At 35.6% G+C, this 288358-nt stretch overlaps 5 protein-coding genes across 17 annotated transcripts; 3 read left to right on the forward strand and 2 right to left on the reverse strand.

Annotated features, from left to right (window-relative positions):
- Positions 1-474: 474 nt before the first annotated feature.
- Positions 475-34923, forward strand: NLRC4 (NLR family CARD domain containing 4). 4 transcript variants are annotated; one of them, XM_033124721.1, is made up of 11 exons: positions 475-680; positions 1089-1215; positions 2157-2194; positions 8685-8803; positions 10871-11131; positions 11954-13948; positions 18674-18766; positions 20720-20890; positions 22966-23058; positions 23593-23760; positions 32114-34923. In XM_033124721.1, coding segments are annotated over exons 4-11 (3075 nt in total). In that variant the 5' UTR covers positions 475-680; positions 1089-1215; positions 2157-2194; positions 8685-8802; the 3' UTR covers positions 32407-34923. The 4 variants fall into 4 exon arrangements, with proteins under 4 accessions (XP_032980612.1, XP_032980610.1, XP_032980613.1 ...); XM_033124719.1 differs by lacking the exon at positions 2157-2194; XM_033124722.1 differs by lacking the exons at positions 2157-2194; positions 32114-34923 and adding an exon at positions 27281-27775.
- A 145-nt stretch (positions 34924-35068) lies between these two features.
- Positions 35069-66977, reverse strand: SLC30A6 (solute carrier family 30 member 6). Of its 3 annotated transcripts, XM_033124723.1 has the most exons (14): positions 66888-66977; positions 61486-61572; positions 56379-56463; positions 55406-55448; positions 54164-54229; positions 49963-50043; positions 49466-49501; positions 48645-48739; positions 46411-46459; positions 45728-45847; positions 42705-42807; positions 41732-41779; positions 40663-40731; positions 35069-36398 (listed from the first exon to the last, which is right to left on the reverse strand). In XM_033124723.1, the coding sequence occupies exons 1-14, from the start codon at positions 66888-66890 to the stop codon at positions 35901-35903; spliced, it is 1383 nt and encodes a 460-aa protein (XP_032980614.1). In that variant the 5' UTR covers positions 66891-66977; the 3' UTR covers positions 35069-35900. The 3 variants fall into 3 exon arrangements, with proteins under 3 accessions (XP_032980614.1, XP_032980616.1, XP_032980615.1); XM_033124725.1 differs by lacking the exons at positions 48645-48739; positions 49466-49501; positions 49963-50043; ... (3 more) ...; positions 61486-61572; positions 66888-66977 and adding an exon at positions 48458-48545; XM_033124724.1 differs by lacking the exons at positions 48645-48739; positions 49466-49501; positions 49963-50043; ... (3 more) ...; positions 61486-61572; positions 66888-66977 and adding an exon at positions 47908-48072.
- Positions 66978-71428: 4451 nt separating this feature from the next.
- SPAST (spastin) lies at positions 71429-120343 on the reverse strand. 3 transcript variants are annotated; one of them, XM_033124758.1, is made up of 17 exons: positions 119648-120343; positions 107002-107088; positions 104521-104604; positions 98600-98695; positions 94559-94674; positions 93796-93929; positions 93431-93524; positions 88282-88356; positions 87395-87466; positions 86043-86118; positions 85714-85805; positions 85478-85557; positions 83211-83253; positions 82191-82270; positions 80904-80974; positions 79561-79601; positions 71429-74398 (listed from the first exon to the last, which is right to left on the reverse strand). In XM_033124758.1, the coding sequence occupies exons 1-17, from the start codon at positions 120054-120056 to the stop codon at positions 74276-74278; spliced, it is 1773 nt and encodes a 590-aa protein (XP_032980649.1). In that variant the 5' UTR covers positions 120057-120343; the 3' UTR covers positions 71429-74275. The 3 variants fall into 3 exon arrangements, with proteins under 3 accessions (XP_032980649.1, XP_032980648.1, XP_032980647.1); XM_033124757.1 differs by having other exon boundaries at positions 71431-74398; positions 94559-94746; positions 107002-107085; positions 119648-120341; XM_033124756.1 differs by having other exon boundaries at positions 71431-74398; positions 94559-94746; positions 119648-120341.
- Positions 120344-126084: 5741 nt separating this feature from the next.
- DPY30 (dpy-30 histone methyltransferase complex regulatory subunit) lies at positions 126085-139155 on the forward strand. 4 transcript variants are annotated; one of them, XM_033124762.1, is made up of 5 exons: positions 126085-126105; positions 131893-131962; positions 132048-132095; positions 136612-136754; positions 138799-139142. In XM_033124762.1, exons 2-5 carry the CDS (start codon positions 131927-131929, stop codon positions 138869-138871), a joined length of 300 nt encoding a protein of 99 aa, XP_032980653.1. In that variant the 5' UTR covers positions 126085-126105; positions 131893-131926; the 3' UTR covers positions 138872-139142. The 4 variants fall into 4 exon arrangements, with proteins under 4 accessions (XP_032980653.1, XP_032980650.1, XP_032980652.1 ...); XM_033124759.1 differs by lacking the exon at positions 126085-126105 and adding an exon at positions 131554-131649; XM_033124761.1 differs by lacking the exon at positions 126085-126105 and adding an exon at positions 131570-131629.
- Positions 139156-146376: 7221 nt separating this feature from the next.
- MEMO1 (mediator of cell motility 1) lies at positions 146377-240501 on the forward strand. 3 transcript variants are annotated; one of them, XM_033125195.1, is made up of 9 exons: positions 146377-146855; positions 184952-185033; positions 195340-195408; positions 202447-202559; positions 204488-204599; positions 220676-220818; positions 228865-228941; positions 238355-238459; positions 239837-240501. In XM_033125195.1, exons 1-9 carry the CDS (start codon positions 146795-146797, stop codon positions 239966-239968), a joined length of 894 nt encoding a protein of 297 aa, XP_032981086.1. In that variant the 5' UTR covers positions 146377-146794; the 3' UTR covers positions 239969-240501. The 3 variants fall into 3 exon arrangements, with proteins under 3 accessions (XP_032981086.1, XP_032981087.1, XP_032981088.1); XM_033125196.1 differs by lacking the exon at positions 146377-146855 and adding an exon at positions 188957-189143; XM_033125197.1 differs by lacking the exons at positions 146377-146855; positions 184952-185033; positions 220676-220818 and having other exon boundaries at positions 195342-195408.
- The last annotated feature ends 47857 nt before the right edge of the window (positions 240502-288358 follow it).

The following is a 288358-nucleotide window of genomic DNA, read 5'->3' on the forward strand; positions in this document are numbered from 1 at the left end:
AAGTTTAAAAAATCCAGATGATAGCACAGCCCTTGATCTCACTTCAGAGAAGCCCACTTCATAAGTTGGGAAACACTGCTGTTTTTCCCATAGAAAACCTGAAATGTAGAAACTTATTTATGGGAAAACTTAAATATCCCTCTATGTCAGATCTAAGTTAATGTCAGAATGTTCTTTTTGATATGAGAAGTTATATAACAAAAAGTTTGTAGTCATTTGTGAAAAGATAGGGGAAAGATTACGCAAGAATATTGTTCTCAAGAGAAATACCCGATCACTTGGTAAATTATACAAATGTCTAATCACTATATTGTACACCTAAAACTAATATAATATTGTATGTCAACTGTAATTGAAAACAAATAAGCTGTCAGTGCTCCCTAATAGTATATCAATAGCGAAAAGAAAATTCTAAAAAAAAAAGAGAGAGAAGTACTTGGAGATTTCACAATTTCCAGAGCTTGGTGTAAAGTGGCTTCCTGGAGTTTATTAACACAGCTTTGAATATGGGTGTGCCAGTGGGAGTCTGTGGTTCTTTGTATTCAGGAGACTGCACTGTGTATGTAAGTGGAGTGAACTGATAGTGGTGATCCATCTGCTGTGTGCTAACCTTAACCCAGGACCCTGGTGACTGAGAGTATGCATGTGCTAGAAGTCGGCCAGGAGCCAGGCTACAGGTGGTAAGCATGACTTTGACCGCAGTAGTAATATGCTTTAACCAACCAAACAAACCAAACTTTCATTGCTCTCTCTTGTTCTCTTAGTTAATCATAAAAATAATACGAAGTAAATGTTCAAAATACTTTGCTTCATTTAAAGCTGTAAAATAAATAAATCAACAGCAATAGGATTCCTATATCAAGGACAAATAGGAAACAAATGAGTATTTCCTTTCCTCATGTAAATTTCTGGCTTTTGCATCTTTAAGTCTCAAGATATACTTCTTTCTCTGCCTACTGCTACTTATACTCACCTTCCCTTTCTGAATAGGTAGTACTTCTGTCCAAACCATTTGTACTATGCTTTGAAAAAAAACAACAAAAAATACTTGTCATTGTTTGCACTTCTCTTATAATCCCTGGTCACAGAAAAGGAAGACCTCAGATCTATGTGACACCAGGCGTCACTCTGAAACCAAAAGTAAATTAAAAGAAACTTAATTTTAAAAGCATCTTCTGATGATCCACGAAGAGGGTAACTGGATTGCTCAGCCAGGTACTGTGGGGGTAGAGAATGGGGTTTTAAGTAGGTTTTGGAACCATATATTATTATAAAATTTGGGTTTATATTCCTTTAAAGCTTGTGTCTGGGAGGTATAAAAGCCTTAATTAACACTGAAGACTGTGGTTTTGCATGGCTGGTTGAATCTGCCTGCAGGGAAAATTTTAGGGGTGGTCAGTCTTGCCTAGTGGGGTTTCAATAGGTTCCTTAGAATTGATGTTTAAATATACATTCAGAGGAGTGGATTTGTGTTTACTGTGAGACAAAGTGAGAGAAAGGACTTTGAAAATATACTTTGGGTTTATAGGAGGAAAACCTACTCTAGTTCCTAAAAACTGTTGTTAGAATCGCAGAAGCTGAGCTGAAAAGACCTGGAGGGACTACTTACTCCAGGGGTGTCCAAACTTTTTTTAATGTTTTTCACCAAGGGCCATATGCAGTAAAATACACAAACAGCCGGGCCACTCACTCGAGGTGAAGTACTATTGCCTCTCCTGGTTTATTTAAGTAAACTAAATATATTTTTGGAATTTGCTGCGGGCCAATTAACAATGGATTGCGGGCCACAGTTGGCCCGTGGACCGCAGTTTGGACACCCTTGACTTAGTCCATCCAATCCCCTGAATTACTGGTGAAAAACCTGATATCTGGAGAGAGAAGAGAAGGAAGTTACTGTTTACAGGACACCTATTGTTGATCAGGTCTTCATATACTTTATCTCAATGAATCCTACAACCCTGGTTTAGAGGGATGGAAAATGGGGTGACGAGAGGTCAGGCAGGTAACTGTCTAGAGAACTAGGATAGAACCGGTCTCCTGTCATTGTTCCCTTAACAGTTCAGCACACTTCTATAATAATAACTGTATTAATCCGCTTGGGCTGCCATAACAAAATGCCACAGACTGTTAACCAACAGAAAGTTATTTTCTTACAGTTCTGCAGGCTGGAAATCCAAGATCACAGTGTCGACAGGTTTGGTTTCTCCTGAGGCTGCTCTCCTTGGCTTGCAGATGTCTGCCTTCTCACCCTGTCCTCACATGGTCTCTCCTCTGAGCTTGCATCTCTGGGGTCTCTGTGTGTACAGATCTCACCGTCCTGTTAAGGACACCAGTCAGATTGGATTACGGCCCACCCATACAACCTCATTTTAACCTCATTACCTCTTTAGAGGCTCTGTCTCCAAATACAGTCCTGTCCTGAGGGGCCTAGGGCTTCAACATATGGATTTTGGGGACCACAATTCCACTCACAACACTAATATTAACAACAAGATGTGAGATTTCTGGAGTCTATTGGAGATCTAAGAACATTCTAGTCTAGAGCCTTTTTACTAGAAAGGAAGACAGCACCCACTGATCACCTCTGTCCCAATCACTTTCCCGTTTAATCTTCACAACAGTCTGAGGAGATAAATATTATGTCAGTGTTTCAGATAAAGAAAGCAAGACTCTGTAAGGAAGGGGTACTCATCTAATAAACTGCAGAGTGAGGATCTGAATTCAGGACTGCAATGCCAAAGCTTACACACACTTTCCACTTCCACGTGCCACCTCTCTGCTCCCTTTATATATGACTTTTCCATCATTGCATCCATAAGTTGTGGGAACAAATCCATAGATTTGGGTTATATGGGTCCGGAGGAACTTCAGTTCACTAAGGAGCTCATGTAACCATTTGGAAGAAAATGTCCCTTTTTAGAATTACTGTACTTCTAAATATTATTTTCCAAAGTACAAATGTAGGAAAAGGACTTCTTCCATGCAATTCAATTATTCTCTGGACGCTTGCTTAAGGAGGTAGGGACATGTTCACAGCCACGATCCAGGGGAGCAAACTGGTCACAACCCTGTCTTTTATGACAGTGGATAACTGAGAGTAGACGACCTGAGCTTCAGACTATGGGTTAATTTTATTCTCAAGAACAATTAATAACTAACTAGTCAATTGTCTCTGATTTGGTTCCATGATCCGGTCACAGATTTTCTATGGGTAGGAAGAATACTACCAATATCCAAACTGAATATGAATTTTTAGCATGTTCAAAATCAGCTAAGATGCCTCCCTGATGATCCATGTAGAAATTTTTTTTTCTTAAAGATTTTATTGGGGAAGGGGAACAGGACTTTATTGGGGAACAGTGTGTACTTCCGGGACTTTTTTTTTCCAAGTCAAGTTGTTGTCCTTTCAATCTTAGTTGTGGAGGGTGTTGTTCAGCTTCAAGTTGTCCTTTCAGTCTTAGTTGTGGAGGGCGCAGCTCAGCTCCAGGTCCAGTTGCTGTTGCCGTTGCCAGTTGCCATCCCTTGCTCGAGGAGTTGAACCGGCAACCTTGTGGTTGAGAGCCCACTGGCCCATGTGGGAATCGAACCGGCAGCCTTCGGAGTTAGGAGCATGGAGCTCCAACACCCTGAGCCACCGGGTCAGCCCCATGTAGCAATTTTTATTGATTGTTTTAGCGGACAAAGGGACTGCATGACCAACTCTCGGACTAGTTTATTCTGTTTACGAGAATATAAGGAACATCTTGGCTCCTTCTTCTATCTTCTTCCTCTTTTCTCCATTGTCACTTAAACTCTGACCCAGTCAGTGGAGGTCTGATTTTTCTCAGACCCACGCCTTTCTGGGGCATAGAAAGGGAGGGAAAAATCTATTGAAGATGCTATTTACTGAGTCCTTTCTGTGTACCAGTCAAATACTCCCAGCTTGTGGGTGGTAGAACTAAAATTTGAACTCAATGCTGACATCAAAATAGGCCCTTGTTCACAACAGGTGCTGTCCCAAATCTTGGTATTCAGACTCTTTCCCTCATGTTCCTTCCTATGCTGTGTCCTCTACCTAAAGGTAGCCTTTCCCCCTAACTTCTTGGTGAACTTTGATTTTCTTCAAGAACACCTCAAAAGTCACCTCTTCCAGGCAGAATTAAATGTCCCTCCGCAGGGTTACCCTAGAACTGACCTTCAAACTTTTATTGACCTCAAGTCACAACATGAAATACATCTTACATCACTGCCCAGTGGCAGGATATATAAAAAAACTGAAACAAAACTTTCATGAAAAAATACAGTGCATTCTGATGTTTTATTTCATTTTTAAAAATATGTTAATTGTATCCCACTTAAGTTGATATTGTGACCCACTAATGAGTTGACCAGTTTGAAAAACTGATTTACAAGACATTCTTCCTTTGACAGCTTTTCTTGTTTCTCTCATCTCTCAGATCCTGAGACTCTTCATACAGATGCAAGGCTCTTCATACAGATGCTCTGGGGCGCAGTTCTTTGGTGCCCCATCTAACATGAAGTTCCATTTTATTCTTAATTTATTTTTCCAGTGATGAAAAGTTGGCCTTAAGAGCATGACTGTTTGTATCTTGGCTGGATGTACCTAGCATATTCAATATTTAAACAAATCATTTCAAAAAACCCCTTCCCTTATATAACATTATTTTCGATAATAATCATATAACAAAATTAATGATAGTAATTAAATTTTTTTTTAATTGTGGTATAATACACATAGCATAAAATTTACCATCTCAACCATTTTAAATCTACAGTTCAGTATTGTTATGTATATTCACATTGTTGTACAATCAATCTCCAGAACTTTTTCTTCTTATAAAATTGAAACTCTGTATCCATTAAACATCTACTCCCTATTTTCCCTTCCCCCAAACCCCTGGCAACCACCATACTACTTTTCTGTCTCTATGAATTTGACTCACTACTCAAGGTACTGCAGCATATAAGTGGAACCACACAGCATTCGTCCTTTTGTGACTAGCTTATTTTGCTGACCATATTGTAGCTTGTGACAGGATTTCCTTCCTTTTTAAGGCTGAGTGATATCCATTTTATGTATATATCATATTTTGTTTATCCATTCATCTGTTGATTGACAGTTGGGTTGACTCTACCTCTTGGCTCTCATGAATCATGCCATGAACATGGGTGTATAGAATCTCTTCAAGATTTTGCTTTCAATTTTTTTGGTTATATACCTAGAAGTGGAATTGCGGGATCATATGGTAATTCTCTTTTTAATTTTTTGAACCTGTTTTCCATAACAGCTGTACCATTTTACATTCCTACCAACCGTATGTAAAGGTTCTAATTTTGCCACATCCTGGCCAACACATGTTATTTTCTGTTGGGTTCATGGTGATATCTCATTGTGGGTTTGATTTGCATTTCCCTAGTGATTAGTGATGGTGAACATTTTTTTATGTGATTGTTGGCCATTTGTATATCATTTTTTGAGAAATATCTATTCAAGTTCTTTGTCAATTTTTTAATCTCATTGTTTGTTTTTGTTTTGTAGTGACAGTTTTCTTTTATATGTATAGAAACATGGCAGTAAAAATAAACAAACTAGAGTAAATACTGCAGTACAAAAAAAGGAAAAATGTACACCTACATATTGGTCCAGCATAATAATGAACAGTAAAATCCCTTTTCAGCCTTACTTTTTGCAACTTTATCAATGACTTTAGCAAATGGATCGTTTTGCATATTTGTGTCCAATAGACAGTACTGCCAGAATTGTCAATATATCTGCTTATAGTTGAATGAAGAACACTTGAAACATTTTTTTAATTTCAGAAAGTTTCTTTCACATGAGGTAACAAGGAAAAAATAGTTATTAACAGTCTTAAATGTTTAGCAGAAATTTATAAATACTCTAGTTACATTATATTCCAGAACTGTTAATGTTTTCCAAGCTTTTGTTTCTTTGGGGTGATAGTAGTGACTTTTAAATGTCTCCGTAGCAAAATAAATAAACTGTTCCCCCATGTGTAAAGCTAGAGGAGGCTGGAGCTGGGTATTTCCCTCCCCCCATGTCAGTTGGGTTCTGATAATATTCCAATAGATGAGGCTCTGGTAAAGTAATTTCACTTGAGGGCAGGTCTTGTTAAGAAAAACAGAATGTTCTGTGTATATTTCAAAATGTTTTTTTCCTTCCCTGGCTGGGAACAGGAGGGGACCATTCTGATCTTCAATGTAATATCCTGGTAGGGTTTCTAGTGGAAAACCTCACAAAAGCATGGTGGCCCTCCTAAGACTGGCCCTTTCTGTAGCTTTTAAAACTCTCAGACTTGTCAACACTGAGCCTCTAGCAATTTCTCAATTACAGTTTAGGATTTCCTCCCCCCATACTGGTTCCTCAGAGATTTTGTTCGTATGTTTCTGCACCTTGTGATTTTTCTGCTCCAGTAAATTGTGATTCTCTGTATCCACCTGTCTTTCAAATGTTGGGGCTGCAGTTTGTCCTGTGACCTCAATTCCCTGATAGATCTAAAAAGAGTTGCTGATTTTCAGTTTATTTAGCTTTTTTTACTTGATGTTATGATGGAGTAATGACTTCCTTACATGTCAAACTAGAAACCAGAATTTACGAAAGCTTCTTTTAAAAATAGAAATCAATAAATGAATTTTAAAATTTATATGAAAATGCAAACAATTCTGAAAAAAAATTGAAAGATTTACACTACTTGATTTCAAGACTTATTATAAGGATACAATAATCAAAACAGTGTGATATTGGCATTAGGACAGACATATAAATCAATGGAACAGAACAGAGTTCAGAAATAGACACAAATTCTATGGGTAAAGAATATTCTTTACAAAATGGATCAATGAACTAAAAGCTAAAAGTAAACCTAACAAAGAAACTTAGGTGAAAATTTGTGGCTCAGGATAACAATGATTTTGTAGATAGGACACAAATAGCATGAATCAAAGAAGAAAAAATTAATACGTAGGACCTCACAAAAATGAAAATGACTTGCTCTTCAAAATATGTACGAGAATAAAGGAAAACCATTGTATTAATCATGTTTTTTATTTTCAAATTTTATGGTGCTTTACCATCTTGGGGGCTTTGCTGTCCTGGAGAGACTTCCCCTTCCAGAACTAGCTAATTCCTAGGTATAACAGAAAACTTGTCCTGTGAGTGTGCCTTTCATGTGCAAAGGAACCAATCCAAAGACCATATCCCTAAACACCAACTTCATCTTAACTCACACACACCAGGCCAATCTTTTTCTGCCTGAAATCATTCCAGGGCCACCCATATAGCTCAGAGTCTGCCGAATTATTCAAACTATGCAATCCGAAACTTGCTCAAACTTGCCTATCTTGCCTCACCCGTTCCTTCCTGAGAAAACCATAAGAGATGCTCTGAGCTAAGCTTCCTCCTTTGCTCTTTCTGCCTCCTGATCAACTCTGGGACTTTCCTGTGTGGTCCTGTGGGGTGTGGCACACCCTCCTTCTTTTAGGAACTGTAAAGTAATAAAACTTCTTTCATTGGCATTGACATTTGTTATCTCTATAAATTAAATCCTAGGTACAATCAAAACAACTACAGATTAGGATAAAATATTCATAATACATATATCTGACAAAAATTTGCATCCAGAATCTATGAAGAACTCTTAAAAGTCAATTAAAAAAAGACAAACCAGTTGGTAAAATGGGCAAAAGATTTGTATAGATACTTCACAAAATATTTATGAGGAAACAATAAACTACATGAAAACATGCTCGAAATAATTAATCATCAAAAAAATTTACAATTAAAACTACATAATGAGATACCACTACCCACTTACTAGAATGGCTAAAATTAAAAAGACAGATAACGCCAAGTGCTAGTGAGGGTTTGGAACAGCTGGAACTGTTGCTTTTACATGCTGGAGGGCACGTAAAATGGTGCAACCCCTTTGAAAAACAGTTTGGCACTTTCTATAAAATTGACATACACTTAGCCATATGACCCAGAAATTTCACTTCTAGGTATTTATGCAAGAGAAAACATATGTCCACAAAGATACTTGTACAAGGATGTTCATAACTTCATTCATCATAGCCCCAAACTGGAAACAATCCAAATGTCTATCAATAGAAAACTGATACGTAAACTGAACTGTTCATAAAATGGAATACTGCTCAGCCATAAAAAGGACTGAATTACTAGTACATGGAAACAAGGCGAATCTCAAAAACATGATGGTAAGTGAAAGGAGCTAGACATAAGAGTACATACTACATTTTTCCATTTATATCACTTTCTACAACAGGCAAAACTAACTTAAAGGAATCTGATTGGTGGTTGCTTTGGTGGGAAATTGGAGAGATGGACTATACAGGGGCACAAGGGCCCTTTCTGCAGTGATAGAAATATTCTAAATCTTACCTGGGGTATCATTGACTTGGGTGTGTACATCTGCCAAAGCTCCTTGCATTTCATTGCTTGTTAATTATACCTGAATGAGGTTCATTTCAAAAATTAGGCAGTTTAATACATAACTGATACGGAAAAGCCTCAAAAAATACAGTAAATGAAAAAAAATGATGTTTAATATTACGTATAGTGTGTCCTTATTTGGTGTGAGAAAAACAAGAGTAAGTACGAAAGTGACAGTGGTTGCTGCCTGATTGTTTCTGGTTCTGTTTTGTTACAGAATGAAGAGCACTTTTACAAAAAGAAGAGGACAATATTGGGATCATCTTTGACCTGTCCATTTGGAAATAATACTGTCTCTTGAGATACAGTAGGGTGGAAAGCTTTTATTCAGAACAAGTAAGTATACTAGAAATAAAATCTGCCTGGTTATATAGTGTGTTACCAAAAACTTATGCTATTGAATGGAAAATCAAGTCATGCCTTCCCCTGACTAGTTATATGTGGAATTCCCAATAAATATTCTTCTGTGGTTTTGAGAATTCAGTTACAAATGTGGCAGCCTGTGATAAAAGGCAGAACCACAAACAGGACAGGACTTACACAAACGATGACCAGGTGTATGTTTTAAAATATTGGTCCCCTGCCTCACTATTGAGCTGTATCTGCCCAGCCAGACAGCAGAGAGCTATACTTATCAAGATCATTGTGAAGAAACATAGTGTAGATCTAAGTGGCAACAAAAATGTAACTCTTTCTGCTTTGATTACTGGATGTAGACCTGTGCTATCCAATGTAGTGGCCACTCGCCATCTGTCTATTTAAATGTGAATTTAAATAAATAAAAATTAATAAAATTTAAAATTCAGTGGTACAGTCGCACTGGCCACATTTCAAGTGCTCAATAGCCACGTGTGGCTACTGGCTACTCTATTGGATAGCAGAGACATAGAACATGTTCTTCGTCTCAGAAAATTCTACTGTACAGCACTGGTCTAGACAAAGAGTTATTCTGGTAAGAATGAATACTGAATGAATGAATGAATGAGCAGTATTGTTTTCACCTAACTACTTGATAAGAGAGGAGTATGGTAGTTCCATACACAGGAAGATACACCACGATTAGTAATAGGAACAAGCCTTGTGGAGGTCTCTAGGCCTTTCTGAGGCGACATTTCTGCAGCTGTAAAATGAAGACCGTGACTAGACAGACTTAACAGTCATCTCCCTAAGGAGGATGTCGAAGCCAAGAGAAAAGATGAGACCCCAGAGGGAGAGAGAAAAGACTTGCTGACAGGACGTGTAGACAGGGATGTGGTAACATTCCAGCCGAGGTTAGTAGTAGAGACTTGTGATGGAGAGAAAGGCAAGCTGGGGTAGGATTGCGGGGACTGGAGTGCCTGATGATGCATTTTAGACCAGAGAGGACTCAAGGCCTTTGGGAGGAGCAAATCCACTTGCATTGAGTCAAGAAAGATTTGAAAACCAGGGGCAGCCTAGCCCAGAAAGAAAACTAGTGCAGACAGTGTCTGAGAGTGAAAAACCAGGGAGACATTTTGCCAAGCTGTCACGGACTGCCTGGGTACAGCGTGGTCTGCGTTTCAATGTTAGAAGTTGGAGAGCCAGACACAGAAATGACATAGCTTCTCCAGGGACTATGAGAGATTTAGAGTGTTTATACTGGATACAGACAACTGTTTCGCAGTGATAGTCTTCACAAAAGACTAAATGCTAGGGAGAGAAAATATGTTACTCCTTCTGATGGTGACAGCAGAATAATGGCTAAAAATAGTAGCTAAGATGTATTAAGCTATGACTTTGTATGAGCTACTATCCATGAATTCTCATAATTTCATAAGTTAAATACTGTTCTCAACCCCCGCTGTACAGATAAGGAACCAGTGTACTGGAGCTGGTTCTTACTGTTTTGTGAGACCTGATAGTTGCATTTTCATGATTTTTGTTAGCCAGTTGGCATATACTACAAGCTTTCAAATCAACCATTGTTGGAATATTTATAACATGGAGATTGGTAAGTGCTATGAATTAGGGCCTTTACCCCAAGTGTGTTCAACACTTGGCAGCACCGCATTGAATAGGCTCCAAGAGGTTTAGTGTCTTTCCAAGGTTAGACAGATGGTATCAACGGGCAGATCCTCGGCCTGTCTCATGACTCTAAAGCCCACTAAGACCTCCCTGGGAACCCTCTTATACTGGGGGATAAGGGTGCTCACTTTACTTCATTACCAAAGAAGAACCATCTTGCTCACCAAGGACTCAGGGGTTAGGGATGAATGGCTTTGCAGAGCTTTTCTTTAGGGCCTGGAATTCAAGTATTTGGCATCTCCATAACTCAGCGTGGGTCCAAAGGAAAAAAATGTGTGACCCCGATGCTCTGGCAACATGATGCTCATATGCACATTTTATGGACACAAATAAATATGTATACTTCCCCCATCTCCTCAGTGAATTTCCTAAAGGAGAATAGTCAAGTCCTCATTCAAAGGATGGGAATGACTGTTATAAAGCAAGTTGTGGATGAGCTATTTGTATGGAATATTCTGAATTTTGAAGAAGTAAACATCATTTGCTGTGAGAAGGTGGAGCAGGATGCAGCAAGAGGGATCATCCACATGATTTTGAAGAAGGGTCCAGAAGCCTGTAACCTCTTTCTTCAATCCCTTGAAAAGTGGAACTATCCTCTGTTTCAGGACTTGAATGGACAAAGTAAGTATCTATTTGCTTGTATCTGTTCCACCACTAAACCATGACGACGATCCATAATCCCCACGACGGAGCCTCTGTTCTCCTCCCTCGTCATGTCACCAGGTGGTGGGCTTTGGTCATGGTAAGGAAAAGCACAGCCATGCTCAGAGAAAACTCCTATTAGAGCAATTGATGATGAAGCCGGTGAGTCACTCCAGGGTCAGGGAAGAAATGAGTTAGTGTATAGTCTCACTTCAAAATCGCGCTGGACAATAAAGGCACGTAAGTCCCTGCAGTAGTGCCACTCCTTAGTCTGATGAGGGCTGCCTGTGAGAGGGGTGGCTCGGTGACCACCTGCTCCATGATCCAAGAACTGTGGTAAAGACAGCCTGACTGACTGAAGGAGCGTGATTCTGCTTTTCATGAATAGTAATTTTGTTTTCTATTTCTTTAAATTGGTAAATTATTTCATGTCAGGTTTTAATCGAGGTTAAGTCTTGATATGCTGAAAGTTACCCGCAGCCATCATTCTCAGCCATCTCCTGACTCTTCTCATGTACTTTCCTTAACCCAAACACAGGCTCCTCCTGTTTCCACTCAGCTGCTATAAGATTTGGGGGTGGAAAGGAGCAAACAGAAGGCAAAAGGGGAGGAAAGGTAAAGGGTGACATACAAAAGCAGGAGTAAATGTCTGGAACCCCTTGTGCTGGCCTAGAACTGGGGAAGGAAATTAAAATCATGAGTGGAAAATTATCAGCAGTATTCCACCTTCATCCTCCTGAACTCTAGGTTCTGGGGAGACGTAGAACTGGGTCCTCTTTAATCTCACCTCTTCTCTCACAGGTCTTTTTCACCAGATGTCAGAAGGAGACTTAGATGATTTGGCTCAGGACTTAAAGTATTTATACCACACCCCCTCTTTTCTGAACTTCTACCCGCTGGGGGAAGATATTGACATTATTTTCAATTTGAAAAGCACCTTCACAGAACCTGTTCTATGGAGGAAGGACCAACGCCATCACCGTCTGGAGCAGCTGACCCTGACTGGTCTGCTGGACACTCTTCAGAGCCCCTGCATCATTGAAGGGGAATCGGGCAAAGGGAAGTCCACCCTGCTCCAGCGAGTCGCCATGCTCTGGGCCTCCGGAAAGTGCAGCGCTCTGACACAATTCAAATTAGTCTTCTTTCTCCGTCTGAGTATGGCCCAAGGTGGACTCTTCGAAACCCTGTGTGATCAACTGGTGGACATACCTGACACGATTAGGAAGCAGACTTTCATGGCCATGCTGCTAAAACTACGCCAGAAGGTTCTTTTTCTCCTGGATGGTTACAATGAATTCAAGGCCCAGAACTGCCCGGAAATCGAAGCCCTGATAAAGGAAAATCACCGCTTCAAGAATATGGTCATCGTCACCACCACCACTGAGTGCCTGAGGCACATCAGGCAGTTCGGTGCCCTGACTGCTGAGCTGGGGGATATGATGGAGGAGAGTGCCCAGGCTCTCATCCGGGAAGTACTGATAAAGGAGCTTGCTGAAGGCTTGGTACTACAAATTCAGAAGTCCAGGCGCTTGCGGAATCTGATGAAGACCCCTCTCTTTGTGGTCATCACTTGTGCAATCCAGATGGGGGAAAGTGAGTTCCATTCTCACACACAAACAACGCTGTTCTGCACCTTCTTTGACTTGCTGATCCATAAAAACAAGCACAGATGTAAAGGGGTGACTGCCGGTGATTTTACTCGCAGCCTGGACCACTGTGGAGACCTAGCTCTGGAGGGCGTGTTCTCCCACAGGTTTGATTTTGAACCAGAGGACGTGTCCGGTGTGAATGAGGATGTCCTACTGATGACAGGACTTCTCTGCAAATACACAGCTCAACGGTTCAAGCCAAAGTATAAATTCTTTCATAAGTCATTCCAGGAGTACATAGCGGGACGCAGACTCAGCAGTTTGCTGATATCTCGGGAGCCAGAGGAGGTGACCAAGGGGAACAGTCACTTGCAGAAAATGGTTACCATTTCAGACATTACATCCAAGTACAGCAACCTGCTCCTCTATACGTGTGGGTCATCTGCTGAAGCCACCAAGATTGTTCTGAAACACCTTGCAGCAGTGTATCAGCACGGCAGCCTCTTTGGGCTTTCCATCCCCAAGAGGCCTCTCTGGAGGCAGGAATCTATACAAAATGAGCGAAGCACTGCTATGCAAGAAATTCTGAAAGCCATAAACATCAATTCCTTTACAGAGTGTGGCATCAATTTATTCCAGGAGAGTATATCCAAATCAGCCCTGAGTGAAGAGTTTGAAGCTTTCTTTCGTGGTAAAAGCTTATATATCAACTCGGAGAGCATCCCTGATTACTTATTTGACTTCTTTGAACACTTGCCTAATTGTGCAAGTGCTCTGGACTTCATTAAACTGGACTTCTACGGAGCAGCCACAGCTTTGCGGGACAAGACCACAGAGGACAGAAGCAGGATGCACACGGGAGGGTCCTCAGAAACCTGCATTCCTGGCAGGGCCGTGTCTCTGTTCTTCAACTGGAAGCAGGAATTCAAGACTCTGGAGGTCACACTCCGGGATTTCAGCAAGTTGAATAAGCAAGATATCAAATATCTGGGGAAGATAGTCAGCTCTGCTACAAGCCTCAGGTTGTATGTTAAGAGATGTGCTGGCTTGGTTGGAAGCCTCAGTTTGGTTCTCAGCACCTGTAAGAACATTCATTCCCTCATGGTGGAAGCCAGTCCTCTCACCATAGAAGACGAGCAGCACATCACATCTGTGACGAACCTGAAAACCTTGAGTATTCACAACCTACAGACTCAACGGCTGCCAGGTATTGTAAACATAAGAAGTTGAAGCTATACTACAATCTGGTTAAGTACCATGGAAATACTAGATATCATATAATTTTGCTTTAAATTTTCTAACAGCTTCTACCAGGTGTCAGGATTTGGAAGGGAAGTGGGAGAGCTGAAGAGAGAGGTCCATGTGGGGGAAGACTGTCAGATTGGGAGGATTTCCAGAGCTGAAGCTATACAGTTTGATTGACTGGTTACATAGTTTATATACTGTGTTTCCCCCCAAATAAGACCTAGCTGGACTATCAGCTCTAATGCGTCTTTTGGAGCAAAAATTAATACGAGACCCAGTCTTAAATTACGTTATATTATATAAGACCCAGTATTATATTATATAAGACCCGCTCTTATAGTAAAATAAGACCGGGTCTTACATTAATTTTTGCTCCAAAAGACACATTAGAGCTGATTGTCTGGCTAGGTCTTATTTTCGGGGAAACACGGTAGTAAAGGGTGTGTGCGTGCCTGCGTGCATGCGTGTATTTAATGGTTAAGCTTGTCTTCAGTAAACTCTCCCCTTTCTCAGCATCTCTATCTCCACCCAGCACCCACTGCTTCCTGCCAGTGGCACCCTTTCCCCCTTCAAATCTGGGAGGAAACCTAGCCATTAACCTAGTTACCTACTGGAGCTAGTCGCTAATTGTGCTACTAGATTCTCAGCTAGGAAAATTGCAGAACAAACCCCAGCCCCAAGTATTGTTCATTTTGGAAACAAAATATGTAGATTTTGTCTAACCTGAAGAAATTTCCGACTTCAGACACACACATGCGGGGCAATCTTTTTAGATAAAGGGGAGTTTTCCCCAAATTCAGAATAGCTCTAAAGATGAGTGTCTGTCCTATCTGTGTAGATCAGCCCTGTTGCTGGGAGCAGGGGCTGCTGTGAGGTGGGAAGAAGCTATGGCTGGCAGGACCCTTGCTAGACTGTAATCTAGGATTAGTTTCCAATCACAAGCTCTGCCTCACTTGTCACATGCAGAGGAAATTTTCTGTGAGTTAAGAGTTGTTTCGAATTCTCTTTTTAATGTTTGCCAATATTTTGCCTTAATTTTTAAAATGTATGTTTTGAGTAATAAATTCATGTGGTCCAAATTATAAAACAACCTATAATGAAAAGTCTCCTTCCCTTTCCCATCCCCGAACCATGACTCTTCTTCCTGAAAGAGTTGTCAGCATTTTGAAATTGGGAGGTATCATGTGAAAATACAAGTTCTTCATTTCTCTTGAAAATTGTAGATTTGGCAATTGAGGTCTCACATCCTCACTTGGTAACAAATTGTGAGAGCCTTATGATTTGCTCCTATGCTCTTTGGACAAGACACAAAATCTCCAGGTGGCACAGAGCCCACCTGTTCTACTTTTTGTAATAACATTATCTCCCTGGCCCCTTTGGCATTTGATTGTAATCAGTGCTTATTCTTTCTTCTGGCTAAAATCCAGTTCCCTGTCATTTATACCCAAAGTTTGTTTCTATTTTTGCCCTCCAAGTCTCTTCATATTCTTCCTAGTTCATCCTTTTTTATTCCTAAACAGTATTCCATTATATGGATATACCATAGTTTTTCTAGTCCCCATTGAAAGACATGTAGGTTATTTCCAGTTTGGGCAATTATGAATAGAGCTACTATAAACATTTTCATGCAGATTTTTGTTTGAAAATAAATTTTCAGTTTACCTGGGCAAACACCTAGAAGTGGGATTGCTGAGCCATATGACAAGTGTTTGTTTAACTTTTAAAGAAACTTCCAAACTGTTATCCAGTTTGTATCATTTTACATTTCCAATAGCAATATATGAGAGATTTAGTTGCTCTGCATTCTCACTAGCATTAGGTATTCTCCGTATTTTTCTATTTTTGTCATTCTACAATAAGGAAATAAAAACAGACAATATTAAATGCTGGTAAGGAAGTGGAGCAACTATAATTATGTGTGTAGTGTTATCTCATCATAGTTCACTGATAAAAGTTGAAAACCTATCACGTGCTAGTTTGCCAACTATATATCCCGTTATGTGAAGTGTCTGTTCAAGTTTTTACCCATCTTTCAGTTGGGTTACTTGTTTTCTAAATGTTGAGTTTTGAGTGTTCTTTATATATTCTGGATACAGTCCTTTGTCATTCAAATCACAGCTGATTTGAAAATATTTGCTCCCAATCTGTAGCTAGTCTTTCCATTTTCTTAACAGTATCTTTCATACGACGAAAGTTTTAAATTTTGTTGCAGCCCATTTTTTCTTTTATGAGTCATGTCTAAGAATTTTTTGCTGAACCTCAAGTCATGAAGATTTTCTCCTATCTTTTCAAAGTTTTATGTTTTACATTTAGATCTGTGGTCCATTTTGAGTAAGCATTTGTATAAGGTGTGAAGGTTCTATCAAGGTTCACTTTTTGCCTATGGATATCCAGTTGTTCCATTTATTGAAATGGCTATTTTTTCACGTTTGAATTGCCTTTGCACCTTTGTCCAAAATCATTTGGCTATAATTATGTGGATGTATTTCTGGACTCTCTTCTATTGACCTATCACTTGCCAATATGTTTGTCTACCTCTTGCCAATACCACATTGTAGTAGTAACTGTAGCTTTAAAGTAAGTCATAAAATTGGGTAGTGTTATTTCTCCAAGTTTATTCTTTCTTTTTTTTTTTTTTAACTTTTTTTATATTAGTTCCTTTTCCTTTCCATGTAAACAATCACCTTGTTTATATCATCAAAAACTTCCTGAAATTTTGGTTGGAATTACATTATTTACAGACCAATTTAGGGAGAATGACATCTTTATCATGTTGAATCTTTTGATCCATTTGCGTGCTTTCCTCTTTCCAAGTTTTTATATTTTCTTTCATTTCTTTTATCATCATTTTGTAGTTTTCATCATGTTCATCCTGTATATGCTTTATTAAATTTATACCTAACTTTTTCATTCTTTTGGAGCTATTATAAATGGTATGTTAAAATATTTTGGTTGCCTATTATTTATTGCTATTAGATAGAAATACAATTGGTTTTTGTGTGTTCATCTTGTATTTTGCACCTTTGTTAAACTCATTTACTAGTTCTAGGAGTTTTTGGGGGATTTTCTTTTTTTTTTTTTTTTTTGGTAGATTCCTTGAAATTTTTATCATAGACAATTATGTCACCTCCAAAAACAACAGTTTTGTTTCTTCCTTTCTAATTCGTTTTGCTTTTATTTTATTTTCTTGCCTTATTGCACTGGTTATAATTTGCAGTACAGTGTTGAATAGGAGAGGTGAGAGTGAACGTCTTACTTTGTTCCTGATCTTAGGGAGAAAGTATTCAGACTTTCACCATTAAGTATGATGGTAACTGTAGTTTTTTTTTGTTTGTTTGTTTTTTTGTAGATGCCTTTTATCAGGTTGAGGAAGTTTCCTTCTCTTCTTAGGTTGCTGAGAATATTTATTATGAATGGATGTTAGATTGTGTCAACTATTTTTTCTGCATCAATTTATATGATCATGTAGTTTTTCTTCTTTAGACTGTTAATATAGTGAATTACATGGATTAAGTCCCAAATATTGCCCTGCATTCTTCGTATGAAGCCCACGTAAGTGGTAGTATCATATTCTTTTTACATATGACTGGATTCCTTGGCAATATTTTGTTGAGGATTTTTACTTCTGTGTTCATTAGTGATATTGGCCTGATTTCCTTTGATTTTATTCTCTTGGTCTGGGTTTCATATTGGGTAATGGTAGCTTCATAAAATGAGTTGGGAATTATTCCCTTTACTTCTATTTTCTGGAAGTGATTTATACAATTGGTGTTATTTCTTCTTTGAATGTTTGGTAGCATTTGCAAGTTAAATTATCTGTGCCTGCAGATTTTTTTTGGGGGGAAAATTGTAAACTACAAATTCAATTTCCTTGATAATTGTATAGGACTATTCACGTTACCTAAGTCATGTTGTGTGTGTTTTAGTAGTTTGTGGTTTTCAAAAAATTGGGCAATTTTCTCTATGTTGTCAAATTTATGTGTGTAGATTAGTTCACATTAATCTCTATTCTTTTAACATCTGCAGTCTTTGTAGTGATATCCTCTTTCATTTCTGATACTGGTAATTTGTTCTTCCTCTTTTCTTTGTTAGTCTTGCTAGAATTTTATCCATTTTATTGATCTTTTCAAAGATACAACTTTTTTCATTGATTTTTTTCCTATTATTTATCTGTTTCCAATTTTTATTGATTTCTGTCTTGATCTTTATTATTTTCTTTCTTCTTCCAGCATTGGGTTTATTTTGTTTTTCTTATTTCTTAAGTAGTAAGGTCTCAGAGGAGACCTTTCCTCATTTGTAATATAAGTATTCAATAATATAAACCTCCCTCTAAGCAGTCTGTTAGTTGCAGATTTTGATATATTTTTTAAATTTCTGTATTTTTCAAAATGTTGTCTAATTTTCCTTGAGACTTCCTACTTGATTCATGCTCATTTAGAAGTGTGTTGTGTAAAGTGTTTGGAGATTTCCCTGTTATCTTTCAGTTATTATTTTACAATATGGTTCCATTATGTTTTGAGAACATGCTTTTAGCTAAGGAAGATGTCCATCTCTGACCAAAAACATACATTTTTGTGTCAATTTCATGAACATTTCTTGTTGATGGTGACAACTAAAATCTTTTAATTGGTAACAGACATTTAGTAAATATCAGCTGAGCACAGTCCAATTTCTTTTCTTTTGGCAGGTGGTCTAACTGACAGTTTGGGTAATTTGACGAACCTTACGAAGCTTACACTGGATAACATTAAGATGAATGAGGAAGATGCTATAAAACTAGGTCAGATTTTTGTTTTCTCTAATTTTTTATCAATGTAAGTTTGATAGTAAGAACAGTTAACTCAGGACTCTGATGCTGGCTGTATCTATATATGACAAGAATGCCTTTATGTATTTGTGACTACATTGGTGTTCCTAGACAGTTTTCTCCACTCCCATTCCAATCCTTCAGCACCATTTTATGTAAATTCTACACCACTATATTGTAACCCTTTTGAGGACAGAAGCCATGATACGTTTTTATCTCCTGGTTGATTCAAAGCATACAAACAATGTAAAGCATTTATACTGTGGTTTCATAATTAAATAAAACTTCATAAATTATTGACTATATTTGTATTTAAAGCATATCAACAATATAAAAAGTTTATACTGTGGTTTTAACTTTAATTAAATAAAACTTCATCGATGCAATGAAACACAAGAATGAATGTGGACCAAGAAAACTTCAGGAACCCCAGCAGAACACATGATTTGTCTTCCAGTTCAGGGAGGATTCCTGTTGAAACTTTTCCCCCCAATGTCCCTGCCTTTTTTTGGTTGAGGGGAGCGGGGCTCTTTTTCTTTTTGTTTATTTTATTTTATTGGCTCTTTCTTTCCCCCTGTTTGAGCCCTCAATTAAATGCTCCTCAGCCTTGTTTTTTTTCATTCTTCTTGCCTAAAGACAACCCTAGCCTATAGTTAAAACATGGCTGTCTTTTTTTTCATTACATGACAGTAATAAAATTAATTCAGAGTTCAGAAAACATTTATTGCATGCCTATGAGTTACACAGAATATCAGAGCTCGAAGGAGCTTGAAAGCACCCAGTTTAACTTTCTCATTTTACTGCCCCTGGAAACTGGAAGTTTACTGACTTGCCTAAGTTCTCACCAATTGATAGAAAGAGTTCAAAAACACCTATCTGAGACAATCTGGTTCTACTATTAAGGAATTGAAGTCTGGACTTGAATAAACTGGTCTAAATTTACTGTTTATTAAAGAATTACTGTGTAATAGGTTAGCACTATACGCGAGGCACTTCTACATAATTCTTCTCATTGTATCCTCACAATAGTCCCGAGGTTACACAATTATTACTAAGTACGGGATCCAGGAATGAAAATGGCTTCAGGGCTCATGATGTTCACAACCTCTGAGCTATGTGTGCTCCCAAGACAACAATTAATATTCATTTACTATGTGCCAGGCACTATACTCAATACATTACATACACTATCGGCAACCTTCCCAAAGTTCAAAGTTCTGTAAGGCAGATATTATGAAAACAGTATATTTCTTTCTTCTAGGTTAGAGTACCATAAAGATAAAGAAATATTTTAATGACACAAAGGTATGCCTAATCAATCCTCAAGTCCTCATCAGCTTTACACCTAAGAATGAGGGGTATTTTAGAATGTTTTCTATTGTACTATGGACATAAGATAAATCTTTCTCCTGGTGGAGCATGCTGCATTGGATGTGGTCTTCATTGTAAAGCAGCAGGGAGGCCCGATATCATTGCAATCACAAGCAGGGCTCTTTTGAGGCTGTAAACAGTTACGCAAGAAGCATACCTAGGAACTGAAGTCTCCATGCTGCCCCTCCGAATTCAGCCTCCACCCCGTCTAAAATTTTTGGAGATTCTGAGGAGAGAGTGCTCATTCAGAAGACCTCATTCTATGAAAAAAGTTATGGTAAAGGTACCCGTTGATACCCATTAAAATACTACACATTTACTATAGTTTTTATCATGCTACTAAGAGAATGATCTCCATGTAAGTGATCTTTGTGTATGAAAGTCATAGTTGAAAGAAAAATTACTCTCTTTGGATTTTTATAACTCAAGGTTTCGACAAAAAGAGTATGGCAAGGGCTCGTGCAATTGTTCTTGGTCTTCTTTTCAGCCCATTAATGGGAGGTAAAATCAAATTAACTTGGTATCTTAATGCATTTCCTTTCCTTCTTTTTGCAGCTGAAGGTCTAACAAACCTGAAGAATATGTGTTTACTTCGTTTGACCCACTTGTCTGACATTGGGGAGGGAATGCATTATATAGTAAAGTCTCTGTCAGCCGAACCCTGTGATCTTGAAGAAATTCAATTAGTTTCCTGCTGCCTGTCGGCAAATGCTGTGAAAACCCTAGGTAACTATTGCCTGCATTAGCTGAACAAGAACAGTTTAAGAGAGAACATATGATACTTTTATAGTAATGCGTGCTCCTCTCAAGAGGAAATTTCGGTTTTAGAGAAACTGGAAAAGATAATAAAGACTGCTAGGTAATATCTCGCCTGCTTTTAATGATTTTTCGCCATGGTTGAAATGAAACTGTACTATAGATGGATAATAGAGAATTTCAGAATTATTGAAGATGTTATAATTTTAAGAGAAGATGAAGAGGAAGAAAATAAGTAGCTACTTGAAACTTGGCACATATCCTGTAATATAATTATTGCTTAATAAATATTTGGATGACTAGATAGAGAAATGATTGAAAAGCAGAGAGAAGAATTTCCTTAAATGTTCTGAGACCTTCCAATTCTTACCCACTGCTCTGTTAAAATAGCGTTGATGTGTATTACTAATATAAGAGTTGAGTCTTTTGAGTTCCCCAAGGGTATGCATACCAAGTATGGAAAGATCTTTGCATATTACTGGATAAACTGGTTAGGTTCAATTCAGATGTTTATTATATTTAGATTTTGAGAAAAAAGATGGTATAACCTTTTTAAAAATAGAATATAAACCTGCTAGGAGTCTGTAAGGATAACTAAGATTATTTATATGCTAACATGAACCAAAAACTAGAGAAACCCATGATTAGAAAAGGCTGGAAAAGCACTGGGAGTCTGAGAATGACAAGCACACTCCTCCTTTACTTCTTTACTTGTCACTGGGGAGAGACATGTTTAGAACTAAAAATAGCAAATGTACTCTTTTAAGAGGAGTTCCATAGGTTTTTTTATTTTAAAGCACCAACCCCTCAAAGATATTTTACTCTAAGAAAAGGATTCATATGATTGATTAAAAATAATAACAGCTAATATTGTAACAAGAGTATATATTCATGAAAAACTTGACTCATTTTTTTAAAGGAGATTTTTCTAATCAGTCTTGATAGGAAAAACTTCAAGTAGATTACGCAACCATGATCAATACAAGCTTCCCCTCTGTCAGAAAGTACAGTATTCCTACGAAAACTTTGGTAAACCGAGATGGCATTAAGCAAAGAAGCAATTACCATTAACTTTTATGGAAAATATTTTACCTTTTAGGTAAAATATAACCAAAACACAACCTCTCTTAGGCTTTTCTGATACCTTAGGACTCACTTGCTAACACAGATGCACAAAATAAATCGAAATCAAGCAAAGATACTCACCCACGTAGTTCAAAGCTCTGGCGGCTCGATGCTGAGATGTGGGTGTGGTTCCCAGGAAGGAGCTGGCGGGGCCCCTCTCGTTGCCTCTGTAAGGCTCCCTGCAGAACAAATGGTGAACACTATTTTCGCTTTTCTCCTTTTTTGTAAAAGCAAAAATACTCATGGATTTCTTTCAGTTAGCAAAAACAGGTACTAATGTATGTCTTTTGTAAAAGTGAAGTGGTGTAACCTAATTTTGGAAAAGGGGGGATACCTGTCATCTGGAGTGAAGAATAGAACTAAGCAGTTCTTAGCTAGAGTGATCGCATTTTATGATTCATGTTTTTATTATCTTATTAAGTTTTTATTGTTAACATCACAACTATGACATTAACAAAAACATCTAAACTGAGGTACACAAAGAACAGCTCATCTCATCTTTTTTGTCCCTTTGTTTCTACTGCACAATAAGGGCATTTAAGAATTGGAAACAATCTCACAGTTAAAGCTAGTTTAACTTCCTCATTCTAAAGATGAAGACCCTGAGGCTTAGAGAAATGGAGTGACTTTCCTATAGTGACATAACAACTATATTTCATGATGCTTCAGGCTTTATGTGAGCTGAAGTCTATTAGTCAGAACTTAGAACTAGGAAATATTTATCCATTTGGTCACAATCATGGGAGTTGGGGGTTATACCTATCCAGATACCTTTGGGAATAATCCAATGAATCAAATTAAATAACGACTTGTGTACTATCCACAAAGAAGACAAAGGCTCAGAATTTTTTAAGGATATTTTAAAATGCACGTATAGTTTCCTGATAGTCTTTTTATTTTGGATTAAAATTTTTTTCCAGCTCAAAATCTTCACAATTTGGCCAAACTGAGCATTCTTGATTTATCTGAAAATCACTTGGAAAACGATGGAAATGAAGCTCTACGTGAACTGAGTAAGAACGACAATTTTGCCTTATTAGATGCACCTTAAGGAAGTCATGTAGCCCTTTCTTAAACTGTCCTTAAGGAACACAGGCCGATGGCTTTTGAGTCAGCAGTTTTCACCTGCTCACTGCCCCTGAGGCTCCTTCTAGGCAGCTAGTGTCTGAGAGTAAGTGATGTTTACGACAAATTTGCTTAAGGAGTTAGTGATGAGATTTTTAATGTTTAATAATGATATCGTGATTATGTTTTCTAAAAAAGAACTCATACTTACTGAGATTTGCTTCGAAGTAACATGGAAGGGCAGGAATTTGGTGAAAATGAAGCAAGATTGTCCATGATTTGATGTTTGCTGAAAGTTGGCCTATTCGTATGTACAGTTTCATTACACTATCCTGAATAATGTTTGTATATTCTTGAGCACTTTCCGTAAAAATAGTAATCGAAAAACAAGTCGATTCTCACTGCACCCTGAGGAGGCTCCCACATCCCTTCGTCAGTTTTGCGATGGATCCAATTCCTGAACCAGTCCCTGGTGTTTCAAGTTGGCAGGCTGCACATCCTGGAAGAGCTCACTGTGTTGATGTTGCCCTGGTGGAGTGATGTACGGCTCAGCCTGACAAGGCTGTTGGAGCAACTGGAGGGGGCCCCCCAACTGGTCAGACTTGGGCTGAAACACTGGAGACTCACAGATGCAGAAATTAGAATTCTAGGTAGGTACACACACAGAGCCAAGAGAAAAGAAGTTAGTCCTAACGTAGTTAAGTTGACTTTCTTTTTCTTTCCTCCCTCTGTTTCTCTCTCTCTCTCTCCCCCTTCCTTCCCTTCCCTTCCTTTCCCTTCCCTTCCCTTCTCTTCCCTTCCCTTCCCTTCTTTCTCTTCCCTTTTTGATTATACAAATATTTTTAAAGAGAGTTCACATATATTAAGAAGTAAAATGATTTAAAATACTGGCCTGCCTTCAGATTTTTAAGCATTTCACCTACATTTCACATTCTTTGACAAGGTGTATTATGTTGGGAATTGCTCTCCCTAGTTTTAACTGTCTGAAATTCAGCACTGCCTCTCCAATCTTGGGAAATATTTTTAAGTCACCTATTAGGTATTCAAAACTTAATATAAAGATAAACGCAACTTTATCTAAATGGGGTCACAGAATATCTATAAGTACCTGTGATGTAATCCCAGGAACAAATTGAGATATATAAATGACTGAAGACACCACTAGCCTCAGGCAGTTGATGACGGGTTCTCATGCTATCTGTCTTAGTTATCAATTTCTGTGTAACAGATTACCCCAAAACGTAGTAGCTTAAAACAAGTATAAAACATTATCTCACAGTTTCTGTAGGTCAGGAATTTGGGAACGGCTTAGCTGGATGGTTCTGGCTTCAGCTCTGTCATGAAGTTGCAGTCCAAATGTCAGCTGGGGCTGCTGGGGATCTGCTTCCAAGGTGGCCCCTCACTTGCTCAGCAGGTGAATGCTGGCTGTTGACTGGTGGCCTCAGTGTCCCATCCCTGGACCTCTCCATAGGCTGCTTGCGTGTCGTCACAACATGATGGCTCACTTCCCCTAGAGCAAGAGATCCAAGAGAGAACCAGTTGGAAGCTGCAGTGTCTTTTATCACCTAGTCTTGGAAGGTCATTTTTGGTCATTTCCGCTGTATCCTATTAATTACCCAGGTTGGTGTGGAAGGGGATAACACAGGGGAGTGAATATTAGGAGGTGAGGATCACTGGAGCTATCTTGAAGGCTATCGTACTGTCTAAGGCACAGGATTAATGAAAACAGCCTCGACTGCCTTGATTTCCCTCCCAGATTGTCTGGAATATATTTGCAGTATACATATTTTAAGTGTACAGTTATGCTGCATTAAGTACATTCACATTCGTTTGCAACCACCATTGCCATCCATCACTTAGAACTTTTTCCTCTTTCCTGACTAAAACTCTGTACCCATTAAACACTAAGTCCCCACCTGCTCCTTTTAAAAACCTTGTCTTTTACAGATGTGTCTCTCAGTCGTTGGGCTCCCCAAGGGTTTTGCCTTTCCTACTGGTGCTTCAAGTTCTGGATCTTTCCTTCCCTTAATTCCTAACACCACTTCCATCTCTTCTACCCACTCCCTTAACCTATCATCCTGGGTGTCATTCTTTCAGACCCCTCCTCTATTCTGAGTGATACTGGAGGCAGGTGACTTCTATGACAGACTAATTAGTTAGCTAATAAATAATCCCTCTCAGGTAACCTCATACCTTGAGTTGGAAAGGATGTGTCTTTTCAAGGCCATTGGGAAACGTATAGAATTAGGATTACGTGGGGGGCAGGGGTGTATTTTTAGGTACTGACCTTTCAGCATCTTTCAGATAGCTGCCTAATTTGCCTACTTCTGAGGCAGGCCATTGAGACCAGCGAAGGAGGTGGTGCGTTTAATGAAATAGGAACTGAGCTAGGCAGTAATTTGCCATTTTACTTTAATTGCCTAGTGCTTTATAGCCTCCAGATGTAAATGAGAAAAATAAGAGAAGGCAGCTGACTCTTGGAAATTCAGCTGTAAAGATGTACCCTAAAATGCAAGTTAAAAAATAAAAAAAAACAAAATGAACAATTCAATACCAGTAACTAATTTATTCTCAAAGTCTTTTAGAAAAGAATCTGTGGAGCTATCACTATACCTCTAACAAAAGATAACAATATTATCCCAGTTTTATAAAGAAGCAAACACATATGAAGGTTGTCATACTGAAGCAGGGAAAAGGGTTGGAGTCAGAAGAGGAAAAGTTGATGAAATTGGCGAGAAAGTGTAGGTGCTGCCATTGCTCCTTCCCTCCACCTCCCAGAGGCATAAAAAGCCTGTGCTTGAGGCTTAGGCTGCAGAGTGAGCCAAATGTTCTCTGCCTCTGGTCTCCAGCCAGGTGATGAAACTGCTGTCGGCCCCTCTAGAGGCTCCATCTTTACGAAATGGTTAGACGCATTGGTTTTGGAGTCAGACAACCTGCCTACCCCTTCTACCTGATAAATGTATGAGCTGCAGCAACTTAGTTAAAGTCTCTGAGCCTCAGTTTGCTCATCTGTCAAATGAGGATAATTATAATGCCTACCATATTAGTGGTTATTGTGCTAATCAGTAGCTGAGCTAATGCATATAGAGTTCAACACTGACCCAGTTATATGCTCAATAAATGGTACTGTGATCATTATCCTCTGTGGGCTTCAAGGAGGAACCAGAACCAGGGTTATTTGGTTATCTTCCTTTAAAAAAAAAAGAAAAAAAAAGCTTTCTCAGCCTGCAAAATAAAAGTACACCTGCTCACTTTTGATGTATAAGACCCTTCACAATGGAGTCTCAATTTACCTTCCTCTCCACCTTCATCATCTGTCACACAATCTCACCTACATGAAGTTCCACCCTCATGGACCTCTTGCTGTTCCCTGAAAATGCCTTTGAAAATGAACTCCCTATGGAATGTCCTTCCCTTTCTCCTACAGTCCCTTTAAGACCTAACTTAAATATCTTTTTCTTCGTGAAATATTCTCCCTATGCACCCTCCTCTGCATCCCCACATGGAACCTAGATGTTTGATTTAAGGCTCTTATCCAGAGTCTTTCAAACTTTTCTTTTGGCTATGAGTCACAGTTAAAAATACATTTTATCTCATGATCTAAAACATACATACATACACATTTTAAAAATTTCACAAAAATCATCTTATATGTGTGATACACTTTACTTTCTATTCATTCTATCCTATGTCACTTAAAACAAATGCTGGTTGCAACGTATTGAATTTATTTCATTGTCCACTAAAAGGGGATCCACGTAGCTTAGGAAGAAACACTGCCCTAATGCATATCTTGCCCCAGGTATGGGGTTCCTGTTTCTATGGTCACTTCTGGCTCTGAATGTCTGCTCCCATGTGTCTCTTGACCTGTCATCTTGCCTCCTACAGTGCTTCCTTTCCCTACTCTCCAAGTGACTCGGGTGGGGAGAACAGTCACTTATCCTTAATTTCTACAAGAAGACCTTGGTATAATTATGGATATAGCTTATTTACTGAGTGCTCCGGGGTAATTGTGAAAGACACGATTACATGATAGTTCTGAGGAGCAGATTTATTAAATTTAATATTGTTAGTTCCACATTTTCAAAGAGATGCTTGGTCATTTCCGCCTGTTCAGGCTCCGGCTGCCTGTTAATTGCCTTGTTCTCTTCCCATCTCCATCTCTTCCAGTCCCCCACGAAACTCACGGCCCACGGTATCACGAGTCAATTTGGGCGATGACATTTAGTGATGGATATATGTGATAGATGCAATAGTGAAATGAAGACAGTGTAATGAGAGACAGAGTCTCTAATTAAAGAATGACTACCTAATGAAATGCAGGGAGAAAACGAGATGTGGATGTGAGGTATGAAATGAGATAACAATGAGGTATGAAATTAGATAACTGTAGTTGGGATGTGCTTGCTGGAAAAACGCCAAGCCTGGATTGTCCTTAATTTTACACTTTTTCTGTAGCTGTACTCAGGCTACTGGGGAATATTACACAATTTGACAGATAGATACATTACAAGTTCATATTGACAAATTTCAACAAAAATATTGAGAACCAAATGGTAAGAAAATACTATATAGTAAAACTTGTGGCATGCAGCAAAAGCAGGGCTTAAATAAAATCCTCATAGCCTTAAGATAATAAACATAAGAGTATGGGCATACCTCATTTTATTGTACTGTCCTTTATTGTGCTTCACAGATGTTGAGTTTTTTACAAATTGAAGGCAAGACCCTCCACCAGTAAAAAGATTACAACTCGCTTTATTGCGAAACTTGCTTTACTGCGGTGGTCTGAAACAGAACTCACAATATCTCCAAAGTCTGCCCACATAAAACAATGAAATAGAAAATAAAAATTAAAAAAGATCAATAAAGCTTAAAATCGGTTCTTTAAAAAGAGTAACAAAATAGATAAAAATCAAACAAGACTGCTCAAGAAAAAGAGTAATATTAATTTCATTAGTCAAAATGGAGACATAAGCACAGGTCTATAGCTTTAGTATCACCAAAAACTGGAAGCAGCTAAATGTCTTTCAATAGCTGAGTGTAGAAACAAACTGGGGTACAGCCATACCTTTGTATATTACTGGGTTCTAAAAATAAATGAGCTATCAAGCCATGAAAAGACATAGAGGAAACTTAAATACATATTGCTAAGGGAAAAAAGCAAGTCTGAAAAGGCTACAAAATGCGTGATTCCCATTGTATGACATTCTGGAAAAGGCAAAACTATTTAGACAGTGGTTGTCAGGGACTCAGGAGGAGGGGAGGAAGGGTTGAACAGATATAGCTCAGGTTTTGTTTGTTTGCGTGTTTGTTTTTTGTATGGCAGTGGAACTAGTCGGTATGATATTGCAATTTTGTCTACATGACACTATGCATTTGTCGAAACCCATAGAACTTTCTAGCACAAAGAGTGAACCTTAATGTATGCAAACTAAAAAACACCATTTAGGAGGTCTGGGAAAACTGAGGATGGAATGCAAAATGCATAAAAATTGAACTGTATTACAAACTATGAAACAACCTCACTGCGGGGGATGTGGGGAAAAGAAATTGAACTAAATAACTTTGGAAGTGAGTGATCTGTAAAATTAAAGGGAAAATAAATGGTAACATAACCACTGTACTGTAATTGATAGTTATATCCAATTGGGGTACAGGTTAACAATTCTGATACTGCTATACATTTCGCTGGAACTGAATAATTATGAAAATGGATGGCAGATGATGGGAGCCTAGTTTCTCCATGTTGAGGTGGAAATTTACAGCAAGAGCAGGGGGCTAGAAATTGGAGACATCAGTATGAACTCATCTCATAATTACCTTAATATAGATGTAATGTAGATGTAATGTTTTACATATAGGAAAAACAACCCAAATGTCCATCACTAATGAATGGATAAACAAAATGTGGTATATCCATACAACAGAGTGCTATTCAGCCATAAAAAGGAATCAAGTATTAGAACATGCTACAACATGGATGAACCTTGAAAATATACTAAGTGAAAGAAACTAGTCACAAAAGACCATGTTTTAGAATTCTATTTATGTAAAATGTCCAACATAGGCAAATCTATAATGACAAATAATAGATTAGTGGTTTCCAGGGTCTGGGGAGGTTGGGGTGGGGATTGGAGTGACTGCTAATGACTACTGAATTTCTTTTTTGGGGTGGTTAAAATGTACTGGACACTTTTCCAACGTGTTTAATTTACTCGATCCCTCTGTAGTTGACAGTGAACACTCTCTCCTTTTCAAAATATTCTCTTGACTTCCATGCCACCTTTACAATGGAAATTCCTCTATCCGATGTTAACCTTCCAACTTTCCTCAGCACTTGGTCCCAGGCTCTCTGTTCTTCTTCCTCAGATAATTGCATTCGTCAAGCTTCGATTGCTGTTTTTGATTATGACTCTCCAAATTTTTCTAGCCCATCAGAAATCTGGGACTACCAGGTAGAAATTGTTACTATAATAGCTCAAGGATCTATTTCCCATGTTCTAACAAAACCCTTTTTTCAATGGCCTCTTTCAATTTAAATGTTTGAGGCTAATCTCTATTACCCAGCCTGTTCTCAAAAAGAGAGCCATCGCATCAAATATACGGTGATAGAAGGAGAACTGACTCTGGATGGTGAATACACCATGGGATTTATAGATGATGTATTACAGAATTGTACACCTGAAATCTATGTAACTTTACTAACAACTGTCACCCCAATAAACTTTAATTAAAAAAAAAAGTAAATCACATTAGCATAAAAAGAAAGGGAGCCATTGCATCTGAACTCCGTTATCCAGTCAGGGCTCCAAAACAAGCACCATCACAACCCTACTCATGTTCCAGAAGCTCTTTGGTAAATCCTGGACCCAATCATTCTGCCACATGGATCCTGATATCATATTTTTATTTTCCAAGCGCTCTTTCTTGTTCCTCCAATTGTACTTTTTTAAAAAATAGCATCTTATTTATGTTGGGTAGATGCAGTACCTTTTTAGGGTCCCTGCAAAGTAAGGTTTTGAAGCTTGTTCCTGTTCCCTATGTTACCTCATTTCTTGGGAGTTTTTTGTTTGGTTTTTATGCTGTTCTCAAATGTCTGGTATTCTGTACTGTTGCCTTGACATTTTAGAGCGAGACACAAGTTGATAAGAAGCTCTGTGTGCTTGGGGAACGGTGACTTTTCAACTGGTCAGTTTCACTGTGCGTGATCACGAAAGCAAAAATGGTTCTTCCTTTGTAGGGCCTTTTCTTGGAGGCAGTTCACTTTCCCCTGAGAAGGATCCTTCAGTTTTCCTCCTGGAGCATATAAGCCCAATTGCCAGTGTTCTGGGAATAAAATGGTGCCTTTGTGTGCTCCCAGGGTACCCTGACCTACCACAGCACCTATCACCCAGCTAATTACTTGATAATGTATGTTTTCACAGCATAATGCACAGTACATAGCGGGCACTCAAAAGTGTTTGCTGAAAGAAAAACTCGTAAGAGCTCTGGCAATACTAGGGTTTTGTTTAGGATACAGAAACTTCAAGGATCAGAATCCTTCTACCCAGCGCATTTGAGATTCTGCCTGGAATATGGATCAAGCCGCTTGCCTTGTCCCAAGCCCACAGACAGCCCACAGCTCTAAATGTCAGATTCCTTTTCCTCAGAACCAGTCTGCTCATCGTGATGACAAAAATACTGCAGGTTAAATGAACAAAATGCATGCCCTTGGAGTATGTTGCTTGTTCTTGGTTCCTGGCTTGCACACATTCTAATTATCCAAGAAGCTCTCTTGATACCATCCTTAAACCTTAGCAGATAACCTGCGTAACTATATATCACCCTCTGAGTGTAGAATGGGCTTTCAAGTCTCCGTTAAGTTCCTTTTACGTGGTGAAATCTGTTCTGCTAGTCGAGGAGAAGAGAAATTGCCCTTTGGGGAAAGAGCCTTATATATACACCAATGACCAGCATTTTGACTGAGTGCCTGCCATGCTGGGAAGTATATGTAAAAGAGGCAGATGCTGAGGCAGAAAGGACAGGAACATGAGGCATAAGAGAGAGCAGGGAGAACGCCAACCTACCAACAAAGAATAAAGGGCTCCTTATGGGAAGGAGGGAGGAGAAAGTGAGGCCCTATGTATAAGCTGGGTTAGGCACAGGCTAAGCTTATATACCAAGAAACCCAACTATAGAAGACAGAACTTGATTTCTCTGTCCTCTGACAGTCCAGCAGGGAGCAGTCCAAGCAGGTAGGGTGCCGTGGCTCTGTGCAGTTTTTCAAACCCAGAAACCTTCCTTTTTTACTCTTCTATTCCTTAGCATGTTATCTTTGACTTCATGGTCATGGCTAAGACATCCGCCTTCTCTTTGTAGGAGGTACATGAGAGTGCCCTGTTCTGTAAGGAATGGAGGAAGTTCACGAAGAGTCTAAGGAAGGTTAAAACAAACAAACCAACCAACCCAAAACCCAAATACTGAGATGCTCAAGGAGTCTTACTTACTCAAGTGTACAGTTAGGGACATTCCAAACCCAAGAAACAATAGGTAGTATTTGCTTCTCAGAAGAAATGACCTAAGGTTGCCAAAGTTTGACTCCAGTTTTGAAAACAAGTACTGAATATTTGATAGCATCTCTCACACCTCAGATTTTCAGCAATCTTCTACTTCCTGGAAGAGTCAAGAAAAGGGGAAAAATATGTAATTCATCTACATTGGTTTGCTAATATAAATTATACTAATTAAATCAATTCTATTTATATTATTATTTTAAATGTTACTATTATGCATTAAATCAATTATAATTACATTAAATAATGATTAAATACTAAGTGCTATTTATCAGATTCCCTTACACTTTAGGAAGAATGTGATTTGTAAATATAATGGACCAGAGTCACAATCACTGCCCTATCTATAGAGAATTTCTAAAGCAAAGCACTGGTCCAAACGTAGACATTTTTCTTTAAAAAACTGTCTTGTTTACAACTAACATACTAATTTCTATCTTTTTACCAGGTGCATTTTTTGAAAAGAACCCTCTGAAAAACTTCCAGCAGCTGGATTTGGCAGGAAACTGTGTGAGCAGTGATGGATGGCTTACCTTCATGGGTGTATTTGAGAATCTTAAGCAATTAGTGTTTTTTGACTTCAGTACTAAAAAATTTTTACCTGATGCAGCATTAGTCAGAAAACTTAGCCATGTGTTATCTAAGTTAACTTTATTGCAAGAAGCTAGGCTTGTTGGGTGGCAATTGGATGACGATGATATCAGTGTTATTAAAGGTGCTTTTACACTAGTAACTGATTAAATAAAGGACACCCTGAACCCATGAATGCCCCCGGGGACTCCATTACTTTCAGCCTGGTGATTGAAAAATCTTTGCTCATATTGTCTGCGAGTCTGAAAGTATATGGCAATCTATTGTACCCTTAAAATTATCCTGGTCAATGGTGTCTGCCTAACTTGCCCTTCTTAACTTTCTCTTCTTTACCGATATCAGGATGATGTATGACACCATCACTCCTTAGCTGGCCTCGTCCATGGAAATCTACTGTCTTAGTTTCATCATTCAGGGAAAAAGGAAAAGAGAAAGATGCCAGGGAAATAAGGTCAAAGAAGAAGAGGAAGTGGGAAGGGGTCTACTGATGACATGTGCGACAGTTCTGTATCATCATTCCGACTAGGGTTATCAGCTACTTGAAGGGGACTCTTTCTTGTTCATCCCTGTGTTCCCTTTGGCCTCAAGGATAACAGGTCACAAAAATTTATATATTCTATGCCTAGCATGTACTAGAGTCTCAAGAAATATTTCCTGAATGATATAAATTACCAATAGCTACTGAATAAAGAAACAAGCCAAAATTACTTAAAATTCGAGTGAAAACTCCATGTATGTTCTTTATTCAAACAGTTTAATTCAAACAATTTGGAATGTAAAAAGCACTTCCTTATGTAAGCAGACCAGACTCCCCCAAAAGATCAGCATCCTTTAGTCAAGCAAAAAATTGGCAGTTTTATGAAGAGCTAAATCAGAGGCTTAAAATTCAAGTCCTCTCCAGTTGATGATACATGTATGTAATTCCAACTGTGACTTCAGAGATTAAGAAATAAAAATGTATCCCATTCTTTAGTATCCTATGGAAGCTAAGGGCATCCTGTCCTCATCTTTTTCTCCAACATCCCCCAAACAATCCTTCCCCACAAAGAAAGAAGTCTAAAAAAAATCTGTTTAAACAGATGAAAGTCGAGGCAAGTCTGATATAAACAAAACCCTAAATGGTTAGCCTGCAGTTCACCTTCCATTCTCATAGCACCTCAAATTAACGGCTTGGGTGTTGATGTAGGTTAACATATTGCCTGTATACTGAGGTAGTCACTGGAAAGAAATTCTGGGCACAGTATTCTGTTTAGCAAGTGGGCAAATATTATACAGATTTAGTCATAAAATATTAGAGCTGATAGTTTACAGATCAACTAATTCATTCCCTACCCTAACTTTACAGATGAGAAACCTCAGGGAAGTTAAATGACTTACCCATGGTTACAAAACTACTTACATAGTGGCAGCATCAGGATTGGAATCCAAATCTCGTCTTCCAGTCCAATGTTTTTTTTCATTATAACACAGTGATTTCTCAAACAGGGTTAATCACACTCCATGAAGCTGGCTCTTAATCACAAACCATGGGCCAAGTATTTAATTTGAACTTCCTTTTCTGTCTAGCTTCAAGTGACTCCATGGCAAGATTTACCAGTAAGTCTACTGCCTATAGACCTATGCTGGCCAAATTTGTTTTCATCTCCAGAAGCAGGCCAGAGCTTGGCTAATGCAACTTCTCTATGTGATGCATGTACCAAAGTCACCTGCAGCAGTTGGCATTCCTGCATGTCAACATGTAGAGCCAATTCCTTCAGAATCCACAGGTAACTTGTCCAATAGTGTAGGTGGGTATCAAAGCACCTTTAGCAGGTCAACTGCATAGGTGCTGCTTGTGAAGGGGTGTTGAAGAAGTAGGCACTCCACCTCATGCAGAACTATGTTCAGTACCTAGACACTTTACAAATCCCACGAGGATGGAGAAGACATGCAAAGGGTGGTGGCACAGACCTCTTAATCATCACTCAGTACCTGACAGGTCTTCAGATTTCATGCATGACCTAAATTCACACTTAGATGAGATCAATGGAGGAAAAATTACCCTGTAACAGTAGATATAGAAATACTGGAGAACATAAGACAAAGGAAAGGAGCAGGTTGCCTAATAACACTTTACAAAGTTTCATTTTCCCAGGCAATCAAGGTAGTGTGGGCTCTATTTTTCCAGCAGCTCAAATATCTGAACAGGGTTGCAGATGTCAAGATAATGAACAACTCCTCACTAAGGACAAGTTATTTGGGACACAGTCACTTATTATCACAGGATGACTACGATTCTCCTTGATAAGAGATGGCTTCTTAGATGTTTGTTATTCCACGGTGAAGAAATAGGATTGGGAAGTGTTGTTCATATTTAAAAGAGGATGAGTTGATTGAAGAAAGTGTTGCAAATTCCACAAATATAAAAATCTTCTCTAGATAAATGGCTGCTGGCTGGAAAACTCACAAATCTCCAGGAGTACTAGATTCCAGAAAAGTTGAATCCACTCTTAAAATCCCTTTTAAAACTCTAATCATAAAACTCATGATAAAATGAAAACAACTTCATAGGTAATTTGTGACTGCTGCTTATTGTACTTTTTATAAGTAATACTGGCCATGTTGGAAAGTCCTTTACATTTGCATTTGAAAAATAAAAAAATAATCTATATAATTTTCATAATCACAGTTAACAACTCACTATGTTTGACAAAGCAAAACAGAGTAAGTTAAAAACTGCCTGTAGCAGATCTAAAATTACTGTACTTCATAAGCTAAGGTCCATTATGTTTTGGTAAAATTACATAATATATATAATGATTATGCAACTTTGAAAATATATCAAATCCTATATTATATATGGAATTCCGTATATTTTGATGATATTTGATATGTTTTGTTAATGAAATGAGAAACTGAAAGCCAACCAATGAAAAAGAGACATTTTTTTGTCACTTTGATAAATTCCATCACGATGTCAGTATTTGATTAAATATAAGAGAGAAAACTAGGATAACTTTATTGCACATCACCAAAGGATTTGGTATTCATTTCACCAGAATAAAACTATGTATTATTTACAAATGTACTGAAATTTTTAAGTGAGAAAAATTATTAAAAAACTGATAATTAAAAATGTTAAATTATGCTACGTAGAATGTTCCAAAATTTCTGATAAAAATTTTTGCTTTTACTTTGCAAGACATATTTCAGGAGGCCCTCAAAGAAAAATGTAACAATTAAGTTTAGAAAAGCTATAAAAGAGACTTTTATTTTTAGAATGGATATTTTTTCCTTTCCTAAATTTCACTGAAATATTATATTTTACATAATGTGATAGATCCATTTCATCAAGTGGTTCTCCTGTAAAGATAACCTATCACATTGCAGTCAGCTACAAAATCAAAGATAGCAAAATTCAAATTTAGAGAAACATGCTTTCTAAAGGAAGCCTATTTAAAGCCAATAGCATTTAGAAGGTTCACACTGTCCTAAACACATTTCACAAAAATAAAGTTTCATTGGTTTCATGTCATGTGAACTAGACTACTCTTCTCTAACATTTAGAGTAAATGATTGAACAGTCAATGGAAAGTTGGATTACTAAATAAATTGGAAGTAAAGGAGCCAATATTCCCCATACAAATAAATTAAGTTACAGTACGTCATGGTCTTGGTTGTCCGATCCTATTGTTAGTTCCATATCTACCTGGTAGATTTGTAAAGTTAGTCCTGAATCCTGGGGTTGCTCCAATCCCTGGAACTGCAAGTCCTGGAGTAAGCATGCTGCTGTAAGGTATGTGTCCATGATTAAGACCCAAACCATAAGGTCTCATTTGTGTGTTTAGAATAACCGGAGTCACATTTTTTCCGGGGGTGTTAAACGAAAATTCTGGAGGTGGACTACTAGGTTTAGCAGGAGTCGATGTGACAGGGTTCAACTCATCAGTACCCTTTAAAGGAGGCATTGGGATTACGTGATGATCTGAAAAATTTAGGACATTGGCTGCAACAGGCCCAGATAGTAAGGCAGGCCTAATCCAATCATCCTTGAAAATTTGAACAGTCAGAGTAGACACTAGAGTGTACAGCCTGTTGGTCACATGAGCAAGAACCATTTGTTCATTTGCATCTCGTCGAATTCTTACATGCACTGATCCAGCCTAAAAGGGGCAAAATCATAAGAGACTGCTTAGAATTAAACTACTAAAAATTCCATTAGAATGAACATTTTATTTATGAGTTTGTTCTAACAGTACTTGATATTTTCTTTAAAATAAGAGAAAGTTTAATGCCTTGAAATTCCTTAAAGACTACTTAGTAGTGATTATTAAGGTAAAGTGTTAATGAAATTATTCGTGACTCTAAATAAAATGTGACCTTTTAAAATATATAAAAAAGAAAGAAGAGAAATCCACATAGGAGGAAGAAAGGCATGTTACAACAAAGCAGAATATAAATGAAGTATATGAAAAATGCAATGGAAGGGCAGAAAAGGTATTAATTCAAATTGAGGAAGACTTTAGAGGAAAATGACATTTGATCTAGGGCTGATGGTTAAATGAAATTTCAAAATGTGAAGACAAGCTAAGGGAACAGCAATGAAAATGCATGGCACGTTTGGGCAAGAATAAGCAATATCAATCATGTGCAAAGATTTCAAGGAGTACAAGTATTTTAAAGAGTGGAAAAAAATAAAAGAGAGAAGGAAGGAAGGAAGGAAAGAACGGGAAGGGAGAGAAAGAAAGAGAAAAGGAGAAAGGGAGAGAGGGAGGGAGTGAGGGAAAGGAAGAAAGGAAGCTAAATAGGTAATAAGATTAAAAAGAGGCTAGCAGAGGGCTCTAAATATCATAAGTTTTAATAGCAGCAATCAAATAGCAATAAAATAATCAGAGTTCAGAAAAATTATAGGTATGGATAATTGTTAATTATGTAGGAAATGATTGCAATGGTCTAGATTAGAAATGAAGATGGCTGAGATAGAACAAATATAGTGAGATCAGAAAGGGACAGATGGATTCATGATATTCCATGAAGTGGGAGGACTTTACACCCAGCTGGATGTAATAGATGAGGGAGATGGACTCATCAAAGATGATCTCAAGGTTCCCAGCCTACGTTACTAGGCATTATAATGAAGGTTAGAAGTATGTTTATTAACTTGAAAAGACGTTTTTCATACATTACGCTTTTAAAGTATTAATAGATAAGAAAATAGGAGGTACAACAATGATTCTATTTTGATTAAAACACATACATACAGAAAACTATCAAGAATGATAGCACTTCTCTGTAGATGATAGAATTATTAAGGATTTTTATTCTCTTCTTTTTTACTTATTTGTAACTTCTAATTTTTCAACCAACTGGGTACTATTTGTATACTAAAAACTTAAAATATATATCTAATAAATAAAATATCCAACAGATATTCCATCTTGACTTCTAGATAAACTCAGATTTTCAAAAAAGAAAAACTTATAACAAAGCATAAACTGCACATAAATTGGCCAGTTGGTTTAGTGACAATGTGTCTGAAACTATGACTTGAGCAGTAATAAGAGTTATTGTCAATCATGAGACAGAGAAAATATCTATATTGCTTGAATTTGACTTCTAGTTTATTACTTTTAGGAAAGTCAAGCAATGTCTACAAATCAAGTCATCTTTAATTTCTCTTTTGTTTGCCACTACTATCTCACAGGTGCCACTATACAAAACTATAAAAGATACTGTATCTTCTTTCAGTCTGTTTGGAAATCAAAGTAATTAAAGTAAGTGAAAACTATTTCTAAGTATGAGCTTAAACAGAGTCTGCTTCTGCTACGATTATGGTATTTGCAATAATCTATGGCTTTGTGACAACTATTTTTGGCAGTTCAAAATCTTGTTTTATTAATCTCCTTCAACTTAGGTACTACATTGGTATGGTTGTTAGCTGGTTGTTAGCTGAGACGATTGTATTCTTTGTGGTTAAAAGTCACCAAGCTAAATAAACACCTAACTTACTGAATTAAAAGAATGATTAAAAATGAACTATATTACTAGGGGAATATAAATTGGTATGACCATATTTGGAAAGTGATTTGGCAGTTGGCATCAAAAGCCATAAAAAGTGGACTATCCTTTGACTCACAAAACCACCTTCTAAAAGTTAATCTTAAGGAATAATCACGAGTACATGCAAAGATTATTTCACAAAAATGTTCATCTCAGCCCTGTTTATATAAGAAAAATAGAAAACAACTTGTCCAATAAACGAATAATTACATAAATTATGGCATATTCATATAATGGAAAACTCTTCAGCCATTAAAAATGATGTTGAGGTTCTTGGAAGACAGCAGCAGTGGTGGCACTTTTTTGAAATGCTCCAAATATCTCCATAAAAACAGAAACTAAGACAGCAAACCCAAAAACCTATGAACAACATACAAGAAAAAATAGCTAACATGGTACTCCTAGGACATCTCAAATACAAGCCATAAGACCCGCAAGATATCAGCATCTGTGGAGGAAGAAGCAATAGGGCATCTGACTGACCTAAAAACCCCAAAGCAGAGTTCAGATACAAATAGGAGAGGAAAAGAGCCAGGAGAGAAAAAACCTTTCACTTCACAGATTTATCACATGAGGGAACTCTAGAGCCATGAATTGACACACTGCCCTAAACCATTCCTTATTTTCAAGTTTAGGAAAACTAATTTCACATAAAAAGGAGCAAGAGAAAAGGACTGAATCCAAGTCCCATACAAAGTTATTACAAGAAAAAAAGGGAATACAGAACAGATTAAAAATCACCAGCAAGATTTACCTACAAAACTGATGAGAACTATATCCCACTTTATCAAAACAAGCCAAAAGACAAGAAACAAGAATAATATAAATCAAAATCAGAAAACCTCAGAAATGAGGTGATAGAAACACAAGGAAAAAACTACTTCAGAAATGAAGACTAAACTAGAAAGAATACAAAAACAAATAAATATACAAGTATACTGTAATAGAGATAAAAGGTGAAAAGGAAAGTTTTAAAAATCAAAAAGAATTGCAGATAACAAGGAATTGAAAGAAAATAACAAATATGAAGAAAAGGCAAAGATCCACATGATTATAATAGAAGTTCCCAAAGAAGGTAATCAAAGCAAGAGAACAGAATATTAAAAACTATAATTCAAGAAAGCTTTCCTGAAAATTAAAAAAAATTGTTTTTGAAATAATATTATTGAAAGAGTATATGCATGCCTGCAATTGACTCAGAATGACCAACATCAAGACAGTCTAGTAAAATTAACAGACTTTAAAAAAAATAAAACTTTTGGGCATCCAGGCATAAGATCAAGTCACGTATAAAGGGGGGAAAAAAACAAAACCAGATTATGTGTCATCAGGCTTTATTTCAGCAATGCCTTATGCCAGAGGTAAACAGAGTAATATATTTAAGAAACAAAGAAACAGAAATATGTGCTCAGGATTTTATATCCAGCCAAAATAATTTTCAAGTATAATGTCCACAACTGTTTTCAGTATTCAATAATTTAGGGAATGATGTTCCCAAGGGTTCTTCCTGAAGAATTTACTAGAGAATGAATTTTAGATATCCTGAATGACTAGAAAGGGGAAGATAGAGATGAGACAGCCATTTTCCACCCAAAGAGCATAAATCCAAACTAAAGACGGCAAAACGGATAATATGATTGAGCTGTTGGATCAGTCCTAATCTGCCTACTTCTGGAACTTGTGTTATGTTAGAAAAATCAAATCTTATTTGTTGTTTTAAAAATCAGAAGAGTAATATTTAGTAACATGAAAAACTGTTCATGGTATGTTGAATTAAGAGCAATTATAAAACAGTATGATCTCATTTTCTAAAGAGAGTAAATGTGTAAGTATAAAAACCAAAATATCAATGGCAGTTTTCTCTACATGATAGGATTATGGTGATTTAATTTTTTTCTGGGTACTTTTCTGTATTTTTCTCATCATTCCTGATACAGGAATGAAGCCATGTTATATATAATAAAGTCTCTCTGGTAAAGAGGTCCAAATTGGATTAGGAAACATGGAATTTTATGCGGAAGCAACCTATGTTATTATCTCTTTAACATATTCAGCAAAATCTCCAAAATTAGAACTGCAATTAAAAAGAAAATAATTGTACTTTTTTCTTTTGCAACATTTTCATATTTAGAAATGTGTGACTATGAATTTGTCTCTGTACAGTTTAATATTAAGATCATTTGGTTTGAAAGAAAAAAAAGTAAAACAATCTCAATTAGATTACTAATTCCACTTACATTTTAGACTCTATTCAGCAGAATTGGGAATCAAAGGCTTTATAAAAATTTTAAAGAAGTATTTTTTTCAGTTTTGAAAATTATATACTATGCTTTAAATTATAACTAAAGTAACATGTAGAAAACATACCAATGAGCCAAAACCTAGGGTCCAAAAATGCTCATTTCGGACTTCCAAAACTCCATCCAAGGTAGATACCTGATCAAAAACATTGAAATAGGGTTGTTTGTATTTGACATACCCAACAGAGTTCAAACATACTATGGACTTGCTCTGAGCCTAGAAATGACATGGCCAAACCCTGTATGAGGGTACTCATTAGCCAAGAGAAGTCTCAGACCACTCACTCAAGATACCATTTCTGCCTGTTCAGTACTGAGCCGGGCCTTACTTTTCCTGGTTTCTTCTCTGCACCAATCCTTCTAAAACCAGGTCTCCTCTCTCCCCACTGCCACCTTGTTCAACAGTGCATGGTTCTTTTCATTTTATCAATATAGCATATATTTATATCCAACACTTGTCGTATCAGATTTTTTTTTCTTCTCAATCATTTCTTCCTCTGAAACAAGGAGACACATTTCCTAGTAACACATTTCTGCACAAGAAAAGATGTTACTTGGATGTGGGCCAAAATGAAATTCCAAGTCCAAATAGATAGTTTGTGGCCCATTGGTACAGTGGCACTTGCTCCACTAGCTGAGACAAATAGCCACCTATATTGGTAAAAGTAGCCTTTGTGATACTGACAACCAAGACTTTAAAATACTCCCAACATACAAATAATTCAATTATCATACTCCATCAGTTAACAAGTAGAAATTTACAACAACACAAAATCTAAACTCACAGATCAAGATGTTAGGTGGTGAAGAAATCAACACGTAAAAGTGGGCCTTGACTTAATCAAAACCCTAGGTTTGAATACAGAATCATAAAAATCACAGCATTTATATGGGTGGTAATCGGGTGGTCTTTAGATGATTACCATCCATGTTTATTTTAAGTGAACTGGGCTTCCAGGCTGAGCAATTCCTCAAATGTTTCTACTTTTGTCATTATGCTATGTCTCCTAATGTATTAAGAATACAAAGTCCCCTAAAATAAAAGCCCAGATAGGGTTGAATAAAGAATTATTTGTATCCACTTTTTCATTTTCTAGTTATAAATTAAAATGATTTTATTTACTATTCCATCTTACCTCTCTGATAAGTTTGTCCAGCTGACCAATAACATGGGGTGGTGTTGTCTGAGGAAAAAGTAAAATAAAATAAAATATGAAGCTAAGGAGATAATAAAAGATTTTTGCAACAGTGCTCCTGAAATTTTAAAAAATTGGGTTTCATACCAACCTTCGCTTTGTTTGACATGTGCCCTATCATGATTTAGGGAAGAGAAGATTCACTGGGCTCCCCTAGTGGGACAACATTAGGAATCAGATCATGTTCAGTTTTTATCTCACAAAGAAGCTGCTATCTCTAGAACCAATTAAGCTTTAAAGAACCAACCAAGCAACAAAAAATATTTAAGAAATTAACATTTTATATATGGCAAAGCACTATACACTATTATCTTATTGTTATTACTGCTCCTGAAAATGGATATACCACCCATAAGTTTAAGAGAAGGCATGAGGGAAAGACAGAAGGAAAAGCAGTTCTTACAGACACACCCAGCCCTGGGAAACTACCTCTCGATTCAGGTGCTTGTCTATAGGTGTTCCCATTGCTTCAATAAATAATAATTTGTCATTTTTAAGTTTGAAATTTAAAAGTGTCACTGATCCAATGACAAGAAAAAAACAACAATCATAATCAGATTATACAATAGCCAAAGCACATTTATTAGGGGAAAATATGTACCTTAAATATTTTTTTAAAGTAACGTTTTTCACCTAAAACATTATTAGAGGCAAAAAATATTTATGATTTTTGTCTCATATTGTGTGTCTAATTTATGTCTAACTTATGGGCATATAATATGTGTCTGATTTATGGGCATATAATTTCATCTGTTCTCACTACACAAATTTCAGAGATTATTTGGTTTCATTTCTAATATGGCCCTCCAATAGCTAAAAGTTTTGCAATCTGGTAGAAGAACACACACAATTGTATAATCTGGTAGAAGAACACAGCTAATATTAAGCATGTACATTGAAAGAAGATCCTTACCTGGAGTAACACTTTCCCACTGTACACACTCATGGGATACATGGTGCCAAACGTCATCAGAGCAATGGCTATGGCAGAGGCAGTGTCTACAGCAAAATAATTACTAAAAGGAAAAAACAATTTTAAATGTTAAATGTATGCCTCCCTCAGCTCCTTACAATTCAATCTACCTACTGTTAATTACCTAAAGCAAAAGAACTGTTTTATCACAATTGGCCACTACTGGCAATGGGAGCATCTTAAAGGAAAACAAAAAGCTTTCAGAATCCTTTCTCGCCAAAGTTTAGTGGAAAATAACCAGTAAATATGTTAATCAGTGTGAAGAGAGATGATGAAAGAAAAAAAGTGAGCATTTCCCCACTATATATTTTCAGTCTACTTGATAAATACAGAAAGAATATATATAGAAAGATTTCATATATATTCATTTGCTGTGACAAATAAAAAAACCTTCAACTAGTAATTTCTGATACACAGACACTAATGGACTTCATCAGTGATTCTATCAATTTTCCTATAAACAATAACTTTGCAGTAATTACTGTTAAATTTTTTCAAAATTCCCCAGGAATTTCACAACGTGAGATCCTCCAGAAATTTGTTATAGCAATATTGTGAGTGAAGTGCACCATCTCTACAGTAGTTCAAACTGTTCTATTAACAAGGCAGACCAGAATGCAACGGTTACAAGCACACATTTTAACTTTTCCCCATTTGTTGGGAATAGAAACATGAGTTAAGACACAATTCATGCCTTTAAAATAACAAGAGATACACTGTGGAAAACATAATAAGGCACTTTGGGTGCAAAGGAAAAGGCCTACAGGGTATCATGAATGCGCAATGTGAGTGAGTGACAAGCCTACTGGGGTAGAGACAATCCAGAAAGGCCACATATAAAGTGACATTTGAGCTGACCCGTTAGAGGAGTGAGGTGATAGAAGACATTGCAGACAGTGAAAGCAGCATGTTCAAGGACATGAAAATCCTGATGCAGCAATGAAACTAAAAACAGTTAATATAGGCAGATGGATGGCTAGCAAGGTTAATAGGGGCTTTTTCGTGCTAACAACTTGCAATTTTTTAAAATATGCAAAGGGGAGGATTTTGAAACAGGAAAATATTATGTGCAGACTTGCAATTTTGGTTACATCAGCAGCAAAATAGAGTATAACTAGAGATGTGTCAGAATGAAAATTGGAAGACCAGAAGACTATTCTAATTCAGCCAAGGAAATGATGATAAAGGCTTCAATTTGGCTAGCAGCACTGGGAATGGGAAGGAGGGAACAGATACATAAATATTAAAAAGAAAAATATTTAGGCGACAAGACTATTGTTTACAATAGCCAAAACATGGAAACAACCTAAGTGTTCATTGACAGATGAAAGAATAAAGAAAATTTGGCATATATGTGTACACGTGTGTACGTGCGCACACATACACATACACACAGAGGAATATTCAGCCATAAACAAAGAAGGAGGGGGCGGCCAGTTAGCTCAGTTGGTTAGAGCTCGTAACACCAGGTGTTGCTGGTTCGATCCCCACACGGGCCAGTGTGAGCCGTGCCCTCCACAACTACATTGAAACGACTACTTGACTTGGAGCTGATGGGTCCTGGAAAAACACACTTAAAATTTAAAAAAAAAAAGAAAAGAAGAAAATCCTGCCCCTGCCATTTGAGACAACATGGATGAACCCTGAGAGCATTATGTTAAGGGAAAGAAGTCAGAGAAAGATAAATACTGTATGATCTCGCTTATATGTGGAATCTTAAAAAATTAAACTCATAAGAAATAGAGAACTCATGCCTGATACAGGGAGTGGGTGGGGGTGGGGGAAATGGGTAAAGATGCAAAGGTTCAAACTTCCAGTTACAAGGCACATTAAGTTCTGGGGACGTACAGCATGGTGACTAAATTGAAAAAAAAAACAAAAACCCACAAGACTAGGTGACCAATTAGAATTGGCTTGGAAGAGGTGGTGGGGGGGAGGAGGGAGAAGTAGGTATTAAAGAATGTTTAATTTTTTGAGTTTAAGTCAAAAATTGAATTATCTATCATATGATCCAGTAATTCTACTTCTGGGCACATACCAACAAGAATTGAAAGCAGAGACTCTAACAGATATTTGTACACCCATGGTCATAGCAGCACTATTCACAATAGACAAAAGGTGGAAACAACATAGAGTTTTAGTTAGGGAAGATGAAAAAGGTCTGAAGTTGAATAAGGGTGATGATGGTTGTACAACAATGTGAATGTACTTAATGCCATTGAACTGTATGCTTAAACATAGTTAAAATGGTAAATTTAATGTTATGTATGTTTTAACACAATTTTTAAAAAGAATGCAATGGAATAGATGGTGGTAGCATTCACTGAGACAAGATATACAAGAAAAAACAGTTTTGGAGATAGGGGAAAATAGGTTCAATTGAGGCAGGCATGGATAAAAGTTAGATAATACCTTTTGGAATTCAATATAGATCTGGGCTAGAAATAAAGGTTTGGGAAACACACAGAGGTAGTAAATAAAAATGAATAATTGTATGTGATCTCCCAGGAAAAAGAAAACTAAGGACAAAATCTAGTATACACGAACATTTAAAGGGTAGGGAGTCAAAGAATCATATACCATAAGTGTTAAGCTTACAGCAGCTGTAAAGTCTATTTCCTAAAAGGCTTGCTTTTTTTAAATTACTTCACACCTACTTCCTCTTCTCTTCTCTCAGTGATAGCAAGCTGTTGCTTATTTCTCTTTTACTGTCTGTCCTCTTCTCAGTTTCACTCATCAGGTAAGCAGTAGGGAATTAATTCGGCATTATTGATTGTGGTGAAAAATATTTATTGAATACAACCCTTTCTTTTTCAGATGAAGACACTTGAGGACAAGACATGACCAAAGTTACACAGGTCAAAAGCAAACATGCTATAAGCTTAACCCTATCTTCCTGTCAATGCCCTTAAAAATCAGGCCCAGGATTCGAAACACACTTCACAAAAATAACAAATACTTACTTAATTTCAATTAGCATGTATGTAATACAAAGAGCAAATGCTCCAGCAAGATCAATCAAAACAAATGGATTCATTCGGGGAAGGAAGATACTGCTAAGTCCTGGAATAATTCCACATAAGCTATGAGAAAAACAAACAAAAAGAGTATTCATTAGCAGAACTCATGTAATACTGATGAAAGTCTTGTAAACGACTTGTATTTTAATATCATTTGTCTTTTAAAGAAAGCAAAAAGGATTTGGGATCAAAGCTCTCTCACTCATAAAGGTCTCTTCTGTATCATCAATTAAAAAGTAAAGGAAGAATCTTATCTGTGAGAGTCACGTATTAACCTCAGCAATTAATCATGGAAGTTCCCATGATCGATGCATTTCTTGTGCATCCTTAAAAAATCTCGTATTTTGGGCTGGCCAGTCAGCTCAGTTGGTTAGAGCACGGTGCTCTTAACAACATGGTTGCTGGTTCAATCCCCACGTGGGCCACTGTGAGCTACACCCTCCACAACTAGACTGAAAACAACTACTTGACAATTGAAACAACTACTTGACTTAGAGCTGACGGGTCCTGGAAAAACACACTTAAAAATAAATAAAAGTTAAAAAAAAAAAAAAAAGGCTGTAGATCTCTGCACCTTAAAAGAAAAGAAAAAATCCCATATATTATGAAATCTCATAACATCTTACCTTCGACTAAGATCTGCAACATGCTCTTGAAGCCAACTCGTACTAGCAGCTTTAAGGAGAAAATACTTATATTATCTACACAGAAGAATAAACTATCAGAAATACTTGATTTCTTTAATTTTAAAAATAAGTTTGGTAATGATCCATACATTACAAAAGGACATATTACTTCTTAATTACAGAACTTTTTCTTCTTTTATGCTTTTAAGATACTAAATCAAAAGCAACTACAATATACAGTTGACATGAGGAATTAGTGAACTTATATATGTCATTGTTATGTTAATTTGATGTTTTAAAGGCCCTTTCTACTGTAAAGCAGAGTTTCCTAACCAGTATGCTGAGAATGGGTTATAGGTATACCAATTATTAATTCCTGCAGCACTCAAAGGCCAGGTAGAGACCTGGCTACATCCAAAGACACCTGTCAGTTACTGTTCCTGGACAAGTGGCCTCCAGGCTCAAGCATCCTCTTATATTTGTCCCAGGGTCTACTTTATCCATTCATTTTTTTATGTGTAGTATGACATAAATAAGACTAGCACGTTTTACATGAAAGCAGCATAATAGAGCAGTTAAGAGCAGCCTCTGATGCCATAATACCTGCCTTCAAATTCCACCTCTGCCCTTAACTAGATGTGTGGCCTGGGGCAAGTGACTTGATCTCTTAGTGCTTCGGTGTAAAATGGGGATAATAAAATTATTTACCTTATATGGTTATAGAAAGAACTTAAGTGGATTATTTTATGTAAATTATTTAGCACAATGCCAGCAGACCACAAGCTCTCAATATTACTTTCTACTCAAATTTCAACTGATGTCACAAATCTTGATGTTTTGGGGAACTTTCATTTCCAGCTGATGAAAAACAAACTAGGTAACCTTTCTGAAAATAAATTTGGCAATATATATCAAAGCCTTTAAAAATATTGTATATTTAACCCGTTTATAATTTATTCTCTGGGAATTTATCCTAGAGAAGAATGAGAAATGCACACATGAAATACAAAGCAGCTGATTAGAGCATTATTCGTAAAAGGAAAAGTTGGAAATGTGTAAAAATAGACTAATGTTTAAAAACATTCATGTGACAGAATATTATGCAAGCATTCAAAAAACATTTTTTTCAGAGTATTCAATGAGGCAATACTCAAGACAGTATTGATTGAAAAAAAATACAGAAAACTGTACTAAGTATGTAAGGATATACCTAAGTGCATATAAAATTGAAAGGGGTAACATAGAAAGGTTTACAGATGTTATCTCTGGGTTGTGAGATTATCAGTATTTTCTTCTTGTATCCTGATCTTTACAGAGATGTTGTTTCTAAACCTTTGCATCTTTTTAAAATTTCTGGAGTTGCCAACATACTACTTTAATAACTTATAAAGTTTTTTCAAAATAATTCTGGTCATCATAAATATTTAATTTTCGAGTTCACACAGTAAATTCTTAAACTCTCTCATATAAATACAACTTATATTTCACAACACTCACCAAGTCATTTAAACTTGAATGGGCATGTCAGAAAGCTTTCTTCTCTTAATTGCACTGCTGTTCAAGTCAATGAGACCTAAAAAGACCCTCACCTATCTCTGCTTCAAAATGTAGGTCTGTGCACACAGTCCATTTTTGTTTTTATCTCACTTCTTCATCAATCAGTGGTTAACCGTCTGGAGGTTAGTGGGATTCCAAAAGATTAAAATTAATGAAAAATGCCAATAATTTATACCACTGAAGTAATAAAAAAAAAAGTCTGAATTTGTAAAAGACTTGAAAATAAAACAATTATTTCAAAAGAAAAAAAGTTTTGCTACTTTCAAATATATGCCCACCCACAATTGCCAAAGAGTAGTTCCTGGGAACTTATTTAGTTAACAGAATTCAATTATTTGCAATGAGCCTATCAACTATATTCTAAGTATCTTGATGCTCCTAAAATGCTTGCAATAGACTTTTTGTAGGTAGGTTATACATCTAAAATATCATTCATGTTACTTGGTAAATGTAATTTTTCATCACATTTAAATTAATATGTCAGTCTTACCTGTTTTTAAGTAATGTTATTTGGTTTTATAATTCTCTGATTATAGAAGACTTAAGAACTTTTGGGGTAGTTCTCTCTTCTCTTCAGAGTATACTTTCTCGTTGATTTATGAGACAATGAAAGAAATAAAACTTATTTTTATGAGAGATTAATTGAATTTTTTATTAATGATAAATAAAAAACATACCTTCAGAGACATAAGCAAAAGGTTTATTTCGAATAGAAAGCATTGTAAACAGGTTGAAAGAGAGAGCCACAAAAGTACCAACTAACAATCTTCCCCTAAAAAAAAAACACAATAATATTCACCATTATTTTTTTCTTGGTAATAGCAGTATATAATTTCAGCATGTAAAGAAACTAAAAGATGGGAAGGCAGAGTAGTCTGCTTCTATGGTTTGGTATTAGCAGGGCCAGAATCTGAACTTGGTTTCTAGTGCTATAACCCATGTCCTGTCGATTGTTGCTCCATCTTACACAGGACAAAAAAAAGACTCTTAGCATTAACACTATCTTCTTACAGGTAACTGCTGTTATAAATTTGTATGAATGCCAATGGTACTTGGTTTACAGTACACAGCACAGGTGAGACTGCCCTAAATTAAGCTGGCCCAAAACAGCACAAGTCCATATAGTTGGCAACTATGTGGTAGACAGTAACAATTCATCTTTTCCATAGGTGCTACTAAAAGATTCTGAAAATCAAATTTTAAATTATAGAAGAACAGATGGGGCTGGCTTAGTGAGTTGACCTGGATCTGGAAAACAATGAGGGACCTGAAGCCAGGATAGAGAGGTCTTCCTCTGTAGTATAAGGGTTTGGGAACACTTAAGGGTGGAGAGAGGGAGTCTTGAGATTTGGGGATTTTGTGAAATATCAGTGAAATGTATGCTGCCACACTCTGAACTCTGATATTGGCCAAAGTAATCGTTATTTATAAAATACCAATTAACTTGGGAATTAAACTTAATAGCAAATTATATGTTATGCCAAAAACAAAATCTTACGTGTGTATCTCAGGCTGCTCCAAAAAGCGTTCTGCACTGAAAGAAATAATGTATTATTATGTAAGTCCTATAAATTATACAATTAAAAAGCTTCATTAAAAAGCTTTATTAAAGCTTTAACTCAGTAAATTCACAACATTTAAAAATATGATAACCAACTGCTGATTAGTAGCAGTGATGAGGCAATGAGACTCACAAATTATCCCCAATATGTAATGTCAATCTTTCTCTACCAAATCTGTTTTAAGGGGTTGTACTAAGCATTACAACATAATCTGACTGAATCCCTTTCTTTCATTCACACCTATCTATCATCAGATTTAGTAGCCTCAACAAGGGAGAAAAGTCTGAGATATAAATAAATTATACTATTAAAACTCTATCACTGCTCATTTTAACACCCTTCAAACCAGATGAGTGTCTCACTGGATTCTTTATGTTTCCAAAGGTGGCACAGGTGGAATTTAGAATGACAGTAGTATCATATACAAAGGTACCTTTCTTTTAATATAAAGAGAGCACCCAACTGTGCCAAGACTGTGGAGGCAAATACAGCCAGGACTTCTAATCTTTCAAACCTGAAATCAGAAAATTAATTCAATCAGCATAATTCTTTCAATTCACAAACCAGTACCTCTAGAAGACATTTACATTCATTTATTCACTCACTCGATCTACATATGTGCCTACTATAAGCCAAACACTGTTAGACCAGACTACAGAGTTTCTAGAATAATAAACTGAAAATCACAGATTAAAAAGATTGCCTATTTGTACAACATATATTCCCCAGACCCACTTATGGCTCTTATTTATCTAGAATAACCATTGTCTAATTAACAACTAACACTTAATTGACTCATCTTGTATTAGTCAAAGTGCTAAACATATGAGGTCAGACAATTAAGTTTGTAAACACATCCTAGAAAAAGTGCTACATACCTCATTGCTGAATATCACTACGGTCACCTTCGAAGTACTCCCCTTGGGAAGCTATGCATCAATGCCAGCGCCTAGTCCACCCTTCAAAGCAATTTTGGAACTATTTTCTGGAATGGCCATCAGAGCTATTGTCATATTACACTTGATGTCCTGAATGTCATAAAAATGTCTTCCTTTCAATGTTTCCTTTATCTTCGGGTAAAGAGAGAAGTCACTGGGGGCCAGATCAGGTGAGTAGGGAGGGTGTTCCAATACAGTTATTTGTTTATTGGCTAAAAACTCCCTCACAGACAGTGCTGTGTGAGCTGCTACGTTGTCGTGATGCACGAGGCATGAATTGTTGGCGAAAAGTTCAGGTCGTCTAACTTTTTCACGCAGCCTTTTCAGCACTTCCAAACAGTAAAATTGGTTAAGTGTTTGTCCAGTTGGTACAAATTCGTAACGAATAATCCCTCTGATATCAAAAGAGGTTAGCAACATCACTGCAACAAGTTCAAGAACTTAATTGTCAGACCTCTTTTTACCACATCTAAATCTCTCGACCCCTCACTGAGGGTTACGTTATCCACTTAAAGAAAACAAAAAAACATAAGGAACTAGAAACACACAGAGGAAAAGTTAACTGTTTAGAGTCAGAGCTACGTAGCAAGTAGAGAAGCCAGGATTTGGAACTTGAGTATTCTGGTTACAGATTTCATAATTTTAATCACTTACAATACTGCCTCTCACTTATATATATAATTGCAGTTACTATGAGCATGTCTTATAATCCCTAAACTATCAGCTGGATGTCAGGAGCTGCTGTCTTACTTGTTTTAGTTTTTCCCACAACACATAGCTTAATGACATTCAATACTTGTGGTAAGTATGAATGCTTAAAATTTCTCAAAGAAATAATTATCTTCAGAAAAGATAATAAAATAATTAAGGATGCTCATTCCATTGCTGTTTATAAAGGAAAAGTGTTGGAATTAACAATAGAACATTATGCATTATTAAAAATATAACAGAAGGTATTTGACATGGAAAGATGAGTGAAAAAAGTGGGGTATAAAAGTATGAACTATGTGAATGCAGCAGTTATTTGTGAAAATTGATAAGCTGATATTAAAGTATATATGGAAATGCAAAAGATGAAGGAAAGCAAAGACTATCTGAAGAACAAGGCTTTAGACTACCAGATATTGAGATTTGTTTCAAAACTATAGTAATTAACATAGTCCAGTACAGGCATACTTCGGTAATATTGCGGGTTTGGTACCTGACCACTACAATAAAGAGAGTATCACAATAAAGTCGTAATCTTTTTGCTGGTGGAGTGTCTTGACTTCAATTTATGTAAAAAAAAATCTGTGGAGCACAATAAGGTGAAGCACAATAAAATGAGGTATGCCTGTACTAACCTAAGACAGACAAATAAATTGAACAGAAAAGAGAACCCAGAAACAGACCCACACATACATAGTCACCTGATTTACGAAAAAGGTTGCCCATAAAAGCAGTAGAAAAAGAATGGATTTTTTAAAATAATGTTATATCAATTGAACAGCTATATAGAAGCAAACATACACAAAGATATAATACAGAACAAGATATGGTCTCTGCTACCATGAAACTTATATTTTAAAGGGGCAGAGGAAATAATAAATTATAAGTTCTGGTAAGTTCTATTGATAAAATTACACTAGTCTAATGTGACAAGAAGCTAACTAGGTGATTTATTTTAGAATCTGTTTTAGATTGGGCCTAGTCACATAATGAATGACATTAGCACCCAGTAATCTTAAGACTGGAATAAGATGGAGCTCATCTTGCAAAGATCAGGTGAAGAGCATTTCAAGCAGAGAGAAAAACTTGTACAAAGTCCCTACGGCAGGAATGAGTTAGCTGTGTTCAAATTACAGAAAGAAAGTGTGGTACAGAAGGCATGAGGATGTAAGAGAAGTAGGCAGGGTCCAGCACATATAAGGGCTTTGTAAATTAGGGAACGGAGTCAGGATTTTATTCCAAGTCTGATGGGAAATTATAGATGGTTTTAAGAAGAGTGACAGCACGATGCGGGTTTAAAAAGGAAAACACTCCGGCTGATTTATGGAAAAATGAGCTATAATGGGGAAAAGCAGAAACATGGGGAGCAAGCAGGATGATGGCCCTTGATTAAGGCAAGAAATGAAGGTAGCTTGATTTGGATGGTAGTAGTGTAGATAGAAATGGGGGTGGGAGCACATTCTGGATATATTTTTAGATTACCTTGACATAACTTGCTGATGCCTAAATGTGGGTAGAGAGAATAATCAAAGATAACATCTAGGATTTTTTGCTTGAGCAACTGAGTGGTGGTGTATTTACTGAGACGGGAAAAAGTGCAGAGAAACAGGTTTTTGGGGAAGAAAACAAGAATTCTAGCTTAAGCTTCAGATACCAACTAGACACCTCTGTGAAGTATCAAAAAGGTAGTCTGAAATGAGAGATCTCAGAGCTGCAAAAATGGATTTTGGGGTTACTAAATATAGATATTTCAAGCTATATGATTGATTGCAATTATATTTCAATGATTAATTTAATTGTTCAATTCTTCCTATTTTCCTGTTCACTCTAAGCAAGTGGGCCAAAATGGAAGCTGTCACGTCCTTACTTGACCTTGTCTCCTGGCCATAGTAACTTATTCAAAGACTAATCTGTTCCAACATGGACTAATCAACAGTTCTTTCTTATACTTTTCTGAACTAGAGCTGGAAAAGAGTCCTTTCCTCTCTAGGATGAAGGTAAGAAGGTACGAGCTAAGGTCTGACTAGGAGTTAACTTTGTTATCTCCTACTCATCATTGCAGGATGGTAAAGTGGTCTGAGAAACTGAAACTGAAATGCAGAGAAAAGCAAGCCTGAGCAGTAAGAGAATGACAGCAATCCTGAGACTTCTAGTTTTTATGCCAGTTACCTTAGTTTTTCTGTATTTTGGTTACATAAAGTACCAAAGACCCCATTTTTCCCCCCAAGCTAGTTTGAGGTGGATTTCTGTCACTTGACAACCAAAAGCCTTGACTCAGAGGCAAGATTTCCCTATACAGATATCTATACCTTACAAATGATTATCATAGTAACAGTCCCACCCTATCAAATTTCAGTGATCCTTGTATCTTCATTTTGCATTAACATTTTATGTTTACTTGTTCCATTGTTAAAAACAAACAAACAAACATATAAAAAACCCAACCGGATTTGTTCAAAGAATATAATCCCAATGAATGGCATGGTAAAGAAGAAGGATAAATTTGGTCCAAGAGTTTCTTTACCAAAGTAAAATTCTTCTTCAAGTTGTTTCCTTAAATTTGAAAGCAACTCATATTTTTCTAGTATGTATTTTAAAAACCTCTAATATAAAAAATTATCTTCCACATTTCAGTAATTTCTAAAACTATAGAAACAGAAATATCAAATTCTTTGTTAGTCCATTGCTATCAAAACATCCAGTCTTACTTTAATTTGAACATTTTATGTTAATATTTGTTATATAAAACAGAAAAGAGCCTAACGTCATATTAAAAGAACATTTTATTTTAACATGTCTTAAATTTAAACATTGATGTTTCTTATCTAGAATCCTCTTGGAAGAGCCTTTGCTATCAACTTTCATTATTTGATCATCATTCCACTAAGTAGGCAGCATTTGTTTTCTAGAAATACTCTACCTAGCTCATTACTGCCTAATATAACTATTTTAATAGTAACAAGTTAGCAGAAAATAATTTGAACTTACCCAAATGAATAGACAGGGCTAGGTTTCCTCATCATTATCCAGTAACTTATTAAACATGTCATTAAACTAAGTAAAATGAAAAATAAATTTAGCATTAGAACTATTGCTAGAAGAGAACATGCAGAAAGAAATTAAGTTTTCAGAATTCCTAAGTTGCTGAAAGTTATCAGTACTTACACTAATTTAATAAGTTATGTAGTAATTTATAATCTATTCACAATGAGCATCGTAATATGTGAGTTTTAACATGTGGAGAAACTGAAATAAATTATGACACATCACTAAGTCAGTTAAATAGAACCTAAACTCATACTTTATCTACTCAGTAAGTAATCCACCCTAAATGATTTCTATAACTGAACATGCAAAAAAATGACACAATAATTATGATAATATATTTCATTCTAGGCATATACATTTTAACTTTGATAAACTTTATTTAATCTTCATTAAAAGTTAAACTAAATATTAATAACACTGTGACAACATTCTGGATTGGATAAAACTATATTCATTTTTCAAAGTATAGTGGAGATTCACTCTAAAACATCTTACTACATATGAAATTCCGGTAATTCAGTTCAGATTGTTTTAGACCAATAAAGTAGATTTAGTTACATAATTAATGAAAAGACATCCTTATAACATCCTCCTATGGCATGGAGCTTGAAGATACCAAGGTCTAAGCATTTTGCAATCCTTATGTGGAAATATGAAAGGCCTATGAAGCAGGGAGCCAACAGGTTGTCTCCCTAGCTCACAGTTCCTCACTTCTCAGCTATTAATGCCCTTCAGTTTTTTCCTATGTATACAGTTAAAGTGGGAATTGGTATGTTGTTATATGACCCTGTTCTCTGGCCACAGCTGACTCCCACACAGGTAGGCACCTGGAGCAGCTGACCTAATTAATGCTAGGTATTCTCTTTTCTGTTGCTATGTAAATGGGATATTTTCCTTCACTATATCTATTAATTTATTGTTTGTATTATATGTTCTATGTTGATAATTTTACTTACTTCGCAGATTACTTTTCTTTAAGCAAAAAAACCCCATAAATTTAGTGCAACAAATTCTTTATTAGCTTTAAAACATTAGTAGATTTTTTGTATTCAGTTTGTAAAAATTATTTGATCAGTTCGCATATGGTAATGTAATATTCTGTATGTACATTAAAAGTTGAAGTTCATTTTATCATTAAAAAAAAACAAAAAACAAAACATTAGGAGATTTTAAAAAACTTACCTAAACAGGTCAAAAATGGTCAGGTAAGTATAGGCAGTTAAAGCTGTAAAACACATTGATTAAAATGTTACTGAAAAAAAAAAGTTACTCAATCCATTGTTAGAAAATATAGCAAATCACTGAAATTGTTCATACCAGGAGCGTCCATTCCAAAAAAACAAAACAAACAAACAAAAAAACTGACTCACTGATTAACCTCATACGCTGGCAATTAATTATCCAGTAAATTTGATTAGTATATGTAGCCAAAGTTGGTTAGTCCAAAACCTTACTTTAGAACCTGATTTTTCCATCAGGAAAAATAAAGCAATATATGCTCAAAAGACCGGTGACCGTATTTTTTTGCCTTCTTCTGTCATTTGAGTACTATTTTAAATGTATTCTTTGAATAGCAGGATGAAAATAATGGTACATAAAAATATAAGAGGTCAAGACAATAAATATATCACAGATTGCCCTTGTAAGTCTCAAAATCCTATTTAAAAATGCCATAAATTGAAGTACTAATCTAGCACATTAAAAAGGAATCCCAGGGGGCAGTCCATTAGCTCAGTTGGTCAGAGCGCGGTGCTCTTAACAACAAGGTTGCTGGTTTGATCCCCACATGGGCCACTGTGAGCTGTGTCCAGCCACAACTAGATTGAAACAACTACCTGACTTGGAGCTGATGAGTCCTGGAAAAACACAGTTAAAATAAATAAAAGTTTTTAAAAAAAGGAATCTCAGTTTTTGAAAAAGATTTAAAGTGTTTTTCTTAAAAAAAAAAAAGCTCATTTAAAAAGATAATGCTTAACAACTGAACCAAGCTTTATAGTTTACAAAGCACTTTTCAAATAGATTCTCTCATTTAAATCTTTTGAGTTATATTTCAGAATAATATATTCTGTGTAAAGGAAGATATATCTTTATTTTAAATCAGAAAAATAACAGTGAAACTAATAATTAATTCCAGAAAGTAAGAATGGCAACATACCTATACTGTTAGTAGAACTGCACCACATAAGCAGGAAGCCAGTACATGTTAAGTTTATTGCACCAAAAAGCAGTATCTTCCAGGACTGTGAAAAAGGAAATAATTTTAATTTGCATATTGCTGATAAACTTCACTGCGTCTATTCAAATTAATCGAATTCATATTTTTGATATTCAAAGGAATAAGCACAACTTCCTTCAAAAAAGTCAGTTCACATTTTCTAAATTTACGAAAATTATCATCAACCAACTTGTTTCTAAAAGAATAATTCTAGATGGGAAATTATTCAAAAGAAAATAAACTCTAACACATAAACTCAAATATCGTTTTGTTTCTATAAATATGTACATAGAAACAATGATAAAGCAAATGGGGCAAAATGTAAGAAATTGGTGGATTCGAGTAAAGGGCATAAAGGAGTTCCTTATACTAATCTTGTAACTTTTCTGTAAGTTTGAAATTATATCAAAATAAAGTTAGCCCACAGAAGGCAGTACTTGATTATTTATCAAATAAATTGTATGAAACAGGACCAGAACAGCGGGAAAGGACTTCTATAGTTTAGAAGTTCATAGAAGAGGGAAGACCTGAGATACACCTGGAAAAATTGCTAGGATTTAGTTAGAGGAAGGGCATTCTAAAAATAAAGAAAGAAGACATCAAGAATTTTTTAAAATTTTTGTTCTGCTCCACTCCCTACAAAGGAGGACCTAGTTTGTTTGAAAGCAGAGGTGACAAAAATTAGTGAAAAGGCAGTTATTTGGAAGTGTTATAGTTAAACAGCTAAAATTGCAAAGGTCAAACGCGGTATAAGATGGTTTTGGACCGCAGATGGAAGGTATAATTTAGAAAGGAACAGCACCACCTCTGAGAAAGGTGAGGATAAAAATGTGACTGAAGGGATAGAAAAATTGTGAGATAGAAAGAAGTGACTGTGAAGTAGCGTTATAGAAAACAAGAAGCAAGGCCATTTTCCAAAATTAAGGGATATGGTAAAGTAGGACTGGAAACTTAAATCCAGAGGAAAATCTGCAGAATAGCTGTTGTGGTGAGTATACTATTAAAGCATCAAAGAGGAGAACAAGAATTACCAGCATGAATTTATGGTAGACACTATTTGGAACTTCCTCTACACCCAGGAGCAAAACCAGAGATGCAGGTGAGGTAGGGGTGTTTGAGACTTAAGAGCTGATATGACAAGGTAATGGGACAGGGACTTTAATACTAGTGAGGACATTAATGAAATGAGTGGACATGGGGTCTAGTCAGTACAGGGATTCAAGCATAGTCAGGAAAGGAGGATAAGACAGGTAACTTGAAAATGATGCTCTCTGCAGCTCTACTGCTAAATCAACACATATTTCAGTGTCTGTTTTGTAACAGACACACTATTCTGGGCATTAGAGATACAGTAGTGAACAAAACACAGATCTTCTAATCCAGGTAGGGTGATAGACAATAAGCAAATACAAAAGGTCAGGTGGTGATAAGTGCCAAGAAGAAAAAATAAAGTAAGAACACAGTAATGGGAGATATGGAAGAGGTGCTCTTCTAGATAGGATGGTCAGAAAAGACCTCTTTGGTAAGGTGACGTGTGACCAGATATCTGAAAGAGACAAAGGTGCTAAGCATGCAAATATCTGGAAGAGACAATGCGAACCACGGTGCAAATGCCCTGATAGAAGAGTACCTGGCTAAGGTCAGCAAGTCAAGACAGGTGAGAGGGAGTCTGGGGCTACATCAATCAAGTAATGTCTTGTATGCCAGGAAAAGAATTGGGATTTATTCCAAATGGAAACTGACTTAGCTTTCATTTTTAAAAGATCATTCTGGTTTCTCTATGTATAATACACCGCCCAGGGGCAAGGATGGAAGTAGGAAGACTATTTAGAATGTTATTGCACTAATGCATGTGAGAAATGATGGTAGCTTTGTAGGTGGTAAGAAGGTATTAGGAGATTCAGAATCTGGGTATTATATTGAAGATAGAACTAGCAAGATTTACAAAATGGACCTGAGATGTAAGGGGAAGCGAGGGGTCGAATAGCTCCAAGGTTTCTGGTCTGAGCATTTGGAAGAATAGAGTGGCCACTTAGTGAGAAAGTAATAGGAAATCAAAGTTAAGGTTTGATCATATTAAATTTGAGATGCCTGGTAGACATCCAAGTGGAAATGATGAGAGGGCCATTATATATCAGAATCTGGAGGTAGGGGAGAAGTTAGGGATTGAGATATAAATATACGGTGATCAGCATGTGGTAGTGAAAATGTCACCTAGATGAAATGAACATAAAGAAGAGAAGCTGGAACTCTAAGCCATGGGAAGTCCAAAACGTAGAGATCACATAGAGGAAAGTGACAAAGGAGATTAAAAAATGATGGCCAAGTAAATAGGAAGAAAAGCAAGAGTGGTGTTTCAGAGTCAAAAGGAAAAAAGTGCTTTCAGGAGGAAGTGATCAATTTTTGTCAAATGCTATTGGAGGTCAAGTAAGAAGGGAAATGGAAATGGAGATGACTATTGATTTTGACAACACACAGGTTATTTTACCTTGTAAAAACTGTTTCTGTGGATTAATGGAAACTAGAGCCAGACTGGTATGTGTTTAATAGAGAAAGGGAGAAGATAAAGTGAATAAAGAGAGTGAAGACAATTCTTTTAAATAGTTTTGCTATAAAAAGAAGCAGAGAAATGGATTGGTAGCTGAGAGTGGAATATATGGCATGCAAGAATGATGCAAGAAAGAGAATGATGAAAAAAGGACCACTGATGCAAGACACAGAAGGAAAAATTATAGGAATATTGTTCCTAAGTAGACAACCAATGGAAAGATTGGTCTTATATAGCAGACCAGACAGTTCATTCATAGAAACAGGAAAGAAGGCAGAGTGTTAGTAGATGTGCTGATGATAGAATGTGGAAATTTTCTTCTGATTACTTCTTTTCCTTAGTGAAACAGGAAGCAAGATCAACAGGTTAAAGTGACAATGAATGAAGTTTTGGAAGTCTGAGGAAATGGTATGAAACAGTTGTTTAGGAAAGTGGGAAACTGAATGAACTATAATAAGAAGATATAGTAGGGCAGCACTAATGGTAATCATGAATTTAAAGTGAGACCAGTCAGCATGGTTTTGTTTTTCCTCAGGCTACATTTAGTTGCTTGGGTGCAGGTACAGAGTGAAAGTGACCTTAATGAGGTTAAGATTTGCCAAGGAAGTATGATAGGAAGTATAACAAATGGAAGGGAGGCACAAAAGAGCTGAAGGCACATGCAAGAAAATGGTAATAATGGACCACAGCATCTAAACTGGATAAGAAAGCAAATGGGGATAAGAGAGGTAAAAAATAGTGAAAATGTGGCAAAGTCAATGGATTAGAAGTCCTAGAAAAATTGAAGAATTATTGGAATTGGGGTAATAGGAGTGAACTGGAAAGACAAGAGATGGTGACTAATGAGTGAAATGCCTGAAAATGAGAGAATGGGAAGATACAGTTATTATAAATGATAAGGTCTATGGTTTGATCATAGGAGTGGATGGCTGGGAGGGATGGAGGACAAGATTACTTCTGGTGACGAAGTAAGGAACTGAGAGTTACAAGGATCTTCCACATGAAATATGAAATCACCAAGAACTAGCACAGTACTAGTGAAAAAATGAACCAGATATAGCTCTTAAAATTTAAATTATGATTGAGATTATCTGAATAATTCTGGATTTCTACATCAGTTTCATTCCTACTACATATTCTGCAGTATACTGTGCCTGAGTAATGTACACTATTAACGAATTTCCTATTTACTTCTGTAATACAGTTGCTTTCCATCAATATCATAGAGCTGTATCTATCTGTTCTCAAGAGATCATCCTAAATGGACTAGATACACAAAAACCAGATGAAGTCCCTACAATTGGCTCTTGAGTTTAACATTCAGGACATGATAACATTTCCAAATACTAGAATTATTGAGTTCTAACTATATTCCAAGGTTTTAGAAACAGGATATCGTGGTAAAGAACAAAGAAGTCTCCAGTCTAGTATCACAATACATGGCCAATACCATTAGCACTGCTTATTATGTTCCATTGAAGCTAAGTTTATTTAAAATTCATCAAATATTTATTGGGTGTTTATTTTCTTTTATAAAAAATGAGCAAAACAGACATAATCACTGCCCCCAGGGAACTTATAATTTAGACAATAATGAGAGCAATGAAAACAGAACAATAACTAGAAAGTCAACATTGGTAACCAAAAGGGTACCAATTATATCTTTTCATTTACAATCTCAAATCACATTTTTCCTGCCTTATATTAAAAATGAGAAAACATGGCTTCAGACTACATCCCTTTCTTTTTTAAAAAATTAATAACATAAGGCAGTCACAAAACAATTTTTCTTTACAACTCTTTAGAAATTAGAATAAAAACTAACTGAAGCCTAGCTTCCTTCCAAGCAAAACAAATGTATGTCAAACTACTGTAATTTTACAGTAAAAAATTACTTACCCAACATAAAAAAATGAAGATGGTGTGGTGGGATCGAGAATGATTTCTATTTGCCTTAAAAACTACCTTTTTTTGGGGGGGGGGCCTGGCCCGGTGGCTCAGGTGGTTAGAGCTCCATGCTCCTAACTCTGAAGGCTGCCGGTTCGATTCCCACATGGGCCAGTGGGCTCTCAACCACAAGGTTGCCAGTTCAATTCCTCGAGTCCCGCAAGGGATGGTGGGCTCCACCCCCTGCAACTAAGATTGAACACGGCACCTTGAGCTGAGCTGCCGCTGAGCTCCCGAATGGCTCAGTTGGTTGGAGCGCGTCCTCTCAACCACAAGTTTGCCGGTTCGACTCCCGCAAGGGATGGTGGGCTGTGCCCCCTGCAACTGGACCTGGAGCTGAGCTGCGCCCTCCACAACTAAGACTGAAAGGACAATAACTTGACTTGGAAAAAAGGCCTGGAAGTACACACTGTTCCCCAATAAAGTCCTGTTCCCCTTCCCCAATAAAATCTTTAAAACAAACAAACAAACAAAAAAACACCTACCTTTTTTCCAATGTTATAATGTTTGTGCAATAAGTAAAATTAGGGTTAAGGAATAAAAATAACTTACCCTTCGGTCAGCTGCTACAAGTCTAAATTCCTGTAATAACTTGCCAAAAAAAGATCTTTGTGGTTTTCGAAAGAGATGAATTGTCCCCTTTAAAACAAACAAAAATATATAAATCAATATTTAAGTATCTAAATCCCACTAGAGTGGGATTTGCTACTCAAGAACAGGAAACCATGTGAGAAAGCCTTAGTACAAAAGAGTTCAAGTACATATGAAAAATTAGCTTATGATTATCCAACATTAGTGGGAGAAAATATGAATTAGTCAATAAATGGTGTTTAGGAAAAAAAGTTGGATCCTCACTATACTCCTTAACTCTAATTTTTTTTTATTATTTTAAAATTAAAATATAAAATTATAGAGTACTTGAAGAAACTATGAATGTGTAATTTTATAACTCTGGTGTTGGAAAAACTTTTTTTAGTAGGACATAAAACCAAGAATCTATGAAAAAAATTGATAATTTGATTGCTAAGTGTCATGTACTTAAATATTTGGGTTTGAAGTTTAACAAAATATTTTCCTAAATGGTAAACGTCACAATCACCATAACAATCATAGTACATTTCTACCTCACTAAAGTTGGCAAACTTGACTTAAACACTAAAGCTCCACAGAAAGCAGTGGAACTGGGTGTTAACAGATTAAAAATGTGAAAAACTTTCAGATCCAATTCAAGCTGAGGCACGATTTTTCTATAGTTAGTATCTAGGAACATCTCAGTAGTTATAAAAAAGCACAGCTCATTCCTTCAAAGCTTACATATACCACTAATTGCATTATGTTGTGACTCAGGAAAGGCAGAAAATAAGGCCTAGTACTAGAAATCTGACATAAGAAACAGCAGAAAGTTTATCATTGTTGAGGCCAAGTGATGGCAACATAGGGGCTCATTATATTATATACTCTCTACTTTTGCGTATGTTTGAAATTTTCCATAATACAAAAATAGTAACGTAAAAAATACTTTAAAAGGTAAAAATAAAACATCAGAAAAAGTGTTACTAATTTTGGTATCCAAATAAGGACCAGTGTATGTGTGTAACCCTAAGGCTCAAAGCCAATTCAAATGAAAAGGAACAGTATGCCATTTTCCTCTGAGATGTTAATAATTACTAATGTTAATGAGTCTACCCTGTTCTTAAACAATTACATTTTCATCTCAAAGAGAATTCTGCTTACTGCTTACTATCATTGGATATCTTCTAACTTCAGCCCACCTTAAATTATTAAAGTTGCTTTAAGTTTCAAGTTAAGACAATCAATGAGGGATTTCCTAAAGGCAGGGGCCATTTCTGAAGCCATTCTGATATTGAACAAAAACACAAAAATACCAGGTTCATGTTACTCTTTCCAAAATTATATTGGCTCTCCATCACTACCAGGATCAACTCCACATTTTACAATCTGGAATTCAAAATCTCCAATGACTTAGCCTCAGTTTCTTTCCAGTTTTATCTCTTGCTCCAGATAGAAATCCTAAACTCCAACTAGATCGGTGTGCCCATGTCTCAGGATCATACCACTCTATTGGGTGAAAAGGCCAGTCTTGTCTATCCCAAGCTCCAATAGCCCTATGATACTTAGCAAGTTACTTGGTCTGTTTCCAAATCTAAATGAGAGTAATGAATAGATTAAGAGTATTAGAGTAAGGTACGAAGTACTCAATTGCATGTTTTACTTCCTACATGAAGACTTCTTAGATTATTCCAAACTATAGGGCATTTTATGCCATTTACTTTGTATGTAACCATAGGATAGTCTTCATCTGTTCATCTTACATTGTAAGTTAATTTTTTAGTAACTTCACTGATGACAAGGGCTCTACAGTTCCTTTACATTTTTTAAGACAGCACTGTGCTTTGCACATAGCATGTTCTTAATAAATAATACATAATGGGTGACTCATAAAACCTTTCTTCCCCAAAACTTTTCAAATAAAACTTAAATGCACAAAGAAACATGTCCCAAATGAAAGAACAGAACAAAGCTCCAGAAAAAGAACTAAATATAATGGAGACAAGAAATCTACCAGATGCACAGTTCAAAACACTGATTATAAGGATGCTCAATAATCTCAGGGAGAACTTCAACAAAGAAGACAGTTAACATAAAAATACAGATAGAAAACATAAAAGAGAACCAGTCATAAATAAAGAATACAATAAGTGAAATGAAGAATACATTAGAGAGAATCAAAAGTAGACTAGATGAGGCAGGGGCTCGAGTCAGCAATTTGGCAGAGAAAGTAGCAGAACTACCTCATCAGAAAAGAAAAAAGAATAAAAAAAAAATGAGGCTAGTTTAAGGGGCCTTTGGGACAACATCAAGCATACCAATATTTGCATCAATGCGGTACCGAAGAAGAGGGCAAAGAATTGAAAACCTAATTAAAGAAATGACCAAAAACTTGCCTAACCTGGTGAAGGAAATAGATATACAAGCCCAGGAAACACAGAGAGTCTCAAACAAGATGAACGCAAAGAGGCCCACACCAAGATGCATCAAAATTAAAATGCCAAAGGTTAATGACAAAGAGAGACTCTCAAAAGCAGCAACAGAAAAGCAGTTAGTTACCTACAAGGGAGCTCTCATAAGACTGTCAGCTGATTTCTCAACAGAAATTTTGAAGGCTAGAAGGGACTAGCACAAAATATTCAAAGTGATGAAAAGTAAGGACCTACTACCAAGATTACTCTACTCAGAAAGGCTATCATTTAGAATCAAAAGACAGATAAAGAGCTCCCCATACAAGAAAAAGCTAGAGTTCATCACCACCAAACCAGTATTACAAGAAATGTTAAAGGGACTTCTACAGGAAGAAGGGGGGAAAAGGGAAGAACATAAATAATAAAATAGGAATAACTATGTATCTATCAACAATCACTTTAAATATAAATGAATTAAACGCTCCAATCAAAAGACATAGGGTGGCTGAATGGATAAGAAAACAAGACCCTTACATATGCTGACTACAAGAGACTCAGCTCAGATGGAAAGACACACAGACTGAAAGTAAAATGATGGAAAAAGAAATTTATGAAAATGATAAAAAAAAATATTTAAAAAGCTAGAGTAGCAATACTTATACCAGACAAAACAGACACCATAACAAGAGACAAAGAAGGACTCAGTAATCCCACTTCTGGGTATTTATCTGAAGAAACCCAAAACATTACTTCAACGGTACATGTGCATCCATATGTTCACTGCAGCATTATTTACAATGGCCAAGATATGTCCATCAATGGACGAATCGATAAAGAAGAGATGGTATGAATATACAATTACTTAGCCATAAAGAATGAAATCTTGCTATGTACAACAACATGGATGGACCTAGAGGGTATCGTGAGTGGAGTCAGACAAAGACAAATGCCATATGATTTCATTTCCATGTGGAATCTAAAGAACAAAATGAACAAATGAAACAGAAACAAACTCACAGATACAGAGAACACTTTGAAGGTTGCCAGATGGGAGGAGGATTGGGGAGATGGGTGAGAAAGGGGAGGGATTAAGATGTATAAATTGATAGTTACAAAACAGTCACAGGGATGTAAAGTATAGCATAAGGAATATAGTCAATAATATTGTTATAATTATGTATGGTGCCAGATGGGTACTAAATTTATGGGTTGATCACTTTGTAAGTTATATAAATGTCTGATCAATATGTTGCACACCTGAAACTAATATAATATTGTATGTCAACTTTAACTGAAAAATAAAAATTAGAAAAATAAAACTGAAAAGATAAAAAAAATTATATGCTACTATTTCTCAATATTACTATTTAAAATTTAGTGCCACAGTTATTTATTCAGTGTTTTATAAAACAAATATTTATTGAAACTTTCTCTGGGCCAGGCTGTACAAGGTTCTGGGAATACCAGAGTGAATACACAGGTCCTGCTCTCTAAGAGCTTACAGTCTAGGAAGTGAGAAAGACAAGTATGATTTTAACATAGTCTGGTAAGGGCTATAGGTGCTATTGGTAAAAAGCAGCAAATTATCATGTGAGCACAAAGGAGGCACCTAACAGATCTTGAGACATGGCAAAGGCTCATGAAAGCTAAAGGACATGTAAGAGTTATTCTGCTGATAAGGATGGGGGCAGTAGGAGATAGAGAACAATTCTGGGAGACAGAACAGCATGTACAAATTAGGTGCAAAGTCCTAATTCTTATAGCACAATCTGTAAGCTATTCATTGTGGCTGGAATATGGATGTGTGCAAAAAAACAGGCTGTAAAGGTAAGAAGCTTCACTACATATGGCTTTGTGTGCCATGTTAAACAGGATTATCTTGAGGGCAATAGAAAAAAAATTGAAGCATTTTAAGGGTGTGGCATGGTCAAATTTTTAAAAATTTAAGTCTGCTACACAATGATAAATGTTTTAAAGAAGAATGTAGCAGGAAGGTATTTGGTAAGCCAAAAATATTAAACAATAAACTTTTACCCAATTTCTGTGCATAAGTGGGGATTATACAAAATTTACAAAAGATAGATTATGTGAATAACACTATTTTTTTTGACCATACCCATTTAATAAAAAAAAACAAACAACTTAACAGTGACAATAGCTTAGGCACAGAAACGTGGTCCTTTTCTATGTAGGCTATCCATCAAAGATCCATGAATTTTTCTGATAAAACTGTGTGTACCTCTTCTAACACTGAAATCAGAATCAATCAACTGCTTAGGTTTATACAAGATTCAGAGAACTATATATATGCTTTATACAGGCATAAAACGACCAATTCCTCTAACACAATGTAGATTTAACACCATATCCCCCAAACCATAAGATATACTGGCATCTACAATCGCAGGAAAAAAGCTGCAATAAGATGCTTGACTGACACCTTGACTTTCTCCAGCCACTGGCCCTCTGAAAGTTGCTGTTGTATCAGACTATCTGGCACTCAAGAAAGCCAAGTTGCAGAGGTAGGGGGTCCGCCTCAATACTCAACTCACAACCCTATTTACGCCAGCGTTAGCATCGCTGCTGTAAGCATCACTATTACGGTCGTGGCTGCTGTGCACTGGTTTTCAGATCTTTTGTTGGTGCTGTAGTCGCGGACTCCGGCAAAGACTTATTTCCGATACAGAGTAAATCACAGCGGGGGAAGCCATAAACTCGCCAGGAGCTGAAAACTCGGCCTGGAGCCATCCGGGAATCACGAATCACGGGCGGCAAAGTAACAGAGTGAGGGAGAGTGAGAATCAGAGCGCTGGGGGAAATCTTTCGGACACCAGCCGCTTCTTCCGGGGCACTCGGGAAGGACTCTGACGACCCCTCCTGTGGGCAGCCGTGGCATTTCAAGGCCGCTTCAGGACCATACAGGGTAAGAGGAATCACTTACGAGAGAACCCCTCATGCCCCCCACCAACTTACCATGATAAGGAGCCGCACAGCTCCCGCCGGAAGACGCTCTGGGAGCTGGTTTTTTTGCCGTAGAGCGGAAAGGGTGGGGCGTGAGAAGCGGATTGGCGGCGAGCGACGCGGGGGCGGAAGTGCGTGCCTTGGCCTCCTGTTCCAGCCCCACCCCCTTCCCGGCAGCCCCTGCGTTCTATCGAAGCGAACACGGTGGCTAGAACGTCTCAGAGCCTTCAGAGGAGTGGGTGGAGCGTTAAAGAGCGGAAGGTACCAGTTCTAAACTACACCTTGTATTTAGTTGTCATTCTATTTGATTTCCTTCACTATGGAACAGTTCCTTGGTTTTTCTTACTTGAATTTCATGATCTTTTGAAGTTATATACCAGTTATTTTGTAGAATGCTTATGGAGTAAATTTAGATTATGCAACTTTGACAGGGATATTACAAGTGATTATTGCCTTTTTCTTATTGACTATTAACTATTATGTGAAATTTGACCCATTAATTAATGATAACTTTCATTGGCATTTACCAGATTTTTCCACTATAAAGTAACGCTTTCCCCCTTTCTAATTAATATTTTGTGGGGATGTATTTTGAAACCATGTCAATGCTCTTCATCACATTTTTTCTTTTTAAGGAGAGCGCAGCTCACAGCTGCCCATGCGGGATCCAACCGGCAACCGGCTACCAGCACCACGCTCTAACCAACTGAGCTAACTGGCCACCCCTTTTCATCACACTTTTGATTTATCCTTTTACTTATTTAGATATTCACATTGGCTTATGGTTTCTTATTTTATCTGATGGGTCATAATCCATTGCTATAGTTAATTTTGATGTTCACATTTGTCTAGTGGGAGCTGCTCCAATGATTCATCAACAGTCTTGAGCACTTTCTTCTTTTCTGGCACAAGATATTTCAAGTTCATCATATATGTTCTGTCCCCAACCCTGGAATGGGCCATTTCACCAAGGAGCCCTCGTTCCTTTAGTGGATATTATAGACTGAATGTTTGTGTCCCTCTAGATACAAATTCACATGTTAAAGCCCTACACCTCAATGGGATGGTATTTGGACATGGGATCTTTGGGAAATAATTAGGGTTAGATGAGCTCATAAGGGTGGGACCCTCATGATGGGATTAGTGCCCTTATAAGAGATACCAGAGAACTTGCTGTCTCTGCCTTGTGAGGGTACAGTGAGAAGGTGACTGTTTCCAAGCCCAGTGAGAGCTCTCTCCAGAAACCAAATAGGCTGGCACCTTGATCCTGGATTTGCCTACCCTACATAACTGTAAAAATAAATTTCTGTTAAGTCACCAAGTCTATGGTATTTCTGTTAGGGCAGCTCAAGTAGAGTAAAACTTTTGATACCAAGAAGTGAGGTGCTCTTTAAAAAAGACCTAAAAATGTGGCAGCTTTAGCAGACTAAGTGGAGAATTTGGAAGGCAAGACATGGATGTTGGTGTGCTCCTTACTTTTGGGGGTGTAACTGCTCCCAGGTCTTTCAATGGAGAGAACTAGGAAATATATATATGTGGATATTCACATATTTACATCTACTTTTATCTATTTTTATATAACTTAAATCACGAATGCATACTTTTAAATCCTATCCCAACCCAACCCCACAGGTTTCATTCTTTGTGTTTTCTGTATTCATAACCTTTCTGTAATTCATAACTTTCTCTGACAGTGAGAAATATGGCTCCACTATAATGTATTATTTATCACGTCTCCTGTATGTAACCAGTGTGCCATATTTGCTAACACCTTCCCCCCCACACTCTCCTCTCTATACATGAGTGCTTATTCCTCATTCGAGGCAGTCCCTGCTCACCATATAAGTAATTTCCTCACTCTGTCCCTAACACCCCATAACAAGCTGCCCATCATTGTAGACACCTTCCTTGTCCCACTTGGTCTCTTGACACCCCCACTTTGGGCCACCATATGTCCTCTCCCCATTGTGACCATGTTTTGAACCACTGTGAAATAGCAGGATTGAGATTGCTATCCTTAGAAAGGCCTATTTGCAAGGTTGGTGCTTGGCTGGCATCTGGGAACTTGGATTTGGGGTACATTTCCTACCATTGCTTAACTGATAAAGTGGCCCACTATTGCCTAACACATGCCTAACACTTTCACACATTTTTATAACTTGATGCTAAAGGAATTAAGTCTATCCTGTGTAATTCCATTGGAAGAGAAGTCTTGGAAGCTGGTGCTTGGTTTCCTTTGGACTTTGTGCCATACTTTTTTCCTTTCCTGGGTGACAGATTACAATATGCATCCTTATCAGTCTACCTTATATTAATACTATAGCACTTTGTGTACAATATTACCTTATTTCAATATAATTCCATTTACTGCTCTCCCCTGTCCTGTGCTATTTTTGTTCTCTATTTTACTTCTACATATAAATACCACACACTAAATTTTTTAAACAGCCGATAGAGAAATTTAAAAAAATTATCTTTCATATTAACTGACATATATCATTTCCAAAGTTCTTAATTCCTTCCAGGAGATACAGGTTCCCATTGAGGATCATTTTCCGTCAGCCTAAAGAATTTCTTAAAGCATTTCCTATGTCAGTATGTTACCAACATAATCTTACTTACTGTTTTCGTTCATCTGGAACAGCTTTTGCTTTGCTTGAATATTTTAACTAGATAATTTTAGGTTAACTTTTGTTAATTTTTAAAGATGTCATTCCATCATTTCCTGGATTCTGTTTTTTTTTTTCCCTTTGGTAGCCTTCATTTTTGTTTTGGATTCTATTATTCCCGAAGAAGTCAGCCATCACTTTTACTGTTGATTTGAATATGTCATTTCCTTTCCCTGGCTGCTTTTATAGTAAGATTTTTTGCTGTTTCTTTTTGGCAGTATGATGTACCCAGATATGATCTTTGTTGAATTTATATAGCTTGGGGTTCACTGGACTTCTTAAATATCTAAGTTGATATCTTTCAATAATTTTGGGACATTTTCAGGCATTACTGTTTCAAACATTTCTTTTGCCCCATTTTCTTCCTTTCCTCTCCTTCTGGACCTCAAATTACAGGTACATTAGACTGATGTTGCTCCAAAGGTCTGAAACTTCTGCTATTCTCTCTGTGCTTCGGTTTGATAAATTGTATTGGCTGTCTTCCAGTTGTCTTTCTTCTGCTGTGTCCACTTGACTGTTAAGCTCATCCAGTGACTGTATTTCAGATACTGTATGTTTCATTTCAGATTTTCATTTTTCATTACCAGAACTGTTTGATTTTTAGTTTTTAGTTCTTTACTGAGAGTCCCAATCATTTCGTCCTTCATCTTTTTCCCCTGTAAATTCTTTCACATACTTTAAATAATCTTCTGTTAATTCCAGTATAAGGGTCATCTGTGCATCTGCTTCTATATATTTTCTATTCATTATGGTTCATATAATTTCCCTGCATGCTTACTGTTTACTGTGTACGGGGCTTTGTGGCTGATATGTTGTGAAGACTCTGGATTCTGTCTTCTTCTAAAGACTGTTTTGTCCTGGCTAGCAGTTAAATTACTAATGGATAACCTTGATGCTGTGAAAGCTTGATTTCAGGCTTTGTGACAGTTGAGTTTCCTTCCATTCTGCCCATAATCCTAAAGTACACCCCTTTGTTCCAGGATGTTGTCCTTCCTCCTATGCATGACCCTTTTTGGGTTTCAGTGGGAAACCTGAAGTGTAAAGCCCTCCTAGTGGAATTTGAATTTTAAACTCTCTATTCCCCCAGCAGTTGCTATCTCTACTCAGTTCCTTAGACTTCAACTACTGCTTTCTGTTGGATTCCTCTGAATAGCACACTGCACAGGTGGAATTTGTAGGCAGATCTTGGGGCTTATGTCTTTGAAGCTTTCTCCTTTTCAAGATTTCCCTCCTAATTTCCAGCTGTTCTACCGTGTTTCCCCGAAAATAAAACCTAGCCAGACCATCAGCTCTAATGCGTCTTTTGGAGCAAAAACTAACGTAAGACCCGGGACCAGGTATAATATAATATAATAAATATAATATAATATAATATAATATAATATGTATAACATAAAACGTAATATAAAACATAACATAAAACATAACATACATGGTCTTATTTTACTATAAGACTGGATCTTATAACAGACCGGGTCTTATATTAATTTTTCCTCTAAAAGATGCATTAGAGCTGATGGTCCGGCTAGGTCTTATTTTCAGGGAAACAGTAGAAGCCTCAAATGACTCCTCAGCCCAGCAAGACTGTCACATTCTGCTTGAGTTCTATTTCCAAGCACATTGCACAAACTGGAAATTACCCTCAGGGTAAAAGCTAATTAATGTGGATCTCTTTTAGTATGTGATTTTGTGCAATTTCTACCTGTTTTGATTGCTCTCTCGTCTTCTAGTCAATCTCGTATTTTGTTCAGAGTTTATAACTGCTATTGGCAAAAGAGTTGGTCTAATACAAGCTACTCCTTCATTACCAAACTACATCATCTGCAATCTCAAAATGTTTCAAATTAAAAAATTAAAGGCAAAATAAAGTTTATAATTTATTTCCAATCCATTAGGATAAAACCCACTTTATGCAACTAAACCTTTTAGTTCATTTCTTCTGAAGAAAAGTACAAAAGACCAGATTAAAATTGAGACAAGCATTTAAAGGAAAATCCTTTGACTCAGAGTCCAAAAACTGTAAATGATTCGTTCTACCAAAAGAATTAGTTTTTGTACAAAATATAAAGAATTTTACATTATAAACAAAGACTGCTGTATATTTACTTAAATTAGAATTCTAGCATCTGCTTTTTCTCCAATTCCTCCCAAGCACAAAACATATTTGCAAGTCAGAAATCTGATAACCTCAATGGGCAAACTGTCTTAGAATAAGCTTTTACCCTTAAGATATCTTGAAAGATAATTTGATTCTTTCCCTTCGCTTAGAGTTCAGTACATCAATAAGTTTTAGTTTATAAAACTCTGCCATATTAACATGAAGAGCACACTAAAATTTAATGTTTAAGCATTACCTTTTAGGAAGTAATATGACTCAGAGCTCATTGCAAAATCTAGAAGTTTACAATCTACGTCTAATATTAATTCAGAAAACCTCAGCAACTTCTATCTTTATTGAAAAAGACCAAACTAATCCCTTACGCCTTCTACTACATATCATTATCCTATTTTCATGGCCCTTCTATGAAAGAAACACAGCTTAAAATAAAACTTGGTCACGGTAAGTCATAGAAAATAAGTCTCTAGCCCCAAGCTCAACTTCAGACTTGATCAGGACATGTATAAATGGATGGATATTCATAATTCTCTGATTCAATGTTTATGGCAATACTAACTTGACTTTTACATCTCTTATCATTTGAAATCTTTGTTATTTATAAACTTTCCCAATAAAATAGTGAGCTACATTAAATTATTGCAGATAGAATTATGATAATTTTAAAGATTATATTTTAAAAGTTGAGCTTGAAGCACAGACCTTTACTATGACTAAAGAATTATCCAAGTATCAATAACATTAATCCTTTTCTAAATGAAAATACAAAATGAAATTTTATGAGCTTTATTGAAAATGTTTTAATCTGGGAGGTTCCCAATTCTTGTCATCATGTAATTATTTCATCATCGCCTTTGATTATCAGTATTTTGTAACTGATGCATTACTCTTTGAGACCATAAAAAGATACTACTCATGACCTCAGAAATATGCATGGTTCTGGCTTAAAAATTGTTTTTTTTTTTCCTATTTATCTCAACCCTAACCCTCATTTTTATTATCCAGGGTGTTCTAAAGTCATGATTAGAAGAGACATGATTTACGTTATGTCTACAAACTCCATATGATGTTAAGAAATCATACATCTTGTATGCTCTTTAACAACAGCAAGAGTAAAATTAAGAAGAATGTATGTCTTCATTATAAAATTCTTATCTAATAGGGGCAAGATTGTAACTTTAATTTGTTCTCTCAAAACCAAAGATATTTTTGATAAATGAAAAAGCTTTGTTGCTACTATAAAATTATTCTTTCCACCTATGACATTTCACATGAAAGCACCAAAGAAAATTTCTGTAAACAAACTTTTAACCAGTAAACTAAGGGCAAATATCCATTTGCCTTTATTACAATATTTAAAAGGCCATGATATGAGTCTCTACTTCCTAACGACATTTTTATAATAAAAATCCAGACATACTTATACAAACAAGAAATGAAATTACTGTACATTTTGAGGGAACAAAAGGCAGATTAACAGACTAAAACTTTTTTGTTAACAAAGTGAGCACAAGAAAGCTATAAAATGTACTCAATGTATAAAAATTCAGTAAGGTTTTAAAGTTTCATTGAAGGGATTAATAATTATTAAGAATAAAAGATGGTAGATCCACTGGCTTATCATTATCCTGTAAACAGTAAGAAAGTAATAAGCAATAAATTAGAAATGTCTTAGTTCACAGTACTTCCCTTCTCTTGCACAGGGATCACTTTTGCAATTGTTGAAATTGGCTTTTTAAATATTAGAGTAATTATAGCAGAACATAAACTCCATTAGGAGTAAGTTAACAGTCTACAAAAGATTTCTGATAAACACATTAGGAAAAAAATACTGCAGGTCACATAAGAATTGATCTACATGTTGTATGACAGAGTGACTCAAAACTTCCAAGCTTCTCTATTTTACTAGATTTGTTTTGCTGCTATCATATTGTTTTCTAAATTGTTTGGTAGAAAGGTACTGGAAAAATAAAAAGTAAAAAGAACATAATTGTTTAATGTCTATGAAGAAAAAATAATTGGTTAATATTTATGAAGAAAAAGCCTTTAAAATTCTTTTTGCTATAACTATTACACAGAAAAAAGTTTATTTTGGCACACGATTTGTAAAAAGAAAAGGGGAAAAAGAATCTTAGAGTGTTTGGCATTCCAGTCATCCATGGTAAAGACAACAGTAGGAAAGGAAAATAGGAAAAATTACTATTTTAAGAAAAAAACGTCAAAAGACAACCAACCAACAGCTCTTGTGTCTTCTGCTACTTACTGTCTCTGGAATACTTTTGTCTGCAACACAATATACACAAAATTATTATTTACATTATGATTATATTGGTAAAGAAGACCAGAATCAGTTTCTGTTGTGCTCTAACTTACAGTGCCCATCGGGATAACCATGACCATCAAGGCAAGAAAGCCTTAAACAAAATATTCCATTTGCATTGTATATTTTATTTAAATTTGTTTTATGGTTCATCTTCTGGGATGCACAAATAATCATAAGACTTTGAAAAGTCCTGTAAACTTAGGCTGAGTTTCTGTAGCTGATAACTATGCATTGAAGATGGTGTTTCTCTTTTGGAAAGTAACAATTTCTGCAGGGTGACAAAGGTATTTTCTTAAACGGTGGTATCTCCAAAGTCCTTGTTCCAACGTATGTATGCTTCTAAGGTTTGAGGGCTCACGCTGCGTTTTATCTTTTTCAAGGATTCAGTGAAGTCAGATAATCGAATATTTCTCATCTAGATTATAAAAAAGAAGATGACAATACAAATGATGAACATATACACAGTAGTTAACTCAATAATGGAGTAAAGCTAAGATGCTGTTTATTAATGTTATAAATATATATAGCTGTAATCTGAGAAAATCATGCCAATCATCTTATTTTACATATTATTACTGGGCAAGGTTGTTATTAATATAAGAAATCTTATAAAAATGCTATACTAATATACTTTCATTACATGTGTTTAGTTTCTTAGGCATTGACATTTGAAATCATAATATTTTCCCATTATGAAAACAAGACACACTCGTAGAAAATTTGACAAAATATAGGCAAGCAGAAAAAAGAAATCACTCACTCCCAGTTCCCCCATTCAGATATACAACCACTCCTTATGTGCTTCCATTTTTTTTTCTGTTTATAGTTTCACAGAATTTTGCATTTTCAAGTCTCACTCACTACATACTCTAGCTAAAATTCATGCTAGGTTTATTAAAAAGGAAAGTGGGGGTTTACAAGCACATAGGATTTTTTAAGAAAACATTGTCTAACTACAACAGGATGCTTGTAGCTTAAATTTTCCAATATTAATATTGCATTATAAAGTATTTTAATATTAATTTGGTCTTCTTTACTGACATTGTAATTGTTTTTGAGCATGTAGAATACAACAAAGCTGAGTTAATAAATATCTACATTTACCTAAGGATTTTTAAAAGGCAACATGGAGTCCGGCACAAAATGACCAGTATTAAAAATTGTCACCAGTTGATGGAAGGAGAACTGACTGTGGGTGGTAAACACACAATGTAATTTATAGATGATGTGATACAGAACTGTATACCTGAAATCTATGTAATTTTACTAACAATTGTCACCCCAGTAAATTAAAAAAAAAAAAATTGTCACCAGTAGATACATATATAGTTTCCCTCAAAATAAGTTAAAGGAGAATTTGAGACAAAACTTCAACAAGTGATACTTATCTACAGTATTTTTCTTTTTTTTAATTTTTATTGGGGAATATTGCGGAACAGTGTGTTTTTCTAGGACCCATCAGCTCCATGTCAAGTCGTTTTCAATCTAGTTGGGGGGGACGCAGCTCAGCTCCAAGTTAAGTAGTTGTTTTCAATCTAGTTGTGGAGGGCGCAGCTCACTGGCCCATGTGGGAATTGAACCGGTGACCTTGGTGTTATGAGCACTGCACTCTAACCACTGAGCCAACCGGTTGCCCTATAGTTTTTTATTATTCTTATAAAACCCAGTCTAACTATCACTTCACATCCTCTCTGATATCTCGAAAAGCATAGAATAAGACAATCACCTATACTTGTAGCCTAATCTGAAAAACTAGTCTAAAAGAAAAAGGATATGTTACCACATAATCACCATATGAACCCTATATATTTCGTCTTTAACTGTAAACATATACTGGCTCTTCCTAAAGCCCAACGTGTAGAAGAATGATGAATGTAATATGAGTGTTTTCTATGATCTTCCTAAATAAAAGCTGTTACAGAAATTAAGGTTTTAAAAGCTTTTGATGAAATTCTAATTTAAGTGTACAGTTTGGTGAATGTATATATATGAAATTTATATATAGTAATTTAAAGTAAGAGACTAATGTATACAACAGGAAAAAGCAACTGGTAGATAGTTCAGCACAGAAGGAAAGTAAATTGCAAAGATGTCGTATTAAGACAAAATAATAGAGGCGGCCAGATGGCTCAGTTGGTTAGAGCGCAAGCTCTCAACAATAAGGTTGCCAGTTCAATTCCTGCATGGGATGGTGGGCTGTGCCCCTTGCAACTAAGATTGAAAATCGCAACTGGACTTGGAGCTGAGCTACACCCTCCACAACTAGATTGAAGGACAATGATTTGGAGCTGATGGGCCCTGGAAAAACACACTGTTCCCCAATTAAAAAAAAAAAAAAAAGACTTGAAAAATAATAAAATAATTAATAAAGTTAAATTGGATACAGACTGTGTGCTTTAAAAACAAAGTTCATTACACGCTAAATTTATAGTCAACAATTTCCAGTACTACCTCTTAAAAAGACAGAATTTGAGCACAATTATTTGAGTTTTAATTCTTTTAAAGACAAAATAGGTCTATCTCACCTAAACTTGTGTATGAACACCAGTACCTGACAATACACTGAGTTAATAAAGTTGTACTAAATAATGACAAAATTCTAGTATACAATTTTACAAACCAAAGTACTTGTATTTTCCTCTCAGCTCATAAATGGGACTGACAGAATGAATTTCCTTAATCTCTATAATAAAATGCCATTGTTGAGTATTTATGTATTTTAAAATTATTTAATGGACATATACATTGTTTACTATTGCCAGACTGTTTTAAGTGCTTTATAAATATTAACTAATTAAGTCAGGATTCACAGCTAAAAGCTACTACCAAATTATTAACAATAAAACCATTAGATTAAAAATAACTTAAAGTGGATAAAAGAATACACTAGAACCAAAAATTATAACAATGTAACCTGACTATACATAATTAGTGGGATGGTACTAGTAATCTTACTTCCTGTAATTCATTCAGAAGTTTTAAGTTTTAATTCTAGCATCGTTACCTGAAATTTAATTTAAAATAATGTTATGGCTTATATATTTCTAAAATAGATACAATTATATTTTTAGGTGTGGGGTTTAAAAAAATCAAGTAGATATGTTATAATATTGAAATGTACTCTATCAGAATGAATTAGTGGTATTTTAAGAATCTGTGTATTTTCAGGCTCATGTCATTGGAGTGGGCTAACTTAATACCAGTACTAATAAAAAACAAAGCAGTATGCATTTCTATATCCAGAGTCTTAATGTTTTCATTAAAATTAACCAAGGTTCTTACAGAGTTGCTGATTCCATGTCTTGGGATAGACAAATTCAGGATATGCCTTGCTCCCAGAAAGCAAGAATGCTTTTCAAAGTTCTAAAATAGTGTTGAGAGGGCTCATCTTAATATAAAAACAGATTTCACTGGCCAAGTGTGACCCTTTAAATATTTTTTTTAACAAATTATAATTGAATTTACAGATGTGGCAGACATTTTCTGACATGTCACCTAATGATTCCTGCCTCTTGTTGTATGTGCTCTTGTGTAATCCCTTCCCCGAGTGTGGACTGGACCTAAGAACAGAATACAGCAAAGTAATAAGATGTCACTTCGAGGATTAGGTAATAAAGACTATGATTTCCATCTTGCTGGCACTCTCTTCCTGGCTTGTTGGCTTTGATGAAGCAAATTACTATGTTGGAGAGGTTTATGTGGCAAAGAAGTAAAGGCAGACTTCAGCTAATAGCCAGAGAAAACTGAGGCTGTCAGCTTAATAACCAGGAGGAAATGAATTTGGCAAATAATCACATGAGTGAGCTTAGAAACAGATCTTTCCCAGTTGAACCTTGCAATGACTATAGCCCCAGCCAACTTCTTAATTCCAGCTTTGTGAGAGACCCTGGGCCAAGACCTTGACTGCAGCCCTGGGAGAGAATCTGAGCAGAGAACTCAGCTAAGCTGTGCCCAAATTCCTGACCTGGTGAAAATGTAAGATAATAAATATGTGTCATTTTCAGCTGCTAAGTTTTTGGGTAAATTTTTATTATACAGCAATGGATACCTACAGAATTACCTTGTTTTATAATCATGAAAATATAAAAGTTACTGAAAAAAACATTATAGACTCAAAATTTCTTTACTCTTCAAATAAAGCAGGAACTATATTTAGGTTGACTTTGTTCAGTGAAGAAGAAAAATGTTTAAGTCTGGTTGCATGTACATTCTTAGGATGGGTAAAACATATACAAAGGTTAAGAGGGCCACTATCGGGGCGGCTGAAAGGCTCAGTTGGTTAGAGCGCGAGCTCTGAGCAGCAAGGTTGCTGGTTGGATTCCCACATGGGCCAGTGAGCTGTGCCTTCCACAACTACACTGAAGACAACGAGCGGCAGCTGAGTTTCTGATGGGCTGCGCCCTCTGCAACTAAAGACTGAAAACTGCTACTGGACTTGGAGCTGAGCTGTGTCCTTCAAGAGAATGAAGGACAACTACTAGGAGCTGATGGACCCTGGAGAAACACACTGTTCCCCAATATTCCCCAGTAAAATTAAAAAAAAGAAAAAAAAAGCCAGTTTGCTCCCTTTTTAAAAAACAAAAAGAGGGCCACTATCAATGGAAAACTCGGTCTTATCTCAGAAAATAATGAAGGGAAGAGTCCTAAGAATTTGCACTATTCCCTAAGCAGCCACCTATTTGCTTTCACAAAATTATTATAAGATATTAATGAAAGTGTATCAAAGCATTCCATCTATAGGTACAAGCAAGTGACCTTCCCAATGGATCTTCCCAAGAAATGCCATGGCCCAGGAGCTTGAGATAGAGTGAAGAATACTACTAGCAGATATGGAGCTGAGTAGATTTTGCCTGTTAAGTCAATTAAGAACTTGTAGACTGTCTCTTACTGCAATTTATTTGCCAGTTGGTGGTTTTAGCTCATTATTGCCTTGATTGGTTCCTTTATTTTGTATGGTCTTTCAAAGGGACAAACACAGAGGCCTAAAATGTCACCCAATGGGCCTTTCCTTGACTTTAATCTAGAGGGCCAGAGTATATGCAATGTCAAGTTTACCTGTCCCAGATCCAAGTAAGGGGGAGTGATGTGTGGAGAAGAAATAATTCATGCATGGTGCTTACTTTTTGGGTAGATAAGTACTCTTAGATTTATGCTAAGTTTAAGAATATTAAAAAAATTAATATATTTATGGGATATTGTTAATTATACTTAAACTATTAAAAAACCCGTAAGACATTTTGGGAATACAAATTGTACATTATTGATATACTAAAAAAATAGAAAAATGTGGAATTAATTTTTTACAATTTTTTTCATGTCTAAAATCTTTGTCTCCTATAGTTTTCTTGTTTAGTATTTACATAATATAATTTGACAGAAAATGATATGATTGTGTATATTTTTTGTCCATTACCAGTGAACACCATAAAAGATTTTAATTAGATAGTCCTCCATATTATGACATAAAACAGTTAATTTTTTTTAGTTTCTAATCAAATAAATTATAAAATCCAGACAAAAGATGTGTCTTACAATAGAGAGGACCAAAACAAAGAGAAAATAATTTTAATAATATACCTCACTGGCAGACATATTCTTCACTTGTTCTGGTTTCAGTTCTGTAAAATATAAAAGTCAGCCACGTAAGACAATTTTTTGAAGTTTAAATTGTTGAAGAGCCAAACCAAGTACAATGATCTAAAAGCATATGCTTAATAAAAGCATTCTATTGAGAGAGATACATATTAAGAGCATATAATTTACAAATGCTGAGAATAATATTCTTTCTTAGGAGTAACTGGAAAGCATTCAATTTCTTTGCATACTGGCCAAGAACAACTGACTTTTAAAATTTTGAGAATAAACTTGAAAGAATGCAGCTTGGTCTTTACAAAAGCTTTTTTTTTTTTAACTCAACAACTTTTGTCTGCTTCAGAAAATAGCTAAAATATTCTAAAAAATACACATGATTTATACATTTCTGAGTCCACTATCTGAACAAGACTTCATGCCTCTGGCAGCAAGAAAGTTTGACTAAAACGCTTTACCCAGAGTTTCTATATTCTCGAAACTACATTTTTTATTCTCCAGAGCAGCAGTTCTTAATCAGTACCCTGTTCCACTATAGGAGATGTGTTTTGAAAGTTGCATATTTCATGTTCTTTTTTATCATCATTGCCAGTAATCTGATGTATACCTGAAAGTGTCACCCATCCACTGCCTATGCTGGCTGTGGACAGGTAACTTAGAACATCTATTCTAAAGTGATACCATAATGAGTTTACTAACCTCACCTAAAAATGATAAGTTTGGTATTTCAGAATCAATAAATTATCTTGAATCAAAATATAGCAATGAATGATATATTTTGCTTTAATTCCTCAAAAGTTAACATATAATGATAAAAGTATAAATAGTTATGTTCTCTTAGACACATTAATTTCAAGTGATACTAGAATACTGAAATGAAGAGCTAAAAAAGGTTAAGAACATTTTCCCTTTATTATTCTTTTTTACTTGCTTAAAAAAGTTTTCTTTTCCTTTGTGTTTTCTGCTGCTTACAAGCTATGAAGAAGTGAAACCTGTTGTCTAGAACAGGGATCATGGTCCAGTGACCCATGGACTGTCTTTGTATGGTCTGTGAGCTAATAACGTTTTCACATTTTTGGGTTTTTTTTTTTTTTGGTTGAAAAAAGAAAGAGAGAATATGCAATGGAGAGCATATGTGGCCCCCAAGCCTAAAATATTTACTATCAGGCCCTTTACAGAAAAGTTTGCTGGCCCTAAGTCTAGAAACTACTTTGTATCATTGATACAACTATACTGTTTTCCTACTAATAAAGATCTCTCAATAGGGGCCTCTTAAATTTCTTAAGTGGTCTAATAAAGAGTTACAAATGCTTCAAGCTCTGTATACCTACCTCGGATAGGACCCAGTGCTGCATCTTTTGCCAAAGCTGTTAGATCACTTCCTGAGTATCCATCAGTCATTCTGAGAATGGGTAAAAAGAGCAAATTATTTTTATCTTTGATTTTTAAAATCTCCATGCAATAAGAGGGTAAAACCTAGTTTGCCTTTGTCATCAAGCAGACTGCTAGGTGATTTGATTTTAAGGGCAAAGAAAGGCCCACTTGCTAAAAACAAACAAAACAGTCTACTGTTGGCTCCTTATATATAATGCCTCAAATTTTCATCATTAGAATCATTCCTTTAGATTAAGGCATACTATATCTATAGGAGGCTCCATGAAACTATAAACATGTCCCCTGGAAGGTAACATCTATAAGCCACTGCTGGCCAACTGACACATAACCACTATACTCCTCTGAAAGTTCATGAGTCTTTCTTTTCACAAAGAGCATTGCCTTGATGGAATGAGGGCAAATCAAAGTAGAGTTTTTTTTAATGTAGGAGACAGGGTGAAGGAAGGGTCTGTTGTAGAAGACACTGATAGAAATAGGCACACCTAAGTGGGATGCCACAGTGGAGAATCTTGGGCAGCCAAGAGATTATCGAAGTGAACTAAGAACTAAGGAGGCAAAGGAGAAGAGGAAAATAAAATAGAAAAAGAAAGCATTTACCTATCACGTACTATGTCAAATAAGTACATAGAACAAACATTATTAGCAGAATTCTTTACTGGAATGACAAAGAAGGATCTCAATATTTCCAAGTATTGGATTTGTTCTTTTTTCTCAGTTATCTGGAACCTCAGTTTTTACTAAAATTACTAGCTACTCACACACTTGTTAAATATTTTAAATTACTTTAGGAGATTTTTCAGTGACTAAAGTTCATCTCCCATACTCAGTTTCTATTTAAGTATACAAAAAAAGTTGGAAGATCTAAAAGTTATAAAAAATTATGTGTAATGCAAAAGAACAAATTTATACAAAAATATCTGTGTTGGTGTGGGCAGATATGAGATTTAAATTTTTTTAAAAAATTTTATACCACTTATAAGTTTTAATAAGTTTATGAAAAGAATATACTATCATCATTAGATATTTAGACATGTCTTATAAAGGATATAGAAATTGAAATTAGATACCATATATATAAGACTAAGAGATAAGAATGAATTAAAGGAAGTAGAGGATGAGACAAGTTTTCTGATATATTACTCATTTCATACTTGAGCTTAAACAAAACAGCAAAAGAATTCTTTTAAAAAAAACTGTAAGATAGACCAAATCAAATTACTCACCTAGCAAGTTGTGCTAGTTCTTTTTGGGTCAATGGGCTTCCCTGTTTACATAATAGATTTTTAAGTAAAAGTAGTCGTGTCTGCAAAAGAAATATTAAAGAATTATTAGTCCTAAGAATTAGCTTAATAAAATACCAGGAGTCAGGCTCAAATCTTGACTCTCATTTAGGAACTGAGTGATCTTACACAAATCATTCTACTTCTGAGAGCCTCACTCATGCCTATTTTGTTCCTGAGACAGTAAAAGATAATCTAAATAAGGCACTAAGGGCGTAGCTGCGGTTACTACCAAGGATGTTAAGGGTCTGAGGCAGACAACCACAATTTTTAAAACAACATTTTTAGAGAGGTATGAATTCATATAATATGAATCTCTCCTATCATAATATATAATTCAATGACTTAATAAATACAGTTGTGCAATCATCATCATCAAAATCCAGTTTAGAATATTTCTATCAGCCCAGAAAGTTCACTCATTTCTGTTTACAGTTACCCCACTCCTACCCTTAGCCTTAGCAAACCACAATGTACTTTATGTTTCTAGAAATTTGCCTTTTCTAAACATTTCATATAAATGGAATAATATAACATGTAGTCTTTTGCATCTGGTGTCTTTCACTTAATATGTTTTTGAGGTTCACCCATATTATAGCATGTAAAAGTAGCTCGTTCCTTTTATTGATAAACAATATTCCATTAAATGGATATACTTCATTTATTTATCCATTTACCAGTTGATGAGTATTTTAGATTCTTTGCAGTTCTGGGCTACTACTTATAATGCTCCTATGAAAATTCTTATACATGTTTTTGTGTAGACATATGTTTTCATTTCTCTTGGGTAGATTCCTAGGAATGGAATTGGTGGGTCTTAGAGTAAGCTTATGTTTATCTTTTTAAGAAACTGCCAAACTGTCTTGCAATGTGGCTGTACCATGGATTGGAAGACTCAATACTGTCAAGGTGCTACTTCTTGTTTCTGCTTAAAACAAAAAAAATTCAAACATAGATACATACCTCCTCATTTGGCAAAGACACATATACCCGTTTGGTAAAACGCCTAAAAAAAGGATTCAAGCAATTCAGAAATACAGTTTTGAATTTAAAGGTAACTCAGTTCAAGTAGAAAATAATAAAAAAAAAAAACCTTTAAGTATAACTCTCAAGGCACTTGAATACATTTTAGTAGTCATAAGTGTAAAGTGTTATTTTTAAGAGTTACTCTTTTAAAACTCTCTAATGTTTAAAAATGCTTAATTCAATATTGTCAGAATTAAATTAACCATTTATGTATGTACATGTTTTTAACAGCAATAAAGCAAAATATTGAACAGCTTTAAAACAAAATAGCTGATAGAAGAAATTTAATAAAGAGATCGTTGCTGTCTTCTTGAAACTAAAAAAACTAAAACCAACAAGGACAACAGAAACAGAAAACTTCATCATCAAGAAATTAAGTAACATTTACAGAACTAAAAAGTATGAAGAACAGCTGCCTAGGACAGTGACAATTACACTGACAAAGGAGGATACACACAGGATATGCCTCTGCAGATTAAAGACATGGATGTCAGAGCATAGGATTTTCAAAGGAAGCAAAGAAAGCACACTCTGAGGGGTAATAAAACCAGTCTCCCCACATTTAAACAAGCATGTGAGGACTGGCTCCACAGAGCCTGTGAACCCTAGCCGGGAGCAGGGTAATGGCTAGGGAGGCAAGGCTGAACACAGAAACTCAAAGACACTTCTTTGTAAGAAGACATCAGTCAGTCTGGCAAGACGACAGGTTGTCTTGCAGTGATCATTCTTGTAAATTGAAGAAGACTAAATCAACCCAACCTATTTACACATACACACACACACACACACACACACACACACACACACACTTATCAGGCAGGGCTTTACTGTTGAATCAGGGAGACTATCTGTTAGTCCAAGGCATTCATAGGACAACCCAAAATATTTGCTTAGTATCTTTACTTTTCTAGCTCTTATAACATCATCCCAAAACTAGGTATTCCAAGAAAATTCTCCTTATTCAAATAAAAATCATAAGCAAAACAGGCAAAAGCACAGGATTTAAAAAACAAATAGTGTCAAAATAGAGGAAAAGAATACAAAAAATGTAACATAGATAAAATGAAGAACATGCACAAGAGGATTTTGCCAGAAAGCAAATTAAAATTGTAACCAGATCTTTCATGAAATACAGTAATTTAATGAAAAAAAAGTCTTCTGTGAAACAAGAGCTCAATAAAATATAAGGCTTCAAGAAAATAACATACACAATGGCTCAAGTTAATGAGACAACAAAAGAAGACAAAAAATGGGATCACAGAGATCAGAAAAGCAATGAAAAAACAAAACCACCACAGAAACAAAGGTTACAAAAGTTGTAGCAGAAAGATTAGACACTAACCGATAAAAAATAAGTACAACAAACGGGAAAACATACAAAACAAAATAAAAAAAGACCTAAAAGTTAAAAAGGGTTAGAAAGGAAATTACAGATATGGAAGAGAAAAAGCTGCAACATAATACATAAATAGTATGTAGAAGAAAAAAAATTAAAAAAAGAATTAGGGGGGAAAAAAAAAGATAGTATTCAAAATAACTTTCCCCCAAAAAAGGACATTCTAAAGTATCAATTTAAACAAACACCAAATCCCAGGAAAAATAAACACAGATCAATCAACATGTTTTTCAAATAACTGGATTTTAATAGTTGAAAACTGTATCCAATAAGAAGAAAAAAAATTAAGTTAATCCGTTAAGTATGAATAAAAGCTGGCTGGCTTCACTTTTATACTGCAATATCCAACCTAGAAACAATGGGTCAATGTTACAGATTCCTCAGGAAAAGAAAGGGAGGCTCAAGAATTTTATGCTGAGTCAAACTCTCCTCTCATAGGAAGGGGACAAATTTGCTCAAACACACAAGAACAGAGAACATGATACCCTTCTTTTATCAGCTTCTAATAAAGCCCAGTAAAAAAGGGTAAGAATCAATTTTGGAGGTTTAAGATGATTTAATGCACCCCAGAAGAAGTAAGTAATTTACCTAAAACCATTAAATGAGTCATCATCTGCCTGTTATCATGCTGGCCCTGTCCTCAAAATCTTTAGTTGGTAAACAAGAGGCGAGAGAATGGATATAGGGAAGAAAATACTGAATTTAGCCTTCAAATCGAGAAGGAAGGAAATAAGAAATATGTGAAATGAACACATGAGTAAGTATATCTGTTGTAAAAACATGTGTGTTTCTACATATATCTCTCTACCTGAGAACAGCCTCATCAAGCTCTTGTGGCCTATTAGTCGCACCCATTACAAGTACTCTGTCATCTCCAGCAGACTGTACCTATAAGACAAAAATGTTTTTCTCAGTACTTTTAGATAAAGTAATAACAAAGAAAAACATAATACAGATATCTCTTTTTTCTAGTTTGGGTCATTTAATAGGAAAATATGTACACTAACATGCTTTCACATTAAAAATATCATAATCAACACTTACACCATCAAATTCTATTAGAAATTCGGTTTTTAGACGTCTACTCGCATCATGTTCTCCTTCTCTTCTTTCACACAAAAGGCTATCCACTTCATCTAGGAAATACAAGAATAATACTTGAATTCAAAGCCAACCTATATGAGTCATCTGAGATTTATCTTGTGTACTATTCAGTTATTCATATAGTGGGTCCTACTCAATTCATTAATCTTTAACCTTGCGCGTCTTTAAAACTTTTTCATTCTGAGTAACCTTTCCTAGCATACGTCTTATATATGGAGAGGGGAGTTTCACAAAGGTTCAACTAACTTAGCTGGTAAACATGTTCTTACCTATAAAAATTATAGAAGGTTGAAGTTCTCGAGCCACAGCAAAAAGAGCTCTCACCAACTTCTCTCCTTCTCCCACCTAAAATAAGACATGATACACATTATAATATACATATATATAAAATGTAACATAATTCTAGCTTTTAAAATTTCATGATTGAAAGTCTAGAACATAGGAATTCAATTTCCTTTCTTTGCAACAACCAAAGATTTGGTTTAAAGAATTGGGAAGGGGGGCAAGGAAGGTTACTGAAATATCGCTTATAATTTTAGAAAATAGGCTATTATTTACTATAGTCTGATAAGTACTTTAAAAAATAAAAATTTTCTCCATTCCTAAGATTTGAGAATGAAACAGCTGCTTGTCAAAGGTATAACTAGTGGAAAGAGAAAATATTAGGGGAGAGAAAGATGGTGTACATGTTATTTAAGCCCTTTGCAGGGTGTATTTATTGAAGGAGGTAAGTTGGAAAGTGCCCTCCTGAAAAAACCTTGCTCTATTAACAACACCTTGAAAATGCATTCTCACAGTATCACTCTCAATAAGTATCAAAAATATTTCTAGGTAGTCCAGGAGGTCTAGGAACACCCCTTGAGACCCTATACTAAAACCATTCTATACACCAAAGCATTTAATGAAAGGGTCATGAGGTTTGAGGTAATTTGCTGTAAAAACTCTTCTGTCCTCTAGGTGGCATCTATTCTTTTTTATTGAAAATTTCATTTAAAAAAAAAAAAGGAATGACTCCAGATTTAGAATCATCAAAACAAATATTATCAGAGCATGGCGTGAACCGCAAGAGATCACCTCTTATGACATCAACACTTTATAAATGAAGTAAGGTCTAAAGTGTTACTTTAAGGCCAGCTCAGTGTGTAGAAGTTAGGTTGGAACCCCTATCTCCTAACTTCTAAGACAGTGTTCTCCATTATACTATGTGCATAATGTGGATAAACCTACTCTAATAACAATTTTACTTATAAAACAAGTGGCATCATTTTATAGTTAACTTTTAATTACAAAATTGAGAACCCTGCCAATACCTGACCTTGGACTTCTAGCTTCCAAAACTGTACAATAAATTTCTGTTGTTTAAGCCAGCCAGTTTATGGTACTTTGTTACACAGCCCTATTAAGCTAATACAGTATTCGACAGCATAATTCTAATTTTAAATGAGCCTGATAAATGCACACGACTTTCTACCATGAAGAGTGATATTCATTATCTCTGAATAATATAATAGATATAAAACTTAAAAACAAAAATATTTTTGTATAATGTTATTACCATTACTTAACACAGTAACATTTAAACAGTAACTCAAAATATGACAATATTGGAAAAAACACTCACATATTTTGAAGTTAAACTTGCAGCACTTATATTAAAGAAGGTAGCATTAGATTCTGCAGCTACTGCTTTAGCCTTTAAAAATCACAAGGGCAAACATTACATTAGTTCAATATCTTGCTTTAAAAAGATAATCACATTAGATCAACTTAAGTATTAGAAAAGATTTTCTAAAAATATAAGGTATGACACAATTCCCAGTACATGGCAACCAATGTGTTTCCTTCTTAGTTAGCAATGAGGAAAATCTAGGAAGAGCTGTGCTTCGTTCCACTCTCTTTTTTCATAAGGGAGAATGGATAGGGAGAGGTTAAAAAATAAGAAGCTATTATTCTCTTCCTAGTTTTAGAAAGATAACTGGCTGAAGAGAAAGATAAACAGCCAAGGAAAGAAGTTACTCTTTCCCTATTTACTTTTTTTCCCTCTAGAAGAGCTATGCAAGAGAAAGAAGTATCCAGATCTCAGTAAAAACTTTTGGCAAAGGATATTGGGAAAAAAAAAAATCTGTTGTATGTTACTTACACTTCAATTTAAAAAAAATCTGTATCACGCAGATTATTTAAATAAAGCTGTTAAGATAGTAAAAAGTCAAGGGTTAGGAAGACAATATAGTAAGGTAAGCTCTTCTAAAGTAAAAATTTTATTATTTAACTTGGGAAAATAGTAAAAACTACCCTGATCAATTTAGCCCAAAACATATGACTGAAGATAACATATATGGTTTTCCATCTATTTTTTCATTGGAAACTAGTTTAAAAACTTAAGAGAAATATATTATAGCAAAAAGCAAGCCATTAATAATAGAATCAGGAACAATGTAAAGTTTTAAAAATATATATTATTGTTCCAAGTATCTCAAAAGAACATTCAAGCTTACAAAGAATTCTTACCAGCATTGTTTTCCCATTTCCAGGTGGACCAAAGAGTAACAATCCTCTGGCAGGAGCTCTAAGCCCTGTGAACAGCTGAAAAATATATACACAACTATAATTATGGAGATACTTTTTTCCAGACCTTTTAAGAATTATTTGTCATCTAAAAAGCACAATTTTTCAGTAGCATCCTCTCAAACAGAAGAGAACACAAATCAATAAACTATAATTATTTATTATATTATAATAATTATAATGAAGTATAATTATTAAGATAGAAGAAAACAGAATGAAATAAAACCAAGTCCTCATTAATCAAAGTGAAAGCAGACTGGTTAAACTAAACATATTGAACATAGGTATGCTTCTCTATTTCCTTTAGAAATCTCACCAACAGAACAGTAAATGAATAAAAAAGATAATCTTCAAAACAGAATAGGAAAGGAGACAACAGAGGACACAATGAATTTTTGTAGATGGAGAACTGATAAAGTGCGGTAAATTATTTAGCACAGCTGCAGCAGCTGCTTGTGAAGGGATATCCAGATACAAGGAGCAAGCTGATGTGAACGAAAACCCATGGAAAAGCTTGTGGATGTGGAGGCATCGGCTACTGCAGAAAGCATCAGTAAGGTAGGCAGCCAAACTGATTCAAAGTTTGTATGAAGAACAACTGAACCTATGCTTTTTACCCCCCCGCCACCCCCCCTTCTTCCAAGAGTACTTAGGCAAGTACTCCTCTTCCACAACCAAAGGAGGCAGAAGTTATATTTTAGAGAAATTAAACTAGAGTCTCTAGACTCAAGGATATCAGGTTATCAGGTGTGGCAGGAGTCAAGGGTGTAGCACCAGACTGATAACACTTGAAGAGTGAAGGTGTATGAACTTTAAAGGAGAACCATTTGAAGTGGATGATATTCAACTTTAAAAAAACACCACATTTTTTTTTTTTTTGGTGGTGGTGGTGGGGTTTAGGTTTACAAAAATTTAATGGAAAGTACAGAGTTCCCATGAAACTTTTCACCTCCCCATTTTCCCTTATTATTAACATCTTGCATTGGTATGATACATTTATTACAACTGATGAACCAATATGATACATTATTATTAATTAATGTCCATAGTTTACTTAGGGTTCACTGTTCATATCATGCATCCACTATTACAGTCTCACTACCCTAAAAAATGCCCTGTGCTCCATTTAGTCATCACACCCTCCCTCCCCCTGAACAGCTGGCAACCACTGATCTTTTACTGTCTCCATTGTTTTGCGACTCCAGGATGTCATATAGTTGGAATATACAGTATAGCCTTTTCAGATTGGCTTCTTTGATTTAGAAGTATCCATTTAAGGTTCCTCTGTGTATTTTCCTGGTGTGATAGCTCATTTCTTTTTAGTGATGAGTAACAGTATTTCATTATACGAATATACCAGTTTATCCATTTACTTATGAAAGAACATGTTAGTTGTTTCCAAGTTTGGGCAATTTCAAGTAAAGCTACTATAAACATTTGTGTTCATGTTTTTGTGTGGACATATATTTTGACTCATTTGGATAAATACTAAGGAGAGTGACTGCTAGACAGCACAGTAAGAGTATGTTTAGTTGTGTAAGAAAGTGTCAAAATGTCTTCCAAAGTGGCTGTACCATTTTGCCTTCCCATGAGCAATGAACGAGAGTTCCTGTTGCTCCACATCATCACCAGCGTTTGGTGCCATCAACGTTACAGATTTAGCCATTCTGGTAAGTGTGTAATGGAATCTTACTGTTATTTAACTTGCAATTCCCTAATGATGAATGATGTCGTATATTTTTTTCACAGGCATGTTTGTCATCTGTGTATCTTCTTTGGTGAGATGTCTGTTCCGATTTTTTGCCCATATTTTAACTGACTAATATGTTTTCTTACTGTTGGGTTTTGAAAGTTCTTTGTATCGTGTTTCCCTGAAAATAAGACCTAGCTTATACTAATTTTTGCTCCAAAAGACGCCTTAGAGCTGATGGTCCGGCTAGGTCTTTTTTTTTTTTGTTTGTCTTTTTTCAAAGTGATGAAAAAGGTTTTTAGAAGCGATAGTATACTCCAAAGAATTAGGAGCTGGCTGAGCACCAAGAGGAGTGGCTGAGGGCTCGGGGCTCAAGGTAGCATTATTAAGAGAAAAAGTACACTCCAAAGGCTTTGGAGCGGCAATGGTAATGTGTCTTTTTCTGTAATACATTTTTTTATTTGAACATTCACCCTATTTTTTTATCACACCTTATGTTTGGTCAAAATCGTCTCCCAGTCTGTGCTTGTCTTTTCATTCTCTTAATGAAGTCTTTCCCAAAGAAGTTTTTAATTTTAATGAAGTTTAACTTATCAATTTTTCTCTTTCAAGGATCATGCTTTTGGTGTTGTATCTAGTAAGTCATCCTCAAACTAAAGATCATCTACATTTCCTTCTATGTTAACTTCCAGGATTTTTATAGTTTAGTTTGCCTTTTACATTTAGGTCTATAACCAATTTTGAATTTTTATATAGTACGTGTCTAGATTAATTATTTTGCATGTAGACGTTCAGTTGTTCCAGAACCATTTGTGGAAAAGGCTATCTTTTCTCCATCAAATTGCCATTGCTCCTTTGTCAAAAATAAGTGGACACGTGGATCTATTTCTGGATTTTCTAGTCTGATCTATTGATCTTCTCTATTCTTTTGCCAATGACATGCTGTCTTGATTACTGTAGCTTTTTTTGTTTTTAATATTTTTTCCAGCTTTATTGATATAGTCAATATAACTGTAAAAGGTTAAGGTGTACAATGTGATTTGATACACATATTTATGGCAAAATGTTTACCTCAATAAGGTTAGTTAACATATACTTTACCTCCATTTTGTTGTTGTTATGGTGAGAACATTAAAGCTCTACTCTCATAACAACTTTCAAGTATACAATATGTATTGTGAACTATAGTCACCATGCTATACAGTAGATTCCTAGAATTTATTCACCTTCTAACTGAAAGTTTGTACCCTTTACCGATCTCTCCTTGTTTCTCCCATCATTCTACTGTTTCTATGAGTTCAATGCTTTTAGATTCCACATATAAGTGAGATCATATAGTATTTTTCTTTTCTGTCTGATTTATTTCATTTATACATTGCAGGATTTTCACTTATCACAAATGGCAGGATTTCCGTCTTTTTTTATGGCTGAATAATGTTCTTTTATATGTATACAAAACGTTTTATAAATATAACATTTTATATATACATATGTATGTATATATAAAACATTCTTTATCCAATCATTCATCAATGGACACTTAAGTTGTTTCCATGTTTTGGCTATTGTGAATAATGCTGTGTGATTACTGTAGGTTTATAGTAAGTCTTCAGGTAATGTCCTCCAACTTTGTTCTCCATCTTTGTTCTTTTCCTTCAATATTGTGTTGGCTCTTCTGGGTCTTTTGCCTCTCCATATAAACTTTAAAATCAGCTTCATGATCCACAAAATAACTGGCTGGAGTTTTGACTGGTATTGTATTGAATCTATATATCGACTTGGAAAGAACTGACATCTTGATAACATTCTGTCTTCCTATTCATTTAGTACATTTACTAAGGTTTTTTGCCCTTCCTGAGTCTAGGATATTCAACTTTCATCTAGCATTTTCACATTATTCCAGATTCTTAATCACACAGTATGTCACTACCATGGAAATATGCCTAAATGCAAATTCATGTTTTTTACCTCACTGTTTAGTTTAGATGTATTCTTTTAAGGTACGGGTAAAGCAGAAGCTGAATGACTTTTCTAGCATAGTCCAAAAATTTCCTTAGTACTGCCTTCACAATTTTAGATGTATTTTTTGTACCCTAAAAAGCACAGCACTTAATAAATACTAAAACCCACATTTAATAATTAGGTGGCAGCTATAGCATTGAGGAGGCAGTTCTTATCTTAGGAAACTTATTTTTATTTCATTCCCTAAGTCCACCACTTAACTATAATCTTGAGCAAGTAATTTGTGTCTTAGGATTAATTTCTTTATCCACAAACAGACTAGACAATTGCTAAGATCCTGTTCACATCTACAACTATATGAATCCTTTCAACAAGCAATTTTGGTCAATACTCAGTCTGCTGTATTTACTACTCTCATATAACTCCAACAAAAAATTAGCCCAATATGAAGGCTATCATATGTTTCCCCAAGGTGGCCTGAAATGGTACAAAAGATAAATTTGGTTTATATAAGAAAAAATGCTTTCCATTTTAATAATTCTCAAATTATTTTATTGCATATTATCAAACTTTCAATTAGTTTATCAAACCAATGATTTCATGTACATTGCTACTTAGAATGAATTAGTAAAACAAAGGAAGCAGATTGAAAAATATTCAGTAAGTTCCAGTATAGTTGGTACTCATGAGTTGTAAACACCATCAAGTAATATGAGAATGAGTGAGACTATGGAAAAACAGAGCCAAATAGCCTTTACACATTCATTTAAAAGTGCATCCATCCCAATGTGACATGTAACATCTACTTTCACTAGATGTTGTAAATGAATCCATAAGACCTGAAGGTTCAAGAAGATAAATAACTGACCCAGAAGTGGATCTTAAGATTTATTTTTTGCAACATTATCAGAATAACACCAAATACTCAATCTGTGATTTAAAAAAATGCCAAACAGTGCTAAGTATGGAAAATCAAATACTTATTATCAATTGCAAGATTATCTAATTTCCTTAGAGGGTATAAAAATATGGCATGGAAGGTTAGATCCCTACCCATTATTCACTGGCTCTCTACTTACTTTCACAACTTAATTTCCTTGAAAATAATTCTTTTAAACTTATTCTTCAAATTTAGATTTAAAGAATAATTTTATCATAATTACCCTTTTCTCCAGTATGATTTCTGTCTCTTAATTTTAAATCCTTCTTACCTTGATATAAAAATTATTTCCTGTTAGCTACTTTTCCTATAAATGTTAAAAATGGATCATTCGCCTCTCCTATATTACTAGTCGACATCAATTGCTAGTGTTTTTTTTTTTAAATCATTATCTCTACTGTTATATGAATTAATCACTCTAATATAGCTCAAACATTTTTTTACTGCTGCTAGATTCAGTAATCGATGATGTTATAGGAAAGTGGTAATATCCTCCTTACCTCAGGCCTCAGAGAAGGAAGAATGACAATTTCTTGCAACGCTTGTTTTGCCAATTCTTGACCAGCTATATCATCAAATTTAACAGCTGTTCCACTAAGAAACAGAATTTTAGTTAGCTCCACAATAGAAATGTGCTTCAGTTATTATAATATAAAGTCTAAGCTCTATGAAACATAGTCATTTTTATGTTAACTTACTGTGAAACTATAGTTAAATCAGAAAGCAATGGTTTTCTACATTTATAGTAACTGAAAACCAACATAAAAATTAAATATGTAAATCAGACAAGGTATTTATTATCTATTTCACACATGATACATTTTATAAATAAAAACTGTAAAACACTTTAGATGGCAAAACTTACTTGTCCACAATTTCATTCATTATAAGGTTAGCAAGGTTGCTGTCCACGTTCCTAAAATTCTTCATGTCTTTCTTTTTACGAGCAGCAGTTGTAGGGGTGGAAGGTTTATTTGTTCGATTTGTTTTTGGTGTACTCTTAAAGGACACAAAAGTTTAATGTGAAAATACAACCTAGCCTTTACACTTTTCACAAGAGAATTAACCTTTAAGTTCACAGAATTAAAGGTTTAAAACTAGGAAGAAGAATACAAGAATCCCAAAGATGTATTATTTACTCCAAGGTAAAAGGTATTCACCACAGAACTACATTTGCCTTGAAGTGGGTTTACAGAGGATTTTGTCCAGAGAGATTGAGCCACTATAAAATAAAAAGGCTCTATGACAATACAGTCATGTAATTTTGATCCTTGTTAGAATTGTAACAAAACTCTAGGTATGTTTAATGTCACAAAACATTTACATAGAGTTAAATAATTTTAAAAATAACAATTTAAAATGAACTACATAGCATTATACAACAGATTGGATAAGCAAACTTACTATAAAAAAGCCTAAGTAGGTCCAAAAGGAGGTAAAATAAGATGTGCTTTTTAACAGCAAGATGCCCTTATAGATTTTTAAAAAAGAAAAGTTACATTCAACTTTGTAGAAACTTATCAATTCTTTGAGGTATTATAAAGTACTTGAAATCAACTTAAGCAGGCATATCGTGTTCAAAATTTTCCACGTGCAAAGCAGAGCAATTAAGTTCTGCCTCCAAATACCTTATGAGTGGCAGTTGAAGGACCAGGTCCCTGTCTCACTCCAGAAACCATGGATAAACCACTGCAACTAGGTGCTCTGTGATGGCCTGAAAGGCTTGTGGATCCAGCTTTCGTAACTGTTTTTGAACGAGGCAGTGAATTACTAGTGTGTGTTAAGGGATCTTTTCTTTTTGGAACTGCTCCACTTTCTATTAAGGAAATAGTAAAATCAAAATGGTTAGAAAATTGTGGCTAAACATTATAAAAGTAATAATAAAGGCCAATACAAATTTGCAAAATTAAGCTAATAGGTTTTTCTACTTTAGCAATACTTCAAAATAAGATTTCAATCAGTATATTAATACTAGGAAGTTCATAGGGTGTTGCAATTGGTTGAACAAGATTATGGTTTATTTAGGTTTTCAATTTCTTGATGTATATTCTAATTTTCTTATTGTACAGAGAGAAAAAAATAGCACTGCATTACCTTGGTTCCAAACTTTTAAGACTATAAGATAGTATGAAAGTCCATGATCTGTGCCCATGAAAAGAGTTTTAAAAAACAATCAATTTCTAATACTGAATGTCAACTATAATTATATATATGTGTGTATACATATACACACACAGTCACGGGATGTAAAGTACAGCATAGGGAATATAGTCAATGGTATTGTAATAACTATGTACGATGTGAGAGGGGTAGTAGACTTGTTGGGGTATCACTTTGTGAGGGGTGTAAATGTCCAATCATTATGTTGTTTTGTACACCTGAAACTACTAAAAAAAATCAATTTTTAATTTAAAGGTATAAAGATATAGTCTTTAATTTTTCAAGTATTTAATGTGCTGTGTATATATGTAAATAAATATATAACACCTTCAATTAAGTCTAAAAGATTACCTGACTTACCTACAGTGCTCTTCTACATAAATACAGGCTTTTAAATGTTCAAATCTCACTGCTTCCCAATAATATTTTTATAAACAATGTTTATACTGTGAAGACAAATGTTAAATCAGTCAGCAAATTACAGTAGCCTAGAGAAAAGACAAAAGCCTTATTTTTGCTTTTCTCATCAACTCCCTTAATATGGTTTAACAAAACTCAAAAGAAGGGAAACTGAGAGTAGAGTAAGGTGATCAAGAAGTATTTCCAGTAAATAAACGTCAAGTTCTGAAACATATGTTCAAAGAACTAGTGGATAGTGACCCTAAGGGAAGAAGCAGGAGGCACTCCAGAAAAGGGAATGACAATCAGCAAAAGCAAAGATGTGAATAAAAGCAAGATCTGTGTAGGGTGAAGATAAATATTCATTTCAGAGGAAAAAAACCGGACTGGAGAATATCTTCAGACAGACATATACAGTCCTGAGACTGCAAATGGATAGAAATTTCCACATGGAACTATGACAATAACAGCAGACTTTTCATAACAAAATAACAAAGGTCAGTAGGCAATGGAGTATATTCTAAATGTTGACAGAAAAGAAGTATTAACCTACATCAATTCTATATCCAGATGACTTATCACATAAGAATGAGTATTATTTTCAGACATTAGAAAGACTAAGAGAGTTTACTATCTACAAACCCACACTGAAAGAACTACTAATGAAGGTCTTTTTGTTAAAAAGCATATTAAACACAGAAAGGAGTAAAAAACTGTAATATAAAATTAGAGAACAAGGAAAATCATAAAATATGTGGGGACGAAAAACTCAAAAAAGGAAATATAATTAGAATAAATTATTTGGTTTTGGGCAAATGGTATTTACTAAATCTTAATAGTGTTAAATATGATTTTAAAATGTAACTAAAAATAGCAATACATATATTGGGAGACAAAGGGTGGCATAAGAGAATTAAACCTTCTTCTACCTGAATAAGAAGTCAATACACATCAAAAACTGATAAATCAAGAACAGTATTTAAAAAGTACAATTTGATGATGGTGAAATAGCCACTAAAATCAAGATATGAAATATTTCCATCATACCCAAAAGTTTCCTTGCATCCATTTGCATAGCACTCCCTCCGACTGTCCCTGGCCCTAGGCAATCACTAATCTGTTTTCTGATAATATAGGAATCATTTGACTTAGCAATTGCTATTGATCTGGGTTCATGATCACTGAATCTTTCTTTTGATATCTCCAGTTGCTGTTGAAGCTATCTGGCAAATTTTTATTTCAGCAACTGTAGTTCTCAACTTTAGAATTTCCATTAGTTTTATTGTGTAGTTTATATTACCCACTAAGATTGCAGGTTTGTTAACTGATACCATATTTTATTTTACTTCTTTGAATATATTTGTAATAGCTGCTTTGAAGTCTTTGTCCGCTAATTCAACATCTGGGCCCAGTCAAGAGTCAGTTTCCTCTGACTGATTTTTTTTTCTTGAGTAAGGGTCACATTTGCCTATTTCTTTGCACGTCTAGTAATTCCAAGTAGAAAATTGGGCATTATAGATAATATACTGAAGTAATAAGTAGACTTTGGCGTAACTATTTCCTAAGAGAGGTAAGTAACTCATCCCAGTGAAACATCACAGACTGTTCCAGAAGTGGGTGACACTCAAAAACTAGGCTTGAGTGAGCCAGCTCATTCATTAGTACAAACACCAGTGCTGCATAAATTAGCTGTGAACTAAAAATGTTCCCTCAACCAGAAAACAGAATAGGATAGACAGATTATTAGGGATTTGAAATAATATAGTTGGTTTTTTTTTATTGGGTCACAGAAAGAGAAAGCGGCTTTTTAAAATTTTTTGCATTTTAGAAAAATACAGTGGGATCTCGCATGTGGAATGAAGTAGAAGAGAATCAACATAACAATGGAAAGGCATACCAGCTCTTCAAGGCTCGAAAATTCTTGCTGTTTATCCAAGTAGAATTATTAGGATCTTAAATTTGTATTTTGGAAACTTAACTATTTATATGTAGTGCAGTCTTACATTTCTTTGTTTGTTCAAAAAGTTCTCTATGAAAATGTCAATTCTTTACAGCCATGCTAAGAGAAACAGACAAAATACTTATCTCTATACTTGAAATGGTATTTTAAATCAGGTACAGGAAGGAATGAGGAAAGGAATATAGCTACTGACATGGGGCTTACACTGGAAGATCAAACCAAAGAAAACTCTTTAAGGGATAAGTGAAGCCACACACGGAAAGCGTTAATGACCAACTGTCCATAGAAATCCATTTACTCTATCTCTTCTATACTGAAATCTTAAAAGTTTTGTATTATATATGAATATATATATATATATATATATGAATATGAAGGCAGTTGTCTTATAGTCTGAACTAAGGTTTTTTGTTTTTGTTTTTGCTACAATTTAAATAAAGTTGTATGGACATAAAACTAATGCTGAAAAAGTCACCAATAAAACTGGCCAAGATGTCAGAGAACATAAGAAATGAAGATTCTCCCCACTAAATAAAACAAAACAAAATAGCATTTACTGTGCTGTCAGAATTGATACCCCAAAGTTAGTGGAATACAAACTTAACCCATAATAAATAATAGTATTCTAATGTTTCTCCTCACTATGTGAACTGAGCTTCAAATTATTTCTAACAAGTGCTAAGATAAAACATTCAAATATAGGATACATGAAAATTGATATGCAATGAAAATTGATATAAAACAAAGAAAATTTTAAATTTCTGTTTTAAAAAACACTATTTCATAAAAACCTTGTATACCTATCCACAAAATAAAAAAACACAAAAGCTGAAAATACAATAGAAAGAAAATATTTTCGTAATCTAGGAAAATGAACCTTCATGTTCTGTAATCTCAAAAATTAAGAGGTTGCAAAATATGCAAATAAAGCATGTTGGGAATGGCTATATATTACCGTTACATGTTTATACACTGTGAATGATGGGGATACTATAAATGATACGGATACTACTGTATTTTTAACATGGCCCTGAGAAAACAAAAACCAATCACACCTATCACTATAAAATCAAATCAACATTATCAGGTTAAGTAGGACTTGACTTTGCATGCAAGCTTTATTATTTTACGTTAGTTAACCTGAACCCACCTGACTGGAGATGTCCATTGCGGCATGTCAAGTTAGTACTGTCATTATAGACGTCTGTTTGTGACTTGGAAAATTGCAAAACTGGTTGCAGCTTCTCTATGCAACAGAGGGGGTAAGAAAGAACAAAATAAACAAAAAGAAAAAAATGCATAATGAAAAAAAGATACATGTAAAAATGAAAACTGATTCGAAGTGTTACAAGGATATTGTTACATGATGAAAGGTTTTGCATTTCTGTAAAATTCTCCTAAAATAAATAATTAGTAAAAACTCAGATATTAAAATAGCAACAGAAATTAACAAGTGAATGGCTATGTTAAAAATATACCTTATTCAGGTTTGGTAACCTGAGGCAGTTCCATATCACTATTATTATCACCAGCAAATATTTTCTGAATATTTAGTATGTCCAAATTATTGTGTAGGAAGAGCAGCATGGGGATTAAAAAAATGAATATAGTCTCCACCACCCAGATACTTATTAAATATAATTGGCAACTTACAACAAGATTTTTTTTAAAAAGAAGATTGTATAGCACAAAAGAAAGAGATCATTAAAAAGGCTTTACAGAAATAGTGGACTATGAGTTGGGTAGGATTTTAAAGGTAAAAAGAAAGGACATTTCAGGAAAGGAGAACAGCACTTAAAATGACACAGACAAAAACTATAAGGAATGTCTAGGAAATGCCATGTGAACCTACATTAACATGTCAAGCAAAAGATAAAGGTAATAAAGCAGACTGGAATAAGCATGCTGCAGAACTGTGTGTACAATACCCTATCATTGTTGACGCACACATGTGCACACTTTTAGACAGTAGTCCCCCCTTAGCAGCAGGAGATACACTCCAAGACGCACCAGTGGATGCTTGAAACTGCGGATAGTACAGGACCTTACATATGTTTTTTCTTATACATACACATCTATAAAAAAGCTTAATTTATAAATTAGGCACAGTAACATTAACAATAATAATAATCAAATAGAACAATTATGATATACTGTAATAAAAGTTATGTGAATGTGGTCTCTTTCTCTCTGATAACTAACCTGGTAATGAAGATGGCTACTAAGTGACTAACTAGCAGGTAGCATACACAGCATGGATACGCTGGACAAAGGGATGATTCACATCCCAGATGGGATGGAGCGGGAAGGCCTGAGATTTCATCACGCTACTCGGAACAGCGTGCAATTATAGATCATTTTTTTCTGGAATTTTCCATTTAATATTTTTGGACTACAGCTGATCACGAGTATCTGAAACAGCAGAAAGTAAAATCATGGATAAGGGGGGACTACGGTACAAGAAGATTATCTCTAAAAAGGACCCAGAGAAACTGGTAATAGCAGCTGCCTTTGGGAGGGGAAATGAGCGGCTGAGGCATAGTATGGGATAGTTAAAAACTTAAAACTTCTAAAATTTTGTGGCATGTGCCTATATCTCCTATTTTAAAAATTAACAAAGGATTATTTCAACCCCACCTCCACTTCAAATAACAATAACAAATCCTCTTATGATCTAGGTCTCTATGTCTAATACCTGAAGGCGAAAAGGATAGCAGTTTAAACTTCCTTGCCACTCTGCATCACTGCTACATTCTTTTTTCCCCATTCAACTAAATCCACATTGCTAGTTGACAAACACCCTGCTCCACCACTTCCTCACTAGAATGCCCTTGCTTTAGCTGGTTTTCCGAAGGTCTCAAGGATTAAATAAAATAATATACATAAAGTACCTGCTCTGTGCCTCATTCACAATAGGGCTCAATTTTTGCCATATTAATTTGCTTGAAACATTCCAAGTTGTCATAACTGATTATTTTCTTCAATACCAGAAAGTCAATGAATACAATAAAAAATATAGCACATATATACTAACTCTCCTAAACTTTCATTTCTAAGGTCAGACAAGCAGGCGCCATGCTTGGTTTATGGTACAACCACACATGCCTTTGGGACAGGTTAAATAGCAGCTACCCTTTTTGCACAAAGCACAAAGTACTGCACAGCTTTTGTATCCTAGAACTGGCTGATACAATATACCTTGGAGCTGGGTTTTTTTTGTTGTTGTTGTTAGTTAACAGGTAGGTCATCTGATTTTTCTCAATGATAATACTCTTCAAATCACCATACTGAGAAAGAAACCATTTGTGTTGGCAACAGACATAAATTAGAAAAAACACTGATTTATAAATGTCTTTTTTATCAATTAACACTCCCTTCAATGAGATGTAACAGAAAGTTCACATAAACATTCGTTATATAATAAACAAATTAATCCTCAGTTTTGATAATAATTAGGAACAAAAGGCCATAGAATTTGTTTTTTAGGTGTGTAGGGTTTAGATTTCTATGTATGGAAACACACATTCACAATAGCAGTACACTGCTAATGTGAACCTACTCAATTCATTTTTGTTAAAGAATGTAAACTTAGTTTAATGCTTCTTTTTAGGATGACTAAACGTTATATAGAGTAATCAATAACTTAAAATAAAAGTTACTTTGCTGCTTGATCCCCTCACACGTAGGCCCCACACAATTATCTACTTCAAAGGAAAATCTTACCACATAACTCGTCTGCCTAAAACCCTTTAGCAGCTTCCCACTGCCCGCAGATTAGCCCTCAGCTCCTTCACGTGATAAACAAGGCCATCCATGCAATCCCAAATCCCCATCTCTACCAGCACCCTTCCTTACTCACTATGCTGTTTCTTGCCCGAGTCTTTGTTCACCCTGTTATTTCCCCCTGTACCATCTTTCTCCCTTTCTTTAATAACTTTTATCTTTTTGATACCCACTTTAGTTTTCACTTCTTCCAGGAAGATTTCTTAGACACCTATTTCCCCACCCCCACAACATATTTGTACATTATATCCTGCACTGATATAAGTTATCTATTTATGTATCTGCCTCCCCCATTATGAGAGCCTTAAAGAGAGGAACATTTTATCCAGTCTATCAGTAAACCTGTTTGCTGAACCTTCAAATATAATCACAATCTAAAAACTTATTACTGTTTCTCCTGATATCATGCAGGTCCAGGCCTCCATGAGTTTCCTCCTAGCTTACTACTGTAGTGCTCCTACTTGCTCTCCCTGGTTCTACCTTAGAGTCTACAGGCAACATAGTAGCCAGAGTGACCCTTTTTAAATTTAAGTCAGATTATATCATTCCTTTTCTAAAAATCCATATAATTGCTTCCCATTTCACAGATGGTAGAAGCTCAAATCTTCACGGTGGCCTATAAGGCCCTGAGTGTTTTAACAATCCCCACTCCCATTAGCTCTCTCACCTCATCTCTAACATACTCTCTTTCTTGGGGCACACTGGCCTCTTTGCTGCTTCTCAAACATACCAGGTGTGTTTTCTTAAAGCTTTGCACTGTGGCTCTTAACATCTTTCTGGACCCAAATACCTGCATGGCTAACTCATGTCAACTTTTCTAAGAGGCATACCCTGACTATCCTATTTAAAACTAAAGACCAAACCTCCTCTCATCCACCCCGAACTACCCCTTACTGTGTTTTACTTTTTCTTTTTTCCATATATTTATCATACTATATTATTTATTCGAACATACTATATTATTTATTTATTGTTATGTTTATTGCCAACTGTCAATCTTCCCCTGCTGGAATATAAACTCTATGAAGGAGGGATCCCTGTCTATATCCTAAGCACCTAAAACATGGCAATCACCCAATAAATATTTGCTGAGTTGAATAGTGAATGAAGCTAAACTAAAGGGAAAAAAAGGTAATCCCCAGGTATACCAAGATGCTGATGCCGAAATTATCTTTTTATCTAGAGTAGATTTTGTGATCAAGTTTTGCTCTAAATTTCACTATCACTGAATTGCAGATACATTAGTCGCCCTTACCCACAGTTTCACTTTCCAGTTTCAGTTACCCACTGTCAACTGAGGGATGAAAATATTAAATGGAAAATTCCAGAAATAAAGAATTCATAAGTTTTCAATTGCACACTATTCTGAGTAGTGGGATGGAATCTCCCACCAACCCGCTCCATCCTGATTAGGACATGAATCATCTCTTTGTCCAGTGTATCCATCCATGCTGTATATGCTACCCACACCTTAGTCACTAAGTAGCCATCTTGGTTATCAGATCGTCATGGTATCTCAGTGCTGGTGTTCAAGTCACCCTTATTTTACTTACTAATGGGCCCAAACTGCAAGAGTAGTAATGCTGGCAATTCAGCTATGCCAGAGAGAAGCCGTAAAGCACTCCCTTTAAGTGAAAAGGTGAGTATAGTACAATAATATATTGAGAGACACCATATTCATATAACTTTTATTAGAGTATGTTGTTATAATTGTTCTATTTTATTATTAGTTATTGTTGCTAGTCTCTTACTGTGCCTAATTTATAAATTAAACTTTATCATAGGTATGTACATACAGGGAAAAATATAGTATATATAGGGTTTGGTACTATCTGCGGTTTCAGGTATCCACCAGGGGTGGGTGGAATGCATTTGGAACACATCCCCTGCAGATAAGGGGGAAATACTGTGTATGATATATATAAACTTTTAACAAATTCATCAGACTGCATTCTCTCAAAACAATCTGTATGGAGAACTCTCAGTATCATTTTTCATTCTAATTAGATACCCATTATTGGGCATGCCACCTCTGAAAAGCTCCATTTCTTAACCAGCACATAATACAAAAAAATGCTCTACTATGCACTTGTACACAGCTTTTTTTTAAACTGGCGTTGGTATATATAATCCCAGACTATTTGAGCTCTCAGAAGACAGGAATATGTTGATGCATTCTATCCCAATCCCTGTTTTTTAAAGTAACATCTTTCACGAATGGGTACACAGCACTTTTGAGCATGACAAGAGAAAACAACATCCAAAATACTAATTCTTTTAATGTCTAGCTTTTATAGTGATCAAAGCTCTATATTCAACCATCAATTACAGGGAAGAGACAGAAGAACATATTAACAGACACCATGGAGAAGCATGCAACAAAAGTCAGACTGTAGGAAACACTATATGGCAAAGATCTGCTTCATTAACAAATAAACTCCAAGAAAAAGAAAAGCAGATGGACTTGGGTACTAAGAGACACATTATATGGATCTTCTTTAGATCCTGATTCAAACAATTACAAAAAATAATTAAGTTATTTAATTAAAAACAGTAAGTTATTAAGCTATGACAAAATGGCTGGATATTATAGATTATACATAAATTATATTTGGACACTGACCATTTTTTTAGCCATCACATTTAATATTGAAAGAAATTATTGATTATTTTTTAGGTGTGATAATGGTATTTTGGCGATTTTTAAAGCATCTTTATCTTTTAGGGATACAATATGAAATACTTATGATATAAAAACATGTCAGAATTTCTTTCAAAATAACATGAAGTAAGGGAAAGTGGAAAAGGATATAAACTGGGGTTGGCAAACTTTTTCTGGAAAAAGTCAGGTAGTAAATATTTAAATATTTTTAAAAGCTACATATTAAAAAGCCTTTGAGAGCTGTATGATCTCTCTGTAACAACTATGCAATTCTGTCACTATCGCATGAAAGCAGCCAGATGACATATAAAGAAATGAGAGTAGCTGTGTGCCAATTTATAAAAATGGGCAGTGAACTGGATTTAGCCCTTGGGCTGTAGTTTGCAAGCCCTTGGTATAAATAAATCAAGGACTGGCCATGAGTTTATAATTATTAAAGCAGCGTATTGGATAATTATCATTATACTCTTCTATTTTCTACATGTTAGAAATTCTCTGTAAGTTAAGAAAAAAACGCCTGGATCACATTTCAAGATCACTGGTCTATTTCCATCTGCATTTAAAGTTTCATTGAACACACATTTCAGATACATCTCATTCCAATTATACAATTCATTAATTGATACCTAGAAGTTGTAAACGGTCCTTGGCCATAACCAAATTAGTCATCATTTTAGCTTGAAGGCGTCTAGCTCTTTCACACTGTTCACCTGAAAGAAGAAAAAAAAATTAAAATATCCATGCTTCCCTACTAATAATGCTTCTGGATAAAATATCACCCCAACTAATCTCATGGGGAGTCACAGTCTTTATAAAGAAATTAAGAAAATATTATTTTCAAATAATAACTTTTCAAAAATTGGTTATAGTTCCTTATGTTGGTTTCATATCTACTGTGGTTATTTCATGAATTTCATGTGGATTTCATGGATTTGAGACATATTTTTTCCCTACATTTTGAAATCTTTGAAATCAGGATGTATTTTACAACCACTGCCACCTTACTAATGTTATCAGCCAGGTTACAATCATTAACAGTTTGTTACTGCCTGTGCATGTGCAACTTTGGTCATAGATATGATATTAACACTGCTGTTATAACTATGTCTAAATAGGGTCAGGAGAGCATATTTAATAAGGTTTAAAATTCAAATTCTATGTCATAAGAAGAGTATGTGTCAGTTTAATTGATATAGTTGCTTTTTTCTATTAGTAGTAGAATTGAAGGCATTTTTGATTCAGTAATATACTATTTTTCCTATAACCAACTCATTTTCTTCGAACTCTCCTATGAAATTCACAAAGAACAGCAAACATATTTTGTATATAATTCACAAGTCATACTCATAAACTCATGAAAGTCTCAAATGCCTAACCTCCCATATTTACTTGTTCTATTCTGCTCTATTTTATGCAGAAGACCAGCAGCTAGAGTAGTCAGAATAAGAGAGAAAAAACATGGTAAATATTGGACACAATGTAATTATTGGGAGATTAGCGATTATATATAAGTAGTAGAGTCAGCCAGCGAGACAACAGACATCCACTGGGTCTATAAGGCTAAGATTTCTAGCCTACGTATTGTAATTTTAGTTTCTGATTTTATTTTAGCTACAATAAACTGAAGTTCTTTACTTATTTAATAGTGGTACCTATGTACTACACAACAATCACAGCATAGTATTTAAGAATTCAGCCTCTGGGGCCAGCCCAGTGGCTCAAGCGGTTGGAGCTCAGAGCTCCTAACACCAAAGGCTGCTGGTTGGATTCCCACATGGGACAGTGGGCTCTCAACCACAAGGTTGCCAGTTCGATTCCTCGAGTCCCGCAAGGGATGGTGGGCTCCGCCCCCTGCAACTAAGATTGAACACAGCACCTTGAGCTGAGCTGCCTCCCGGATGGCTCAGTTGGTTGGAGCACGTCCTCTCAACCACAAGGTTGCCAGTTTGACTCCCACAAGGGATGGTGGGCTGCGCCCCCTGCAACTAGCAACGGCAACTGGACCTGTACCTGAGCTGCACCCTCCACTTTTCAGGACAACAACTTGAAGCTGAACGGGACTCTCCACAGCTAAGATGAAAAGGACAACAACTTGACTTGGAAAAAAGTCCTGGAAGTACACTGTTCCCCAATAAAGTCCTGTTCTCCTTCCCAAATAAAACAATAAAGTCCTATTCCCCTTCCCCAATAAAATCTTTAAAAAAGGAATTCATGCTCTGAAGTTGGACTACGTGTGTTCAAATCCTGGTTCTATCACTTGCCAGCTTTGGGGCTGTAGGCAAGTTACTTAACTTCTTTGTACTTAAGGTTATTCATCTGAAAAACAATGGTAATAGCAACAGAGTGTGGGGTTGTGGTGAAAATTAAGAGATAATACATATGAAGCGCGTACAATGCTTGGGCACATAGTAAGTGTACAACAAATGTTATCTTTACATTTAAAGATAACATTAGACTCTAATTTTTTGAGGTAATAGAAAAGTAAAGAGGAGAAATAATTGCTTTGGTTTCAAAAAGTCAAGTGTGAATCAAAGTTAAGACATTTACAGCTCATATTCTAACATGCACTCAAGCATTACCCATAAATGCAAAGGGGAGTGTGTAGATTAACCACTTCTCCCCTGCCTCAACAATGAGGAAAAAACTAAGTTTGAAAAATATGGTTAAAGGGGCAGCCGGTTAGCTCAGCTGGTTAGAGCGTGGTGCTCTTAATAAGGTTGCCGGTTCGATTCCCGCATGGGCCACTGTGAGCTGCGCCCTCCACAACTAGATTGAAACAACTACTTGACTTGGAGCTGATGGGTCCTGGAGAAACACACTTGAAAAAACAGAAAAAAGAAAAATATGACTAAAAATAGGGCTAAAACATCACCAGAAGGATACAAATGATATACTGGTTTTTGCCTGACTGTTATAGGTAATCAAGTTTTAGCATATCTGGTTATAACTTCATTTTTAGCATAACTAATAAAGCATTAACTGTAAGTCTACAATAATAACAATTAAAAATCTGTTAAATACCTTTAAGATAAATGGATCTGAAATCAGGGCAATCATGTGAATATAATTTGGGATGACTACTAAACAAATGTAAAATATAACCTTACCTTGCCCTGTAACTGTGACAGCTATTCCTTTTTCTAGTTCTTCAACACCCTTCTTATACCATTCCACAGCTTGCTCCTTTTGTCCTGCTTTAAAATAGAAATAATTATTTGTATATATCACAAGTATAAAGAATACACTAAATATTTCCCAAAGATTGCTGTTATTATTAGATGATACATGAAAAAGACAGTTGTGATCAAACAAGTCTGAGAAATATTATTATATGACTTCTTAGGATTTTCAGCATCTTAATGTAGATATAAATTTCCAAAAGGGGGATATAGACTTCAATGTTTCTCAAAATTTTAAGGCTGTGAATTCTTTATTTATTCATCATCTCATGGTATTGATACTTATAACCATTTTGAATGCTATACTAGGGAGAATGTATTTTAAATAATTGGTTTTAAAATATATACATGACTTCAATAATAGTGAGAAAAACACTGTTTAAATGTATTTAAATTCGTGTAATATGTTTATTGTTTGGTACCTCCTTTCTATAGCTTTTATTTAACAAATAACTGCAAAATGAGAATTGCTACATGAGATTTCTACAAGTGTGGCATTTAGTAACACATTTCTATTTTCTTTGAAACAAATGACTGGTTTATAACATTAATTCTTACTCCAAGTTAAGCTTAAAAAGGATCTAAAAATTCAACATATCAACATGTATGTAGGATATTTCTGTAAAGTGATAACAATTATATGAAAATCTCATTGTTTTTGAAAATTAATTTCTTAGTTCTTAGAATCTGCAAAGCCTCTAAGTAGCTAATACAGAGATACAGTCAAGTTATGGTAAGAATCACCTATTAGAACTGTGTGTTTCATTTTTTTCTGAACTCATTTCCCTATTTAATCAAACAAAAATTCCCATGTCCTTTATTAATATTTGAAATTTCGAAATCAATAAAATATCATGACTCTCTTGATAACACAGAATAAACATAGAATAAATATAGAATACTACACACAACTAAGAAATGCTGCCCTTTATGAGTGGGTACCACCTACCTCTCTATCCCTTCCTCCATCCTAAAAATAAATCACTAACTAAACTCAGCCCCTGGGACAGGGTAATTCCTTATGTATTACAGTGCCATTAGTATTTTACACAATGTTTGGTTCAGAGTAAGTGCTCAACAAGTACTTGATAATAACACATGAAGAAATTATTAAGATTTGTTGTAAATCAACTCAAATGATTTGGATGCTTACCTTCTTATTTTTCATAAAGAAAACACCTGTTTACATGTATTTTTGTTATTTTAATTTGAAAGAAGGGGAGAAATGACAGAAAATAGTAAAATAGCATTTGCATTCTAGACTTCTAGTGGTGGGAATATTGCTAATAATGTCACATTTGCTTAAAATTTTTTTAAATAAACTACAATCTAACAGATTAAACAGATTAAACTTTTTTGTGTCTCTTCCCATTCCAACGTCCCTTCCCTTTTCAAAAATCACCCTCATGAATTCAGTGCATACTTTTCTAGTGCATCTTTTTCTGTTGTTCCTATTTTATTTGTATTGTTTTATTTAAAAAATTTACATTGCTTTTGAGATTTTTGTTGCTGTATAGAGATCTAGTTCATTCATTTTTGCCTTCTGTATCATCCCATAATTTATTCAACAACTTAAATAAAAGATATTTAGGTTGGTTCCAGTTTTTCAATATCTCCAATAACGCTACAATAAACGTACTTGTGCCTGTCCCCTCATGTAATGTACGAGTTTCTCTAGGGTATACGCTTCAGAAGTAGCGTTGATGAGTCACAGCTCACCACAGTCTCCATTCACCAGAAACCTACAAATTGCTCCTGGAGAGTGCTTGTGCACTGTGCCAATTCACACTCCTAACAGCAGTGTATGACAGTTCTCATTGGCAACATCTGAACAAAAAGTTTTAAGGAGTTGAGTACATTACTGTAGGCAGATGAAATGACTTGATTACAAATACATTCACAGCTCAACAATTACTCAGTTGCCTAATATTCTTTGGTAACAGGTAGTTGATTTACTGCCTTATTTGAATCGCACAAGTTAGGATGATACAAAATGCATAGATATTTCTTACCTAAAAATAGAAGACTAGTGGAGAAAGGACAGACATACAGGCCAATGGAACAGAAGAGAAAGCCCAGAGCTAGACCTACATTATATCACTGACTGACTTTCACAGAGATGACTAGGGAATTCAGTGGAGGAAGAATAGTCTTTTCAAAAAAAATGATGCTGTAATAATGGACATCCATATGCAAAACCTTCACATGCTATACAAAAATTAAACTCAAATGGATCACAGACCTAAATGTAAAACCTAAAACTATAAAATTTATAGAAGAAAATATAGACAAAATCCTTTGTAATGTTGGCTTAGGCAGAGACTTGTTAGAACATAAAAATTCATGAACAGTAAGAGAAAAAAACTGATTGATACACTAGACTTCACTAAAATTAAAAGCTCCTGTTCTTCAAAACAGAGTTAAGATGATGAAAAGCCACAGACACCTATACTGGGAGAAAATATTTGCAAAACAACATGTCCACTAAAGCACTTATAACCAGAATATATAAAGGAGTCTTACAATACAATGATAAAAAATTAACTCATTAAAAAATAGTGGTCAAGAGATCAAAACATACACTTTACCAAAGAAGAAACATAAATGGCAAATAAACACAAGAAAGATGCTAAACATCATTAGTTGTTAGCAAACTACAAATTAAAACTACAAGATACTATTATGTACATAATTTAGAATGGAAAAGAAATTACAAGATGAAGCATAAATGGACCTCTCCTATGTTTGTAGGTATAAATACAAAATGGTACAGCCATTGGGAAAAGGGTTTAGTAGTTTCTTATGACAGTAACACGCATTTACAGCATGACCCAGCAATCCATTCTTCATATTTACCCAAAGAAATGAAAAGATTAAAGACCTGTACATGAATATTTATAGCAGTTTTATTCATAAAAGCTAAAAACTGGAAACAACCCAGATGTCCATCATTTAGTGAATGGATTAACAAACTGTAGTACATCCATACAAAGAACACTACTCAGTAATAAAAGGGAACAAACAACTGACACATGTAGGAATATGGATGAATCTTAAAAACATGCTAAGTGAAAGACGCTAGACACAAAAGGCTACATATTACATGATTCCATTTATATGACACTCAGTGAAGACAAAACTATAGGGACAGATCAGATCAGAGATTGCCAGGGGCTAAAGCAGGAGAGGGGACTGAGCACAAAAGGGCAGAAGGAAGCTTTTGGGGTGATAAAATATTCAATATATTGATTGTAGTGATGGTTATCCAACTGTTTGTAAAAATTAATTGAATTATACACCCCTAAAAAGGGTAAATTTTACTATCTATGAATTATACCTCCATAAATCTGATTTTTAAAAAGTGCATTATTCCGACATTTATGTATATGGATAACCGCTGTGACTTAGATTATAATACTGGAACTAAAATTTTGATTACAAGAGTAGTATTAGAAGAGAAAAGCTAGAGAAATATTTTTTAAAATACTGTTTCAAGGATTGGAGTTTTCAAAACAGTGAAAATTACCAAAATGTGGAAAGGAGAAAAGCCAACAGAAGTGAGCCTGGCATTTGGGGCACTTTTCTGTTTAAAGCAACTGCCAATTCTGAAAGCAAAAGTGATCAAGAAACTAAGCAGAGCTTTCACCAGGCTCATGGAACTATGTTAAACAATGAATTCCAGGGCATGCCCAGGAGAAGTAGTGGCAAAGATCCAAGGATTTCGGTTTGGACCCTGCATTATTGAAGAGTTATGAACTAGGCCAGACTGCACAAGGGCTGAAACCCATATTCAAATCAATTTAATCCCTTAAGGTAGGGGAAACTACAGCCCATAACTTCCACTGATTACCCTTCTGACTACATATAGCAAAAAATAATCAAACCTTTCAATGGTCAGAAAAGGCACAGAAAAGGCCTTCAAGATACTTTAAATGAGAGTTTCTAGTTTCCCTTACACATTTCCCTCTTACCCCTATGGCTCCAAATAACACTCAAACTCAACTAACCAGACTACACCAAATCAAGAAAGTTGGGATGAAACTTACAATCACTGTTGTATTAAAAATATTAGCCAATAATTTGAACTACAAGTAAACTACATACCATGTTTCCCCGAAAATAAGACCTAGCCAGACAATCAGCTCTAATGCCTCTTTTGGAGCAAAAATTAATATAAAACCTGGTCTTATATTATATTACATTATATTATATTACATAAGACCAGGTCTTATAGTAAAATAAGACCTGGTATTATATTATAGTATAGTATAGTATAGTATATTGTAGTATACTATAGTATATTATGTAAGACCGGGTCTTACAGTGAAATAAGACCCGGTCTTATATTAATTTTTGCTTCAAAAGACGCCATTAGAGCTAACTGTTCGGCTAGGTCTTATTTTAGGGGAAACACGGGTCAATGGCCCAAGGGTCAAATACAGTCAGCTGCTTGTTTTTGTACATACAGCTTTACTGGATCACACTCACTATAAAAGAGTATTAGGCAGTTGTGATACAGCTTAAAAATTTACTAAACGGCCCAACAAAACAATCAAACCCAATGTAAAAATGAGCAAAGAACTTGAATAGACATTTTTCTAAAGAAGATATGCAAATGACAAATAAGCACATGAAAATATGCTCAACATCATAAGACATTAGGAAAATGTAAATCAAAACAATGATGAGATACCACTTTACATTAGGATGGCTATATTATTTTTCTGAAAAAACCTTAAAACTAACAAATGTGTATAGAGAAATTAGAAACCCTTGTGCACTGGTGGTGGAATGTAAAAATGGTATAGCTGCTATGGAAAAAAGTTTGGCAGTCCCTCAAAAAATTAAACATAGAATTACCGTATGATTCAGCAAGTCAACTCCTAGGTAAGTATTCAAAAGCATTGAAAGCAGGGACTTAAACAGATACTTGTACATCAATGTTCATAGCAGCATTATTTGTGATAGATAGAAACCCAAATGTCCAACAGATGAACAAAATGCAGTATATACACACAATGGAATATTATTCAGCAAATTAGTAGAGACAGAAAGCAGAACAGAGGTTATCAGGAACTGGTGAAGGGGAGAATGGAGAAAGGGAAATGGGGGAGTTACTGTTTAGTAGGTATGGAATTTCAGTTTGGGATGATGAAAAGTTCTAGAAATGCATAGTAGTGATGGTTGCATAATGCTGTGAATGTACATGTCACTGAATTATACACTTTAAATTATTAAATTGGCACATTTTATGTAATCTATGTTTTACCACAATAAAAAAAATTACCAAATGATCTATTATAGGCAGTTTGCTGATCCCTGGTATACAGCAATAAAAACGAATAAAATACTGCCACATGCAACATCATGAATTAATCTGACAAGCATAATGTTGAGCAAAAGAAGCCACACACAAGAACATATGTGATTCCATTTATAAAGCTCAAGATTAGGCAAAATTGATGTATGATGTTAGAAGTTAAGATTTGTAGATGTCTATGCAAAGGATGGGGAAAGGTAAGTGAGTGGCCCTCCCACTGGTGAGAAAGGCAGGCTTCTGGAGCTAACATTTTATTTCTTGACCTGGTGGGGTTTCAAACTGCTGTGAGCAATTTGAAAATTCATTAAGCAATATATTGTATTATTTGTGCACTTTGTGTATTTTAAAAAAGTGTACTTAAAAACTGAAAAAATAGAGGAAAAAGATCAGACATATTGAAATGGAAAGAGTTCCGATACATTAAGTGAAAAAGGTTATAGATTAGTTTGTATGTAACACGTTTTTTTTCCTCTGATGAATAAATATTTATCTTTGTATAATTAGACAAAGTCAAGAAACTTGTTAGTAATCATCTCTCTAAGGGTAAGATTACAGATTTTCTCTTTTTATATTTGTTCATTATATTTTAAGTATGTGTTACTGAACAAGCAACAGAAATACTAAAAATATCCACTTTTAAACAGGTAAGTATAGTAGACTAATTTGTGAATTATCTACTGCATCTTTTCATTTACGTATTAGTGGTAGCCACTAGAAAAGTCAAAACAAGAGTAGTTTGGGGTAGAGAGAGATGTGTGTTTACAAGTGAGTTAGAAGACTGAGATTTAAGTCCTTGCTCCATGATTTAATAGCTGTATGATGTTGAGAAAGTTAGTATCTCTGAGCTCCAGTCTCCTTACCTAAAAACAAGGTAACATTTCTTTCACGTAACTCTGAGTTGTGGCAAAGATCAAACGAAAAGGGTACACAGTAATACTTTAAATAATAAAGAGGTATGTAAACATTACTTTTACTATCTTTATTATACTTGTATTTAGTAAATTTGTTGATTAATTTAAATCCTTGTACTCCTAAACTGTATGAACAATTATACGTTCCTGAATTTTGCTCATTCAAGTTACACAAAACCCACTGCTTTCTTTTACTTATCTAATTTAGTCCTTCTTAAGTATCTGTTTACAAACAATTCCAGGTAGCAAATACATCCATTTTCCTACACAATTTTCTGCTAGTAACTTGCAAGTGTCACAATTAGCAGAGTAACAGGTATCGTTAAAGATCTTGCAGATTTTAATATGTGCTAATCCTCAATCAACCACAGGGATCATGAAGCATCAGCCTAACAGTCCCTTAATTCTCTCATAGTTTCCTATTACAGAAAGGATGCTTTCTACTCTAATGCAGCAAAACGGTCGTATTTGCTTCCATTTTTAAACTTCAAGGTTTTTTCCTGAAGTAAATACTTATTTCCCTATTAAATGGGACGGTTTTGAATCCCATGTAAAGAAATCATTTCAGTTTGGGACATTTTCTTTAAACTTTAAGAATGTTGATTAATTTATCTTCTTTAAACTCTTTTGAGTTTATTATGTGTGGTGGGTAATTTTAATTTCCTTCTGTGCATTTTCTGTATTTTCCAAATTCTTTACCAAGAGCTTGCATTATGTTCACATATGAGTACAAAAAATTCATTTTATCTCTTTTGTAATAAAAAGCTAGGATACTAAGTGAGGAGTGAAGTTAGAGGGAGACTTCCATCTGCTTTTTTGTGAAGGGTCACAATAAGCAAAAGTATTTTTATACTTTAAAAGTAATTCTTCCCCAAATCTCATTTACACAGCTGCTGTTCCCTAAAACGGGTAATGTAAACTAGGTAACAAGGTTTAACAGTGTTCTAATATAACCTCTAATATAATCTTAAAAGGATTGTTGAATTAATAATGACAGTTCCCATTTTCTGAGGACCTACTATGCACAGACACTAAGCATTTTACAAACATTATCTCATTGTAAGTAACTTGCCCACGATCTTTTGTAGTTGGAATTCAAATGTCAATTTGGATAAGAGGCACTGCAATTTAAAAAGGATAAAATTGGACCCTCAAAGCTGAGAAAGAAGAAAGCAGCCCTGACATCCAGGAGCTGGCCTATCAGCTAGGGCTTATTTTCCTCCAAAATAAGACCTAGCTGGACAATCAGATCTAATGCTTCTTTGGGAGCAAAAGTTAACGTAAGACCCAGTCTTATTTTACTATAAGACTGGGTATAATATAATACTGGGTCTTATTAATTTTTGCTCCAAAAGACGCATTAGAGTTGCTTGTCTGGCTAGGTCTTATTTTCATGGAAACACGGTAGGAGCTGACCTGGCATTACAAGCTAGGCCTCGGTGTTCCGTTGAACATATTCTGTGGAACATAAACAATTTCACACAACATAACATCACACAAAGCCACTCTATAATCATGTCTAAACACAGACAAATCATGAACAATGTCCAAGCCATTAAATACCAAACATGCCCCTCTTTAGGCTCAGGAGTGCTTCTTAACCAATTACGGCTTTAGCCTAACTCTGGTCTTACCTCTTTCTAGATCAGATTTATTAAGATACTTAATCATAGAATTATCCTTACTTCCTGACAGCATCCAATCCAGAGGAAATCGCTGCTGCTTTAAATCCTCTTCAAAATCACCTAACACAAGCCCAAATTCTTTGGGTTCTTTCCAGCACCCTTTTCCTGAGATACACCATGGTTTCCCAAGGTGTATGTTCTCGCTGGTTAAAATAAGTAAAATAAATCCCATTGTTAAACCACAGATGTGTCCCTAGAGATGGCTGACTGAAAGGGATCGACAAAGCCCACTTAAGAACAACAGTTAATTCTCTCCCTTTCTATTGTAGCATAAAATATCTGCAGAACAACAGAAAAGATGTGAATAAGTGTAGCATGTCTATGCTATACCCATATAGCTATCAAACATTTAACAGTCTCCAAGAAAATAATAGATTCTGACATTTTTCTTTCCTCATTTACTAGAAAGAACAACTGCAGAGATGTGAGTATGCTCAAAGATGTTTCATTCTATAGGATATCTAGCATGAGCAATTGTAAGTCACAAAGCAAAAGAAAAAAAAGGCTACATCAGTATATTAATACCTTCACTGGTATTATATGGATCAAGGAGAGGAAAAATAGTAGAAAAGTAGAGCATCTATACTTTGCCAGAAGTAAAAAATCCAACCAACTACTACTGAGTAGAGCAACCACTGTTGGGGAAAAACATGGTGGAAAGCGGAAGAAAGAGTTAGGGAAGATCTTTCTTCAATAATTTAATATTCACTTACTGATTATCTCTTAATTGTTATTAGGATGACTTACAATAATCTTAGGAATCTAGTTAACAGGTGAGTTGTACAGGGTTTAACTGTGTTCTACATTAGGAAAAATATAAACTGCAATAAACAAACAGCTAAAAACAGAATAAGAAATAAAGCTCCCGACAGTGGCTACCTTTCTATCTCTTTGTGCAAATACCACTAAATATTCTTGAAGAGAAATGTGAAATGTTTATCATGTATTTAATAAAAGGTAAAGTTACTCTCTGGGAAAAGTATATTATCTGAATGTCCATCCATCAGAATAATTCTTTCCTTATTCTAATGATGTATACTTTAAAGCCCAAGAAAATTGTCTGAAATCAATCCTTTCAAAATGGTGTCCAGTAGTTTTTAGGAGTAAAAGAAAGTATACCAAATCTGACACTTCTGATTTCTACACTCTATCTTTACCTTCTAAAAACAGATGTGGTTAGGCAAGTATTTTGTGTGTGTTTTAAATAAAGTCCAAAGGTAAATAATATGGAATTACAAAATTATATGGAAATCAACTTTTTATATAACCTGCTGTTTTCATATAAACTGACTAGGAATAAGTCAAAAAGGATTTTATTTAGACAATTTTTGTCCTTGATGCCAGATTCTTCAGCCCTACAACATCCTGAGAAACTGGCTTTCTCATACAACATTCTGGACCCTTACTGTCAAGTCCTACATACCTGAGGTAATCCAACCACACCTAGAGAACCTGCACCGCTGTTCTACCCAGGATATCTCAGGCTTGTCTACCTGCGGGAACCATGTGAAACATGTTAGGTCATATCCTGGTTAATCCAAAGAACCACTGTTACAACCTTCTCTTTTCTTCCAACTATACAAGGGACTCTGCATTACAAAACAGAGAACCTGCTTAGTATAAAACAAAAAGTATAAAATCACAAGTCTGTTCACCTAAATGCTGTTCCTGGTCCTGCTATGGTGAATTTACTCTTTAAATTTCAGTTTCTCCATATATACAATGGATATCATAGGTTATCAGTTTTCCAAGGATGTTCAACAATTTAAGAAAATATCCACAAAACTATTTAATTCCTTGAAAAAAAATGAGGGATACATAATATAAATGAAAATATATACACATTTATTAATCACATATGCATATATTGTCTTAACAGATCTCACGGGAGAGGAAGTGAGTTTTTCTCGAATAACATGTGGAATGCAGAGCTGTGCAAATTAACTGGTATCCAATAAATGTTTGCTTCAATGGTACACCTCACATAGCCTTATATTAGGTAAATACAATTTGCTGTGTTGTTCTTCTCTATTTAAGATAGTCTGGTTAAAGACAAACTTAGGCCTTTATGAAAATTCAGTATCAAAGTTGAGTATGCCGTAAGAAAGAATGAAATCCAAAATAAACAGTCACCACATTAACCTCATTTCTACACTATTTTATTGGCCTTTATCATTTCAAGGCACCAAATGTTTCAATTAACAACACTGTAGTCTGAAATAACTCACTTTACCTGACGAAATAAAGTGGGTCTCAGAACATTCAGAAGCTAAGTCAAGTTGCTAAGAGAATGGCAGTACATGACAATACAAGACCCTTAAGGGTTTAACAGAGTTAGGAAAACTTTGAAGACTGCCTATCCAGTTCATTTCTATTTGTTTATATGTATGTATGTTTGTTGTTGTTGATATATATTTTAATGCAGTGTGAAAGAGGGAGAATGAAATTCTCTTGGAATTAAGTTCTGTATTGTCAAGGATGGCTCTGAGGCAAATAGACTTCAAATGTGAATTCTTACACCAACTCGATTAAGGCTGAAGTACAAAATTTTTCAATATGCTAAAGGAAAAACTTAAGATAGAACCATGACAATATGAACTCTGTTTTACTTCATTTTTACAGGAAAATGAATATATAACTAATTTGTTTGTTTGAATTTATTTTCTCATGATTCATCAGTTATAGAATTCAAACTGAAGAGTTATCATAGCCCATTCTGATGTTCACTTTAGAAATTAACACATAAATAAAACAAAAGCCTTTGAATACAAACATCATCAGTAGAAAGAGGGTGAAATAAGGGGCACGTAGATTGCTGAAATATTTATACATAAGGAAATATGTTAGAAGGATTTAAATATAATATATGCATATGTGATACTCAAAGATAAATCACTAGCATGAAACTCAAGGTCTGAATTCTACTTCTGTCACGAATCCTCACACAGAACTGATTTTTCTGCTAATCTAAGAGCCTAGGGTCTTTTTCCTTTTCCATACCTCGGTTTTCCTTGACCTCTCTCCTTATCCTACCTCCCAACGCCCACCACCCAGTATTAACTAGAATTTTATTTTCTGGCATTCTCTTCCTAAACACAACAATTAATCTACCTTTAAACATATTTCCTCTACTCAAAAACATCTTTTGACCTAGATTAATCAACTTCAGAGGACCCTATTGTAATAGGGTACTGCAATAAAACAGTGCTTCTCTAGGAAAGGACGATGGTACCCTTCTTCATCCTCCCCAAGAGATCCTTGGATGTTCCTAAGAGGTGGTAAAGAATGAAGCAGTTAACAAAACACTTCCTTCCAGAAATACATGGTATTTTTTCTTAAGTGTGTCTCCTTCCTTGAACCCTCTTAACCTCCACTCTTACACTCCAAAACCACCAATCACTGCCTTTCCTTATATCCTACTTCTTACTACCTCGCCCCACCAAAGAAATAGGTTTCAACAAAACTGAAATTCTAGAACAGTCTCTGGAGTTGATAGTGGAGAGAGAGCGACTACAAATGAAGTGCAGATTGGCTTTTTTTTTTTTAATTTAACTAATGGACAATGCAAGTGAGTACTTAATTGAGGTGTGGTAGAAAACTATTCTTTGGTAGTTAGAGGGAAAAGAAAATCTCAGCATACTGGAGTTGGGATGAAAACAGGAATTTTCAAAATGTTATTCCTAATTTCATTTATCATCTTCCATAAAAAAAACTTTCATTAGCAACTAGCATAGGTTTGGAATGATCTGCTTTAATCTTTGGAGCCTTAGTTTGTTCATCTGTAACATGCTGACAGTAACAGTACCTTCACCTCACAGGGTAATTGTGAGGATTAAATAGATAACACATGCAAAGCTAAGAGCACCGTGCCTGACACATAGAAAGGCTAAAAAACATTAGCTTAAAAGGAATCTGAAGGATGTAGTATCTTTGCTTTCGTTCAGAAACATTTTAAGTTTTATTGTAAAATGGTATAAGTTTATCCTACTCATTCACTTAACATTTCAATTTAGAAACACAGAGGCTACCTTGGAATACTGATTTAGATAAAATCAAACTAACCAGAGACAAAGTTTTACGCTAAAACTTTACTGAAAAATACTTAGGAGTCATTATACTGATCAAATGACTGTCATGAAACTTTAAAAATGCAAATTCAGCTGTAATCATATGCAGCTGTTCTTTTCAAAATTAAGTCACCATTTGTTCTTTTTTTTTGACACTACAGTACTCTGCTTTCATTAAAAGGCTATAACAAGGCACAGCTTCTTCGATATCAAAACCTTTTAGAAACCTGGCTCAAAGGAAGACACACTGTTTACAGTGCGAGAAAGAATCCGTGTGGTCACTCTAGGACAACTGTCACTGTCATCAGCACGTCCAGATATCTCATAGAGACTTGGGTCCTGAGAAGTGTAGGGGAAGGCCGGTGTCTGAAACCAAGTCGACAGCTAGAGCGCCCTGAAAGGGGAGAGATTTTAACTGAGAATCGTAGAGGATGAAGGTCTGACTGCGGGGAAGCAGTCTCATGGGGCGGATCAATTCCGGGGGTGCACAGCCCGCTCCCGCAGGAAAGGGACGCAGGTGTTGCCCTCTTTCGGCGACCCCACCAATTTCTTCCCGGCGCCGCCGCCCCTTCCCCCCAGCCCTCCGGTTACCTTTCTCGTCCTCATCGATGCGCAGGGCAACAGAGATGTACTCGAAGGCCTGTTTGTGGAAGGCTCGGACGCGCTCAGCCTCCCCGCCCGGCACCGGCGCCGGTGGTGAGGCCGACGACGGCGCAGCCGGGGAGCTCCTCTTGGCGGCCATGAGGGCGCGGGAGAAGCGCTGGCAGAGCCACACGAAGAGGAGCCCCAGGTGGAAGGCGACCAAACGCAGCAGCGCGAAGCCTACGAACAGCGGGTAGGAGAAGTAGTACAGGTTCCGCTTATGCAGCGACTCCGGCGGAGGGGCCGGCCTGGGGGCGGGACGGGCGGGGGCCAGGCAGGGGGGCGGAGGCCTGGGAGGCACCGGGCTGCTGGCGCCGCCGGAGCCTTTTTTCTTCCCTCGTCCGCCCGGAGAATTCATTCACAGCTCCCACTGCCGCCGCCGCCATAACCCGTCTCCCGCAGACCGACGGCGACTAAGGGACGGCAGCGGCCACAGGGACGGCGAGGGCCAAAACCCCCGCGCGCTGGCAGGTCCCAAGAGCTCGGCACCTCCACACGCGGCTCGTCGGCCCCGCCCCTTTCTCCTCTCAAGGCCGGGAGCACAACCCCTTCTCCTCCTCCTGCGGTCGTTGGTTTCTGCCCCTCCCTCTCTCTGTCCTCTCAGCCGCCTCCGGTAGCTCAGAGAGGCGGCCGCGCGCGCACGCCGTCCCGTGTCTTTCTCCGGCGCGCGCGCGCACGCCGCCGTCTTTTGTTGCCCTGAGCTCCTAGTGCGCTTGTGCGGCGTCCGCCCCTCGGTCCCTTCCCTGAGGAACTAAAGTTCCCAGTGTGCAGTTCGGCTCTACGCGATGGGCTCGGACCGTCGCTGCGGGTTTAACCGCCCCTGGGAGCTCCTGAGCTGGGAACGTTGCTCAACTCACAGTAGGGACGGCAGCAGTTTGGCGTCGCTCGGCTAGGTCGCTGGGTTTCTGTCTCGGAGTGTCATCGTTTTCTTATATGTATTTCTTTTAGCGTTTTCTGCCAATCTTCCGCAAAGGATAATTAACTTGAGTTCTATCTCAAGCAATAGGTACCAAATCTGGTAATTATCTGAGATGGGTGCAGTAGTAGAGACGTACAAACGTAAGGTCACTCAAAACGATAATGTTAGCTCAGTGGAATGACGTCAACGATTCCAGAGGTTTAAATTAGTACATGTTTAGATGAAGACAATTTGCTTGAATAAGGGAATCAAGTTTTGGACAGTAATCATCCCATAGTTCACTGAGGAAACCATACGGGGCCTTTTTTGAAAAAAAAAAAAATTCTATTCGATGTACCTTCCTTTGGGGATCTACCTACATACCTCTGCTGCCTGTAGTCTAATGAGCTGCAAGCACAGAACCCCACCTCCCAGATCACAGAAGTAGACATACTAGGTCATTGATACTCTCCTAGAAACTGAAATCTTGGATGGAGATACACTGGGATAAAAGGTAGTAGGAACTGAGTGCCCTAAAGAGCTGGTCTATCAGTTCATCTCCCTGAGATCCCCAGAGATGCCAGGTTCCTAGACTGGTCACTTGATAATGTAACCTATCCAATAAAACTACTCAGTCTATTTCTCTGTTTCTGTTTCTCTTCTTCCTCTCCCTTTCTCCTTCCCTCCTCTCTCTCCATCCATCTCTCTACCTCTCTCTTTTTTCTCTTTTTATTTGGGTTAGTCATAATTGTTTTATGTTACCTAAAACTAAGGAATGCTAACTGATACAAAGTCCCCATTGTTTACAGTGTGAGGTTTACAAATGCTTCAGGCCAGCTTCCAAGAATCTCCACATTCTGGCCACAACTTTATCTAAATTTTTCCCACCACTACTTCCCTACAAATATAGGCTACTGTAAAAAATAACCATCTCCCTATTTCTTTCCTATTTTTCCTCTCTTCAACCCCTTTTCCTGCCTCTGTTTTTTCTGAAATGCCCTCTCTAATATCTGATTCATTTCAATTCCTGGCTTTTTTCTTTTGAACCCCACAGTACTTTTTGTTGTGTGAAATCTATTACATTTAAACATATATCATGTACACAAGATATGTGTAACATATCTGTAGTTTAAAATGATAAACAGGATCCAGTTTAAGAAAAACTAATGTAACCAGTTCCTTGAAGAACTCTATGACCCCTCCCTAATTTCAATTTCTTTTCTCCCCCTCTGGAGGAAGCCACTATCCTGAATTTTGTACTCATCATTTCTTTGACTTTCGTTTTAGTTTTGCAATGTATGTAGTTATCTCTAAACAACATAATTTTGCCTGATTTTGACACAATTATACTGCATGTTTTCTTCTTAATTAGCTTTTTCTGCTCAATATTTAAGTGTTGGAGATTTCTGCTTGTTTTGTATAATTATAGTACTTTTATTTTCACTGCTATATTCCATTATATAAATTTACCACAATTTATTTTACTATTTAACTGTTGGTGGATATTCAGTTTGGTGCCAGGATATATTTTTCCTTATGTAACTAACTTTTTAATTTACTCAAGACATGGCCCAATACAGTGTTCTGGAATCAAAATGGTTGTATTCAAATCCCTGCTCCATCACTTTCTGTGAGCTTGGATTAGTGACAGCTTCCACAGCTCTGTTTCAGTTTCCACATCTATTACATAATAACAGAGAAGTAGGCAGTGCCTGGAATGAAGTTGTTGCTTATTTGTTGAATGAAGAACGGCGCTCCCATAGCTACACATATAAACTAAAACTAAAACTAAAACTATTGACAAGTGTGAGCATTCTTTACTCTCTCCTGGGACTATAATTCTCATTCATTTTTCTTTCCCGTAGAATTGCTTCTCTTCCAACCTCCACTGTCAAAATCTTTCAAGGCTTAACTGTAATGTTATTTTCTTGATTAATCCTTCCCTTATCACCTCCAGCAGAAATAATCCTATTTTTTAATTCTTATGACAATATGGTTGTTACTCGATGGCTCTTTTAATACAGTGCCTTGTGTAATAGTTACTTAAATACTTTATCACCTCCTGATATAGATTATAAACTTATTTCAAGGCAGTGGACAAACTTTACATAATTTGTCTCACTTTCTGCACCTCGCCTGATGCCTTGCTGTTGGTATTCATTTAATAAATATTAATAATTTTAAAAACAATTCAAATATGGTGATTGTTGTAGATATCTGTTGTTGTGTAATAAGCCACTCCAAAACTTACTGGTTTAAGGTAACAGCCATTTATTTACTTACAATTCTATGAGTCAGCATTTTGAGCTAGGTTCAGCTGGATGGTTCTTATGCCAGCCTTGCGTAGGGTTATTCATGTGGATGAAGTCATCTGATGGCTTGACTGGGCTGGGTGACTTAGTTATCCTCACGCACACGTCCAGATGCAGGTGGTGGCTATTCGCTGGGGTATATGTCTCCAGCAGGATATTCCAGACTTTTTTATATAGCATCTGGCTTCCAAGACAGTATGAGTGGAAGCTGCAAACCCTCTTAAAGCCTAAACTCTAAAGTTGTACAATGTAATTTCTGTTGCATTCTGTCATGAAAGCAAATCACAAGGCCAACTCCAGTTTAAGAGATGGGAAAATAAATTCTACATCTTGATGGAGGAGTGGCAAAGGCACATTGTAAAGGGATATATTCATATATATATATAATTCCATATGGAATTATTGTGGCATCTTTGCAAGTAATCTACCACCATGATTATATGTAGAATTTCCTTTTACCTCAGGTTCACATTGGAGCTTAGGATGGACCACTCATCTAAGAAAGCATTTCCCAACCATTTTTCGGAATTATAGAAACCTTCTTAGTTTCAATCATGAGGTAAATTAACTTACTTAAATTTAAGGAGACAACAACAACAATGATGATGATGACTATTATTACTAACATTTACTGAACCCATATTCTGGGCTAAGCAGTTTAACTTTTACTCTCTTATGTAATCATCACTATTTGAGTTAAACGATATTGTTTCCATTTTTTTATTTATTTATTGGGGTGACAACTGTTAATAAAATTACATAGGTTTCAGGTGTACAATTCTGTATTACATCATCTATAAATCCCATTGTGTGTTCACCACCCAGAGTCACTTCTCCTTCCATTACCATATATTTGATCCCCTTACCCTCATCTCCCACCCCCCAACCCCCTTACTCTCTGGTAACCACTAAACTATTGTCTGTGTCTATGAGTTTTTGTTTCTCACTTGTTTGTCTTGTTCTTTTGTTGTTTTTGGTTTATATACCACATATCAGTTAAATCGTATGGTTCTCTGCTTTTTCTGTCTGACTTATGTAGCTTAGCATTATACTCTCAAGATCCATCCATGTTGTCACAAATGTTCCTATATCATCTTTTCTTACTCCATTTTTTAAAATAAGAAATTTGAGACTCTAACATTACTTGCTCAACAGCATATATTAGTTAATGACACATCTACTTCAGGTCTTAAGGTAAAAATCTAGGCTTGCTTCCAGAAAAAAACATTTTTATATCATCTGTTTATATTTTATTAATTATGAAATAAATACGTTTTTAGCCCCTGGAGCAGGAGTAATCTTTCCTTCCTGGTCATCCAGATGTTGAGTTTCTGGCCTCTGGCCTTCCACTTGTTAAGTCTCTACTATCCAGTTGTACTTAATTTTGACTGTGCATTTCTGTACCTTGGCCATTTTTTATTTTTTGGCATGGTAAAAATATGGCATTGAGAGTCAGAAAGACTCTAGTTCCGCCACTTAGTTGTGTGATGTGGGACAAGTTCTTTGGTTAACTCCTGTGTAAAAGAAACTGAATAAGAATTAAATTACAAAATGAAAAAATCTAAAACCTCCAGGAAAAGTCCTGTAACATAAGAAAGCTTAATCAATTTATTTGTTTTTGTCTCTTATGCCTACAGTGCCATTTCACAATTCAGAAAGTACTGGGATCTCAATTTTTAGTAATCGCAACCCACATCTTCTGCCTCTTGGAATTATATCCCAGTCACACCCATTTTCTGAATTAACATCTTTCTAAATGTATCTCAAGAAAAATAGTGCCTGAATGTCACCCTGGCCTTATAATCTGCCTGGACTGAGGATTCTAACCTCAGCCATTTAATCTACAGCGTGACAGCCTCCCAGTTTTCAGATGGTAAGAACTTGCAGGACACTTAATCTTGAATGGAATCTGGGCCAGTGTCACCAGGACAAAAAGGAGGAACTGAGTACTGTGCTAACTAATCCAGGACATTTGGTCACTTTATCACTTTAACCCATTAATCTATTTACGAAGTAACTATCACCAAATAGTTGTTTGGATATTTTAGCTCTACTTCTAAGGAACTCCCTAAATCTTTATCTTGAGATATGCTGGATTATTTGAAGTAGGGACCAATGACAGATGTTAAGGACCTCTTTTAAATGAAAAAAATAATAGTAAGTAAAATAAAATGGCATACCTAGAACCAAGAGAGGAGATGACTGATTTTGAGAAAAGCAGAAAACTTAAAAGAAACAAAAGACATGGTTGAAGGTGAGGGATGGGAACAATCAGGGGATTATCATCCTATAGCTGTGTTAATAAGCAAATATATAATTATGGACAATTAATCGTTTCCCTGTACTTAGTTCACATTGTAGCACATATTCATTCACTTGTTCAACAAATAGTTATGTAGCTTAGACAACATGCCAGGCAATGAGTAAGGTGCCAGGAATATAGTTGGGAATGAGATCAAGTTTATAGTCTAATGCAGTGGCCAAAAAACTAAAATAAAAAACTAGCAGCAGTGGTCAGACATATAACATGAGTCCTATGTGTGGGTGTGGAATTAAAAAAATGTATATATGATGTGAATGATGGAGACCATGAGAAACTGGAGTAGCATCCCTTTATTAGATGAGATAGCTGTTACTCAGCTAGCTCCCGCTGATTTTTGCCTTTCAATGTGGTCTTTTAAAAATATTTCAAGAGATACCAGAATTCTAATTTTTATGTGAAATCTTCTATTGCCTAGGAGATATGGTTCAAAATTTAAAAACGGATACACTAAAACTAAACAGATACCAGTTTGAGAGTCTCTAGTTACAGAGGATTTGTTACTAGTGAAAGTGTGAATGAGCTCATGGTTTTGAAATAGTAGTAGGTGTAAGAGCATAAATTGTTACCCAACCTGCTCAACTTGATTTTAAAGCAACGATTCTATAAATGAATGCTCTAGAATGGCAGTCTAGATTATCAGAGGGTATATTCAATCATCACTCTAAACAAAGTACTTGGGTATATAAATATAATATTACATTTCTATATTTATGGTGGGCAGGGTGTATTTACTCTAGTGCACATGAAAAGCAAAGTAACGGGAATTGTTAGCACAGGGTGAATGTTGGGGCACATAAAAGTTGTTTTCAAAGATGGTTTCTACCAACTGCGGTGGTTTCAGAAGACTTTATCCTTGAGGCCCTTATCTTGTCAGGTAAGTTTGATTCTTACATTCTTGTAAGGATATCTGAGTTTCTCCATTTACTCTCTTTGTTAGTGTTTCAGTCTATATTATAGACTGAAAGCGTGGCCCCTCCCTGCTTTGCTTAAATACTTATTCTTTGTTCAATACCAATCCAAAGATAACTAGTTACATTTATGTCAATCTTATCCGAACTTCAGAATTTATGCTCTATATCATTCATCTTAAGCTTTTAATTGGTCATTATCTTATATTGTCATTTACTCATATATGTAATCATATATATATATATATATATATATATGTATACACACACACACACACACACACACACACACACACATATGCTCTTGCTGAACGAGCATACACATTTATGAGGGCAGGCACTGTTATTTATTTTTATCTTAAACTCCCCAAGGGCTTAACATCTCCAGGATCACCTCCAGGTTTGGTGATTTGCTAGGAGGACTCACAGGACTAAGAATATAGTTATACTCATAGCTATGATTTATTACAGCAAAGGGATACAAAGCAAAATCAGCAAAGGGAAAAGGCACATGGCGCAAAGTCTGGAGGAAACAAGGTGCCAGATTCCAAGAGTCTTCTCTTAGTAGAGTCACTCAGGACACATTTAATTCCTCCAGCAATAAATTCTAACAACATGTGTGAAATATTGTTTACCAGGGACACTCATCAGAAACTCCCAGTAATTAGTCTTTTATTGGGGCTGATCATGTAGGCACCCTCTGTCGAAGACATACCAAAGTTCCAAACCCCTACAAGGAAATCAGGTACTTACCATAAATCACGTTGTTTGCACAAAAGTTTAGGCACAATGGACTACTCTCATCATTTAGGGAAAGTTTTATGTCACTGTAGGGAACTGTTTATCTTTCACATTCCCAGACATCAGCCAATCTTACGAGCAAGACTTTCTAAGGATAGTAGTCTCAGGTCTGATATGTTTGTTAACTCTTTTCTGCACACTCCCCATAAATACCTGAATGAAAGGAAGAATGAACTGGAAGATCTTTCTGTTAATACTATCACACAATTGATCACTCATTACTTAACATAAATATTCTTTGCAATTATTGCATGTGTTACATAGAATAAAAAACCATGTATCTCCCAATTAAAATATTTTATCTAAATATTTTTACCCTTTTAATTTTAAAACAAACTATTCTGAATCTATTCCCTTTCTTACCTCTTCCTAGCCATTCTAACATTTTCCCTTGTAGAACCAGGCCTCTCCCAGTGCATACGGTAGCAGTCATGCAATTTAGGTGGGATCAACTACCACCAGGTCACGTCCTTGTCATTGTTTAGGGATTGGCAGTAATTCAGGTCTGTGTCACTCTGCACAGGCACCTACCTTATCACAATAACAAGTTGGACAGATCAGAGCAAAGTTCAGACTTCTGGTCCATCAGTAGGCCTCTGAGAAGTGATGCTTTCTTTCCTTGAACTTGAAAAAGAAAGCATGTAACCCTGAATACTAGCAATCATCTCTCACTCATGAGAAAAGCAGCCTGAAGATTGAAGCTGATTATACAGAGAAAAGATGAAGGGAGAAAATCACAGAGAAATCGTATAGGAGCCATGACTAAACCTTGTCTGATGTCCACCTTACTACTGGGCTTTTCAATTATTAGCCAGAAAGTCTCCTTTATTGTTTGACAAATTTGAGTTGGGATTTCTATAACTGGAAACCAAAAGAATACTAACCGATACATTTGTCCTCTATGTACAGATAGCCAGGAGCACAACCTTTGGAATTAGATGGACCTGGGTTGAAATTTCACTAGCTATGTAATTATGTAACATTATGTGACAATTTTTCTGAATCTATTTTGTTATCCAGAAGGGGATAAAATCATCTTATTTAATGGGGATAATCATACCTACCTTGTAAGGGTATTAAGAGTATTAAATAGTGGAATAAGTAAATTACTTCTCAGGGTACCTGAACATTGTTGGACTTCTAATTCAATTTTTTTCTGCTCTCCAATACATGAATGCATTACCAATGCATTCTGATATTATAGAGAAAAACATTTTAAAAATCTTGTGTTAAAATTAGGTGGTATAACTATCCATTTCTATTTTACCGCCCAAGTTTGTTTTTAAGAAGACAAATGGTTTCAACATAAATTAACATGGAATGGCTCTGGATGTCTTAAAACTAAAAGATATCAAAGTTATATATTGTAACTATTACTTAATAACCTATGACCTATTTATAAACATGAATTTAAGTTATTTGGATTCTAAAAAGAAAATGAAGCATAAAATCAACTTAAAAATTGAAAACCATTTAGGAAATTTTAGGAAAGAAGTCTAAATATAACCTGTTATGAGAAATGGCAAGAATAATTGACAATTTAAAAATTAGAAATGATAGGAAGGTTAGCCTTTTCTTCATTTTTAATACTTGCCTTGCTGAGATGATGTTTGTATCATAAAAATCAGAAGAACACATGTATGAATATCTTCAAAAAGCCCATCTGGACAACTGAAACTAATATAACTAACAATCTTGTATCCAACTGTACTTAAATTATACCCCTCTACACACACAAAAAAAAGGCCATTTGGTATGTTCCTTGATATACCAACATTTCTAAGATGGGGATGGTGGTAAGGGTGCTTTGGTCTGGAATTGGTGATGGAGACAAGGGAACTATAGGTAGAGTAGTTGTCTTCCTATATTAGCTACCAAAAGATACTTCCTTGGAAAGTGATTTACCGAATCTGGAATATATATATATTTTAGGTCATCTTGAGAGGTGGTTGGTGTCTCTCCCCACAAACTGTGCTCAGAGGGCCTATTTACACTCAGTAAATTCTACATTTTTCTCTGCAAACATCTGTGTGTGCGTGTGAGTGCGTGCACGCTGAATCATGTTCTTTCTCTGAGCACTTTCTTATCCACAAATTACTTAAAAAGAATAGAAACAACAAAAAAGATTGAACATTATAACAAAGTAGTTAGGTATAGATAAAATAGCTAATTTCACAGTTTACAAAGCAATCTTATCTATCTTATCTCATTTGGTCCTCTCTATGAGGTAAGAATCGTTTCCTAATTGTATATGTGAAAAAACATGAAGGTCCGAAGAATTAAACTACTTGCTTAATTGCATGTGGCAAACAAGTGAAGAAACCAGGTTTTAATATTCCCAAATCAAATGTTTCACTGCTATACATATTGTATTCTTCATAAACAGATCTTGCCTGTCTAATAGGTTAATGTTGCATAAATGGAATTTGCATCAAGTCTTTAAAAAGGAGTCAACAGTAGTTTTTCTTTATTATTCTAGATTCTAGAGTTCTATGTAGTTCTAGAATTTATAGCTACTATCTCCCTAAAAATTCCAAGAAAGACAGGAAGTCTAGAGAGTAGAACTTTGGTGCAAGTCTTTCTTTCCCTATAGATTCACTCCTTTTGAAATATATGTATCTAATATAAGAAACAAGCAAATACAAAGAATATGTAAGATCTTTGCCTTTGAAGAGCTCAAAATCTAATTGTGTTTAAATAAAATATAAAGCAGAATGAGGTAAGTACCATGATAGAAGGGTATAACACAGGCAGAGAGGAGTCCTGAACAAAGTTTGATACTACAAGTTCAAATACGAATTAAATGTTCTCGTTTTTAAAATTTATTGCTTTCTAGACAGTACACATTATTGCAAATTTCTGTCATAATCATGGTTCCCAGGGCTATCATCTTTAGAATTAATTCATATCAAAACTCAGCATTCTGCCCTATCTTCAATTAACTTTATATTTCCTATTACTTTCTTGCTAATTCACTTATATCATTTCCAGCTGTCACTTTTTTCTGTCCATCTCTCTGCTGCTATGGCTTGTTCTCTGCATCTTTCAATTAACAATGCATAAATGTAAAAACTCCAGTGAAGCTTCTTTGTAAACCACACTGGTAATTCTCTAGATTGAGAGAAACCTGGCTGATAGTTAATTGTTCTGTTTTCCCCTTTCAGTAATCATTTTTATATTGTCTTTTTTTGTCTTCAGAAGTGTCAGTGTATACATTAATATCCAATTTAGACTATGGATCAACTCAATTAATGTTGTGCACCTCCAATGTACCAGGCACTGTGTGAAGTATAAAGATACGTAAGACAAGGTCCCTGTCCTAAAGGAGCTCAGTCTAGCTTCCTATGTGACTAAAATTGTCGGTACTTAGAAAATGTAAATTCGTAGCTCTCAGTTACTTTCTGGAATTTGGAAATATATAGAGTGCTTACTATGTATTGGGAAATATATGGATATATGATAATATAGCAATGCACATAACTATTCTCTAAGTTTTCCCAATTATTCTCTGGCCTTATTTGCTGTTATTTCCCACTCCTGGAAAGTATTTAATCTTAGTTTGAGTTAACATCCGTACTAGTCAATTTCTACATCCTGTACATATGCATCCACATCTTTGCATCAGTCTCACGTGAAAAATCCTCAAAGTGCCATATGGTAGCTGTCACCAATCACAATACTAATCAAGCATACATTATAAAACAAAACTTTAAAACTGTACCCACAAGTCTAGCTCCTAAACAAATTTCATTTACTTTAGACCTTCATCCATGCAGTTTTTAGAGTAGCAAAATGAAGTTGTAGTCTACCCTTTAAAAAAACTCAATACTATAATCATAAATATTTCCATATTTCTAGAGTCATATCTTTTAATGGTTTATATTCCATTGTATAGATATGCCACAATTTAGTCTCCAAATAGTTGATATGAAGCTTTCAAATTTTCATAAAGTGCAACCACAAATGAGATTATTGAATCAAAGGCAGGAACTTTAATGACTATCACTTATATTTACATTAAAATAATAGAATTTATTGGAATTATAACCATCTGATTTAGTAGATCCTGGTTGCTATTTACAAATTTTGTATAGGAGGCACATTATTCTTCGTAGTTTTTACAAATACACAGTATCAACAGTATTGTGGTTTGGAAAGCCAGTTAGTTACATTGCTCATCTGATACAAATATAAGGTAGCATTAACATTATATTCATAGATTTAAGGATTTAGGCTTACTACGAAACCCGCGAACACTAATTCTTTCCCAACCTTTGGCTTTAGGGTAAAACCTGACGTTTTCTTGAAGACTGTTGGTCTTGGGTCTGAGATTTTCTAGTAAGAACTACCCAGTAAGTGGCCCCGGTTCCCCGGTGAAGAGCTTCGGCAGAAGCTTTCAGGCAGCACCGAGGTCTGGTCGGGCCGAATCCCTGCCAGCTGGGCTAGTCACTGGCTCTGAGCCGGGGGGAAAAGGGCATGTCGAGGAATGATTCTCTCGTAGACCAGGTGGCCAGACTGCCCAGCACACAGCGAACCGCAGAGAACAAATAGACTCACAGGGGGTCAGGATTCCTCCTAGCCCCAGGCCCGCTGGGGAGTTCTGCGCAAGCGCGGCAGTCGTGCGACATCCGTCACTTACGGCGGAAGCGGTTCGTGCCGGGAGTTGGTGGCGCGGTGCGGGGCTCTTAGGTGCGGTCGTCTGGGCGCGGGTAATCATCTTCCTTTCCCCATTCTCCCTTTCCCCACTTATTGTAGGTTCTTGGGACCCTGGAGCTCTCGGACCTGATGCGGGCGCCCGGTCGTGGACTGTTGCATCCTGCTCCTCTACTGCTCAGGGTGCTCCCGCGCCCAGGTGGGGGTGAGGGGCGGGGTCGCAGGCTGGGCTGGACTCCATCCTGGCTTCTTCGTGTTGAAATCTCCTGGGTAACTCACCGTTCTTCTTGTTTTCCAAGACTGGTATCCGGGGACTGACTTGCAGGGTCCGCCATGGAGCCAGAGCAGATGCTGGAGGGACAGACGCAGGTATCAGTAGGCCTTGGATTCAGGGTGGCGGTGTGCAGCGAGAAAGGGTGGCTGATGTCTCTGTGACCTGTGTTTTGTTTTCTAGGTTGCAGAAAATCCTCACTCTGAGTACGGCCTCACAGATAACGTCGAGGTAACGTGCCCAGTTCCAATGCGTCTCTTTAAGAGCTGGAGAAAACTCGGGATCCATGTTTACTAAGTTGCTTTGCACAAGAGAAAACTTTATCATAAACCAAATAGTATCAAATTATGGGTAGCTTGTTTCGTTAGTGCTACTAACACTTCGTGGTATACAGGCGTACAATTTAGTTTTGAGCCAAGAGGTTGAACTTCGGAAAGTGACACAAAAAAACATACATTACTAATGGAGACTGTCAGATCGTTTTGTTTGGTCTGTTAATGCATCTTTTGGGATATTGCTTTGGAAAAACTGTACATTAAAATTAAGAAACCCATTGTCTTTGTAGTAGAATTGTGTGTTGGTGGAGTCAACGTTTAATAAATGGTGATTTCTTTGCAGAGTTCAGTAGTCAGGTGGAAGCCCTAAAACACATAATAGAAACTGTTTTTACCTTGCATGGTAGAAGTTACTTTGTGAATGAATGAATGCTGGAACAAATAAATTAACCACAGCTGGGTTCAATTTGTTAAGAAAATAGAGGCTTCCTGAAGGAGATGTGTGCATTTTACTACAAAAGGAAAGACATTATTGTTGATTAATTTTGGGTAAACGAGGGCAGGAGCATTTACAAGCAGAGTAATGATAGTAACAGCTGCTAATATTTCTTTAGCCTTTTTACTATGTGCCAGGAACACTCCTAAGTAATTTGCATATATCTTCAGCCCTATAAGGCTCAGAGAAGTTGAATAACTTCTCCAAGGTCACCAGGAGGTGTGTGGAGAGCTGTGTGTTAAACCGAGGCAAGTTGACATTTTAAAGTACAATTAAGTTGTATTGCCGGTCTTGACCAACTCCGAGAGTTTGCTGGCATGTGGACTGACTATTCTGTACCAACAAAATTGCTAGGAATATTTATTGCTTTGATATCAGTATTAGGAAGAGAGTTTCTTTCTTGATAATGTAGTTTTTACTTGAATTGCTATGCTGCATCAGGTGAGGACATTTTACACCAGTTTGTGTTCTATTCATTTAAGAGACTTCTTTTTAGGTATCAGCATAGTCTTTTTTTTGATGGTGCTTGTATATGAAGCCAGAGCCATGCTACTGTAGAGCAGTGATACCCAGATGCTTTTTTTCAAACCCTCAGACCAATTTCCAGGGTAAAGTGAGAAAAAAAATAAGGAGAGTAGAGTTGAGTGTTTAATAATGATACATTATTTATTGATTGGTCTTCTTGATTTTATAATTTTTAAATGCCTGTTCTGTTATGAATGGTGATAGTAAAGTAATAATTATGTTTATTTGTAAGTTTTTACTTGGCAAAATAGAATTAACAACCCTATGTTAGTTTCTTCATTCATTGTATTGTTTAATTTCTACTTTACTTGTTTGTGATGTGAAAGTCTGGAAACCACTGTTCTACAACTGCTACTTTTTCTCTTGATTATACTTTATTTATTGGCTTATTATAAATGAAGTTGTTTATTTAGAGTTTATAGTATGCAAGTTTAACTTATCACAATTTATCATTAAGTGGCATTATATCTTTTCATGTATAGCATAAGAACCTTACAACAGTAATCTGCCATTTCTTCTCTCCTAGCCTTTGTACTGTTATCATATATTTTACTTCTATATATGTTGTAAAACCTTCAGTAGATTATTTGTATTTTTTCTTTAAAATGTCAGTTTTCTTCAAAGAGATTTAAACTAAGAAAAAAGAGTATTTCGCCTTTACCCACGTATTTACCATTTCTGGGCTCTTCATTTGTGTAGACTCAGACTTCCATCTATTATCATTTTCCTTCTACCTGAAGGGCTTCCTTTAACGCTTTTGTGTAATGCAGGTCTGACGCTGCTAAGGAATTCTTTAAACTTATGAATGTCTGCAAAGATCATTTATTTTGCCTTCGTTTTTGAGATATTTTTGCTGGGTGTAGATTTACTCCACTGTCTTCTGGCTGACATTGTTTCTGATGAAAAGTATGCTATCATTTCTGTCTTTGCTCCTTCATACTTAATGTCTTTTCTCTTGGTGCTTTAAAATTTTTATTACAGGTTTTAAATAATTTGATTATGATGTGTCTTAGTGTACTTTTTAAAAGTTTTTGTTTCTTGTGCTTATGTTTCATTGAGGTTTTTAGATCTGTGGGTGTAGAGTTTTCATGAAATTTGAAAAAATTTCAGCCATTGCTTCAAATACTTTGAAGTATTTTGTTAGTTTAATTTATTTGTGCTTTCCTCTGTCTTCTTGAACATATGGAATGTCTTATAATACGTAACTGGTTTAATGGCATTGTCTGTTCTATCATTTGTATAATTTCTGGGTTTTTCCCCTCATTGTGGGTAGTATTTTTCTGCTGCTTTGCCGCTTGACAATTTCTTACAGGAAGCTGGGCATTGTGAACTTTACTTTGTTGGGTATTGGTTATTTTTGTATTCTTTCAAACATTCTTGACTTTTGTTTTAGGACATAATTAAGTTACTTGGAAACAATTTGATCCTTTTGAGTTTGGAGCTTTGTTAGGGAGGACCAGACCGTCTTTTAGTTTAGGCCTCGTTTCCTCTTGTGTATTCTGTCCAATGCTTCATGTATTACAAGGTTTGCCCATTCTGGGTCACAGGAAAATGAACTACTCTTGGCCTTGTGTGAGTACCAGGGTTTGTGCCCCCACTCCTTTCAGGGAGGTTTTCCCTGGTGTTGAGTACTTCCCTCAAACCCACGCTGGTAAGTGCTCAGGAAAAGACTGGAAAACTGTCTCTTTAGTGTCCTCTGTGCAACTCTGTCCTCTCCATGCGACTCTCTCCCCCTCAGTAGCCTGCCCTGCAAATTCTAGATGTCTTGGTCTCCCTGAATTTTCAACTCTCTTCTCAACTTAGGGAGACTGCTGGGCTCTGCTTTGGTTCCCTCTCCCTGCATTGCATCCTGTAAGTTTTCCAGGCAGGAAGCAGTAAGCTTGGGCAATCAGAGAACTCACCTCATTTTTTTCTTTTTTTGTGATCATGGTTCTACACCGTCAACAGCTTATTGTTTATTTTTTTGTAGTAATTTGGATATATATTTTTTAGGCTAATTCAGGATTTTGACTTAACTAAAATTAGGCATAGCAATTTGGCATATTGTCAATGTTCAGTAAATATTTGAGTGAAACAAGTGAGAGGATTTGGTCAAGGAGGTGTTATAGGATCTATAGGAGTTGCTTAGGCATTGCTGTTTCTTACTGAAGGCATTGAAATGTCATGTAATTGACAAGTTTTTGTCATATAGATATTGTCTGTTGAAATTTACTGATGACCAGTAAATAATACGTGGGCAAATAAATAGCTGTTTTATACATTAATTATGTATAGAAAATTATTTTCTTACTACGTCCCAAAATTAGATTGAAAAATCATAAGCAAAACTAGAATAGTTGCCGGCCATAGTTGTGGGAAGTATCTTTGGAAACCATGGCATATATACATACATGTTGTAGGTATGCAATTAAAGTTTTTCTCACTTTTTACAAAATACAATTCCAAAAAAAATTAAATGTAGAAAAATGTTTTTTATTGTTGATTCATTTATTTTCAGTGTGAGTATGTTTGGAGCAAAAGTTCATTTAAATGGAAGTGTTCTTAATAGTGTTTTGTGTTCTAGATAGCCGCTTCTTTCTAAATTTTTAAAAGAAGGCAAAGTTTTTCAATAAAGTAGTTTTGATACTCTGGATGTCAGATGAATCTATGTGAAAGGCCCAAAATTTGGGGGTTCTTTGGAGTAGAAAGTGCAAGTCATTGTTTCCTAAATATCATTTGAATATCACATTAATCATCTTTTCCACATGAGTCATTTTCCCCATTTTTTGGCTGTTATTTACTAAATTTTTTTCTTAAATCTATTCATTCTTAAAAATCATGGATGCATTTGTGTAAAAAAAGGAACATAAATGGAAAAAGCGTTTTCACTGTGATAGAGGGTAACTATAAAAGTGAAAACTGGATACAAAACAGTGGTAATACATTTTAGCTGGGTTCTGTTGCCAGTGGAAGGCTTTGAGCTTGAAGCCTCCTTGCTCCAAGTAGAGAGTTTTGCAAGTGTTAACAGAAGTGTTAAAGACACATTAGTACCAAGCTGAGTCTTTGTCCTGGTATTTTCTGTCGTGAAAGTATTAAAAGAGGACTAGTTTTCTCACTGTGATTCAGTGCTACTTAGTGTTCATGTCCAGATTTCTGGAAGCACATTGTAAGAAGGTATTCTTATGAAAAAAAGAAAAAGGACTTGTATCTACTTCTCAAAACCCAGAGGAAAGGGGAGAGTTAGGATCTGAAGAGATGACGTTAAAGAAATATTATGGTACCTTCAGAGAAGAAGCTTGACTGAAATTTTTAGAGATAGGTCTGATTTTATTTTGGCAGAGAGATTGGCAGTTCAATACCGCTTTTCTAATCCTTGATTTACTTTTTCTATAGCATCATGTTTCCATTAATTTTCGTTTAGTACTCAATATAATTATTTCTAATATTCATGCATATTTTTTGAATTCACTAGAGAATAGTAGAAAATGAGAAGATTAATGCAGAAAAGTCATCAAAACAGAAAGTGGATCTCCAGTCTTTGCCAACTCGTGCCTACCTGGATCAGACAGTTGTGCCTATCTTATTACAAGGACTTGCTGTGCTTGCAAAGGAAAGGTAAGATAATAGTATCTGCAAAAGGAGTTCCCAGAGAAAGCAAAATAAAACTTCCCTAATTGAAATATCATTAGTTAATATAGTTTATTTTATATATATAAAGAATTTAGGGATATTGAAGATGTTTTTGTCAGCTGTAATCTCAGTTCAGACGCTTTTGGTTTTTTGTGATTTTTTTTTTTTAACTAATCTTAGACCATATGTATATTTATAAAGATTTGTAATCATAGTATACATGTAATTTTATATCTCCTTTTTACTTAATGTTATAACAAAAAACTTTTCCCATATCTCTGCATAGCCTTCATGATTATACTTTAAATTATAATAGTACCATAATTAACTTAGCCATTTTCTTATTGTTGAACCTTTAGATCCAATTTCCTTTGTTATTCATCATCACCAGGCAGTTTATATGTTTTCATGCCTCTTTTGTTTTTGTTTAATTACCTTCTTATGATAAATTCCCAAGAATTGGTTTGCTAGTTCAAAGGACATGACTATTTTTACGGTGTTTGACACATAGTATCATATTTATGTCCAAAAGTTTATTCTTAAAAATCTTCTAATGTTACAGCCTCAACAACATGAGTGGGTTTTTTTTCTAGCATGAGTGTTACAACCATTTTTTGCCAAGTTGTTTTAATTTTCATTTTATTAACAAGATTACAGTTTTTCTTTTTTCTGTACATGTTTTTCCCCAGTAATTTTACCTAAATCCTTTTTGTGTAAGCAAATCCAATAAAACAAATTTTTTTTTTGTAAGTTACATTAGTCAACATTATGTGTAGATTATGTTTTATTCAACAAATAATAAGGAACATTGTAGCAAGCTGACATAACTTGATATGGAACTTGATGGAAATACAGTTAGGGTGAGTTCTTGATTTAAAATATGTATTTTTTAATGTAAAATTATATGATAAACATTTGTTTTAGATTGTTATATTTATAAAACAGGATTCATTTATGACTACGGTATGTCTTGGCTTTACTACTGACAGTTGAAATCTGGACATCTGTTATTTTTTTGTTCTTTCTTTGAAGAAGGCTAATAGAAATTCTAAGTATTACTTTGCATACTGGAAGAAAAAAATTGAAGTAGTTTTTAAGTAACATGGTATTAGTAAATACAATTTTTAAGTAAAGAGTCTGGTAAAATGATTCATGAAATTAATCTTGAAAAATGTTCTCCATCTAGGCTGTTCAAAAGACTGTTTCAAAGGCTAATGGAATGTTTTAAGATCATTATAAATCAGTTCTCAGTATACCTTTTCCTTGTAGGGTTTAAATAGATATTTCCCCCAGTTTTCATCTTTGGACTTGTTTTCTGAGCAAGAATAATTTATGTAAAAGTGATAAATATAAAATAACACCCTTTAATTTTAAAATGTTTAATTTCTCAGGTGTGCTCTGTGGTGGCAGTATTAGAACTATTATTGCTTTAAATTATTTGAAGAAAAATAGAAGTGACTTCTTAAAAAGAAACAACAGAACTTGTTCAAATGAATATTGCTTTCTTTGATTTGTCATTTGGGGCGTTCATCTACATGTCTTGGTGATGCTACAGCCGTTTTCCTATATTGTTTTTTATATTGAAGGCTAATACTCAAATAGAAAATTAGGCATATCATATGTATGTAGCTTGATGAATTTTCAGAAACCAAACATATCTATGTAATCTGCACTCAGATCAAGAAACTGAATACTACCGGCACCACAGAAGCCTCACTTGTGGTCCCTTCAAGTCATTATACCATGGGGTAATCATCATCGCGTTGTCAGTACATCTTTGAAACTTGTGTTTTAGAATTGAGTTCATAACCAGATTTCAGCCATACAAAAATTTCAGTTTCTTTAAACATTTTTGGTTAACCTACTTGCCTATCTCATCTGCTATATTGACTACAAATGGCCTTTGAGTGTGAAAAGAAAATTAAACTTTAAAATGTGTATTTTCATTACGGAACAGTACACTTACTAGAATACAGAACACATCTAGAATATATAAATTTCTAAATTTTGGATTTCTTTTCCCTTACAGACCACCAAATCCCATTGAATTTCTAGCGTCATATCTTTTAAAAAACAAGGCACAGTTTGAAGATCGAAACTGACTTATTGGGAAGAACAGAAAAATATGGTTTCTACTGTAGATTTACATGATTAAGAGGCAGCTTTAATTGCTATGATTTTCCCCCGTCCCTTTTTGGAAGTATAAGAACCTTCAGGACAGCAAGTCATTACTGGAGTTGCAGAAGAAAACATATTTCCTTTATTTTGATTTAATCACCATACTTATTTAATGAGTATTTTGTGCAATTTTTTCTCAGACTGTCTTTAACTTTGTTTTTAAAATGAACTTCAAAATAAACTGTAAAAACGTCATTATTTTAAAGTAGTTTTTGTTCTATATGACAAATATGTGGTTCAGTTGTTTTCATGAATTGCTTCTTGTGTCTTAGAATGTTTTAGTTTTATATTAGCATGAAAGTACGTCAGAGTCAAATATAATATTAAAGAAATAATCAGTTTTTTTTCAGTGTTGTACCCCTTGGAGGATGAGATCTTCAGTGTTTAACAACTATTACAGGTGATTGTGATCCACAGTAAAGTTGGAGTTCTGGTATAAGCACTACAGAGAGTATACAATATCCTCCCGTGCTATCAAACTTTATGTTAATAATATAATCGCTATCGTTGCAGTTCTACGTGTCAGGCACAGTATTATTTTACTTAAATTATCTCTAATATAGCAGCTCTGCAAAGTAGATATTGTTATTCACATTTTGCAGATGAGGAAACAGATTTGGAGAGGTTAAGTGACTTGCTCAAGACTACACTGCTGGTAAGTGCTTGAACTGGCATTCAAACCCACTTCTACCAATGTGTTGCTTATAGCTAAATGAGAAGTACTTGTGCTAGTTAACATCATTGCTTCTTTTTGCAATAAAAAACACCAGCCAGTCCTTTTTTTGGGTCTGCTCACTTTGTCCTGTGAGGAAATTCAGATAATGCACTAAGAAAAAATTGTCTGAAGAGAGCCACGAAGGAAAAACATTCATTAGAGCAGTAGCTGTTAACTGGAGAGATTTGGCCCCCCTCTCCCCAGTGGACATTTGGCTATATCTAGAAACATATTGGTTCCAACTGGACTAAGGTGGGATTCTACTGGCATCTAGTGGGTAATGGCTAGGGATGCTGTTGAATATCTTAGCAATGCACAGGACAGCATGTGCCCTCCCCTCCCCTAAGAATTATCCAGCTCAAAATGTCAATAGTGCTGAGTTTGAGACACCCTGCTTGGGAAGCATATTTAAGACTTGTGTCCCAGCTAAATACATGAAGGCAAAGTTAGAAATTTAACGCTGATGAGGTATGTCTTACAGTTTTAATACTGGAAAGACTTCAGTAGGAGTGACACTTGAAGGGCGGTGATATGGTTTTGATTTACATCTATATGTTTGAATAGGAAAAACCTGGAAATACTGGAATCTCCTACTTGTAGTTTTCACAAGCATTTCATCAAATTTATTTTGATTATTTAGCTAACTCATATGTTAATCTGCCTGTCTTTTTAGTGGTATTTTAACAGTTGAGTGAGTACAGTTGGGTAATCTTTTAGTAAAGCATCATTTTTCTTTCCCCTTTCTTCCACCACCCCCCACTCTGGTTCAAGCCATTTTTTCTCAGTCTAGGTGTATAGGACACAGCTCCCTGGCCCATGCTAATATTATGAGCCTTGTGCTAATCCCCCCGCCCCGCTGAGGCAGTTGGTCACTAGTCGTTGGTCGGTAGCTCATCGCAGCTCTCACCGGCTGCCGGCCACTCACAATGGCCACTGCCCGCTCCTGGCAGCACACGGTAGCCTGTAGCAGCACACAGCAGCCCGCGGCAGCACTCAGCCAGCGGCAGCACTTAGCCGGCGGCAGCACATGTGAACCTCTGGCTGTTCATGGCAGCCCAAGCTCCAGGGAGAGCTATTGTTCACAGTCTTAGCTGTAGAGGGTACAGCTCACTGGCCCATGTGGGAATCAAACTGGCGACCTCGGCATTAGGAGCAAGGTGCTCCAACCACCTGAGCCACCGGACTGGCCTAGCATCAGTAATTTTAACAGTACTTTAGCAATTTCCGTCAGAGCCACTTATATATATATATACATATATATATATATATGTATATATATACACACACACACACACATATATATATGTAAATATATACATACAAATAAAAAGTATATATAATATATATAAATACACGTCTGGGCTCTGGAGAGCCTGATTCAATTGAGGTAGAGTCTGGGCTTCTGAATTTGACAAGTAAGACGTTCTGATACACACCTCTGGTTAATGACCACTCAGAAGTAATGCAGTATTCTGCCTAGTGTTCCATTACTTAGGGTATTATATTGAATTATATTGGAGATAGGGCTTAAATTACTAAATTGTTAAATTGATACTTTTTTTAGTAAGGGCTGAGAATAGGCATGGCTTTTGCTGGCAGTACACATGGCTGTTAACATGTGCCAGGCACCATGCTAAATACTTTTCTTGTGACTTGTCATTTAATCTCCAAAACCCTGTGAAATAGGTTTAATTTTAATACCTCATTTTTAGATGAGGGAAGTGAGATTTGGTTAAGTTGTTGAAGGTAACTGGGGAAGTAAGTTTGGGACAGGGAATCAAACCCAGCTTAATGCTGTATTACCTCCCCTTAATGCTATGTTACACTGCTATAATGCTGTCAGGTGGGCTTACATTTTTTCTTTGGGGTGGAGGGATCAATTTGACCTTATGTGTGTATAGTAAAAGCCCTCTTATTGGGCTGGTAGATGAAATTTCAAGTAAGTCACAGTAGGGAATTAAATGACACTGAACTGTTTTTTTTTTAAAACCTAAAAATATCAATCTATGTTAAAATGGCAGTACAGTACTTTCAGTTTTTTGCTCTGGGTATGGGTTCTTTGATTGGAATTCTGTATCATTTTTTTCCACAAACCACTCTTACAAAAGTATGGTCTACAAATTTCAGTTTCAGACTTATTTGAAAGTAGAGTAAGATTATAGACATTTAAGAAGTAATTTGTAGAATCATTTTTTTTTTTTCATTTTTTCCAGCCTGTGTCATCTGCCTTTAATTTGACAGTTGTTTTTATTGAGTCTTTCCAAAGCATTCCACCGGATTTTTGTACAAACACCTTTTGCATTGTATGTTTGTATTTCATTGGTTTATGTAATGTTTAATTAAATTATGTAATGGCAATACCTAGTATAACTGGTATAAATAGCTTGGAGAACATGACCCTTGTTATGCACACAAACTTAGGAGGAGAGTGCAATAGGGTGAGAGTTTCCTAAAAAGTAGAGTCTACCAGCTTCAAAAGTTCAGCTTGTGGTGGGCATTGTTCAGTGTATTTTACTATGGGAGTACAGATCATTGTTCCAGTAAGTTGGTTAAATACAAATCAGTTAAGAAAGTTTCTACTAGTATATTTTGATGAGATGTTTTATGTGCAGCTGGCAACTATAGAAACAATTCCTACTCTTTGAGCACTTAATTTTTAGGGAAGATACTGTTTAGTAAAAAAATACAGAAATTGAGTAAAGGACCGTATCCTATAGAGTGGATTATGTTGCTAGGTGGGTTAATGGGAGGACCAGTAGATTCTTGGAGGAAACAGATTGTGAATTGCAAAAAAGAAAAGCAGTTTGGATAGAAGGTGATCATCTACCTAATTCTGATGAAACTAGAGGAAGAATATTGAACCTTTGTTTAAATCTTATTTAGGAGAAGTTATAATGGGATTTTAAGATTGATAACCCCGTTAGAAACGTGATTGAATGGTTGGATAGCTTAAAATATTGTAGCCAGGTATTTTCCTGGACTGGATTCCACAAAGGCATTATCAAATTGGAAGCCTGATACATATCGTCACACATTGTAGAAATGAGGGACAAAAGGTGAAAGCTGTAAGTGGCTATCACTGAGAATCCACTTGTTTAATCTCTGGATTTAAATTGGAAAGTAGGAAAAGTATATATTAGTGGAAAATGGGTCATCAGAGATAAAAGGGGCAGTCAGTAATGAATAAGAGTTTTTAAAAATTTTATCAGACTTTAAAAAAAACTAAATCTTTGACTAAGTTCTATTTCATTTCTGGGAATCCTAAATACTACAAATAATAAATTTGAAAACAGCTTTATGTACAAAATTTATTCCAAAAAATTGGGAACAAATTTTCTTATAAATCATCTTACAAGAATCATTATATATGTAAAGTTCTTAGCCCAGTGACAGGTACATAGTAAGTGTTTAATAAACATTACTTACGAAGTTAGTAACTTCTAAAGAAGAAAGGGGAAAAACTGACTGATTCTGTTAGAGTGCCAATTTTAATTGAAATGAAAAGAGCACCTTTATACTAAACTTTTCTCTCAACCTTGATTTGTTCAAAACCCTGTGGTATCATCCTACAATATTTTTCTGATATATGTGTGTGTGTGTGTATATATATATATATACATATATATATACACATATATATGTATATATATATATGGTATTTAGTAATTGGGCTCCTCAAGCTGTCAGCAGCTGTGAATAAGTAAATCTAAAAATAGTCCATTTAATGTTGCCATGTAGATTCCAAAGATCAAGCCTAAAGATGTAAATAAATTATTACGTTTCATATAGGTAGTATATGTATATGGCTCAAAATTCAAAAGATACACAAAGATGTACATTGAAAAGGTTAAATCTTCTCCCCGCCCCAACAGTTACTGTTACCAGTTTGTTTTGTATCCTTCTAGAAGTATTCCATATATATACAAGTGTATGAAAATATAAGTACTCATTTTACACAAATGGTAGCATACTTTACACATTGTTCTGCAATTTACTTGCTTGCTTTATTTTTTATTTAACTCTTTACATACCAGTATATTACAGTACCACCTCATTCGTTTTAACGGGTTTACATGTATGGATACACCCTAATTTAACAACTCTTATATTAATGGACATTGTGGTTGGTTGTGATAATTTGCTAGTACAGAAGTAATGTATGCTGTAGTAAATATTTGACATGCTATTTCAGAAGATATGTTGGGTTATTAATGTTGGGTTCTGGGTCTAGTGGTGCCTTATTTATTGAAGGTCTGTGCTTCATAAAGACTCTATTAATGAAGATTTCCTTCTTGCCCTTTACTATTCTGTTTATGGAGTGTCAAACCCAAGTCCCTAGTGGATATAATGGAAATTGTTAATAATAACATGGGAATTGTACAGTATTGCCAAACAGGCTTCTCTGGGATACTAAGTGAGTATTTTTGCATTATATGAATCTTCCTTAATTTAGGAGAGGTGGGTAAATGAATAGTTACAACTTATTTCTTTCAAGAGTCTATCCTTAAATAAAGTAGCCAGAATAAGATGGACAGAAGGAGTAATGAATGATAGGATATACAGAGCGTTCTAGAGATAATAGATGATCCTCTAACCTTTTACTTTGCTTGGCATTGTGGTCTTTGCTGAGTTTGACCAGTAATAAATAAATCTCCAATTGAGCATTTTAATAGGATGTAAGCTTAATTTTAAATTAGATTACTAGTTTGGAATGAGACCTAGGATTGTTGCTAGGAGCAGAGGATAATGATAAACATTTACAAAGAACAGTTTATAAATCATTTCACATACCTTACATAATGATTCTTACAGCAAGCCTGTGACTTCGATATTACTGCTGCTTTCATTTGATAGATGAGAAAACTGCAGCTTGAAAAGATTATATTACTAGATGCCCATGATCACATAGTTGTTGAGTGAGAGCCAGGACTCAAATCTGATTTTCTAATTTGACCTGCTTGAAATACAAAACTTGCTTAGTTCATTGTATCTACTGTTCTCTCCCCTCCTTTTTTTTTTTTTTTTTTTTTGGCCATGGAAACAGAATCAACAATAATTAACTTCAAGAGCTATCACTGTTATCAACACCATATCAACCATATCAACAGTTTCCTTTTTTTGAATATACAATGAAAAGTTTACCATTTCATCAGTTATCACTAAGTTTGGTACTCCAGGAATGGTACCATGGAATCAGAGCCCCAGTTCTTTTTTCTGTTAATCCCTAAATGACTGCTTGGCCTGTCCTTTTTTTCCCCTTCTTCTGCATATCTTAATATTTGGGCAGGTTAGTGATGAAGTGAGAGGGTTAAACATTGAGTAAAAAAACGATTCAGTGGAGGTATGTTAGCCTGATAACAGTATAGAAAAAGTGTGAAAGTCGGAATGTTCCAGTGATTGACCAAGCTTTAAGACTGGAATTTCACACAAGATCCTTGGGCCTTAAAGTTGTAAAGGTGTAGGAACAGGATAGTACTTCTTTTTCTCTTTTTTTAAATGTATGTTGTTATGGCACTAGGGAAACTTGAGTACTAGGCAGCCAGTTATGTGCTTTGGACTCTACCAAGGATCTGTTTAGTGTGAAATTCTGGTACAACATTTAATGGTTTTAACCCCAAATCTTTCATTGAAGATAAGCAACTTTTAGTTTGATATGCAACTTTCATTGAAGATACGCAACTCTTCCTAGTTTTGGAATGGTTTACTTCATAACACTTCCTGGGAGGTCCAAGATATCCTACTTTGCTGTGATTCTTCCATAATTTGAAAGTCATTCTTTGTGGAACACTGGGATTGTTAAAATAATGGAGTATTGGAAACAATGTTGTATGTATGCCTACTATGTCAGGCTCTACATTTATTAAGTCAATCCTAGGGACACTCCTTGAGTATTGTTATCCCCATTTTATAGATGAGAATAACTGAGGCTAGGTATATCACTTTCATCTAGTTAGGGAATTAAGAATGCACCTACATAAACATAACATGAAACGATAAATGTTATTAGTGTCAAAGCCAAGATTAGGTAGTAAGGATGGCCCTGTAAAGCAAAACTAGCATTTTCTGGATGGACCATAGGCACATTACGTTATGCCTGCTTCTACAAATGAACTTCCCAACGTGGCCAGACTTGCGTCCCTAGGAGTGAAACCTTGGGGGTGCGAATGCACTAAGGATTCCTGTGTGTGACGGCTACAAGCACTCCTGGTGGAAAGCCGCATCTGCGTGCCCCTGGTGCGCTTCATTTAAGGAAGTTGGCTGGGGGAGGGGGCTTGCCCTGCGGCTGCGTCCTGCCCCCCTCGCCCTCCCCCTCCCAGCTTCTGCTGCCTCTAAACCCCGGAGAGCGGAGCAAGCACGTTGAGATTCCTCGGAGGGCCTGGCAGCGGCTGCTGGGCATGCTCAGTGGGCAGGACCCGTTAGAGTGGCGAGTAAGGAACCGTTGGCTGTTCCCCCGGTCTGCCTTCACCGGTTCAGGCCCCGGCCCTGGGCTTTTGTGTGCGCGGAGCCGCAGCTGCCACTGCCTCCTCGCGGGGCCATCCGACCCCAGATGCCGTCTGGCCTGTCCGGTTTCCGCCGTTAACCTCGCCGCGCGGCCGGAGGAGGAGCGGGGCGGGGCGGGGCCGGCGGGCCGGCGGCCGGGCGGGCAGGAGGGCCCTGCCCCGGGTTGGAGTGGGTGCGGGGAGTCCCGCGGGGGGTGGGGGGAGGGGGCGGGCGCGGAGTCACGGGGTGGGGTCACCGGCGGTGGCTCTGGGAGGCCAACTGGGAGGGGAGGGGGCCGTGGGGGCGGTTCGGCTGAACCAGCCCCGGCTGGGGAGCAGCGGCGACTCCGGGGGCCGGGCCAGGGCTTTCCGGGCTTCGGCGAGGCCGCCGCGGGCCCCATCTTCCGGCGGTCGCCGGAGTTTGTGGTGATTGTTGCTGCCGCCGCCACCGCCCCGGCTGCCATCTCCTCCTCCTGGGCCGCCGCCACCTCCTCTTCTTCCTCCTCCTCCTGGGCCGGGCCGATCCCCTCCCCGCTGCCGCCTCCTCCTGGGCTGGGCCCGCGGTGTCTCGTCCCCTCGCGGAGCCGCTCCTGCCGCCGCCGTCGCCGCCTCCTCATTCATCCTCGTGCACCATAGGCGGCACAGGCACCAAGATGTCCAACCGAGTGGTCTGCCGGGAAGCCAGTCACGCCGGGAGCTGGTACACAGCCTCAGGTAGGGCCCCAGGCCGGCCGGCCCGCCCGCAGCCGCCGCCGCCTGGCCCCACGCCCGGCTCGCGGAGGTCCGCGGCCCTGCCCCGCGCGGCGGCGGGAGGGACGAGGGCGCGGACGGCCGCCGGTCGCGGACCGCGTGGGGAGGGAGCGGGCCGGAGGCCGGCCTCGCCGCCTCCCCCACCCGGGCGGCATCCCGCCGGGCAGCCTCGGGCTGGCCGCCCTCACGCTCACCCTAGAGTTGGGCGAGAGGGAGAGTTGCCGCCCCGGGCCGCCTGCGCCGTCCCCTGGGACCTGGCTCGAGGAAGGAATGTGCTCCCTGTGCTCCTGGACCCGAGCCTACTTGTCGCCTCCTCCGGCTGCCGGGATGCGGGCGGCCGAGCGCTGCCACCCCCGGGAGGACGGTTTGCCCGGCGACCGAGCCCAGCTTCCCCCACCCGCAGCTGGGCGACCCTCCGCCCTCTTGCCCACGGGGGGACGCGCTCTCCTCCCCTTGCCCGCGGTCCGAGACCCGGGGAGTTCTCGGAGTGTCTCCGTGCACACCCGATTCTGCTCGCCGTCTGCTGGAAGGAAGTCTTCTTCTTTCCTCTGGCAGTTTAGAAAGCGGCAGCATTTCCTCCTGCTCTTTAAGGTGCTCAGCTGTCTTTGAAGAGTGAAGGGTAGTACTTTCCCACGTTGCCAGACGAGAGACAAGGTCTCCGCGTGTGAGATGTGGAAGAGGAGGGCCTTTTCTGGGATTTGCAGCTCCGTATGTTGGGGGTAGGGTGGAAGTATTTCTAAGCAGAGGCTAGAGGTGGCCTCCCAGCTCTTTTGTCAGTGTTTGCATTGTTACTGTCATTCACGAAGGGGGCAGCTGGAGATGGATCAGCACTTTTCCTGAGCAGCCTTGCCAGCCTCGAGTCGCTCAACACCAAGCAGGTGCTGGGACTACCTAACAAATTATGTTTTGAGTGAATTTCGTCTTGTGTCGACACTTTAAAAACATTTTCGAGCTCTGTAAGTAAGTGTAGGGACTTTCCCTTTAATAAAGCTCATGATAGAATGACTGTTTTCTGGGATTACTTTCAGGAGTCACATTTCTGGTAAGTTAACAAAAGAAAGTTCCACTGTGATTCCTAATAGTTTTCAGTCATTTGGTATTGGCTTATCAATTACTGGACTTAACTTTAATGTGAACCGGGTCGTGTTTCCCTTTGCAAACAGTTGGGTTGGATGGTGACATGGTTTGTGAGAAAACAAAGATTTGGAAGAAAATTTATTTCTCTGAGGTTGCTAAACTAGCTCATTAAATACATGCATTTTACTGACTCACTGAAGATTTGTTGCTCAGAAGACACAAAAAAATCATGATGATTGGATTTGCAAGCCTAACAGGTAGCTACAGTTTGTATTAAGCGTATGACATTTAATGGTTACAGTGGCTCCCCTTCATGGTCCTAAAGTACTTTATAAACAGTTAATCAATTCTCACAACCTTAGAATGTCAGTTAAGTTTTTCTTATCAACCTAAGATGTGCGTAAGACCGAACTAAGCCAGTGGCAGAATAGGAATTGAGAAATGGGATTCCTTGGTTACTGGGTTTGTCCTCCAATTAGTGCATTATTAATATTAAATTTATCAATGATTATTACTCATTTCCATGTTGTAAATCACTAAGTTTTCTTCAATGTGTTTTGAAGAGTTAAAAAAGTCAGTATTCACTTTCATGGTCATCTTTGGGTTAAGTTCTTTTGCTTTTGTTTTCTATGCCTTTGTATAAATGTTTTAATTTTTTTTGTAGTTTGCACTGAAATGTGGGCAAATGATTATGGAGGAATTTTTATAGAGTCTTGAACATTCTTTGTGTAGTCAAATAAGGTATATTTCACACTTCGGATTTAAAAGAAACTTCTTCAGTAATTTCAAGTCGAGGAAGAATCCTTTAATCCAGCTCAAAACATTCTGTGATTATAGCTATTCATCATTAATGAACTAAAATTAACAATTTTCTTATCTTTTTAAAATATATTCTATTTTCCTAAATTCTGAATGAAATCAATAATGCCATTTTGGTAATGTGAATTGTCGCAGAGAAATCTTAAAAAAAATTTCAGACCATGTGTGGCGTGTGTGTCTGTGTATGTGTGTGTGTGTGTGTGTGTGTGTGTGAGAGAGAGAGAGAGAGAGAGAGAGAGAGAGAGAGAGAGAGAGGGAGAGATACCTTAAACTTGAGTAATAATGGTGAATTGAAAGCAATTTAGTTATAAAAGCTTATTTTGTATTTTAAAAATAAGTAAAACTAGAGGTAAGTAAACTTCGACTTGGTTTAGTAATTCCTTTAATATTATCCCAGTGTACCTATATTGATAACATCGACCATTGGAAAAATTCTGGTTATATTATTATTGTTTCCCTAGTAAACTAATCCTAAAATGTGTAATAGGAGAACAGTGTGCTCGTGGATTGTCATTCTGTGGTTCCTGCAGCATTTACATTGTGTCCATAGAGTTAAAGTGTTCAGTTACTGATATAAATAAGGGTGAAATCACATTTGCTTCAGTTACGTAGCTAGTTTAGAAAATAATGTATCTGTGTACATATATATATGTTACACACACACACACAGACACACACCCCTACCTTAATTTTTGTTTACCCCTTGTTATATGCTAGCTCCATTGATAGAAGTATAAATTATTCCCTGCCCTCAAGGAATTTACAGTTTATTTGAAGTAGTAATAGTTCGAGACAGCACATAAATCTCAGATAAATTGAGACAATGCTCTTAGGTGTTCTGAGGATGGTGAAATCACTTTAGTGTAGGATTTGAATTATGCTTTGAAGGAAGGGTATTTGTGTAGGTTTGGAAAGGAGGAGAGAACATGGAGGAACACCACAAAGATTCAGAGGCAGGTAAATGTAAGTAGGTCAATTTAATAAGAATGGAAGATTCACACAGGCTTGGAGCCTGGTTGGAGCTACAGTATAGACGTCTGTGAATGCTGTGCATGGTAGGGATTTGTCTTGTTCAGTAGGCAGTTAGGACCAATGGAGAAGTTACTGAGTAGGGGACAAATGTGTGAGTTGCATTTTAGGAAAATTAATCTCATAGGGAGGTTAATCCTTACTTCTTTACGGTGTACAGCAGGGATCAGCAAACTACGCTCACAAATCCAGCCCGCTGCCTTTTTCTTAAAGTTCTCTAGCTAAGAACGGTTTTTAATTTTTAAAGTGTTTAAAAAACAAACAAAAACTGAGAAATGAAATAGAGACTGCATGTGGCCTGTAAAACCTGACTATAGTGAGGACTATTCGTCCTCACTATTTGGTCCTTTATAGAAAAAATTTGCCAATGCCTAGTTAGTGACTGTCAAAGTGTGATCTCTAGACCAACAGCATGTGTCTATACGCTTAGTTTCTCCACATTTGTTACAGCTTTCATTTCATTATTTCAGGCCCCTATCTTCTGTCAGGACAATTACATAACTGCCTCCTAACCGGCCTCTTTTCTGTCAGCCTTATCCCCCATAAATCTACCTCTATATGGCTCCCTGAATAATTTATCTGACCACATAATTTCTTTACATCAACCTCACTGTCCCATCTTGCTGGTTGGATAAAGTCTAAGTCTCTTTGTGACTTGGCATCTTCCTATCTCTTTGGCCATTTCCCCCCACCCATCCCAGTTTTTGTCTTTATCCTTAAGCAACATCTAGCAGCTGTTCGATGTTTCTTCACATACGCCGTGCCGTTTCTTATCACTGTGCTTTTGCTCAAGTTGTTCCCCCCATTGGAGTGCACTTTGTCAGAATAACTCCTAGTTACCTTTTAAAGACTCAGGTGTTCACACCTCCAAGAAGCCAGCCCTGATGCCTTTACTGTTTTTGATGTTCCTTGTGTTCCCATAATATCCTGTGTTTATCTCTATATATTGACTTGTTATTTGTATGTGTGGTCTTACGTAAGATTAAGAACTCCTTTAAGCCAGGGACCATGTCTACATTTTTTTTGTACCCTAAGTACTCTGCGCAGGTTTTGTACATAGTAGATATTTGATAAATATTTGAATAAATGAATGTTACAGTGCTTGGCATATAGTAGATGTGGACAGAGATACTGATGTTTAAATTCTGAAGAGCAGTGGGAGTGACATAGAACTGTTTCAGTTAAGTGTGAGCATAGTATGGGTGAATAATCTTGTGATAGGAGAGGATTAGAAATCCCAAGCCACCAACTGGGGACCATGTTTAATGTAAGATTTTAAGTTGGCAAATTCACTCTATATGTGAGTTACATATAGGAAAATGTACAGCTAAATTTTCACAAAATCAGCACATTTCTGTAACCAGCACCCAGCTCAAGAAACGTAAGTACTGCACTTCTCACTCCACCCCCTTGTGATTCTTGTATTCTAATACTGTAGAAAAGTTTTGTCTGTTTTAAGTGGAATCGTATACTAATATGTCTTACTTGAGCTTCTTTTGCTCAACATTACAATTATAAGATTAATCCATGTGGTATTGTAGTTTGTTCATTCTCATGGCTGTATTCTGTTTTGTGAATATGTATACCACAGTTTGTTCATTCTACTATAATGGACATTTAGGTAGTTTATATTTTTGCTGCTGTGAACATTTTGTACTTTTTTTCCCCCCTACTGAACGTATATACCTTAGAATAGAATATTAGGTCGTGCTTATAGTTACATGGTATGTTCATTTTTGGTAGATTCTAGTAAAGTTTTTCAAAGCGGTTTTACAAATTTACACTCCCACCAACAGTGTATGAGAATTCCAGTTGTTTCTTATTTTTGTCAATAGTTGGTATTGTCAGCCTTTATTTTTAGTTATTCTGGAAGGGTGTGTCATGTTATTACATTATAGTTTTAATTTTATTTTCCTAATGACTAATGAAATTGAACACCTTTTCATATTAGGGACACCATGTGTAATGGCCATTTGGATTTCTGATTTTGTGAAGTGTTACGCCTTTTCCCCTCTTCCTATTAGGCTGTTTATCTTTTTTCACGTTGATTTGTAGTTCTTTATATATTCTGGATACAGTCTTGTTAAACATATGTACTGCAGGTATCTTCTACTCCAGATCTAGCTGTTTCAGGATCTTGGTGGCCTAGTGGCAAAGTTCTGGCTTTTAAAGAAGTCCAGTTTATCAATTGGTTAGTGCTCTTTTGTTTCCATTTATGAGATCTTTACCCACCTCAATGTCATGAAGTAACTTTCCTATGTTTTCTTTTAAAAGCTTTATTTTTTTTACCGTTCATATTTAGATCAGTAATTCATCTGGTTGATAGCTGTATCTGTACGAAGTGGTGGTACATTACATAATTTTTTGTTGTTGAAGCAAATGTACATGTAGAAAAAGTATACAAATCAAGTGTACACTTTGAAGAATATTGACAAATTTAACATACTCTATTTAACCAGACCCTAGATAAAGAAATAGAAATTTTCTGCCTCCCAAAAGGATCCATTCCATTTTGGTGTTTTCTGAAAGTGGTATTTTTTGTATCTAAGTGTATATTCAATGTGGGAGGGTTCCTCCCCTGGAGAATGGTTATTATACTGATGATACATCTTATCATTGCTGGTGTCATAGAATTGAGGAAATATATCAAAGTCTAATGATTTCAAAAAGCATTCTTGACATGTTTATAGATATATTTCTTAATTGCAGTTTGACTTTTTAAGTTGTTTTCATTCATTTGTTATTTCTAAACATATTTAATAAAATTATATCAGCGTTCTATAGTTGGAATCCCACAATTTTTTTTGTGTGTCATATACCTTGAGTTCTAGAGTGTCAAGATATATCATGGTGTGTGAGAAATTGAAAAACTGACTAATAAAAATATTCTCCTTTGAAGAGGAAAGACTATATACTATTTAATTTTGAATTGAACTTTTTATGTTACTAAATATGGTTTTCTATATGCTGATTTTTCTTTGCGTCTTATCATATTATTTTATCTTGGAGAAAGGCAAGAAGGAAAGAACTAATTTTTAATAGGCAAACTGTTGAAATTATTGTTTGATTTACGTTTAGCTCTTTCTTGTTCTTTCACCGGCAGTTTCCAAGTCAAAATCATCATTTCTATCTCTGGTACAGTTTGTATTATCTGCTTTTGGGTTTTTCTTCATTTGAAAGAACAAGATAGCGACAAATAAAAATGTTCGTTAAGTGCATTCCATAGATACATTACATATATGTGTATATAATCTTTAATCTTCAAAAGGATGCTACAAGGTTTGTATTTTATCCATTTATGGATGTGGAAACAGTGACTCAGAGCAGTTGAGTAACTTGTTTAAGGTACAGTAAGTGAGTGGAAGAGCCAGTCTGACGCCAAAACTAGAGTCTAGTGTGAAGGGGCAGGGAAGTATGGTGAGATATGCTACTCCCAACACTGCATTTTTCCGTGTCAGGTTTTTCTCTAACTACAGTATGGACATTTAACTCACATTTATTTATAGTTTATGAAGCATTTTCTCATACATTTCTGATTTTCACAATAATATGATTAGGTGTTGGATAGGTAAGGCAGGCTAGTCTGGAATCCACCCCCACCTTGGAATTTTACTAACATGGATGGAGGAGGCTCAATTGCCTGAGTCAGATTCCTGTTAAATAGTGGAGCCAGGATTTGAACCTGGGCCTTCTAGCTGAGGCCTTCTGTTCTTTCTGTTTATAGTAATGCCAGAGTAAGTACGAAGTTGAGCTATTTAGAATCAGTAAGCAATCTATAATCATCAGGTAAATAATTTAGATTGTAAAATAATAAAAGCATGACTAAAATACTTATGAATGTTGAATATTATTCATGTACTATAAATGCTGACAAAGGAATTGGTATATTTTAATTAGGTTAGTCCCAGAATTTGAATTGGGCCCAGCAAAACTTGGCACTTCTGGAGAGGTTTTATTTAACATTCAATGATTCAATATTGAACAAACTGAATTCTCTGTGAAAGGTACTGTTCTAGGGACTAGGTGTGTAGCAGGAGGTGAAACAGACAAAAATCCCTAGAGTTTATATTCTAGTTGGAGGAGACAGACAATAAATAAAATAAATAAGTAAAATATGTAGTGTGTTTGATGGAGGAAACTGTTGTATAGAAAATCATAAAGCAAATAAAGCAGAGCTGGTGCATAAGGAATGTTAAAGGATGAGAGAAGTTTGCAGTTTTAAATAGTACGTAAAGGGAAGACTTCACTGAGATGACATTTCAGTGAAGACTTGAAGTAGGTGGAAGAACAGGCTTGCCTTCTAGATAATTTTAGGGGCTAGATAATTTTAAGCCCAAAGACACATGAAGTTCAAAAGTCCCGAGGTTAGAGCAAGCTTGGAATATTTGAGAAACAGCAAGTAGCCCATTGCCGCTGGAATGAAGTGACCCGGGGCAGAGTAGTCTGATGTGAGGTTAAGAGATAAATACTTGAGCAGAGGCACAAAGATGTGGTCAGATGAGATTAGGTCTTGAAGACCATTGAAAGGACTTTTATTTGAGAGATAGCCATTGGGAGGGTTTGAGCAGTTGATGATATGATCTAATTTAGATTTACTAGAATCATTTGACTGCTATGTTGAGAGTAGGCTACAGGTGGGGAATGGTGAAGGCAGTGGCAAGGGCAGAACCAGGGAGACGAGTTCAAAGGAAAGCAGTAATCCAAGTGAGAGATGATGATGGCTTGCGTAGTAGCAGTGGTGATGGGTCAGAGGTGGTTGGTTACCAGATATACGTCGAAGGTAGAGCTGAAAGGATTTGCTTGACATGCTTGAAGTTGAGTGTGAGAGAAAGAGTGGAGTTATGGATGTCTCTTAAGGGGTATCCCTGAGCAATTGCAATAATCAAGTTGATACCCTATTTCCCTGAAAATAAGATCTAGCCAGAGAATCAGCTCTAAAGCGTCTTTTGGAGCAAAAATTAATATAAGACTTGGTATTTATGATATATATTATATGATATGATATGACTGGTCTTATAGTAAAATAAGACCAGGTAATTTTTGCTCCAAAAGACGCATTAGAGTTGATTGTCTGGCTAGGTCGTATTTTTGGGAAAACATGGTATTATCTGAGGGAAAACTTAAGGGAAATACATTTGGAGGCGGAATATTAGGAGCTCAGTTCTGATTTTTGTTAAGTTTGGGATGTTTACTATATAGTTAAGTGTGTACATGAGTCCGGAGTTTAGGGGAAAGGTCTAGCCTAGAGAGGTAAAATTGGGAATTACCTTTATATGGATAATATTCAAAGCCAAGTGTCTTGCTAAAATCACCGTATGAATGAGAGTAGCTAGAGAAAAGAGGTTCAATGACTAAGCCTTAGAACATTTTCAACTTGAAGAGGTTGGGGATGTGAGGGTAATGTAAGGAAGACAAATTAAGCATCTCACGAGGAGACTGAGAGGTCCTGGGATCCAGCTAAAGAAAATGTTGTAAGGTATCTCAATACAATTCTTGTAGATTTGCTTGGGCATTTTTTTCTTTGCAAACACATTTAAGTCTGGTCTAAGTAAGTCATTCTGGTCTTAGCCATCTGTCATAAAGGTTCATAACTAGTTGCCCACCTAGTTTCCATTCTGTTCTTTACACGGCAGCCTGGAAATCCTTTAAAAACGTAAAGAAGATAATATTCTTTTCTCAAAACCCTCCCATTATACTTAGAATCGCATTCAAAATCCTTACCAAGATGTAGAAGGTCTTACATGCTCTGACCTGTTTAACTTTCTGATTTCATCTCTTTCCACTTATTCTTTGCCTTATGCGGTTCCAACCACTCTAGCTCCCTTGCTGTTCTCCAGATATGTCAAGCTTATTCCTGCCTTAGGACTTTTGTAAGTACTTCATAAGATTGGCTAATCCTAGCTGGGTAGTCAAGGAAAGGCTATTTTTATTGATTCCCTTGTTTTGTTAGTCACAATTAGGAGGAAAAATAGTAAGAAGTGTTGAAAATGGATGGCATAGCTTTTCCTAAATGTTCTGGGAAGTAGTAGTCCTTGGAGAAGCCTTTGCAAAAAGGGTATATGGTCAAATAAATTTAGGAAATGTTGCATCTGTTTTTCTCTATTGGGCCCAGACAACTAACAATAGACTGTTTTATGGCTCATTACATGGTCTGTGTTGGTGAGTGTTCACTGTTCATTTGAAATAATGTATGTTTTCTGTAGTTGTGAGGTGGAATGCTTGCTAAATGTTAATTAGGTTAAGTTAGGTTATTGTATTTAAAGCTTCTAAATTCCTATTAATTTTCTGCTTATTATTTCTGGCGATTCCTGAGAGCAGTGTTGAAATTTCCAACTGTAATTCTGGAATTGTCTTTTCTTCTTCTGGTTTTTTTCCACCCCTTCTTCCACCTCCCCGTCCCTACTCTGGTTCAAGCCGTAGTTTCTCAGTCTAGTTGTGTAGGACACAGCTCCCTGGGCCATGCTGGTGTTATGAGCCTTGCGCTCCCCACGGCTGAGGCCGTCGGCCATTGGTTGGCTGCTCACAGCAGCTCTCGCAGCTGCTGGCTGTTCACGCTGACCACCGACCGCTCCTGGCAGCCCACGGCAGCCCACGGCAGCCCAGCTTCAGGGAGAGCCATTGCATTGTTCACAATCTTAGCTGTAGAAGGCGCATCTCACTGGCCCATGTGGGAATCCAACTGGTGACCTCGGTGTTAAGAGCATGGCGTTCCAACCACCTGAGCCACCAGGCCTGCCCCTTTTAGTTTTGTTGATTTGTTGGTTTCAGGTATTTTGGAATCTTAACAGATGTGCACGTTTGGGATTATGTTTTCTTGATGAATTGACTCTTTATTATTGTGTATGTAACTACATATTTCTGGTAATGCTTCTTGTTCTGAAATGTTCCTTATTTTAATATTAATAAAGCCAATCCAGCTTTCTCCTGGTTAATATTTACATGATATATGCTTTTTCATCTTCATCAAGGGTCACTAGACCACCTTCAGATTTGATTATTTCTTAGAAGGACTCACAGAACTCAGAAAATCTGTTATACTTACAGATGTGGTTTATTACACAGAAAGGATTCAGATTAAAATTAGAAAAAGGTGCATGCAGTGGAGTCCTGGGGAAGCCAGGTGCAAGCGTCCAGCTGTCCTCTCTCAGTGCAGTTGTTTGGAGAGTGCCAATACCCCATCAATGACGTGTGACAACAAGTGTGAAGAATTGCCAACCAGGGAAGCTCACCTAGGCCGTGGTTTCCAGTTTTTATTGGGGGTCAGTCATGTAAGCATGGAACACCCTTATGGCTGACCTGAGCTACTCAGTCACCAGCCCTTCTCTCTCCTGCAGAGGTTATACTTACACAACGTGGCTCAGGAGCTAACAATGTGGTGCCAGGAGAACAAAAACAGCTCACCATAAATCATATGTTAGCATAAACTGTCTGGCAAGGCTCCAGATATACACACACTTTTTTTGTGTGGTAAAATATAAGGTTTACTATTTTACCAATTTCTAAGTGTACACTTCTATGGCATTAAGTAACAGTCATGTTATTTGCAGCTGTCACCAAGCTCCATCTCCAGAATGTTTTCATCTTCCCCAACTGAAAGTCTGTACCCATTAAACATTAACTCGGGGTTGACTCTCCGCCCAGCCCCTGGCAACCACGGTTCTTCTTTCTTCATGCATTTGCCTGTTCTAGTTGCCTTATTTAAGTGGGCTTCGACAATATTTGGCTTTTTATGTTTAGCTTATTTCACTGAGCATGTTTTCAAGCAAGATACATTTTGTAGCATGTATCAGAATTTCATTCCTTTTTAAGGCTGAATAATATCCATTGTATGTAAATACCACAGTTTATTCATTTATCTGTTGATGGACATTTGGGTAATTTATACCTTTTGTGAATAGTACTGTTAAGAATATTGGTGTACAAGTATCTGTTTGAGTCTCTGCTTTCAGTTCTTTTGGGTATCTGTCTAGGAGTGGAATTGCTGGGTCATATGGTAATTATATGTTTAACTTTTTGAGGAGCCACCAAACTAATTTCCATAGTAGCTACACCATTTTTCATTCCTACCAGCGATGCACGAGGGTTCTACTTTCTTTACATCCTTGTTAACACTTATTTTGATAATAGCCCTTCTAATGAGTGTAAAGTTACATCATTATGGTTTTGATTTGCATTTCAGTAATGACTAATGATGTTGAACAATCATGTCATGTGCTTATTGGCCACTTGTGTATCATCTCTGGAGAAATGTCTGCTCAGGTCCTTTGTCCATTTTTGAATTGGGTTGTTTGTGTTTTTGTTATTGAGTTGTAATAGTTCTTTATGTGTTCTGAAAATTAATCCCTTACCAGATACATGATTTGCAAGTATCCCATCCTGTAGATTGTCTTTTTACTTTCTTGGTAAATATCCTTGCATGCACAAAAGTTTTTAATTTTGATGAAATTCAATTTTATTTGTTTTTTTTCCTTTGGTTACTCGTGCTTTGATACTATATCTAAGTAACTATTGGCAAAACCAGGAACATGAAGATCTGCCTCTGTATTGTCTTCTGAGTTTTATAGTTTTAGCTTTTACACTTAGGTTGTTGATCCATTTTGAGTTAAGCTTTGTTTATGGAGTGGTTTGGGGTCCAACTTCATTCTTTTGCATGTAGCTATCCAGTTGTCTCAGCACCGTTCTGTTGAAGACACTATTTTTCCCCATTGAATGTTAAAATCAATTGCACATAAATGTTTGGGTTTATTTCTGGACTCTCAGTTCTGTTCCATTGGCTTATGTGTCTGTTTATCCTGTGCCAGTACCACGTAGTTTTGATTACTATAATTTTTTTTTTAACCCCACTTTTGAAAGGTAGTTTGGGAGGCATTGAATTCGGTAGGTATGCTGACATTACTTTTTTTTTTTCTTTTTTTTTCTTCAGCCCTATAAAGGTTCTGTTGCATTTTGGCTTGCATCATTTCTGAGAATTCTGTGATTTTTAAAATATTTGTTCCTCTGAATACAGTGTGTCATTTTTCCTCTGGTTGCTTTAAGATTTTTGTTTGTACGTTTTGCTTATTACCATTTCCCTGCTATTTTATTACCATGTGTCTTTGAAGAATTTTCTTTGAGTTTATCCTGTTTGGGATTCACCAAGTTTCTTGGATTTGAGGGTTATAGTTTGCAGCAAATTTGGAAAAATGTTTTTTATTATTTCCTCAAGTATTTTTTTCATCCTTTTTTTTTTTTTAGACTCCAATTGAAATTATGTTAGACAGCTTAATATTGTCCCACAGTTCACTGAGAATTTTTTTTGCTTTTTTATTCTCTGCTTCCTTTTGGATAATTTCTTTTGCTTTGTCTTCATGTTCACTGATTTTTTCTTGTGCAGTATCTAATTTTGCTTTTAATTCCACCAGTGACGTCTTTTAAGTATGACTTAATATGCCAACTGCTGTTTTCACCTGATTTTTAAAAATTAATTATTCATTACTATTTTGTTTTTTTTCAGATAACAGATTTATTTATAGGTTTAAAAAACATTTCCCTCTTGTGTGCTAGAAATCAGATTGGCCAATGCTGATTCTTCTGGCATAAGTATTTAGTTGTTAGCAATACTATTTTGCCTCAGAGCCTATAAAAAGGGTAAGATTTTTTGTTTTTCTGAGATCAGAGTAATGTAGAAATTGAAAATATATTTGAAGGCAGTAGTTTCCAGCAGACTCTGCCCAGCTGACCCTTCTCTTACTTTAATAAATCTTCCTTCTGTATTTAAAAGAGAGAGAGCGAGAGAGAGAGAGAGAGAGAGAGAGAGAGAGAGAGAGAGAAAGAAAGAAAGAGAGAAAAAGAAAGAAAGAGAGAGAGAGAGAGAGAGAGAAAGAAAGAAAGAAAGAGAAAGAAAGAATGAATATTTGAATTATGGCTTAATATTGGTTTAGGATTATTTTCTGAATAGATTATATTTAGAATCAATTAAATTATAAATTAAAAAATTTTGAATATATCCATATGTTTTAAAAATTAAAGGTATTCATTGAGAAGTGTCATCCCTATAGTGTCCCTGTATATTCCATGTTCTCCTTCCCTTATAGGTAGTTGCTTTTACTAATTTGAGTGTTTATGCATATACAAGCATCATCATCATTTCTTCTCCCTTTTCAGCAAATAGTAGCATATTGTGTAATTGTTTTATTGTTTGCCTTTTTGTACTTAACAAATCTGATAATTGAAGATCTTTTGGTATTATAACAGAGAGGCATGATTCTACCTATCATACCCCTTTTTTTGTCATTGCTTATTCTGGGTCTTCAAAGGAAGATATTTATGATACATTCAGTAAGATGATCTGGAGTTGAAGATTATTGATAACTCCAAAGAACTTTTGTTTATAGGGGTTATATCTATCAATGTCTGTTAAATTAGAAACTAAAACTAAGAAACTTTAAAAATATTTCTTTTTTTTTTAAGTTTTTTTTTTTGAGGGGTGGGAAGGGGAACTGTGTGTATTTCCAGGACTTTATTGGGGAACAGTGTGTTTTTTCCAGGACCCATCAGCTCCAAGTCAAGTTGTCCTTCAATCTTAGTTGTGGAGGGCGCAGCTCAGCTCCAAGTTCAGTCGCCGTGTTCAGTCTAATTGCAGGTGCGGGGGAGCGTGCAGCACACCATCCCATGCGGGAATTGAACCGGCAGCCTTGTTGTTAAGAGCATGTACTCTAACCAACTGAGCCATCCGGCCTCCCCCCGCCCCCCCAAAAAAATTTACTTTTAATTCATTTAAAATAACAGTAATAAACCCATTACATGTTAACATATGTAGCATTTTTAATGAAAATCATTGTCTCTTCCAGAATAAGGAAAATATGAGATTGGCATTTATTACATTTTTCCAAATGTCTAATGTCTAGCTTAATAGAAAACGGCTATGTTCTTATATCTGTTACTGCATGCCCTCTGTTGTGATAGGTTCTTTTACTTGAAGCATATGAAGAAAATCTGGCCTTGTACAGATATGCAGTTGGAAAAGGGCAGAGTATTTTAATAGGCCTTTCACATAATTGTGGATATCCTTCTTTGAAGCTATATATATCCAAATGGTAATTTAAAAAAATCTGATTGAAATATAGATGACATACAATAAGTTACACATATGTAATATATCTGTGAAACTGTCAACACAATCAAATGGTCTACCTCTTAAGGCAGTTTTGGAAAGATTAATTGCAATATGCGATTTGAAATCATAGCAGTGAAGTTTCCATACTCTGTTTTCATTAAGACCAGTTGGTCTGTCCTCTACTTTGAATGGATCTGTCATCCATGCAGGATTTTTTAACACCATGTATTAGTCATTTGGAAAATATTTGTTCCTTGGGTTATGCAGATCTTTTAAATATTTGCACATTTTGTTGTTCACTATCGAGGAATCACATTTATTAATATCACCATTTTTATTGGAAAATTTTTGGATTTGGAAAGTTTTTAAGCCCATAAAGGTAGAAACAAGTTTTGCAAAATTTTCTCAAAGCTTGAATTTTATAGTTAACAATAGATATTGACAGTTTTTTTTTTTTATGTGATAGGCTCACTGTTGATTTTCAAGAAAACAGCTGCTAAATATCCAAGATTAAGTAACCATCATTTGTCTGTTCTTTTAAGAAAAATGGTATTCCATAAAAAAGCAGCTAGGTCAGCTTGCAGTCAGTCATATAAGTGCTTTCCCTTGAGATAACCATCTATACTTCCCATTTCAGCATGTAGAATATTAAAAAGTGTATACTGAAGGATTTAATAAAATGTGTAATATTTATTGTTGTAGCTATCTCAAAGACATTCGTAAATGGAACTTGCTTTTTGTTTTTTAATTTGGTGAGTGTGTGATAATGTAATGACTACTAGTATAGTTTGGTGCTACTTCTAATAAGATACCAGCAGTTTTACCTACAGTTACTTTCGAACCATCAAGGCAAATGCTAGTACTGTGAAAGAAGCAATTAATATGTTTAATATTATTATGAAACCGGTTTTGACCTGGTGATCTTGGTGTTCCCCAGGAATCTGCAGATGTTACTTTGAGAACTACTGGTTTGTAGAGATCCTTATTTCTTTTTTGGCAATTAAAATAAAAATAAACCCCACAAAACCCCAGAAACTCTCTGTTGTAGTGGTTAGCAATCTTAATATCTCTACACACAATCACACACACACACACACACACACGCCTAGCACAGCCTGCGCCATATTACATACTCCTTTCATCAATTACAGTGGCTCATTTTAGCATGATTCTTAAGAGGACAATGTGGAGATGTGATTTTTAAATCATAAGTGATTTTGATACACTTCCTCCCTCACCTCTGTTTCTCAAAGTGCATTGAGGAATTATTGGAAATCTATGCATTAGAATTGCTGATAGATGAGGCCCAGATATCTGCATTTTTACCACACATCAAAGGTAGTTCTAATACGCAGCATATAGTAGAGAACCATTGCTTTGAGCCTTCAGGAAGAAAACTGGGTTGCTCAGTAGAACATGACATCACCATGATCAGTTTCGTACTTAACCGCTCAGAGTAGGTGATATCACCGCTGTCATCTATGTATTTCCAGCACTCAAAGCAATGCCTGGCACAGAGCAGGAGCTCACTACATGCTTTATGAATGATTGAATGATTAATCTGACTAGATTATGTTATTGGTCTGACCAACTTGCCAAATATACGAAAACAAAGTTAGCCTTAAATTATGTATTTAATTATATTTCTTAATGTGCTTACTTTACCAAATGTATGTTTTAGAACTGAAAAAGTATGTTAATCGGGTAATGTACTGCTGCGTGATTACTGCTTTAATGATTACCTGTTTTATTTAAGCTTCTGTTTATAGATAGCCCGCATAATTTGGCTTTTGCCTATGCATCCGACCTCATATTTTGTCATTTTTCCCCCCATTCACTATATTTTAGGATTCATGAACCTGGTCATTTTCCCTCCCGATTCCTTTAACATGCTAAGCTTACCCCAGGGTCATTGTACTTGCTTTCAATCTCTTCCTAGAAATCTCTTTCCTCAGCTCTTTCTTGCCTGGTCTTCTTATTCTTTAGGTCTCAATACAGTTGTCGCACGCTTGATTGAGGTGTGTGTGTATGTGTGTGTGTGTGTGTGTGTGTGTGTTTGTTTAACTCTCTTTCTCTATTGCACATAGAATGGCCATGAAATAAATAGTTGTGTTTATTTCCTTCATAGTATTTATCACAATTTGAAGTTACTTCATTTGTTTACTTACTGTCTGCCTTCATCCTCTGGAGTATATGCTCCATGAGAACACAGACTGGCCTGTCTTGTTTATTGTCCCCCCAGCACCAGAAACTGTTTTGACCTGTAATAGACATTTTGTAAACTTTAGTAAATAAATAGATGAATGAATAAATGAAAAGACTACATGAAGAAATTTATTTTGGTTACTCAATAACTATCTTAAACTTAATAAAATAAAGGTAATGGTTCTATTCGTTAATAATTAAGGACTTTATATTAATAACTTTGTTCTACTAGATTATTAAGGTAAACGTCACATACAGATTAGGCTATCTGGTTTACAAAATTACCTGTGAAGTAGAAATTTTTATAAGTGAATAAGTGTGATTCTGAATAGTTGCTAAGACCAATATTAGAAAGAAAAACAGTAATTTTTGGTGGAAAATAAGTCTGTAAATAAGATAAAAGCTTTGCTATTTATAACTGTGCAAGAAGGAGTCCTTTTGGGTTAAGTATTTTAGATAAATTACCACTTTCCGCATTATAGCTTTTATTTTAGGGATTTGGAAATACATGACATCTTCAATTTAAAAAAAATAGTGACATACTTTCTTTTTCCAGTTTTATTGAGATATAATTGACATATAACTGTGTAAGTTTAAGGTATACAATGTGATGTTTTGTTACCTTTATGTTGCAAAATGTTGCAAAATGATTACCACAGATTCATTACCAAAGATTCGTTAAAACTTCCACCACCTTACATAATTACCATTTCCTTTTTGTGGTGAGAACATTTAGGGTCTACTCTCTGAGCAACTTTTAAGTATACATTACAGTATTGTTAACTATAGTCACTACGCTGTACAGTAGATCTTCAGAAATTACTCATTTTGTAACTGGAAGTTTGTACCCTTTGACCGACTATTCCCCATTTCTGTCTCTCTCCAGTCCCTGGCAATCACCATTCTCCTCTCTGTTTCTATGAGTTTGATGTTTTTAGATTCTGTATATAAGTGAGATCATACAGTATTTGTTTCTGTGTTTGATTTATTTCACTTAACATGTCATTCATGTTGTCATAAATGGCAAGATTTGCTTTTTTCTCATGACTAAGTAATATTCCATTATGTATATATGCCACATGTTCTTTATCCTTTCGTCCATTAGTGGACACTTAGGTTGTTTGCACTTCTTGGCTATTGTCAGTAATGCTGCAGTGGAGAAGTGGGGTCTCTGGCAGCATCTGGAGAAGCCGGGTACTCAGTCACATCCCTTTGTTTCCCCTATGGGAGAAATCACAGGACAAGAAGTTTCTCTTGGCACTTAGCTGTGCTGCCTTGGGTTACAAGTGACACGCGTCCCAATTTGTATTGTTTTGCCCCAATGGTATGCTGGAACCTCTCTGCGGACTCCTAGACTTCCACAAAGGCTCTCTCTCATCAAGGGGCTGCCATATGGCTCTCGAGAGGCTGGAGCTGGTTCACCGGCCATTTCAGGGTCCACAGCTGGGACCCAGGTCTGTACGCCAACTGGGTGGGCGAGACTCCTCCCAGTTCTCTTTGCATATAGTATTGGATTCCACAACTCCCACGAAGAAACCTTGTTCATGGATGGATGTCAAATTGTTGAGTGAGGAGGCTACAAGTGACGGACATCTTATTTGGCCATTTTGCTGACATCACTCCTCTCTTGTTTTCGTAAACAACCAGTGACACTCTTAGGGTTTTTAGTAATTGGGTGATACTTGTTTCAATTCTCATGACCCCAGATTTCTTTGCTATTTGTGTTTATGTTATTGTTAATAACGTTCTTCCTTTGGAATTATTTTAGATTTTCAGTAAAGTTACAAAGATAGTACAAACTCTGTATACCCCTCACCCAGCTTTCCCTAATATTAGCATCTTATATTACCATGATACATTGTTAAAACTAAGAACAGTAATTGGTCAGTACTATTATTAATAACTAAACTCTAGACTTTATTCAGTTTCACCAATTTTTACACCAGTGTCCTTTTTTTTTGTTCCAAGATCCAATCCAAGATACATTGCATTTATTTATTATGTCTCTAGTCTCCTCTGGTTGTGACAGATTCTTAGTCTTTGACAGTTTTGAGGGATACTTTCAGGATTTTGTAGAATGTTCCTCAATTTGGGTTTGTCTGATTTTTTTCTTTTCTCCATGATAAGACTGGAGTTATGATTTTGGGGAATGAATACTATAGAGGTGAAATGACCTCTTCATCTTATCATACTGGGAGTACATGATAGTAACCTTGGTGGTGTTAACCTTGATCATTTGGTTAAGGTAGTATTTGCCAGATTTCTGCACTGTGAACTTAAACTGTCTTCCCCTTTCCATATTTTGTTCTTTGGATATGAGTCACTGAAGTCCAGCCCACATTTTTGGAGGGGGAAGTATCTACAATATATTATTTGGAGTTCTTCTCTATGGAATAATTGTCCCTTTTCCCACTTATTTATTCAGTCATTTATATCAGTATGGACACATGCATATTTATTTCATACTTTGGAGGGTAATCCAATCCCAGACTATTTTTGTTGCTCAAATTTTTCCAGCTTTGGTGATTGGAAGCACTTTCAAGTTGGCTCCTGCATCCCCTTGACATGCCCCATTGTTTTGATTTTTGAGCACTTCCTTTTATAAGATACTCTATGCTTATTTTGTATTTTTCCTGCCCCAGCCAGAGAATGTGCCATTTCTTGAAGGATTCTTGCTTTCTATTATTGGGAAATGGTATTTAACATCTGGGCACTGGATGTTTTTATTGTCACTTCATGTCACTGCTTCTAGACCCAATTTTTGCGTAGAAACAGGAAATACATTTTTACTAACTCATGTACACACATCTCTAATTATTTTTGTATCCATCCCTCTCTATATATTCAGCTAATCATTAATTCATACTCATTTTTCTAACTCTGATCCATTATTTTACCTTTTTCCACTTATCTTTAATTTCCTTCTTCAGTAGTAAGAAAACTGTTTCCCATCCGCTATCTACCATGCATTTATTCATTTGTTCAACCCCAGTATGTATGTAAAGCAGGCTTAGAATGGTTAATCCATACTTCTCTGTGAAACAGATTTACCAAGTAGAGTATACATGTACAGTTCCCTTTGTCTTTAGCTTTATGATTTCTAATCAAAATATCATTCTTCAAAGTTAAGTAACGTTGCTAAATTTTATAGCTGCTTTTCCCCTATCCTCTTGGGTGAGGTGGTGCCATACGCTTGGATTTGTTTGTCACTATCTCTGTATCATCCTGAGATATCCTAACATACTGGTAAATTTTTGTTTGTTTAGCTTGCATATATTTAAGTTAATTTTAAGTCATTTTATTTCTGTGGGTTTGACAAATGTATAAAATCTATTTTTAAAAGTGTGTGTGTATATGTGTGTGTGTGATTTCTTGTAGATGTTATTGTGTCTATTTGTAGCAGTCTCTTAACTCCCTTCTGAGTTGTTTTTCATCTGTTGGGTGGTTGGTATTTATTAGGATCAAGGAAAGTAAGTCTTGAATTGAATTCTAGGGAACTTTCCTGGGAGTAAAATGCATGAATTTCACATGTAGACTTACTTGTAGATATCAGTTTTGTCGATGCAGATGCTTTCTCCTTTGGTTCTCGTTTGTGGTTCCAGTTGGTAAAAATATTTGAAGTTTGAGTACCAAATTGATAGGTTTCACAGTGTTTTGAAAAATTAGACCGAATATTCAAGGAAGAACATCTATCTATCTGATGATTCTTAACATTTGGATTCTGTGGCTTTCACAGGGCAAGTGAGATTCTGTATTGTTCAGGTTATAAGCCAGAGAGTTAGCTTTACAGTTCCTTAAGTAATGGAGATTTATTATGGGAAAATAAGGGACACAGAAGTCTAAACTGCTGCATAGCAAGGTATCAAGAAAGATAGGGCAGTTGAGGAAACGAGCATTTAGGATCCAGGGAGCTCTGATACTGGGTCATCTTGTTGACCTGTTAGGAGAACGTGTCCTCTGCTTAGTCCCCAGTGGATTTCAACCGGAGGCTCTATGTGACAATTGTCTGTGGGGCCCTATACCACAACTGTGAAATCAGGTAGACTCTTCTAGGATTCGGGAGTCTGGACTTGTTTATTTTTTTTAAAGTTCTGCAGATGATTCTGATGAACATTTTGCTCTAGTGCTTTGCCATTATGTAATTCACGGTCTGATTTTATTTGAATTGGTGCTATGGGCTAATTCAAACTGTGAGAAGAAGGGAGGGAACTGACTGTTTTGGACACCAACTGATTAGTTTATCTAGTCTCCATCTCTAGAATTCTTTGACTCCTGAGGCTACTTATTGGCTGTAGGCCAGCCTATAAATTGGCTCTTCTTGTGTTCAGACTGCCATTCCTGATCTAGGCAGCTGGGACCAGATTGGAAGGGCCATATGGCAGTAAGCCTTTTATTACTGTACATGGTACTACCTGTCTCTGTGTTTGAATATGGTGAAGAGGTAATAATATAGAAATGACTAGGGGACAAATTAGACAGGGGCTAGAGGGGCCCTTTATGTGGAGGTAAAAATTAAATTGAAATCCTGAATGCTGTGAAGTTCTCAGGGGGAGAGATGTTTTAGTTAGAGGGAATATATAGCTGAAATGTAATGAAGAATGTTGGAGAAGGAGGCTAGGACTACATCATCTAGAATCTTGTAGGGCTGGTAAAATGGTTTGGGTTTTATTCTAATTATAATGGGAAGCCATGTGAAATGGCAGAGAGAACTCAAAAGTTTCATCAAGAATTACTATGCTTATCATAAAACAATTAGTGAATGAAGAGCAGTGACTTAAAAATTTAAGAAGTTCTTAAAATATTTTAAATTCCACTGCTAATGTGAATTTTAACATTAATATAATTCAGTCAAGTTTTCAATTAAAAATTTTTAAAGTGTTGTGTTTAAATAATTGAGTTAAGACTGTTTTGGCCTTGGATACCGTCAGTCTACCAGTTTGTTCATAATCTATTATAATAGTAAATGGTTGGTTTCTACATATCAGTTAATCAGGAATATTTTATAAATACACTAAGAATTTTGGGAAGTAGAAAACAAATACAAATAAACCCTCAGAAAAATTCAGATGAGCCAACAACTAGTAGTAGGGCACCTGGATTCTGTCTAATGATTATAGCCAACATTTATGGTATCTGTCAGGCTTTTGCACTTGCATTTCTCTCAATACAACAACCACATGAAATACTTGAGGCTTAGGTTGTTCAAGGTCACGAAGTTTGTGCTGTTGTTCCGACCTGCTGACTCCACAGTTGGAGCTTGAACCACCATTCTGTATTGCTTCCCATTCAAGGCTTTTCATAAATTAATATTCTAGACTATTAAATATATGTGTTTATTTCAAAATAAATGTTAGGAAATCATTTGACTTGTAAAACATTTTATTTTGTGAAGTTTCATAGTGTAAGATCAATAAAAGCAAGGTAATCTTAAAAAATGTCCCATATATGTAAAGTTAAACTTTAGCCATGCATGTTGCATAAACTATACAGTGCACGTATTTCAATATGTTGCTGTTGTAATTCAAACACATTTTCAAGCATAAGAACTTGGTGGCTCCCCATTGTCTGTCCATATGGAAAACAAGCAAACTTGGAGTCACTTATTTTAGCTCTCCCCTTCTCAACTATGCAGGCTTTTGTTTCATGAAGCTGGAATTGTCATTTCCAAATCTGTGCTTTTGTTTATAGCTTCCTTCTGTTTGGAAATACTCTGCCATCTTCTGCTTCTCTGGTTCTACTTTAAGATATAATTTAATTTAACTCCATTTTTCTTCCTAGCATTTTTCCTTCTTAACTCTTAAATCATTCCTCAGGCATTGGGTATATCTCACCTTGTGTTATTTAGCTCTTTCCTCAACTAGATTAAGCCTCTTGATGGAAATGGCTCTCACTAATACCTTTTTGTAATCAGTCCTATACATGCAGGGGGCTCAATAATTGCTTGCTATTGAAAAAGAAGATTAAAAGCCATATATGCATATCAGTTTTTTGATAAATATTTTCCTTTTGTTCATCTTGTCTCATTATAAATCTTAAGTTTATAATCTAAAGATTTATTTTCTTGTGGAAGATTTTGGTGTCTAATTTCCAGGAAATGAAAGGTTGGAATTCTAAAAGGAAAAAAAAGTGTGTTTTGTGTTGATATGTATAAACAGCAAGAATGTGATCATAGTAATTAATATTGTGAGTTTTTAGAAATAGGTATTCCCATGACATTTGATATATTTAATTATTCAGACTTCAGAGCCGTTTTCTTGAATATCTTATGTTGGTCTTGAAAATATATTCTTGATAGGTTTGACTTCTATTTCTTTCCGAATTTGGAATGTACATGGGGAGGCTTTTACGCTCAGCTTGTTTTGCTGTTCATGAGTGCTTTTCTACTTTCAACTCTACTTAAAAATTGTAAATTGAGAATTTGCTTCGTCATTTGCCACTTTGTTTTCCCCCTATTCAGTGTATGAGAAACATTTATTAAAAGGAATTGAAATTACCTATATTAAGAATTTGGAAGTTAAATTTAACTTACTCACAATTTATGGGCCACTTGAAGAGAAAGTGGTTTGTATGTGCAGTCCAACTTTCTGGACATTGTGGGTTCTTTTTTTCTCTCTGTATTTTTAATATGTGAGTATATAGTTTTAGCAATTTTTAGAAATGTGACTTGTTAGTGACCACTAATGCTAGGTTATTATAGTGTGCATATTTTGACATTTTCAGGATTTTTATTTTGCAACATTTTAACGTGCTTGAGAGTGGAGACTTCTTTCTCTGCTCATCATTACAATGTACTTTCTTCCTTTCCTTTCATTTCAGTCGCTCTAGAGATAGTTTCTTTCTAGGCAAAGACGCTTTGTTTTTTAGTACTCAGCCCACATGAGGTGTGGGGAAGAAATGAAACTAGGACACTACTGCCTTTTTAAAGATACCCACCAAAGGATGTGTAAGCTAAGTACTGGAGATCTGGGTGGCATCTCCCATGTGCCTAGGTGGTAGGGCATGGGTTTAGGAGGAGTGGTGTAGGCTTTCACTTAACTGGGTCCAGTAAGACCCTATTGTATGTACATTGCCTGCTGACTCCTGTCTCTGTCACAGATCTGAAGATGAGAATTTTCCTTAAACCCCAGCTTTGTCTAGTTAAAGGATGTTTGTCCCAGGAAAATGCATAATTTAGGTGTCATACTTGCCAAAGTGGTATTTATTTATTTTTAACGTTTTAATATTTTTACATTAGTCTTACTTTTCTATTGCAAACTGTTTTAATGGGAAAAACTTTTTTTTTTTTATGGTATTCCATAAAGAAAAATCAATGTACCCCCTTAGAACGTTTATGATTTCACTATTTCTGTTACACATGACCATTGTTTTATTTTTGTGTGTGGCATGCAGTTAGAAACAGAAGATTCAGTTGATTTAGATTTTGGTACTGTATATCTTCCATAGATGTTTCTTAACTTTATTGGTGTTTTGTAGTTTAAAGTACTGGATTTTTCAGAGATGTTGAAGCCATTAGAAAAACTATGCATGTGCATATGTTTTGGTTTTTACTTAGCAGCCAATCTGAGTCATTAGAAAAGTGCATAACACCTTACGTATCCATTCATAAGTCATTGTTAAAAGTGTGGAGTTTGGGGGCAGCTGGTTAGCTCAGTTGGTTAGAGCGGTGCTCTTAACAACAAACTTGCAGGTTCGATCCCCACATGGGCCCCGCATGGGCCACTGTGAGCTGTGCTCTACACAACTAGATTGAAACAATTACTTGACTTGGAGCTGCTGGGTCTAGGAAAAACACACTTAAAATAAAAGTTAAAAAAAAAAAGTGTGGAGTTTGGAATGCGAGGGTATGAAGTGGAGGGTAGTTTTGTAATTGAGATAAAAAGTGAAAGAGAAGGAGGACTCCTTTGTAATTAATCTGAGGCACTTCTTGGAGGATTTATCACTCTGCAATTTGGTCACTAACAGAACAAAGGCTGTCTACTAACTAGAAGGTTTGCTATGAGAAGATGGAAATCTGCTAATATTGTTAAGATAATACTGTAAGCAGTGCAAGATTTAGAGACTTCAGGTCAGGAGATCAGCATGAGAGTTCCCGAGCAGAGATGGTGATGCCAGTTAGAAGCTGTTGCAGTCAGCCCTGCCTGGGTGTAGGCAGCCCTGGGCCCCTTAGTGTTAATTGAAGCCAGAAGGAGCTCAAGTCTGCAGATGCATCCGATTGCCAAGTGAGGCAGAATCAGATACTAGGATTACTTCACAAGACAAGATACCTGGAACTATTTAAATCATGTGAGATGGTTTCATGGGTTGGCTAGGGGAAGATATTTAAGGTTTATAGGAAGAAATAAAATAATCTTTGATGAAGTGCTATTTGCCAGGATCTGGCTCGTTACTTTCATACTCTGATTCAGTGTTTTTGGGTTAGGCTTTGGGGTCTGAATTTTTTATGAAGCACACCAGGTGATTCTCCTTTGAATGTGGCTCTTGAGCCACAGATTGAGGCACACAGGCAGGACTCCTGACTCTTGTCTGGCACTTCTGTGTTTTGATTCCTACGGTCTAAGTACCTGGTCAATCTCTTAGATGTGTCTTCAAGATAATATTTGAGATAGAGGTCAGAATAACTACTTTTGGAACTCTTTATGTAAACAGCAAATCAAAAATTTAAAATCTTCCACTAAAAACACATTAGTAAAATCCACCAAGTTTTATTAAGTAACTATATTTCTATTAAAATGTTACTACTGATTGACTCCAAATGATTGGGACCTATGAACATCTCTTACATAGTAGCAATTTCCATTTAGTGAAATTATCTCAATAACTATAAAACAATTTAGTATTTTTGTTTCCATTTTCCTCTATAGAATGAAGTCCTGTATTATCCTATATTTATATAAAGCTTTTTGCGCCCATCATAAAAATACTAAGTTACTATAGAAAAAATTAGAATACATAGAGATGGCCAAAATAAGTATGTATCCGTAATTTGACACCTAAAGATACCCACTGACAGAATATTGGTTTTATACCATTTACAAGTGTGGCAACATCTACTAACTTAGGTTGTTTTGCCTAAATACAGTATTCTTTCCAAAGATTTTTAACTTAAATGAAACATTTTAGCTAAACCAGCATATGTGAGATCCTTGAAATGCATGTAGAGCTAGGTGAAGCGGTTTAGCTTTCTCTGGGATATGAATATCAGGCCTAGTTTTAACGGCAAATAGGAGAAAAAAGGTCGTAAGTACCATCCATTATTCAAAAGAAAGGGGTCCATTTGGAACTCTAATGATAAATCGCCAAATAACCAGTAGTAGTAACTATCACTGGCTGGTCACTGGCGAGTTTGTAAAATTCTGTGCCTCCTAAATAACTTTCCATTTAAGTAACTCTCCAAGAACCTCCATTTAAGATTCTTGGTGTCTGCTCTGTCATTCCTATTTGACTTTCTTAATTTCTTTTTTAAAATATATATGTTTTTAATTTTTCAATTACAGCTGACATACAATATTATATTAGCTTCAGGTATACAGCATAGGGGAAAAGACATTTATATAACTTATGAAATGATCGCCCCATATTGACTTTCTTAGTTTCTGATGTAGTACTTGAAAGCATATAATACTGGGCAGAGTTATACCTAGTGAAATTCATACCAATGATTGATAATTATATTCCTTAAGCATCAACCTAAACAATTCTACCTAGTATATTACAGTAGCCTAGAATTACAGACATAGTTGAGTTTATCCTCTTCATTTTACAGAAAAGGAAAATGAGGCCTAGCTAATGTGGAAAAGCTCGGACTGTAACTTGGGTCACTTGCTTCCTAGAGTAGGCAGCGCGTTGTGGAATAGGACAACCCACAGTTCAGAGACAGACCAACGTGGCTCCGTGTCATGGCATTGCCATTTGTTTGCTATATGATCTTGAAGAAACACTGCTTTTTTTTAATTGTTTGTTTGTATATTTGTAAGCTAGAGATAATAACAATGTCATATGATTCCTATGGCAGTTAACCAAAAATAAGATTTTGAGGAACCCAGTACTGTGTCTGTTACACCTAATGTAGGTGTACTGTAAATTCTGTTTTTAACTGACCTCCTAGTTTATAGTTCTTTGTGCTGTATTATCACCTTCTTTTTCAATTGAACATCAAGTTTTCAGCTAAAGTGCAGAAAACAATGTACTTTTGTTGTGTTTGTTACCTTGTTCATAGTAGTCACATAACAAGTCATTTGTAGAATAAAAATATTTAGTCTGGTCCTTTTCTAAAGATTTCTGGATGACAGTTATTGAAGTTAGGGTTAAGAAGACTTTACTTTTCCTTCTGAAGTACTTTATCCTAAATAACTTTTGTTATATCCCCATTTATTGTAATTATTGAGTATTAATTGCAAATATTTTACATTTCTTGTGTCATCAGGATAGAATGTAATCATGCTCATGCTTGTATTGTGCTGCAGCAAACAGGATAGTTTACAAAGGCCATAATTAATAGATGTTTAAATGTTGCATTGAAGTCGTTAGGTGAAAGCTATGCTACCGATACCAAATGCTAGTATTTTTAATTATCACTTTCTTTTATAACATGGAATACTGGCTTGAGTTCTATAGAGCTAGCTACCGGATTGTTAACCCATAATATGTTTAATGTGAATGTGTAGAGAAAGTCTTAGAAACTATCGTCCAAAAAATGCACTCTCATATTCAGGTGGTTTGCTATTTGGATAAAATTCCAAAAGCATACCTTCATGTTGACTTGCCCATTCTTTGTTGCAAGGTATAAAAATATGATCGCTAATACCTAAGATTATATTTCATAAAGGCAATGAACCACTGTATTTGAGGTGTCGGACACTTTAAATTGAGAGACTTAGAGGTGATGCTAAAGGAGGCAGTGCTGCTTTCAGTTCTTCTTAGAGTAGTTTTCATTTGCTATCTCCATTTTCTTGTAAATCATCTTGTGTGTAACTACTTGTAAACTCATTTTTTACCTTTAACCACAGAAAACAAATCTCTCTAAGTTACTGGTTTTTCATAATCACCAAATATGTTGATAGGCATTTTTTCTGTTTTCATTACAGAGCACCGGATTCTGTGAATCTTCTTGAAGGTCTTGTCTCTTTGTCTCCCTTTGTGCTGTATTTTCCCTCTGTCTTGAGCAGTACCTCTTTTCTCTCTCTCATCAGCTCAACTTGTTACTTGTACACCCAAGTGTCTGTACCCTATGACTCACATTTTTAACATATCATCGTCAATTTGTAAACATTCAGACGGTTCTTATCCATTCTTTTGTCTTTCACCACCTTAATTAAATGACTGAAATCTGTTTCTATTGTTGATCCCTTTTTCTGCATTTAAGGCTCTTATTCTTTACCAATTGGACTTATTTTTGCCTTATTGTCTCCTAAAACTCTCAGTGTGTCCAAGTCAAAGTATTCGTCTTAAAATAAACTCAATGGTCTTCCTTAATTCTGTCGTTGGTACTGGTATTATCATTCCTCTAGCTGCCAAGTTTAGTCATCATTGACTCTTTCACTCACTGTCCTCCTATTTATTTAGGCACAAAGTTCTTTTAATTGTAATTTTTCTTAATACAATTTGGGAAGTGCTGGCTTACAGAATTAAGGTTGGTTGGGTAGTTATCTATCTATCTATCTATCTGTCTGTCTGTCTGTCTGTCTATCTATCCATCCATCCATCCATCCATCCATCATCTTTCTATCTCTTTGCCTGTCTGTCTGTCTGTCTGTCTATGTATTTGTCTGCCTACCTACTTACTTTCCTGTCTGCCTACTTACCTATCAGATATCGAATTGCCCTAATTGTAGAGAGGTTTGTGAAGGAGTTTTTCTTTCTTTAATAGAATTTTTGTGGTTGCTGTGGTTTGAAAGAAGGTGCCAGTGACAATTGTTTAAGGCCTCTTAAAGTTGCCAGTGCCTCAGCATGGCCACAGCTCTCAGAACTTTTCTGGTATGATCTTCTGGGAATGGGAGAGGTTCCATTTGGGTTTTAAATACAAGTATTCTTCAATTTAGGCAGCTTTTACATTAACACTTTTGCTTCAGCATTAGACAGTTCAGTGAAAACAGCCCAAAGGGATACGGAAAGGATTTGGCAGAGTGAATACACACATACAACTCAACTTCCATATTGTGTTCCAGAGCTTCCAGTGTGTTCCTTAGTATCCAAACTTAGTTTCTCCCCTAAATTATCAATCTCAGAACTCCTTGGAAAGCTTTGTATTGATGGCTATTATGCCTGATTACTTTTTTCTTTTATGCATATCGGATACCTGGCATTCCCATTTCTCAGTCTACATTAGGCATGTTTTCTTGGCTAGTTATCAAGGAAGAATTTGCTGAGATTCCTTTTGTTTGAGTTTATGGTTGCAAAATCAGAAACATAATTCTTTAGATGGATGAGCTGGCACATGTAATACCAGTGCTTAGTGAAAGAAGAAAACAGGCCTCAAACATGCCACAACAAAAGTACAAAAACAGAAATTGCATTAGATTATACTTAATTACTTCAAAATAGCTTCTCTAGATTATCTGGTAAATGATTGTTGAAGAAGTCAGGGTGGAGAATAACTCATGTCCTTGCTAGAGAAAAGAAAAACAAACAGCAGGCCCCCCGCCCCCAACACAAACTATTGAAGCTATTACATTTTATTCATTGGAGAAGAATTATAAAGAAAGATGTTAATAAGGTATTTAATGTCCTCTTTTCTAGATCATTCTTTTCTACAATGTTTCTGTGTTCTCTGATTCTATCTACCAGAAGTTCGCTGATGGATATCCCACCTATGGGAGTGAAGTAAAAAGGGGGAATCCCTCCTTACTAATATGGAAATCTTTCACATTGGTCCATATAGATCCTAATACTTTATATTCCTGGTCAAATAGCAGTTGTCACCAGTTTGGTTTTATGTATTTTAACCTAGATTATTAATCTAGGTATTGTCTTAAATCTAACAATGGTTTGTTAGTTGGATTTAGCATTTATAAGGTTTTTTCCATGTCAATAAACATATGCCTGCAGCATAATTGTTTTTGACTTCTTGGTATTATGTCGTATGACTGCACCATCTTTTTTATATTTGGTATTATGTCGTATGACTGCACCATCTTTTTTATATTTAATGTTTGGATAGGTAGTACATGTACATAGTGCAAAATGCAAAAGATACAAAAGGGTGTATGGTGAAAAGTAGTTTCTTTCTACTCTTAGTTCCCTTGTGAGGAAGGGAGTCACTGTTATCCATTTCTTTTGTGTTTGTCCAGAGATTTTCTACATAAATACAAACCAGTACATAATCATGTATGATATATATGCACGCACAAAAATGGCAATATGTTGTACCTTCTGTTCGTACCATGCTTTTTTGCCTCAATTAGGAGATCTTCCATAGAGTCACAAAATTTTGCCTCCTTGTTTTCCAGTTGCTGAATAATCTACTTTATGGATCTGCCATAATTTATTTAACCATTTTGTTTTTTTGGTGGATGCTTATTAGATTGTTTTACATCTTCTGTTCTATCAGTTCACACATATGCAGCCATATTACATGTTTCATTTGGTGTAGCCCACTGGGCCTGATCCACATTTCTGATCAAACTCTCTAAGCGAAAATTCTTAGAGAAAAAAAACTGTATTACACAGATTAAGGTGGTGAGAATGTGTTAATGTCTACAAATCTGTTTTGTGGTGAAAATATATGAAAATCGAAAATTCTAACTTTTCCTTTTATCTTAAGAAACTTTTATTTTTTAGCAATTGCCTGAGAAGTGTTACCTTGTGTGGGAAGTGTTATCCTAGTCCCAATTCTTTCCAATGAGACAGACTTGTTTTATTTTTCCACAGATTATGTTTGGATTTGGTACCAAATTATGTACATCCACTAGTATCAACTGGCTGATTGTAATCCAAAGGGGGGGAAAAAAGAAACATGCTGGCTGCAATTGGAATAAAATAATGATTCCTCGTTAGATATGCATTAAGGAAGTATTGTGGACCCATCTGTAAGCATTTGACTAGTTTAGATGGTTGCCTTTTCGATCTGGGTTTGTATTTCCCTCACTAAAGTGCTTGACCCTGTGTTAGAAGATAATTATGGTGTTATCTTCCAGCCTCCATTTAAATTACATATAGGAGTTTTGAAATGACTATGGATGTTGTATCATCAGTCTACTATGTTCTTATGAATTTTTGGACTAAAATAAGATTTAAAAGAGAATTTGAGTTTGTGCATCACTTAGTTTCTATGAATCTGAGTTCCTTTTCCTTTGTCATCAGGAATGAGTGGAAAAGCTGGTGAGGCATTGATCAAAGTGAAAGGCTAGAAACACTGTTAAAATATAAATTTAACGTAAATTTTAAAAAACAGTGTATCACTTATGGCTTCAAAGTAGTTTGGAGGTAAAAATTCAGGCGTTTATACATTGCTAACTTATAGATTATGTGGTTTACTTATTGTAATGAAAAATCTCAATTGTAAACCTTCTAGGAGTCTGTTAGCTGCATGTATTCATATAGCATGTGCACATAGAACTCCTTTATGACCGTGGGCCTCACATTTTAGTGTGTATCACAGTCACTTGGAGAGCTTGTTGAAAGCTTTTTAAAGACTCCTGGCCACTATCCTCAGAGATTGTGATGACATAGCTCTGGGGTAAGACCCAGAGAGCTCTCTCTTAAATAAACAAACCAGAAGATCCTGGTCTGTGGACCACTTTTTGACTATTACAGGAGAAAGAATGATGGTTTCTAAAAGGATGAAAAATTATATCTCATTGGTTGAAAAAAATTATTGCAGGAGCATATGAAAAATCTTCAGGATTGTGAGTAATTTAAAACAGCAGCATAATGGGCTTGGTTTTAAATTTGATTTGTCTTCTGTAAAAGGCTAATAGATTGTAGTTGTTTGGTAAACATTAGTAATAGATAACTTGTGGCTGGCAAGAAGACGACAATCATATTACTTATTCCATGGTCCAAGTAGAAAATAAAACCTAGAAGTCAAAACACATTTTTCTTAGAAATTAAAATTGCTTTGGTTAAAGAAATAGATATTTACTTTATTTTGAAAGGCCAAATATAATTAAGATAGGACATTAAATTTTAGTTTTTATCAAATGGGGGCTTGGGTTAAATTGCTTAATCTTTTAAAATACTATTTTGAGTAGTGAGCTTATGGTCATTCGTAGTGCATGATAATGAATGGATGCAATTTTGGATAACATTTTGGATATATGTATCGAAATCTTAAAAAGGTCCATAATGATTTACATAGTAATTTCATTTCTGAGATTCACAAAAGGAACAATTTTGAATATGGAAATAGGGATACATAATATAGAATTGTTTATAACAGTGCAAAAAATTGGAAACAACCTAAACATCTTACTCATACAAGTAATGTTTAAGGAAGCAGTGATCCATTCACATAAAGAAATATTAATTCAGCCATAAAATGTATTTAAAGAGTTCATCATATAGTAAAATGCTTATGCTAAAATGTGTTCTTCACAGCAAGTGTTTTTGGGATGATGCAGAACTGCTCTGGATAGGTTTGGGTCAGATTCAGTGTGACAGTTCTTGTGTTCCCAAAGGCATATTCCTTTCTGTGTGAGGAGCCCTATCATAAATACATAAAAAGAAACAGCACCCCTTGAGATGTATCTAAAAGCAAGATAGTAAATTTTGTAAATAACATAGCAATAAATTCTAAGTACTATGTGACCACAAAAGGGTGTCAATAATGAAAGGATTTCAGGAAAACTGCTGAAATGTCATTTATTTTTTTTATTTTTTATTTGTAATTTTTCTGTTTGTATACTGTTTTTATTTGTAATAGAAAAGTACATAAATGAACTTCCAGCTCTATCATTACTTACTTAAATTTTTTTTAATCTTTATTATTATTTTTTTAAATTTATTGGGGTGACAATTGTTAGTAAAATTACATAAGATTTCAGGTACACAATTCTGTATCACATCATCTATAAATTACATTGTGTGTTCACCACCCAGAGTCAGTTCTCCTTCCATCACCATATATTTGATCCCCATTACCCTCATCTCTCACCCCCCAACCCCCTTACCCTCTGGTAACCACTAAATTACGTTCCCCAGATTAATTTTCAAAACCCCGTGGCCATCTTGTGGTTACTGATTGTTTTCTAATCCCCTCACCTTTCCCTTTATACCCACCCCCCCCAATCTGGCAACCCTCAGTTTTTCCTCTTTGTCTCCAAAACTGTTTCTGATTAGTTCATTCACTTATTCTTTTCTTTAGATTCCGCATACAAGTGAGATCATATGGTACTTATCTTTCTCTGTCTGACTTATTTCACTTAACATAATGTTCTCTAGGTCCATCCATGTTGTTGCAAATGGTAAGATTTCATTCTTCTTTATGGCTGCGTAATACTCCATTGTATAAATGTACCACAGTTTCTTAATCCAGTCATCTACCGATGGGCATTTCGGTTGTTTCCATGTCTTAGCTATTGTGTATAGTGCTGCAATAAACATAGGAGTGCATAAAGATTTTTGAATTGGAGTTTTGGATTTCTCCGGATAGATACCTAGGAATGGAATTACTGGATCATAGGGTAGTTCCATTTTCAGATTTTTGAGATACCTCCATACTGTTTTCCATAGTGACTGCACCAATCTGCAATCCCACCAAAAATGTCATTTATTTTTAAAGTAAATGAGATTACTGTAGTTGGTAAGGCTTCTCAGAAACACTTTTCATTGTAGTGAGAAGCAGTGGTTCCCAAATACTGGTCTTTGATGAATTTTTCACTGTTCTGCATTGAAATAAACACCATAACATTGTAGTGGGTGTGGTTTACATAGCGCTACTGTATTTCATTGATTTTAAGATGTACATTTCCCCATATTTTAGCATTTCTGGAAATGAGGTGTTTTACAGTCAATGGCATGATAAAATCATTGTCAGTAGTGAAATGGTTGTCACTGCCTACCCGCCTGTGAACTCAATCATTAATCCTGCTGGTATGACAAGACAACTGCAACCCATTGGTGATTCAGTTAACATACCGTTTAAGGACCATTTATGGAAGAGATTGCCACTTTTGAGTTGTTTCCTGAAACCTTTTGTTAGTTACATCTTCTAGTGATACCTTTTGATAAGATCAAAAAAGGTATGGTGGTGAGATTTGGACAATGTCAGTTGGCTTGGATGAGAGTCCCACAGGCAATTGAGGAAGAAGTATTACATCACTAATTCTTTAAATGGTACAGAGGATGACATAGTGGAAAAACATTCTTACCATTCCACAAACTTTCTACGCCTTCAGTTGTGCCCACCCTAATGTTAAAGCATACCAGCACATTCTATTTGCCCCATGTTTTCCAGGCTAGGCTTCTGTATCCCAGGGTGAATTAGAGTGTGTAGGAAATACAGAAGAGGAATTGCCCCAATTTGCAATTCTGGGTTTGCTGACTTAAGGGTAGGTAGTTTGATTCCAAAATCTAATTGCTGGTTTCCTTGAACCAATTTTTCTATTTTCTTCAGGGGTCTTACAAGGCTCAGTTAAATGATTTCCAGAAATCATGTAGCAGACTCATGAAACCTCTTGAGACCTAAATTCCTTTCCACTCAAAAATCTTAAACCATCTATTTTGTGTGTAGGGGTTGTTCAACTGAAGGAATAAATGTCTATTAAACTGAAAAAGAAAAGGAAAGGAAAGAAAAAAGAAGGATTACTGATGACTCTGACTTAAAAGGAATTTAGATATTAAATTGTGAATATTAAAAATTTAAGAATATGTTGAATTTATTTTGCTTTTTTTATATAAACATAAGTGTTATATGAAAAAATCGTGTCTAAGTAGGTTTAAAAGAGCTGTTCCAATAAATATAAAGTAGAAAAATTTTCAGTGATAAGAAACCATATGTTCTAGTTTAATTGGGAGGTATTTTTCCCCTTTTTTAGTGGTATATAAAATAATGGTGTACCTTAATATTGATGGTATCTTGGAGTCAATGAAGTGTGGTTAATTTATTCAGTTTAAGCAATTGAAGTTATCTTAAAAGTGTGCTCTTCTTACTTTTTGGTGTTATTTATTTTATGAAATCATGGTGATCATAGATAAATGATTGATAGGTGTTTTAAATGTCCATTCTTAGTAAAATGAAAAATTGGCAACCCAATTTTGGTTTTCCAGCTTTCTTTTGAAATTTTATTGGCCTGTGAAATTCAGAGATCCATGAGCCACTGTTATAAAAAGTCTAGCATATTAATTGTAAGATTTGTAAATGTTCCACCACAGATCAAAGTTTCTTAGTTTGATTTGAACAGATTCCACACAGTGATTAATAGCAAAATGCTACATGCTGACAGCCTGCTTTTGTTTTACTTTATATTTTGGAGTTTGGCTTTAACCTTAGGATACTTCTGAAAGAAATTGGTTCTTTTATAGAAGGACTGATTAAAACTGCTTGGTTTAGTGCTTAAAATCAGTGAAATTGGTTATGGTGGGGTGCTCGAATTGGGAGATGTTATTTTCTTTGCTCTTAGCTGTTTTTCAATTTCTGTTTTGCAAACTTCTGTAATATGGAAATATTTAGTGCAATGCTTATTTTAAGTTAATATGAAATTTAGGCAGCTAAAAATTTAATTTACTTTGAAAATAGGAAATATTTTTCCTTGAGTTAATATTGAGATTATTTCATATGTTTTTGGTAATTGTTCTTAAATTTAAGTTTTAAAAATAAACCACATTTTTGATTGCTGAATCAGAGTTATTTTGCACTTTGGCAATTTACAGATGGGCTGTCAATTTTAAACTTGTTTGTGAGTATAGTCCTAAACATATATATATAGAAGGATTTCCAAATCAGCAGATGATTTAATCTCAGTGAATTTTGGAGAAATTAGAAGGAAAAAAGGAAGCTCATCAACTTGGCAAAAATTAAAAATTATGAGAATTATCAAATATTGGTAAGGATGTAGGGAAATAGTAAATTAATTTACCATTTTAACCATTACTGATGTTGGAGAAATAATTTAAACCAAAACTTCCTGCCATCTCATAAAGCCTCTCTTCAAAGGAAAAGGAGAAAGAAAACAATTTTATATTTGAATAAGCATTAATCTAGAATGTGTGCACATCATAGGAAATCTGCTAAAAGATTGCAAAGACCTAGAGAGAGCTCACTATTTTATGTAGTTAAGTAGGTACAACTGATTACATACATGCTTTCAAGATATACTACTGTAAGAAAACTTGATAGCAACGTGTATCACACATAGTTCATCCTAAATTCACTTGGTAATTGGGGTGACCATATTGTCTTTAGCTAATTGGCTTTATCCATAGGAAAAATCGACTTATTATCTTTATGACAGGAGGTAATTTTGTAATTAGCTAGGTGACTGGCTCAAGTTAGTCTCCTATCCTCCCACAAAAACTGGCAGAAAGGGACACTGTCTTCCTTAATGATCACATTTCAAAGAGATGGCTACCACGTCCTTGAGAAAGACAGTTCTGGATTGCTGGTTAGAAGCTTATTTAGCTTTTACAAACATACACATTTCAGAGGGGCAGAGAAAGAATTTACAAGTTTTCTAACGAAAATGCTCTATGAGAAGTTTGTGGTGAGTGTCTCCTTATTTTTAACTTGAAGAATTAAACCTCTTTATTTGCCCTGACACTAATGGGTAAATTAATCGTACTGCTTTAGTGGGCAGTTGAGCAATGTATTAGTAGAGCTAAAGATGTGCATGCCCTATGATCCAGTCCTTTTACTTCTAGATAAATCCCAGAGAAACTCTTAACACACATTCGTAAGAGGCTTATAGTTAACAGTGAAACAATGGAAACAACTAAAATGTCAGTGAACAGGACGATGGATAGATAGATGAATTGGGGTGTATTCGTACATTACAATACTATACAGTATTGAAAATGAATGAATTAGAACTACATATATCAACATGAATAATTTTTAAAAATAATGTTAAGTGACTGGAACAAGTTTCAGAAGGACGTACACAGCATATTTGTATAACATTTAAAACCATGGAGAACAAAATAATATACATATTATTTATGGATACATGTATTAGTAAAAGTATAATAATGTAGTGATGAACACCAAAATCAGAGAGTGGTTACCTCTAAGGAGGGAGATGTATAAATGGGATCGGTAATGGATTCAACTGTGTTTTTAATGTCTTATTTCTTACTAAAGGAAGATCTTAATAAGATAGAACATTAAGATTTAATTTATTTGGGGAGTGGGTCCATGGGTATTTGTTATTACTATTATCTAGATTCTTTTGTAATTTTTAAATATGTTATGATTAAAAGTTTAAAAAGAGAGCCAGAGGAAAAGGGGGCCAGAGAAATTGGGTGGTAGTTAGGGGGGAAATCAGTCTGCTAATATCGCATATTTGCAGGCTAATGATAATGATCTAGTAAAAAGGGACAAGTTCGGGGAGGAGACTGGGACCGTTGTAAGAGCAGAGTCCTTGAGTAAGAGAACAGTATCCAGTGCAGAAGTAAATTGTTTGGCTTTTGATAGGGGCAAGGACAGTTTGTTGAAACAGGAGGGAAAGTGGAATAAATGGTGGGAAGAGGAAGTAGTTCTCTTCTGAACTTAGGGTGAGTAATGTTCAGGTTTGCTTGGGACTGAGGTTTCCTAGGTTGCAGGACTTTCATCGCTAAAACTGGGAAAGTCCTGGACAAATCAGGATGGTTGGCCACCCTACAACTGTTTGTCTTTCCTTGACAAAATGAAAAGTGTGACCATCTGCTGGGAATGAGAAGGGGAAGGGGTCCAAGGTTTAAGCTAAAAGGAGAAGTTATATGAGGTAAGTATCTTGAAGATGGGAGAACAAACTCAGTAGGTTAATGTGGTGTGAATTTTGAGCTTTGTTAATGGTCTGCTGAAATTTATAGGTATAATTTCATAGTTCATATGGTTGTGTTTCTTTTCAGTCCTACTCATGTGTTCAGGTGGTGGAGGTACTGTGTTAAGTGGAAAGTTGGTTTTAACTATGTTTTGATTATGATGGAGGAAGAGATGAGCAAATGAGTGAGTCCATAGGTAAGGGGAAGATAGGTCTCAGGTTGGGTAAGAAGTGAAGAAGAGAGGGTGCTGGATAGTGGGAAATGGGGTGGTAGTTGGGAGGAATCAATCTGCGAGTGTTGCATGTTTGTACTTAATGATCTAGTTAGTGCAGGAGACTGGGGCAGATATAAGAGCGCAGAGTCCTTGAACCAACATAATTCAAAGAGTGAACTGGAAAGATAGGAAGTGAAGAGAGTGGGATGCTTGAAACTGAGATTTTTGAGGTAATGTAATTACTGGTTATTGATCTGATTGTGGGAGGAGGGGGCTGGAGTGGATGGAAGAAAAGATCATCGGGTGTGGGAGTGATCAACCCATGGGTGTGATTTTAGTGATTATAGCAGACTTTGGTGCTCTAAGAAATAGTCACTCAATTATTATCTTTTCATGTGCTAACAGTTTTCTGTTTCTTGTTTTGCTTAAACACCACCTCAAATTGTAGATCGTATTGTTGTGCTTGTTCTGGAAGGAAGACGGTAGTAAGTAAATAAGAAAATAAAGGCAAATTTTGTTTAGTCAGAACTTGGCCTTAGCATATGGCTTGCTTGAGACTTTGTATGTAGTTGATTAAGTTTCAAACTTTAACATCCATAGTGATGATCCCACTGCCCATTAAGCTATTTTAGTCCCAAATAGGTTCAATGAGGGCTTTGTGTCATGTATGGTTATCTATAGTATGTTGTTTTGCTGACTCCGGTTTCCTTCTTTCTCTTTTTATAGGGCCGCAGCTGAATGCACAGCTAGAAGGTTGGCTTTCACAAGTACAGTCTACAAAAAGACCTGCTAGAGCCATTATTGCACCGTAGGTATTAAGGGTCTTTACCTAGAATCTTTCATATGTTAATTATTAATGAAGAATGAATGTCTACAGGTTAAACTAAAAATCAAAAACCAAATGCTATATTGAGCTGACGAAATTGTATTCAGTAATTTTCAGGATTCCTGTGACTTGCACTTTAACTCCAGGATAAAAGAAATTGGCTACTGTATTTTCTCAGATGCAGTAATTTCAAAATTTATTTTTGGTAATAAAACTGACTTTTAAAGCAGAAGGTTGTTTACATTAAGTAAACTTGGTGAGTTCAGTAATAACTGGAATAAGTGAATAAATTCTATTTTAAATATTAAAAAGGTCTACTTTAATCCAGATAATTTGTAACTTATAATGAAAAAGATGTATTAAGCATAATACAGTGAAGTATGGAATAGCAACCAGAGTTTTGGGGGAGGAGGAGATCTTTAAAAAATATTTCAGTGATTATTATTCTTTAAAATTTTTCAATTGCAGTTAACATTCAATATTGTTTCATATTAGTTTTGAGTGCACAGCCTAGTGGTTAGACATTTGTATAATTTACAAAGTGATCCCCCCCGATAAGTCTAGTACCCACTTGGCACCATATGTAGTTATTACCATATCATTGACTATATTCTCTATGCTGTACTTTGCATCCTGTGACTATTTTGTAACTACCCATTTGTACTTCTTAACCCCTTCACCTTAGGAATAGACTTTTTTTTTGTAATGAAGAAAAATCTGTGACTATTTTGTCTTTGAATGTTAGAGGACTTTTTAGAACTACAAGTTAGTAATATACTTTTAATGATGTTTGTGTATGATAAGAATTCAGTTAATTTTGATTTGGTTTCCAGTGCTGATCCTCAAAACACATTATTTTATGCACACGTTAGCATTTTTCTTCGAAGAGTAAAGGTTGGAGTTTGTGCTGTTTCTCTCACAGTAGCATCTTTTATGTGACTTCTATTGAGTTAAGGTTGGTACCCTGATAATTAATAGTGAAAATAATAATAGCAACCACTTATTAAACAATATGAGAATTAAATGAGTAAATACACATTAAGAGCCTACATTAATGTTTGGCACATAATAAGTATTCCTTAAATGTTAGGTGTTTTATGTGCCAAACATTTTGTTAACTACTCCATTTGTATGATCTAACAATGTCATTTAATAGATACAGGAGGCTGTCGGTATATACCACGTACAAGCTCTGTGACATACAAATTATTTAATCTCTTGTGCCTTTGTCTCATTGGTATATTTGCAATAATAATAGTACCTACCTTCATATAGTTTTTTTGACGAGTAAATGAGCTAATCTTTATAAAACTTTTTATTTTTTAGCACGATGACTTGCAGTTTATTTAGTCACTCAGCAAATGTGTACCAGGCTAAATGCCAGGTGCTCTTCTTTGTGCTGTGTTTTAAATAAATCAAATTACTGCTCTCATAGTGCTTGCGTTTTAGTACTTGGGGAAGACAGACAAACAATTAAATAATTCTGTGTCAGGTGCTGATGGGTGCTAGAAGAAAAGTAAAGCGGATTGAGAGTGACACAATAGTTAGAGAGTTGCTAGGATAGTAAGAACAGGTCTCCCTGACAAGGTAACATCTGAGCCTAAATGATGTGAGAGAAGTTAGGCAGATACCCAGGGAAAGGGGCTTTTAAGCTGAGGAACAGCAAGTGCAAAGGCTCTGGGGCAGAATATGCTTAATGTGTTTGAGAAAAGAGCAAGGAGACCAGTGTAGCTGGAGTGGCATGTGTGAAGGAAAAAATAGTGAATGAGATAGGCAGCAGGGGCTTTGGAGAGGTGGTGTAGGCTGTCTGAAAAACTTTGTTTTTTATTCTAAGTGAAATGGCAAGTCATGAGAAATTTTGAGCGGAAAAGTAACATGACCTGACTTAGGTTTGAAAAGGCTTACTCTTGCCTACAATATGGATGTTCTGTTTTGTGGGTACGGAGTCCGGTTTAGGAGGCTTATTATAGAGAAGAGATGGCCATGGTGGCTTTGACTGGGGGGCTACTGATGGAGATGATGAGAAGCAGCGTGTTCTGGATGCATTTCGAAGGGAAGGACCAATAAAACAGGAGAAGAGTTAAGGGTAACTCTTAAGTCTTAGCCTGTGAAACTGAAAGGATGGAATTGCTTTTAATACTGGTAAGGGGCAAACGGGTAGAGGTGGGGAGTAGAAGTGTTTATGTAGAAACTAGGATTTGACTTAGACCATGTTAATGCTGAGATGCCTATTAGATATCCAAGTGGAGATTTCAAATCGGCAGCTAGTTACATGAATCTTGTAGTATAGGGAGGAAGGGTCAGGTTGTGTTGGTGGATATATCACACTTAAAGTCTAAACGGGCTATAGATGCCTAGGGAGTAAAATAAAGGTAGAGAAGAGGTTCAGGGACTAAGCCATTAGGCAAGCCAGCTTTATTTAGAGGTTAGGATGAAGATGACCTTTTGTAAAGAAGATACTGAAGGAGGACCAGTGAGCAAGGAGGAAAACTAAGAGAGGGTGGTGTCCCTGGGAGACAAAAAGATGAAAAACAGGTCAGGGAAGAGAAAATGATCGGCTGTGTCAAATTCTGCTGATTGGTCATATAAGGACTGAGAATTGATAATTGGATTTTGCAATGGGGAGATTGCTGATTACCTGATTGCTGATGAGAACAATTTCTTTGGAGTGGTGGGTATGAAAGCACAATTGGTGTGGTTTAAGAAAGAATCTGAAAGGGAAATGGGGATAGTGAGTATAGATAGTGAGTATTTGATGAATTTTGCTGTAAATGAAGGAAATATAGCAGTGGGAACATGGTGTCAGGAGAGAATTTTTATTCAAACTGGGAGGTGTTAAAGTACTCTAATGTTGAGGAACTGTTCCAGTAGGAAAAGAAAATTTTATGCAGAGATAAGAGGGGAAGTTTACACAAGTGAGGTATGTCGTTGATTGGGTGAGAAACAATAGATCACTTTATAGTAACTCATGAGATAGGTTGTATCGTCTTTCCCATTACTTTGCTGGTATTTGACTATTATGGTATGCTACCTTCCTAGTTAAAACTTGTTCTAAATGTGGGAGCTGAGCTGAATCAACACATAATTAAGTTGAAGTTAGTTATTCATGAAAAAGTAGCTAGACTTGTTTCCTTCTTGTACTAAGTTTAAAATTGAAATCATTGGCAATGGTCTGGGAAATGAAATGTTTGAGCTCAAGTTAGAAATATATTGATTTGTAAAAGATTTCCAAGTTACCTTAAGTTTTAAAATGGATATTTGAAAATAGTTTTGGCTTAGGTGTGCATTTTCTGCTATATAGTGACTTTGTAGTTACGTTTATGCATATATAGGCAATTTCCATTTTGTTAACATATGGAAACTTTAAGTATAGTCATTTATCTTGTTATGTGGTTTCCAAAAGTAATTATTTTCCTTTCCTGAGTTAGTTTTTTAGTTTTTTTTTTTTTAAGTAGGAAAGCAACAACAAATATTTTTATTGCTACAGAGGCACAAAAGGGTCTTTGTAAGAATATGCTTATATAGGAATTAGAAAACTAAAATTTTAAGATTTCTAATTTTCAAATAAAGTCTATCAAAAACATACTTTAAATTTTTTAAATTCTAGCTCTCTGGGACCAGCTTTTCATAGATTTTGCCTTGATAGACATAATTCATATAAGGGATGCCTTACACAAACAAACTCAGAAGCTAGATACACACTTGTGAAAGTACTTAAACAGGTTACTCATTTTTATATTGATGTAGATTACATAGAATGATGTCATCAAAGAATAAATAATGACCCATAAACCAACTGTTGATCAATCTTAATGAATTCTAACCTATGTGATACATAGGCAAGCACATTTGGAAGATTCAAAAGAATTTAATTTGATTAAAAAATATCCTTTGTTTGAATTTAGAGCTGCCTTACTTATCTTGAGGCACAGGAGACAGTATGTGGCCCAGGGATATATATTGAAATGATCTCATGAAGTAGGAGTTCCAAAGCCTTCCTACCATGACTGCCAGACACCTTGCTGCCAAAATTGTTGTTTGTATTGCAGTATGCAGGAATATCTCAGCAACCCTTAGAATGGAGCTGTACAGGTATGCATCACTTAACAAACCTCTTGTTGAATATAAAAATATAATCAGATAATTGGGGAAGGGGCTTATTTACATAATAAAATTATTTTTTACTATAAAGCAGATACTATGAATATTGAAGCCCCTGTCATACATATTTAAAATAGAGGTTGATTGTTAGTAATTAACCTAGTAAGAGTAGTATGGGATAAAGGGTACTTTTACTTTTCATTTTGTACCCTTCTTTATTGTTTGACTTTTTTACTGTGTGCATGTATTACTTTTAATATTAAAACTAATTTAACTAAAAGCTAAGAAACTTTTATACAGAACGTGTGTGTGTGTGTGTGTGTGTGTGTGTAGTGAAGCATACCTGTAGAGCTCTCTCAGTGTATATCACGAGACAATGAATCCTCATAAATTACATAGTTCTTAAGTCACTGGAGATGGACAACTTATTTATTTCTCATCCTTGTTTATGTCAGCAGTAGGTTACTCATGGCAATATCTTAAATCCTATATATCCTAGCGGTAAATAAATGTAGGTATGCAACAATGTGGTTGGTTTATTCTTGTCTGACTTGAATGACTTTAATAACGTTCCTTAGCTCACAGTGTTGTTAACTTAATATTTGTGAGATTCCGTTTTGTAAAAATAAACTATTCTGAATAATGACTATCTAACCTGGATATTAAAAAAAATATAATCATCTGCTAATATTTTTTTGAAGCCGGAATTTTTTGAGGGCCATTGAGCAGTGCCTATGGAAGAAAAGAATAAAAAGCAATGTGCAGCAAAATAAAACAGAGGCAATGTGGAGGCCGCTGTTTCTACAAACTGTTTAGGGCCAGTTGTTTGTCATTCAGGTTGACGCCCACATGTTCACAGGTGTTTTTAAATTTAGTTTCTAGTTTTCTGGATGAGACCTTAGCTTAAGTAGATCTCAACAGACTTTTCTTATGCTGGAGATCTTATTTCTTCTGGTCCAATCTTCTCATTTCATCTAGTCTAATCTTTTAATTTTGTATTTTTGCTGGTATTAAGTAGAACTAGGGGTGTGAGAACCTAACTTTGTTGAACCCAAGTAAGCATTCTTTTATTATTTTCTATATCCCCTTTGATGAAAAGATTCTTATAGAATGTGTGGTAGACTCTTGGCAGTCACAGTTTAAACTATTCACCTATAACCTTGAAGGTCTCAGAATAAAGGAGTGAAAGTCCATGTCATGTAGTAATTGGTAATTTTCCTGACTTAGGAATTTAAATCACACCACACTGCACGGTTCCCGTATGGGAGGGAAACTGCCACTTAACCAGTAAATAATCACGGACAATGGCCTTGCATCCTCTTGTGATTAAAGCTCTGTGGGGGGCACAGAGATTCTGGAGGGCTAGGAGCTGTACTGATGGAAAGAGTCTGTGTGTAGGAGTAAAGGGAGAAGCAAAAGTACTTCCTGTTAAAAGAAAGTTTTTAGAGGCATAATTTAGCCTAATGACAAATTATACGTACTAAAGTTTAATTTTGTATTTGCTTCCATGAGAAGTTACGTTGGGAACCAGAGTGACCTGGAAGACCTAGCAGGGATGACTTTGTGTTAAGGATTGTAATAGCTTTTAAAAAACTGACTGGGACATACTTTTACAATGCATATTCAAATATCTGTAGAGCTCAAATTTTCATGGGTCTCCTGGCCATTAGCACAAAAGAAAAAAACTTTAGATGTTCCCTTGGTGAAGCTTCCTTTATTAGGAGTGATGCCCTAATGAAATCTTGTTTCCACATACGTGTAGAATCATAGGTTTTATTAGCAAGAGAAGGGTGTAGGAACTGAGGATCAGTGGTGAGATTTGATGATTATTACTTGGGCTTTCTTCATTACCATATATCTGGGCCAGGAAAAGGGAAGAATTAGAAATTCTTTTTGAAAATGATCTTGGTCCTTTTCATGAATTAGAGTTCCTCATGATGGTGGTTAAGAGGGATGGTGTATACTTGATGATTCTTTTTTAATTCTTTGCAGTGTGTTCTCTCTAAATTAAGACTCATCCTCTCTTTTTGCAACTATTTTGTCTTTATTTCAAGCAGACTTTTAAGTCTTCAACTTCAAAAAGACTGAAACCATGAAATCTTGAGTTCTATTATTAGGTTGGTACAAAAGTAATTGTGGTTTTTGCAATTGTTTTTAACCTTTTAAACAGCAATTACTTTTGCACCAACCTAATATAAAACATATTTATCTCAATCATTTTCTCAAAACTGTCTTCCTTTCCTGTAGTCTTATAGGATATATGATTCTGTGAGTATTCTTCCAGGTTCTAGGCTTGTTGCTTTTCCTACTCTGTGGAATTCTTCTTTCTTCCTTCAAATATGTTAAGGTCCCTTTGGTGGTTAAGAATGGGTTCTGGTGCTCTGCTGCCTGACTCTTAAGTCCTGGGGTCGCTACTTCTATGTGACCTTGAGCAAGTTTCTTAACCTTTCTGCTTTAGTTTCTTCACCTACAAAATGAGGAAATAATAATTCCTATCTCATAGAGTTGGTGTGAAGATTAAGTGAGTAAATGCTTTGAGTTACATAGAGGAGTGCCTGACACATGGTAAGCACTCGGTAAAAGTGAATTATTAACATTATCACAGCTCACTTCTCCTCATCCTCTTATGCCTACTTGGTCAATAAGATGTATCAGTTTTTCTTTTTAGACCTTAGAACATTCATTTTTCATTTCCCACTGCTACTGACACCATTCTCGACCATGACGTTACTACCTCATGCCCCAATTTCCAAGAGAGCTTCTGTAACACCTCCTATTGCTAGTGTGTCCATTCTGCTCACATTCTTCAGTACTAGACTAGTGCCAGTTCTAGATTGCCACTCCCTTGCTCAAGAGGGTACGACAGGTTTTCAGTAACTTGTGTTATCAAGCCCAGACTCCTGTCTGACTCTCTTGTTCCACTCAGGCCAGCCTCATATTTTCTCGTCTACGTCATACACTTGGACATTTGTTTATGTTCTTTCTTCAGCCTTTATGCCCTTCCTTCGTGCCCTTGCCGTGCTACTCTTACTATTTCTATCCTTCCCATACTTCAAGAATCCAACGCCTTTAAGAGACCTTTTTAACTTTTAAGAACTGAGCTTGGGTAGGAACAGGATTGGTAAAACTAGGAGAGACTCAGACTAGAAAGACAGTTTGATTTAAAGATACGGACTGGGGTTCAAGAACTTTAAATTCAAGAATGGGATATAGGAACTAAAGTCTGAAAACCGAGTCTAAGATGGAAGAACCAGTTTAAGGTATCAGGATGGGAAGGGGAGGGATGGAAAATGATGACAACGGAGAGCAAAGCAGTATTGAAAATCTGAGATGTCAGAGACAGAGAAGGGCATCCAGATAAATCAGATGGTTTTTAAGGTCCATGTGACCAGGCAAGACGACATATTCCTGAATTGATGAGGGGCAGTCAGTGATGTTAAGGTCAGGAGCAGGTGTTAGGAGTCTGAGGCAGTCAGTACTTGGGGTCTTGGGCGCTAGAAGATTGGGGACATAACCAGATAAAATAGAGCCCCTGGTTAGGCTAGAGTATCAAGATCAGTACAGGATGACAGCAGAACTCCATGTGCTGAGTCGTAGAACAACTTACATTTCCTTCTGGTTAAGATTCGAAGTGTGTAATGAGAACATTTCTATATGGGGCAACTTGATAGGCTCCCTTGGATAAGAGTGACTCCACTTAATCCAACCAATAAAGCCCTCTGTGATTTCAGTGTGCTTAGTGTATATCCCACATTACTTAACTCCTGATTCAGCACCCTACTCTCTCTTGTGTTGCTGCGGTTGACTTAGGTGAATCTCTTTTTCTCCCTTCATATCTTAAGCTAGTTCAGCTGAGGACCGTTTTAAAAACAGAGCTTTATTGTGGTATGATTAACATACAGCTGCATACATGTGAAGTGTACCATTTGATAAGTTTGAAATATGTACACACCCGTGAAACCATTCCCATAATTAAGATAATGATCATATTCATCATCCTCAAAAATTTCCTTGTGCCCTTTTGTAATTTTCCTTCCACACCCACTGATATACTTTCTGTCACTATAGATTAGTTTTTATTTTCTAGAATTATTTAAATGGAATCATACAGTATGGACTTTTTTTTTTTGGGGGGGGGTTCTGGATTTTGCCCTCAGCATATTTCTTTATTGATTTTTACTTTTTTTTTTTTTTAGCATTATTAATTTGAGTGTGTCAATAGTTCATTTCTTTCTATTGATGATGAATATTCCATTGTGTGGATGGACCACAATTTGTTTTTCCATTCACCTTTTGAGAGTCATTTAGTTTCCAGTTTGGACTATTACAGATAAATTGAACATTCTACAGAGGGATTGAACATTTGTGTACAAATCTTTGTGTGGACATAATGCTTTCTTTTTTTTTCTTTTTTTTCCTTCTGTTTTTAGGTGTGGAATAGCTTGGGTCACATGACAACAGTATGTTTAACTTTTTAAGAAATTGCCAAACTCTTTTCCAAAGTAGTTGTACTGTTTTACATTTCCATCAGTGTATATTGAGTTTCAATTCTACATCCTCGCCACATTTGGTATGCCCACTGTTTTTAATTTTAGCTATTCTAGTGGATGTTTAGTGGTAGATCATTTTAGTTTTAATTTGCCTCTTTCCTTAATGACTAAATGATGTCGAGCAATCTTTCATGTGCTTATTTGCGACCCCAGTATGTTCTTTGATGAAGTTATCTGTTCACATCTTTTCCTATTTAAACTTTTAGTTGTGGTGAAATGCACATAACATAAAATTTACCATCTTAAATATTTTTAACCTTTTATATAAACAGTTCAGTACAGTTTAAATACATTCACATTGTTAGGTAACCAATCTTTATAACTTTTTGTCTTGCAAAAATGGTTGCCCATTTTTTTGTAAGTATCGGGTTGGTTGTTTTGACATTTTTAACGTATTCAGATATAAATCCTTTATCAGATAAATGCTTTACAAATATTTTCTCCAAGTCTGTGTTTTGTGTTTTTAATTTACTGTGCATCTTGAAATTGGCCATGGTGGGGAATGATTTATTCCACAGTAATTGGCAAATGGCTACAAATCAGGGCTTTATTTTTTGTTGATTTTTCTGTACTTAGGGAAGTAATGGGGAAAGGTTAATAATGCAAATTATACTTAAAATTATGTTGCGTCTGTAGCCTTTATATTGTGAATAGCACAAAAAAGTGAGGAAGGAAATACTCTTTCTAGAAATGAAAACTATTATCTAAACAGCAAAGAAGTCATTCACGTGGTTGTTGAATGAATGATGTCTTCATTGTTTTACTCCTGTCAGTTACAGCCTTCACTCGACTGTGGATAAGAGTTACGCTAAAATCAGTGCAAGCATTCTGTGACAGTCAGTTGGCTATGTGGAATTCACAGTCAAGAGTATTGTGTATTTTTTCATTATTTGTAAATTGTGTGATACATATTTTAATTCAGTAAAATTTATAATAAATTATGTACAGGTGTGTAGTATACGTTTTTATTCTGCAGAGCCAATTGTTAACCATTACCAACATACCACTGGGTACATACTATTAAGTAAGCACCAAGGGAAATGTTTCTAGACTCATATAACTTGAATGAGTCAAGAAAAAAAAAAAGAGTTCCAAAAACAGTCATTCTATAATTCTATAGATAATAATCTAATACTGAGACCACAGGATGAAAGAGATAAGTTGTGGAGAGAGAAAAATAAAAGACATAATACACAGAGGCCAAGTCAATTATCTTATTCCTAAAGACACAGGGTAGTGAGTTGTTCGCTGTAGGGTATTAGTTCTGGCCTGATTTGACTTGCTCTTAGTCTTATCATTGTTATGTAATAGTTTGCTAATGGTGTTGAAAAGGAATGTTAAAAACTCATATAGTATTAGCATTACATCAGCAACTTCAAGCAAGCCTTGGATATCTCCAAATCTAATTTGTTTTCAGACCAAAAAAACTGTAAAATACTTTTTAAATTTTAAAATTGGAACACAGAACAGTTGTTTCCTATTATTGTCTAGAAGTTGAATCTTTAGTTACATTGTTTTTAATCTATTCACTCAATTCCGTTGTTTACCATAGTTATATTTCTTTCAAAAGTTTTTTCCCCCAGAATATCCTGATTTTGAATCTGATGATTAAGTTTAAAACATATTTTGTTTTGTAGCCATGCAGGATATACGTACTGTGGGTCTTGTGCTGCTCATGCTTACAAACAAGTGGATCCATCCATTACGTAAGTAATATAGTCGGAGACCATTGTGTTACGGGAGAAGACGGATGGGAATTACGTCGTAATTGCTTTGTCACTGAAGTCATTTGTTTTGTGTACTATTGTTAATATATACTCTATTTCATTAGGAATTTGACTTTTTATAAATTTGATTATACTTTATGTAGGTTATGGAAAGTGTTAATACTATTTTTTATTGTCTGAACATTTAGTTTTTACCTCCCCTTTAGTTGGTAAAATGTTTAGTTCTGGAAATGTTAGAAGGTTAATGTGATATTGTGACTTATAAGACATATATTTTGGTCACTTAAGTGATTCCCCTAACCCTTGGAATTTCCTAAGTGTTGAATGTGACAACGGTGTCTCTTGTTATAGAGAGGTGTAATGAGGTGGTTTCTGGACCCCACCTAAGGATGGGGGCTTGTTGCCAGGAGAACCAACCATGTGATTAGAGGGTTGCAACTTTTAGTCCCATTCCTGACCTCTGGGGAGTGGGGAGGGCCTGGAGGTCGAATCAGTCACCACTGTCCAGTGATTTAATTAGTCACGACCAATGAAACCTCCACAAAAGACCCAAAAGGACAGGGTTCAGAGAGCTTCTGGCTTGGTGAACACATGGAGATTTGAGGGAGTCTGGCACCTTGGAGAGGGCATGGAAGTTCCACGCCCTTTCACCATACCTTGCCCTATACATCTCTTCCACCTGGTTGTTCCTGAGATATCCTTTTATAACAAATCAGTGATCTTAGAAGTAAAATGTTTCTCTGAATTCTGTGAGCTGCTGTAGCAAATTAATCGAAACCATGGAGAGGGTCATTGCAATCTCTGATTTATAGCCAGTCAGTCAGAAGTACAGCTAACAACCTGGACTTGTGACTGAAGTCTGAATTAAAGTCCACGGAAGGGGTCGTTGGAATCTCCCACCTGTAGCTGTTCAGTCAGTAGCACAAGTTGACAACCTGGGCTTCCGATTAGCATCTGAAGGTGGGGGTGGGGGGCAGTCTTTTAGAACTGAACCCATAACCTCTGGAATCAGATGCTGTCTCCAGGTAGATAGTATCAGAATTGAGTTGAATTCTTGGACATCCTGGTGGTGTCACAGAATGGCTTGTTGGAGGTATGGAGAATACTTCACACCCCATGTTTAAATTGGGAACAGAAGCACTAACAGTTAAATATTTTGGTTTTTAAATTTTTCTGTGAAAACCTGGAGATGAGCCTTTTTAAAGAAAAAAATGCAAAGCCCTTTGTATTTTAACCACTTTGTAATTTGAAATTCTTTATTGTACTTGTTAAGTTGTGGTTAATGAAAGAAGAATAATGTATCATTGACAGGGTAAGGTACCTGAATTATTTTAGAATCTGACAGTATATTTCATAAGGTGTTTAAAGCATATAAGCTTTTAATAATTCAATGACAGCTCTGAAATTAGCTTAAAAAATCTTTCTGGCAAAGTGAGACTGCGTAGTATGCTACTGTCTAAAATGATAAACTTGTGAATTTTCAAAAGCTTAGTATGCTGCTCTCTAAAATAAGAAATGTGTGAACCTTCAAAAGCTTCTGCTGGGAATAACCCAGCAATATTGGGAATAGCCTCCCAAATTACTTAATTTTCTTACCAGCATTTTTATTTAAATAGTTAATTCACTACATGTGACCCAGTATCAGGGTCCAGTCAGTATTGCCAGTTGTACACACACTGTATGAATAGATAAAATTGATCTTCTTAATTCTGTCCTAGGTTGCTTGATAAAGGTTAGACCTGTACTAATAGAGATGAAGGATAATCACTCAAAAGAAGTAGCTCATAGCAGCCGTGAATTTAAAAAGAAAATCTCACCCACAGCTTTTTTTGTTTTTATGTAGTGTGCTCTGCACATTGTATCATACTTTTGTTGAAAATTATTTTTAGTGAATTTTAAATAATAAATGAAATGATAATGTTGCCAAACTGATGAGGTTTTGGTTAGCCTTGCCTCATTTATAAACTTTTGAGGGACATCTTTAACAAATATTTCTTGATACATATTTCATATACAATTTAACTAAATTATTTCTTGAATAAAAGTAAGTAGAAATTAAATTGGAAAGATTTTCAGAAGCTTCCTTCATTTGACCCTGGGCCTGTAAACCAGCTATTACATAATCAAAGTTAGTTTATATAACAGCTTTTTCTAAACTTTTTTCTATTTGGCAGAATTTTTATTGATGTTATGGGCTGGAAGGGTACCCCTGAATTAAATTTGGACTTGGAATACATGGAGAGATATAGAGCCAGTATTGGTAGAAGTGTAAATAAAGTATTTGTTAAATTTAAGTTGATGGAAAGTGAGACTGGAAGGAAAAAGAAAGAGAATAAAAAGGAAAGAGAGCCAAGGACTAAGAAAATGGTAAAGGAAATAAGTAAAAAGGGCGACAAATGATGGATGTGATATAATCAGCTTATTTTTATAATTAATATATAATAATTGATTTCTGAATAAATAAATTTGAAGGTCTAAGTGTTATAATAATTCACAGTCATAATTGTATTCTTTTGAAAGTGGTCCTCCCTGAGATTTTCAGAGTCTCCAGAATCCTTTGGGAAAACACAAAGAAATCCTTTTGGGAACCATGAGAAGTACAGAGAAAGCATAAGTCCAAGAGAGAAAGTTAAATTCTATACCACTAGCTTCTGTTCTTTCCCTCCACACTAATCCATTGTCTGCACGTCAACCAGGATCATCTTTTGTACTATGAGATCTTGCACTTTGAAGGGATCTTTTACTTTTGTGTGATTTTTGTAACATCCTACATGGAACATTTGGAAAATGACTTGTGCATTGATTTAGGCAGATCTTTCAAATGTTGACATTTATCATACAATGTCAAAAAATCATATTTGTTAATATCACTACCAATTTCATCAGAAAAATCTTTCATTATTGGGAAGCTGTCAGTTTCACAGTGATAGGAATTTTGCAAAAGTCTAATTTTCACTTAAAAGCTTCAATGTTTTCTTTGAAGTGGCAGGCTCATTTTGTTCATCTTAGAAAATTTCTGCCGAATACCTAAATTTATCTGCAGTCATTTTTTGAAGTAAAAATTTCATTCCATGAAAAAAATTGTAGTGTAGTTCACAACACACAATCACACTAATGCTTTTCCCTGAGATAACAGCATCTGTATGTAACAGAAGTGCTTTGTGCATTTAAAACCACAAATTGAATGCATTTTGTTATACAGAATATTTTTATAAAACGTACTCAAAGTTCAAGATTTAATGAAATTAGGTGATACTGGCCTTTAGAAAAAAACTTGGTGTGGGTGAAGGTGAAGAATACATGACTTCTGGTACACTTTGGTTCCATTACCTTGATCGCAGTTCTCATGTGCCAGCGGTTTGCCCAAGTCTCACTTTTGTGCCATAAGTGCAAATGTCATCACAGTGAAAAAGGCACATACCTTCTTTGTATAATTATGAAAATGCTGTTGATTTTGTGGACTCCTTGAAGGGGCCTTGAGGCATCCACAGTTCATACTTTGAGAACTGCTGTGATGCAGGGTGCTTGGATTTAGACTGGATAGGGTGTTGAGGAAGGCGTTTCTGAGGAAATGATTTTTAAGCCATGCAAAAGGAACAATAGCACATGTGAAAGCTTTGAAGTGGGCAAAGTTATACCTTGGCATCAAGGAACTTGCAAGGAAACCAGTGTACATAAAGTGCTGTGATCAGGGGAAGAGTAATACAAGAAGGGGCTAGTTCATTTGAGACTTTAGAACCCATTTTAAGGATTTTGGATTTTATGCTCTGATCATGAAGAGCCACTGAAAGACTTTTTAAGCAGGGGAACAATGTGATTTAATTTATGTTTCAAAAATAGTACTTTGGCTGTTAAAGACAATTTTTAAATGATACATTTAGTTAAGTCCTTTTCCATACTTGTAGTCGCAAAATCTTTTCCTATTACTAAAACTTTAATTAAAAACTGGAACTCAGGATGTACTTAGACAGTAACTTGACTCATATCCTTCAGAAAGTCTTGGAGGGCAGAAAAAGAGAGCAAAAGGAATCTTATTTGGGGCCACATGGTATTTTGTTCTTTAGTTAAAAAAATATCTCCATTTGCCATGGAACACCTTTAATACATTACTTGTGTTCCATTATTTAGAATAAGTACTTGAATATTTATGAGCGCAGACACTCGGGTAGCTTATGTATTGGGTGCACAGACGACACTCATCATAGTAAGTAACTCCACAAATGTGGTATCACATGTGAACTGCATTTATTCCTGAGAGAATGCTTACTGATTTTCCCTCATTTTTTCATATGAAAGGTTTCTTTTACATACATGTGTGGCAACTGTGATGATACGCTAATATTTAAAAGTCACTTCTTTAAAGACAAAGCACCTTGCAATTATTTCAGAAATAAATTGAAAGTGGCATTGTGTCCAATGCTTATATTACTTATTTCTCTCCAAAATATTTCCATGGCTTTTCTGTGGTATTTATAGACGTAGTAGTGTATCAAAAAGAAAAAAAAAAGTGTTATCTTTTATTTACACTATTAATTTTCTTTTTTGTTAGCATACAGCTAACAAAGAGACCTATTTTGTGATTACTACTGATTTAATATGCACTTTTTCCCCCTTCTCTTCAATGATACCTAGCTTTTTTGGTTTGTTCTTGGATACATCGCTTTTAAGGATTTTATATTGATGGGAGACCTAAGCCTCTTTTTTCTTATTATCTCTCTTAACCAAATGTGTAATTTCACTATGTTGCCTCTGGGTGAGTTTCTGCCAAACTAGAAAGAATCTGTTGGGTACAGAGTTGGATAATTTAGACTGGAGGAAGCTCTTTTCCCCAGCATTCTTCATCTTTTCAGCTAGGTTGGGTCTGACAAAAATGCAAGCAAGGTAAATAGATATTAAAGGACGCAGTTAGGCCTTCCAAGCTGACCTTGGGTCTTTCTTTCTGGAGTAGTGCTCATCTTTTGGCCACTGTGAAAGAACCTTGTTACACTTGCCATGAAATGTATCTATAGCTTGAGTTTAGATTGATATTTTAAAAGTCATTTCATATTTTAATTATCCTGGATTTCCCAGGAGTATCCTGATTTTAAATATTCCATCCCTTTTTCTTTTCACAGAAATTTATTCCTCAAACATAAAAATGCCTTTTTTTAATACTAGATTCGTGATTCATATAAATACGTGTCCTTAGGCAAGTCACTTAAACACTCAGAGTTGCATTATCTATGTCCCACATTAGACTTTAATTTTAAAAATTGTGATATTTATGTGCTTTTAAGATAGGAGAACGTAGTGGTATCTCTCTTGTTCCTTTAGGAATCTATAGATTTGTTCTTTTCTTTCTGAAATGGTTAACTAGAGTTGATCATAAAGATGATGACAAGAAATGAGTATTAGCAGGAATGAGGGGAGCAGGAAAAGATATGTTTCTGACTAGAAATGGCCTGTGGATGAAGTCTTACATGTTTGCTATGTGTGATATCTTGAGGGGGTTTTGGGACTCTAAGCTTTTCCCTTATCCACATCTTTCTTATTCCCAACCTCCCACCAAATAGCAAGTAATAGGTTAATTTCTTGGCCATAATAGAATTTTATCAAAATGAATGTATTGCTAAAGTACACACTCCTTGGTCTGCAAGTTTTTGATGTGAAAGGATTAATTAGCTCATGTCTCAGTCTTTGTCCATTAGTTGAACAATGAGTAGTACTTAATTTTTTAGGTATATAGCCTGTCACATATTTCCTTTTTTCTTAGAATTTTGTTTTTTTGGATCTGTAAGTGTGTGTGTGTGTGTGTGTGAGAGAGAGAGAGAAAGAGAGAGAGAGAGCGAGAGCAGAGCGAGAGAGAGAGAGAGAGAGAGAGAGAGAGAGTAAATTTCATTCATATGAATCTGGGAGAACAGAGAAAATGGATAGTTTTGGAATTTAGATTGTAGGGATGTTTAAGATAAAATGAAAGGAAGTTAATTTTACTCTTGATGTCACGATAAAAGGATTGTAAAGATTTAAGCTCAGTTTAGCCCAGTCCTTGTCTTTAGCCTACAGTGCAAATAACACATAATCAAGTTTCTTTGTTTTTGAGAACGGCTTCTACTTGATTGGGAACAGAGAAAGCTTATTACACAGAATTCTTCTCGACAAGATGCCTTTTTTCTCTGCCATAGAAGAAATGTGGAAATAGCTTTATCAGAATGCTTCTTTGTAATGATATTTTGTATAGGTTTTTAGAATTTATACTATTATGTATTTTTATTAAAGTTGTGGTAAACCTTAGAAGGCGGGTTTAGAATGGGTAGAATTTTGAGACTTTATTTAATAGCTGAAATGTTTAAAGTTCAATTATTATAGCTATTGAAAACCTGTAAACTGGCCATTGTGATGACAGAGATGATTTTAAGCGTAGCAGGATGGTTTACTGCAGATAATCAGTAACTGATATTTCGGTGTTGAATGTGGTTGTTTTAAAGGCCTTTCAACAAAAAGACAGAGATAAGGAAATGAACTTAATTAGCTGAGGAGCAAATCTTTAGTAGGTATATTAGTTTACTAGTGCTGCCATAAGAAAATAACATGATCTAGGTGGCTGAAACAACAGAAATTTGTTTTCTCACAGTTCTGGAGAGGTTAAGGTACTGGCAGGGTTGGTTTCTCCTGAGGCCTCTTTCCTTGGCGTTCAGATGGGTGTTCTCTTGTTGCCTCTTCATGTGGTCACCTCTCTGTGTATGTGCTCCCTGGTGTGTCTTCTTCTTGTAAGGACACCAGTCATATCAGATTCAGGCCTTACCCTAATGGCCTCATTTTAATTTAATCACCTCTTTAAAGACCTTATCTACTATTACATTTCTGAGGAACTATGAATTTGAAAGGAACACAATTTAGGACATAATAGTAGGCAATGAAATCAATCAAGGAAAACAGTACTACATGTAATTTTTAGAAGTTACTTATTTTTCTTCCTTTTATTTAATAAGGTTTGTGTAGACGTGCAATTGTTCTGTGTTTTTGTTGTATATCTCCTAGCCGGAGAATTTTCATCCTTGGGCCTTCTCATCATGTGCCCCTCTCTCGGTGTGCACTTTCCAGTGTGGATATATATAGGACACCTCTGTATGACCTTCGTATTGACCAAAAGAGTAAGTATATAGAAATCTTACAGCTTTTAAACAGCTAAAGGTTTTTTAAAAGGAATTCTAAGTTAATTAAAAAATTTAAAATATGAATATCCTAAGTAACATCTCAGTTTTAAAAATAAAATTTGTTGTAACTAATCTACAAAAAATAAAAACAAAGAAAGAAAATCTTCCATATGCCTAAAAGACAACCACAGGTTTTCTGCCAGCCACAAAAATCTGTCAGATTCACTAGTCTCCAGATTGTAGCGGTTGCATTTATATTCAGGGAAGTACCACATACTCATTGTACCATGAGACAAGAAATTAGTACCCACAACAACTTGATGAAAGATTCTGGGCATGTTAGTCTACCTCTATGTGTATTACTTTCCTCGTTGTAAATAGATAATGGTGATAATGCCTTTATTTCCTTTCAAATGATTTTTATGGGAAAATGAGACTGTAGTTGTGAAACTGATGAAAGGTACTATAGTACATAAATCTTAAGTGTATTTTTTTTTTAAAACGACTCATTTTGATTTTTTTCCCTGTAGACTTTCAGAAATCTCATTTTTTATTTAGTTGAGTCTCATTTTATGTATTGAATGTAAAGTAAAATCTTTTGACTTTAAACAGTATTTTTGGAGGTGTGGAGGAGCATAATTTAAGAAATACAGAATAGTACAGAGATTAGTGTTACATGTACTCATCATCCACAATTGACTCAGAATTTTCCCCTCATCTGAACTCAATTTATATCCCCCCAAGTAACCACCTTTATGGATTTGGTGTGTATCCTTCCAGTTAATCAAATTATATTTTAAGTATGTTAAGTTCTTATTGTTCCAAGAGATTTTGCAAAAAATACTTCTGTAGAGTGAAAGAAGCTATTTACTAAGCAAATGATCATCTCTTTTCCTTTATTTTTTACACCTAAATTTTCATAACTTAGATTACATATCATAAAGTATTAGCAATTTGTTGTTAGAATGTATCTTATTATGAAGCTAAAGTATTACTAGCCTTATTCCCTGGAATGGTTTTAGGGGACACACTTTAGTTTTAAAACCTTGTTGGGGCATCCAGAAAATTTTGGTTTTGGATAGCCTGCCAGTGAAGGAATGGAAGGTTTTTAATCAAGTATAATTTTGTAGAAAAAAGTCATAGCACCATTTGTAGTTCTTTCTTTGGTATTGGTAAACCCATTCTTTGGTGTAGTTGTAAAAATGATGGTTCAGTTCTATGATAAGACAATACTCATATCATTTTTTATATATTAAACTTCATCATTGTCTTGCTATACAATATCCAATTTTAAGCATAATTCATTAGAAGGGTCTGAATTACTAAATCATTTTAATATCATTTATGGCATGGTACAGTGGTGAATTTATTTTCTGGTCTATCCCAAAGTTTTATTTTTAATTTTGCGGAAAATAGCATTCTTAGTGGGAATTTTCTGTTCTTACTGTGGCAGAAACCTGAGGTGTGAGATAATAATCTTATTCATTTTATTAAAGAACAAAACAAAATTCAAAAACTATATTATTAACCTCATGAGTAAGTAGACCAGTGGTTTTTCTAGTAGGTATTTCAGTAGGAGTTCTAATCAACTATGCTCTTGTTAGCATGTGATGATTAAAGTTAAGGAAATGCTTAGATTTTAGAGCTAATGAAAGGAACTGATGAAAAATTTAAATTATTTTTTTTTATATAACTATGTAACATATAAAAATGCTGAGTAAGTTATTACATGTATTATTGTTTTGTCTGGTATGTAAAAAGCTAGTTTTTAAAAAAAAATAAAAATAGAGAAAAAATGAAGGAGAATATTATGTGGTGCGTCTGTCTCTTGCCAAAGCATGTAGTTTTGTGTTACTGGGTGGAGTCTCACAGGATAAGGATATACATTAATATATTTGTTTTACTATATTTTGAAATCTCTTTAGTTTACGGAGAACTATGGAAGACAGGAATGTTTGAACGCATGTCTCTGCAGACAGATGAAGATGAACACAGTATTGAAATGCATTTGCCTTATACAGCTAAAGCCATGGAAAGGTATATTGATTAATATAAGAAATCCCAGAGAAATCATAGATATTAATTTCTTTGGAATTATTTTAACTAGGGTAAGCTAATCATTAGAGTAAGGAGATTAAAAAAAAATTTTTTATTTGAAATGAAATAAAAATTTGAGGTTGGATTTTCTTACTGTGGATTGAAGTTGTTTTTGAGTAGTTTGCCTATGAAGGCTGAACATATGAATTGATTTGGTTGTTTTATTAGATGGAAATATTAAAAAAAAAACAACCCACATTCTGTGTGTGTGTGTGTGTGTGTGTATTCATTTGCTTGTTATTTTACTCAGAAGACATTTATCTCAAAATAACAATTACATTCTTTTATGGTATGGTGCTGTAAGTAATAATAAAATTTTAGATTTGGGAGTAACACTGGAGATCATTTATTTCAGCCTTACACAAAGTACGTGAATCTCTTGTATAATATGCTTGACAGGGTACTTATTAGGTATCTGCTCAAGATGCTCCAGTGATCGGGTGCTCAGCAGACTGTAAGCAGAGTAAGCACAGGGACCGTTTCTGTTTTGTTCTCCACGTACACATCAGTGCCTACACAATGCCAGTCACACAATAGTCATTAATTTATTTTGGTCAAATGAAAGAATTGTTTTAAAAGCTTTCTTTTTTCTTTTAGGGCAATTGTTCAAATTAATAGTCTTCCTTTTGTAGGTTGCATTTCTCTCATTTTTGTCAACCATTTCTTTTCTATGGACACAATATTCCATGTATGTTTGACTAGTTCTAAATATGGTGAGATTATTCCTTCTTTGGATCTCATAACTGTATTCTCTTAGTAAAGAATGTGGTACTTTTTAGGTTCTCAGTAAATATTTGTTAGTTAATTACATTAATGAAGTTCGAGATTGCATTAACGTTTTCTATGTGGCTAATGTACTGTGGTCAGCTAAAACCCAAGGTTTTTTCATACTGTTAATTTGGATTATTTTCTCCTCTTATACTTTTGTGGTTGATTTCTTCTTAACCCTAAATGTAAGTCTCCTCAATTACTTCTGTTTAATTTTTTTCTTGTTGTTTTTAGTCCATTATTAGTCTTTTTGGATCACTTCTATAATTCTCTTATCAAAATACTATTTACTTCTCTCAGTCTTAGCTATCCATATTTGTTCACAATGACAACTATAAAGAGCTACATAAATCTGGAGGAGTTTCCAAAAATAAGTGTGATATTATAAGCAGTATAATTTTAGGTTGTGTTTTAATACATTCTAATTCTTCAGAAATTGTTAAGCCTATATATAATGTTTATTTCTTGGAATGTTAGTATAATCAGAACATTCTGTTTTTCAACTACATAGGATAATAGAAGACTTTGTTATTGGCTGAAATGTTTGCATATTTTGTCATTAGAAAATATGCATTTTAGACTTAATAAATTTCAAAACAATAGAACCAACAAGCTGCCAGCAATATCCTTAAGGAAGTTTTAACAAAGTGGCATTTTTGTTATTTCAAAAGTAATACATGTACCTTGTGGAAAATTTAGAAAACTTGAAACCAACAAACAAAATTTCTGTTCATAATTACCCCTGGTTAGGTAGTGTTAAATAACCACTGTTAAATATATCACTTCTCAAGAAACGTATCTTGCAGATTACATTAGCATCCCTAATATTGACTCAGAAAGTACCCAGTACTTTCCTTTGTAGCCTTTGCTGCACTCACTACCTGTATCCATTACAGTTGTCCATTACTGGGTAACAAACTGCTCCAAAACTTATAGCTTAAAATCACAACTATTTTATTGCTCACAACTTTTGGGTCAGGAATTTGGGCAGGGAACACCTTACGCTGGTTCCCAAGATATTGACAGAGGTGGCTCAAATGGGGCTAGATCATCCAAGATGGCCTTAATGCTGGCTTTTACTTGAGACACCTCTTTTGTGTTTTAGGTGGCCTGTTTGTTTATCAAACAGGGCTTTTCTCTCTTCTTGGCCTCTCTCTAGAAGGATAGTGTAGATTTCCATACATGGTGATTCAGGATAGCAAAAGAACAAAACAGAAGTTTCTTAACCTCTTATGTCGTAGACCTAAAACTGCACAGCATCATTTTCACTGCATTCTGTTTTTCAAAGCAGAGAACAATGTCAGCCAAGATTTAAGTGAAGGAGAAATCAGTTCCACCTCTTGATGGGAGGAGCAGCATGCGTATACTGGAATTGTTGACAGCCGTCTTTGCAGATGGACTATCACAGTTCTTCCTCTGGTGGACAGTTCACATCTCTCCAACATGTTGTACGCATTCCTAAAATGCTCAGAAATCTCATCTAGTTATGACCTCAGGTTCAAAGTCTACTTTAGATTACAAGTTTAGGATCCCCTAAGTTTGTTAGAAGCCCATTTGAATTTGTTAGAAGATTAAAAAGTATGCCACTGAGAATATATAAGCACTGTCTTAAATCTTTCTGAGGTGTTAACAAAGGATCTTACAAATACATTTTTGCCTTGATGATGTGAGCCCATGTTTTATTGGCAGCACTCTGGATCTTTGTGCTCATGCTGTTTCTTTGACAATATTTTGCTGTCAGAAGAGGCTAGTTATGAGAAACAGTTATTTTCCAGCCAATCAACTCCTTAGAAATGCAGTTGACCCTTGATGCCAATGTTTTTCTTTTGTACCTTCTTATCCTACTTGGCTATGGAGAAGACATTGACACTTTGAATATGTTGCCTGGAAATCTTCTCTAGATCTGCAGGTTCACTGGGCATCTTTTTAATCTTCTAAGTTATTCTGGTGACAATTATACTAATTATTTTTTGCCAGTATATATAAAATATGGGTCACCCTTTTCAAGCCTCCTATAGCGGTTTCCTTACTGCTGTTCCAGTTTCCAATCTCCTTGTTGCCCTTTCAGCTGCTGCCTGCCTCTGTGTCCCAAAAGTCAATACTGTATCTTTTAGATTTCTGTTACAGCAGTACCCTTTCAGGTACCTTTTTTTGGTCTCAGTTATCTATTGTAGCATGACAGATCACCTCAATGTGCTTATTTGTTTGCTTATGATTCTGTGGGGTAGACATTTGGTCAGGGCTGAGTGCTGACAGCTCATCTATTTCACCTGCCAGTTGAAGCAGATTGACTTAGGCTGAATGCTCTAAGATGTTCGCTCACTTCCTGTCTGCGGCTGGGATGTTGGTTGTCTTCTGAGGTACATTAGTTCTCGTGTTGGTGCTATCTCTCTACCTTTTGTCACTCATACTTCAAGGTCTGTCTCTCTCTCTCTCTCTACATGGTGTCTCTCCCAAGTAGGATAACCGTGGACTATCATGAAGGACATGGCAAGAAAGGGTAGCAAGAAAGCAAAAGTAGAAACTTTCAGGTCTTTTACTACCTAGGCTTGGAACGGGCACAGTATCACGTATGCCACATTGTGCTCATCAAAGCAAGTTGCAAAATTAGGTTCAAGAGGAGGGAAATTTGACTCTACTTTTGATGGGAGGAGTGGCATGAGCATTCAGAGTGGGAGGAATTTCTGGTGATTATATGTGCACACAGCCTACCACCGTACCACTGCAGTTAATAGTTCTTTGGGTCTTATATAAAAGTCTGTTTCCCTGGTCTGGTTACCTAATCTGTTCAATATATGAAGGCAGCTGGGCTACTCTGTATCTTTTGTACCCAGCACAGTACCTGGTATACAAAAGGATTTCAGTAATTAATTGTTGAATGAATTAATAATGATATTCCCATTTTTGATACTTTTATTACATATTTTTCCAAAAATGAGGTCAAATGTTCCTTTTTATTAACTGCTTTTCATATCATGAACATATTTCTGTGTCATTTTTGCTCCTTTTTATTAGGTATCCATGAGACTTTCTGGTATGTGTCTATGTAATACTTTAACCAATTGACCATTTAAATAACTTTTTCCTTAATTTTTCAGTATTATAAATAGTCATTACAGGTTTAAAAAAGTTATCTAAGGTATTATTTATAATTCTGTGTTATTTTAAACAGATTAAAAAATGATATTCATTAGAACTTTAAAAAAATGAGTAGTATAAAAGAGAAAACATGAAATGACCCATAATCCCCTTGCTTAGATAATCTTACTGACATTAAAAAAGTACATGTTCATGGTTTGAAAAGGTAAACAGCATCAAGAAGTACAGACTGAACAGTGAAAGCCTCTGTGTCCCCTCAACCAGTGTTTACTGACAGTAAAAATTATTATGCATATACTAACATATATGGGTGCATATATAAGTTTGTATATATATGATTTATCCTTACATGTATTTATTTGTATAAATTGAGACATGCAAAAAAGAGATCATATCTTAGGTACTTTATTCTTATCCTTTTTCTATATATTATCTTTACCATAGAAATTCATCATTTTCACTATTGCATATAATTGTATTTGAGAGAGTTCAGTTAGGACATGTAGAAACCATCTATCTTGAAAAAAACTTGGAATCTTAAAACAAACATTGGATCCCAACTTCTCTTTTTCTTTTTATTTTACTTGGTTGAATTACCTCTTCTTCTCCTTTACTTCTTTTTCTATATCATCCTGATTCACTGTTTGTTTACAGCTTAAATTTTTAATTGATTTATTGGGTAATTTACATACAGTAAATTGCATTCTTTATGGCATAGAATTCTATGTGTATTTACAAATGCTGAGTTGTACATATCCACACAGTCAAGATACAGAACAATGCCTTTGCCCCAGTTTCATTGCTACTTGTTCAGAAAAATGTACAGAGTAAATAGGGTGCTTTAGTAACTTTGAAAGTGTTCTGTTGAGAAATACGGCACTGTGAAACTGTTCATGTTCACTGTAAAAATACCTTTATCTTCTTAGCCATATACTTTTTGTTACTGCTAATATTTTGGAACATGGAAAACTTAAAACACAGTACAGTGTATTTAAATTTGCTCTGTCTTCTGCTTTAGGTAGCCAATCTTACTAATTCATTGTGGTTAGGATTTGATAACTCTGAAAGTACTTAGACTGTTGTTTTAAAAAAAATCTTTATTTTGCATAGTTTACATGGATAGTTGAACCTAAGTCTTGTAATTCTTATGTTATTCAATTATATTTTTTAGTTCCCTGAGTGAGAATACTGCTATCAGATGCTTTTGTATGGTATCAAATACTGTTAACTAAACATTTTTCCTATTCTTAACATCTTGTGTTAAATGATACATTTGTTAAAATTGATGAACCAATATTGATACATTATTGTTAACTGAAATTCATAGTTTAATTATGGTTTACCCTTCGTGATAGATTTCCCCAAATGCCTAATGTCGTGTGTCTACCATTATAGTACCATACAGAATAGTTTCACTGCCCTAAAAATCCCCTGTGTTCTACCTATTCATTCTTTCCCCAACTCCACCCTTCTCCGGTCGCTGGTACCACTGATCTTTTAACTTCTGGCAGTCATATAGTCATATAATTGGAATCATACAGTATGTAGCCTTTTCAGGTTGGCCGCTTTAACTTAGTAACATACTTTCAAGATATCTCATGTCTTTTTATGGTTTGGTAGCTTATTTCTCTTTATAGCTGAATAATATTCCATTTTATGGATGTATCACAGTTTATTCACTTATTAAAAGATTAATGATATAGTTGGATTAATATCTACCATATGTGTTACTGTTTTCTATTCATTGCCCTTGTTCTTTATTTCTTTTTTGTCTTTCTTTGTTTTTCTTTCTTCTCTGGTTTAATTGAGCACTTTATGTGATTCCAATTATTTTCATATCCTAAAATAATAATAATAATTAATAATAATAATAATAGTAATAGTAATTCTCCTTCTTCTTGTTCTTGTTCTTCTTGTTCTTGACTTCTCTCTTCTTCCTTCTTCTTTACTTTTTTTGTGGTTGCCCTAAAGTTTGCAATACACATTTACAACTAATGTAAGTGTCCTTTTAAATAGCACCGCACTGCCTCACAGTATGAATACCTTATGCACTGTATTCCCAATTTCTCCTCCTTGTTCCTTATAACAGTGCCGTCATTCATAAAGCTTAATTATCAAACACACTGTTGCTGTTATTATTTTGAATGAATTGTTACCTATTAGATCAATAAAGAACAAGAAAAATAAAATAAAGATGTTATCCTACCTTCATTTATTCCTTTTCTAACATGCTTTCTTTATGTTATGTAGATCTGAGTTTCTGACCTATATCATTTTCCTTCTCTGGGAAGGACTTTTTATCAGTTTATAGCTCTGACTTTATTATTTAAAACTTGCTATTTTAGGTCGGGAAAAGCTTTTTTTTCCTTTTCTTTTACCATCGCCTCAGGAATACACAAGAGATTCCTTTTCTGGTGTTTTTTTTAATAAAAAATTAACAGTAATATATTTTATATATGGGGAGTAATTAAGTAGGCTAGTAAGTAAAACTCATTTTGGCCCCCAAATGGTAATTTTTCCCCCCTTATGTTTTATTAGTTAATTTATGTAAAAATTTGATTGTTTTTAAGATGACATTTACTCTAAAATTTAAAAAAATTTTATTAATCTGAATATTTCAAATGTTATAGTGCTACCTAATTATACTAATCTATGTGCATGGAATAATGGGGAATAGAAAAATAAGCATACATTGTGTGTTTCTTTAGCATACAGCCTTGTAGGAGTGATAAGAAATGTATATAAATAAATGTAATATAATTCAAAATGTAATAAGTGCAATTGAAAAATTTATGGGAGCAGAAAAAAGGGATGTACGAGCGCAGACAGCTTCAGTTGAGTGGACTTTGAAGATGGCTCTAATTTTTACAGATGGGGCAGGTTTTTGTGGGAAAGGTAGTACTGTAAACACAAACTATTAGGAATAGGAAAGCCCAGGGCTTGTTTTAAGAACAGAAAACGGTTTGACATAACTTGGTGGGAGTTACAAAAGGCTTAGGTAATAACTGAGGTCTTTTCGTAGATGTTTTTGTGTTTCCTGAATAGTTAGAAAATGTTTTTCAATATATATGAATGTTTAGTTGGATATTGGTTCTACCACTTCCTGTTATCTTGTACCTTGTCCAACTTTTCACACATAATATGATATCAACCTGGGGCTGGAGGCATTTTAAGTAGGTGACCTGTAGAGACATAGAGTAGGAGGGGCAGGATTAGAAAGTAGGAACAGTACGTTGGGACCAGATTATGGAGGGTATTGAATGTCATTTTAGGATATTTGTATTTTATTCCATGATTGGTATAGACCTAGTGAAAGTTTCTCAACAAAGGAGGGAGGGAGATGACTAGAACTTGACCAAGAATATTGGTCACCATCACTGCTTGATGGTGTGATGGTACTGTGAAGGATGGATTAGAGTTGGGAGAGATTGATACAAATAGTTTAGTAAGGAATCATGGTGCTTACAAGTAAGGTAATGGTGGATGGGGTAGCAAACTGAGCCGATTATGGCACACATTTAAAAGTTAGAATCAACAGAAGTTGGTAAATGCTTATATGGGGGTGGGGCGTAAGATGATTTTAAGAGAATGCAAAAGTTTAAGGCCTAATAGTATGCCATTATCAGAGAAGGTAAAGCCAGAAATAAGTGTAAGTTCAAAGGAACATAGGATATGGAAATGTTGACTGGTTTCTAATAAAATACTGGAATTTCTCTATGATTCTCAACAAACTTGGCCAATTTATGATATTTTGTTTGTTTGTTTTGCTTCAAATGGTTGAGTTTACAGAATAGAGTTTAGTACGGCTTTCGAGTATCAGAAATATGCCTGCCCTTGTAAAATCTTTCTTATTGGTATTCCTATTGGAATGGAAATTTAGAAAGATACAACCTTTGAAATTAATTTTGAGAATCTCATTAGATTCACTTAATGGATTAAACAGTAAAGATTTTTAACAATTTAAATGTTAATTTTAGTTATCATTGACGGCTAGCTTATGTTGCCCCTTTTCTCTCTCTCCTCCCCCTTCCCCAGTTCTTTGGCTCTGCCTGATGTTTGTTGGATCTCTTTAGTTTGTTCTTTTTTCTCACAGTGAAGAGTGTTCTTCATAAAGTCTGTATGCATGTCACTGTGGTCTGGAAGTAAATTTGATCAAGAGGAATAAAACGAGAGAAATTCTACCTTACAGGGCTCCCTAAAACTCTGCAGTTATGATTCCTTTATTGCACTTTGTCTTTAACGCCTGTTTCGAGGGTTCCACAAGCAGCCTCATATTTGAAGGCTCACTAGGATGATTCACAGTTGTATTTATGACTATGGTTTATTAGGAAAAATATGGTACACAACAGGACCAGCAAAGGAAAAAGACACATTAGGCAGAATCCGGAGTAATACAGGTGCATTCTTCCAACATTCCCCCCTCCCATTGAGGTGGGCTGAATAGAACATGCTTCCTCCAGGAGTGTAACGTGTGTAATGTTTCTCGCCAGGCAAGCCTGCTTTAAGATTCAAAATACAGGATTTTTATTGGGGGATGGTCATGTAGGCACTCTCTGCTTGTGTAACTAGCCACAGCTACTGAAATTCCAGGCTCCCAAAAGGAAAACAGGTGTTAGCCAGAATCACAACGTTTATAAACCATCTGGGCAAGCTGGTACAGTGTCCCAAGTGGGTAAAACACTCGTAATCAACATAAAGAGTATTATAAAAGCCAAGTTCCCAGATGTTAGCCAAGGACAGGCCCTTCTAAAGATTGTGCAGCAATCCTACTATGTTAACTCTCCTGCAGAATACCCGTTCCTGTATTCCAAGTAGCTATTCCAACTTTCTGAATTTTTTACTCACTTACACGCCATCCTGACTCTTATTACTAAAGCTAAGGTTTGTACTAGATCTTAAGATTTTGTTTTCCGATAGTGGTCTCAATCAAGGTGTTCAAATATTAGAAACGGTTGGAGAAAAAAGTAAGACTGCCACTCTGTCTTTAACAGAGTGGAATGGCTCATCTCTGGACATGTGAGGTGTCCATACAAAATACGGTGAATGTAAAAAATTAAAAAAAATTATTACAGTAAAAGACACATTATCATTGATCCCCCTTCAAAATACTCCCCCTTGTTTCGAATACACTTATCCCAACGTTCTTGCCACTTTCTGAAACAGTTCTGGAAGTCCTCTTTCATGAATGTCTCTAGTTGAGCTGTAGTGGCTGCCTCAATGTCCTGAATCGATTCAAAACGTTTACTTTTCATGGTCATTTTGAATTTGGGGAAGTGCCAGAAGTCGCACGGTGCCAGATCCAGTGAATAAGGTGGATGAGGACACACCGTGATGTTTTTATTTGACAGAAATTGCCATACCAGAAGTGATGTGTGACACAGAGCGTTGTCATGATGGAGGATGATTTAAAGCACACTTTAAAACACCCTCCTGTCAGCCATAGCTCACACCCAACTGACTGCGCCGAAAAAGTTGAAACTTGTCACACACTGTTACTAAGGTTCGATGCGCCACTTCGCGTATTAAAGATCCCTGCCTTTCTGTTGGATGGCACTCGGCAGCAGCATTCATCGTATTTTTTGATCACAGTGGGAAAGGCTTCGTGTCACACATCACTTCTGGTACAGCGATTTCTGTCAAAAACATTAAGGTGTGTCCTTATCCACCTTATTCATCGGACCTGGCACCATGTGACTTCAGGCTCTAACCCAAAATGACCATGAAAGGTAAACATTTTGAATCTATTCAGGACATCGAGACAGCCATGACAGCGCAACTAGACACTCATGAAAGAGGACTTCCAGAACTGCTTCAGAGAGTGGCAAGAAAGATGGGATAAGTATGTTTGAAGTGAGGGGGTGAGTATTTTGAGGGGGATTTTAATGGCAATGTGTCTTTTACTGTGCAATTTTCAAATGTGTTCTTTTTTTGTGACTTTTATACTTAGGGTTATTTGTGTATTTTTGGTTGTCTTGAAGTCAAATCTTTTTTCCCTATGAATGTTTTCTGTCTAGAAGAGGAATGGTGAATAGATCATACAGTGGTATCATGGGGCAACAATAAAGCTTCAGCTCCTTTAGGAATAAGGAGAATTTTCCTTCTGACTGGCTTAGTTATGATTTTTTAGATTCTCACCATGAGAAGCTCTGGACTGCTGCATAAATCTTTAGGAATTTGGAAGAATTGGTATAGATAAGAAAATTCTCATATTCATTAATGCTGTTCAGGGGATAAATATCCAAATTAATTCCAGGGGAAGAATTAGCAAATAACTATTTGTATATGGTATTTCATCTGGTTTAAAATGTCATCAGTTTTAAGATTTCAATTAATTATATACCACTAATTAAGTAGAAACACTGACAATTATTTTCTTATCACTTAGAATATTTAAATTAGAATTCACTTTTTTTTTTCTTGTGGTGAGGACTGAGACCTAATCAACTTTTAAATATGCGATACAGTATTAACTAGAATTAGCAGTAACTATACTAACTAGAATTCACGTTTTTATATTAGAATTTTTACATTAGAATTTAGACTTTCCATGCTCTGTGCTATTAGGAGCATTTGTGATACAGTGGTACGGTTTGTTTTTAAAGAGAGTACTATTGGTTCTGGGATTTCAATTCTTTTTAGTCTGTTACACGTCTTAAGTGTATTAATTTTATGCAGCATGGTATAAGGTATAGGATAGAAAAAGAAGGGCTAAAACTTTACGTTACTAAAGTGCTCATGAGAGCCTTGTAAATATTATTAACTCTGTTTTTACTGATGACAAAATTGAGGCTTTAGGATAGTTTTAAGTAACCTGCTGCAGTTTTAAGTAACTTTTGCACAGCTTGCAAGCCGTAAAGATGGATTTTCTCCTTTTTGGAAAAAACACACACAAAAAACTTTTATTGAAGCATGATTTAAATCCTGTAAAGTTCACCTACAGATGAGTACAACTCAGTGATATTTAGTAAATTTATAGAGTTGTGCAACCACTCTCAATTTAGTTTTAGAACATTTACATCACCCAAAAAGAAACCTTGTATCCAATTGAGGGCAAATTCTTGCTCCCACTCTTAAGATAAGCCAACCATTTATCTGCTTTCTGTCTCTATAGATGTGCATTTTCTGGAAATTTTACCTAAATAGGGTCATACAAGATGTAGTCTTTTGTGTCTCCTTTTTCACCTTAGCACACTGTTTTTGAGGTTCATCCATGTTGTAGCATGTATCGCTAGTTCATTCCTTTTTATTGCCAAATATTAATATTAAGTTATTCCATTATATGAATACATCACATTTTGCTTATTCATTTACCAGATGATGGACATTTAGATCATTTCCATTTTGGGCTATTAGGAATAATGTTATAAACAATCTTATACAAGTCTTTATCTGAACATAGTATGTTTTCATTTCTCTTGAACAGGTACTTACTGTAGTAATGGAATTGCTCAGTCATATGATAAATCTATTTATGTTTTAACTATTTCAGAAACTGCCAAACTGTTTTCCAAAGTGATGGTACGATTTTATATTCCAGGAGCAATGCATGAGGGTTTCTCCACATTCTGGCCAAAACCTGTTACCAATCTTTTTGCTTATAACCATTCTGGTAGATGTGTAGTGTAACCTCATTTTGGTGTGAATTTGCATCTCTCCAATGACTCATGTTATTGAGTAACTTTTCATGTGATTATTAGTCATTTGTGTATCTTCTTTTATGAAATGTCTGTTAATGTATTTTGCACTAGTTTTAATTTGATAATTTGTCTTTTTACTGAGTTGTAAGAGATTTTATATATTCTGGCTACAAGTTCTTTATTCATATATATGATTCCCAAAGATTTTTCTCCCATTGTGTAACTTGTCTTTTTCATTTTCTTAATGGTGTCTGTTGAAGAGCAAAAGTTTTTGATGAATTCAGTTTATCCTTTTTTTTTTCTTGTATGGATTCTGCTTTTGGTGTCATATTTAAGAAATCTTTGTCTAATCCAGAGTCACAAAGATTTTATCTTCTTGAACAGGAATCCACAGCCTTCGATGTGCAGACCTCGTCAGTCCCACAGCTTATTATAAATGTTTTACTGGAACATAGCCACCCCATTCATTCACATATTATCTGTGGCTGCTTTCTCTTTGTGGTGACAGCTGAATAGTTGATACAGAGATTGTATGGCTCAGAAACCTAAAATATTCCCTTTATGGCCCCTTTCAAAAGATATTTCCTGACGCCTGTTCTAGAATTGTTTCCATTTTAGCTCTTATTATGTCTGTGGTACAATATGAGTTATTTTTTGTGTATATGGTATGAGGTGAAGGTCTCAGTTCACCTTTTTTTCATATGGATTTGCAGTTATTCCAGTGCCATTTGTTGAAAAGACCATCCTGTAAGTAATGATGAGTCATTTTCCTTTTGCTGCATTCAAGATTTCCTCCTTGTCCTTGGTTTACATCAGTTTCATTATGATGTATCTAGGTGGGGAGCTCTTTGTGTTTATCCAAGTTGAATTGTTGAATTTCTTGGATCTGTAGATGAATGTTTTTCATGAAATTTGGAAAGTTTTCTTTTAATTATTTCTTCTAATATTTATACTGTACCTTTTCTGGGACTCCCATTTTAGGCATCCTGGTATATTTGATGTTGTTTACAAGTCTCTAATGCTCTTCATTTTTCTTCAAATTTTTTCTCTGTTCTTCAGATTAGATAATTTATTTTATCTTAATTTTTCTGATTCTTTATGTAATACTGAATCTGCTCTTCAGACATCTGGTGACTTCCATTTCAGCTATACTTTTAACTCTAAAATTTCCATTTGGTTCTTTTTAATAATTTGCATTTCTTTGTTAATAGTTTAGTCATTGTCATCATTCATATATATATATATATATATATATATATATATATATATATATATATATATATATATATATATATATAACTTATCTGAGCATTGTTTCCCTCATTTCTTTGAACATATTTATAATAACTGTTTTTGGAGTCTTTGCTAAATCCAATATCTGGTCCCACTTAGGTACAGCCTCTACTGGCTACTTTTATTTATTTATTTATTTTCCTGATAATGGGTCACACTTTCCTGTTTCTTTTTTTGGCTCATAATTTTTTTCTTGAAACTATACTGTTTACATAGTGTATTATAGCAACTCGATTCTAATTTTATTAATTTTTCCTGTAGGTGGTGGTAGTGATGGTGGTGGTGGTTTCTTTCATTCATTTATTTATTCCTTTTTTTAAAAAGAAACTTTTGTGGATTCTAAATGCAGAATCTGTCTCCCACAGTGCGCAGCTACTGATGTATATCCTCAGCTTTTTGAAAATTCTTATTTACATTTTTTACTTTGGCTTTCTAGAGTTCACCCCTATGTCTGCATTGCTTAGTGCTTCGCTAATGGTTGGTTGGAGGTTGTGCTTGAACACCTCCCGCCAGTAAGGCTTTCATCCTCTGCTGGTAGGTTGTTTGTGTTTTAGGGAGCACATTCAAAGTTCAGGCTGTGTTCAAGTTTGCCTTCTTTATTTCTGTTGGGTCTTCTCTGATCTCTCTGTGCGTTCCTGCAGCTTTCAAGTCAGCCAGGGATGTGTGAGACCTTGGTCTCTCTCAGGCCTGTACTGTTCCTTGTGCGTGCTCACACTTTCCCAATTAGTTGGCATTCTTGAGAATTTGGGACCTTATGGGTCTCCCCTGCACATATGTGCTGCCTCCTAGTCAGCCAGGGATGTGTGGAGGGCATCAATCCTCTCCACAGAATATGTGACTGTATTAGGTTTCTTTGTGGCTCTCTTCTTTCCAGGATCTATCTCTGTTAAATTTCCAGGTAGTTCTCAGGTTTGTGACTTGCCTCAAATGGTACAGTAATCTCAGGCTGCGAGAGTTGCAGGTTTTTCTGTTTCCTTCTGGGTGTGGGTATTCTGCTGTCTGGTCCAAATCAAAGTCAGCTCCCGTCAGCAGCAAAGCACCTGGTTTTCAGAGCCAACCTTACCTTGCTGGAACTACCGTGTTGGTGGAGTGAAGGAGGCGGATGGAGGCAGCTCCTGGTAAGATGCCAGACTTCCACTGTTCTTCCCGAGTAGTTCAGTAATTTTTCATGAATCAACTCTCCTCATGTTTTTATGCCTTTGGTTGATTTCTGGAGCACAAAATAGTTGTTTTTGACAGTTTATCCAGTTTTATAGTTGTTATTTGAGGGAGAGATTTTGTGTTCTCACTAGGGAAGACCAACTTCACAAATTGGATTCCAAAACCTAGGAACATTACATTCAAAGCCAAATGTTCTTTTCTCTAATTCATGCTTTATGGGGATAGAGAACAAGTAATTGTTTTAAAAGAGAAATGACAAAGAGAGGTAGATGGATGAATCTTGAATCAAAGCTTTGATTTCAAATTAGTGTGAGACTTTTACCTCTGTATAGATAGGTTTACAAGCTCAAACTGAGGTTCATTGAATGGTTTGGTGGCTCTTGTGGAGAGCAGATGTGTCATTTCTTCAGAGTGAGCCAACTGTTGTTGACAGAGTACTTTTCCTATAATATTCCTGGCTTTGTAACAGTTTTATGAAATAGGTATTGTAAATATGATCACTTTACAGATAAGGAAATAGGTTAGTGACTTACCCATGCTTTCAACATTTGTATGTGGTAGAGAAAGTACTTGAACCCATTTCTTCTGACTTCTTGTGTTTTATACTCTATATAACTGCTTTCCTACCAGGTCATAATTACTTGCAAACTCTTTGATGATCTTAGTGTATTTATTTATGTAGGTAGTACTTGAAGTTAGAACAGTTCATAACAATCTTCTTGAATTTTTACTAGAGCTCAAATTCTTTTCTCTCAAATGATAATCACTCTTAACTTATTGAAGAGCCCCTATTCATTCATGCAGTTGTTAAGCAAATTGGTAAGAGTCAGAGAAAGAGATATCCCATGGCAGCTTCCTCTGCCAGCTTCCTCTTTTTTTCTTACTCCATAGATGCAGATTCTGCCCAAGAAGCCCCTGCATTGCAGAGGGACTGGAGATCTGTATGATCTGTTTATTTCGCAATTGACAAGGGTAAGGGGGTCTTGATGGGGGAGGCTCTTGGGTGCCCTGAATTTAGCTTTATGAAGCTGGGCTAACATTTATTTGGGGAATACTTAAATTTAGTGTTTTTGAAACCCCTTTATGAATTTTGTTTGTCCTACATCAGTTAAGTGTCAGATTATCATATTAAAAAGCATTTATTATAATGGTGATTTTTTTTCCCCTTAAGTCCTGTTCAGAACAAGTCAGACAAACATGATTCACGCTTGTAAAAGTCCAAATCTGGGATCATTTAGAATATAAATAATAATGAATATATGTAAGTAAAATTTCACTACAATGAAAATTTTAAAAGGTTTTGGATAATTGTCTATTTCTGTAGCCCATCATAGTTATTCTTTATTAATCTGCTCTGTTCCTTTTCTATAGATCTGTCAATCTGTAGAATGAAAAAGGGACTTGTGACTATGCTATAAACATTGTGGGTGGGCCTTGTGTCTTTTTCTTGGTGCTGAAAATTAATACCTACTTCCTTGAATTCTATGTTCACCCTAGATGCCAGTGAAATTTGAGTTGTATCTTCAGACTGTCCTGTATCTGTTTATTAGTGTAGGTGTAAGTTGGTGAATCTTATGGAAGTCGATATTAAGTGTTGTAGGTCTCAGGTGGCAGGTTTATAGAACAAGTGCCAGAAATGGTGGTATTATAAACAGGCTAGGATTAAAATAGGTGAGGAAGAGTTTAATGTTCTTTTAAAATTGCAGAAGGATTGTGCAGATGATTGTAGCTTTGGTGGGTAATTCAGAAGACTTGGTGATGGTCTGATGGGCTTATTTTTATTTTTGAGGATATTATTATCCCTGGTATTAAAATAGCTTTGTTTACCTAAAGAAGTATTGTATATTTCTGTAACTTAAATAGATACTTTGATATTCTGTACCTCTCATATTTTTAAATGGTCTTCTTTAAACATTTATTTATAGATTTCAAGGATTCAACGTCATGTGTATTATCCTTACCACTATTAATAAATGCTCCACTTTTTAGTGCAAACACATTGAAAACTACTTTTATTCTTATACTTCTTAAGTGACTTTTTTTTTCTTTTTTTTTAAGCCATAAGGATGAGTTTACCATTATTCCTGTACTGGTTGGAGCTCTGAGTGAGTCAAAAGAACAGGAATTCGGAAAACTCTTCAGTAAATATCTAGCGGATCCTAGTAATCTGTTTGTGGTTTCTTCTGATTTCTGCCATTGGGGTAAGTTCTAGATTTTAACATATCATGGTAGATATTATATACTGTGGTTAAAGGTATCTTTTCATTCTAAGCTCTGATTTTCAGTTCTTTATCACTTTCCTTGGAAAGTTTTACTTTTAGCAGCAATATTAAATGAATAAAAAAGTCTTTTGGCCATTTGAAAAGGATCAGATTATAATAGTGGATTATGGATACATTTCCAAAGGCGACTGGTATAATTGGATTCACACTGTGAGGGCATCCTTGCTTAGACACTTGCATTAGTGGGAGTTAAGATCCTTTAACCCCATTTCCAGGTAGAGTTGTGTGGTAGATTCCCTGAAGTTGATTTTTTTGGTGGATAAAACAAAATTTTCTTCTTTAGAACATAGAAGCGCACTGTGTGCTATACTAGTCCTTTTTCACATTTCCTGTTTTGTAATTAGTCTTTTTTCTTTTCCTGTTTTTCTTTGATACTTAATTTTTGCCCATAGTTACCATCAATTTAGAGCTGCCCTTCAAAGATTGTAACATGTTGGCTGTTAGCACTGTAGTCTTCGTTGGTAGTGGTTCACAAGGCTCATAAGGACTCCTAAATGATTTCTGTTATCGTGAATTAAAAGAATAAGGAAGCTTCACAGTGAATAGAGCACAAAGGAAATGAGGCATTGGTGGATGTCTCTTAGTAAATTTTGTTTCTCAAATTCTCTGGGTAAAATTTGCTGTCATTTATGGTTCTAGAACATTTCTGAATCATGTTCCTTTTAGGACATCTCTTAGGCTCATGTATTCATTGATTTAAGGATGCCAATATCTGTTTATTCTTCAATTATTTCTTTGATTATAGAGAAAAACGTAAGACACAAAACCATAATTTTTATGATACAAGTGCTAGAATGGCCAGAAAAACATCCTCAGTGAGACAAAGGGAGCCCTGGGTTTTCATGTCTTACCCATTGATTGCCATAGTTGATTCAACATTTATCTGACCTATTTAGGCTGGTATTTTCTTCTTTTAAGTCGTGCTATGAGTGGCCCCAAGATCCATCTTCCCTAATGGTACAGACAAATATTTTTGTTGAAGGCACTTATTTCTCAGCTGGGGCTGATTATCCTCCCAGGAGGGCATTTGAAAAAGCCTGGAGACATTTTTGATCATTGCAACAGAGGTAGGGTGGGAGGTGGGGATGCTATTGGCATCTAGTGAATAGAGTCCAGGGAAGCTGCTAAATAAACATCCTATAATGCACAGGAAAGCCCCCACATCAAAGAATTATCCTGCCCAAAACGTCAATGGTTCTGAGCTTTAAATCCTTGGTTTAGAGTATGCAGGAAGCTCTCTTACCTTGCCAAACTTCCAAACAGGCCCTCAGGGTTCTTAAGTAACAAGTTCTGTTGCTTAGTTGGCTACCTTTGGCAGAAGTTGCTTTTTATGGATATAGTATATTACTTATCTGAGGGCTAGGTCGATGCTTAAAAAGAGTTCTTTTCTTAGAAATTCTGAAGTTTAGTAATAGTTGATCTTAAAAACTAAGGTTTCTCATATTGAAAAAAGGCTATTTTTCTTAGTATTGTGAATCTTCCTTGGTAATAATGTTTTAAAAATTAATAATTCTTGAAGCATGTGCTGCCCCCCTCCCTCTTCACTTTTAAGGCTCTTATGAATGACTTTAATCACTCTATGATTTAAATAATTGATTCTCCTGATACTGTGCTTCAGAGTCTAGGTTCTCCCTCTAGGTTGGCACCACGTGCAAGCACAACATAAATCCACATAAAACATTAGTGGACACCTTAATATTATTGCTCTTTTTTGTGTAGTCATCCTTTATACCTTGTTAATGAATACTAAAGTAAACAAACCCTTGTTCACTACTATATTTAAGTACAATGTTGAGAGAGAAACATGAATTTTGTTTTACATTCTGCCTAGATTCTCAGAAAATTATTTAGGTCATTTGCTCTCTGATTTCTTGAAAATGTTGGTATTTAAATAGTAAGATAGAATTTCCTGGTGATAATTACAAAAAAGAACTCAAAATGTCCAAAGGGTGATAAATGTTAGCTATGGGAATTATCCAGAGACTAAACATATTTACGTTTGATGGTTAAGTAATAGAACTTTTTCAACTAATTTTTTTTTAGTGTCATTCTCACTAACAATATTCATTAAGTGCTTACTTTGTACTTATAGAAAGCACTGTAATAATTCTTATTAGGAAATTTGATGGAGGTTTGGGGTAAGTTGAAAATGTTGCATGGATACTATTCCAAAATTGGTAGTCTTCTTTTTACAGTCATAATAGTAACTATTATTCTTGTAAGATTTATTTTCTGTTTTACGTGGAAGTAATATGAGTCATTGGCTACCTATGGGTTAAACTTTCTTTACTTAGCAATTGAGCATGAATTTCTCAAATTCATGCTTTAGTGGCATTAGTCATGTTTCCTAAATTAATGAATGCTCTATTCCCATCTCCAAAATCTAGCTTTTTCTCATGAAGATAGTACTTAGTGGCTTCTTCTTTGTACTTTTTTTTTTTTTAAAAGATACTATACAGTTTTTACCATACTGAAGTAATGATAACACTGACTTCTCAACTATTTTATAGGAAGGATTCAATTCCTTAACTATTCAGAGACCTTAAAAGTTTCATTGAGTTAGGCTCTTAACATACTCCACATTTCTAAATAGCTGGTTTTTGAAGAAAAATCACTTGACTGATTATGGTATAGCTGACAAATTACTCAGATATATACAGTGGAATTATTTTGGTTTTTGTTGAATAGTAGTACATTATAGTATTGGCAGTGATGACATTTTTCGTTTCTAGTCATTGCGTCTCTTTATAGATTGTCCAGCTTCTGTGAAAAATAGAGAAACTTAAGTGATAGAAATAGTTGGGAGACCTATATGTAGTTGGAAGGATTTTGCTTTGTTGACCTTATTTGTTAGCCAATGTCCATTATAAATATATATTTCTTTTTTTCTTTTAAGTGTATTTTGCTTTAAAGATGTTCATCTTGCAGATCCCATTTAACTTTTTATTTAGATTTGAGAGATATTACAGAGATAAAAAATATAAAGGCTGAAATACTCCCAAGTTTTCTTTTTGGGTGAAGTAAGCTAAGGGAGGGCTGGGAACCTAGAGTCTATTGTGCCCTTCTTCCTTCCCCTCATTTGAATTTGCCCCCCCACCTCTCATCCCCCCAAACCCAGCATTTCAGTTCCTGCCTTTTATCATTACTTAGCCCAGTAGGATGATGTTTCCCTGGGAACACTTATAATGATCCCACCTCTTTTCATCCTTCCTATTATAATCGAGTGGCATAAGTGAAAGGACATTTGCTGCTAGTATTTGGTTTTGGTTTTTTTTTTACTATGGTTAAGTAATGTTGTCTCCACACTTTGTATACTTACCAAGTTCTACATCCCATTGGATGGCTCCATCTAAGAGAATTTTGTCTGTAGTTTTTCTAAATAGTAGAATTTTCATTCTATTTCCCTAAGTTTCATTTTTGCTCTTCTCCACATTTTCTGTTAATATTTGTGTTTTCCTGACATCCCTGAAATGTACATTTCCAAATTTAGATTAACAGCTTTTATTAACATAATTTTCAGTTAACTTTTAAGAAGTTTCTAAGTGAAACTGGATCTAACAGAACTTGATTCTTTAAAAGTGGATTCATGCTTTTATTTAATTCTTCTTTTACGGTGGTTTTAAGTACAAATCAATTTCCATAAATTTACTTGGTAATTGTTAGTGATAAATTATATTATTTTGTTAAAATATAAATAAGTTTTACTACTGTCACTTCAGCAATTTTAGATTTTTATCTATAAACTTACTTTTGTCTAGGTTTATATAATTTCTTTTTCATAAATATGTGCCACCTATAAAAAGTGGTATTCCTCTAAATATTTTAATATATCTTTTACTATTCAGATTTTTCGTTTAATGTACATTAACAAGTGATTATTCGTGCGTACTCTTCTTCTTTTCTGCTGTTAGTCTCTTGGGTATGAGAGTATGACTATTTTCTAAATATTTAAATTGGTTTGAGCATAAGTTAGCTGATTCCTGAAATACGTCTTATCCTAGCTTTGATATTTTTCTTCTCAACTGTTAGTATATTTCTGATTTCACATATTTGAGGTTTTTGATCTTTTGCAAGTTTGAGAGAAGGCTAATACTTTTACATTATAACTAAGACTTCAAAATAAAAGGACTATAATATTTTGCTTAAAAAATGGTTATCTTATTTGATGCTACTTAGATAATATTTCTTTTATGAAATTTTTTTCTTTGATAGCGATTTCAGTTATGAATGTCCCCAGTGTAGCTTCTTAATACATACAGAATGGCCTAATAATCTATCTCACAGGTTGTTGTCAGGTTTCTAAAGTATTTGAAAATATTTTAATATATAGACATAAAGTGATTAAGTGAATGTCTAACAGTACAATTTTTACTGGACATACGTCTGAAAGTCTGTCTTGTTGACTGATCTTTTGGGGGCTTTATAGATCAATTTTCCAAGCTCATTGTTTGTTTCCACAATCCAGTGTATAGCTTAATGTTGAGGTATTTAATATTTTTTTTTACTTTTTGTTTTGAGGTACTTAAAAAGTAGTGTTGGTTCTTGTACCATTCATTGTTATGTTTGTCCTCATTAGTTGATTGTTGTGTGTTAAAAAGACATCCCTGGAGCTTATTCTCCACACTCTGTGAATCCACTCATTAATCACCAGTCACCTTTGGAGATGGGAAAATTACTTACCTGTATTTCTTTTTCTCAGAAAGCGTGCTCTGGAATGGATTCACAAATGAGCTACCCTCCTTCCCTCAAAGAGTAAGGTTTCTGCTTTACAGGATTTTTTTCTTGGGTTATTTTTCCTCTCATCTTTTGAATTTGAAAAGAACTGAGGGAAGGCACCTGAAGAAACTTCTGACATACTCACTAGGGGAGTTCCAAAGCTTGTGCTGTCCCTAGGGGCAGTGTCAGTGGCTCTTAAAGCTAGAAAGCTCATACTTGGAGTTGAAACAGGGGCTCAAAGAATCCATTTTCCCAGTGTACCTTCTGAAAGGATAAATTTCAGGTAAGTAATTTTCTCTTACTATGCGATATGCTTTATTCATACTTATAAAAGTACACGCAAGTCTAGTTCTCCAGGTGTATAAGCAACTGTATTTGTTCAATTTAGGTTCATAAGCTTTCTTGAATGTTAGAAATATTGTAAAACAAAACATATCTGCTCATGAGGTACATGAAATCATAACATTTTAAATCAACAATAAATACTTAAAGGGGCATTTATGATCAGGGTATCGTGCTAGTGTTGTCATACATAGTGTCAATAATATTGTTATTCCTTATTAAATAAAATCTTGGAAAACTTATTTTTTTTTAGTAATTAGAAACAAAAAAGATCTTTTGAGCTCAAATTCCAAGTGGTGTTTAACTAAAGTTGTGTATGTTTAAGTGCATGTATGCACACACATACATACATACATACACACACATAGGCTAGGATGGTGGCAGTTATTTCTTTCAGATTAGGTGTTTTCTGTATTTATATTGGTCAGAATGAATTACTCAGGTAATTTAAATATTTGTGCAATTAAAAAAATTATTGTGAGACAGTTTGAGCTATTATAAGTGAGATTTTTTTTTTAGTGTTTGCTGTACATACTAAGATTTAGTTTAACTGATAGATTCTTTAGTGCTCATCAAATATTTCTACTCAGTTCCTTAGCTACGAAATGCAAAAGTGGCTACTAGAGAGTAGCAAAAAATAGATAGCAAAATATTAAGCATTGGCTCGTTGACTTTCTATGCAATTTTATCTTATTAAATCACACGTCTCTTTAGTATTTTAAAGTTTCAGACATTCTATATACTTTTCTCTTCAGAAGTAGTTTTTCAGTGAAACTTACATTGAAAATGATACTTACGAACATAACAGCATTTTAAAATACAGTTACACTTTTTACGTACAATTGAGGCAGCCATTTGAAACAGCAGCTCTGAACTTGGAAGTAAGCAAAAATAACTTTTGAGTAACAAATGGCAGTCACAGAGTACATACATTTTTCTCTGCTCCTGAGAGTAGCAGTCTTCAGAAAAGACAGTTATGTCCTAGTCACAGGGATTATTGACAGCTAAAACTAACAGTTATCTCCCAAAGGAAGAAAAAGAGAATGCATTCGTATATATCTGACACAGTTCAGGTTTAAAGAATATTTATCTTGATTTCTTATTATGTTGACATTGAGTCAGAATTTTTTAATCTGAGCTTATTCATTTAATTGTTCATTCAAAGATTTTGGGCAGCTTTTATCAAAAGAACTTTGAAATTGAAGTAGAAATTTAATACCAATGATTTGAATCAATAAATTATTGTGACAGACTTTAGATTTGGCTTTGAGCCTTCTGATAGTCACCTCGAAAATAAGAAAACTGGGGTCAATTATATAGTTCTCATTATTAGATAGGAGTAAGTACATAAATTCTTTAAAGACAAACAAATCTATACCTAACCCTAAATTTTGAAAGAAATGTCTGATGAATTATTTAATATAGGAGCCCTGAGGGATGAATTGTCACTGTTTAAGAATTTTTTTACTGCAAGGACTGTAATGGATCTCAATGTTTACCAAAAAAGGTTTTTATATTAAGAAGGCAGATAATTGTCTCAGAACTCTATTACTTGATTCTAGGATATCATGAATTGTACGTTGCAATATTGATTTAATAATGGTTCTTGGGGGGAAATAAGAATTGCCACATTGAGTAATTGTATGTATTAGTGTATGTGAAAACTTAAAATATGACAGTTAAGGAAATACGAATATTGTAGTAGGGTGGCCATCAAAGATGATCATCATGAACAAGTAAATGAAGTGTTAAGAACTGTGATGTGTGGCTTTTCCAAAAAGACATCAAAAGAGTTCTATAATTTTGCACCGCTTCTTATTTAGAAGGTGATATTTTTTAGTAAGATAAACAGAAAACTTAAAAATCATGATTATCCAGCCAAAGAAACCCATCTCCTCAGGTGTGAGGGTAATAATTGGATATGTGAACTATATATGAACCACAAGACATATAGTATGTGCATATGTGATTGTTGTACTATAATACCTTTAGGAAAGCATTTTGGTGAATTTTTTAAAATAAGGAAATGTAAAAGTAGTGAATTCTTGGAAATAAAGGCATTGCTGAAAGAAAAGTTTAGATGTATATGAAATGCAGCATAATCAATTCAATTACAATCCACAATGAGTTATGAATATATTTAACTGTTGGTTTTCCTATGACTATAGTAGGAAGCAAAATTTATTTCCTGAATCTTTTGTTTTCTGTCTTCTTTTTGAGCTTCTTCCATTTTACCCTCTCTGTTCTTTGGAGAACAGTTAAACATTGAATGTTCTGTGCTTGTATCCTTATTGAGAGTTTATTGTCACAGTAGGACTATTTATCTTTTGTAAATCTTATTTTAAGGCACTTGTATTGATCCTTTTCCAAGCAGAAAGTTTTGCAAAGATGAGATAAAATTTTTTGAGGTCATAGAAATCATAGAAGCCACATGTATCTCTGATCTATACATTTTTTTTTTCTGTAATAGAGATCAAATCTTTGCATTTGTGCAACAAAAGCTAAGCTTTCATTGATTTGTAACATTGAGACAGTTTCCTTAAACCAAATTTTCTTACATCATATTCTCTGGGTTTACTCTCCATTATAGACTGATATAATATGTTTAACAATGCTTCTAACTTTTAAGCTGTTTTGTTTCCTTAGTCTTGTATTGCTCATGACTTTAAGGTTTTACAATTTGAAATAGTTTTTAACATCATAAAGCACTGGTGACATATCATTTCTTTATTACCTTCCCAAATATGCCTTTTATTTTTATGTATAAGGGCTCTTGGGAATGATTCTCTCAGAGGCTTAAGCTGTGCCTTGCCTTCCATGAGAACTGAAATTATTTGGTAAGCGCTTGCTTTCTTTTTAGCTTCTAATTTTTCCCTATTTTATTTTGTACATGATATTTGTTTCAAGGTCAAAGGTTCCGTTACAGTTACTATGATGAATCCCAGGGGGAGATTTATAGATCCATTGAACATCTAGATAAAATGGTAAGTCTTTCAGGTGTGGGGTTTTAATGCTCTAAGGTTTTTTCCTTTAATTTCAGATTAGTGATTCAAGACTTAATATGTTGAAATATACAATGGACTAATAATTCTTTCCCTCCTCTTCAACTAAATGTACAAAATTTCGTTTGTAATCATATGAATATTGATTATAAAAATAATCCCGGTTCTGTTAGTAGACATTTCCTTCATCTTAATTTTATTTGATTAATGAGACTACTTATTAGTTAGAGACAGCTTTTAGATACTATTTGAGGGGGAGTGTGTTATTTTTAGGGACAACAGGATACTAATGCCATTACTTACTGTTAAGCAGAAGCAACTAGAGCAAATTTTTAGTTTTTATTATTTAGTTCTATTTTTGGCCATTGAGATTTTTCTTAAATGGAATTTCAATTTGTTGTTTTAAATATGGAATTTTAAAATATGATTTTATTCTTATCTTGCCCAGGAATACAGTAGACATTGATCCTGTCATTTTCCTTAAAGTAGTATGGTAGTCATAGTCATTCTTTTAATATTTAAAAAGTCATATAAATCGTTTTGGTATCTACTCATAAATAGAATATTAAACCTAGCAGATATGTCACTAACTTGCTCTGACCTTTGACAGATCATTTCAATTTTCTAGTTCTCGATTTGTCATCTGTAAGATGAGAGACTTTTATAGTAGATGGTCTCTAACTTGTCTTTAAATTCTGTCAACCTTTAAGTCTGTGATCTGTTAAAATCAGCTTTACCACTGTGCAAAAAGCTTAATGCATGTTTTAGTACAGGAACATTTAAACTATAGTAGTTAAAACATTTTAGTAAGGAATTTGGATCTCAAACTATAGGTAGATTATATCACATGAAATATTTTATTAAAAGCCAAATAGAATGAATGCAAATTTAGTTAGGGGAATTTAAATTTATCTTGTTACTTTAAATCTAATTATGGCTTACTACTTTTACCTTTGGGATTTTGTCTGGATTTTAATTTACTCACTTTTCTTTTGGATTTATGATGTTGTCGTTTAACTATTTTCTCACTTCTGCTTCTTACTGTTCTGAGGTTATCAGTTACCTAAGAACAGTTTTCTGTTTCTTTCATCACTTATTTCCTTCATATAGCAAATGGTTAATGGATATCTACTGTGTGTCTCATACCATGTGAAGTATTGACAATATCAAGAACAGAAAACATGGTTTCTGATATCATAGAATTTACAGTCTAGTTTTCGAACAGCCTTAGAATGAAGTTACTACAATACAGAGATGTAAGAAATATTGAGGATAGTGTGGACACACTGATTTCCGTACAGTTCCTCAATAATGCCATATATGTACTTAGCATAAGGCTTTTGCCCTTTTTGCTCTTGACTGTCTCACCTACCTTATGGCTTTGCTCACCTTTCACCTTCCCAAGAAGGCCTACTGAACACCCCACTAGATTTTGCATCTTACACACTGCACCCTTTCAGCATTTCCCAATACACTTTACCTTCCACTACTTTTTCTTCTAACAAACTACATATTTTACATATGTATTACAGTTTTGTTAGTCAGTATATTTGTTTTGTTCACTGATGTATCCAAAATGCTTAGAATAGTGATTAGAACATAAGTAGGTGCTTAATAAATATTTTTCAAATGAATGAATTATTGAATATAATCTTTGTATATCCATAATTAAATGAATGCCCTAATATAATATGAGAAGGAAATAAAAGGAAAATAATTGATATATATTTAATAATGTAAATGCCCAGGCACAATTCTATTAGAAGACACAGTGAGGTGGTTAGATGCATGCACACATAGTATCATTAACATAACAGCTACAAATGCAAATTGCATATTTTGTATTTGTGATTCACATTACTAAGTAGCATTGCTCGGTGTCTTGATTTTCCAAAATGGTGATCAATTCTTAGTAAAGTTGTAAACTAAACAAAGTATAGTCTTTTTCTTCACTTTATGAGATTGTTCCATTCCTGGGAAATCTGTGTATTAAAATCCTGCAAAACTTCTTTGCATTTGTATGTAAAATGGAGTTAGGATGTATGTAATTACAAGCATGTTTTTCACCTACATGAACATGGAAAAGTGTCATGGGATGAGAACAGTTCTTTGTGTGTAGCACTGTACTGTATTGCAGTCATCATCCCTGGACTCCACCCACTGAATCCCCCAATAACATTTTTAGTTATTGGGACAACACAAAAATGTGCTCATAATTTTTCATTATGCCCCTATGGTAAATGGTTGTTATATGACCTTATCCTACTTTGTTTTTCTTCTTAGTACTTTGTTGAATAAATTGATGGATAAATAGATGGGGGAATGATGAGAAATGAAGCTAGAGAATCTAGAACAGGCTGTTTAAAGGATATTAAATAAGAAAGTGATAAAATCAGATTGTATTTGAATAGACCATAGCTGCAGTGTAGGAAATGGGTTGCAGGGAGGCCAGAGGAGAAATGAATAAACTAGTTGGGTAATCAGGTGAGAAATGGTAATTTGGACAGTGGATGGTGATGGTGGAAGAGAGGGCAGAGTGGATGTATTCAGTATATTTAAAAGACAAATTTGTAGTAGGACTCGGAGATGGAGTGTACTTGGTGGGGAAGGAAGGATCAAGAGTGGCTCCTAAATTTCTGGCTTAAATGCTGCTGGTTGGGTGTTGCTATTCACTTAGGTCAGAAGCACAAGAAGATAGGACCAGATGTTTTAGGAGGCGGGAAGATCATAAATCCTATTAGGGGTATGTTCTGTTTGCTGTTGTCTTTAAGACATCCAAATAGAGATGTCAGTCAAGTAGGCATTTGGATTTTCATCTCTCAAATTATTTTTGAGTGCATTTACAATCCTAGGTAGGCACTGGTGGAGATATGGCAGTAAACGAACGGACTTGAACTAACAGAAATTGTATTCTGAGGGGAGGGAGATGTTTTTTGTGTATTTTTAAAAAGTAAGGATGTATGTAAGTTTGTTTCTAATAGTGATGTGTGCTATACAGAAAAGAATAAAAAGGTTTTGAGATAGTAAGTGATTTGAGGCTGATTGGAGAAAGACTTCCCTGAGGAACAACATTAAGTTGAGATATAAATGATAAGAAAGAGCAAACCAAGTAAAGATCAGAGGGAAGAGCATTCTAGACCAAAGGAACTGCCAGTGTAAAGACTTCAAGATGGGAAAGAGGCAGCTGTGTTAGAAGAAAAGCAAAGGTCAGTATAGCAGGAGTATCGTAGATAAGGGTAAGAATGGTACAGGCCGTGATTAAAGAGGTAGGCAGGGATCAGGCAATGTAGGGCTTTATATTTCAGGGAAGAAATTGTGTCAGTGCAATAGGAAGTAAGGTGATATAATTTACCTCACTTTAAAGGTTACTCTGGCTGTTGTAGAGAAGAGGTTCTAAAGCAGGGCAGGAGTGGTAACAATGGGCGATGGCAACAGTTTAGGGAGAGATTGTTAGATGGTAATTAAAGCCAGGGCAGAGGTGAGATTGTCTGCTGTAATAATCCTCAACCCTGTTTTTACAGCTGAAATAATTTGTGGAACTTCTTCAAAATTGTCTTGCCCATACCTACCCCTGAAGATCCCCTGTTAGTAGTATGAAAAGAGTCCCAATGTTGTTATTTCTGAGTGAGCTTTGTAGGTAAAGGTGAACGGCCCACTATAGCCTCTGACCTGTTGAAGTAGAACAAAATTCCCTGTTCGTCATCTCTCCCCTTGTTTTCTAGTCAGCTTTTTAAATCATTTGTGAACTTTAATTAGACAACATTTAGTTTTGCAAATGTAAGAATTTGTAAATCAGTAGTGTTTTTAGCACGCAGGAGTTTTCCCAAAAAGCATTTGGCTTACCTGGTGCTTCGAAGAGAGTGAACATGATAACATCATTTGAAACTCTTTAGAATTGTGGTCACATTTAAATACTTTAATATTCTTTGTTGCTCTGTATATGTGTTATATATAAACATCCATACTTAACTATTCTTTTAGCCTTTCTACTAACTATGTTGATTGTTAGTTTATATGAAGATTACTAGCTTTATTTGTCTCTCTTGATGTATATGAGCAGTTTGCTAGACGTTGGTTTCTTACTTTGAGGCAGAGCAAAAAGAGTAACCTTTACCCATTAGCATAATTCTCATAACTTCTCATGAAATTGTTGCCTTTTCTGCTAGCTTCTAAGTCTTTGAAACTAGAAATTTTTGTTTAAAAATATAAGTAGAATAAGTGAGCTGTAGGTTGACTTCTAAATATACAACTGGTTTACTTTACTGTAGATAGCCGAAGTTACCAGAACATACCTTTAAAAATTAGTAGTCTGGAATACAAGTTCTGAATAAATATTGAATATTTGCTTCATATTAATATACTTGATTTTAATATTTGATACTAACATTTGGAGTTGTTTTTTGTGGTCCATTTATTGAAACATACAGAATTTTCAAATGGCTCAAAGTGTTCTGTTCTTTTATTAGCATGCTGTTAATTCAAGTTATAAGTCAATTCTGGGAGTTAGAATAAATGAATTAAAATAATAAGAGTGGTTAGCTCTGTATACTCATGTATATATGTTTTTATGCATACATGTATATACGTACACTTACTGTTAGTCAGACTCTTATATAATGTGTTTTCTTAATTGACTTACGTAATCAAATGGTGAATATTCCTCTATATATTCCTTTTCTAAAGCGTAATTTCATGTTATAAATAATTTCATTCATTTGAGAACCAATATCTTAGTTCCTATATGCAATCTTTTAAGAGCAAATACAAAGCGATGGTTCTCTGTGCACTACAAAAATGTTAGCAATTCTGAATTATAATAATTTTACATTTTGAAAATTCGATAGACTGAAGAGAGATTATTTTTAAGTATAAAATTTTAGATTTCACCTGCTCAAAATGAGTGCGTTAATTAAGTTTTGGTCCTTTTTTGGTTAACAGAAAAGTATTACTAAATGTAGTTATTAAAAAGCTAGAAAATAAATGAAATTATTTCTAAGTTCCAAAAGAAAAGGAAAAATAGCTGTTCTTATTAGAAAATGTTTATATCTCTAGCCTTTGAATATTATGTAAAATAAACACATAAAGAAAGAAAAAATATATAGGAAAGCAAACTAGATCTTTCAAATATTGTAGTTGGGGGAAAATGTAAGTAGTTATAAGACATACAGATTCTGAAAGTCATCATGTTACCAACTACTGACCATGTCTTTTAGTGACTAGTATTTTGCAATTTCAGTAATTACAGTGACCAAAGCAGAACATAATTTAAGACATTGATTTTTGTTAGCTTTTTATATCACATACTTGAAACATTAACCATATTTTTGCATATTTTATATATATTACATGATCACATGTTGTTTTTTCTGTGCCACTTTTGATGTAGACCAGTGTTTCAATATGGACATTGGCAAATTAGAATTTGGCAGAGAGAATCTGGAAATGTCATTGTAGTCATCCTTGTAACTTCTTTTCCTTCTACATTTATTAATAGTCACTTTGTTTACTTTGAACTTCAATGACTTTTCTTTCCTTCTTCCTACTCTTTTAAAAGTGAAATTGTTCATATTTGTCTACTCATACTTCTTTCACTTGAACCAATAGTTTCTTTAATAGTCTTTAGTAGTTTTATAACATTATCTTTAAGATATCTTTTTACGATAGTGATTTAAAATAGCTACATATCGTCTTTAAGATATTACATTGCTTCTTAGTACTGCTATCTTTAGGTGATTTTTTTTTTCCTTAATTTTTTTTTCACTATAAGATTTTCTCTTGATACCTCTTATAGAAACCAGAATATTTCCTTCTCATTTTACCTCCCTGTGTACTCATCTCTAACATAAAAGTATATCCTTACTTAAAAAAATGAATCCTAATAACTTGATAATGTGGTAATTATGTGTTTATAATTAAAGGCACCATTCTAGTTCTCATTTCTTAAAGACCTCTAAAAACGTTTTGTTACTCTTTTGTGTTTGTTACTTTAGAGGGAGATTACTTCTGGGTGATAGCATCTAAAAATTAAATAAAATTTAAATTAAATATTATATATAGATAAATTTTTTAAAAAGGGAAGATCTTTGTTTTATCGGAGTCTTGAATTTGTAGTTCTATCAGTTCAAAGTGCCTGTTTAGGATTGCCACTAGGATTTTTGTTTTGTTTTGTTTTTTTTAGTTTCAGGTGTACAAAACAATGTAATGGTTAGACATTTCACCCCTCACAAAGTGATAACCCCCTCCCCCAGTCTGTTGCTCCTCTGGCATCGTATATATCTACTATTACAATTCCACTGACTCTATTCCTTATGCTGTACTCCATATCCCATGACTATATTTATATATATTAAATTATAGTTGATATACAGTATTATTCAGCTTCAGCTTCAGGTGTACAGCGCAGTGGTCAGGCATCTACACTGTCCATGGAGTGGTCTCCCTAATAAGATGTGACCATCTGACGAGCTATAAAATCTTTACAACATTATTGATTCTATTCCCCAAACTGTCTTTCATATCCTGTGGCAATATTGTAGTTACCAACTTTACCACTGGGATTTGACATTACAGACTTGCACCCATCAATTGGAGAGTCAGCACAGTGATAGATTCTGTCTACCCTTGTCCATCTCCAAGTAAAGAATTAGCTTTCAATCTGAAGATTTCTTGCTGAAGCTGCTAAATTCCTCAGAAATCCAGACTGTGATGCATAGGCTTTTGGTGTTTATAAAGTCTGATTTGTATCTTAAGCTAAATGGGTAATGACTCACTTCACTGCTTCATGTTACATTAAGTTCTTCTGAACAAATACTCAATATACTAGGCTGTAGGCAAGCTCTCCATCAGCTGGACTTTAGAGTCACCGATCATATCTTCCAGTATTTGAGGAACAGAAAAAGTTAATTTGAGAAGCATTTTATTTTTCATCATCTTGGAATTTTGGCAGTAGTATCAAACTAGTGTTTTCATCTTCTTGAATTTTGTAATAATAATTTCAAAATTGTTAGCATCAAAACCTAAATATCTACCAAGCATATTTGCCAGTCTTCCATATTAGTTAGTGGAAATCCCGTTTTGCAATTTCATTATCATTATTGCTATTGTTTGTGTACTTCATGAATTTTCTACTTGTAGAGGTTCACTCATGAGAAAAGCCTTAACATCTGTCTCTATCCCTCCTTTATAAAAAGGCCTACCTCTTGACTATCATATTTGTTAGAGAATTGAGTGCAATGACATTGATTCTTGCCCTAGCAGGTACATAACACATTTTAGGGAATTAAAATTTTAAATTTAACCCCTTAACTTCCATAATCTCAATGTTTTTATTTTTCCTGTTGTAATTCAATCATCGTATCTTCATTTTGAACACTTTATTTAGTAGCAGCTTCTCTACATTTATAATTTTATATCTTTCTATATGAAATTTCTTGGCCAGTTACTTTGAGTTCTTTGTCCTCTAAAGTGTTATCATTAGTTTCCTTCTCTTTGATTCCTCATGTCAATATATAAGTGTGATGAGTTTGTTAAAAAAGATGTACTTTGAGATTTTAATATTAGAATGTACACTGGAACCTCAATTTCACATAACTTATTAATAAGTGAAATTCTATTTAAGGTAAGCTGTCCTAGACTTCATCCAAGAGCATTAAAGGTTCTCTTACAATATGTATATCAATTGTAGATATATGAGATTATGTAAAGAATTGTTAGTATGTCTTTTGTTATACTTTATGAAGCAGAGTAGTCAATGAGAAAGAGCCTAGGATTAGAAATTTAGAGGCAAGCTTTTAACCTTTCTTATGTGTCACTTTTTTCATCTTTAGGGAATTATATCTTGATTATCTGTGTTTATGGAAGAGATTTGTTACTTCATCTCTGTATTACTACTTGGTTTAGAAATACATTGTGTGATTTTCTTTGCACCAGACTGTGATACTGTTTATCTTAGGTTTAAGTTTTAAGTTAGTGCGCATTTTTCTGAGCTTGCACCAAATGTCAGTGGAGATTGTTGACCTGGAAGCCTCCTTGTTGGCAGGGGAAAACCAACTTAGCATTAAACACAGGTTGTGTTATGATAAGTCTGAGAGTGGCTAATTGATGTGCAAGCAATTGGAAGTTGATTATACATGCATATGCCTAGCCTTCAGATACATTTGTAGAAAAATGTGATAAGGACTTGAATATTCTGGAAAAAGTTTCTTTATTAACTAAATTTTGATGTTGCCGCTGCAATATTTGTATGTCACCTACTGAAAACTACCATTTTTCAGATGAGTGTTCATCTGATTAGGTGCCTTTCTATTGTGCTTGTTCTGTTAAAACATGTTGAAATATACTTCTAAAAACCAAACAAAGTATATCAGTTAATTCCCTAGTTAAACTACCATTTACATTTTTCTCAGAGGATATTAATCCAGTTTATTGAATATAAATGTATTTTACCAGAATAAGAAAACAAGGTAAGGTAATTGCTGAACGAATGAGTTAGAATCTTTAATTCACTTACCTGACTCAGATGAGTTAAAGTTGCTTTATATTAATGTATTATGAACATAGTATTATTTGAATGTATTTGCAGAACACGGAATTGAGTGTAAGCAAGTGTCCGAGTCATAGATTTTGTTTTAATAGTAGCCTGAACTTTGATTCTGAATTAAAACTTGAAAATAGAGCATTCTAATTTCAAGTGTTAAAGAGCTTTTCTTTTTAACTTGTTCATAAAAGACCAATTTTGCTTAAGCTTTTATTGATCTTTCATGGGCTTTAAATTAATTAAAAACATGTAAATTATTTTCTTTGTAGTATCTTTTTTAAAACATGTACCTAGATAATTACTAATAATTTTAAATGCATTGCATATTGTTGATATTTAAGTATAGTTATAGAAATAGTTAAATTACAATCAACTCTTGATTGTTAATGCCAATGGTAGGAGAAATATAATAGATATGGGAAAAAACCAACATCAAATTTAATTTTAGATTTTGTGTGAAAATTTTTACAGATTTACCTTTATAAATACATAAGAAAAATATAAAATTGTGAAATATTTGAGGATTGTGAGCTAAGTAACAACTGGTGAAGGTAGTGTAGAAACGTACCGGAAGTGAGAGAAAACTAAACTGGGGATTAAAAATTTTCTGTTAATAAAGTGTGTATATGTTATTGAGAGCTGACTATAAATGAGATTACCTTTGGTGAATGAGTTTGGTATTTCACAAGGTTTATTTAAGGTATTTTATTTACTTCTCCTTAAATGCAAAATTATGATGTTTAGCTCTAAGTAACAGTTTTAAAATGTAACTAGGAAATAATAAATTGTGTCCTTTTTTTTTTTTTCTTTCATTTTCTCTCTCTCTCCCTCCCCCTTTCTCTCTCTCTTTCTCTTTTAGGGTATGAGTATTATAGAACAATTAGATCCTGTATCTTTTAGCAATTACTTGAAGAAATATCATAATACTATATGTGGAAGACATCCCATTGGGGTGTTATTAAATGTGAGTATCCTAAGGAAGCCTTGATTTTTAACATTTAATATTACGATGTTTCAAAATATCTTAATTGTTGTTATCTGTGATACCTTATTAGTGTTGGTTTTAGGTACATGTAGTCAGTTTTCTTTCTAGTATGTTTAAGATAATTTTTATTTCCATTGTTTTGGTTACTTGAATAAAGTTATTTATTACTAGAAGACAAGCCAATACATTGTTTTTTTTTTTTTTTTGGTGGGAGGCACATCTCACACAAAAGCGTGAACACCCAATCATCACACTTCAATACATTGTTTTAAATGCAGAAAGTTATTTAGAACAGAAACTGATTTTTCTCTAGATTCTCAGTCAATTCCAGTATGCTCTTTATGAATGTAAACCAAAGTAACCTTTCAAGAGATATGTTCTTATTAATTTCTTGGTTTTGTTTAGTAGACTGTAAACAATAAATGGAAGATTTTGCTCTTGAACTTTAGATATTTATAAGTTAATAAAGAGATAATATATATATGTTTTTCTCTTTACAAGAAAAACAATAATATTTCATTTAAAGAATGGTAAGAGGCAGAAGTTTTGGTTAGCTGGATTTTCAAGAGATAATAACATTAATTTTCCTCCTAACAAATATAACAGAATGGATTTTCTGAAAGAAAAAAACAAGACTCTTTAAGAAAGAAGAAAGTGTATACTCAGGAATAGGAGGAGGATGTAATATGGGCTCATTTCAAAGGCAGAGAAATAATGGAGAAGTTAATGTAGTCTAGAATAGTCTAGTGTAGGAAGTTGAAGTCCAGTGTTAATCCTTTGAAAGACGGTACATTTTGGATATTTTGAAAAGGTTTTCTCCTAAGCAGTATTGATTGACTGGAAGAAAACGCCTGTTAAGGGCCTAAAACTAATTTCTGAGGTTTAAACTAGAATAAGCTGTACTAATTTTCTAATGGTCAAATTGGATCAAATAAAATTTTAATAAATTTTAGAACCTCTGCACAATTAAAGTGAAAATCCTGGTATCTCTCTTAGACCTGAAACCTAATTTATATGTATTTCACATTTAGCCAGTCAGACAAAAAACTCCATGCTATGAGGTTTTGTTTGTTTGTTAGTGGCCTTATGAAATACAGAGAGAGGTAGGGGTAGAAGATACCTGATATTCATCAAAAAACTATATTAGGGGAAGTTCTTTGAGAGAATGAAATAAAGCATTCTCTTTTATTCCTATTTAACATGAGGTTACAAGAAATTCAAGAAACGAGTGACGAGAAGTGTGAAACAGCGAGGTCTAGGTTTCTGCTGTGAAGTAGACAAAGTTAAGCCACCACCACGTTCGAAGAGTGCTAATTTTTTATATGTCTGTTGTAACCAGCCTTTTTTTTTTTCTAGGCTATCACAGAGCTCCAGAAGAATGGAATGAATATGAGCTTTTCCTTTTTGAATTATGCCCAGTCCAGCCAGTGTAGAAACTGGCAAGACAGTTCAGTGAGTTATGCAGCTGGAGCACTCACAGTCCACTGAAGCTCTGAGTCCTCAGGGATGCCATCTGCACATAACCATACTCTGTTCGGGGTCCCAGCCCAGCCCTTACCAAGATGCTGGTCCTGGTTTGGGGGGATTCTGAAACCTCAAACTAATAGAACTTTCTTCTCTTCTTTTCTAGTAGGTGTAGTCCTTCCTTAATTTCAACTCATTACAAAATGCTTTATAGTTTAGGGCAGTGGAAGGAAGGCTGGCATCAAATATTTTGATCAAAAAAGATGGCAGTGTAAAGGCCCAGTGTGGCAGCTTTTTGAAAGTAACTTGTAAAGCATCTACCATCTCCTAAATTTGCACTCTTTGCAGACTTGTGCACTTATATTCCGCTTTCAGAATAGTTTTGCAAATTGTACACAAACAAACAAAAAAGGTGGAAGCTTTTTAATAAAGAAATTGCATTTATAAATTATCTGTATTAGAATACAATAAATCTCCAGTTATAGTCAATTACTACCCGTGTTGTACAACAGATACCTTCTATTTTAGTTGCTAATAAAGGGCTACACAACTCAAAATAGTCTGATTTAAACTTATTGCTCTGTGGTATATAAGAAAATTGTTTTTTTATTAATTCCATCTCAGAATTTTTATGTTAAAAGTGGTAAACTTCAGCTCTTATATAAAAACATGTTAGGATGTATTTTATATTTTGCATATTTATGTGATTTTTTTATCACAGATATTAGAATCATATTTTAAAGTTAGCTCTTAAAATTACATACAGTTTGCCTTTTTGTGTGTGACATCACTTTGTGTCATTACTATATTGTATATTCAAGATTGGTAAAAGAACACAGATGTAGTCCTTCAAAGATTGTGTTTGCTAGGCAGTAGTCTGCAAATGAAGAAACATTGAAGAGTGTTCTTAGAGTTTTTCAAATCATTGCAGACCATACACTGCTGCTATACTTTTTTAGTGCTTTAAGCAATTTGACTATCTTACTTGAATTTTTAGCAAGAAATCATTAACAGTACCAACAACAAAAAGCCACTGGATTTTCTTACAGTTCTATAATTTTTTTGTCATGATTTTTGGTGCGGCTCTTCCAACTAAAATAATGGTATGGTGTTGTATTTCTTTCTTTAGCATAGACCAATTCTAGTCATTTTGGGGGAAAATGTAATTCAATTAGTTAATTATTGGCCACCATGCATGTACTAGATTATACTATTTTAATCTAACACTGGGTATCTACATTACATTGGAGAGCGTTTATATCTTCAATGTTATGCCAGAATAGCACAATTTTTAGATGCCTTGCACCAATTTTATTTAAAGATTTGCATTTTTTATTACTAAATATCAACTTTCTATACTCAAGAATTGAGATAAAATAATGCTATCTTTTGGATTCAAAATTGCCCACTTATACATGTGTGGAAAGTATACTCTTACATATTACTAATTTATTTCCCATCATTTAGATATACTTTTGAGCGCTATATTTATTCCCTATTTATTATATAGACTATAAAAATTTCAAAATTGACTATAGAGTGAATTTTTAATGTTTTCTGAATATAAAACTAATACATGATTATTATGGAAAATTTAGAAAATACTGAAAAGTATAAAGAAGAGAAAAAAATTATCTTCAATCTCACTATCCAGAGATAACACTGTTAATATTTTTTGTATTTCCTTTCAGTCTTTGTCTATGCTATTTATATGTATGAGTGTGTATATGTGTTTGTGTGTATGCATAATAACAATATTGAGATTATACTGACCATATAGTTGTATACCCTACTTTTTATAACTTAACATCGTAAGTACTTCCCCATGTCTTTGAAAATGTGATTTTTTAAAATGGCTACCTAATATTCTATTGTATGAATATACCATAATTGAACCCGTTCTCTCTTTGGATATTAGATTGTTTCTAATATTTCACAATTATAAATAATAGTGGGATGGACATCTTTGTATGTGAAATTTGAATTCTATGTTAGACTAGTTCTTTAGAATATTATTCATGGGAATGGGATAATTGGTTTAGATACTAAGAACTGTTTAGGCTCTTTAAAATATGGCCAAATTACCCTTCAGAAAATTTGTGCCAAATTAGCAATATATGAGTACTCATCATACTATTCCTTCTCCACTATTGATTATGAGTTTTTTCTAATCTTTGACAGTTTGTTAAGCAAATATTTGGTTGTTCTTTTGATTATTCTAATAAGAGTGGCTTTACAATGAATCATTTTTTTTCCTTCTGTAATTTTATAGTTGATTGATAAATAAAAAACATAAGCGGGTTGCTTAGGTTGAGTGGGCAGTAGCCTTATGAGTATGTTTACTGTACATTTAAAACCCTAGAATATTTCAACATCACTCCACCCTTTCCTAGCATAGAAACATTTTTCATACTCAGTCATTAAGTAGAAAGAGTTCTAAAACTGATAGTTGAGTGTTGGGTTCTAGTTCTGCCTCTGCCACTAATTAATTCTCTCACTATAAATATATTATGTTGTAACGAAATTTTCTCATCTGTAAAATGTGGAGGTGATCTCTTAAGCACTTTCCAGTTTCAAAGTACTTTAATGTTCTGACTTTACTCTTTGGAGATTCTGGTGTCACTTATGTTAAAAAGCTACATGATTGAATTAGATTAGAAGTATTATCTTTTGATTTAAACTCTACACACATGAAAATGAAAGCCTTTTTTAACACAAAAAGGAAATTAATTTGCATTATTTAATGTGGTTAATATTACCTAAATTGTTGAACTTAAGCTTTCCTACTTTAAGTGCCTTTAAAAATGTTTTGTATTTGAAATCTAAAATGTAAAGGAAATTATTATGTAGTTCTCAACAATTTCCTCTTTATTTTTACTTTGAGTTATTTGCAACAACTTTTTGTTTTTTTTAACTTTAGATTACACAGATCAGTATATTCGTGGATTCTTTACTATTCCATTAGTGAGTCCTTGAGAAATGTATGTTAAAGATTAGCTCAGTGAGCAGGTAAGTAAGTGCTTCATCTTGGATGGGCAACAGGTCTGCATACAAAGTAGGATAAAGGACTATTCAGATAGCCCAGTGTTTATATTTAGATACTTCAATATGGATGGCAGGCATCCTGAGTTAGTTAATGGTTATTGTTGCAGATCTCAAATTGTTCTTTCGTAGCAAATATTAATAATTCATTACTCTAGATTAGATGTTGGCAAATGTTTGGGTAAAGGGCCACACAGTAAACATTTTGGGTTTTGCAGATCAAACAGTATCTGTTTCAGCTATTCACCTTGGCTACTGGAGCACAAAAGCAGCCGTAGGCAATGTGTAAATGAGTGAGTGTGGCTGTTTCCCTCAAACACGAGAAGGCATTGAGCTGGATTTGATCCATGGGCAGTAGTTTACTGTGCCCTGTCCTAGATAGTGTAGTTCACTTGTAGCTCAAATTATGGGTGAGTAATTTAAATTGCAACAAGTGGTTGTATCATCCCACCTCTTTCTTAATTTGATGTAGTCTAGTTTGCTGGGTTTGAGTGTTTTTAGGATTATAAAGGTAAGTGGAAGTGGATAAGGGAAACTAGACACTCTTAGGAACTTGTGTTAGAAGCATTTTTAAGCCCTTTTATTTGCTGGAGCTCACTGAGAGGTTTTCTTTGTTGCCATAAATTAATCAATTATATAAATTAGTCTAAGCACTTGGCTACTTAGATGGTAGTAGAGGACGAATCAGATCAACCTTTTTATTAATACCTGAGTATTTTAGGACATTAGACCAATAATTTAAGAGAGACTGTGAAATGTGAGACTTTATTTTGCCATGTAAAGACTTGGAAAAATAGCTACCATCTTACGTCACCATCACTTCATTTATCCCACCCCCCAATGTTTAGGAAGGACATAAAATCAGAATAAAAGTTATTTAATGGGAATAATTTTAAGTTGGCGGAAAAATTACTACACTGTTCTTCCTTCATTTATTCTAAATCACTGAAAACTTCATCAGGTAGTATGAGTCCATAGACTGGCAGTTGAGAAGTGCTATGATATAGTTCCTGAAAGACCTAATGTAGTTCTAAAAATTGTTCTAAAACTGTTATTGGTTAGGAGATGTAGTAAACCACATGCATTCCGATATTCAAACTAAAACTTTTATTGTGTTAAATTGTTAGTGCCACATATTAAGAGGGACATTATGAACTATAGTGTTGATAGGGAGGCAACCTTTGGAATGCTGAAAAGGCCAGAGTACTATGGGAAGTGGGATGCAGTTAAAGTAACTAGTGATATTTATTTTGCACAAGATAAGTTTAAAGAGAGGGAGTTTTCTTCAAATACTTGAGTGACTGCTATGTGTAAAAAGGAATCAAATTATTCTGTGTTCTTCTAGATAGAAAAATTAATTGTAAGAAATGGAAGTTTCTGATTCCACATTTAATGTGCTGCTTGGGAATATCTAAGTGAAAATCTGCTCTGTACTCATAAAATCATTCCAAGTATTCAAACAAAGCTAGATCAGTGGTTCTAAAGGAGGATCCCTGTGCTGTCAGCATCAGCGTCACTTGGGTATATTATTGGTGTAGATCTAAAATTATGGATCACCTAGCTGAGAAAAAACAAATGGAATTAGTAACCTGAAATGAAACTTACTTCATTTGTATAAAACTCTTCAGGGAAGTCACGTTTAAGTAAAAATTGATTTTGATTATTTAACACTAACTTCCACACAGATTATAAATTGATAAAGTGATTGTTACTTAATTGCTAGTGGTGGAACACTGGACCCTTACAATAATTAATATACTTTTGTTTGTTTTAGTTAAAACATTTAAATGTAAGGTAAAGTTCTACCATTTACTAAAAGAAATTTAACTGTGAATAAGTGTCTTAAGCTTTCTTAAACAGAGATGCTTCTTGAATCTAAAACAGCCATATCAGTAGCAGAAAAGGGTATTGAAGGAGCTAGCTCTTTCTTACACTTGTTAATGTCAAAATAGTCAAAGAGGAAACAGGAGCAGCTGGCAGATAAGTTTTTTCTGCACTCCTGCTCTTCTCCTACCCTGTAAATAGAACTGAGTGGCATGACACAATATCCTCATTGACCATGCTACACATTTGGTAAAATTACCCTTAACTAATGCTGGTAACTGGGATCTCTGCCATTTAAAACTCACTGTTGTGGATGGATTTTGTTTGCCTATAATGAGTTCGTTGATATAGTCTGCTTGTTGGGTGCTACTATGTGAAGAACTTTAGGGTTTTAGATCTGTCATTTGTTTAAGGTTCTGCAGTGATCCCAGAGTGGTTTGTACCCAGGATGTATTACATTTGTGTGTGTGTGTGTATGTGTGTGTGTGTGTGTGTGTGTGTGTGTGTGTGTGTGTTCTAATGCAAGGTTTTGGCCAATCATCTTATAAAAATAATGGAAAAAAATTTAAAAGACAGTTCTCCTGATTTTGAAAGCCATAATGTAATGCAATTGGTTTTTCATATAAATTGTAAATTATGTTCAAAAGCATATTTAATACTGCAAAGTGAGGTTTGTAACTTTACTAGATGTAGTGACTTTTTTTCTGTCATCCTAATAATGAAACCAAAGAGAATATAAATACCATTATTGAGAAGCTATTGAAGGCCAAGTGTATTTGACTATGAACAAGACCTGAGTTCTGGTCTTTAAATCTGCCAATGTAAACTTTTGGAAAATATTTTAATTTTTCTGCTGACTATGATATTCTCTGAATTACTTACTGAATGTGATGTTATATACATTTAAGTGAAAAGTATTAAAAAGATGAAAAGTAAAAAAACTAGAATGATATGTGAATGACAGAGTTTGTGAATTTTTAAAATTAAATACTTAGACTGTTGAACTAGATTTAATAAAAATATTTTTAACTTTATTTATAAATGCAAATATTTTTTCTAAGTTTTCTTTTCTATTTAAAATTTATTCATTTGAATCTAGCACATAATACACAATTTAGTTGGTGTTCGTTCAATTTTGATGAATTTTAAAGGAAAGAGAACAAAAGGCAATTTTCATATGAACTGTTTTCTAAAGGACAGGAAAACATAATCCTTTCAATTGGAAGCACTTTTTAAATTGGCTTTTTCCATTTTCAGTTTCTAATTGTAGAAATCAGTTTCTTTATTAATTTCAAAAGACAGTAGAACTTAATATTCCTAGGCACTGTGTAATGCCAAATGAAATGAATGGTAATGTGAGTGATCTGGTAAATTTGAAACCATTGGCCCATGATTCTTAGCTTATATTTTGCAGTATCATGTGGTGTTTACCATCATTTAAAAGTGTTGCAAAATTTCTAAAACAGTTAATTAAAATGTGCTTTAGCTGCTTACCCAATGCCATGTCCCGCCAACTCTCAAGTAGGAAGATACTATGGAGTGCTAGAAGCTTTGCACTGGAATCCATTTTCAGGTTTACCAGTGATTTGCTGCTGATTTGCTGGAACAAATCACTGCTGTTTTCTAGAACAGAGTTTATTACTTTATTAACATGAGTTAGAATTGAATAATATGATTCCTAAGGGCCTTTCTACCTTTGACTTTTTATGACAATAACAAAAATACCTTATTTAATATTATATTGTACTTTTAATTTTTAAAATACGTTTTACAACTTTTTCTTTCCTCTTAATATCTACAATAAGTAGGCCAGACATTATCATCTTATTTTTACTGATAGAGAACGTAAGGCTCATACAAATAACATGATATGCGTAAGTTTACATGGCAAGTTAGTTTCAGAGCTAGGACAAGAATTCACCTCTTATAATTTTCAGTCCTTTGTGTTACAAATACTATATACTATATTATTCTGTGTTTTATTTCTCATGCTGGCTGTTTAAGATCATATTGAATTCAAATAATAATGGGTTTTTGCAACTTAAATAAAAATGGGAGTTCACGTAAATGTCTATTTTGATTAATTCAGGCAAAAATAGATTTCTTATGGTGGATTAAAATGTTTCTAATGACTGCAGACTTGTATTTTCTTTGCTCGGAGGTTTACTTTTAGACCTCAAATTCTATTCTATTGCATTATTAAAATGCACTGCTTCTTTGTAATGGGACAGTGACAAAAATGAAATTTAAGTTATTTGGTATGTGAGTCTTACTGATGGTGAGACTTTACAGCAGACGATTGACTCACCATTCCAGTTCATGCATAAAGTGTCCTACGAGCACCTGCGAGTCTGCCTTGGATTTTCTCGCCTGCACACAGGGCAGAGTGGAAGTGCTAGGAAGATAATGCCCTGGGACCAGCCATCAGCCAGTGATGGATGGGAATTGGAGGATAATAATTCCAGCTTCCTTGCATTACTGGTGCCACTCTGAGGCATGTTTCATATTCTCTCCTCAAGTTTCCAGTGGGACTGGACCTCATTGCCCACAGCAGGAAACTCTTAAATATGTATTCTTAATTTTCTTCCTCTTCTCTGTCTCACTTCCCATTCCTTTATTATGTTTCCTGGGATTACCTCCCAAATGAGTTTCTTGTCTTTGAATACCTGTCTCAGAGTCTGTTTCTGCAACAAACTTAAAACATGTTTGGTTTGGGAAATAAGTCATTACTAGTGTTCTTGTTAGAGATGAAAGTTTTTTTTGAAGACAGTTATTTTGGAAAGGATCTAAAACAAGTATGTTAATATTCTGAGTATTTTAGTTTGTCTCAATCACATCCATGTTCAATTTAATTTTCTCTTCATTTCATAGCTAAAGACTCAAGGTAAAAAAATCTTAGTTAGAAATTCAAGGTAAATATCTATATGAAAATATTTATACCATACCTATTTTCTTACAAATAAAATTATAGGCTGATTATCCAAATGACTTAAAAAGGATTTAAGGGTATTTTGGAAGAAATTAAATTAAGACAATTTATTTCAACCAAAATTATAGATTATTTTCTAATTGAATCCAACTTTCTCATTTTTTACCAGATCTGCTTATTTATAATCAGGGACCAGGATTAGCCTTGCCTAATGTTGACTGTAAGGATAAATTTAGTTCCTGGATAATTTCCCCAAAGATTATTCTGTGACCCGTTTTGTGATCTTACAAGGATTAAGGATTATGGAGTTTATAAACTGAATAAGATGTATATTAAATTTAGTGCATCGTAAGTGTATCTTTTATAGTTCTTTAATATCTTGAATTAGAAATACTGGTTTTTGTATGTTTTGTTTTAAACTGTTGTGGGAAATTTGTATTTATTTTCAGCACATGTTATCAATCTTCTTTCTTTGCCATGTAAAAATTGTGATTTGTGTGCCTGAACTATATCCTCTATTGATTAGATTAATGAGATGGAACATAGATGAATTTAAGCAAGGTTGTAGTTCTATTTATTTATAGGGCCACCCTTAGATTACCATGCACAAATATTTTTCGACAGGAAAAACAATATTTAAAGAATATATTTTAATTATCCTGATTATAAAGTAACATCTTTAAACATCTCTTTTTTTAAGCAAAAATACCAGAGTGTTTACAGTATGCGTCCCCCAATGTAGTTGCCTCCAGTTAACTTCAGATTCTGCCATGTTCCTTGAGTATAGGGCAGGGCATTTATTGATGTTTGAGGTTGTATTTGTCAGAAATGGTTAAAGGTCAGCTGGGTGATTAGATTGGATAATATGGTTTAGGGAGAAAATATGTTAGTTATACAGGAATAAGTCTGCTTTTTCTTCTGAGAAACATAAAACGGCTCAAATTTCCCTAAAATCTCCACAGTGGTACATTGGAATAAGCATGTAGTCTTAAAATAACTTTTTGTTTGTAAATACAAGTTGTGTTACTTAAAAAAAATTAATCTTGTTATTTTTTAGCCATGTTACATCTAAACAACTACCTAATTTATTACTAAATCCAGTCCAGGCTTTTGGCATTTCAAATATCTCAACATAGTAGATTGAAAATCTGGTATAAGAACCAGTGATGCTTTTTAAAATGTATCAGGAATGTTGGCCCATTTGCTGAACACTAAATACTTTTTAAGGAATGTTAGATAAAGTGATTAAAAATGAGAAATACCTTCTAAAAATCTTTACTGTAAGCTGACTTCTTGTGTTATATGTGAACAATCTCATGATAACTTGATGTAAAACAAGCTTGAAAAATTGTTTCTTTAAAAGTTTACATATTTTTCATCACCAGTAGAACACTTATGCAATAATACATGTTTGAAGTATTGAAGTACAGCCTGGCCTTTTTAACATTTAAAAAATGCCTCCTGCCTTCTATTAATATTAAGTACTTTTATTCGACAATGTTATATTTCTGGATGTTTGTTATTTTGATGGATATTACAGTAAGTCTACTCCTAAAAGTTCTTGGGTACAGTTGTCAGAGAAAATTAACTTGGATGAAACAATGATGCATATTTTAACAATTAAAATATTTTTAAAATTTCTGTTTAAAACATCTTCATAATTGCCACAGATAATTTTGTCATTTCTGGTTCTCATAATTGTTTTTGTGTTAGGAAAAGACTATACCTTGATTTGCATTTTTTGTTGTTTATTATCTTATAACAAAAGTAATTTTAAACTGAATGTTTACATTGTTGAATGGAGAAAGTTCAACCAATTATTCTAAATAAGCTAAAATTTAGGCATTTTGCATGGAGTTTGTGATTGAATATCTAAAGGATATCGGTTTCCACTCAGGTACAGGAGAGTTAATAGATTCAAAATTGTTTGATTGTAATTTACACATTAAGTACAATGTAGAGATTTTGCATTAACAAATTTTTTTAAATTTTTAAGTTTATGCTTATGTTTTAAATGGAGATTTAAATAATTTTTAGATAATAGAAATGTATGTAAATATGTAATATTTAAATCATTACTAGTTTATTACTTGAAAGGAACTTTGGTTCACTGCATGGTAACAGCTTTTATATGGTACAACTAACTACATGTTTCTTTGTCTTTCCTTGAAATTCTACCTCTTTAAGTGTAAAGATGTCTATCCATAATAGCTTCAGGTTTCTGGGACCAACTGATATGACTGAAGTTACTTCTGCTATAAATTGGCTTAGAAAATATTTTTTAACAAAAAGTTTATAGTAATTTCAACACTACATGGTAACAGAAAGCTTTCTGGTTAGAATCTTTAGTTTTTCTTGCTATTTTCTACCCTATTATTTCCCACTCCCCTTAGGAAAATTAGACGTTTGTAAGTGGAATAATATTAATTGAATTTTAGTCTTTATGCCCAAGATAAGCAGTACTGTGCTAAGGAGATAAAATTTACTTCCCTCTCTTATAAGAGAGCTTACAACACTCAATGTTCTTAAAGAATAAACCTTGACCAAGTTTTGTACTTACTTACAGATCTGGGAACACAGTCAAGAAAATAACAGATAGATTGTGTAGCAAAATATTGAGATACTGAGATTTTTGAGCATGGGGATTTTGTCATGTTCAGTGAAGAATAATGTTCTTTCAAATGAAGATAATGAGGTTTAGAAATAGAAAATATAAGACAAAAATGAATATGAATACTCAAAATATTTTTTAAAATTTAAACTATTGAAGACAAATTAAATTGATTATTTGGGAAAAGAAACTATTTTAATTATCTTCTATGTATTTGAGGACTAAAGCAGGAAATGCCAAAATTTATCTGTTTCTCTCCCGTTTTAGTTAATTGACATAGGTAATTATATATAATAGTATTACTGGTTTAATTCTATAATGCTTATTATCTCCTAATATTTAAAAAGACATTTTCTCTAAGGTAAAAGATACTGAAATGAAAAGACATTGATTGATCCGTGTCCATCCTCCTTTTCTTTTTGTTGTTGTTTTCCCTTGTATATTAACGAAAACATCTACAACAACAGCCCCGTTTTATAGCCCTGGGGAGGCTGCTTTTATCTGGGAGAAACTTTTTCAAAGTACCTCTAAACCTATGGCTTCTGGTAGTAGGTAATCTATTCATTCTCTGGTATCCTTAGCTGTGACATTTTTTTAATGGAGACTGAATACCTTTCAGGAAACTGAATATCTTTCATACAGCAGCAACCCCATTTTTGGGTGCAGGAATGGGCTTGGGCACATCCACCTTGTAGTAGTGTTCTAGGATGCTTTATGCTCCCCTCCCCCAAAAAACCCATCCCTCCCACTCCCCACCCAAACAACCACCACTACCTCCTACTTGCCCTTTCTCCCTCTCATTTTCTGTTTCTCCATCTTCTATTGGAACATATATGGGAGAATAAGAGCCTGTAAGTATACAATTACTATATTTCATATTCTTTTTCCCCCCAGTCACTATTTTATAATTACCGATTTGTACTTCTTAATCCCTTCACCTTTTTTCACCCAGCCCTTCAACCCCCACCCCCTCTGGCAATCATCAGTGTATTTTCTGTATCTGAGTCTGTTTCTGTTTTGTTTATTTTGTGTCTCATTTTTAATTAGCACTCATTTTAGCATTATCTCTTAACTGAGCAGCCCTACCAATAATCATACTACCTTAGTTCATTGTCCTTCTAAATGTCAGTGTCAATTAAGGAAGCCTTTAAATGTATCGAACGTACGTAAGAAAAAGGGTGAAGAGAAGAAATGACCACTTATAAAGGTACTGGGTTTCATTGCTTATGCTTAGTAATGTTTCAATATTTTGCCAAATGAAAAAAAAATCTTTCAAAAGGAAAAGTAAAAATCATTTTATGCAAATGTTTGTAAACATGTATGTAAATATGTTGTTTTCTTTACCTCCGAAAAATCATTAATAAAAGTGGATTTTTAGTTTCTTCTGGAATGGGATCCTTTGTGTATAGTAGAGCAAATTCCGCAAGCCTAAAACAGCACTTCAATCTGAGTTTCTTTTGTCACATCACATTAGAAAAGATACAGCTTTTTCTCTTTTGTTGTCATTTTTCAACCAATGCTTTTTCCCCATTTATTTCAGGAAGAATGTCATTGATTTTTTTCTTTTTTAAATTGAGGTATAATTGACATATAACAGTTTCAGGTGTACATCATAATGATTTGATATTTGTATATATTGCAAAAGGGTTGCCACAACAAATCTAGTTAACATCTGTTACCATACATAGTTACAAAAAAGTGTTTTTACGATGGAAGATTTTTAAGGTCTGTTCTTTTAGCAACTTTCAAAAATGCAGTACTATATTAGTAGCTATAGTCACCATGCTGTACATTATATCCACATGACTATTTTATAACTGGAAGCTTGTACCTTTTGATCCCCTTCACCCATTTTTGCCCACTCACCACCCACTGCCTCTGGCAAACACTAATCTGTTCTTTGCATCTATCAGCTTGTGGTTTTGTTTTTTTAAGATTCCACATATAAGTGAGTTAATACAGTATTTTTCTTTCTCTATATGACTTATTTCACTTAGCATAGTGCCCTCAAGGTCCATCTGTGTTGTTGTCACAATATCAAGATTTTATTTTTATGGCTGAATAATATTCCTGTGTGTGTGTGTGTGTGTGTGTGTGTGTGTGTGTGTGTGTGTATATCACATTTTCTTTATTCATCCATTGATGGACACTTAGGTTGTTTCTGTATCTTGACAATCATAAGCAGTGTGCTACAATGAACATGGTGCAAATATCTTTTCAAATAAGTGTTTTTGTTTTCTTTGGACAAATACCCAGAAATGGAATTGCTGGATCATATAGTACTATTTTTAATTTTTTGAGGAAGCTCCATTCTGTTTTCCATAGTGGCTGCACCAATTTACCTTCCCACCAACAGTTTATAAGGGCTCCCTTTTCTCCACATCCTCGCCAACACTTATTTCTTGTCTTTTTCATGATAACCGTTCTAACAGGTATGAGGTAATATTTCATTTTGGTTTTTATTTGCATTTGTCTGCTGATTAGTGATATTGGTCATCTGTATGTCTTCTTTGGAAAAATGGCTATTTAGGTCTTCTGCACATTTTTTAGTCAGATTTTTTTTTCCCTCTTAAGTTGAATGAGTTCTGGCAGTCTGGAGCCTGACAGAGAGTCCAAAGATGGAGCCTGCCAGCCTCCATCCTGAAGAGTATCCCAGCAGGCCCCTGCCCCTCCAGCCAAAGCTTCAAGATTAGCAAATAAATCACTTGCACAGAAGTCTGGGTACTTTTCAACGGCTATTTCTGTGCCGGGCCCTGGGGTGAGTTAGTCTGGGCACAGGCCGTTTAAGAGCCACTTATCAGTTTGCCACAGCCCTTTGGGTCTCACGCAAAGCAGCCCCATGGGTTCTCAAAGCTAGATGTTCCGGGGGCTAGCCTCTCAGGTGCAGTTCTTAAAAGTTAGGGTGCCTGATAATGGGGTATGAACCCTTCGCTTAGGGAGAAACTCTGGGCTTCTGAGTTAACCCCAATGATGAGTTGCTGCACCAGCGGTGTGTTTTATGGAGATATTGGATCTCAGCCTCTCCTGCCCTCTTTGATGTGGCTTTTCTGTTTGTTTGTTCAGTGTGAAGGAATTGTTCATCTAGTTTTTAACGTCTTCCTCAGAGAAAAAATTGTTTCATATGTATCTATGGATTCTGTATGCCCACGGCAGGAGGTAAGTTCAGGATCTTCCTGCGTCACCATATTGAACTGCCTCTTACGGATATTTTAAGTATTATTTTTGGATGAATTAATTCTCAAGACTGGTTGACCAATAGCATTTACCAAATCATTGAAAAAGTAATGATTGGTTGGTCATTTCTCTCTATGGTATACTTTTTTTTCTTGAAAAACAAGTTTTCAAAAAATGAAAAAGTCACTTGAAAATAGAAGCTGCATATTTGCTATCTGCTCATAATATGGCATCATGTGAACATTGTGAGAAAAATGGCCATCTTAACAGTATTTTCCAGAGCCCACACACATCATAAACATTTGTAAGAGTTTCGTGCTTGATTTTGGACTCCACATGGGGAAAGAGAAAAAAAAGTCAGAGACAAGTGACACACATGATGATTTGAAGAAATAGGATTTGGAGGAAGAATTAAGAAACAATGAATGGTAAAGTGGAGAGGTCAGAATTGACTATATTTTTTGGTATGAGAAAGAATGTGTTATGAGTGATGATGAGGAGATGCAGTTTTAGTCAGTAATTAGTTTTAAATAATCATAAATGAGAGTGGACCCTGGGAAAAACTTGTGCAACTCAGCATAAAAGAGTCGAGTACACACACAGTGATGGGAAGGTTTGGTGAAGGAAAAGGGAGATAACTTCCTCAAAAATGGTTCAGGTGAGATTCAGCCTAGAAAAAGTTTCAAAGATTAAATGATCTCTAGAAATTTCTTTTAGCTCAAGATGAGATTTTAGAAATCATTATTAAGGGTGATACCACAAGCCCTTTTGTGGAGTGTATGTTGTGAGTGGGGGGTGGGGAGGGAAGCAAAAACTCCAAAGTTTTAGAGTCATTGCTTTATCTTAAATTTAAATCTAGATGCAGGATGGTCAAGATTTTAGCTTGATGAATGGCCTTGTAATGTGATACAAATTATTTGTATACTTAAAAATTATGTATATAAAACTAAATATTTCAGTAAAAATTAATATGATGTAAAAGTACAGCTTTTGAAAATGCAAAAGTTTAAAGTTTTTTTGTTAACAACTTGAATCCCTTAAAACCACTATGAAATTTGGGGAAATCTGATTTAGTGATTTTGATACAGAAAATGTTAACTTTTACTTCATTAAAATTTAAAAGAGATTTGTATTGAAATTCTTCAGTTTTACCTTTTTGGTAATGAATTGATGCTCTTTAATCTGGTGTAGAAATCAAAGCATCTGTAGTTCTAATTCTTAAGGAAGTAATGTCATTTTAAAACTGATAGCTGAGCTTTTTAAATAGTGTATTTAAAAGGTTTTTCCTTTTTTTGGCAATACTCTTATAATTTCTTTTTAAATGTCATATAATATTTAAAAGGATTTTTTTTGGTAAAAGTATTTAATGAGCATTATGAATACATTATGAACCTAGTGATTGAAAATGATACATAATATTGTAATATTCAGCCAATTTGTAGGCTATAATACATGACAAATCACATCATAGAAAGTACTGTTTAAAATAAAATCTGCATAACAACACAATTCAAATAATATACAGTAGACTCAGGCAAAGAGAATTTGGATACTCTTACTATCCGCTTGAATAAGATATGCCTATCAACTAAAGAGATCTTTGTCTTATACCGTGTTTCCCCGAAAGTAAGACGGGGTCTTCTATTAAGGTTTGCTCCAAAAGACGCATTAAGGCTTCTGTTCAGGGGATGTCATCCTGAAAAGTCATGCTAGGGTTTATTTTCCGGTTAGGTCTTATTTTCAGGGAAACACGATACCAACTTAGAATTCATGTACACAGACAGCTGCTGTCCTTGTGGCAATACATTGGGTAGCTGACCACCTATCCAGCACTATGGCACTTTCTGTAATTATTCACGCCTTGCAGGGTATTCTTTTGATCATTCTCAATGATCACAAGTCTTAAGAAGGATAGGAAAAATGTTGAGATAGTTAAGAAATTAGACTGTTGTTAGATAACCTGTACCTATGAAATCTAATTTTTAACTTAATTAAAAAAAATCCAGACTTTTAGAGCAGTTTTGGGTTCACAGAAAAATTGAGCAGAAAGTACAGAATTTCCCCGACATGTGCAGAGTCTTTCCCTCTGTCAATGGCCAGAAGCAGAGTGGTATACTTATGCAAATCCATGAACCTACATTGACACATCATTATCACCCAAAGTCCACAGTTTACGTTAGGGTTCACTCATGGTTTCCATGTTCTGTGGGTTTTGACAAATTTGTAATGACCTGCATCCACCCTTATCACACAGAATAGTTTTACTGCCCTAAAAATCCCCTGTGCTCTGCCTATTTATTCATCCTTCCCTGTTCTGTACTCCTGGCAACACTGATCTTTTTCCAGTCTCCATAGTTTTGCCTTTTCCAGAGTATCATACGGTTGAAACCATATAGTATGCAACCTTTTCAGATTGGCTTCTTTCACTTACTAATATACACTTAAGGTTCCTCCATGTCATTTTATGACTTGGTAGCTCATTTCCTTTTATCACTGAATAATACTCTTGTTTGGATGTACTGTAGTTCATTTATCCATTTACCTACAGAAGGTCATCTTGGTTGTTTCCAAGTTTGGGCACTTGTGAATAAAGCTGCTATAAACATTTTGTGCAGGTTTTTATGCAAGACATAAATTTTCAGCTCCTTTGGGTAACTACCAAGTGATGTGGTTGATGGATTGTATGGTAAATATATTTAGTTTTGTAAAATTGCCAGACTGTCCAACAGCAGCAATGAATGAGAATTCCTGTTGCTCCACCTCCTCCCCCGCATTTGATGTCAATGTTTTGGAATTTACCCTCTTAACTAATTTCTGGATTTTTTACAAAGGGACTTGACCCATGAGTTGTTGAATTGGTGTGTTCATTGAGGGAAGGAGGCTCCAGGGCTTCCTATTCTGTCATCTTGCAGACACCACTCTCCTATAGGACACTTTTATGTCATGACCTCAACCAAACAAATACTGGCCAGAAAAGAAAAAAAAGATTAAAAAAACTTGAAAAGTTACTTATTTAATTATTTACTCTGAACTCTGAGGAGTTAAAGTCCTCTGTGTGAGACATTATCTAGAATGAAACTGTTACCTGGAATCAAACTATAGAAAACTAAAGAACCCCACTTCACTATAGCATTTGTTTCCATATCTCACTTTTCTAAAGTCCTTTCCTACTCTTGCTCAAAAAGTGAAACAGCTTCTGCTTCAGCGAACTCTGGTTACAATTGTTTGATTTGAGAAAAGCTCAGTTTTTTAAAGCTACCTGTGGGATGATTCAGTGCAGTTATGTGGTACTGCATCTGTTGGTGTCCTAGCACAGTATATTTCATGCCACTTTGAAGTGATACATTAAAGGGCTGAATGGTGAACATTTATTCACAAGTTTCCCTTAGTGACCTATAGCAGAGTGTAACTTGAGAGAGAAAGGAAGATTTTATTTTGATATTTACATTCATTTTAAATCTGCATAACAGTATTTGTGGAGTTTTCTAAGATAGCTCTCTAGACAACCAAAAATTATAGCAGCAGTAATAAAAGTAATGTTTTGAAAGGATGTGTAGATTCTGGAAGAACAGAGCTTGACTGGGTTATGGAGAATATGATTCAGTAGTACTCCAACAATTTTCTAATTATATGAGGGGAAACAATAGGGGTTAAAACAGTTGCTATGGTCTGGTCATTTTCTTGTTGTTTTGACAGTAGTATCTTTAAAAGTGCATTGTTACCTCAATTCCAAGTTTTAAGAAATACATGGAATTTCAGTATTCCTTATGCTCACTTCTTTCAGGAGGTCTCTTGTATCACATGCCATAGAAATATTAGAGAATAAATATTAATGACTCAAAATTTCTTCATTGCAGAAAAGAGTATAATAGTCAATACCTTTCAAGTGGTGATGTATAAAGTATTCTGTATACATAGATTGACTGCTGAGGTCAGCTGAATTGTGCACAGTCTTCAGAGTAGTAGTGAATTCTCTGATGACCACCACAACCACCACCACATTTTTAGATAGTAGAATCTAGACTTTGAGAAGTCAACTTGCTTATTGCCTTGGCTTTGAAGCAGAGATGATCTCAGACTTGCTGTTCTTTCTTGAAAATCTCCAGGGAAACCTCATAACTTTACCAAACAATATTCACATGTGCATTTTTTTCCTTATGTATTTGAAAACATGTTTGACTGACTTAACAACCCCAGACTACCCCAAGCCTAATTTTTCCTTGTCCTTGAATCTTTCTTCATTGCCTACTTCCATTTAACTTTCTTCAATGCTCTTTTCTGAGCTGTTTCTTTATCACCCTTTGATAATGGGAACATGATGTTATAATGAAGTTCTGGGCCATGCCACTTCCATATTTTACCTTCTACCTCCTAAAATAAGGCTACTTTATCAGGTTGCTATGACAGTACAGAAACAATTGTCTTCTCAAGAGAGTGCTAGAGTATCTTGCTTGTAGTCAATTGCTATTTGTTGGAGGAAATATTGGCTCAATTAAGTGTTCTTCAGCCATTGTGTTTGTGCAAGATAATCCTACCAGTGTGTGTTAGTTACCTATTGCTGCATAAATAACCACAGCAAAAGTGGTTTAAAACCACACGTATTATCATACAGTTTCTGTAGGTCAGGAATTTCGGCACAGCTTAGCTGGTCGTCTGCCTCACGGGTGTCTCATATGGCTTCAAAGTGTTAACCAGCGCTGGAGTCTAATCTGAAGCCTTGACGGGAGAAGTTTTTGCTTCAGACTCACTTATGTGGTTGTTAACAGGACTGCGTTCTTTCGGGATTGTTGGACTAAGGCCTTAGGTCTCTAGCCAGATGCTAGTCAGCAGGTGCCCTCAGTTCCTTGCCCCAACATGACAACTTCATCAAAGCCAGCAAGGGAGAAAGTCCGCTAGCAAGACAGAAGTCAGAATCTTTTGTAGTCTTATCATGGAAGTGACAATCTCTCAATGTTGGTTAGAAGCAAGTTACTCCAGGGGAAGGGACCACATAACATCATAAATAGCAAGATGCAGAGATCATGGAGGGTCATCTTAGAGGATGCCTACCACCGCATTGAAGGTGCATCCTTTTATAATCGCTGAATAAAGTAGTTTTTTCATAGTGGGCTGAGGAAACGGCTCATCACATGTTGGATCTGAATGTCTTAAAAAATATAGGCGTGATTCTTGGTAGGAATGGGGATTGAGGTCAGGTTTACCAGTCTTAAATTTCTGGAAATGTACCTTTTCATATTTCTGAAAAATTGAAGAATATTTACCAATTTTTTGTTTTTTTTTTCATCTCGTCTGCTTTCTATAATCCTTTAGAAATAGTACCAACTCTCTAATCTTATGCACAGTTGGCTCACCTTCTGTATATAATCCCTATTTAATACTTAAATGTTTTCAAAACACTTCTGCACATATTCTCTTTTGGTCATCTCACAATACCCTAAGTGAGATAGACAAGGTACATATCATTGTCCACATTTCATAGATAAAGCCTTTTTGTTCGTTTTCCTGCCTCCAGTCTCTGTCTCCAATCTCTCATTCACACCAACCCCAGAGTTAGGTAATAGGAAAAGCTGATTGTGCTTCTCCTCTGTTTAAATTCTTTAATGGCATTTCATTATCCATGGGATAAAATCTAAATTCTTTTCAAGTTCTTAAAGAGTCTTCTTGTTCAGCCTCATCTCTGACCTCTTCCATTCTCTTCTCTAATCACCCAGAATTATGCTTCAGCACTTCCGTGACTTTACATTTGCTGTTCATGATGCCTGGAAAACCATTTCAGCATCTGTCTACATATGCCTTGGCTTGTCAGTCTCGTCTCAAAGGCATTGCAGAGGATGAATGGTGTTGTAGGGCCAGGATCTGATAGCATGTCTTTTTTTCTTTTCACCACCACTACCCACACTAAAGCAGCAAGATGTTTTCTTGTAACCTAAATTTGTTTTCATTGCCTTTTCTATAATGTTTGATGTACTTTTTAGTTTGAACAGCATTATTTTGAGGAAAAGAGTCCCTGGCACTTAGAAAGGATATAGATAGGTAGGTAGATAGATAGACAGATAGATAGATAGATAGATAGATAGATAATGTGTGTGTGTGTGTGTTGCATTACATCTAAATATATAAATTATAACTATATGATACTAATTATGTATACTAAATATAAACTATCTCTTTCAAACTTAAGACCTATACTTTTTTTGTTTTCTCCTTGTTGTCATAGTTATGAGACTCTGTCTTGTTGACCTCTGCATTTTTCTCAGGTTTTACTTTAGAATGGATTTCGCCTTCCTGATTCTTTTATTGGTTTGTGTTATATACCCTTTATAAATTTTAATATCAGCTATGATCTACTGATAACTTACTCTCTATCAGAATGTTTTAATTCTCAAAATAGTCATAAAGAGTAGATAAGTATACCATTTTACACACTGTAGAAAGGTAACTAATTTGAGACCACTCAGCTAATAAGTAGCTGACCTAGGACATGAATTCAGACCTTTAAATACTGTGCAAAAAATACGTTGCCCTCTGGTTAGATTTTTTCTTTTTAAATGAAGTTTATTTTCTTTAGAAGTAAAGCAGTGTATTTCAGCAAATTTATTGAATACCTACCATGTGACAGACACTATCAACTATATGAAATTCAACAATATTTTATTTAGAAGAACTACAATTTTGTGTGATTCAACCTTAGAGTTTGTATCACTTAACTTTCACAATAATCCCACCTTAAGGTAGATGTTTTCTCCACTTAACCTAATTGACATTTATAGACCACTCCACCTATCAATAGCAGAATGTACTTTCTTTTAAGCCCACATGGAACATTCACCAAAATATACCACATGCCGGGCCATCAAGCAAGTCTCAATAAATTTAAGAAGTTTGAAATCATTCAAAGTATTTTCTCTGATCACAGCAGAATTAAACTAACACTAATAATGTTATCTGGACCCACTTCAAATATTTGGAAGTTAAACAACATACTTTTAAATAATCAGTGGGTCAAAGAAGAAATATTTGGACTGAATGAAAATGAAAGCAAAATTTATGGGATTCAGCTTAAGCAGTGCTTAGAGGAAAATTTAAATTCTCATTTTGGAAAAACACTTGACACATCACATTTAGATAAAATTCCTCTGTGAACTAGTAATAGAACTTCTTCAGTCTAGTAAAGGATATATACAGTAAACCTATAATTAATATCATATTTAATGGTGAAAAACTGAATGCTTTTCCCCCATGATTGGGAATAAAGCAAGGATGTCTGCTCTAATTAACTTTATTTATCGTCATACTGGAGGTTTTCAACAGTACAGCAAGGCGCGCACACACACACACACAAAATAAATAAAAAGCATACAGATTTCAAAGGAAAGAATGAAAATGTCTTCCTATGTAAATGCCATGATTACCTGGAAAATGCTTAAAATTTTTGAAAGAAATGCCACTGGGAATAATAAGTGAATTTAGCAAGCTTTCAGGATTCAAAGTCAATGTTCAATTTTATTTCTATATACTTAATGACAGAAATTGAAATTAGTATTATTTAAAGTAGTATTAAAATATAAAACACTTAGGAGTAAACTTAAAATACTTCCTTACCTGTACACTGAAAACTCCAAAATATTGCTGAGTGAAAATAAGACAGAAATTAATGGAGATACATACCACGTTATTGAATTAGAAGTCTCAATATTATTAAGACGTTAATTATAACCAAAGTTAAATATTAGGTCAATGAATTTTCATTCAATAACGAACAGAGTTTGTATTTTCTTTTAAGCTTTCTATGCAATTCACATATAACATGTAAATTTAAGGTGTAAAATGTGATTTGATACATGTATACATTGCAAAATGATACCACAATAATTAACACATCCATCATCTTACATAATTATCTTTTGTGTGTGTGTGGCAAGAACATTTAAAATCTAATTGCTTAGCAACTTTCAAGTATACAATACAGTATTGTTAACTATAGTCACCATGCTGTACGTTAGATCTCCAGAACTTATTTGTCTTATAAACGGAAGTTTTACTATTTGACCAATATGTTACTAATACATAATGAGTCCAGTGTTTCTGCCAAGTTTTGGGGAGCATACCGTGTTTCCCCAAAAATAAGACTGGGTCTTATATTAATTTTTGCTCCAAAAGATGCATTAGGGCTTATGTTCAGGGGCTGTCATCCTGAAAAATCATGCTAGGGCTTATTTTCCGGTTAGGTCTTATTTTCGGGGAAACACGGTACAAACTTTCGACTGTCTGGTGGGGAAAAAAAAATAGACAAGTCTTTCAAGAGACTGAACGAGGTGACCAAAAGCCTCCATCACAGAAGGCAGTGAGGCATCTAGTTTTCTTAAATAGTCACATCTTTTTGATCACATTCTTTTAGTTATTAGTGTGGAATATTTACTTGAATTTTTAATTTCAAATAGAAATTTTTGAAATGTGACTCAAAGACCACTTGCATTATAACATCTTGAGTGTTCATTAAAACTATCTGTTCCTAGGCTCCATACCAGAGCCATTGAATCTCTGAGAATTCTCTGGCGATGGTCTGGGAATCCCAACTCTTAGCAATCATCCCATTTACACATTGAAGTTTGAGATCTACGGAAGTGACTACAAAATGTGTATAGTTGGGAGTGTGATGAAATTAATGTTACTCTATTAGATATTATTAGGTAGCTGTAGTATCTGCAGTTTTCAGACAAAGAAGTTTACTTTCCTGGAACAGACTAAGTCAGGGATATAACAATCTGATTTTCTGTAAAAGGAGGCCATATTGCTGACTATGGACTTGTCCAACTTTTGTAGAAATAATGTGGTGTTAAGTCAACTTTAAATTTCTTTCTGCTTCACTTATAAAGCCCTTAAATCAAGAAAACAACAGTCATTAAAAACATACATTATAATTTTAATTAATTTACTGCAGAGTTTCCCAGAAAAGAAGTTGCAGGAAACTCTACATCAAGAGTTGAGGGTATTTTTATGTTCATGGATAGGAAGAATTAATATAGTTAAAATGTCCATACTGCCTAAGGCAATATACATATTCAATGCAATTCCTATCAAACTGCCAACGTCGTTTTTCACAGAAATAGAACATATAATCCTAAAATTTATATGGGACCATAAAAGACCCCGAATAGCAAAGGCAATCTTGAGAAATAAGAACAAAGTGGGAGGTATAACAATACCTGACTTCAAATTATACTACAAGGCTACAGTAATCAAAACAGCATGGTACTGGCATAAAAACAGACACATAGATCAATGGAACAGAATAGAGAGTCCAGAAATAAATCCACGCCTATATGGCCATTTAATCTACGACAATGGAAGCAAGAATGTACGATGGAGTAATGACAGTCTATTCAATAAATGGTGCTGGGAAACCTGGACAGACACATGCAAAAAAATGAAGTTGGACCACCTTCTTACACCATATACAAAAATAAATTCAAAATGGCTTAAAGACTTAAATGTAAGATCTGAAACCATAAAATACCTAGAAGAAAATATAGGAAGAAACTTCTCAGACATTACCCGGAGTAAGATTTTTACTGATATATACCCTCGCTCGAGGGAACTAAGAGAAAAAATAAACATGTGGGATTATATCAAACTAAAAAGTTTTTTCACAGCAAAGGAAACCATCAATAAAACAAGAAGGGATCCTACTGAATGGGAAAAGATATTTGCCAATGATATATCTGATAAGGGATTAATATCACAAATCTATGGAAAACTCACTCAACTCAACTCCAAAAAAACAAACGATCCAATTAAAAAATGGGCAGAGGACTTGAAGAGACATTTTTCTAAAAAAGACAGACAGATGGCAAACAGACATATGAAGAAATGCTCAACCTCACTAACCATCAGAGAAATGCAAATAAAAACCACAATGAGATACCACCTCACCCCAGTCAAAATGGCTATCATCAATAAATCAACAAACAACAAGTGCTGGCGCGGATGTGGAGAAAAGGGAACGCTTGTGCACTGTTGGTGGGATTGCAGACTGGTGCAGCCGCTATGGAAAACAGTATGGAGGTATCTCAAAAATCTGAAAATGGAACTACCTTATGATCCAGTAATTCCACTCCTAGGTATCTATCCGGAGAAATCCAAAACTTCAATTCAAAAATCTTTATGCACTCCTATGTTTATTGCAGCACTATACACAATAGCTAAGACATGGAAACAACCAAAATGCTCATCGGTAGATGACTGGATTAAGAAACTGTGGTACATTTATACAATGGAGTATTATGCAGCCATAAAGAAGAAAGAAATCTTACCATTTGCAACAACATGGATGGATCTAGAGAACATTATGTTAAGTGAAATAAGTCAGACAGAGAAAGATAAGTACCATATGATCTCACTTATTTGCGGATTCTAAAGAAAAGAATAAGTGAATGAACTAATCAGAAACAGTTTGGGAGACAATGAGGAAAATCTGAGGGTTGCTAGATGGGCTGGAGGGGTGGGGGGTGAGGGGGAGGGTGAGGGGATTGGAGGGCAGTCGGTGACCACAGGATGGCCACGGGGTTTGAAAATTAATCTGGGGAACGTAATTTGGTGGTTACCAGAGCGTAAGGGGGTTGGGGGGTGGGGGATGAGGGTGAGGGGGATCAAATGTATGGTGATGGAAGGGAGCTGACTCTGGGTGGTGAACACACAGTGTGATTTATGGATGATGTGATACAGAATTGCACACCTGAAATCTATGTAATTTTACTAACAATTGTCACCCCAATAAATTAAAAATAAATAAAAAAAAAAAAAAAAGAGTTGAGGGTATTTTTGAGTAGAGTCTAAAAAGGCAACACGACCAGTTTCAGGTAGATGTTTAGAGAACATTTTCAAACTGAAGGCCAGGCCTGACACTTAGGAAAGATTTGCTTCTCTCTCATCCAAAAGGGGTAAATGAAAGCTCAGTTTTGAACTTGGGATTCATAGTTGTAAAGTGTTGGTTTTAGAGTCATGTGAATCTGGAGCCTGACCTTGGATGAATTACTTAATTTCCCTGAGAATGCTTCCTAATCTATAAAATTGAAACAATAATAATCACTTTATTTTATCATTGTGAAATGAAATATTGTGTATGCTGTGTTAAACAATAACTTGCATATGTCAACTATTCAATGTTAGCTTTTATTATTTTCTCTAATATTAAACTCTCATTGAGAATCCAATATATACTAGATACTGGAAATGGGGAGTAAAATCTAGTCTAGAAGAACTAGTCTCAAAGTATTTTGACAGATTCTTTTCAGGTTTAATTATAAAGATTTAAATACAGAAGTGTAATTACAGGCTGATCCAAAAGGGAAGCAGCCAAGTTATGCTTGATCAAACTAACTTGAAAGCTTGACACTGAGCTTGTTCCTTAACTCTCTAACAGTTTTATTCCCACTGTATTAAAACTGTTGATGTCTCTTAATATCAGATTTGAACCGGAACTGCGAGAGAAGGAGAAGAAAAAGGGAAATAAAAGTTTCTCTTGAAAGAGCCCTTGGGTGGAGACACTGTCACATCTGGGGACCATATTTTCTGCAAGAGAAGCTAAGCAACTCACTTGGGGATTATACTCACCACCACAGTCTTAGCACCCGGTGCTAAGCAACTGAACTCAAATACCTGCATATTCTCAATAAAAGATGCAAAGAAAATGACTTTAGAAAAGACGTAACAGATTCTCAGCTTTTCATTAATGTAGTTAGCACATTATTGAGTAGCCACTATATGCCGAGGTTTTTGCCTTCAAAAATGAGAAAGGTACATGCTCTGGCTTCTTGGAGCATTCCGTCTAGAAGAAGAAAGAAGATAACAAGGGAAGATAGGCTTACCCCACGAAAAACTACACTATAATGTATATTGCTCATAAGATAAGTGTTTTCCTTTTGAAACACCCAGAGGTAACCAGAACCTACCTAAAAGACTGGGAGAGTCTTCTCTGCCCTCAGAGGACAATGAGGGCAAAGGACATGGATAACTCTAGGGCTGACATCCTGCCATAGAAAGGCATTAAATCCAGAGGAGGGCTGGCTGAAAGTTGCAGACCTCAGATTTGCCATATTTTCTGCGTTAACTCTTATGAATAGTCTTGAATGAAGTCACTGGAAACATGTACTTGAAGTGAATACATATAAACTAACCTAACCGTCCTATAAAGCAATCCTACTTGATTCCTTTAAAAATAGTGATTGAATGTTCCAGCTCCTGAGTCAAACGTTTGCATTTGAATCCTAACATGTGCAATAATAACATTTGATTACACTCTCTAAGCCTCTTTCCTTTTTTTTCTTTTTGTGAAATAGGGATAATGATAAAGAATTATTCATAATTAATGAAAAATGTTTAAAGTGCTTAGCACAACACTTAACATGATTTAAGTTCTCAGTTAATGTTTGCTATTATTAAACTATATGCTACCATCCATTCTTGAAAGGAAGGAAAAAGAGGGAAGAAAGAGAAGGAAGGAAGGAAGGAAGGCTGAAGGAAAGAAGGAAGGAAGGAAGATGGAGGTAGAGAGGGAAGAAGAGAAGGAGGGAGGGAAGGAGGGAGGGACAGAAAAAAGGGAAAATAGAAAGAATGAAATAAACAATTCAGTCAGTACACTAGGTGTCAGCATTGTGCTTCAGATAGCGATACACACACAGTACCTTACTCGGGTTTTATTTAGAAGGTGTCCAAGTTGAACAGGCTTGGAATAGAAAGATACTTAAGCATGTCTGGGAAATTCAGATCTAAAACTGCAAAAGAAGGATATAACAATACACTGGCTTAGGATTAACAATACACTGGCACTAAATTATCTTTCAAACTGGCAAGCTGTTCAAAGTTGCTACCTATCTCATTTGACTCCTGCTGTCTCCTTAAACTCAGCATATCGGAAATTAAGAACAATCTCATCTTTGTCCAGGATGCTAGCATTTTTCTCATCTCTTGGCTTTAAGTCTTGGAGTCATTTTCAAGGACAATCTGTGTTTGAATCCTGCCTTTCCTACTTATTAGCTGTGTAGATAATGTAATACCCGTCTTACATGCTGTACAGGACCGTCAGAATGACATTTGAAACATAAATATTTTTAAAAGTGCCTTACTAAACTGTAAGATGTTTTTATTATTCTGTACATTTAGCAATTCTTAAGAGGCAAATGAAAGTCGAGATGGCAGAAGAATTGACCCAGAATTCTTTTTTAATTGAGATATAATTGACATGACATTGCATAAGTTGAAGGTGTACAGCGTGTTGATTTGATACATTTCTATTTTGCAACATGATCTCCTCCATAGTGTTAGCTAACACCTCCATCATGTCACATAATTACCATTTCTTTTTTTGTGGTGAGAACATTTAAGATCCAGTCTCAGCAACTTTGAAGTATGTAATACATGTTGTCTATAATCACTATGCTGTGTATTAGCTCTCTAGAACTTATTTATCTTCTAAACTTCAAGTTTGTACCCTTTGACCAACATCTTTCCAGCTCCCACACTCCCCCAGCCCCTGTCAACCATCAGTTTACTCTCTATTTGTATGAGTCTACCTTTTTTACATCCCACATATAAGTGATACTACACACTATTTATCATTCTCTGGCTTATCTCTTTTAGCATAATACCCTCAAGGTCAATCCATGTTGTAGACAGCAAGATTTCCTTGGATTTCCCTGAACATTAGTGATGTTGAGCGTCTTTTCATGTATCTGATGGCCGTTTGTATGTCTTTGGAGAAATGTCTATTCAGTTCCTCTGCCTATTTTTAATTGATTTTCTTTTTGGTATTGAGTTCTATGAGTTCTTTATCTATTTGGATATTATCCCCTTATCTGATATATGGTTTGCAAAATTTTCTCCCATTGCATTGATTGTCTTTTCATTTTGTTGATGATTTCTTTTGCTATGCAGAAGCTTTTTAGTTTGATGTAATCCCGCTTGTCGGTTTTTGCTTTTGTAGCTTGTGCTTTTGGTGTCATATCCAAAAAATCATTGCCAAGATCAATGTCAAGGAACTTTTCTCTTACGTTTTATTTCTAGGAACTTTTTAGTTTCAAGTCTTAAGTATTTAATCCATTTAAAGTTAATTTTTGTGAGTGGTGTAAGAAAGTGGTCCAATTTTATTTTATTTTTTTGCATGTGGTTGTCCTATTTTTCCAGCACCGTTTATTAAATAAACTATCCTTTCTCCACTGAATATTTTTGGCTTCTATATCAAATATTAGTTGCTGTATATGGAGGAGTTTATTTACGGGCCCTTTCTTCTGCTCCATGGATCTAATGTATCTATTTTAATGCCAGTGCCATACTGTTTTTATTAGTATAGACTTGTAGTGTAGTGTGAAAGCAAGGAATGTGATTCCTCCAACTATGTTCTTCTTCCTCAGGATGGTTTGGCTCTTCAGGGGGTTTTGTGTGTGTGTGTGGTTCTATACAAATTTTAGGATTGTTTCTTCTATTTCTCTGAAAAATTCCATTTGAGATTTTGATACAAACTGTATTCAATTTGTTAATGGCTTTGGGTAGTACGAACAATTTAACACTGTTAACTCTTCCAATCCATGAACGTGGGATATCATTTTGTTTTGTTTTGTTTTTCCTTAACATGCCTTTGGGCACACTAGCCTCTTGGTAGTTGGCAGAAAAAAAGCTGCTTCCTGGCACAAAGTGTGATCTTGCTTTACCCCCTGGCCTTTCTCAATGAACTCTGTGTAGAAACAACTCTTAGCACTTAGTGGCAGGGGTGGTTGAGAAAACAGTTTCTTTTCATTTTGTTCTGTGTATGATTGTGGGAATTTTTACTGAGGGGAACAATCCCCTGCTCCTTCACATCTAAATGACTTACTTCTTCCCCTAGTTTTTGGTGGCCAAAATGAGCTTCTTCTTGGGGATCTGATATCACCCAAGTGTGGGTTGCAGGCAGGACTGAGGATCACTTTCTGTCATCTTTTTTTTGTGTTACTGGTTCTCAGGATGACCTTGGCAAGTTATTTCCCATGGGCCTAGGCCTCTGGAAAATGGAAGGGTTCCTCAGATGAACTTTGGAAACTTTTTAGCTGTGACTCTGAGTTATATGATTCTAACTCCAAAGTGATTGGTCACTACCCGAGCCCCTCTTGCCAACTCAGGCTTTTTATGGGGGAAGAAATGTAATCAGATGAGATTAGCAGAGGGCATTGCTCCTTCAGGGCATTTATTCCTCACATTCTTGAAGAATGGTGGTGATGATCACCTCCACAGATATTTGTGGTTTTCAAATGGAAACCCACACACCCAGAGCCAAACACACACTGTCACTTCTCGGGCTGGGTGTGGCACTAGGAGCCCACTGATAAATAGCTTTGATTCACACTTGGACAGCTGTGCTTTCTCTGAAATGCCACATGCCCTCTCTGGTAAAATGGAACCTGAGGGGAGGAAAGTAAAGCTCTTTCTTTCTTTTTTCTTTTTTTTAATTTTATTTTTTAAATTTATTGGGGTGACAATTGTTAGTAAAATTACATAGATTTCAGGTGTGCAATTCTGTATCACATCATCCATAAATTACACTGTGTGTTCACCACCCAGAGTCAGTTCCCCTTCCATCACCATATATTTGATCCCCCTTACCCTCATCTCCCACCCCCCAACCCCCTTACCCTCTGGTAACCACTAAATTACGTTCCCCAGATTAATTTTCAAATCCGTGGCCATCCTGTGGTCACCGACTGCCCTCCAATCCCCTCACCCTCCCCCCCACCCCCAGCTCTTTCTTTATTTTACCTCCTACCAAAGTGAGTTCTGTTAAAAGTAAAAACAAAAAACAAGAAGATACTTACATATCCCCTTTCCTCTTCCTGGAGGGCCTACGTCTCTATTTTGTTACAGACACTAGAAGGCAAGGGGTGTCTGTTATCTACCCTTCCCCTCCCAACCTCCCTCTCCTGGGCTTTCCAGCCATTGTCTGCGGGCCCAGGATCAGCCTTGTCACCGCTCTGGTCTGTGTGTGTTTCTGCCTTGACATCACAGGAGGCCAATGGTCTTGGAAGATGCCCTGGGATATCTTTCCATTTGTTGTGTCTTCAGTTTCTTTCATCAGAATCCTGTAGTGGTCATTGGCCAGATTGTTCATTTCCTTGGTTAATTTTATTCCTAAGTATTTTATTATTTTTATGTTACTGTGAATGGGACTCTTCTTTATTTCTTTTTCAGCTATTTTGTTATTAGTGTATAGAAATACAACTGACCTTGGTAGGCAATATTTCTTAGAAAAGATACCAAAATCACAATCAATAAAAAAAAAATTGATAAATTAGACTTCACCACAATTTAAAACTTCTGTTCTTCAGAAGACACTGTAAAGAGAGAATGAAAAAGAGACGCGATAGACTGGGAGAAAATCTTTGGAAAGCAAATATTTGATAAAGGACTTGATTCCAAAATATATAAAGAACACTCAAAATTCAACAAGAAAACGACCCAATAAAAAAACGGGCAAAATAATTTGAATAGACATTTCACCAAAGAAGATATATGGATGGTAAATAATTACATGGAAAGGTGTTAAATATCATTACTTACTAGGGAAATGCAAATTAAAAACTGCAGTGAGATACTTCTCAGAATGACAAAAATTAAAAAGATTGACCATACCAAGTGTTGGAGAGGTTGTGGAGAAACTGGAACTCTCAAATGCTGCTGGTGGGAAAGTAAAATAGTACAGTCACTTTAGGAAACAGTTTGGCAGTTTCTTAAAATGTTAAATATATGTTTACTACATGAACAAGCCATTCCACTTCAAGAAATTTATTTACCCAAGAGAAAAAATATATATCTATAAAAATAGTGTATGCAAATATTGTACACAAATGTTTCTAACAGCTTTATTTACAGCCTCAAAAGGTAAGCAACCCAAATTTCCATCAACAGGTGAATGAATAAACAAATGATAGTACATCTGTACAATGCAGTACTCCTCGGCAATAAAAAGGCATGAACCGTGGGTACAATCAAGAATGACTCCCTAATAATACTGAGTGAAAGAAGCCAATCTAGAAAAGAGTATATACTATGTGGTTCCATTCTCGTAAAACTCTATAAGATGCAAACAAGTCTATAATGACAGAAAGCAGATCAGTTTCTTTGGGGAGGGCAGGGGCAGACAGGCGTGGAGGAGCAGAGAAGAGTTGGGGAAAAAAGGATTTCAAAGGTACATGAGACTTTGGGTGATGATCCGTAAGTTTACTATCTTGGTTGTAAGTGATGGTTTCATAGGTCAAGTATACATGTGTCAAAAATTATCAAATTGTACACTTAAGTTTATTTTATATCAGTTATATTTCAATAAAACTTTTTTTTTTTTTAAAGTTGGTTCCAACATCTGTTTCAAGTGTTTAAAGTGTGGGTGGGTTTTTCAGGTGAGCATGTCCAGTTTGTGGTTGGAATGTGGGGGAGAAACTGGGAGTTTTAGAGATTTTAGGAGTAAAATTATCCCTCCCTCTCTCTCCCTTCTCGCCTTCTTACTTTTTTCCTTCCTCCCTTCATCTGACCAACATAAAGCTTTGAGATGGTAAATACTATTTATATAGAGCCAATAGTTGAAGGTATGGGAAAGGCTGGTTGCATCAAGGAATGAGTACAAAGAAAGGTTATTGAGGAAAGAAAGTTGGCAAACACTTGTGTGATGTTTGAAGGGGATACTGAAGAACAAGAACCAAGATGACCAGAAGAATGGTGGGCACGTAGGAAAAGAATTAGTAGAAGGGAATGGATGGACTACGTTGTGTTTTTGCTTAGCACCATCTATTTCTGTGACTGTTTATCTTTCCAGGGCTTGAGGACGTCTCCTCTGAGATAAAGAACAAACAAATCAACCAAGAGGACTATGCTAGTTAATGCCCTATTGTTTCTGGTGGAGCAATACGTTGTTTAAAAAAACAAAATGCACAACACTAAACCTCAATGAAACTGATATCCTTGGCAGATGAGAGTCAGTTCACGTGTAACCCTTCAGCTAGCTCAACAAAGCAAATGGTCTTTGCCTTGGAACCTGCGTCTCTGCTTTTATAATTAAACCACATGAAATGCTGAGAGCCTTTAAAGAGGCGTAGTAATTTATCCCCTGATATGTGGCATAAAGTGAGTGAAAACATTTCAATTTTATAGAACAAGGATAGAAAATAAGTAAATTATATAGAAACATATGTGAGGTCTTTAAGTGGGTGTGCTGGCTGCAGACTCTTTGGGGTGCTTTTCAGCCTTTTCTTCTGCCCCTGCCTGAAAAGATCTGGTGATAATTTCTAAAAACTGCTCAGTCCTTGGAATCGTATTATACGAATACACCAAGGATAAGTTAGTCAATTATTTCAGAGAAACCACAGGCAATTGTGGAAAAGAACCCAACAGAGGTAGAATTTTTACTTTCTTATATCCTTTAAATTTCCTACAATAATAAAGAAATATTGAAATCTCAAGACTTTCCAGGAAAGATTTAATATTAAGGTCAATTAAATCTTATCCAAAGTTTTTAGAAAGAAGTGGGTTGGATTTTATGCCTATGGCTTAAGTTAACAGTGTTTATGGGAGAACAAAACCCAAAGAAAAACCAACCAACTGACCAAACAAAAACCCAAACTCACAAAAATAAAAATACTCTATATACTAAATAAGGTTTGTAAGATGACGCACAGACCTGTGTTCCAATCTCTGTTCTGACTTATTTGCTGTGTGACTTTGGAAGATTGCCAGTCTCTCTGAACCTCTGCTCCTCTGTAAGAGGGTCTATAACACCTGCCTTCCCAACAGAATGTGGTGAGAAGTGAGAGAAGGGGTCTGTGGGAGAGTAGCAGGCCCAGATTCCCCACAAATGATCATTTATTAGGTTGGTGCAAAAGTAATTGCGGTTTAAAAGGTTAAAAGTAATTGCAAAAACCGTAATTACTTTTGCACCAACCTAATCGTCCCTTCCTCTATCTCAGAGAATAACCAGTGCCGACAGTTTAGGGTGCAGGCAGATAGTTTGCTGCAGAGCGTAAACCAATTCTAGTCTCCCCTCCTTTGCTGCTTCTGCTCTTGTACCCTCTTTTGGAGTCTGAATGAGAAAGGTTGTCTCCTTTTGATGTACAGGTTTGTGTAGGGTTAGACAGTAGAGTCACTCGTTTGGCTTTTTTCATGCTGCCCTATGTTGTTGACTGTATTTCCACCAGGCTATGGCTTCTTGGCTCTAGTGAAGCCAGACTGTATAGTGTTGTGTCGTCATGGGTGAGAGAGTAGGAGGTGAGATGGAAAACTATATGGGGAGCTTAGAGCTGGTATTTCCAAATTCTTCTGAACTGACCCAGGCACAGCATTAGCCTGGTTCAGGCAGGCTTCCTTTCCAGAACAGTCAGGCTTCTTTAACCTTCAAGATGTCCTTCACTGTATCGGGAGTGATTGGTCTGTGGCTTCAGCACTAAAGGAGAGGAAAATTCTATTCCAAAGAGGTGCTGTTTCTGTTCTTGCTCTCAGTTTTTGTCTTTAAACTTCAGGTTTTATTTTTCAGGAGGGTTTAAATTGGCTTACAAGAATAATCACCATTTGTTACATGTCATATGATTTATATCCATTAACTCAATTTTCACAACAACACTACAAGGTATATAGTAGTCCCATTTTACAGATGAGAAAATTGAGGTTTAAATAGGTATTAGGACTTGCAAAGCAACATAGTTAGTGACAGCAGTTTTAGAGCCCAGATGTGTTTTATTTAAGAGACGTTAAACCTTTTCTTTCTTAATCATATTTACCTGATTCTCTACCCCATTCATCCCATCCCACACCCCCTAAAAGGCATCTTGGCCTGGGGCAAGTACTAATTTAAAGGATTTATTTTCCATGTAAATCCTGAGATGTAATAGCTCTCTCTCTCTAATTGTCTCATCCCTAGGATGTCATTATAGACAGTTTGCCAGCTGGGAAAAGATGCAAATGACCCCATAGCATCAATAAGTACTGTGTGTCCTCATAAAACTGATGCTTTAAAAACAGCTACATTTTACTGAGAGAATTAAATAACCAAAAATTGAGGATGATTTTTGCAACTGAACAAATGGAACTGCATTAATTTTCTATGAACCTTATTCTGAAGTGGTCCTCAGTTCTAAAATTCCAAAGGAAGCAAGAAGAGTACAGTATGCAATGTTCTCTGAGGTGATTGATCCAGTCTCTTCAAGTTAGGAGGTCTCATTGGAAGCAGTTATAGTACTGAATTATTTTATGGTTTTACTCTTTAAAAAGTTCTTTTAAGCCCACGTAGCAGAACAAGCCGGCCCATCTCAGAGCACCTGGGCTAGATCCTAAGTTCATCGACTATTTTTTTCCAGCAAAAGAAAAACAAACAAACAACATTTCCTCTAAAACTGAAAAAAGGAAAGTCAGTGAGAAATCGGCTGAGAAACCTGGTAAAAAAAGAAGGACAATTTTGGATTTTGTAAGAATTGAACTTTCATTTAGAATTGGAACTCGGTGTGAATTGGATTTGTTTTAACTTTCATTTACGTAAAGGCCTAGGCCCAGGTCTAGAAGTGTTACTATGACATTCCATGGAAGAATTTCCTTTGTTATCCACATTGAAGTTGAGCGACTGGTGTACTAGAATGCTCTTTCCAATCTGAATGGATGTAGAAGAATGGATGGGCATGCAGTGTGCACCAAGCTGTTAGCATCACTCAGAAATAGGCTTAGCTATCACTGCAACAAATAGAAATCTTATATAACAAAGGATTTGGGGATTAAGATGGTTTTAAAATGTCAGTGTTCAATATGACAAACTTTTATTGCCTCAGAATTTATTTGTTGTTCTAGATGTTCAAAGCACCTTATTTATTCTGAGAGACAGAATCAGTTTTTATGATGGCAATGAACTCCTCAGCAGATGAGAAAAGTGATGCCTGATGTTACTACATGAACTCTACTACTCAGCTATATTTACGACTTTCATTTCTGACTATCAAGTTACTTTGTTGCAGCTGCAAAGAAAGGAGAACAAGCTTTGGAATCAGGTTCTGCTGTATTTATATTTTGGCCTTGGGAAAATCACTAATGTGGGGACAGAGCCCCAGAAAGCAGTTTCCAGGCTCTCGGCCTCACATAGAAAGGTGCTGGCTCAGGTAGTAAATGGCCATCGACTGATCAAATGGCCATCAGCTGTGGCTAGTTGGCCGTCAGCTGTAACCAGTGAGCCATTAGCAATGAATATAACTGCCGTGGCTGGGCTAGAAGAAAAGAAAAAGGGGGGAGCTAGCAAGAAGATGGTGGCTGAGTCTGCAAGCGGCACAGTGACGGTTGAGAATTGTGTTGCTCCTGGTTCCTGTGTCTCCAACCCAGTTGCCAGTGAGAGTATAGTGGTATGACTCCCCTACCTATCGCTCTGTGGGTGTTCCTTTTTGGCCCCACCATATCCTGCGTTCTTGTGTGGGGGGCGGGACTGGAGACCCCGCCGGACGCCCCGCACGACACTTGGCGAAGTCGGCAGGGTCCCCTGCACTACACTAATGATTCTTTTTTTTTTTTAAAGATTTTTATTAAAGTATAACCAACATACAATATTATATTTGTTTCAGGTGTACACCATAGTTATTCAACATTTATATACCTAAAGAAGTGAACAACATAAGTCCAGCAAACATCTGACACTGTTACCACGCTATCACAATATTATTGACTATATTTTCCATGCTGTACATTACAGCCCCGTGACTTATTTTTTTTATACCTAAATATCTGAACCTCTTATTTCCCTTCACCTTTTCCCCACCTTTTCAAATTTTTCAATTACAGTTGACATTCAATATTATTTTATATTACTTTCATGTGTACAGCATAAATGGCTAGATATTTGTATAATTTAAGAAACTAGCCCCCTGACTAGTCTAGTACCCACCTGGCACTATACATAGTTATTACCATATTATTGACTATATTCCCTATGCTTTGGGTTCATCTTGTTTGGGACTCTCTGTGCTTTTGGGACTTGTATGTCTATTTCCTTCACCCTGTTAGGAAAGTTTTTAGTTGTTCTTTCTTTAAATAAGTTCTTAGTCCCTTGCTTTTTCTCTTCTCCTTCTGGTATCCCTATGATGCAAAGCTTGATGTTCTTCCAGAGGTCTCTTAAATTATGGTCTGAAGCCAACCTCCAAAGTATATTGATTCTGGGGCCTTTTGCAAGGGGCTCTGGTGCAGACCCATGTCACCCACTGCCTGTGGCTGGCTGGGGTCTAGCTGGTAAGAGCTACAAAGCAATTCAGTGTTGTTCGCTGCCTGTGTTAACCCCAGAGATGCGTGGGAGAGGCCACGCTATGAACCAAGGATATCTGCAACCAGTAGTGGGCCTGGGGTAGCCCCACAAAATGCCAAGTCACCCTGAGGCTTGCTGTCACCTGCCAGTTCCCTTAAGGTTCAGCCTTGTGTGGTATGTGAGTTGGGTCTCAGGGAGTCACTAGAGTGGGAAGAGTAGTAGTCACCGGGTTAATGTAAATTCTGGTTTGGTTCCAGTGCTGAGCCTGAAGCTACTCAGCAAAACCCCTAGAGTACAATGAGGCCAGTCACGGTCCACTTGGGGTCTGTTGGACACGGATAGTTTTCTAAGAAAGAGTGTAGTGCGGGTGGGGCTGGCTGCTCTTGGAGAAAGTGCCTCTGGCACTGTGGGAGTTGAGTGGAGTGGGGTCCCACTGAGTCAGCAAGGTGGAGCCATGGAGCTCACCAGGCCAATCAGATTCAGATTTGGCTGTAAGCGTAGGGGTAGGACTCAACACACGGAAGATGGTGCTAACCTACCAAGCTGCATGGGAGGAGGATTCCTCACAGGAAAATGCCGACTGTCCTTCAGCTCTCCTTCCGAAGCCACACAACTCAGTCTGGCCCCCGTGTGTCTCCAACACTCCCCACAATACTGTCCCTCCGCTGGAGCCCAAGGTGAGTACCTGGGAGCGAGAGGATCTGTGAATTAGCCATTTAAGAGGACGCCTGGGTTTTCTGCCACCTTCTGTCCCACCTGGATGGTCAGGATCCCCACTGTTTTTCACAGCAAGATGTTATGGGGCCTCCTCTTCCTGGCACCAGTACGCTGGGCTGGGGAGGCCAGTGTGGGGTTGGGGTCCCTCGCTCCTCTGGGGGGAATCTCTGTGGCTGAGATATCCCTCCTGGTTCTCAACCCTCACACAGAGGTTTGAGGTTAGCCAGCTTTGCATCTCTGCCCCTCCTACCAGTCTTGACGTGGCTTCTTTATATCCCTCGTTATAAAACTGCTGTTCAGCCAGACTTCAGATGGTGCTTCAAGTTGATTGTTCTATAATTTAGTTGTAATTTATATTTGTTCACAGAAGGAAGGCACAGTGATTATGTACTTCAGGTTGATTTTCTATAATTTAGTAGTAATTTTAATTTGTTCACAGAAGGAAGGCACAGTGTTTATGTACCCCCCACCTTGGATCTCCTGAGTCTTTTTATTTTTTCCTCCACTTTCTTGACTTTATTGTTAGGAACATTTGGGGATTTGGTTTGGTGAGGGCTTTTTTCAAGGCAAGGAGGATTCTGGTTGAGGTTTTCAGGGGCAGAAAGATGGGGAGAAGGGTTCAGTGGCAGCAGAGAAAATGGGGCTCATCACAGTGGGAGTTTCATTGGCCTTGATATCCACTGGGCCTTGCTCCTCAAAATGTGGTCAGTGGATCACCTGAATCAAGGTCACCTGGGAGCCTGGGCTCTGGTGGAGGGACGGTGACTCTGGGGCCGTCAGAGACATATGGGGAGAGATTGAGTTCTGTAACTTTGGGGCAAGGACTGGAGGGACAGTCCCCATGTTCCGCATGTGGGGCCCTTCTTCTGTGCAGCCAGCAGGCAGGTGCCATCTGGAACTCCTGATTCTTAACGCAGACTCTGCTTCAGTAGATCTAGGGTGAAGCTGAAGTTCTGCATTTCTAATAAGCTCCCAGGTGATGCTGATGCTGGTGGTCTGACAATCACACTTTTAGTGGCAGAAAACTCTTCCAACCTTAGTTTCCTCGTATGTAAAATAGGGATGGAAATTACTAGTTGGGAAGTTTTTGAGGAATAGTAAATGAGTCAATGAGGTAAAGCATCTGACACATAGGAAGGTTACCAAAAATATAAATGTCTTACTCTTCCTTTCCTCTATTTTGTTCCTATCAATCTCAACAGCTTATTCAACTCTTTAAGTTAGCTGCAGTATTCACTAGATTCACTTCCATAACTGTGTGGCATAATCAGTTTCATGGCAGAAAGGCATGCATGAATAATTAACAATCCACCTGTGTCCTCTTTCCCCAAATCAGTGTTTTCTTTGATAGCCAATGTTACATGGAAAATCTCTGCCAAAATGTCAATGCTCAAAATTGAATTGACAAGCAACTTGTTCAAAGTGACTCTAAACCTTTACTTAACTATTAAATGATTGATTAAACCTTAACTAAAAAATGATTATTTGGGATCACAAAACAAAACCTAATTATATTCTTATAATACACATTTTAAAATAAACTGTTTCAAATTGGTTAGAAATAAAAGAATGGACAAAAGTATACCAGGCAATTATAATATAAACAAAATGAGCATCCTAATCTTAATATCAGACAAGTTAGCATACAATTCACAAACTATTATAGAAAGTAGAAGAGGAGAGAATACTTCCCAACCCATCCTCTGAGGCCAGTTTTACCCTGATACTAAAACCAAAGACATTTCAAGAAAAGGAAACTATAGGCCAATCTCTTTGGAACATAGATGCAAAAATCACTCTCAACAAAATGCTAGCAAACTCAATCTATCAGCACATAAAAAGAATTATAGGTCCCAAATGGGATTTATATCATGAATGCAAGAGTGGTTTAACATTTGAAAATCGATAAATGTAATATACCACATTAATCAAAAAAGGGACAAAAATCACTTGATCATTGCAGAGAAAGACACAGAAAGAACTTGATAAAGAATTTGATAAAGTCTACTTCTCAAAATAAAAATGCTTAGCAAATGATGACTAGAAAGGAAGTTCCTTAACCTGATGAAGAGCATCTGTGAAAACCTACAACTAATGTCATACTTAAGGGTGAAGGAGTGAATTCTTTCCCTCTAAGATCATGAACGAGACAAAGTTGTCACTCGTACCACGTCTGTTCAACACTGTACTGAAGGTTCTAGCGAGGGGCAATCTCTTAATACATTCAGACTGCTTTCACAGAAGGCCATAGACTAGGTGGCTTATAAACGAAATAAATTCATTTTTTATAGTTCTGGAGGCTAAGTCCAAGATCAAGGTGCTGCCAGTTTGGTGTCTGGTGAGAGCCCACTTCCTGGTAGACAGCCATCTTCTTGCTGTGTCCTCACATGGCAGAAGGGGCAAAGGACTTCTCTGAGGTCTCTTTCATAAGGACAGTAATCCAATTCACAAGGGCTGTGCCCCCACAACTTCATTACCTCCCAAAGTTCCCACCTCCTAGTGCCATTGTCTTAGAGGTTAGGATTTCGACATATGAATTTTGGAGGGATCAAGTATTCAGTCTGTAGCTGGCAATTAGTCAACAAAAAGACAACAGGTATCCAAACTGGAAAGGAAGAAGTAAAACTATTTGCAAATATCATGATCTTGTATATAAAAAATCCCAAGGAACCCACAAAAGACCTATAGAACGAATGTACAATTCAGCAAGGTTGCAGGACGTAAGATCAATATGAAAAATCAATTGCATCTCAATATGTTAGCAATAAATAATCTGAAAATGAAATTAAAACAAATCCTTTAATAGCTTCAAAAAGGATAAAATAGGAATAATTTTAACAAGAGAAGTTCATTTATCAAGAGAACATAATAGTTAATACAACTTGACATAGATACACTAAAACAGAAAAATAGACTGTTCTTACTTATGACTATCATTGAAAATGAATAAATAAAATATTAGGAAAGCAGAATCAGGAGCACCTTACAGGAAAAATCCATTACGACAAAGTGGGTCTAGTCCAGGAATACAAGGAAAGTTCCCAATTAGAAAATCAACAATAAATTTTCATCAGAGGAATAAAAAGGAAATAGTGAAAATTTTTATTGATATAATAAATTAATCATTTATGCTAAAATCAGGAATAAGTGGCTGTTACTATCATTGTTATTTTATGATGTGCTGGAAGTACTAGCCTATGCAATTAGGAAATAAAATAAAATAAATTGTAGAGACATATAGATTGTAAAGGAGGAGAAAGAACTATGATATTGGGAGATAATATGGCTGTATACTTTGAAATTGTGAGAGAATCCGTTGAAAACCTATGTGAAATAATAACAGAATTCAGTGAAATAATAGCATACAAAATTAATACAGGGAAATCAGTAGTGATACATAACTATATCTACATATGTCAACCAGTTCAAAGATTAGCTCTCACTTAAAATAGCAATCAAAAAAATAAAATGCCTAAGAATTCAGCAAGACACATATGAAGAAAACTTGAAAACTCTTCTGAAAGACAAAAAGAAGATTTGAACAAATGTAAAATTTTTGCATGGCCTTCAAAAACAATTTCATAAAGTTGACAGGTCTCCCAAAGTTAAGTTATACATTTCACATGATCTCAATAAAAATGCCAGTATATTTCTCCCTGGAAATGGCAAAGTTTATTCTAAACTTCATATGACAAATGAAACAAATAAGATCATTTAGTGATCATTTTGCAATATATAAAAATATTGAATCATTATATTGTACACCTGAAATTAATATAATGTTATAATGTCAATTATACCTCAATACAAAATAAAATAAAAAAAAAAAGGAAGAAAGAACAGCCAGGAAATTCTAATAAAGAAGAGCAATGGGAGAGGGCGCACTCTATCAGCTATATAAGCATAAAGCATCAATCATTTTAGAAGTATGATGATGGTGTTTGAAAGAGGTATATGGGCCAATGGAACATAAGAGAGTGTCCAGAAACAAAACCATATACCTACAGGAATTTAGTAGATGATAAAGTAATCTCTCAACTCAGTGGGGGGAAAAGATGGAGTGTTCAAATAATTTAGGACAACTAGAAAAGCCATCTAGAAAAAGATAAATTGGATCTGTACTTTATATTACAGTAGAATAAATTCCAAGTGAATCAAAGATTTAGATATAAAAAAAGAAGCCAAATAAAAGCAAATAAAATGTGACAGTTGTTTAAAAGTCTTTGTCTAATAGATCAGCCATCAGGTCTTTTCAGGGAATTTCTGTTAATTTCCCCCCCCTTTTAATAGGCCATACTTTCATGTTCTTTGTATGCCTTGTGCTTTTTGTAGAAAACTGAACATTTGTATCTAATAATATAGGAACTCTGGAAATCAGATTCTCCCCCGTCCCAGAGTTTGCTGGGTTTTCTGTTGTTGTTGTTGTTGTTATTGTTTTGTGGGTTTTTTTTGTTTGTTTTCTGATTGTTGTAGGCTGTGTGAAATATCAGTGTGAGTATAAACTTAAGGTCTTCTCAGATGTTTTCTGAGCCCTTGCCTTTCCCTGGGCATGCATGGTCACTTTGTCATTTTCCTTGTCTATGCAGTTGTTTTTAAGTGTCCTAGTCTTTAATATCTGGTTCCTAAAAGGGGAAAGAGAGAAAAATAAAAGTACAGGGTGTTTTTTTTGTTTGTTTGTTTTAAGAGTATATGTTTTTTTAATAATCCCTGAAAGTTACTTTAGAGAGGAAAGGCTTGCAACGAAGGGAGCTGGTGCAACAACAATGGTCACCCGTCTCTTTGTACCTCTGTGATCAGTAGCAGCAATCAATACACAGATCATATCCGTTATGTTTGGAGGACCAGGTCCTGTTTGCCCACCCTGGCTGTCAAACTGTGTGTAAGCTGTTCCTGGAGCATATGCGCAGCGGCCTGCCATGTAGATGGGGGTGAAGGATGGGTAACTAATATCATGTTAAGAGCTGAATTTGACCCAAATTCACCAGACTTTACCATCCAAATCTTCTGCTGGAAGTTGTCAATCTTCAACTGACTCGAGAGTTCCAAACTGGTTATATCATATAGATACTGCCAGTGCAGTTGTGTCGGTAGGAGACAGCTTCCCGGTGCTTCATGTTCCCATCTTCCCAGAATCCTCTTCTTGAGAGGTTCTTTGAAAGCTGAATCACAAAGGTTTAATTACAGGCTGAACCAAGAAAGTTAAAAGGTAAATTTTAACTTTTTTTTTTTTTTAAATTTTGTTTTAATGACATACCAATAGTAGTAGCAGCAACTCTATAAATGCCTATTGAGTATTTGTTTCTTTGTTTGTTTGTCTTGTTCCTTGGTTGCTTTCAGTTTTATATCCCACATATGAGTGAAATCATATGGTTCTTGACTTTTTCTGCCTGACTTATATTGCTTAGCATAATAATATCAAGGTCCATCTATTTTAAAAAAAGCCAATGGAGTAGATTCAGTGCATCTAAGGAATTGAAGAGGAATGTCAGAAAGATCACGCATGTGCTTTGTAGACTGAATGCTTATGTCCTCCCTTGCCCCAACCATACGAGTACTCGTACATACACACTGTGTTGTTATAAGAAGCTACACTAAGGTTTAGGGCAAATACCTATTAGCTCAGAACTGCTTTGGAACCCCTCCAACTAAAACTTCCCGAAAGTGGCTGGTCCAGGAAGAATTTCTGTCATTCAAAATGAATAATCATAAGAAAGGAACAAGTACACAACCTATATCACAAGAAAAAAATGAGGAAAAGAACAGGAAAAACAAATGAAAGATGAAGACTCTCCCAAGAAAAATATTGACACTAATCAGATAAAAATAGTGACTAAACATATTGCCAAGATTTTAAAGAACTCATTCAAGTACTCACAATGCTCAAAGAAAATACAAGCATTAAGGGAAGGTGATGTAGAACCTGTAGCATGATAGAACTGATAAAAGCTGAGGAAGAGAAGGTAGAAGGTACTGTAAGTATGATTTCTTAACTTACATATCTAAGGCTCAAATATATATTAAAATCCAGTAAAAATAGTCCAAGTAAAGGCATATATATCAGGTAACTATTGTCGTGTAACATTACTGTATAACTCTGAGGTTTAAAACAATGATTATTTCTCATGAATCAATACATTGGTTGTATCATTCTGCTGATCTGGGCTGGGCTTCTTCATATGTCTGGTCAACTAGCTCGTTGGTTGAAGGCTGGCTGGTCAGTCTATAATGGCTTTGGCTGAGCTGACTCAACTCCCACCCTTGCACCTGTCATGTTTCTCTGGCAGGCTAGCCTAGTCATGTTCTTGTAGCAAAAAAATAGAAACAAGGGAGAGTGCAGAAACATGCAAGTACTTTTTTTGGCTTCTACTTGCATCAAGCCTGCTACCATTCAATTGGCTAAGTCACATGATCAAGTCCAGATTCAAGAGAAGGAGAAATAGACTCTACCTATTATGTAGAAGAAACTGCAAAGTCCTACGGCAAAGGGAATGGCTGCAGAGGGAGGTGAAGAATTGGTGCCATGAATTCAATCAGTCTACCGTAGTATGGAAATAAACTCAAGAAGAACTAAGCAAATAATGTAATCTACTAAAGTTTGGTGGTGGAGAAAAAGGAAGGGGATATAGAAAGCGAGAGGAAGTAGAAGTGGGGGTGATATTTAAAATATTATTTAACAATCAATAAGGCATAGGCAGCCATCAATTAGAATGGACATTGGCCATTATAGGAGTAGGATCCTGGAGGGTGTTTTCTGTGGAAGACATCAATCCTTTTGTTGCATAGAGAGGTCTGGGGGTCCCAGAAGAGTGGCAGGGAGGGCACTTTGGAGCCTATTGTGGAAGTATTTCAGTATTTGAGCCCATTATAGCTGTAGTAGTAAGATTGGTATTACAAACAGACAATGGCCAGACCATACATAAAAATAGAACTCTGAACCACAATCTGCAACAGCCACCCCAGGAAACTAACCCATTATCCATAACTTCACTTTGGACCAGCCCGAGAAAGCCCAATATGCACCTTTAGCCAATCACATAAGATGCCCTGCTACTAGTCATCCCACCTACCACTTCCCCACAATTAGGACATACTTGAAGGTTTCCCTTTTTGGCTGTTTATAAAACTTTCCCATTTCTCTGCCTGCTTTTGAGTCTCTGTCAAAACATGAGTGATGGCGACTGACTTCCTTGCTAGGGTAGAAAGCTCTGAATAAATAGCTTTTGCCTGTTCTCATTCGGTAGCTCTTCATTTATTTCCACAGCCATGTGCATGTCTGAATACTACTCCTGAGTGGCAATGTACTAATGTCATCAGTGCTTATTATAGGAAGCTTACAGATTCTAGCTAAAGAGCTAAAGGGTAGAAATTAAGTGCAGATAGAGAGGTAAAAAATTTGGTACATTCCATAAAATCATAGTTATTTTATCAGACAAGATATTTTCAGTTGCATGTTACAAAAAACCCCTCAATTTATTTTTTTAAAAAAAGAATTCCTCCCAACCTCTCATGCTTTTTTTTTTTTTTTTTTTTTTGATATCAATGAGGAAAACCTTCTCTTCACATCTAAGAGAAATGAGACCATCCTGCTTTGCTTGAATCAATTATGAATCACACTTCTGGGGATAGAAGAAAAGATCCCATTTACTAGAAGCAAATATAACAAAATACTCAGAAATAAATGTAACAAGGAGTATAGAAGCCCCATAAAGAGAAATTTGTAAATGCTATTGAGGGACACAAAAGAAGACTTGGAAAAAACAATGGAAAGGCATACTTTATTCTTGGACATTAAGACTCAGTTTCACAAAGACATCATTTTGTAAATTAATCTATAAATGTAATGCAAGTCCAGTGGAAATGCCAAAAGCATTTTTAAACCCGACAAGTTAACGTTAGTACTTAGATGGAAAAGGAGACATGCAAGTATAGTCAGAAAAAAATTTGAAATTTGAAAACTGACTTTTCTACAAGGAGGGAAGGGTCTGGGAATTAGTTGTCCCTTTGCTGGACATAATTTGCCTGACTCTGGGGAAAAAAGATTTCTATGATTTGCATTGCTATTAGTTATTAACAATTTACAGAGTTGTTAAATAGCTCAAAGACATGGAAAGTCTGAGATAACCTGATGAACTAGGCAAAACACCCACTAATCTTTTTCTGTTCATTTCCAAGCTTTCATGAATTTTTCTGACACTTCCCCCCCCCCACCTTGTGATCATGATAATCTCAAAAAAAAAAGAGAAAAAGTTATTTTGATCTTAAAAGTAGAGCTAACTCATTAGATTTAGCTTTGTTATTTATTATAGGTGAAGCAAGAGTGTTAATTTACCATATAGACCTTAAGTTTGCTTTGTCAAATCAGGAGCCGCACAGTATTGGAGGGTTACAAAATTAAGTTCTATTTGGAAATTTTCAGAAAGAATCTTAGATTGGACTTTTAAAAGCCTCTATTATTTGGAATTTTTAAATTGAAATGTAATTGACATACAACATCATATTAATTTCAGGTGTACAACATAATGATCTGATATTTTGTATATATTGCAAGAAGATCACCACATAAATCCAGTTAACATCTGTCATTACACACATTTATAGAAGTTTGTTTTCCTGTGATGAGAACTTTCAAAACCTATACTCTTAGCAGCTTTCAAATGTGCAATGCATTATTACTAACTATAGTCACCATGCTGTACATTACACCCCCATGACTTAATTATTTCATAACTGGAAGTTTGTACCTTTTGACCCCCTTCACCCATTTTGCCCCCACCCCAACTCCCTGCATCTGGCAACTACCAATCTGTTGTCTGTATCTATGAGCTTGTTTGTTTGTTAGATTTCACGTCTAAGTGAGATCATGCAATGAACATGGGGGTGCAGACATCTTTTTGACTTAGTGTTTTCGTTTTCTTCAGAGGAATTGCTGAATGGGTCATATGGTAGTTTCATTTTTATTTTTTTGAGGAATCTTCATACCGTTTTCCATAGTGCCTGCACCAATTTACATTCCCACCAACAGTGCACAAGGGTTCCCTTTTCTCCACATTATCTCCAACACTTGTTATTACTTGTCTTACTGATAATAGCCATTTTAACAGGTGTGAGGTGGTGTCTCATAGTGATTTTGATTTGCATTTCCCTGATCAGTGATGTTGAGCATATTTTCTTCTTGGCCATCTGTATGTCTTCTTTGGAAAATTGTCTGTTCAGAGTTTCTGCCCATTTTTTAGAAAGAGTAGATATGGGTGATAAGATGAAGAGCACAGTCTAAACACCTAAAGGTGTATTGGGACTTTGGTATATTTCCAGGCTCAGTCAAAAAAGCTAATAGAGCAGGGAAGGGAGAGATAAGAAAGAAGCGTTAATTGATGGGCCAAGAGCTCACCAGAGACACGATTAAATGGAAGGGTTGGTGTTGCAAATAAGTTGGAATGGTTTTTCTGCAGAAACAAAAAGGAACAGTCAGAGGATAGCTGAAGATATGGAAACACTTTAGACTAGAAGGGAGAGGAATTGAGGAAGTTCACGTAGGATGAAGTGAAATTGCTTAGAGGAGGAGGAAGCAGAGGTGGATTTACCATGAACCTAATGAAACTTAAAGCTTCAGAATCCCTTACTTTCATGGACCCCTGTATTTCCTAGCAATATGCTCACATGTTTTTATAAAATTTGCAAAAGCACGACATTTAAGCTGCAGTTAAGACTGCTGTCTCTTGTCACACTTTTTCTTCATGTGGATTGACCATGGAGTAGTGAGGACATTTTTGGGATCTGGCAAACAGGAAGTTGAGTTGGAGACACATTTAATTTGGGTTTAGTGGGTTATGTTTATTTTGTTATCAGTCACTTCTGCATATAGTCAAGTCATTTCTAGCAAACTTGCTATAGGAATTGCTTCTGGGAACACTCTATGGCACACTGAGCTGACTTAACCTGGCATCATGACGTGAAGGAACAGGGCAAAAGGCCATAACTCAACATACACATTTTCTACAATGCTTGGCATCAGAAGTGTGTGAATAGTGGAGCAGAAACAAATTTGAAAAATAAGGAGTTATAAGCTAATCTGTGGGAATTTCTACCTTATAGCTTATAGATGAAAAAACTGAATAGTGGTTTTCCTAAATTTGACAATGGTCCTGAAAAGTTACATGACATCACCAATAACAGAATTGGGAAATTGAAAAGAACTTTTCTAAAATATCAATGTAAAAAACCTACAAATTTTGATCAACCATGCTAAGGGAGAGACTGAATTATCTCTCTGTTCTCTGTACAGAAAAATAATTATGATATTATAAAGCCATTGTCATGTGAAGAGATGATTAAAGGGTATGTAGGCAAAAAATGGTGAGAAAAAATATTATAGAGGTAGAGGTATGTCAGGCAGCTCATTACTAAAAATATTGTGCAATTTTTTTCCTGTATATTATGACATTATGGTATTTTCCAGCTACAAAAATTGTGTGCTTTGTGTTATTTCTTATGAATACAAAATATTGTATTCATGATTTTGTATTTCTTTCCTTAAGGAATCCGTCTCCCCAAATTATGTAAACTTCAGGCTTCACAAAACCTCCTAATAGGATGTGAGCTTATCTGAGCATTTGGAGGTGAGGGTGTGGGAGAGTGTGGTGTGGGTTTCTATTTGAGGGCTTAAGGAGAGTGGAAAAAGTCTGGCATGGTGATTGTAGAACTGGGCTGGAGAGTCAATCAAGGAAGAGAGTGAAGGGGCAGGGGAGCTGCCGGGGGAGTTCAACTGGGGCTAGGTACCATATCTTCATTTTTGATATGGAGAACACTGGACAGGAATCCCTTGTAAAAAAGCATGGACCATTATAGATTTTTGACTGAGCAGTAAAGATCAGTGTCATAGTGAACATTTAAGAAAAGGATCTGACAGCTGATAGAATGACTATAGCTAACTCCTCTGGCAGAGTCTCATGAATCCTTTGATGACTTATGTGATCCTGAGATGATCTCATATTACATTGTCCATCACTGATTTATCTCTTGTTGACGCACCTGTCCTTCGGTAATGAGATTCACAGTTTGTGAGCCATTCACCAGTGTGGTTCTTCTGACACACATCTGTGTATAGCCTCCTCCAGGAGATAGGTCTCTTTTTTCTCCTGGGATGATCTGAAGGCAGACTTGTGGTCTGACCTCGATTAGTGTTCTTGAAGCAATCTCATAGCTCGGGCAGCTTCTCTGTACTTGGACAGTTTCTCATCAAGTGTTTGGGACAAGACCTGACGTGCTGATGCTAGTGAGTAGAGAGGACACAGTGTAGCCAGGCCTTTGCAGCTAGGCCTTTCCGACATCTAACTAACCCAGTGGATGGTCAAGTGGATAAGTGGCCTTTGAAATGCAGAGGGGAGCTACTGCTTCAACAATGCACCAATGAAGACTGATGACTGAACTCACAATCCATCCCTATTATTAATACATCTCTTGATATGGTAAACCCAGCTAATTCAGGATGGCTGGGTTCCAGGAGAAATGATATATATGTTGCTTGATTTGATTAGGCTTCCATTCTAATTCTGTTTATAATATCTTACAGGTTTTTGTTTTTATTTTTTAACCAGAGAATTCAGAACATAAGCTGCTCTCCATACAGGCCCATGAAAACTTGACAGGAAAGGAGAGTGGAGGAATTGGGTTGGATACATATGGGATAAACTATGGGATAAAAGCATAGTTAAGATTTATTCAGTGGTTAATGCAGGCCAGACATTATGATAACTTGCATACACAATTTATCTATCTATCTATCTATTTATCTATCTATCTATCTATCTATCTATCTATCTATCTACCTATCTATCTATATCTATC

This window comes from Rhinolophus ferrumequinum, chromosome 13 (assembly GCF_004115265.2).
Source record: "Rhinolophus ferrumequinum isolate MPI-CBG mRhiFer1 chromosome 13, mRhiFer1_v1.p, whole genome shotgun sequence".
Lineage (NCBI taxonomy): Eukaryota > Metazoa > Chordata > Mammalia > Chiroptera > Rhinolophidae > Rhinolophus > Rhinolophus ferrumequinum.

Bases quoted from the DNA above. Each gene is read 5' to 3' on its own strand.
- SPAST (XM_033124756.1), bottom strand. From the start codon at position 120,056: ATGAATTCTCCGGGCGGACGAGGGAAGAAAAAAGGCTCCGGCGGCGCC. The intron at 104,605-107,001 runs GTAAGGTTATAT...TTCTTCTTTCAG, and splicing joins TGTCACAGTTACAGGGCAAG to GTGAACAGTGTGAAAGAGCT. The intron at 87,467-88,281 runs GTAAGAATTCTT...TGATTTTTAAAG, and splicing joins GAAATGGGAAAACAATGCTG to GCTAAAGCAGTAGCTGCAGA.
- DPY30 (XM_033124762.1), top strand. From the start codon at position 131,927: ATGGAGCCAGAGCAGATGCTGGAGGGACAGACGCAG. The intron at 132,096-136,611 runs GTAACGTGCCCA...TGAATTCACTAG, and splicing joins GCCTCACAGATAACGTCGAG to AGAATAGTAGAAAATGAGAA. The intron at 136,755-138,798 runs GTAAGATAATAG...TTTCCCTTACAG, and splicing joins GCTGTGCTTGCAAAGGAAAG to ACCACCAAATCCCATTGAAT.
- SLC30A6 (XM_033124723.1), bottom strand. The intron at 56,464-61,485 runs GTAAGTTATTTT...CCTTTTTCACAG, and splicing joins TTGTAGCAGCTGACCGAAGG to TCCTGGAAGATACTGCTTTT. The intron at 49,502-49,962 runs GTACCTTTGTAT...TATTTCTTTCAG, and splicing joins CTCTTTATATTAAAAGAAAG to TGCAGAACGCTTTTTGGAGC.
- NLRC4 (XM_033124721.1), top strand. The intron at 11,132-11,953 runs GTAAGTATCTAT...CTTCTCTCACAG, and splicing joins TCAGGACTTGAATGGACAAA to GTCTTTTTCACCAGATGTCA. The intron at 23,059-23,592 runs GTAAGAACGACA...TGGTGTTTCAAG, and splicing joins TGAAGCTCTACGTGAACTGA to TTGGCAGGCTGCACATCCTG.
- MEMO1 (XM_033125195.1), top strand. From the start codon at position 146,795: ATGTCCAACCGAGTGGTCTGCCGGGAAGCCAGTCACGCCGGGAGCTGG. The intron at 204,600-220,675 runs GTATATTGATTA...TTTTTTTTTAAG, and splicing joins ACAGCTAAAGCCATGGAAAG to CCATAAGGATGAGTTTACCA. The intron at 228,942-238,354 runs GTAAGTCTTTCA...TTTCTCTTTTAG, and splicing joins TTGAACATCTAGATAAAATG to GGTATGAGTATTATAGAACA.